The sequence below is a fragment of the Podarcis filfolensis genome, assembly GCF_964270895.1.
Source record: "Podarcis filfolensis genome assembly, chromosome: 3".
In the NCBI taxonomy this organism is placed as follows: Eukaryota; Metazoa; Chordata; class Lepidosauria; order Squamata; family Lacertidae; genus Podarcis; species Podarcis filfolensis.
The window spans coordinates 43,752,446-43,996,238 of record NC_139606.1 but is presented as its reverse complement, the minus strand read 5'-3'; the positions used below and the strand labels follow the sequence as shown (position 1 = coordinate 43,996,238).

General features: G+C 41.0%; 6 protein-coding genes and 1 long non-coding RNA gene across 17 annotated transcripts; 4 read left to right on the top strand and 3 right to left on the bottom strand.

Annotated features, from left to right (window-relative positions):
- Positions 1 to 1,022: 1,022 nt before the first annotated feature.
- Positions 1,023 to 31,145, top strand: GABRR1 (gamma-aminobutyric acid type A receptor subunit rho1). Of its 8 annotated transcripts, XM_083606187.1 has the most exons (10): positions 1,023 to 1,241; positions 16,663 to 16,716; positions 18,785 to 18,891; positions 22,769 to 22,836; positions 23,665 to 23,888; positions 25,091 to 25,173; positions 26,131 to 26,271; positions 26,897 to 27,049; positions 28,838 to 29,034; positions 30,318 to 31,145. In XM_083606187.1, exons 1-10 carry the CDS (start codon positions 1,120 to 1,122, stop codon positions 30,606 to 30,608), a joined length of 1,440 nt encoding a protein of 479 aa, XP_083462313.1. In that variant the 5' UTR covers positions 1,023 to 1,119; the 3' UTR covers positions 30,609 to 31,145. The 8 variants fall into 8 exon arrangements, with proteins under 8 accessions (XP_083462313.1, XP_083462317.1, XP_083462316.1 ...); XM_083606191.1 differs by lacking the exons at positions 1,023 to 1,241; positions 16,663 to 16,716 and adding an exon at positions 17,867 to 17,882; XM_083606190.1 differs by lacking the exons at positions 1,023 to 1,241; positions 16,663 to 16,716 and adding an exon at positions 17,942 to 18,040.
- An 11,247-nt stretch (positions 31,146 to 42,392) lies between these two features.
- PM20D2 (peptidase M20 domain containing 2) lies at positions 42,393 to 63,032 on the bottom strand. Its single transcript, XM_083608405.1, has 7 exons — positions 61,949 to 63,032; positions 61,243 to 61,391; positions 55,235 to 55,377; positions 50,827 to 50,981; positions 49,353 to 49,485; positions 47,595 to 47,702; positions 42,393 to 45,046 (listed from the first exon to the last, which is right to left on the bottom strand). Exons 1-7 carry the CDS (start codon positions 62,465 to 62,467, stop codon positions 44,841 to 44,843), a joined length of 1,413 nt encoding a protein of 470 aa, XP_083464531.1. The 5' UTR covers positions 62,468 to 63,032; the 3' UTR covers positions 42,393 to 44,840.
- A 4,316-nt stretch (positions 63,033 to 67,348) lies between these two features.
- On the top strand, positions 67,349 to 77,256 carry SRSF12 (serine and arginine rich splicing factor 12). 2 transcript variants are annotated; one of them, XM_083608446.1, is made up of 5 exons: positions 67,349 to 68,226; positions 71,758 to 71,862; positions 73,559 to 73,662; positions 73,853 to 73,994; positions 74,751 to 77,256. In XM_083608446.1, the coding sequence occupies exons 1-5, from the start codon at positions 68,162 to 68,164 to the stop codon at positions 75,103 to 75,105; spliced, it is 771 nt and encodes a 256-aa protein (XP_083464572.1). In that variant the 5' UTR covers positions 67,349 to 68,161; the 3' UTR covers positions 75,106 to 77,256. The 2 variants fall into 2 exon arrangements, with proteins under 2 accessions (XP_083464572.1, XP_083464573.1); XM_083608447.1 differs by having other exon boundaries at positions 67,695 to 68,226; positions 74,811 to 77,256.
- A 480-nt stretch (positions 77,257 to 77,736) lies between these two features.
- Positions 77,737 to 80,830, bottom strand: LOC310760260. Its single transcript, XR_014546862.1, has 2 exons — positions 79,839 to 80,830; positions 77,737 to 79,807 (listed from the first exon to the last, which is right to left on the bottom strand). It is a non-coding gene; the product is annotated as an uncharacterized lncRNA (long non-coding RNA).
- A 3,498-nt stretch (positions 80,831 to 84,328) lies between these two features.
- Positions 84,329 to 88,045, bottom strand: PNRC1 (proline rich nuclear receptor coactivator 1). The gene is made up of 2 exons (XM_083606185.1): positions 86,678 to 88,045; positions 84,329 to 85,368 (listed from the first exon to the last, which is right to left on the bottom strand). Exons 1-2 carry the CDS (start codon positions 87,101 to 87,103, stop codon positions 84,934 to 84,936), a joined length of 861 nt encoding a protein of 286 aa, XP_083462311.1. The 5' UTR covers positions 87,104 to 88,045; the 3' UTR covers positions 84,329 to 84,933.
- Positions 87,842 to 89,048, top strand: LOC310759247 (BLOC-1-related complex subunit 6-like; the record flags this gene model as incomplete). Its single annotated transcript, XM_083606186.1, has 1 exon — positions 87,842 to 89,048. One exon carries the CDS (start codon positions 87,842 to 87,844, stop codon positions 88,343 to 88,345), a length of 504 nt encoding a protein of 167 aa, XP_083462312.1. The 3' UTR covers positions 88,346 to 89,048.
- Positions 89,049 to 101,523: 12,475 nt separating this feature from the next.
- Positions 101,524 to 220,150, top strand: RNGTT (RNA guanylyltransferase and 5'-phosphatase). Of its 3 annotated transcripts, XM_083608375.1 has the most exons (16): positions 101,524 to 101,797; positions 102,385 to 102,494; positions 103,386 to 103,489; positions 103,569 to 103,657; positions 108,524 to 108,599; positions 113,143 to 113,395; positions 118,310 to 118,419; positions 119,139 to 119,240; positions 134,775 to 134,910; positions 138,079 to 138,150; positions 151,352 to 151,516; positions 170,951 to 171,019; positions 199,567 to 199,667; positions 206,732 to 206,798; positions 215,597 to 215,720; positions 218,421 to 220,150. In XM_083608375.1, exons 1-16 carry the CDS (start codon positions 101,734 to 101,736, stop codon positions 218,576 to 218,578), a joined length of 1,800 nt encoding a protein of 599 aa, XP_083464501.1. In that variant the 5' UTR covers positions 101,524 to 101,733; the 3' UTR covers positions 218,579 to 220,150. The 3 variants fall into 3 exon arrangements, 2 of the variants coding, with proteins under 2 accessions (XP_083464501.1, XP_083464502.1); XM_083608376.1 differs by lacking the exon at positions 170,951 to 171,019 and having other exon boundaries at positions 101,568 to 101,797; XR_014546838.1 differs by lacking the exons at positions 206,732 to 206,798; positions 215,597 to 215,720; positions 218,421 to 220,150 and adding an exon at positions 201,284 to 203,221 and having other exon boundaries at positions 101,568 to 101,797; positions 199,567 to 200,912.
- Positions 220,151 to 243,793: the final 23,643 nt, after the last annotated feature.

Here is a 243,793-nt window from a genome sequence, read left to right as displayed (position 1 = left end):
CCCCTGGATCCCGCTGGCTCTGCTGATGCTCCTCCTTACTGTTATTGTCTGTTCACTTGTCCCCTTTAACAAAGTGAGCAGCAGCAGGAACAAGGAAATGCAGCAGCACCATCTTCTTGCCATGTCTGTTACCTCTGGACAGTGCATGGACTGGGCTCAAATGGAGAGGGGCAAGTGAATGGGCAGCACTGACAGCAGGGAGGGAATCCCCACCCAAATAGTGCTGAGTTTTCTAAATCCTTTGTTAGCATCCATACCCTTTTCATGAACTGCCAAATACTGGCAACAATACTACCCGAGCCTGTGAAAACTCTTTATCACTTTCTTTTCCTATTAGATTTCCTACTTTGTTGAGATGAGAATAGTAAGCTATGATTAGCTTATAAATATCCAGCTCTGGAGATGATTTGAAATTCACTCTGTGCAGACCTTTTATCACCTTATAATTGGATGCTTCCTATATCCAGGCACCCTGGCACACAGTCAGCAATAAAGCATAAGTCTCAAGCCCTGCACGTTCCTTGAAGCACATCAATAATGGCATCTCCAGACACAACAAGGACGGAGTGCTACCAGATCAAAATAGTATATTTCACGCATACAGTAAAGCAGCAAAAATGAAGTGATGGTATATCATGCACCTCAGAATGGCTGCTAGTTAAAATCAGTGCTGGTACACAAAGACATCTCAACAGGTGCTCCTGTTACCCTCCCTTCTGTTTAAACTGCTATGCTAGACAGCCTCTGAACAGCCGGACAATCCTGGCTTTCCAAGAGGGGAATGACAAATATCATTTTCTAAAATACCTGAAATGCTTCACTTTAAACCAATTTGTACAATAGCCTGTTTCAAGCGAAAAAGAATAATTGTTCTGTGCAGATCCATGAATTCTACACTGTTTGAAAATCCCTGCCATCTGACGTAGAGGGATTTATAGGTTTAGTGGAAATTGCTTTCCCCACTGTCCAGATTAAATACTGTGGGATGATTTTTCGTATGAGTAAACATCCTTTCAATAATGAACAGACTGATAATGTCTTAAAAAGAGAAAAAGGATCTTCATTTTGGTTTTCTTCTTCTTTTGTGGACTATTTCCGGACATAAGACCAGAGGATATCATGTTGACTGTTCATAAAATGCAGTTTAGCATTTTCTTGCTGTTTTGGGCATGGGTTTTGTCCACAGAATGCAGAGCTCACTGGCAAGGGAAAGAAATTCACGAAGTCTACAAGAAAGGCAGGTGAGTTGAACTGTCAACCTGCAGGGCGAGAGATGATGCAGTATTTCAGATGAACAAAACGGCCGTAATGGGTCAAACTAGCTGCCTCACATTTGTACAAGAGATCTTCTGTTTTTTGCTTTTAATGCTTTGTGTTGCTCCCTTTTCATTTAGTGTTGTGCATTTTTACAACTCAACATACCAGATGAACAAATGAAAATTCAATTTACTATGGCTTTCTAGCTTTAGGGAAGAGAAGCAGGAGGAGTTTAACTGGCATTTATTAATCAATATTTTAATCAATGTATTGATGTTACTGAAGGACTGTGACTAGATATAGATATAGATATTTTACAAGAAATTTACAGACAGATTCTAATGTTTTTCAGTTTCAAATTTTGAATACATACCCAACACATAAAGAGGTATGTTGTTTAAAACAGCCATGATAATCTTCTTTGAGTGTCATGCATTCAACTTTCTATGTATATGCCCATTATAATTATTAATATTTACTTATATTGTATTAGTGTTTTGAAGTGGAAATAAGTCAAATCGGACGGCAAACTGTTGTGGAAAAATAGGAGAAGTTTTAAAATTCCCTCTAGATTCCTGATCTGCTTATTTCTACAATGAGGATGTGTTATTTTTCTTGGGCTGATATAATGAGAAAACATACAGTTGTTGGAGATCAGAAGGGATACTGATGGTCCATATATTTTTATCTGTTCAGTATTTCTAATATTAAATGCCAGTTGCCCAGTTCAACATTTTACTGTGGGCGAGCAGGTTAAGTGCTTGTGCAGATTAGATCAGAGACTGTGACATTGTAGTTTTCATTACAAAAACTGTTATCTAAGACATATGCTAAGTAAGATAGCCATAAGTCTCTTAATTTTAAAAACCAGTTTTACATATTATTTCAGCATAAGCTGTGAAAATGATTATAATTAAAAGAGTTGAGCGTGTTTTTGGTGGGGAGAATCTAACATTTTTAAAGCAATATAACTCCACTGATTTAGGAAGGCCAAGCGGTTCAGTTTCAAAACTATTACTACAGTATCAATATTTATGTTAATAATTTATATCCTAAGATAAGTTAATTTAAGGAAGTTTGTGAAAGGAAAGTCCCCTCTACACCCCATGGAAAGCCTCTCCAGAAGGCCAGGAGGGCACAACCTGAACAGTGTGGGGTGGGCTTGGGGGTTTTGGGGTAGAGGGAATTGACCTATATGAAGAACTCTGCCTGATGTCAGGGTCAATAGCCCCCTCCTGTAGCAACCTCTTGAACATGTGATCACACAAGAAGAGCCTGCTGTTTCAGGCCAATGGCCCATCTAGTCCAGCATCCTGTTGTCACAATGGCCAACCAGACGCCTGTGGGAAACTGGCAAGCAAGGTCTGAGCAGGAGAGCAGTCTCACCTTCTGCGGCTTCTAGCAACTGGTATTCAGAAGCAGTAACACCTCTGGCTTTGGGGGCAGGCCATAGCCATCATCTCGCAGTGGAAGGACCCCTGACACTCCGAAGAGGCTTTTCAGGGGCCTACACAGGGGAATAACTATTCTTCTATGAACTCCCATAAATTATATTCGGATCCAAGCCTATGAAATGCTTTCAGGGCTGGTATCTAAATAGGTAAAGGAGATAAAATTCACAGCTGAATGATTAAATTGATAAATTGCCACAGATACTAAAGAAAAGTGACCTTTGCTAATATTTACTGCCAAATAGATTAATGTAAGCGAGTGGAGCCAAACCTTCAGAAACGTGTGTGGCAAAGACACTTAGGGTGCAGTTCTAATGCTGCTTACCTGGAAGTAGCCTCATTGAATTCAACAGGACTTACTTCTGGGTAGGCAGGTTTAATATTGCACTGTCAGGCAGTGATCTATGATGTGAAAAGGGTGTGTGTTATAATTTAGTGGTTATTTGCTTAATATTTGCTTTTCAAACACATACACCACCACCACCTGGCCTAGGACAGGCCTTCAAGGACATAAATCGCTGTCCTTATGTTCTCCTCTGAAATGTTGGAAGATATATTGATGCTTAAATTGCCTGATCCGGTTCATGCTTTCCAATAATCATACTTTTGTGTATGCTGCAGCTGACATCGATCTCAATCACGCTAATTTCCATTTCAAATTGTTTTCCATGGCATGTGGGAGCACAGAAAAGAAATGGAAAGCTACAGAAGTCTGTGAAAGAAAGCAGTAATTGTTGGCCCAACAGCCAATTGGCAAGACATAAAGGACTCATCAGGTGCCCTGTGTTTATTCCAGGAGTTCTGAAAGATTCTATTAACTGGTTGCATATTGGAATGACATGCACCTGATATAGTCTGGGCAGAGAAACTAGACACAGGAGGGGACAGCTTGTACTTTCTCCCGTGCTCTGCAGGAGACTGGGCAAACTGGACCTAAGAGCACATCAAAAATTACAGATAGGTTGTCTAGTAACAGTCCAGAGCAAGAAAACAAATAAGAAAAACAGAGAGATGAGAATCTTATATATTCCACAGAATAAAGTACTGGTTAAAACAATTCTAGCAGACTTGTTTCACACCCACACCTCATGCATGGGACTTGCTAAATATGCCTGGCCCATCAAAAGAAAATTAGGAAGCCTAGATTTGTAAATCATCAACCAAATATGTACATCGTAATATGATGCATGAAGACTAAGGGTAGATCAGGATTTGGCTTCCAACAGGGAGGCTGTTTTTACTGATAAAAAGCATTCCTTCATGAAATGGGAATGTTCTGTTGGAGTGGGCGGCGGTGGGGGGCCAGGACCCAATGTGGTGCTGATACTGATACCTGATGTACTGAAATCAGGACATTGCTTTTGGAAAGTTCTCGCAGACCCTGGAAAAGGGATTGTTCACACTGGATCAGGTAATGGGTGGAGACAGGGTGCCTACTTTCCAATTCCTAATATAATAAAGCTACTTTTATTTTCTTAGGGCAGGGATGGGAAACCTGTGGCCCTCCAAGTGTTATTGCGCATAAGCCTGTCCCGCCCTTCCCCATTTCTGGTGCCAAACACTGTGCGCACATGCACAATTGTAGATACATTGAACGTGCACAAAATGGGAGCTGCTTGTACAATACTTCCTAATTTTGCTTTTGGTTTCCTTTCAATATTGTGTTTGAAACAAATTTTACTGACAACAATGTATCGTGACTGTGGCCTTGCCCTTTTCTTTTCTGATAGTGACATTTTAAAAAACATCACCACCCAACATAATTTTGCCCCAAAAGATTTTTATTTTTGCAGTTCTTTTCAACTTTGCCTCTGGTTTCTAGAAAAAACATGAGTTCCATGGACAGCCCCACCATAAGGATGCTTTTCTTCAGTTAATTCTAATTTGATGTACTTAAATTGTCCCATTCTAGCTAGTGTTCCCATGAGAAGACGCCAAAACTATTCAACTATTATTTACAGCTTTTGCCAACCTGGTACCTGCCAGATGTTTCAGCCCATTCCAGAAAAAAAAACAAAAAAAAAATACATGGAAAATCCAGCATAGAGATAACAACTAAAACCAATATAAAGCCATCAGTGGGATAAGGTTGGCCTTTAAGTAGGGGTAGGGAAGCACCTCAGCAACAGGCTGTCTCTGACTTATGGCTATTTGTTTCAACATCTGAAACAAGTGTATGCCTACAAGTGTAAATGAGTAGGAAGCTCACCATGCAGTAAGGAAACATGCAAAGGCAAGGTTCCTGAGTGTGCAGAGGTGCCTGCCATCATCATCTAGATGGCCAGCACCAACGTGGACACTGATTTTGAGGGGGGATGAATCAGGAGGGTCAGAAGAGGCAGTAGCACAACCCACAGGTGCTAGACCAAGTCCAGTAAGCAGAGACCTTCAGAATCAGACATGCTTGGACTGGAGACCCCTGAGCTAGGACCACCAGTCACTGCAGCTTCCAAGCTGGACCCCATCGTGAAGCCAGAATCATTGCCTTTAAGGGCCTCAAATGCCACTGAGAACGTTCACCACAAAAGGTAGTGTGCTCAATTAAAAAGAATGGAGAGACGGCAGTGTATCAGACTCCAGGACAGAGGGCTGAAGCTGTAGGAGTCCTGGGAAGGGTAGTCAGGGCCAATAGAACAGCTCAGTTCCTGCACAGCACTTGTTGGAGTTATCTTATCTCGGGGTCCTGTCCAGGGTCCTGAAATATATATATCTCTGGTCACCATTACTTCCTGATTACTATTATTGACCTTTTGAATTACACTGCCTTTGCTTGTCAGTCTCTTGCTCTTGCTGCTTGCTCAGGATTACTGCTAGTAATCAGGAGTCTGCTTCTTCCAGACTCCACTGTGGGCTCAGTCTTGAAGTTGATCCTTCTGCCTGTGCTCCTATGGGAATCTAATCTGCCCTGTCCCAATTTTGTTGGAGTTTGTATGTTCCCAGCACTGAGAAATAAGGCAATGATTATATCTAGGGCCTTAAATATCTTATTTTCCTTGTGTGTGCACTGCCTTCTCAGAAGCAACTCCCCCTTCCCCCAAGTTCAATGGGACTTACTCCCAGGTATAGGGTTTTTTTGGCCTTGGATAAAGTTGGTACAAATGGTATAGATGTGGTGAAATAACTAAACCAAGTTACTACAAAGGCTAATGACCCTTGGCTTAAGTAAATATAATTTTTTCTCACTTAAATAACAGTGTTGTCTCTCAAGTAGGTTCAGTATCATTATCCATGCCTGGCTGATGGAAAAGTGACATCAGAAGACAGGTTGTGTTGGGGCACAAAGTGGTTCAGCACCCTCTGCCCAAACACCTTTTCTGCTCTGTAAATTGTGTCCCACACACCACTGTCTGTCTCAGGAGGGAGGAACCTCTACCCTTCCAGTTCTTGTTGGACTCCAATACCCACCAACCCCAGCTATCACAGCCAATGAGAGATCAAAACATTTTCTGATCCTTAGTTCCTCCAGATGACATGTTTATTGAGCTTGCACATCCTGATCTGCTTGCACAAAGCTTACATGGAAGTTATACCATGTACAGTCCTTATCGAGCATTTGTTCTGATTTGTGGGGAGGCTATATGCCAACGAGCATTCATTCTGATTTGCTTGCCACTATGGTTATATGGCTCCCTGTTGATCAGTCTTCTATCCCACACTTTGCATTTCCTTGTCACTTGCCTAACTGCAAAAAGTCCTTTAAATAAAGATGGATTTGTTGTGCCAGAACACCCTGATCCACTTTATTTGCTCAAATCTAACCTTGTGGTATACAGTTGAATTCCTTCTTTTTGCAATTTGAATTGCAAAAAGTACTGACGCTCTGGAGGCAACCCAGTTATTTTTCTAATAGAGCTTCCTGAATTTCCAAACAGGAGCAGAGCCTCCTTTTGACTGGGTTTTCTTCTTTTACTGCACCCACAGGTGGACATCTTATATAAATGACTGGGTGAGGCAGAACAGTTAATGGGTGACAACTAAGGTGTAACTGGAACGGAGGCTGCTTTGCAGTGATCATGAAAATTTTCCACCATTGCAACTTCCTGCGTACAATCTTGGCTCAAGCTAGGATAGGAATAAGGATGGGGATTTGCCTTAAAGAAGGGCTAGAGGGGTTCTGAAATGAATTCTTTTACATGCACAGGCTGGAAAGCCTGCCAAAGGGGAGGAAGGTGAAGTGGGGGGGGAGGGGGGACTCCCACTGCCACAGAGCAGTCCCACTTAGTTCCTGTGCTGCCAACTAGAATCCCACTGTGACCCAGATTTAATCTATTTTTACCTCTCGTTTTATCGTCTTCCTTTTTTTCTGCTCTGCATTTTCCTACTGCATCATTTCTAACAGCAGTCACACCTACTAATCTTCCCTGTCCTTAGCTCTTTGCTCTACTGCTGATAGTTATTATTTCCCTTCTGAGTTGGTTCTCATAGAATTACCCCAAAGCAATTCAACAGTAAAAATATGTGCAATAAACGTATTTCTTTAAAATAATTTCAAGTCCAACACAGATACAGACCGGGATTTTTATTTTTTATTTTAAATGATCTTCACTTAAAAGTATTGTTGGGAAAGGAAGGTCTTCAACAGGTGCCAAGAAGATAATAGAAATATACACTACGAAAGACTGGAGAAGTGATATCCATTTCCTTTTACTTTTTGTAGGTTGAGTTTATTATTAACTCCTTCTTCCCCTTGTGATTTTTTCTCTGTGACGGCACTTGGTAAACTACTTGTTCCTCCAGCCCAGAAATGGAAACCTGCAGCCTTCAACACATTATTGTTGGACTTGAACTCCCACCAGCCCCACTCAGAATGGCAAATGGTTAGGAATGATGGAAGCTGCAGCCCAATAACAACTGAAGGGCACAGCTTTGCCATCCTTGCTCTAGCCTATGTACCACATTTTCTACTTGGTGACATTCCTGCTGAGATACAACAAGCTACCACCACTCACTTCCTGCACTTTCTGTAAACAAGTGAAGACATTTTTGTTCCAACAGGCTTTCACAGCTGGACAAGTGGGTCTTTACCATGAATGTCCTCTTGTTAGGGTTTCAGTCTTTTTCTAAATGTACCTGTTGTTTTGTGTTTTTAACTATCATCTATGTAAACTGCCCTGAGAAATCAAAGATGCTGATGATAATTTCTTCTTTCTACCACTTGCACAACCTAAGCATCTTTCCACTGTCACCATCTTCCCGCTTCTTGAATTCACCCTAATGCATCTCTCCATCTCTAGTGAGAGGACCTGTCCATCTGTCTTTCCTCCTGCCAACATTCTCTCTCTCTCTCTCTCTCTCTCTCTGATTGGATTTTTTTATCAACTTTTATCAGAACTGGGGTGGGTGGGGGAGGAAAGTTTTATGTCATTCAGAAAGATAGTTGTCAATATTGTGTTGCTTACTTTTTGCCTTCCTCTGCTGTACATCTTGCATTGCTTGACTGAGCTATTTGAAGTTATTCGCTCATCAAGCACCTTTTGCAACACCCTTTCATTGTGGTGTGCAAAACTGAAAGTTAGGCTCACAGGATAGGATCCAGAAGAAAGAAGCTTGGCAGCAGTACTGGAGTCACTGTAAAGAACTTGCAAGAGATTGTGCAGTTCCTTGTGCAAAAGTGAAGCACACCTCAGAATTTCAGTTCCCTTTTCATGTGCAGCTATCCTTTGCTAATTCAGAAAAGGCCTCAAGAGCAACCCTAATATTATTTCTGATTAACAGTGGGGAAATTATTCAATAACTTCTTTTAAGGTAGTGATTTAATTAAAGTAAAATAATACCTTCACGTTCTATTTGTACCATAGTTACACTTTTGGAAGACTGAAAAAATATGTTCTCCCTGATAGGGAAGTGATGATTGCACCAGGATTTAAGAACGATTGTTTCTTAAAGTGCTTGTAACTTCCACTTTATTAAGTAACTATCACTTGTAACACAGAATCCTGGAGTTGTGGACATTTCTTTTCCTTCTCATCACCTCTTTAGACCTTTTCAGTCCTAGTATTGCCAGTGCTTAAAACCAAAAATTCTCAAAGTCGAATGCGCCCTGAGGCCAGGGTTTATGTTACGGGGGACAGGCCTTATGTTGGGAGGAGGGCACAACTAAGCTGTCCGCAATGCAACTGGTCAGTTATTTAAGTATTTTTATTTACTTTATTTTATTTACTTGGCTATGCCCATGCCCAGCATTGGGCAGAATGCAGATGAAATTTGGGGAGAGGGAATCCAACAGTTTTTGGTGGGTTGGGTTTTGGGGAGGATAACCTAATGTGGAAGTGTTTTTCCCCCACATGTATGAACAAAGCCCAGCAGTAAAGCTGTCTATTCACTTGTAAAAAAAAACCAACAAAAAAAACACCTGATCCCCTTTACCTTTCCTGCAACTGGACCATGAACAAAAACCTAAGTTTTTCTCTAATTGGTTGAAATACCTACGATTGAGGGTGCTTCCAGATCATAGCTGTCAACTTACAGATTTGAAAATAAGGGACCAGCAGCCTTGAAAATAAGGGACTAGCAGCCAAAATAAAGGACCTGCAGCCTCACCTGTTCCAGGCACTCCAGTCTTCCTGTCCTCCTGCAGTCTGGTCAAACTCATGCTGGGTAGCTTCGAGAACACTGTCCAACCAACTTTGTAACCAGAGGTTCAACTGAATAGAATCTGAATCACATGCACCACAAGGCCTATGCAGCCTCAACTTAAGATGGCTCCGCAGCCTGGCTTTGCACTGCAAAGTTTGCAGCAGCACATGCAACAAAATGGCATCCAGCATTCAAAAACCCCCTCAGCTTGCATTAACAAGCCCCACACAAGGCATGCAAGCTCCACTCCCCCAGTCGTTCTTAGACTTCTTATTGGGTGAGCAACACAGCCAAGCAACACAGCTGGAGCCTCCCTCCTCCCTGGCCAGCAGGGAGGGAGAGAGAGGAGCTGCTTCCTTTGAAATTTAAGGGACATCATTTAAGGGACATTTAAGGGACATCCATCAATAAGGGACAGCAGCAGGACATGGCGCTGGAATAAGGGACTGTCCCTTCAAATAAGGGACACTTGACAGCTATGTTCCAGATGGGTGTTTATTGTGGGGTAGGCACACCTCGCACATGCATATTTTTTTTACAGCATCTACATGACGTTTCTGGCATCAAAATGGCATCCCATATCTCTCCCCCCCCAACCCTTATCAGATTTGCCCATTCCAGGAAAACCCCAAAACTGTAGAAAGAAAGAAAGAAAGAAAGAAAGAAAGAAAGAAAGAAAGAAAGAAAGAAAGAAAGAAATGTTACCAACTAGCAGTTTGCAATAGCAGAACTATCCTTTTACAATAGTAACCTTGCCCCATCTAGAAGTCCCCTCAGGTTCCCCATGTTGGAACATGCAATATGATGCCACTTGTTTCAATATTGCAATGGTCCTGTTTCATAAGTAATGTATTGAGCAACAGCTCAACATAGTGGTGTTCTGCCAAGTGCATGGGGGCAGACTGTTGCTTCATAATGGCTCTAGAGAACAAACCAAAGGCTGGGCACAGCAACTGACCCCTCAGTCCTTGGTGGGATAGCTGTACATGCAAATATGGTACATTGTACCAATCTGGTTTGCCTTTTGCTTCTGGCATGTCAACCTTTTCCATGTCATCTGCAATAGCTCAAGATTAATGGATAGATCTGGCCTTACTTCTCCCAGACACCAGGTCTAATGCTCCCGCACATCTTACCAGATAGACCTGGCCTCGCAGCCACTGGGCACAAGTACTGCATCACTACAACTTAAGTTGATCCCTAGACTTGAGGTGCTAAACTAGTATCCTATTTACTTCTATTTACTTTCTTTGGCTGCTTCCAGGCAACTTGTTCATTAAGCATTCATCTTGATTACTTTGCACAAAGTTTGCAGGGAGGTTATACACACCAACATTCATTCTGGAATGAATTCATTCAGCATTCATTCTGATTAATTTGCAAAGACGCTATTATATGATGTCACATCAATGAATTGTTATCCTACAGTCTCCAGTGCACCCTCCTGTCACTTTCCTTACAAAAAGAGAGAGTCCAATTTCTTAATTGTGCAACCTGATTTTACTGTTATGTGAGGAGAAATCAAGAACAGTTAAGAAATGCTTCTTTCAGTACATCCCTTCTCTAGGCTCCACTAATCCTTGATGAGTTCACATGGTCAGTCTTTGTTTAAATAAGTCACAATCTACCCTCTTGTCAGATGAGCAAAATACAAGATGCAAACCCCATAATAACTAAAAAGCTAGCTCACAACATTATGTCATACTCTATGCCTGAACTGTGCATATAAACACAAGTAGCCCCTGCCCCCAATGTTCCTGTCTGCTCCCCCACCCCTGACCTTCCCATATTGAACAGGGGTCCTAACCACACAGAGACTTCAAAGCATGTTCACGTGAACACGCATGAAAAATACCCTTCATACCTTTACACGCAACATGCATGGGGGAAGCATGTTGGGGACAGGGCTAGTATGTGCACCCCCCTGCCATGCCCCATACTTGTGTTTGCATTCCCCTTTCAGGCATAACAGAGCAAGGCTTACTATGTCTAAGAAACTCAGGGAGGGTTTTTATGCTACTGCTTTCTGCAGAGCACACTATTGTGCCTCCTGAAGAACGAGTATGAAAGCTATACTAGATAGGACATGGGAGTTTCATGGCTGGAACTCCTGACCACCTGTTTCTTTGGACAAATCAAACAAACTTTGTGGGTATTTGGATCAGGGCTAGAGCTCACAGCAAACCTCCTAACTCTTTGGTCATATCCATGCCATACATGGCTTCCTCTCAAAGGATCCTGGGAACTGTAGTTTGTTACAGGTGCTGGGAACTGTAGCCTTGTTAGGGGTAAACTACAGTTCTCAAGATAAATTGGGAGAAGCATTATGTTTTAAATGTGCTTTCAATGTGTGGTGTAGATGTGACCCCACACCCAGACTCTGATCCAGATTTCCCTTTCTGGGAATAATTTATATTAGTGGCTGAGTGGAAAACAGACAAAAATTTAATTTGCTAGTCAGGATGAGTGAGGAGTGGGAATAGACTCGGATAAGAGATGGGAGCACTAACCCTCCAACACCACTCAGACATGCGGGTGCAGAGCTATTATAATAGCAGGGATACTGGGATGTGCAGGGGAGGGGAAGCCCGTGAAAGGTAGTTTTTAAGGCACCTGGCAGGCCAAAATCTGACTGCAGAATTGCATTCAGCTTGGTCACAGGTTCTACAGGCACCATTGGCAGGTGTTAAGCCGCTGCTAAGCCCCTCTTTGACACTTTTTCTAAAGCTAATTGGCCGCCCAACCTCCTGCACACTGGGGCTGGGGCAGGGGGAGGAATTCTAAACAGGATCATAGCTTCGTAGGAACTGGTTACAACTCCCCTCTCTGTGCACTACAACCCTGATGAAAACTAGGAACTTCTTCACTTTGTAACAAATTCCCTGGGTAGACTAACAATCCAATCCTATTCCCAGGGAACTCTTGTAGCTCTGTGAAGGTCTCCTATCAACTCTCAACACCCTTAACAAACTACACACCCCAGGATTCTTTGGGGGAAGCAGTGACTACCGTATTTAATGTGGCATGATACTGCTTTAAATGGATAGGGCAGATGTGACATTGAGGCGCAGGATTTCTGTGTGCAATGACAATTTTATTGTAATTTGTTTATCTGGAGAAGTGTTAAGTATGTGGGCCTCCATCTCCAATCTGAAGTGAAACATCTTGCACACAGACTTCTAACTACTGAGGCATTGTCTTCGTGTTTTTGTTTTCTCCTTCAGTTTTGTTCCTGGGAATTGTCTGATTGCATTTTATCGTCTAAGAAATGTAGAATGATCAAAGAATTCAGTTTCTTTCTAGTGCAGAGAATAGCAGGGAGAGCTAAATGAAGGAAAAATGTATGAGGAAGCAGTTTAGAATTCCATTTTAACATGACTGCACTGGTTCCTTCCCCTCACACTGTAAACAACCAGGTAGTAAAATTATTAATTCCTCTACAAATGTAAGAACAGAGTATTTAGATACTATGACAGCTCACTAGGTGCATAGCTTTGCTTGTCTGTTCTGAGTTGCTACATTTGCACTCAGGGTTTTGTTCCAGGGTTTCCGTTGATTGAGCATTTATCCTGATTTGTTCCCACAAATTTTCAGAGAGGTTAGATGTTGCCTGTGTATTAAGCATTCATTCTGATTTGTTTGCATGAAGCAAATGTTCTACCACACTTTCCAGCACATTTTCCTGTCACTTTCCTTATTGCAAAAAAATCTGCTGAGGGGCAGGTTGTGTTTGTTGCACAAGAGTGCAACCTGAATTTGCCGATCTGTGATTGAATCCCACCCAATAATGGTGTCAATATGGACAATCCAGGATCAGTTCCAGGTTTGAGAACCCTTAGGAAAGTGCTTTCTATGAAACCCCTCCTACATTTAATTATTATTACATGGGTCCCCCACCTCTTCCAGCCACAGCTGACCTGCTGGTGGCAATGGCAGTCAACTATGAGTCATGGTTTTAAATGTCCCACGATGCCCGAGAGCAACCAATGTAACATTTGCTCCTGGGCATTGTGGGAAATTTAAAAAACAGCTTGTTGTTACATGCTGTAAAGGACATTTTTTTGCTGCCAGTGGGCTGTCCAAGTGGGTATCCTGTCCAAGGGTATCAGAAGTCAAGAGGCAATGCTTGTTTTTTACTGCTGCATTTGGAAGGTTTTCAGTTCCCCTGCAGCTTAGTTCACTTGCTTGAGTCATCTATATTTGTTCTACTGACCTCCCTTCACCTCCAAGGTATCGGTTGGCACATTACACTTTGAACCTTTTTGCTTTCTTTTTATGGTACACTATTAATCTGGATTAGATGGGTTGAAGAGTTACAGATGTTTGGCAATGAAGAGCCTGGTTCAGTAAAGGAATTGGCATTGAATGATGCTTGGCTTTCAGAGCCTTACAATCCTATAGGCCAGTGGTGGCCAAACTTGGCCCTCCAGCTGTTTTGGGACTACAATTCCCATCATCCTTGATGACTGGTCCTGTTAGCTAGGGATGATGGGAGTTGTAGTCCAAAAACAGCTGAAGGGCCAAGTTTGGCCACCACTATAGGCTATAGGCTCTACAGCATAGAGAGATGTGTGCAGACTAACTATGTGTGTATCTGTGAATTTTTTATTATTAAGAGATTTCTATATTGCCCTCCACCAAAAATAGACATGGGGTGGTTTACAAAAATGAGATGATATAAAAGCATGTCACAGAACTTAAAGCAGAAATAATAAAACAATTCTCATAAGTTGCAGAAATAGCATGTTGTAAGCATGTTTCAGTATGTGTTTCTTGATGAGGGATAATAATGCTTCGTTAGTTTTGCATAACAAAGTGACTTTAACATTTTAAAAAATCTTCTTTTGTGATTATTATAACATTCTGCACAGTTAATTCTAAGGGGGGGTATGTTAAAAGTTCATGCCCCAACACTTGTCTGCTTTCTGAGTCTATTTTGCTAGCCAAATTTCACGCATTAGCTCATCAAATTCCCTAAGAAAAGAATATAGACTAGCCTTCGCCTGCTTTTAGTTGCTTTCTGTTATTACCAAAAGCTATTTTGATAATGAATTTCCTTTGTTAGTGTGTTTTTTTAGTGTGTATGTGTGCTTACATAAGACAATGCAAAGTGCACCTGAATTGGCAGAGACAAGAGGAGAGATTAGCAAATGAGTCTGCTAACATGATGCATCATTTTTCATTCATTAAGCCTGGATTTTACATGTTTAAAAGCTTACTTTGCTTGCTTTGCCCCCCACAAGTGTGCTAATTTAGAAGATCCTCTGTTGGAAGGGGCCCGACCTGAAAGAAGTCGGCAACTGTCAGAGTACATCAAATGACCTGAAGTGTCTCTCTAGGTCATATATTTCCCCAGAATGCACTGTGCATCTTTGACTCCAGGGAGTCCCTTGAGTTAACTAGATTTTGATGGCAGCACCTGGCTCGACAGAGCCTACTTCAGCCACTGTGTCACAAATAGGTGGGTTCAGTATTGTCAGGGTAATGTACTGGATGGGATGTTGCACCACTCTGAGTACACCACTTTCAACAACACTGAGTGTGTATGCACACATGGCCATAAAGTGCATTCACTGTCTTCTGCAGACACATTTTTTTGGTCAGTGCACCCACACCGTCATCTTCATATTGTTGGTACATTGTTCTTTTGGTGTTTTGAAAGTGCCTTTCAGTGGAACAGTTAAAAGCTGTCTTGCATTTTGTGACACATTCTGAAATGCATTTGGCTTGTGTGGAAACAGAGAACGCCTCCTATTGGCCAGGGTCTTATGACATTGTTAGTCTGCACCTGAACCATGGAGATTGACCTGAGAAAAACCTGTGCCATTTGGTGTTCTAGTCTACCTGGAAGATAATCAAATTGTTTTAAAATGTGGCTTAAAATGTCTGAAGAATTATTTTGAGCACTGCTGTTGTTGTTGCTACTAAAGTGTTACTATGAGTTCACTCACAATGTTATTGTCTCATGTTCTGCAGAGCTCAAATTATAGGGAGAAAGGCAGGGAGCTCTTAACAAGACCCTCTATTTAAGACCCTTGTTAAAACCCATCCATTTTAGCAAGAAAAAAATGCTCCTGTAGCCTTCTAAAAACAGTGACTGGGGTGGAGGGAATTGGAAAACGATAGCTTCACCTGTCTCCCATCCCTGCAGGATTCAAACACTGAGTAAAGGCTATGAGAACTTGACTCTAGCAGATGTTTATCCTTTGTTCCATGAGCATTACCCAGGGGTTGTGTGTAATTTTACAACCTCCTGCCTCTGATACTTTACTTTTCCCTGTTCTGCAGGCCAATCATCTAAGTTTCACACTGCAAGTTAAAAAAAATTTTGGGAGTGAGATTCCCCCTCAAAAAAGATTAAATAGAACATACCCCAATGTTAGTAGCTTATGCTGGAGGTGTCAGTCTATCAAATTTTCCATATTCTCTGGTCATCTTCATAGAGCAGATCATATTGGCACCAAATATTAATGGAAATAAGCAAAACGGTGGAATACGAACTGCATCAAGATCCTCTAATGCAGTAATATTGTTTGGATACATCAAGGAAGTCGCGTTACAGGAAGATGAATAAATTATCCTTCACCTTCTTATGTCACCCTGACTTTAAAGCACATGACTTTCCCCCCAAAAGTCCTGGGAACTGTAGTTCCCATCTCACAGGAGTACAATTCCCAGAATCCTTAACAAATTGCAGTTTCTATGTTTCTTTGGGTGAAGTTATGTGCTGTTGGATGTGCATTAAATGTAAGGTATGGATCATCCCTAGATGTCAAGCATGTGGAGTGGGGCAAGAATAAGATCCTCCAGAAAAAGAAAATTGGCTAACCAAGTTCTGAGATATGGTTCAAATGCACAACCTTACAAATATAATAAGGATTAGGGAAGGCTGACAGCAAGATGATTCATTGAAATGTGAGGCTTGTTTATATCATACTGTATTGGAATGTAAGGATGCAGGAGGCAACAAATGCATATAGTTTATTGAAGCAGACATAGATTTAAATATATTTGAGGTCTAGTTGCACATTAAATTTGGCTGGCTAAAATAATCTCTTTTTAGAACTATGATTATTTTATAAATTAAAATAAAACCTTGGGTTGTCTTATATTGAAAAATGTTGAATGTCTTTGCACAGTATCCAACATTTATATAACATTTCTGTATAGACAAATTAATTTAATAATGGATTTTTGTATTTAGTGCTTATGATAATAAAATTTATATTCATAAAATGGAAAAAAGGAAAAGTTAATCTCATGTGTCAATATAGTGTGTCAAGGATGAAATATGTGATTTGCCCTAGGAAGATATCAACGTAACTTTCTAGAAGATTGTGAACATACGCAACCTATCATTTTTTGTTTTTGTTCATAGTCGGCCTCAAAGACAGAGAAGAGAAACACATGGAGAATCACACAAGCAAGGCAGGTATGCTACTAAAAATGGAACAGGCCAACGTCCTTTCCTATGCCTTCTCTCCTTTGTAACCACCCCTACCCTCAGCAGAAGTCAGTACTGATAAAGTTTTCAGATCACACCCATGCCAGTGTAACTAGCAGAGCTTCAAGATCTTGGTTCTTTTCCATTGTCAGCTATTTCAGACTTGACAGTGAGGAAAACTCTTTGCCCAAAGTTCAACGTGAAGTGTTTTAGTGCTTCAAGTCACAAGACAATTATTCACACTATATACATGAAGTTAGATGCTGTTGCATCATAAACTATGCACTACTAATAACTAAGTATAATAACCTGGGCTTAGGAGGTTGTAGTAAACATGGCACAAGAGACTCAAAAAGGGGCGAGATCCACACAAAGCTGCTGGATGCTGCTAGCTTTACATCAGCCAACACACATACACACAGGGGAGGCAAGGAGAGAGAGACTTCTCCTTTGGGCAAGAAGTCATGCCAGAAGCCTGTCACTTTGAGCTGTTTTCAGGAGGCATGATTGTTGTCTGGGACCAATAGCAGGTGGTAGAGCACTTGCTTTGCACGCAGGAAGTTCCTAGCATCTTCAGAAAGGGTTGGCATGGAGCCCTGTTTGAAACTGGAGAGCTGCTGCCAGTTAGAAGATATTAAGTTAGGTGGACCAGTGATCTGATTCAGTACAAAGCAGCTTCCTATACAAAATTAAATCCAGGGGCATGAAACCCAATGGAAGATGCTAGCTCTTCCTCCCATTCTGCTGGGTGATACTGGCGATGGTGAAAACAAGCAGCTGGCCAGCAGCGCTCTTGGTTTCAAGTCTATTTCCAATGGTTACAGTGGAGCAAAAGTATTTAGGCTCGAGTACCACTACCAAGTCACTGTCAACATATCAAGTAACCAGCGTGTTGCAAACTTGAAATCGAAGCAGTGGGCCTGAGCAGCAAATTACCTCAGCCCTGCTTTCGAAATAAACCAGGCAAACATCCAGCTCAGACCGCCTAGACTGTGCAACCAAATTTGCTTCCCAAGCAGAACTAGCACAACTTTAAACTCACCCAGCTAAATGCAGCCTGCACATCAGCCCTGTATGAGGCCTGTCGCATGCATGGCAGCTTCCTGATTTGACAAGCCCATACAGACAGGAAGAACTGCTTTGCCACATCGCCAGTGAGCTTCCCTACAATGCTGATGGACTACATTTGGCTTGTGGGTGGGTGTGTGGAGGTGGGCCTAAGCTGAGGTGACTGTTCTGAAGTAATTGCTTCTGTGTTTTCGCCCTCCCCTCTTTAAGGCTCTCTTTGCCTTTCCTAAGATATCTGGAGCAGGTATGGAAGCCTTTTCTCTGCAAACCTGCTTCCAGCCTGGCTGGGCTCCCAACTTGCCACATTTGCTCTTGGGCTGCAGCCAGTTGGCTTTGCAGCATTGTTTCTTTAATGCCTGTCACAAAACTATCTTAGACTTGCTTACAATTCACTTCTCAGTGCTTCCTGGCCCTGCCCCTGTTCCTGTTTACTTAGCAATTACGGTAAAGATACATTAGACAGCGTGCTATACGCTGCACAATGTTGTGTTTGTTCAATAGGGACTGAATAATCTGAAACGTGCTTTAGCACTCCTATCACACTAGCTGTCTAAAAATACACCAGATCATATGGGGTTATTTTTCAAAGGTTTTGCATAGCTCCCCTACTAGTCCGTGATTGTTGGTGGGTCCAGTTACTTGAGCAGAGCTGGAGGAGATGAAGTCAGTGACATGTCAAATATCATTTCATCTCCTCATGCCTTTCAGTCTGTAATCTTATATGCTCTTTTCTGAGAGGAGGTTCCATTGAACACCGCGGAACTTACTTCTGAGAAAACAGACATAGGATTGAACTGCCAATGAACTCGGCGAGGTTATCCACCACTCTAGGAAATATTGGGACTGGACTATTTTTTAGGCATTTAACCAATACAATTACTTGATTTGTGTCTCCACACACCAGATTGGTGTTCTGTGAGCCCCCTGGAGAACCCACATTAAGGAATAGTGCAGTAGTACAATTGTGCTTTTCTCTTTCTCCACATAGTCCAATATTGAAACGAAGTCCTGATATCACCAAATCACCACTTACAAAGTCAGAGCAACTTCTGAGAATAGATGACCATGACTTCAGCATGCGGCCAGGTTTTGGAGGTATGACATGTAAACTTCTGTTGATATTCTTTTTTCCTCTCTGTGTTTTCTTAAAAACACCTCTTAGTGATTTTTTTAATTAAAAGAAGTCTATAGGAATACTCAATATCTACAGGTAAAGGTATTCCCTTGCTTTCACCCTGAAGTTTAGCTTTCATGCACTCCCCTCAGGAGTGGCACGTCCTACTTTGCCGCCTGAGGCAAAACAGGAAGGTGTCATTCCGCATCACCAGAGCCTCCCTTACCTGGGTCATGTGGCAGCATCCGTGTGGCAGCAGCAGTGATGGTGGGTTCTGGCAAGATCACACGGAGTGCACGGGATCTTGTGAGATCTCCCTGGAAGCCAGTGCCCCTGCCTCTTCTCTGCCAGCGGTGGAGAAAGCAGGATGGGCAGGCCGCCTCTTGGCATTCTGCCACCTGAGGTGCTGCCTCAGCCAACCTCATGAGTAGGCCGGCCCTGACTACCCTCACAGAGTCACTGTGCATTTAGTTAACACCAGGGCAGGCAGAAATATAATAAGTGCAGCTTCCTCTCTTGCTGCATCCTGACGCTGAGAAGAGCTGTGTACGTTGAATTCCTGCCTGCCATTAAGCTGTTAAAGCAGGGTTGGAGAACCTGTGGCTGTCCATATGTTGTCAGGTTACAGTTCCCATCACTCCCTGCTTCATTGAACATACTAGTTGGGGATGAAGAGAATTGGAGTCCAATAGCACCTGGAGTACCACAGGCTCCTCCCCCTTGTGTTAAGGATGAAACCAGATGGTCGCAGAGGCTGGGGGGGGCGGGGCGGAAATGTGACAAGCAGCTGATGTGGCTTGTTTGCTTGAGTGAAGTGGTTATATTTTGATAAAACTCAAGTAATATATTTTTTTAAGAGAGCGAATCAGTGCCCTCCTACGTTAATCCCAGACGTGGGAGGAAAAGGGTATTTTGAGGGCAACAGGGAAGAGTATTTTCTGTGGCGCTTTTTCTTATTTCCGTATTGAAGGGCTCAGCTCTGGTTTTTAAAACGGGTTCAGACGCCTGACTGAAATTAAGCCACAAATATGTCTGTGACCTTATTTAGCTCAGAAAACGTTCCTGTTGTGCTAAAGAGCCTTCAGTTTGGCTCTATCATATTCCGCATATAAGAACATAAGAACTGCCCTTTGCTTGCGGGTTATTACGAATGGTGGTTTAAATGTGACGTTTATTTGGCTTTGCTGGCTAGTTCGTCTCTCTTAACTGATGGGCAGCTGCCTTTTTGAAAAGCTTAGGAACAATGAGCTTTTGTTTGTTTCTGCAGCGTATCTCTTGCAAGCTTATTGACCTATCTGAATTGCCAGAGAATATTTTTTTAAGTACAATGTTATGTGCAGATAAGTACAATTCCCTCATAAACTTAAATTATAAATGGAAGTCTTAGGACCCCTGCAGACTGGTATTTTATTGTGGATGTATTCTGTGGCACATGTTGGATTAAATCCACTTTCTTTGTGCTTTCTTTCCCCAATGCTATTATATTATTGCTGTCTGAAAGAGCCACAGTGCAGCAGAAACAGGACAACCCCCTACCCCACAATAACATTTGTTACACGAACACCAGGAAGTTGCAGGATAAGCATTTATTTGAAATGAAGACCAGAAACATGACTGGCAAAATACACTTTGACTGGAGGAGTGTTTGAGGAATAGAGCAGAGTATACTGAGTATACAAAAACAGAATCCTGAGAATACAAAAAATTAGGCATGCCTGTTCTAAAAATGGACATGCCTTCTATTAATAATAAATTTCATGGCATTAAGCTGAACCTTACTGCCTGGTTGGGTCATATTTCTCTGCAGATGGCAGTGAAATCCCAAGGCTTTATTTCACAGCAACTGTGTGTGTACGTGCACATTCATTTATTTTAGAGGTGAGGAACCTCAGGCCTTGGGGCCAAATGCAGCCCTGTAAGCCTTACCTATCTGGCCTTTGGGAGTTGCCTGATGCCCCACTCCCTCCTCAGGGCCCACCTCTCACCTGCCCGGCTTCATACCCTTCTCAAGTGTTTTTGCCTGGCTGGCATGTGCCTTTGAAGACTGATAATGCCTCTTTGCTGCCTGGATGGAGAACTCAGAGGGGCATGTGGGTGCTTGCAGAAACTAGCCTACTGTACAAGAGTAAAATTTACATTTCTTGCTCCACCCACTTTTATCTCCAGCCCTGCTCACCACCACCATGTGGCCCCTTGAATGTTGTCCAGAAGGGAATAAAACCATCAAATTGAAAATGGTTCCCCAGCCGTAATATGTATAATATATCATCAACTAATGCACCATTTTGCTGATCTAGCATTTTCACTACAGAAAGAATATTTTAGATTGCTCCAGGTTAATGTTTTACTTCCAGCATTGTGGTTGCGTGCTATACAAAATCCAAGCTTTTAGGACAGAGGATTAGGAAAACATGCTTTCTTATGCCCCACCAGATTAAAGAATGTTGTAATTTATCTACCCTTTCCTGGCTGACAGATGGTCATTCAAATCCAAACTACCGGTACTATTTTACCCCTTGATGAGGGAAGCTTATTGTTACTACATGCACAATATGCACAATACAAGTTCAATTAGTTGTAAAAGGTTGAGGGTTTTTTGTTGGGGTTTTTTTGTCCAGCAGTGCTCATGAACAACCTTTATGCTTTTAGCAAATCTCATGTTCTGTAATTGCATTATTAACTCGTGCAGGAGGATTTGTGTATGCATTTTACTAAGATAATCTTTGCTGAAATAGAAATTCTAATATTTATCTCCAAAGTATAAAAAGTGGAAAGTGGTACACCTATTTGGCTGAGTTCAAACAAGTGTGTCTGCAACATCATGACTGTACAAAGTGTCAAATGTCTCAAACCATGTTTTTGTATTCTCCTTGCTTCTCCTTGAACATGGAACTTATTGATGGAGGCAGACAGGTGGTTATAGCACTTGGGGAAGGGCTGTAGCTCAATGGTAGAGCATCTGCTTAGGATGCAGAAGGTTCCATGTGCAATCTCAGCCATCTCCAGGTAATGCTGGGAGATATTATTTTTTGTCTAACATCCTGGAGAGCCACAGCTATGTTGACAATACTGAGCTAGATGGACCATTGGTCTGACTTGGTATAAGGCAGCTTCCTATGTTCCTAATTGAGAGCTAAGTAATGAACCTGCACATGTGAATCGGCCATAAGTGTTTTGCGTATATATCAATATCATTATCATTTTTGATGTCCTGGCTTTTTAGATATTGGTCTGCCCATAGGGACCCCCAGTGCTTCTTACTTTGTGAGTAGGGGTGGCACATTCAATCTTCATCCTCTCTTGCTGGAGGAGTAAACGATAAGCCTCCTGTGTGTTGCTTTCACTGTGATAATCAGGCTCCCCCACCTCTGTAATCAGTTAAGGGAAAACACAATGCATAGTTTACCTGCTCCATATTAAACCAGCCTTTGCCAACCTGGTATTCTTCCTTTGTTTTTGACTACATATCCCATCAGCCCCAGCCAGCATTGCAGTGTAGTCTAACACATCTGAAGGCCTCCAGTCTGTGAAGGCCTCTAGTTTGCCTGGGAACCAGTCCAGAGGTGCAAATGGCCTGTGATCTCACCTAGCAACTGTGTGCTTCTCTTTAATGTTAATGTTTCGTTGTTAGAAGGTTCAGCTCAGCCCTAAGTTACTTCTTGGCAGCTAATGACAAATAACCCAGGTATGATTTGGAGTCCTTTGCTGTGCAGTAACTGCCTGTAGACATGGCAGCCAGCAAACCATTTTGCACCCTTGCCTTCTTTGTGAGAGCCCTACTGCAAACTACTTCTTCATATGTGCTCTTTTAAAAACATATAAACAATTCTGATGCGCTGCATGCTGTCTTTCTTATAGGCCCAGCCATTCCTGTCGGAGTAGATGTACAAGTTGAAAGCCTGGACAGTATTTCAGAGGTTGACATGGTAAGTGTCATGCCCATGTTTGGATGGTTGTTCTTTCTGAACAAGAGGTTTTATGGAATGGGCTGCTCTGAAAAACAGACCTCACGTTAGGAGTGGGAAAAGAGATTACTGAGTGCAAAACACTTAGGCTGCATGCACACCACACACTTTAACCACTTTTTTTCCTCCAAAGAATCCTGGTAACTGACCTACAATTCCCAGCACTCTTAACAAACTATAGTTCCCAGGATTCTTGGGGGAGGGAGCGCCATGACTGTTAGATTGGTTTAAGAATGCTTTAAATGTATGGTTTTGGTATGACCTAAGACATGGATTTGTACATTAGTTTCAAATCCAGTCCAATATTCCAATGGCAAAAATGTATTTATTACAGCACATCTTTAACTATGGAACGGGGGCAGCTGAACACTTGTAGGATGTCTTTGCCATTCTACCTGAATCTTACAATTGCAGTGTAAAACTTATTTCCTTTATTATATTGGACTAAGAAATATTTATGGATTAAAAAATAGTAATGTGAATTACTGCCAACCTAGCAGTTCGAAAGCACGTCAAAGTGCAAGTAGATAAATAGGTACCGCTTTGGCGGGAAGGTAAATGGTGTTTCCGTGCATTGCTCTGATTTCGCCAGAAGCAGCTTAGTCATGCTGGCCACATGACCTGGAAAAACTGTCTGTGGACAAACGTCAGCTCCCTCGGTCAGTAAAGCGAGATGAGCGCTGCAACCCCAGAGTCGTTTGCGACTGGACTTCACTGTCAGGGGTCCTTTTCCTTTACCTTTTTAATGTGAATTAATTTTTCCTTGTCTCAATTTCTGGCTTATGCTAGGACTTCACCATGACACTTTACCTTAGACATTACTGGAAAGATGAAAGGCTATCGTTTCCAAGTACCAACAACCAAAGCATGACCTTTGATGGCAGACTAGTGAAAAAGATCTGGGTGCCGGATATGTTCTTTGTGCATTCCAAACGATCCTTTATCCATGACACCACCACAGATAACGTCATGCTCCGGGTCCAGCCAGATGGGAAGGTGCTTTACAGCTTGAGGTAAGGTGAAATCCACAAAAATGCTTGGTTGAGCTTCTGCAAGCATGCTGACTTCATTTCTTATACAGCTGTGTGCATGAATTCTCAGTGGGTGTAACCCAGATCAAGACGTATCACAAGTTTGTGCCACTAACATTATCCAAGTTCAGAATAACAGATGACTTTGTCAGATGACTATGTGGAGTCATCTGATGGACGGAGCCATTGTCAGCTTCAGATTTAGAGGGGTCCTTGAGAACGACGCTCTCAGAGGACCCTCTCCTTTGCCACGGCCATCACTGCCCATTCCCTTGGGTCTCCCTCTGGGCCCACTCTTCACACCACCCAGAATGAGATGCTGCTGTTCCTTCTCTCTTGCATTTGTCACTGCTTGCAGATTTAGCAATAGCAACAGCAAGGAGGAGAAGCAGGGCAAGGGTGCTCCAGAGCTCAGCAGTGGACCTTATGCTGGAATGTCAGGGGTTAGATTCACTCGAGATAAGCAAGCATAATATTTGTTATCAGTCAATTTCACAACTTTTAACAAAAGTCAAGAATGGCAAAGGTCTCCTGACAGTGTTGTCTGGGTGTTGTCCTGCTTTGGGGATTCACATGTGCCAAGTTTGGTTTGTGGAAGACAACCCTTTTTTGCTCCTGAGTCAGCAGGGTACTTCCCACCACAAATCTGGTTCACTTCTTTTCAGTGCAAGCCAGACCTGTTAATTCAAAAGTAAGACCCCATGAGTCAACACAGCCTACCTTGTGCATGTTGAATGAGACGTACTTCCACTGAATCACTGGGACATCTAGGCAGAAGCGCCAGCTTCTCCAAATGATTGAGGGGGCCCAAAGCAACATCTTGATGTCACACACATCATACAACGTCCTGACGTCGTGCATAGGGCCCTCTGAATATTGAGGGGACCCCACCCTCTCAAAAAAGAGATAGGGGTCCCCACAGTGCCTTGGTCCCCAGGAGCCGGCGCCCCTGCTCCTAGGTATGTGTGCAGAGGACTATAGCCTTAGGGAGTGAGCCTAGTTGAATGCAAAGGAATTACTTCTCCATATATAAAGAACTGTACGGACTTGAAACATGTGAAAGTGTTACAAACTAGGCATGCATCTAACGTGCATTATTCCTGCTTTGTGTTTTCTTTTTAAAATATGTGGCTTTTTAATCATGTAAAAGGAAGACATTTTAAATATGCTTATTCTGTTTCTAGGGTTACTGTAACAGCTATGTGTAACATGGATTTTAGTCGCTTTCCCCTTGACACACAAACGTGTTCACTGGAAATTGAAAGCTGTAAGTAAACAGGATCTCTGAAGAAGGCCGAATGCTGATGCCTCACATTTTGTTTCAAAATAGGGGTTGTGTGCTTTTATTCTGAAAGGGTGTTCCTGTGCTTTCCATAGCTGTGTGCTGGAGAAATTATGCAACCTCAGCATGAGTGCTGTGCGCACATAATTGGTACTGCTGCCCTAAGAAGAGTGAGCACAGCTCACAATGAATTGTCCAACAATTCTTTTTTCTTTTGCTTACAAAGATATAGGAACAAACACCCTGCTTCTTCTCTGTGACTACTTTAATTTCAGTAAAGCCCTCTTGCAAAAGGAGACCGAGTACAAACTCCCTCCTCTATTGCCCCTGCTAGTCATGGCCCTTGCAGGTCTGTGACTAGATTGGATGACGAGGGCCTAAAATAGACTAGATTGGATGATGAGGGCCTAAAATAATAATTATATTGGGTTTTTAAAAAAAAATGTTGCTTATACTCCAGCAAACAATCTACAGACAGTACAGTGTCCCTTGTTTTCTTATCTGTTGTTGTGGCTAATTACTGGGTTCATAAAGCATTGTGCAAAAAAAGTAGTAAGTAAAATTATTAATGTAAAAATTTGTAAATTAACAGCTGCCCACCTTTTGCTTTCACTTGATTAAAAAAGAAGTGGATGATATTTTCAGAGGTGAAACTGGGAATTGCGGAGAAGCAGAGGCAATACATGTCCTCCACCCCCCAACATTGATGTTAAAGAGTCTGCTCTCAGGTCCTTTCCTTATTCTCATATATGTCAACAGCAGCTATTCACTTAAATGAGAGAAAAGTAAATAAGAGCTCATATTAAATAGAAAATAAAATCCTGTCACTGGACTATATGGTGTATATCTGTTGACAGTAAGATAGCATTTGGTACGCGACTTAGGCCACAGTGCCAACTGGTTTCATTACAATAAATGAGTTAATATGTCCTCCCTCTCTAGATGCTTACACTGAAGATGATCTCATGCTGTACTGGAAGAATGGCAACGACTCCCTGAAAACAGATGAGAGGATATCGCTATCCCAGTTCCTCATACAAGAGTTTCACACTACCACCAAACTTGCCTTTTATAGCAGCACAGGTGAGTGAATTTTGACAATAAAGCCTGGACAAGGCTCAATTATTGTCGATTTTTATGGAAATAGGTTTGATCGCTACTTAGAGAAACTGTCTTTGGACTTGCCAGAGAGGCTGCTGTGGCATCATGTCACACGTTGTCTTCCCTGCAAAGGGCTCGGCAGCCGATGCCAGATTGTGCTGCTGAACCCCAAATTTGGGTTTGTGCACAATGCTGTAACCCAGTATCTTTGGTATGGGGTTAATTCAAAGAGCTTATTATTAACAGGGTGATAATCTCATCCTGTAGCAACTGCTTTTCGAAAAGGCTGTTTAGAAAGGAGTTGCTGTACAGTAAAAGCTTCAAAGTACTATTGCTACCAAGTGATGATTACCACCACCATGCAAACAACATGGTAGTCATCTTTGGGGACTGCTGTTTTGAAGTCTCTGTTATTGAGGAGTACATCTAAGGTGTGCAAAACGTTTGGATAGTTGTAGTTATACGAGGTCAGCACCCTTCATAAACTACAGTTCCCAGGATTTTTTGGGAAAATGCAATGACTGTTAAAGTGGTACAAGATCACTTTAAATGTACGGTGTGGATGTGGGCTTTTGTGATTGACTTCTACCTTCTTTGTCTCCTGTAGGCTGGTACAACCGCCTCTACATCAACTTCACTTTACGCCGGCATATCTTCTTCTTCTTACTCCAGACCTATTTCCCTGCCACTCTGATGGTCATGCTGTCCTGGGTGTCCTTTTGGATAGACCGCAGAGCTGTGCCTGCAAGAGTTCCCTTAGGTAAACAAACCAAACCTCGCTGTGTCTGACCTGCTCTTTTTATAGCAATGCCAATCCAGGAGGGTCTCTCTGAACAGCAGGTGACGTTGCAATGTCTGAGACTGTTTCTCACTCCCTTCTCCTATTTGTTGGGGGAGTATTAGCTGGCCATGGGGGTCTATGGCAGGTGGAGGCCTGGATGCATCCACATTCATGGATGGCACTGTAGAAATAGGCTAAGAATTGCTTATTTATTAGTCACTTTTCTGAGCTAAATGTTCAGAAAGCAATGTAAAATAGAGAAATAATATCAGTAATATTTGCAGAGTATGAAGCATTGAGTGGAAAATTATATTTTAACATTTCAGGGGCTCCATCAGTAGGCATAGCTGTGATTATCTATTTATTAAATTTGCATTTGGATCTCCTAGTTCTCTTCCCTTCCCAATTCATTGCTTCTGATGTTACAGTTGTATTCTCTAGCCTAGACAGAGTCCAATGAATTCATGCCCATTAGGAAATAGGCAGGGGTTTATGGTGTAGTATCTTGAGAGAGTTTGAGTAGTGTATATTTGCAGCACTGCATGTGACATCATAGACTCCAAAGGAGACGGTATTAGCTCCGGGACCTTTTGCTCTTTCTCTCACAAAGCAGGATTCTGTCAAAGCCCAAGCAGGGAAATCTTTCTTTGCTGATGTAAATGATGAGAGAAAAGTCTTCACTCAAAGGGATAGGATATAAAGTGGTCACTGCATTCACACTTTCAGCAGTGATTAAACTGCATATGCAAAGCTATTTGGTTCTGACCAATATTAATTGATTGGTAACGAATACAGGGTTGTGGCCCCTGGCTAAGGGGTGATTATGCACTACTGTGACTTCAGATTGTCACATTTTGTGGTCATCTGCCTATTTACCTTCTTGTCGTGCATCACCGCTATTTCGATCCATAACTTAAATATGTAGGAATGTCCTGTCCTTTAGATAATTATTGATACTTTTCAAATGGAATGCGGAAGTGGCACAGAATGTAATCATAGCTTAGATTTAAAACGTGTGAAACAAACTGGAAAGTCAGATTTATCCATCCTTCCTTGCGAGACTGAATAGTTTACAGCACAATCTGCAGAGAACTGATTCTAAGTTAAATGAGGCCTCTAGGTAATTGTGCTTTGGATTCCTGGTCTGCACTGCAATCCAACCCAGAAGTAAACCTCAGCGCTTTCTGTTATGTACTGAAGTTCTCACCATGGGCCAGCAGGGGGATACTCTAGATAGTTTTCACTCAGGTCCACATATGCAAATAAGGGATTGAAAGTGACATTCAGTGATTGGATAGTTACAGAAAGTGGTTACTGTTGCATTGCAGTGGAGCTCTATATAAGCAGACTGGCTGAACCCTTCAGCTCAGTTCTGTTCTGGCTTGTGAATAAACAAGAGCTGTTTGAAGAATCGTTGTGTCGTCTGATATGTTCCCCCACAACTTAACATTTTCAGTGCAGTTTACTCCCTAGTGAATATGTTTAGGACTGCAGCCTTGGTCTAAATCTGTGTCCAAGGGCTGTACCATCAGCCCACAGGTCATCCATGCATCAGCTCATGCAATCCAGCACACAATTTGCACCAGGCCACAACCAGAGAAAGGTGACAGCATGGAAGATGATAGCTCACCATTCAAAGAAGGTAGAGCAGCCCACCTCAAGCTAGCATTTCATTTCTTAATGAAACACTTGGCCCTCTGTTTAGGGTAAACAAAGCCAAGTTGTCACCAAAATGACATCTCCAAACGGATTATTGTATGTCTCCAGGGATCACGACGGTGCTGACCATGTCTACCATCATCACGGGCGTCAATGCCTCCATGCCTCGGGTTTCCTACATCAAAGCTGTGGACATTTACCTCTGGGTCAGTTTTGTGTTCGTCTTCCTTTCGGTGTTAGAGTACGCAGCAGTAAACTACTTGACTACAGTGCAAGAGCGAAAGGAACGGAAGCTGCGAGACAAGGTAAATGTAACGTCATTTGGTGCTGTGCAGATAAAATGGCTCTGTACGGTGCTTCCCCCCCCCCCCTAGAAAACTAGGTGCTGGTACTCACCATGAAGTTATTACAGTAAGTGCCACACTTTTTAACAACAAAAAAAGAGGTGTCTGTGCTGCGTACCCTTGAGTACCCCCTGGAAAACCAGCACTGGCTGTGTAGATTCTAAAGATGAATCAGACAGACAGACAGACAGACACACACACACAATGGGGGTCTAACAGTAAAACTGTGTTCTACCCAAGGGTATGTTCAAACCAGTTTTTGTTTTTTTTACTCGGGTTGGATCTACACATGCAACATGAGATGCCCAAATATTAACTTTTTTTAAAAAAAAGGTAGAAATGGTGCAGCTCACTATGCCACCTCTGAATGTTTCCATGTTAAGAGCAGCCTGCTAGATCAGGTTAATAGCCAGCACCCTGTTATCACAGTGGCCGAGATGCCTGTGGAAAGCCCCAAAACAGAACCTGACTGCAACAGCACACTCCCCACTAGTGATTACCAGCAGCTGGCATTCAGAGGCATGTTGCCTCTGACAGTGGAGGTGGAACATAGCCATTGTGGCTGGTAGCTGTTTATAGAATTTGTCTAATCTTCTTTTAAACTCATTCAATTTGGTGGGCTCCCACTAGTTTTCAATTCATTTCCTAGTATGGAAATCACATTTTTCACAGCTGTCTTGGCACAGCGATGAACACTGCACTCACTATAGGAAGGAGGGTCTGGAAAAACCATTAGTTTCTTCACATGAATTTTAATGCTCATGCTATACAGCCTACACAAGCACACTATCTCATATTGGATAGAATGAGCCTGAATGTGGCTTGGTTCCATGGTGCCCTCTATTAACAGAAAAGCACTTGCAAAAGTGGGGAGGTGCCCCAATTTCCACCCTTTCCTCAGCTGCATTAGAGTATAGGGCGGTATATTAATTCTAATTCTAATTCTAATAATAATAATAATAGAGGGTCCCATTCTGCGAGCATGTATCTGCTCACCATTTGGAAGAGCCAACTGAAAATCTAGTATAGTGTATTTTCACAAATTTACCTTTATATCAGCTATCCTGGCTACTAATAATGCAGGAAATCATAGCCAGATAAGAGAAACTGTGGTTAGATGAGATGAGTCCTCACCTATGGATTTGTGACAGAAGCAACAGCTTAAGGCTGCATTATTGCTCCACTCCAATATGTCAACTGTCAGTTTTCCCCGAGTACAACTATCTTCCTTCTTTCCTCTACAGCTTCCTTGCACTTGTACACTACCTCAGTCAAGGCAACTGATGGGGATGGATGGCAGCTATAGTGACGGGGAGGTGAATGAACTGGGACAGTATGTGTCTGAAAATGGAGATAAACAAGACCGAATGATGGTTCAGCTGGCACTTGGCTCAGAAAGGAATTCAAGCAGGAGGAAAAACCAGAGATACAGCAGCATGAGGATTGATACACATGCCATTGACAAGTATTCCAGAATAATATTTCCAGGTGCATACATTTTATTTAACCTGATATACTGGTCCATTTTTTCATAGTTATTTCTTTAGCCAGTTTCCATGTGGGTGGGACATGTGTTAACTGTATGAAATTAATGTCCATCAGGAAAATGTGACAATAGAGACTGTTCGATACTCCTGTTACATGAAATTCACACAATGCACTCTCCGATTTATTATACTGAGACCTAAGTCGAAATCTCTGCTGAACTGTCAGTTTCATCAGGCCTCAAAATGGCCATCATGGTCAATCAAAACAATAAAAAGTGGGGAGAGGGAGGAATGAAAATTTGCAAAGTGACAAATGCTTTTATTTCAAAAGACAATACGTGATAGGCATTTTTAAAGTACAGAATATTGTAACAGTGTCGCTATGATGGGAAGAGGAATTTTAGAGCACATCTGCGTTCCAATTACAGAAACGATGGACCATGTTAATATTTTTGTTTCAGTTTGTAAATATATACAATATTGTAAAATTATCTATTTAAGTGTAAATTGCAAATCTAAACAGTGTACTGTACACTTTTACCATCAAGACTCCTCTCAAGTAAAAACATCTACTTTTTTGGCTTACAGGCATGTGTGTGTGTTATTGCTAATCAGTCACTTGTTTATGTCACCCTCTAAGGAAAGTCAGGGACCTACAAGGTTCTTACCTTTTTCCTTATCAGGATGCCCAATGTTGGTTATATTAGGAATAACATTGATTAAACTCACTCACTTACTGAACATTTACCCAAACTGAATATCCTGGGTGAGACCCAATGTTAATCAGATTAGATGCAGTGAAATCAATCGGCTGGGTGAGGACTGCAGGGCCTGCTCCCTTCCAGGGCCTTTTCCAACTGGCCCAGGGGGCGTGGCCCAGGCCCTCTCTCCCAGCTATAAAGGGACTCCTGCTGCAGTGAAGCCTCGGACCATCGGCTGGGTGAGGACTGCAGGGCCTGCTCCCTTCCAGGGCCTTTTCCAACTGGCCCAGGGGGCGTGGCCCAGGCCCTCTCTCCCAGCTATAAAGGGACTCCTGCTGCAGTGAGGCCTCGGACCATCGGCTGGGTGAGGACTGCAGGGCCTGCTCCATTCCAGGGCCTTTTCCAACTGGCCCAGGGGGCGTGGCCCAGGCCATTTCTGGAACAAACTTTTTGGGAAGGGTGGGAAGTGTTCTGCCATTGCTTCCCTGTTCCAGGGGGTTAATGTGCTTTAAAATGTCCTCAAGCAGTCGGTGGCAATTTAAATTTTTATTTCTTTTTTTCCTTTTTTCCTTTGTTGGGGGTGGGGGGAATGGATATTTGGTTGGGGATTAATTTTATTATAATTGTTCTGTTCTTTTCTGTTGTTGTTGTTTTATTGGTTCTGTATAGTTTGCGTTTTGTTTTTAAGGGGCGGGATCAGGGCTGCCTGGGAGTGGGGCCCCAGCCAACACGATGGCTGGGACAACTTCCACAGGGGGGGAAGCACTGGGACATCCGATCTCGGTGATCATGGGCAGGAGGCGGAGTTACGCTAAGACCAGACCATGTCATTACCGAGGAGGCAGGTTTAGTCGTTGTTTGAGGACTATCCCTGCCTCCGGGTCTGGCCTTGACCGGATGGATACTGGAATCAACAGGGGAAACCTACATGACCTGAAGGTGTTGCTGTGTAATGCCAGGTCAATGATGAATAAAACCACTGCCATCCACGACCTGATTGTGGATGGAGGATTTGACCTGGCATGTGTGACAGAGACCTGGTTGGAGGAAGCAGATGGGCCTGTCCTTGCCGCTGCTTGCCCACCAGGTTTCTCTTACGCACAGCAACCCAGGTCATGTGGGCGGGGAGGGGGGGTTGCAGTGATTTTTAGGAAGTCACTAGCTTGCACCAGGCGTCCTACTGGGAAGACCCAGTTTTCTGAGTGCATGTTCTGGAAGTTGGGCAATAGGGGCAGTACAGGATTCCTATTGGTGTACCGGCCTCCCCGCTGCACCAAGGATTCCCTGTCTGAGCTGCTTCAGGTCGTGGCGGATTTTCTCCTGGAGACACCTAGTTTGGTTGTCCTAGGGGATTTTAACATCCATGCCGACACGACCTTACAAGGGGCCGCTCGGGACTTCGTGGAAAGCATGGCCTCCATGGGGCTGTCCCTGAATAAGTTTGGCCCAACTCATAGTCATGGACATGCCTTAGACCTGGTGTTCACCTCTAGTGACGTGGGTGATCTGACACTAAGTAAAAGTGAAACAAAAGAAGTGCCATGGTCAGATCACTTCCTGGTGCAACTGGACTTCTCCGCGACCCTTCCCCTCTGCAGGGAGGTGGGACCAATTCGGATGGTCCGCCCCCGCCACTTAATGGATCCAAATGGTTTCCAGAGAGTGGTAGGGGATGCTTTATCCCATGTTGATGGCCTTTCAGCTGATTCCCTGGTGGCCCGCTGGAATGCGGAGTTAACCAGGGCTATCGACTGTCTGGCTCCGAAGCGCCCTCTCCGATTGCATGGAGCCCGGACAGCCCCGTGGTTTTCTTCGGAGCTGAGGGCGATGAAACAATCGCTGAGACGGCTAGAGCGTCGGTGGCGGAAAACTCACTCCGAATCTGACCGGACACAGGTTAGAGCTCAACTTCGAGCCTACCAAGTGGCGATAGCGACGGCGAAGAAGACTTTCTTCACCGCCTCTATTGCATCTGCAGAAAATAGTAGCAGGAGACTCTTTCAGGTGGTTCGCAATTTAACGGAACCACCTTTACCACCGGGGCCTTGTAAAGACCCCAAGATCTCCTGCAACGATTTTGCAAAGTTTTTTGCAGATAAAATCACTCATATTCGGAGGGAGCTAGACACCACCGTGGGAGCAGGGCTGGGGCGGGAGAGTGCTAGAGCTCTGTCTGGTCAAGTTGCATGGAATCAATTTCAATCCGTTACCCCCGAGGATGTGGACAGGCTGCTTGGACGCGTGAAACCAACCACCTGTCTCCTTGATCCTTGCCCATCCTGGCTAATAAAAGCAAGCCGGGAAGGGCTGGGCGATGGGCTCTGCGGGGTGGTGAATGCTTCCCTCTGTGAGGGAACATTCCCAGATCCGCTGAAAGAGGCGGTCATTAAACCGCTTCTTAAAAAACCATCTTTAGACCCGGCCAGTATGGCCAACTATCGCCCAGTCTCAAATCTTCCATTCTTGGGCAAGGTGATTGAGCGCGTGGTTGCTGAACAACTCCAGGCACGCCTGGAGGATGCGGACCATTTGGATCCCTTCCAATCAGGATTCAGGCCTCATCATGGGACTGAAACTGCCTTGGTCGCGCTGGTTGATGATCTCCGGCGAGCTAGGGACAAAGGTGAGAGTTGTTTCCTAGTTCTGCTGGATCTCTCAGCGGCCTTTGATACAATCGACCATAACATCCTTCTGGACCGTCTAGAGGGGCTGGGAGCTGGGGGCACTGTTATGCAGTGGTTTCGCTCCTTCCTCCTGGGCCGTGTTCAGAAAGTGGTGGTGGGGGATGAGTGCTCAGACCCCTGGGCCCTCACTTGTGGGGTGCCTCAGGGTTCCGTCCTCTCCCCCATGCTTTTTAACATCTATATGAAGCCACTGGGAGAGATCATCAGGGGGTTTGGACTGGGTGTCCATCAATATGCAGATGATACCCAGCTCTACCTCTCTTTCAAATCAGAACCAGTGAAGGCGGTGAAGGTCCTGTGTGAGTGCCTGGAGGCAGTTGGAGGATGGATGGCGGCTAATGGATTGAGGTTGAATCCTGACAAGACAGAAGTACTGTTTTTGGGGGACAGGGGGCGGGCTGGTGTGGAGGACTCCCTGGTCCTGAATAGGGTAACTGTGCCCCTGAAGGACCAGGTGCGCAGCCTGGGAGTCATTTTGGACTCACAGCTGTCCATGGAGGCGCAGGTCAATTCTGTGTCCAGGGCAGCTGTCTACCAGCTCCACCTGGTACGCAGGCTGAGACCCTACCTGCCCGCGGACTGTCTCGCCAGAGTGGTGCATGCTCTGGTTATCTCCCGCTTGGACTACTGCAATGCGCTCTACGTGGGGCTACCTTTGAAGGTGACTCGGAAACTACAACTAATCCAGAATGCGGCAGCTAGACTGGTGACTGGGGGCGGCCGCCGAGACCACATAACACCGGTCTTGAAAGACCTACATTGGCTCCCAGTACGTTTCCGAGCACAATTCAAAGTGCTGGTGTTGACCTTTAAAGCCCTAAACGGCCTCGGCCCAGTATACCTGAAGGAGCGTCTCCACCCCCATCGTTCTGCCCGGATGCTGAGGTCCAGCGCCGAGGGCCTTCTGGCGGTTCCCTCATTGCGAGAAGCAAAGCTACAGGGAACCAGGCAGAGGGCCTTCTCGGTAGTGGCGCCTGCCCTGTGGAACGCCCTCCCATCGGATGTCAAAGCGATAAATAACTACCTGACATTCAGAAGACATCTTAAGGCAGCCCTGTTCAGGGAAGTTTTTAATCTGTGATATTTTAGTGTATTTTTGGTTTTCTGTGGAAGCCGCCCAGAGTGGCTGGGGAAACCCAGCCAGATGGGCGGGGTACAAATAATAAATTATTATTATTATTATTATTATTAACTAAATTAAAGCTGTTGGTTTCAATGGGTCTACTCAGAGTATGACTGCCATTGGATATCATGTCCTACAAGAGGTTCCACAGGAATTTTCACAGAGCTACCAGGGATGTTGCCTGTGCCTCTCTCATATTGAGGCATATTGACATGGAAAACAGTTTCTAAAGCAGGAATGCAATTTAAACTATTGTGTTTATAAAGTAAAGGTAAAAGGTACCCCTGCCCGTACAGGCCAGTCTTGACAGACTCTAGGGTTGTGCGCTCATCTCACTCTAGAGGCCGGGAGCCAGCGCTGTCCGCAGACACTTCCGGGTCACGTGGCCAGCGTGACGAAGCTGCTCCAGCGAACCGGCGCCAGAGCAGCACACGGAACGCCGTTTACCTTCTCGCTATAAAGCGGTCCCTATTTATCTACTTGCACCTGGGGGTGCTTTTGAACTGCTAGGTTGGCAGGCGCTGCGACCGAGCAACGGGAGCGCACCCCGCTGCGGGGATTCGAACCGCCGACCATGCGATCGGCAAGTCCTAGGCGCTGAGGTTTTACCCACAGCGCCACCCGTGTCCGTTTATAAAGTAACATTTGATAATACTCTAATTATTAAGCAATCGAAATTAGTCTGCAAGAGAGATCATATGCAGCATCATAGCTTAACAAGCAGGATCACAAAGGTCTTTTTAAAATTTTCATGGCCTATGGAATTCTTCCAGTTTAAGTATATAGTCTAACAGATTTTAGTTCAGAAATGTTAGAAAACTTTACTGTGTCTCCAAGAAAGGATTATCTAGGCACCTTTATGCAATTTTTATAAAAACTATGTTAAGAGAACACAGTACAGTGTTTCTGCACATCTCAGGTGCTCAAGAGGTTCACTGTTATAAACAAACCGAGTTTTGTGTTCAAGACTGAAAATGATTTTAATACATTACAAGCTCTTGGTGGTTTTTGCTGGAATGAACATCTCACTATAAAAGCACAAGGCAAGATTGAAAATGGTTGGTGACACATCTCAAGTGGTCAATACATTGCAGAACTCAGGACTGAGCAGGTAAGATTTTCAATTTGACCTTTAAACTTCATCTGTCAAAATGGCTAAGGCAGACAAGCTTGAATGCATCACTACACAAGCTTCTTCAAGCTCATCTAGGCAACTAAGAAGCACCAGGATTTCTCTGTGACATTTAAAGGTCGAAAAAGAAGCATGCATTTATTAGTTTAGCAACATACCTAGAAAGCTTCACTGAGCTAAATTAATGGAAACACATAATTGCAATCATCATAATCATCATCGCATACCTCATTGCCCTTGGAAAATGAATGCATCGTAGTCGCAGAAAAAGCCCAAGAAGAGGGGTAGCAGTCGTGGTTGCAGCAACAGCAGTGGGACCAGCGGCATCTCTGCTGCCGCCTCAGCTCCTTCAGGCATGCCACTATCCTCTGCCGTCGGCTCACTTTGCCAAGGGTGGAACCGGGAGGGCGTATGAAGCAAACTTTGCCAGCGGCCCTTTATCCTAACTTCTAGCTCGTACACACTCAACTTTGAACCCTGTCTTTTGTCTTTCTAACTACCCATTTGTTATCTGGCACAGAGCTACTTCCTTTGTTACTTTGATGGCCCATACTTAGAAGGTTGAATCCGTGCTGGATCCAGGAATTAGAAGGGTTTCAGGCAAGCTGTCTCCCTACCTGGTTTGTGGGTCACCCGATTCTGGTGCACATCAAATAAATGCGCTCCCACCTCCCTCGATCTTTCAGATTCAGGTGGGTGGCTAGGGCAGCTCAGAAGGGCCCTTGCACAAACATCAGTGTGTGCAACGGTAGAGGCCTGGCTGGAAAGCTTAAAGCCTACTCCTGCAGCTACACAAAGGATGGATTGAAGAAATATGAATTGACCCTGTCCCGTAGCTTGACCAATTGCAGCTGAGCTAGGTGCATAGATCTAAAAAAAAGTGTAGACTCGCACATGCTGGCCATTTTAACCTGAAATGTTTGTTTTGCACTTCTCAGAAGTGGGTAAAGGCAAGAAGCAGGCAGAGGCAAGCCAGCACACAATGGCACCCACCTGAGAGGTGCCAGAACTGCCCTCTTGCGCATTCTGGCTACAAAAAAAAAACAACACCACAGAGTATGTTGAGCTGCTAAGTTGAAAAATTCATACTGTAGGCCTTACAGGATTTAGTGAAGGATGATCAGCCAAGTAGGGGGGTGTTGCTGCATTTCTAGAGATTTATACTCCGTTATTTGGCAGTTTCCAGCCTGTTTCATAATGGAGCATACCATTTATGCTTTTAAATTATTTTAAACTTTCACCCAGAGAAGTTAAATGACAAATAAATGAATGAAATAGCCTTAATGTAAGGCATAATGTGCTTCCTCAACAGAGATTTAGAAAGCTCTGGAAATCCTCTTTTTGCAAGTTTCTGTAAACCGCTGGGAGCCTTATTACTATCTGATGTGACATCTAAATCATCATGTGGTGCTACTTCGTAGGTAGACATTTACTGTTAGTTTTGTTGACAATCTTTATTCTGATGGTCTGTTTTATGAGTTCCCTTGTAAGTGGCCTCTAGCAATTATTAAGAGGGGATAAATATTCAACATTTTAAAAAGATACAGCTGCATAAATCTTCTTGCCTTTATGGGTTATTCAGCTGACAGCAGGTAACCTTTGACAATGTGGAATGCTGCTGAGTATTTAATAAATTATTGCAAATTCCTTTCTTTGGCAAGCTGCCCTGCCTGATTAAATGATGCTCTCAAAGCAACATCACAGGCATAATCCCCAAAGAGTGTTATTTTATCTTACTTTTTCCGTTTTGTCCCTTAAAGTTCCTATAGTTTTGCATTCTCTGGGACTCAATTTCTCAGCTTCAGCCAAACTATCACAATGAGCAGTCTTCGTTAACTTTAACCAGGCTCTTCCAATGTTTAAGTAGCATATTTGTTTATTAGGATATACCTGAGAAACACAATATAATGTGCAAGTCAATTTTATTCTTACAATCCAGAATGTACTTACACACAGCATACCAAGAAAGCTGAATGTACAAAACCAAGTGATAGCATCAACAGTGGCTCACTAGAAAATCATAAAACACGTTTAGCAAAAGTACTTTTATAGCAATAGTTTATAGTGTAGCTCAAGTTTTTATTCGAACAAAACATTCTGTGTACAGATGGCACAGGAAGCTGCTTCAGCCCCTGAATGTATCTTTTCCTCAAATACCTGAATTCACTGCAAAACATTACACTTGCAAAGATAACCCTTAGAAGGTATAAAAAAAGGAAAACCACCAACTCTTGAGATATACTTGTGCATGTTTGCTGTTACATTTGTTCAAGTAAATTCACCATCCCAGCTACATATACATTTTTACCAACCTGCTGTTGCAGGCTCTTCATTCTTCAAAACTGAATATTCAACAGCATACAAGATTTGGTGCAGCAGCAATAGCCAAGACACTAAAAAGCAAATATGCCTTTACAACAGCTTTGCAGCCTAAAAGTAATGTTGACTAAAATGTTTGTCTGGTGTCCTTGTCCTACTTAAGATCCAAGAATAATTGTTGTCTACTGTAAAGTTGCATTCTATTTAAGGAAGCAGTGAAAAAGTTGCCTTTTCTTGTTAATTCAGGTTACAGCAAAAGTGCAAAACCCTAGGATTTAGCAGTGCATTGTGTAAGAGGCCACAAACGGCACTAGTGATGAAGCGCACACTATCTAGTTTGGTACATTAGACGAAAAGCCACCTCCTAGTAAGGGGGAGCCGTATACGTCCTGTGGAATATACAAAAATGGCACTCACGCTTCAGACTTTACTTATGGCTTACTTGGCAAAAAGTCTGTCCAACCTGGCATACAGAATCACTGCATAACTGCTGAATCAGAACTGTAAAGAAAGCCTCAGCGTTATTAACAGAAATAAACAATGGCGTACTAACAAAACTAACGTTACTGGACAAGGCGTTCTGAAATTATAAACCAATGGGACTTACTGCCTTAGCAACTCACCCGCACACAAAAGAAATCTTACAAAGAAAGGACATAAAGTTCAACCACCTCAGATACAGTCTCTAACCCACAATTTCAACATGCCACATGGTCACATGGAAATCGTGTATCCCTACAGGTGCTCCATGCAGCAATGATCCGTGCAAGAGGCCTATGCAAAGCGCTTCCTCTCTGATCCATTGGTTGCTGGCATGGCATGGCATGCTAATGCTGCGCATGGATAGCCTCACATTCAAGAAGACCCTTTTAATATGAGAGTGCGGCTGCATAAATGGTTCCAGGTAGCCTTATGTTTATCATATTAGAATCATAGAATCATAGAGTTGGAAGAGACCACAAGGGTCATCGAGTCCAACCCCCTGCCAAGCAGGAAACAATTTTTATCATTTTCCAAATTATTACAAATCAAACCAAATTACTATAATTTAATACAATTGCATAAATCCTCTCCTTCCCCTGCCTGAACTTCCTCGCAGCCCCCGGAGGGCTATGAAGAACAACCGTCAATGATCATGGGCCTGGCCGGAAACCCAGGTAGCCTTATGCTTAGACTAGATCTTTTCCTGACACTTGAGCTTTAAAGCAACTGCTGCGCAATCCATGTGGCTTACAGCTTGATTGTTTTTTCTCACTGGATTGTGCTTTGTAAACAGAAAAAAGGTAAATTGTACTCTCCCAGGACAGTAGCAAGATTCCAGCTGTTTGATCTGTCAAATAACATTTATGCATATATTTAAAAAAAAAAACAAAATTAAAACTGTGATATTAAAAACCATGCAAGAAACACAGGAATTCACAATAAATCAATTTTCCTCTTTTCTTTCATGTTCAGATAAGGAATACAGTATGGTTGGGATGGCTTCTACCACTAAAAGTCTCAGCCAAAATCTCCTTGCAAAGTAGGCCTCTGCTAAGGAATCAAGTTTGGAATAGTAAGCAAAACATTGAAATAATGCCCATGACACTGTTCAGTGGTTGCCACCTAAGCAAGTTTTCATTACAGAACACTCAGAGCAACAATCCAAGACCAATGGGTCCATAACAACATTAACCATGCTGTCTTGCAACCTTTGGGTTAGTTCCAGTCTGTTCATGTCAAGTGGCACGCCTGGATCCAACCCTTTTGAGTTTGCAATTTTAGCAAGTTATAAAGCTATAACAGGAGTCTTTGCCAGGTTTTTAAAAGACTATCAGAAATATGCAGCATTCTCCAAGAAAATAGAAGCCAGTCAATGTATCTTGCTCGCATCCTGCTTAGGCAGCAACTTGCACAGCTGTATGGTTGGAGCAGAAATAACCCTGAGCTCAATAAAATATCGAGTTCACCTTTGGTACTAATGTTTTCAGAAGCAAAGCTTACACAGTTGAATGAGGAGACATAACAAGACCCTTAAGAGACACTGATCCTTTCAGTGCAGGTACTGACCAGCTCCAAATCCCACTGAGGACAACTTGCCCTTGCTTACTAGAGGGAAAAACAACCTTCCAGAGCCTTTCCCCCTCTTCTGAACAGGTGAAGAGTTATTGCAAAAACTGTGTTTAATTGGATGAAAGAAGTTTACATACTAAATACAGCATGGTAAGATTAATATTTTCTTTTGAAGTTGACCCAACTGTTAACAGGATCAAAGTATTGAAGCATAAGTTTGATACAGTTATGCATACTGAAATTTGCTATGTCTACTAACTAGCCCATGATTCAGCTGTGTATGATTTCTGTTCCCTGGCAAGTTAGGACAGTGCAACATTTGGGGAAACAGCTGTACGTTGATAAAAAGAAAACTGCTTCTCTTCTTACAGCACTGGTGGTGGTGGGAAAAAATAAGTGCTGTGGTTAATTTCCTAACACGGTCTTCCAGTGCTTGCTAATGGATGTTAATTTGCTGCAAAACATTCCAACATTCAAATGTGCAGCTCAAAATGTTGTCTTCAGAACAGTTTCTACAGGTGATGTACAAAATATACATCCATGATATTCTTGTAAAGAAGCTGGTAAAATGCGGTCTTGACTATGCTACCACTCAGTGGATTTGTAGCTGGCTGACTGACCGAACCCAAAGGGTGCTCATCAATGGTTCCTCTTCATCCTGGAGAAGAGTGACTAGTGGGGTGCCACAGGGTTCTGTCTTGGGCCCGGTCTTATTCAACATCTTTATCAACGACTTGGATGATGGACTCAAGGGCATCCTGATCAAATTTGCAGATGACACCAAACTGGGAGGGGTGGCTAACACCCCAGAGGACAGGATCACACTTCAAAACGACCTTGACAGATTAGAGAACTGGGCCAAAACAAACAGGATGAATTTTAACAGGGAGAAATGTAAAGTATTGCACTTGGGCAAAAAAAATGAGAGGCACAAATACAAGATGGGTGACACCTGGCTTGAGAGCACTACATGTGAAAAGGATCTAGGAGTCTTGGTTGACCACAAACTTGACATGAGCCAACAGTGTGACGCGGCAGCTAAAAAAGCCAATGCAATTCTGGGCTGCATCAATAGGAGTATAGCATCTAGATCAAGGGAAGTAATAGTGCCACTGTATTCTGCTCTGGTCAGACCTCACCTGGAGTACTGTGTCCAGTTCTGGGCACCACAGTTCAAGAAGGACATTGACAAACTGGAACGTGTCCAGAGGAGGGCAACCAAAATGGTCAAAGGCCTGGAAACGATGCCTTATGAGGAACGGCTAAGGGAGCTGGGCATGTTTAGCCTGGAGAAGAGGAGGTTAAGGGGTGATATGATAGCCATGTTCAAATATATAAAAGGATGTCACATAGAGGAGGGAGAAAGGTTGTTTTCTGCTGCTCCAGAGAAGCGGACACGGAGCAATGGATCCAAACTACAAGAAAGAAGATTCCACCTAAACATTAGGAAGAACTTCCTGACAGTAAGAGCTGTTCGACAGTGGAATTTGCTGCCAAGGAGTGTGGTGGAGTCTCCTTCTTTGGAGGTCTTTAAGCAGAGGCTTGACAACCATATGTCAGGAGTGCTCTGATGGTGTTTCCTGCTTGGCAGGGGGTTGGACTCGATGGCCCTTGTGGTCTCTTCCAACTCTATGATTCTATGATTCTATGATTCTCTGTTTCTCCCTAGATAGATTTGTGCATTTGAGCATGTGTGCGCTTCAGTCAGAAATGCATATACCTTAAGTTCTGCTAAACTTGCTACAATTCTTTCTGTTTATGAATAAAAATAATGTAATATATTCATTTAAACCAGTAGAGCTTTTGTAACCGACTCAGCAAAATGTGAATAGCCTTTTTTACTGGACCAACTTACAGGTAAAAATTGAGAAGAAAGGCAAGACAAAAAAATAAATAATAACATAATAATGGAAGTATTTGACCCTCAAAGAGAATATTGTTTAGGCAAACAAGCGGGCATAAAGACAGCATTTATATTGTTCTAGAATACAAAATTCTGTGCAGAGTTTGCTCCCTACAACACTTACAAAGGAAATTTCACATTATGCTTAAGAGGACAGGAAATTAGTGTTTTCTTTCAGCATAAGATATGTTTATCTACTATTAGTTTAAGTAACAGGCAGTGGTGCGTTATGATACCACTAATGCAGCTTAGGCAGTGGTGTGTCACATAATTATGGCTACAATCCTGTAGCATTTTCCTGGGAGTAAACCCCATTGAACTGAATGGGAGTCACTTCTGCATAGACATGCAAAGGATTGTACTTCAAGTCAATTTTGGTGTGTAGATTAATATATGCCAAATACAAAGACCAGCTTGATTAGAAGACAGCTGATCTTATCATAGGCAAAGAATAATCTAGAGCCTAGTTTGAAGAGGAGGAGGAGTTTGGATTTGATATCCCGCTTTATCACTACCCGAAGGAGTCTCAAAGCGGCTAACATTCTCCTTTCCCTTCCTCCCCCACAACAAACACTCTGTGAGGTGAGTGAGGCTGAGACACTTCAAAGAAGTGTGACTAGCCCAAGGTCACCCAGCAGCTGCATGTGGAGGAGCGGGGAAGCAAACCTGGTTCACCAGATTACGAGTATACCGCTCTTAACCACTACACCACACAAGTTAGTACTTGTGAGTTGTCTAAAATGCCTCCGAATGTCAGGTCCAGCTACTCCAGTAGGAATAGAACAAAGAACAAAGGAAAATCCCTTCCAAGAGTTCCTGCCACTTCTCTTTTGCTATACCTTGGGCAGCTGACTGATGATCTGCAGTGGAGTTGGCAGGAAATGGAGATAGGAGATTGTCCCTGCCCCAGGTATATTCTCTAAATAGTTTTCCTTCCTACCAGTGGAGAGAGGGGCAGAGACAACCCATACAGGATCACATTCCTCCCCTACAGGAGAAGTACCTTTTACCTGCCAAAGGCCCCAAGAATTCACACTCACCATCTTTTGCTTGTTCCGCAGAAGAAAAAAGCACATCTATTTTCTCTGCCTCGAAAGACAATATACGAGCCCCTAAACAGTCCACTACTGCTGACCCAACTCACAATGGCAACATTTAGCCTTTACAAATGCATTTGAGGCTCACCCAAAATACTTGGGTATCAACTAGAACATCCATAGGATTCATCACCCCTTTCCTCAACTCATCTCTGTCATCAATGTACACATCTTGAGTCCTGGGGATTAACTGGTGGCAAAACTGACAAAATTATAGACAATTCTATTTCAGAAAGGAAAATGAATTTGAAACATAAGTTCTACCAATCTACTTTGTACAGCAGCTACATTAATGGACTGGAGCCATTCATTTTCAAAATGCAGCTATGCATAAATAAGACAGTAAAGCAGGGTTCATGTACCAGGTTTGCACAAGTATTTCTTTGATTCTGTACAGTACCCTTAAAAACAAATAAACCCCCTACCTACTGCTTTAACTTCTCCTTCAATGTGATTGCTTAATTTGTGTCAAATAGGAAGAATTTTCACAAGAAACTCAGTTTTGGGTTTCATTTTAAAAGCTATTCCTGGACACTCATTTATAAAGTTATTTTCTTCTGGTGTATCTGTATGCTGTATAATTCTATACTATGCACAAAACTACTAAAGGATACACAGCGTTTGGAAATTGTGCAGAACAAGAGGTCAGGAGCCCACCTATAAACATCAAGTGATTACAAGGATAGTCCTTCTAGAAAAATTTAGATGGCCAAAAGAGGAAAGTGTGGTATGTTCAAGTGTTGAGCTACCAAAGACCGTGAGATACTGAGTGAAAAACCATTCTAATGTGAAAGTCTAGGCACATCTTGAACAACCATCACCTAACCTTTGGTATCTTCAGTTCAAATACATATAGATTTATGAAGCATATTAAGCCTGTCCAGGTGGATTGCATTTGGTTCTGCATACAATAAGCTAAACATGCAACGCTTCTCACTATTCCTTGGCAAGAGAACAGCTGCTATGAAGACAACCCAACATTCCTTTCCAACCAGAGTAAATAGCATTTAAAAAGTTTTTCCAAAAGTATGCAAAGCTGCAATATTCAGCACATTTTCAATCACTGCAGAGAAATCACTCATTTTGTCTGCCAAATTAAGACCACTACATGATATCAGACAATAGCAATATTTTAAAAGTACTCTGAGGTTGCTTAGTTGCACCACTTAAAATATCAAGCATCTTTCCAGCTATTAAACATTTCCTAGAATTCCAAGGAAAAAAATTTGACGTTCTTTCGTGTTTAGATTTGTAATATGCTGTACTATTTCAACGTGATGCACATGCTGCTCCGATACCAAGACCAGACACCTTTCCATTTTCAGGGATATTCAAGTAACCTTCCTCTTTGAGTTTCACCAGTCTGAAGTCTTCTCTGACTTTTTCCAGCAGATCTGGCTTGAAAACAACATCCAAAGCAGTCATTGCCAAAGCTTTCGCTGTTCGCAAGGCATAGAACTGAGCTTCTTCTGACCCTAGGAAGAATTAAATCCACAAATGAGAACAGAAGGGATCAATAAAGAGGTGGTGGTAGGGGGCTGCATTGGGAGGGAGGGACTGGCAAAACCAATTCCCTCCTCATTCTGAACAGAAGCGCCTGCTGGATCAAAGAGAAACAACCCACCATTTTTTAAGTTAATTTAAGCTGGTCTGCTGCCTTCAGAAATGGCCATAGGAGCAGGTCTTACCAAGAGCTAGGCAGCACATTCAAGACTGAAGGGATTTACTGTATAGCTATACCATAACTGAAGGGATTTGTAAAGGCCATTTCCCCTCCCAAAACAATTCAATTTGAATTACCCTGGGAATAAAAAGATATTGTCTTCTCCTAAGTAGCTTTATGTTTTCTTTTCCTGTATTAAAATGCACACCTTTCAATTTCAGTGCATCTAGCATAAATATGTGTTTCATACAAGAAATTCAGGCTCATTGTAAGCCTGAAGTTATTGCTTCTTGTGAATATGCCCAAATGTGGACATTTCTAGTTTCTTCACTACCCTCTCATAATTTCTGCCACAAACATACTTCTCATAGTAGGAGTATCACTGGATCTTAAGATGCACATCTGCATAAGAGATTTCAACAAGTTATCCACACCTGACCACCAGGAGGTTAGGTTAGCTTATTAAAAAAACAAAAAACCCTATAAAGACTGATTTAAGTCAGCAGCACATTGAGAGACCTGTGCTTGCTCTTGCTAGTGTTAGTCAGCTAGCAAGGCATTAAGATTTCCAGTTGCTTCAGCTGCAATAAAAAAAGCCAAGACTTTTGGAATAGTGTAGCACAGACTTCAAGAGAAGTGTGAGCAAACACCCTCTGAAAATTTTAACCACTGAAGTGCTGGCTAGAACAGTTTTATTTGTCATTGCAATTTTAAAGGTGAGAGCTGTTTCCTAGTTCTGCTGGATCTCTCAGCGGCGTTTGATACCATCGACCATAACATCCTTCTGGACCGTCTTCAGGGGCTGGGAGCTGGAGGCACTGTCATACAGTGGTTCCGCTCCTTCCTCCTGGGCCGTGTTCAGAAAGTGGTGGTGGGGGATGAGTGTTCAGACCCCTGGGCTCTCACTTGTGGGGTGCCTCAGGGTTCTGTCCTCTCCCCCATGCTTTTCAACATTTACATGCAGCCGCTGGGAGAGATCATCAGGAGGTTTGGGCTGGGTGTTCATCAGTATGCGGATGATACCCAGCTCTACCTCTCTTTTAAATCAGAACCAGTGAGGGCAGTGAAGGTCCTGTGTGAGTGTCTGGAAGCGGTTGGAGGATGGATGGCGGCTAACAGATTGAGGTTGAATCCTGACAAGACAGAAGTACTGTTTTTGGGGGACAGGAGGCGGGCAGGTGTGGAGGATTCCCTGGTCCTGAATGGGGTAACTGTGCCCCTGAAGGACCAGGTGCGCAGCCTGGGAGTCATTTTGGACTCACAGCTGTCCATGGAGGCACAGGTCAAATCTGTGTCCAGGGCAGCTGTTTACCAGCTCCATCTGGTACGCAGGCTGAGACCCTATCTGCCTGCGGACTGTCTCGCCAGAGCGGTGCATGCTCTGGTTATCTCCCGCTTGGACTACTGCAATGCACTCTACGTGGGGCTACCTTTGAAGGTGACTCGGAAACTACAACTAATCCAGAATACGGCAGCTAGACTGGTGACTGGGAGCGGCCGCCGAGACCATATAACACCGGTCTTGAAAGACCTACATTGGCTCCCAGTACGTTTCCGAGCACAATTCAAAGTGTTGGTGCTGACCTTTAAAGCCCTAAACGGCCTCGGTCCAGTATACCTGAAGGAGCGTCTCCACCCCCATCATTCTGCCCGGACGCTGAGGTCCAGCGCCGAGGGCCTTCTGGCGGTTCCCTCATTGCGAGAAGCAAAGCTACAGGGAACCAGGCAGAGGGCCTTCTCGGTAGTGGCGCCCGCCCTGTGGAATGCCCTTCCAGCAGATGTCAAAGCGATAAACAACTACCTGACATTCAGAAGACATCTTAAGGCAGCCCTGTTCAGGGAAGTTTTTAACGTGTGATATTTTACTGTATTTTTGGTTTTTATGGAAGCCGCCCAGAGTGGCTGGGGAGGCCCAGCCAGATGGGCGGGGTATAAATAATAAATTATTATTATTATTATTATTATTATTATTATTATTATTATTATTATCATCATCTTATTATTGTACAGTATATTATATTATAACCCACTCAGGGACCATATGGTAAAGGACAACTTAGAATTTTTGCAAATAAACAAATAAATATTTATTACTGACTATTCCTAGGAACACAGTACACAAATGTCCAAGACCTAGTAAGAATAATCACAGAAACATAGGTAAGACACATTAATTCCAGTCCAGAACAATTTAATGTTCCATTCAGCTGCACTAAGCATAGGCCAGCTGGGGAAAACCTTTAACTCAATGTAATTTCCATCTTAGTGTTCTTGTATATTTTTTGGTGGGGGGCCCGGGAGGAATACATGTACACACACACACACACACACACACACACACACACACAAAACTCACTAACCTGCAGCTGTTGTGTATTGCTCAGTATGGTTTAGTGCATCAGACCCAATATAAAAATAAGGATGAATCCCAGGAACCACAAAGGTAACATTCCCAAAATCAGTAGAACCTAGGAAAAGGTAGTTTTAAATGTATCAGATCAGGCTACCAAAAGGAATATATGTAAGTACTGCTCAGCTATGCATGCTCTGCAGCAATATAATAATTCAGATCTCAAACTAAGAAAGCAGCTTACAATTGGAACAGTGCAACTAGGCACATTTGTTCATCTTGCATTATTATACTGTTCCAAATGTCAGGATCACAAAGTTATTTATTTATTGACTGCAAAACTGTAGAATTGGACAAAGACAGTGATATGGAGGTAATCAAAGGCACTGGAAACGAAGTGAAATGAAAAAAATCTGTGCAGCTCCTGTCCCACGGCATGAGAAAGTATGACAGAGAAAAGAGCACATAACACAGACAAAGGCAACAGTTTGTGGGGGTTTTTTAGGTGTAAAATAAATATTTTGGGATTAGCAATGAAAGTTGATAAATGATAAGATGCAGAATCAGCCCAATTTCACAATTTTTCAAGTACATTAGGTATCTCCCAAACATAAATGTTTCACTTTGCCAAGTTGAAATAAACAGAATGCAGAAATGATTCCAACAGCAGAATGGAGGTTTCGGTTGAGAGAATTTAGTTTTCTTAAATAACAGTTCAACAATTCCTCACATAAATGGAAAAAGGCATCACTCTTAAAGGGGGGGGAAAAGACAGTTCTGGAGAAAAAGTGATATACATAAGTAACATGCACATAAACTGGGTTTTTCCTTTCTGCAGTATCAAGATCAAGCAGTCCTGAAATAATACCGTAGATTCCGACGTATAAGGCGACTTTTGAACCCTGGAAAATCTTCTCCAAAGTCGGGGATCGCCTTATACGCCAGGTATGGGTGGCGCAGATCAGAGCCCGCACCCCGCTGCGGTGGCTCCGAAACACCTGCAGCGGGCGGCGGGCTCAGCTCTGCGCTGGGAGAAATCTGTCTGGCGCGGAGCCCGCCCCCCGCTGCTGCTTTGAAAGCAGCAGCAGCGGGCAGCAGGCTCAGCTCCACAGCGGGCAGCTTTCTCCCGGCGTGGAGCTGAGCCTGCCCCCTGTTGCTGCCCAACGTATTAGGCAACTGGGCTTATAAAACAAATCCCCAAATTGCAGCTGCCAATGTGGGGGGGGGGGGTCGTCTAATACGCCCAGTTGTCTAATCTGCCGGAATCTACGGTAGTTTAACTTAGAGACTACCACTCATATCCCTTGCATGTTGATGGACAGTAGGGTATCCACTGCCCTTGAACTCTACATCCTAAGTTGGTTTATGATGAAGAACAGATACCATGGAATGGCAAAACCACGGCAGCACTGTTTACTGCCCATTTAACTCAACCTGTCCTTACTTCATGGATCAAGTTGAACAAAATGCTAAGAGTATTACAAGAAAATAAGTATATGATAAAGTATGTGATTGAAGTTTCAGAACAGCCCCATTACATTTTCCCTTACCAAATTCAAATCCCCTTCAAATTTGTTTCTGCATTCACCTAGCAATACACATTCTGATACTCTAAAATATAAAAACTGATCACCCTTCCCAATTGTTGGGAAATTCTTAAAAGATGTATAAATGTATTTTCCAGGCTGACAAACAAACCAGAAATGGATAGAAAAGGAGTAAAAGCCAACCTGATAAATGTTTTATTGGATGTTTTATTATTTATTACCTGACAACCCAGTCAAGTTATCTTCTGGGATGAACTCCATGCCAAGTTTCTTCCCATTCTCAATGTAAGCTTTTTCCAGGCTCTTGTTAGGAAGCACGTTGTAGTAATCATTTGCACCACCTTTTAATTCCATCTAGAGAAGAAAAATATTCATTTGCTTTGACACAAAAATACCAGATGAAGTCTAAACCAAAGGGCCTCCAACTCAATCCTATTTGTCTTACTCAGAGGTCAGTCCCACTGAACTCAAAGGGGCTTACTCTCAAAAATGCATAGGACTTAGTGTTTGGCTGAAATCTGAAACATACTTACCTGAGAACAAGCTGCAATTCACAGTGTGGCTGACTTCAAAGTAAACATGCAAAGGATTACACTTTTAGGAACTAATTAGCTTTCTTCGGCATTTCACATCCTATTTATACGAAGCATGAATGTGGCATTATCTCCTAGAACAAGCAAGCAATTTTCTGCTTCCTGCCCTTAGACAACTGCAAGCTTCTTGCAAAACAGGATAAATTAGAAATGTGGAATGTCAGCTTCCAAAGATGCCAAATGGAAAAAAACACACAGCCAAGATTGTGTAAATTCTTGGAAGAGAGTTCCAACTGAATATGGAAGTGAGCTCTGGTTGGGAATTACTTTGAAGTAGAAGCTTTAGAAGCAGGGTTAATTCCCTTAGGCTCCTCACTACTTTTATGATTTAAAGAAAATACCAAAGAAGGAAAAGTACTTAGAAACTGTTCAGTGAGAAAGGAAGCTTTTCTTAAAAAAAGAAAAAGAAAAGAAAAACAGTCCAATGCTGAGTCCTTGTGTATTTAAAAGCATGTGAAAGGTCGCTCTTACTCGGGTATGTTTGCACTTTTGAGAACCAAGACTTGACAAAGCTGAGGCAATACCCTCAGTTAAGTCCAAAATATCAGCTATGCTGAGATGTTAGTTCAACGGGATCAGGGTTTTAGTTCAGAGATGGATAAACCTTTTCAGCCTGAGGGTTGAGGCCAATCCTCTGAGGGCCACATGCCAGTTGTGGTCATGGCCAAGCACACCCTGCTCTCACCACACACAGACTGCCACTTACACACACACACACACACATACATACATACATACATACATATGGAAACACATTCATTCCCATTACAACACTGAGCTGAAACTTTTTCTCCAAGCATTGCAATGAGAGAAAGACAGAGGTGACTGGACCATTTCAAACATCTTGACAGGCCTAATCACCCAATCTTGCCTGCTTGGAGCCACAACTATAGGGGGAAACTGTCAGAGGGTAGGCTGACATGTAGATGTTATGCTTCTTTCAACTAAAATCACTCAATAGGTCCTAGGTGGTTTGGCCAAGAAGTCATCCAGAGAGTGGCTGGGGCAACAGTCAGACAGGTGGGGAACAAATAATAATACTATCATTATTAGTCAGCTCACATTGTCACTTAAAAGCAAAATAAATCTTTATGAACCTTACTTCACACCCTGTGGCCAGGGCTGCAGATTTAAAGCAGTTCTCTGCTTTTTCTGTCAGGATGGAGAGTTCTTTTAATGAAGGAGCACGCAAGTAAAATTCTAGTTCAGCATAAGAAGGGATGATATTAGGTTTCACACCTCCATTCTTTATTATACCTAAAAGAAGGAAGAACTGTGTTACTGAAATCAGAACTTTGAATAGTATGTTTCTGAGGCTTCTGGCTAAAACAGGAAAGCCAAACTAATTTCTGCACCTGAGCCAACTCTCCAGCAGATGTGGGAACAAAAACAGATTTTCTTGCTTTCTTTTAGGGAAAAAAAACCTTGTGTCTTGAAATTTTATTTGATTTCAATAAAAAACCCACAAAGATTTGCATTCACGTTCTTCTCAGTTATTCATCTGTTGTCTTTCAGGATGAAATAAAATTGGATGGCATTGGAACAAGGGGGATTAAGGGAGCAGTAACACAGAGGCTGAATATATTTACTAGACCAGAAGTAAAGGCGTAAAAACATCCCTTTCATATTCTAACCTCTGGGGAAAAGACTAAAGTGTAAATTAAAGCTGAACAATTTAACATGTTTTTGTGGCATAATTCAACTTTGCTTAACCAAGTTAGGCATCAGTTTTGAACAGTACACCTCCTAACATCTTTTTTCTGCCTCCCCCCCCATGTAGTGCATGGTGGAAGAATACTAAAGTAGTGGGTTACACAACACCAGCTGCCCATGAGCTGACCAAGAGAAAGGGATAAGAAATGAAAATATTTCAAACTCTTAAACAGTATCCATTTTAAGGAGCATTTTTTGTGCGAGCATTTGAAATAGGTAAGGGGGACAAAATTCCAGAACACCATCTTTTCCACCCTGGATAATATAAACAGTGTCACCCTTTGTCTGCCCATATATGCACTTTCCTTCTTCAAATTTTGTTACAAAGAGACTAGAGTGCTATCAAGGTGCAGTGTCATCAAATGGTAGAAACAGGTTTTAGATCAGAGAAGGTTCTGTATCAAAAGCAAGTGTGTCGTTTGTTTGCTTTCCTGTTGGCCCAGATCTAACGCACAATAGGTAATAGCTGACATTCATCATACTCAATAGACCCATTGAAATCCATTGATTTCAATCATTCTACTCCAAGTATGATAATTATCACTTAACAGCTCAAGTAAAGTTCCAGTTGAAACCACTTTGAATAAAGCAACTCTTGATCTGTTATATATGCATGTATGAAATTTTGCCCAGGCAAATGAATCTACTGTCAATTGGGAATTTCAAACAAGAATAAAGGGGTATGATACATTTCCATCTTAAAAGTCTTGCATGAATAGAATCTTGTTTGACTGAGTTCTGAATGACTCCAGCAAGAACAGGCTCTTTGTTTTAAGATAGTTTGAATTGCTACAATATTGTTATAACTCGGTGGTGCCCAGACCTAATGCGCTTGCAATCTATGGCAATTTTTAGGCAGTAAATTATTTTTAGGTTTCTTCAATATACCTGGAATAGTTGCTTACCTGAATAGTTCTTTAGTTGTCTTGGGCTATTCAAATCACTTGCTAGAATCCATCTGCTACACTACAGTAACTGAACATTGGCAGCAAAACTGAAAGCTGCATCTAATATTTATAAACCATCTAAATTTTATTAGGCCATGTACATAAAACTGGCAAGCTTCCCTGCTCCAAGAATCACTTTTACATTATGCAACAGTTGTATGAAGCAAATCAAAGTGAGTGTACAGAAATAGAAAGGTTTAACTTTAAGCAAAAACTGGCTGGCTCACAGGTGAGAGGCAATACTCAAGAGAGTTCCTGAGAATGCCATCTATGTGTAGCAAAACTAGTTGTTGACTTTGCTTCCGCTAAGATTCAACAAAGCTCCTACAAGCACAGGTTATCCCAAAATGTATTATTCTAAGTATTATTCTAAAGAGCAAGCCCATGCTTGCACCATGCTGTGGCATCAATATGCACACTTTGACTAAGCTTCAATATGTACAAGGAAGACTTTTGAGATGCTATCTCTATATATGGTTGATAAACAGGCTATAAAAAACAAAATGGTACACTGCTGGTATAATCCAATTCTCACTTGTTTCTGCACAAACTAGCTGGGAAGATGTAGACAGGGCAGTACACAGTGTTTTTCTGATACTGGTTTGTATAACCCAATTTGGCCTCAATAAGGTACCAATGCTCACAAGAGCAAGAAGGCCCATCATACAAAAATGTGTAAGATTTAACCCATGCACATGCTAAGAGTATTTTAATGGAAAATTATTACTTGAAAAGCAAATCACTTGCAGTGCTGCCTGGGCCACAAATGCTTTAAATAATTTAATGGTTTTGTGCAAAGAAAACTAATTACTATTAGCTTTCATGACCACATAAAAAACTAAATGCTGATCAGCAAGGTAACCTTGCCTGGGGGGGGGGAGTTAAAAAGCAGAGCTACTCCAACCAGTTTAACCAGCAACTACGTGCTATGAAGGGCACATCACACAAAAACAAAAACAAATCAGGAATGCAAGAAGACATACCATTCCTTTCTTATCATCACTAAGAGATGAGCTTTGCCTCACTCCTTTTCAATTTGCTACTCTTATTTGATAGCTCTAGTACAGATAAACATTAACAAGGGCAGAAATTTGATGGGAGGAAACAAAGACGAGAAAAAGTAACAAGTCAGAAAGACCATGTTACTTTAAATTGAAAGTATTATGGATGGCAAGTTGCTCAAAACCTTTTACATTTTAGTTTATATGGGGTGAGGGGGAATCTTCCACTGAGAATATTTTTTTATGCAGTATTCAGAAGTACTACAACAGTGACCCATAATTCTATCTGGAAGGTATTAACGCCATTGCTTTGGAAATCAAACAGCAACATAAATCATATGGGTGCTTCTGGATGAGAGCTTATCCAATAGGGTGGAGAGGTATCCAATGGGGAACTCCTGAGAGAAGCTGATCAAAGCTGATTGTTGGGGCTATGCTTTCAAGGCCTGATAATCAGCTGACAGTCAGGGTTTCAAAGTGTCAGCCCAACACACATTAGCAGTGCCTCCAATCTCCTCTGTGGCCCAGGTGCAACTTTACCTGCCTCACACCTGACCTCATGGGTAGGACCAGAGGTGTAGGATAGGTAGCTGTGGATTGGTCAAAACTGCCTGATGGGCCTATTGGGCTTTTAGAACAATAGTTACTTTACCATGCAGATGGAAACCAAACCTTTTCACTATTAACTAACTTCAGTCAAGTTAATGAATTGCAAGTGTTTATGGCTAATTTGATCCCTTTGGTTAGTGGTCTAGATTAGTTGCCACATATTTTTAAACAACGTTGTATAAACTAGAAATCCTTCTACAGTTATACCCATATTATTATGGTCAGGTATAGACAAACAGTAGACTACATGCTAAAACTCAAGTGTGGACCATAGCACTTCAGCCTTGCAGCTTACAAAACTGTGCCTCATCATCACAATAATCCCTATATATAGTTAACTAGCACTTAATAGAAAAGCTAAACTGGAACGCTATTTGAGCATTCAATTATATAACCATCACCTCTTCCAGGACTCCACTAATAAATGTATCAGTTGCATGAACTGCAGAGCTTGTGTTACAGACATTCGTATGCTTTACACATCTGGATGACACAAGCTTAGCACAGCATGCCTTCTAACCTCTAAGGGTGAGGAGCAGATCCTATAAGCATCCCCAAAGCATAAAAAAGATGGAAGGAGAAATAGAGAGCTGCACCAACTGCCAGGGTATGATAACCCACATTTGGGGGAAAACAAATGTGTGAAGACTCGCTGTTACAATACACATTATTGCAGGTGTCTGCCATCATAATACCCAACCTTAACACCAATCACCATCTGATGAACGTTCATTAACCTTGGCTAATTAAACCATACATGGAGCCTGACTGCTCTCACCACCCCTGGTATGAGCAGATAAAATCAGCTTAGAACAACATCCAAACTTGGGTTCATGGTTTGTTCTCCCTAACAAGCAAGAATTTGCCAACAACAAACTAAGTAAACATAGCTTGTTAGGGTGAAACAAATCACAATCCAAACTTCAGACATCTTGCTATATGGGTTCAATTACCTATGGGCTGCATACACCAGGATGCAGCTCACACAATATGGTTTCTTAAGCAAACAACCCTGACATATTGTTTTGGGAAAACATGACCAAAGTCTATTAAGTGAACATATCCATACCAAAGTTGTATAGCTCTTAAAGAACTTTCAACTTTACCAACAGATTGAACATTTATCAGAAAACTAAACACATGAACAGCCATTTTCATTTTAATGTTAACATGCCAGATACATTATAAAACAGTGCCTGAAGTATTACTTGCTGGACATAAGATTTAATGAACATCTCACCATGAACTCTCCATGTTGGTTTCATTTGCTGTCTTAAAACTGACAGATTGTTGTATGCAAGAACAGCAGCATCTAATGCATTTACTCCTTCCCAAGGGTAAGCAGCAGCATGAGAAGCTTTTCCATAGTATTTCACAGTCACACTAGGAAATAAAAGCCATCACTGGTTTTTAAACACTTTTTGAAAGGAAAAATATCCCTTTGGATTCATTCAACGAACTTAAGTTCTAATGAGATAAAGGTCTATGCTATAATATAGGGGTTTGATTTTTTTTAACCTCAATCCTCTATAAAGATAATTGCTGGAAAAACAGACCAACATGTTTTGAGAGTAGGAGGTATTCAATACAGAGCTTTGATACTCAAAGCTGATCTTTGTCATCACAAAACCAAGTCTGACATTTATATGGACCACGTGTACTGAAATAGGTACATACAAGACAGGAACTAACTTCTGTGGAAATAAAGAATATTAGTATATTAGACAGAAATAAATTGTGTCTGGTAGAGAAATATCTTAACAAATCAACTAAAAAAACAGATATTTTCAAAAGGCGTGAAGCAAATAACAAACTACAATCAACTGGTGTGAGATTTCCTGACAACTCAGTTCACCACCTCCCCTCAATTACAATACCCAACACAATTGTCCTCATCCAGAGATCCTTTCCAAATAGAGAACAATTTAAGCATTTAATGAGAAGGAAGTACACATAAATGTTTATTTATACATGGTTCATCCACTGAATGGGGGGAACCATTCTCAATGGAGGAGCTCCATGCATTCTGAGCTGCCTTAGCCAGAACCATTTGGTTTGTCAGGATGATAGAATTTACAGAACACAACAGATGCTTTACTATTAGCAATAATATTGAATAACTGCTGCAGTGTTTTCTACCTTTTTTTAAAAAAAACCAAAAAAACCACTGCATTTTCGAAATTTAAAAAGATCAGATGATGGCCAGCTCTGCCACTGAATTGAATTATACAGATTGCAGTATCCCTGACAAATTTAAAAGCCTTGCCTTGTTTATTTTCATGAAAAAGAACCGTGTTCAAACCAACATAATCCTAAATTAAAATTTAATCACAACTAAGACCTGAATTTTGAAAAGCAATGTTAAAAAATTAGCATGAAAAATTTAGAGTTCAAGGAACTAGCACCGTTATAACGTTGGCCTATAAAACCTGCTGGGATCAAAAGATTAGTAAATGTCCTCTTGTATTTATTTATGTAGGGATGTAGGTGCTTCTCTCTCTCCAGATGACCCTCACAACAACCCCAAGTGATCGGTTATGCTGAGTTGGTGAGCTTCACAGCCAAGTGAAGATTTGGCACTCTAACCACAATACCACACTGGTTATCTATCATATTCTGGCATATATCATATTCTTCCTAAGATCTTAAGAGATCTATAAAGATATGAAACCAGCTGCAACAAATTGCAACTACTCAAGAGTCTAAATATGTACATCTGATGACTTTATTCTGACCTTGGGAAACTTGAGTTACACTTAGGTAAGATGACTACCTGAGGCTTAGTAATAAAAATCATTAATTAGAAACAGGCATTAAGCACACTATGAACTGCGAGCAAACAATCCCAAACGTCCCGCATTACACGGGACCCTTGCATAGGCTTTTGCTTACATGGCTTCATTTTCAAAGCGTGATTTATCATCTAGGGTGTGTGAGTTATTCTGTTGCAAACCTATTCTTCTTTGGCTGCAGCCAAGTTTGGAGGCTGTGCAGACTTTGTTCAAAAATACACTGATATGTGTTTAATAAAACTTGACAGAAATTATAACGAAAAGGTTAGGACAAACACAAAAGCCAAAGGTAAAGACAGCAGTTTGCAGTGTCCTGTGTGAAGACAAACTTGACACATTTCCCAACCAAAAACTATGAAGAATTCAGCAAACAGTTTTCCAGAGTGCAGAATATTTGTTGCTGAGGTTTTCCTAGAATCAAGTGTTATAAATAAATGTGGATATGCTGTGTATCAGCACTATCCACTTCCAACATGACCCAAACATAACCCCAGCAATACATGCTAGGTGCAACATATAAAGCTATATCCGAAGACAGCCCAGCCTTTCAGGGTCATGCCAGGCTATGGAGTTCAGTAGCATAAGTTATATAAAGTAGGATAGAGAAGCAGCATAAATGCTATAGATAAGAGAAACAAGAGAATCATACTTCTGTCCCAACTGAATCATAGGGAATACTGTTGTTAAGCTCAGAATGCCAGTGCTCTTCCACCCTTATGCATATATAGTTAAAAGGTCTACACTATCAGTCTACTGAGAGCAGCTAGAAATGTTGATTCAACACTGCTGTTGAACATAGAAATGTGAATCATGAAATCCTACAGCTCCTCTCACTGAGGTATGATGTATTGGCAAAAATTGGTAGCAGAGTTTGCTTGTTTTCCTCCTCCCTCCCTATGCCTCCTCTTTTCCCTACTGTGCTGTGAGTGATATCCAACTAAGCCATACTTAGACCAGACCCATTAAAACAGGCTAAAATCCATTGCTGTCAGTGGGTCTACAGCATATTATGACTTTGACTGAATATCATTGTCTTTCAGACTGCATGCCTGTGAGCAGGTCATCTTGCTACTGATCTTATGTCATCTGCTCTGGAAGCCTTTTCAACAGAAAACTGGGTAAAAATACTTAAGGTGGCCTGGCTCAAGAACTAGGATAGAATCCATCAATTATTTGTCAAAGGCCTCTGTGCGTCCTGATGGTAGGTGGGTGGCTAGTGGGAGAAGTGCCTTTTCAGTGCTGGAACTCTCCTCTAAGATATGTTCATCATTACAATTTAGGCAAATCTGTTCTGTCTGCTTGGAATGCTAAAAGCATTTGGTGGCCTGTTAGGATACACACCACCCTTTTAATTGGATCACTGCTTTAAGTGTTATTTTCTGACTCAATTTTATTTGCTGCTACGTTTTAAAAATTGTGTTAGCCACTTTGAGATGGATGCGAAAGGTGGGGTATAAATTCCTAAAATGAGTAGCATTCAAAAACTTGCTTTGTACAGTTCTCTCTTGAAAATCTCAAACGAGCTCTGAACTTCTAAGCAAGAATTCAGTACTGTACTGTAAGTTCAATACTGCCCCATGTATCAAAAATAACATATCCCTATTACTACAATGGCAATTTTGAGAAGTAAATGCGTAGAACTTTCCTACTAGTTGTTTTGGTATGTGCAGGGATATGGAAGCTAAGAATACAAAAAGCATCTGAAAGTAAACACTTTCAACAGAGCTCTGTTTCCAGTTGGTCTTCATATACTGATGTCCACCACCTCCCTTCCCGCTAATCCTGCTATTACTGTGCAGCAGTAGAGGATCAAGCACCAGGTGTACTGCATCCAGGGAGGGGAAAAAAGATTATGTTCTGCAAATGGAGACAATTCAAAGGGCTGTGTTTTTACTTGATGAATCACCTGCAGAAGAAGACGTGAAAACATTAGAATTAGTACTGATCTAAAGTAATCTGTTACATGAGACCACAATTAATTATAAAGCTCATAGCTTCTGGCATTAGATTTTGTGCCCATTCTGTTCAATATGAAGAACAAAGGAAGATTAAGTCAAGACAAAACTGAAAAAACTGTACTAAATTTCTATGAAGGGGTAACATCCCTACCACACATATTGGGGGTCGAGGGGGGAAGGAATCTCATCTTAGTCTCTATAAAGATATTGTGTGGTTTTCAAAAGAAGTGAGGAAGTGTTCTTCCACCTCTAGTCACAAGAAATCATCTGTGCTGGTCAGCTCACTTCAAAAATGGAAAGCCATCTCTAACAATGATGAGGAAAGGCACTTGAAGCTTGTAATATTTACTAGTGATCCCATGAGAGCTAGGTGATGAAATGAAGCCACACCTTTTATTTATTTAAAGCATTTTTATCCTGCTCTTCAGTCACAAAAGGTGCCCTGAGTGGCTTAAGATGAGCCTTTCTATTTAAAAAAACAAAAAAAAAAACAAATTGGGGTGAAAATCACGACTTTTGCAAAGGAATTTTTTTTTTTTTACAAATATACCTTGTTTGTCATTGCAATATCTGCAACACACCACTGCTTTCCTGATACGGAAGGCTACTGAGATGTCAACATAGCCATCATACCCTGGGTGTGAACTTCACTATGGCAGAAAGGCAGTCAAAAAACAGAATACCAAGAGGAATGGGGCACTCTGCATTTCTGGGTTGGTGTGTTAACTGCCAGAAACTTTTAAGAAAAGCACAATGCACAGTAACACCTCTGGTTACGAACCGTCCTCCTTGCGAACACTTCGGGTTACAAGCTCTGCTATCCTGGAAGTAGGTCTCCTGGTTGCAAACTTTGCCCCGGGATGTGAGCAGAAATTGCGCTCCAGAGGCGCACAGGAGGCCCCATTAGTGAAAGCGCGCCTCAGGTTAAGAACGGTTTCGAGTTGAGAGCGGACCTTCAGAAAGAATTAAGTTCATAAGCAGAGGTACCACTGTATTCAATTCTATATACAATCTTAATTGTATACAGCCGAATATCAGTTCTACTTGTTCTTAATATGCCTATGTGTGGTCATCTTTGCAGAAATGTGAAAGGAAATATAAAAGTCTTTAACACTCCACTGTACAGCTTTGAGTCACAAGACATTTAGGTCTACATTGCAGGCAAACACCAGATCTAATTTCTGGAGATGTTCGGTAATGAGATCAGCTGAAACAAACTCCTTTAATAATCACATGAAGAAATATTGTATAACCAGAATTGCTTCCAACTAAACACAATGACTTCAAAAACACCCAGCACCAACTCTAGTCCCAATAATGGTTCTGTTCAAATATATTAACAAATGTGTATAAAGAGTAAAACAAATTGTGGGTGGAAGGGTGTTTGTTAAACTGCAGCATCTCCTATTCCAATAAAGTTGGCAGTTTCATGAACGCTATCACACATCAGGAAATGAAATGTATACCTTGAGCTAAATTAAAAAATCATTGTTAAGGTTACCTAGCTACTGGTCCAACTGATTTAAAAACAAAACAAAACAGAAGCTCATTAGGCAACTTGAATAAGATGATGTTGAATAAAGTTATGTTTCAAATACGTAAAAGTCCCTGAAAATGAAGCCCTGCTGTAATTCACTACAAAGTGACATAAGTGACATAATTTTGCATGCAATACTTTACTCAGAATGTGCATATAATTGTAAATATATAGAATAAGGTCAATAACTGAAGATCTTAGGACCAACTCTAGATGGAGGCTCTATCTGCCCCCTCCTCCCAACAACCAGGGGAGTAAAAAACATGTAGAGAGTAGCAGTTCTGGAACTAAAACTTGCTGGCAGATCACTGGGTAGGATATAGCTTAAGGAGGATGGGAAGTAACTCAGTGGCACAGCATCTGCTTTGCATTCAGGAAATTGCAGGTTCAATCCCCTGCATCTCCAGGTAGTGCAAGGCGAGCTAGATAGACCAATGGACCTGTGCTCTGTGCATGGACTCCATCACCCATACTGAAGGACTGGTTACTGGGAGCAGGTTGGCTTTGGAGGTCCTCATATCTTCCTCACACATCACCCCAACTTTCCCCAGTGCACAGCTAAGAGGAAAAGTACGTAGGAGAATTGTGGGTGAGCTTCTTCTGGACAGCAAAGTGAGAAAGAACAGGACCTTTGGCACAAGAGGCCTTGGCAGCTGTTTCGTAATGCCACCCAGCCTTCCTTTCTTACTGGGGCCCTTTAGGATAATGAATTAACGGTTATGGTATAAAAACTCAAACCTCACGTAATACAAGTTAATTGAAGTAGAAACTTGTTTCGCTTGACAGCTCCACACAAGCACCACGTGCTCATTAGCGGTTTATTAGAAACAGCAGCAGAACGTTACATAAATTGTTCCAAGTGCCCTTTGGAAAGCCAAATGAGTAACTCAAAAGTGGATCAAAAGTGAAAGGCTTGTTACAATGGCCAAGTAAACAATGCCTCCCATTCCGGTTTACTCACTCATGTTCTGCTACGTCAGGCAAATATGCTGCATCTTCTTGGGATGGATGGGCCATGAAAACAACGTCCAGACCATCGAAAGCCCCGGCTTTGATCAAGTCGATTTTGCCTCCTCCGTCTTCTTCGGCAGGGGTGCCCAACACAGTGATCTGAAAGCAAAGGTGACATGTGGGTCAGGAAGAGCAGCAAAATACTAAAGCATCCCGGGGTGCGGGACGTGGCACTCTCTTTACGGGAGGGTCTTTCTTTATTTACCCATAGGTTTAAAAGTTGCATATGCAGTGGTACCTCGGGTTAAGTACTTAATTCGTTCCGGAGGTCCGTACTTAACCTGAAACTGTTCTTAACCTGAAGCACCACTTTAGCTAATGGGGCCTCCTGCTACTGCCGTGCCACTGGGGCACGATTTCTGTTCTCAACCTGAAGCAAAGTTTTTAACCTGAAGCACTATTTCTGGGTTAGCGGAGTATGTAACCTGAAGCGTATGTAACCTGAGGTACCACTGTACACCTCCAGAGATCTTCCCAGGGCACTTTGCGAAAACAAGACGCAAAGAATGGGCATGGTGAGAACTGCAGCAGCGTCCCAGCGAGCCCACCCCCCCCCCAAAAAAAAAGGAAAGAAAAAGAGGGGGCTCGGAAAGGTTGTGGGTTGAAGGCAAAAGATGCGGGGCGCAGCTTCTCCCCCTCTCCCACCCACCCTGCACCTTGACGGCGGGGACGTGGCGGGACAGTCCGTCGGCGGCTCCGCTCGGGCGGAGGCTCTCCAGGGCGCCCTTCAGGCCCAGCGCGGCGGCGGCACCCACTTCGGCGATGAGGTTGTGGCCGCAGGCGTGGCCGATGCCCGGCAGGGCGTCATACTCGCACAAGAAGCCCAGCCGGAGGGGCGCCTTCTGCCCGTCCTCGGCGGCGGCGGCGGCGGTAGGAGCAGCCCCCGCGGCGTCTCCCTCGCTGCCCCACTGCCAGTCCGCCCGCAAGGCCGTCTCCAGCTTGTAGCTGCGCTGCACCAGCCAAGCGCCGGCCGGCGAGGACCCCGGGGCCAGGCCGGCGAAGAAGCGGGCGAGGGCATCGTGCGCCTGGCGCTCCTCGTAAGCCAGCTCCGGCCGGCTCCAGATCTCGCGGCTCAGCTCGGCCAGCCGCTCCGACGACGCCTCGATGCACTCGGCCGCCTGGCGCTTCAGCTCCTCCAGGCGCGCCGCCAAAGCGGACGCCTCGTTCGGCCTCATCGGAAAGGAGCTCGTTCTAAGGGAGAATAAACGGGAACAACAACGGCGCGCTGCAGCGTCAGAAGGAAAAGTGCCGCCACCGGCTTCGTAAGCACGACAGCCACCGGCAAATGTCTGAAACCCGCGCCGCCCGAAGGGCTTATATAGCCTCGGTTAGCAGCCCTGGCCGAGACTTTCTTCCGCAGAGCTTGCTGGGAAAAGTAGTCGCTTTTCTTTAACACTCCGCGAATAGATCTAAAAGGGAAAACAGCTCCCGCCGCTGCGTGCTGCTTAAGCTACCAAAGTGTTGTTGCTCAGGTGTATATATAGGGTTTAACCTGAGCCGAGGATCAACACCGAAACCTAATCCTACCTCTTTTCCTAGAAGTAACTCGATACAGGGCATTGTTCAACCACCAGGGACAGAGGTTAAAAAAAGGTTATTTCTGGACTAGGCTATCGGGTCAATATTATGTTTACTGTTGTGGTACCCGAATGAAGATAGATAAGAGACAGATAGAGTGGTTTGTGAAAATTTATGTATAGCTGTGTTTATACGCAATTTTCACATCTCTCGTATTCAGGTACCACAACATTAAACATAACACAAACACAGAAAAGAATCAACGTTGAAAGATGTGAGAATCTGTATTGTTTCAGGACTTTGAAGAAACGCTGGCAAGTGTATACTTAGGTCTGATCAGGTTTGTCTTCCAGGAGTCAAGTGTATTTTTATCAAGAGTACTGCATCAAATAAACATCTGTATGTTTATGCTGGTGGGTGTATGAAGTTCTGCAACTTTCCATTGGTCTACCAGAACCACCATCTGTTAGGGTCATAAGGGCCGGGAGATCAAGTTTAATGCAGCCCTCACAAGTCTCATTAAGTATTTAGCTGTGCATGGCTTAATCTGTTCATAGCAAAAAGCTTTTGGTGTGTGTCTGTTTAAAATAGAAGTGCCTGCTTCTGTCCCCAAGGATGTCTTGAGCCTGCTGAAGTCAAATGAAGAGTGGCTGAAATACAATTGATTGCTGATTGAAACCAACCAGTAGCAGTTTAGATCGCATGTAAATACCTGCAAGAGTTTTATACCAAGAATTTGACTGATTGTGTCAAATTAATATTCATATCCCCCTCACCTCCCAGTTCTTCCTAGCCTACTTTTGTCACATGTTCCCTTGTTGAGACCACCACCCTATTCATCCTATTGTCTTTACAGTCCGTATGAGCTGTGGTCCCCTAGTTTCTCAGTTCCCAGAACTTCCTGCCTACTTAACCTCACAAGTTTTGACAGTTTATGAACATTCCCTATCATCAGAGAAGTTTGGTTAATAGCCAACTACAGAAGCTATCTCAGACCAAACCACTGTTATCCCAGAAGTGTCATCTATCTTTTTCCCCCCAGCATGTTTTGCATCTAATTTGAAAGACTATTAACATACTGACACATTCATGCAGAAGTTGAATTTCCAGAAGGGTGTTGATGGGTTGCAGAATTCAGGTTTTTAAGGCCTAAAATGATCCTCCAGAGCTTCTGCAATGTTAGAAAGGCAGTGGCAGCCAGAGGGGACATCAGTCCTCTGCCAGCACAGACCTACTTGGACATCAGAACAGATATACCTTCAATATAAAAAGAGATAGGGCAAGCAATAAAAGGGGACAATGGCCGAGGAAGTATCGCTGGGGCAGCGGGAGCAGAGTGTAGGATGTTTTGACATGGCAACAAATATTTTTTAACTACTAATGTTGTATCATATTTATAAACATCTTATTTAGCAGAGCTCTTCTGGTAGTAAATCACCTACTAAGTCTAAACTGTTTCCACCTGGAATCAGTCAAGTTCGTACAGGCTTAATATATATTGCCATTCATCATTCAAACAAATGAAATCAATCCTTTCTAAATCCCCATTCTAGCAGGATACTTCTTTATTGCTCAGTTTATTGCAGCATGTGTTTATGACAGTGAATTTTAATGGGCTGATTGACTCACTTTAAGAAATATATACCGTATTTGCTAAAATGCGCCTATCCTGGCAATAATGGTAAGTAATAATTCTAAACATGCTTGGATTGCAGCTGTACATGAAGTTCAGCTTTCTTTTGGCTTAAATACCAATAATATAAAACATCCTCCAAACCACAAATTAATATATATTCAGGCTCTAATTGACATCACAGACTATAAATAAGAGATTATGCTAAGATACATTTAGTATCTCAGCAGTTTCCTGCTGTATCTTCTGATAGCTGGCTTACTATTTTTAACAACTGCAGCACGTGTATCACATTATTTTAATAAGAGAGAGTGCTGGAATATTTGTTCTGTTTGAAATGTTGATAAATTTAAGTGCATTAGAGAAATAATTATAATGGGTCTCAAATCCAAGTAAACGTGATAAAAACTGAGCTGTTTGCTTCAGAGGTTGAACAGTGACTATACATTAATCAAAATTTATGGTATAAAAGCCGTATGAAAAGGAGAGAAAGGATTAAGTTAAGCACTGCATTGTTTACCCTGAATTTTGTGAACTAACAGCTGAATAACCTGCCTAGTTAGGATTAATGGAAAGATGAAAAGAACAGCAGAATACAGGGATGCATGCAAGTTTCAGCAATGATTTAAAAAATTATATATATATTTAATTAAGGCGGAGCCAAGACATATAAAATAATTTAAAAGAAAACAAACATTTAGCATACCTAAATTGCATCTATTAATTATTAAAATTACCCCCCTCCTTTCATCCAAGGAGCTCAACATGTCATACACAGTTCTCCCCCCTAACTCCATTTTACTTCACCACAACCCTATGAGGCTGAGAGAGCAGAATGACTGGCAAAAGGTCACCCTGTGAGGTTCTGAAGGAATAAGGCTACAGTTCATGGCTGAGCAATGATTTGAGCCTGGATCTCCCCAGTCCTCACCTAACATTCTAACCACTATGCAACATTTATGTTATAAATACAATCTTTATGATAATTATTAAAGCAGTAAAACCTCACTAAAGCTGCAATCATATCCACATTTACTTGAGAATAAGTTCTACTAAACACAGTGGGACTGACTTCTGAATAAACATACGTGGGAGTGGGCTGGGTGTCCCTATCCCATGTCTCAACAAGAAAAACCAGGTCCTCCCTATGATTATATACAACTAGAATAGACATGAAAACGTGCTTCCCCTCCATTATTCAGTGAGGTCAACACTGAAGGATGTGTTGATGTGCAGTTCACAGTCTCTCTGGCTTCTCCCTCCCATTGCCAAATTTGATGAAAATTATATTTAAATCTGGCTTCTCCTTCCTGTTTGTATTCAAAGCTAGCAGGCATTTAAGCCTTTCTTCCCTTCTCTGGGACTACTTCATGTGCCTAAGGGAAGGCAGAAGAGAACCCCAGGCCAGGAAGTCTGTAATAATTGGCTCCTAAAGGAACCATCAGGGGGCAAAATGCTGAGGGCACTGTTGGAGCAGGCCCTCCTTTCCTTTGTTGTTGTTTAGTTATGTCCAACTCTTCATGACCCCATGGACCAGAGCACGCCAGGCACTCCTGTCTGCCACTCCTTTCCTTGTTGTTGTTGTTTAGTCGTTTAGTCGTGTCCGACTCTTCGTGACCCCATGGACCAGAGCACGCCAGGCACTCCTGTCTGCTACTCCTTTCCTTGTTGTTGTTGTTTAGTCGTTTAGTCGTGTCCGACTCTTTGTGACCCCATGGACCAGAGCATGCCAGGCACTCCTGTCTGCCACTCCTTTCCTTGTTGTTTAGTCGTTTAGTTATGTCCAACTCTTCATGACCCCATGGACCAGAGCACGCCAGGCACTCCTCTCTGCCACTCCTTTCCTTGTTGTTTAGTCGTTTAGTCGTGTCCGACTCTTTGTGACCCCATGGACCAGAGCACGCCAGGCACTCCTGTCTTCCACTCATTTCCTTGTTGTGGTTGTTTAGTCATGTCCGACTCTTCGTGACCCCATGGACCAGAGCACGCCAGGCACTCCTGTCTGCCACTCCTTTCCTTGTTGTTGTTGTTTAGTCGTTTAGTTGTGTCCGACTCTTCGTGACCCCATGGACCAGAGCACGCCAGGCACTCCTGTCTGCCACTCCTTTCCTTGTTGTTGTTGTTTAGTCATTTAGTCGTGTCCGACTCTTCGTGACCCCATGGACCAGAGCACGCCAGGCACGCCTTTCCTAGAGCTACCTAAAGATTTGTATGCCCTGAGGGAAGGCAGAAACCCAGACCAGACAGCTGATGCTATCAGCTCCTGAAGGGACTAGTTGGCCTGATAGTATTCTATATTTTATACCCTTTTTTGAAGGTTAAGGTTGGAAGTCACCTTGAGTGCCTTGGCAGAATGTGGTATAAAAATGCAACGGATAAATAAATTTCCATTAAGCCTTGTGGTTTTCCTGCTGGCAATAATAATAATAAACAGGCTAAAGCAGTTGAGGCCAACAATGCACAGTTGACATGATGTTTGTATGTGCTTTAAATCAGGTCCTTCCACAATCTGGGCCATCTCTACTATGGCCCTGGGACCTTAGGGTGAAGGGGTGGGCAATAAATAAATAAGACTATGAATCAGAGTGAAGTGGCCACCTTGGGTTTATGAGGGGTGTCATTAAAGGGCAAGCAGGCTATTTCTACAACTTCTACTGCTGCCACTTCATCATTGGCTAACCCGCTCCATCCTATTTATGAGATATGAATTAATGGAAGCTATTATGGTGAATATAATGTTCTATATCTCAGATAGCCCCAAATGATGGAAAGGTATTAAAGATGGCTTGGCATTAATATTACAATGCAGTGGCATTTAAGAACGTAAGAATAGTCCTGCCTGTGGGAAGCCTTGCAAGCCGGACCTAAGTGCCAGAGCACCCTCCCCCCCCCCGCAGTTCCCAGCAATTCAGAAGCATGTCTTTCTTAACACTTGTGTTATTGACAGTTTCCCATGCCTCTGCTCTGATACATGGTTCAAAACCAGAAGCAAAGCCGTAACTTATCTCCCATGCATTACTGATGCTCCAGATGCTCCCATCTTGGCACCTGAGCCGCATCTCGATTCCCCTACAAAGCCCTAGCTTGAGTGTGGACATAAATAAAGCTTAGGCAGAGACTCTTCAGCTCCTGAGCCCATTTCTCCAAACGATAGAATTATTGCACTAGCTCCTTCCGTGGGTTATTGAAATGTGAGACCTGTCACTTCTCTCAGCTCAGCTGCCTTTCCTGGAAGCGTAAGCGCGTCGATTGTGTGCAGTTCTACATTTCCAGGCAGCGGAACTGGAGCACCTCAGCAGCCCTCGCCTTTCTCCAAAAGGAAAAAAAAAAAAGCGAGAAAGGAGGAGCGGTCCATGATCCCGCTACCTGACACCCCTTGAAAGCAGGGAGTGAACTTGGGGCCTGCTGAAGGCGGCAAACTTTCCCGCGGCGGCGGCGCCCTTCCCTCGGCGAGTCCAGCGAGCGTCCTCCGCCGTGGTCCCTGGTCGAGCAACCCGCGGGGAGAGCGCTCGCTGCTTCTGCTTCTTCTTCCTCCCCTCCTCCATTGTTCCCGCCCCTTCTGGTCTCTGCCGGCTGCCGCCGTTGCAGCTCCTACCTCCGGCCCCTTCCCCTTCCGCCGCCTCCATCTCAGGCTCTCCGGCGGCTGAGCGCGGAGAGCGCCTCGCCCTGCCCAGCCCCCGTCTCGGTGGGGAGGAGAGTCCCCGGGCCCCCCGGCGCCATGTCCCGGTACACGCGGCCTCCCAACACCTCGCTCTTCGTCAGGAACGTGGCCGACGCCACCAGGTAAGCGGCGGCGACGAGGGAGGCGGCCTGCGCGCACCGAGGGGCGGGCGACGGGGACCTGCCCGGGGCGGAGGCCTCCTGCGAGGATGCTGGGCCTCTGCGGGGGGGGGGGGGAGAACAAGGCCTTTCCGCTTCCCCTTTTTGGGGGAAACGTGGTTTTTTGTGTGTAAAATGGCTGAGGCCCAGCGGAGAAACAGGCAGATAAGGGGCTGGGTGTGGGTCCCTGGAAGATAGAAGGGGCGCTTTCTTCTCGGGGCGGGGGGGGGGCTGCTCCTCAGAAAGGTGTGCGGCGAAGATGTGCACAGCGTGGCTCTATGGGCCAAGTAAAACTAGCCACCCGCTACATTTTCCCATCGACTTTTTTCTTTTTTAAAATTAAAATTGTTTCCATTGTTATCCGCCGTCGGTCCCACTTGCCGGAAAGGCGGGGTATAAACGGAAGCAGGCCCCGGGTTGTTTTTTTGAAACGTTAGTCACTCTCCTTGTTATGGAAGAAAATGAAAATTGATCTCGTTCCCAGAGGGCAACCTGTCCTGGGAAAACCAGTGCAATGATATTTATAGCAGTATCTCTCCCTCTCTCCCCCCCCCTCCGCCCACCGCTTGGGTACAGGGTGTCGCTTTCTGGCTAATCTGTGGGCGTGGAGGAGGAGGAATTGGTTCCTAGGCATTTGCTAGGAGATGACAGGGACCTCCATACACACTGCCCAGGGTTGTGCCCCAGAGAGGTCACTTGGGTGCTGCTAACGCAGCACTTTGATTTCACCCCCAGAAGGGCACTCCATTGTCAGACAGAAAGGTGCCAACAAGCGATGTGGTCCTACAGGCACCCTGTGGGTTATAGTTACGTGGCTTGAAAGTTTGCCACAGACTATGTTCCACCTAGGCCAGTACAGTGGATGCTCGGATCGTGAACGTGATCCGTGCGGGATGCAGGTTCTCAACCCGCAGTGGCGCGTCTGCGTAGGTTGCAATTCGGTGCTTATACGCAATTTAGCGCTCCTGCGCATGCGTGACCCCCGAAACCCGGAAGTAACCCATTCCAGTACCTCTGGGTTTCGGCGGGTCCGTAACCCAAAAAAGCGCAACCTGAAGCGTCTGTAACCCGAGGTATGACTGTACCGTCTATTCTATCTGTCAGGCACCACAGTAGTATGAGACCTTTGCTACCACTGTTGCCTGAGATATGTTCAACTAGACATTTAGCCCACAACTTTTGCATCATAAGCGTTACCCATTTATCCAGGTCTTTGTCATATTTTGTTATATTAGTAATTATGTAAATTTATTCATGTTGGAAGCCACCTTAAGAATGGTTTTTTTAACTATGGAAAGGTGGCATACAAATAAAATGATCATAGATCATAGAAAGATAGTTGTAAGGGAGCCTGAGGATCCTCTAGTGTCTAGTCCAAGCCCCTGCAATGTAGGAATATGCAGCTGTCCCATACAGCAGTGGTTCCCAATTAGCTAATTACTCAGGACACCCTATTTTTCAAAAGCCAAGCCACAGACCCCCTACTTTTGAAAATTTTGATAACTCTATGGTAGTTACCTCTGCAAAACAATTTTTTTGAACAAAATGTGGGGTGGCCCCAAATAAGCAAAGGATTTTAGGTATACTAAAAAACAAACAGATCATAAATTTTTTGTTATTACAATGCAAAAATAACAAAAAAAAAATTAATTGAGGGGGAGGCAAGGGATGGGGCCACGGACCCCTGGGTGCGTTCTCCAGAACCACTGGGAACCACTGCCATACAGGGACCAAACCTGAAACCTTGGCATTAACAGCACCATGCTCTAACCAACTGAACTGTATGTATGTATCCTGTCTAGCTATTTTTATCTGAGTACTTAAAAGCATGTTTTCAGTCAATTCTTCCCTGCCACTTTGCAACTCCAGTAATGAAATTAAATGGAACGCCACATAAGGTGACAAGATGTGAATGAAGCAGGGCAGTGAATTTTGATAGTTGCAGCTAGCTATTAAAGTTATGGAGCCCTCGCCTCCATTGCATTTGCTTGCCTTGTACATTTTTGTTTTGTCTTGGACAGGCTTCAGTAGCTTTGTGGGTTTTTTAAAAAAAGAATTTGCTAAAAAGTCTTCCCATATTCAGCTATGAGATTCCTCTCTTCAGTAGGGAGCACTTTGTAGGGAAAGTTTATTCAGATAGCAGAATACAGCTAGGACTGCAGCGTTTAAACCATTAATTAGATGAATCACTTTTAATTGAATAAAAGTGCCCCAATTAACTGGGCAGCAATATTAAAATATGACATTATTTTTAATATATGTACTTATAAATAGAAATGGCAAGCAGCATATTAAGGTATTCATTTTTTCTCACATTAGGAATGCCTCTTCTAATATCAGACCAGCATCACACAGCAATGCACTATCTAAAAACCAAAAAAACAGTACTACTGTTTCTCTTATATGCAAAATTGATATCTGTCTGCTGGCAAAAAAATCTTTACCCTGTGCTCCAAGCATAGTAGGGTTTCTTTTGTTCCTTTGTAGGGCGTGGAAGACTCTTTCCCGCATGAGAACCCAATATGCAAAGAACTGCAAATAATTATCCTTTCCCCCTATGATTGAAAGACCAGCCAATGAATAAGGCGTATAATTAAAAAGCTAGGTATTATATTGTATAACCTGATGTTATCCATTCTAACAAGTGCCCAATAATTACTGACTTGTGTGGAGTCTTTTGATATGTATGGAGTGACACCCCTACTTCCCAGTTATTCATTTCACAGAAAGGAGCAAATTTGTGCATGCTTTTCTCTGTGGGTTTGTGTAATCCTCACCACATCTAGTGGCAATGAATTCAGCATAATATTATTCATTGTGTAAAGTTCTTTCTTTTGTTTCTCCTGATACTTCTGCCTATGTGAGGATGTTTGTCTTATGTGAGGGAAAATATATCTGAATTCATCTTCTCCATTCTGTGTGCTCTTTCATGATTTTTCCCCCATGTCTTAATCTTTAGTATATTTGTTTTAAACTGAAAACTCATTTTCTGGTGCCCCAGTCCCATGCTGAAAAAAGAGTGGCATTATATTCAATCAAGTTGTTGACCTGTTTATCTCAGTACAGTACAGTGTGCTTCAGTACAGTGTGCTTCAACTGGTGTTTGATCTCCTGAGCGATATTGTAGTCTGACAAAAAAAGCAGGGGTTCCAGAAAGAGAATTTTCAGTTGCAGGATTGTTGGCATTCATTTTTGTGTCTGCCCCATTTCCGCAAATCATTATTAGAGTAATCACGATGAGAATGATCCAATACCACGAAAAATAAATTTAAGTGAACCCTAAACATACTAATAAGTTCCTAGCTCGTTTTAGTCTCAATAATTATATATGTTCAAAATTTATGGCTATGATTCCCAATACTGATAGAATTATTGAAAGTGTGTCTTTAATAGTCTTAATACACAAGATGAGTCTGCTGCAGCTAGGTATTGCTAAAGCAGGTACAATGATAAAGAAACACTCATTCTTTTTGCCTTATTTCTAAAACACTTCAGGCCTGAGGATTTGCGTCGTGAATTTGGTCGGTATGGCCCTGTAGTAGACGTATACATTCCGCTTGACTTCTACACAAGACGCCCAAGAGGATTTGCTTATATACAATATCCTTTATGTCACTGTATTTTTTATTGAGGTGCATTGTTGTTATTGCGTCCTAACTTAATGTATTTATTTCTTTGTCTCAGAAAATGTAAAGCAGTCCACAGTGGCTGGCAAGCACCCCAAAGTTTGAATGAACCTGGTTAGATAGAGTCCAAGCAGGCAAGCCAAAAGACACCTTAAAGTTCAAGCTTCAAGGAATAAAGAGGGAGGGTGGAAAAAGATAAAAAGAAAACTGGAAGAGGGGAAGTCCTTTTTCAAGGAAAAGACAAAGCCACAACACCAAGTTAAGGCTTCGGCTTTCCGACATTTGCTCAAGTTCCAAAGTCAAAGCCAAGTCTGATTTGGTTGGTTCTCCGGCCCTTGTCAAGTCCATCTAGCAAGCCCTAAAGAGTAAAGGTCAAGATCAAGTGACGTGGAGGTAACTGCCAAAGTTTCCTTTTGTATCTTATCGCTCAAGCTCTTACGTTGCAGTCAAGAATTTGTTTGTTTATAACTGTTTTAGTTTAAAATATTGCTTCCTTAAATTGGTACGAGAGAACTGTATGCAAATATTTGTTCACTTTTCCATGAGTCATTTTCCTAACAGAATAGATTTCATTGGAATACTGAAATATATCAGTAATTTAGATGATCTGGTGACATATTTTTGTGGCATTTACAGCTATTTGTTTTAAATATTGGGAGTAAAGGAGGAGGAAGAACAAGTCAGCTGTTTATAGATATGAACAATGTCTGCAGTAAATCAGAACAGAAGTAATGAACTGAGGCTGCTTACCTGAGAGTAATCCACATTGACTTCAGTAGGACTTCCTCCTTAGTAGATATGGTTAGGAGTATACATCTAGATAATACTATTTTCCACATCTAGGTAATATTTCCTATTAATGTGTCAAGTTTAAGGGTCTTCAAATAAGGTGCACACCTTAAATATTCTTGCTTTAGTTCAGGTATGCATTAGAGGTGTAGGGACTCCAAAATATACAGCGAGTCCCTTCCTGCCATTCCTTTGCCATTCAGATCTGTAGAGAAACAACTCTGTGTGCCCACAGACATGACATTGAAATGGAGGGGAAATCACTGTGTGTGGGAATTTCATGTGCATTTCAGTGTACACAGGAGTTTCTGAATAAGGGCACCTATATTTTAAAGGCATTTATTATTACCTTGTTTCTGCATGTCATTGAGCTGCCTCATACTTTTTGTGGCAATCCAGGTATACTGACTGGTACTTGCTGTGACACACATACAAAGTGTGAAAGAAAGATGCACATCTTGCAGAATTTTGTGGGCCTTGACACTTACTGGGTTCCCTTGAGAAAGATGGGGCCTGCAAAACAAAGCGGGGATAACATGACTAGGGCAGTGGGCCCTGACAGATGCCTGAGCTTGCCATTCTCTGGAGTCAACACTGTTTTGAAATATGCATTGTACCCTTGCCAGGGAGTTGTGGCCAATCCTAGTTTCCCAGCATGCTTGTGGTTGTGTGTCCTCCTTCCATACATATATATACAACCAAACACACTGCTGGAGTTCTGCTGTATTTGACTGGCAATATAAAGTATGAAGCAGCTCTCAGCTTAAGTGGCATATCAAAATAACTCTTGCTTTTTAAAGTATCTGGAGTAATTTGGTCTATGTTACATGATACAATTTTTTGCTTTGTGCATGTTTAAAGCGTCCTTAACAGACAGTCATGTTTGAAGATGTTCGTGATGCAGAAGATGCTCTTTATAACCTCAATAGAAAGTGGGTATGTGGCCGGCAAATTGAAATACAGTTTGCACAAGGTGATCGCAAAAGTAAGTGAACACCACCTTGTCACTTACTTATTCTGCAAAGCATTTCTTTAAGATAGTTGCCTTTCATATCTCTTAAGATTGAAAAATAAAACACAAGCTTATAAACTCTAGTTTTTAAAATTGCATGCGTGCTCAGTATGTAAGAAGCTGCAGTTTTCTTGCGATCTTCCAGTTCTGCTTTAAATTCTAGCACCAGGTCAGATGAAATCGAAGGAGCGCCGCCAGTGTTCTCCAATGGACTATAGAAGGTCAAGAAGCCGTAGCCGAAGGAGGACACGTAGCAGAAGTTCTTCATGGGGCTGGAGCAGGAGACATTCTGATAGTTTTAAAGAGTAAGTCTGAGGATCATGAGACAAAAATTCAATTGCATACTAATGATTGTGTGTATTATGTTCCAGGAGAATGTTTGTGAACAACAGTGATGGTAACCAGTGAGGATAAGGTAAACTTGAGCTGGTCCTGCAAAGGTTCAGACATCCTGGCTCCTTTGTAAATAATTTGAACACTATTACTGTACAGGTAATACTGTACTTGTTTATCTGGTAATAAATCCCATTGAATGCAGTGGGGCTTACAGCTGAGTAGAAACGCATAGAATTGTGCTGTGTGGCTGGCTATTCTCAGGCAGGCAGGCAGTGAGGTAGTATAGCTTCAAAATTCTGGCACTGCATTTGAAATGTTGGATTAAAATGTAAGTATTAAAATCATCTTGCTGACTGACTCCTAGTGAGCTCATTCTTGTTGCACCAGGTTTGAAAAAATAAAGTTTTGAGACAAAGTAGATTTTGTCTGAGATAGTAACAATGCATAGATAATTTTTAATAGCTTGTTCTTCCAGTCTGAAAGAATAGAATAGAATAGAATAGAATAGAATAGAATAGAATAGAAGCATAAACCATGGGAATCCTCAAAACTACTCTTTAAATTTTCCTTTTAAAGTTTTGGGGTACTTTTGGCATACAATACCGTTACAAAAACAAACAGACAGTACCTCAAACAAATTAAGCAAACTGTTTGGGTTACAACGTTCCTTAAAAAGTAGGGGAAGATCAAATATCGCTTCTAATGGAGCTTTGGATGATTTTCAGGTCAAGGCGTAGACGACATTCTTACAGCCAATCTAAGTCTCGCTCAAAATCTCTTCCAAGGCATTCCAGCTCGCCCAGACGATCCATCACCCCGCAGAGAAATTCTAGTTCTAGGGGAAGGTCACGATCCAAGTCACCCCACAGAAGTTCCAAATACGTTGAAAAGTCACCATCCAGTTCCCATCGAAGACGTTCCGGTTCGAGAACAAAGTCACGATCACATCCAAAACGTTCCGGCTCAGCTACCAGATCCCTGTCGAAATCCCCTCGGAAACATACTAATTCCAGTTCTCGCTCACACTCTAGGAGCTTCTATCAGAGAAACAGCAACCAGTCAGTATCTGAAGAAGATTAATGCCTCTATTAACACCGTTTTTTATGAGCACAAAATAAGGAGAACAGAAATTGTCCAAAGCTTATATGATATGTAAGGTAACTGATAAGTGAGAGATCTTGCTATGTGCCCTTTCAGTCCCTGCTTCAGTGTGCAGAACTCCTTTTAAGATTTTATTTTTAATTTTTAAAGAAACATTTACCTAGTCTAGATTCTATTTCCCTGTACTTGGAACCCAATAGTAGGCGATCCTGTGCCCAAGTTAAGCTCCCTGCATCCATGCAAGCTGTCGTTAGTCCTGGCAGTGATGTAACTTCAGCTGCTGAAAGACCAATCAGCTTTCCTTATCAGAACTGTAATTGCCTTTTGTTCCGTGTTCTTTCAGTTGGCAGAACCTAATGTCAGTTTAACATTGTGCTGGATAGAAGCTGTATGAGAGGTTTCCTCCTGTTTAATGTGGGGATAGAGGCAGAGCCATTCAGCCATGCCCTCCTTAGCTCTCGCATAATGCTTTTGTAGATATTGTAGTGCAAGCAAGGCTTGTACTGCATATCTACACCTGGAAAAGGGCAGAGCTGCTCAACAAGTAGCCTTTTGCTATTCGTTTTAACGTGACATGAATTAGATGAAGCTACAGGTTGTTTTACTTCATTTTGCTGTTTTCTTTGGCATTATTTTTCTGCCTCCTTTATTGTCATACCAAGAATAACCAGTTCAAATCTGAGTCTACTGTTCTTGTATGTTCTTTGGGTAATTAGGGTCTTTTGTTGAGGGTGGGGGTGCTGAGGGAGGCATTATAATGTGTGTGTTGAGTTTGAAATGCCATTTCAAATTCAGGTGGTCTAATTGTTTCAGATTAGAGAAGTACATTAGCAGGCTAGTATGGGAAATTTTGTATAACATAGGGTAGTTGGAATCTCACATCCTTCCGAGTTTATGTTTTTTCAAATATAATTTATATTTAAAAGCCTAGCAATTTATTTCCATTTGGGGCTCCATGTTGAAAGAGAAGTGCTAACTGATCTTAATTAACTTCTATCGAAATCCCAATCTATAGATCTGCAAGCACATTAAAGCTTTTGGAACTCAATTTTCTTGTCAAATAGATGATAGGCAAGAGGGGGAAGGAGTACCCAGATAGCCTTTCCTTTCCTTCACTAACGTACAGGCTGTGCATGCAGATTTGGCAGTGTGTTGGGATGGGATGCATTTCAGTCTGGTCTGAATACGCAGCAGAATGAGGTATAAGTAAAGGGCTGGATTAGATTGTACTGCTTCATATGGGCAATACCACTTTTGAATGCTCTCCCTGCTTTTTTAATTCCCAAAGGCAATGAAAATAGAAAGTCATATCAGGCAAATAGTTTGGCTACAATCTACTCCCCGTTGTACTTACCTTCTATTGGTAGGGAGTGTTTAACATAAGGGAACATTCAAAATGTGATTTATCTACAAACCAGAATTAGTACAGTTCACTCTATGATAACATTCTGCTGTATGTGTAAGATACAGCCTTTGATCCTGTACAGTGGTCTCTCAGCATTTGCAAAGTGGATGATTATCACATTGTCGGTCACTGGATTGTGACCAATGTTTAGTAGAAAGCAGTCTAATAATACGTAATGGAAATTTAAAAAGTGATAATTGGTTATATAAAGTCATTTTGTAATACTGTAATATAAGTTGTTAAGCACATGCTTTTCATGTGTAGTCAAAACATTTTTGTGAAACCCTTAAAACAGTAATATTTGTAGTGTAAGAATCTTGCTACATTATATATTTTCAAACTGTCATTGTATTATGAGATTAATGTAGAAGACACCTTCTTCAAACATTTTAAAGTTCTGAGCCCCTGAAACTATTGAACTATTGAATATAAAATAATTATTGGCTTGTCTAACCCAAGTAACAGAAGGTATTCTGAAAATATTTTGTATTTTATAATATGTTACATTTGCATTGTGTAGTAATGTTTGGGAACCTATAATTTGTGTTTAAGTGTATAGTACTAGCTGTGATGTCTGTTACATGGTACAAACATTGTATTAAGTAACTGTGGTGGCAGTAAAACCACGTTTCACTTCATGAGCAATTATACAATTTTGTGTTGGAAATAGCATTATTGTTATTTCATAACTTAAGATATTATTTTCAATAAAACACATGAAGTTCCTTGTCATTCCCTTTTTCAAACAAATAAAAACATACACACACACACTTCATAAGTACTGTGCACACCAGCATAGCAGAGTGTTTCACATAGGGGAAGAGTGACTTGCCCAAAGCAACACAATTTATCTAGGATTGGGTTCTTAGTTTTGTTCCACACTGCAGGAACCTGCTTCCACACTGCTGTTCCTCACAGTGGCAGGTTGGATGAGAAGTTCAGAACCATACAGGAGGGCTCATCTGGCAATAATGCCCCCTGCGACATTAGCACAATGTTTGAGGGTTGAGGCTATTGTGGGAAAGAGTTGCAGCATGGACTTCTCCTCCTGTATGATCCCAGGCATGTCACACCACTGAGAAGACATGAGATCCCAATTTTATTGTAGATCTGCACATAGGGAATAAGAGAGTAAGATGCTGGGCTACTGTTGCAGTTCAGACTGTAGAGTGGATTTATTTATTTGCTTTCCCCCATTTTTTGTAAAAATGCACACATTCATCCTTGCATGCAGTGGTCAGAACACACAGAAGAAAGATTAAGTGTAGCTTTCTCTGTTTTCAGTTTACTACATATGTAGATCTTTTATTGTTCAGAGCATTAAAAAAAAGAATTGCAAGAAACAAGAGGGAAATAGCAACATAGTCTGGGAAATGCTAAGATTTGTGGGTGTATTAAATAAGATTTGGGTGGGAGACAAAGGGAGGACCCCTCAAAAAACCACACAGTGAGGACTGAGCACAGTTAGTGACCATAGAATGTGTGAGAGGTGTTGGATCAATCCATCAACCTCTGATGGGTGATTTAGAAGGATTGGGTCCAGCATCACTTTTGCTGTGTGTGTATCTATACTTGGCCGTTACATCTCAACGCAGCTCCTTCCTTGGAAGCATCTTCAGGTTTGAAGGTACACACGGTAGGCAATAAGTGCTCATGGACGTCATAAAGATTCAGTTAAGTGCAGAGGTTTACTTGACAGGCATAAAAGCATACTGGTAGCAAATATATACAGACGTTTACCACTGTTGTGGTCAAGGCATGCTTAGAGTTCAACAAGAGTCCAAGACTCACTGCTCTCACCACAAGTCGCAAGCAAGAGACTGAACAAGTTAAAAGAAGTTTCACAGAACCATTGTTATCAGTTCTTCCTGTGTGTGTCCTTACATAGACAAAACAATCTCAGCCTTCTGCTGCTGCTTGAAACTTTTCTGTTTCTGGAACAAATTATTCTCTCACACACAGAATATTCAACAAGGGGAAGAATGGAAAACTAGGAGAGAAGGGATGGAAGGAAGAGTACATTGCTAACTGGCAAGAACCTGAACAGGAGTACTCTACCCAGCAACCTTCTGTTGCAGGTACAGCTTGTTCTGTAAAGCTTGTAGATAAGTTATTAATGAGCAAAAACTAGTTTTTGTAGAAAGTTTCTAGTCTTGGTAGAAAGTTAAGCTCACAAGTATACAGTAGCAAAATGGTAAGTTCAGCGTTAAGAACTTTTTGAAAGAGATTGAACAGCAAATACCTGTTCAGCACCGAAATGACCTCCCCAGGGTGTATATAATCATCTTAATGCCATTACAGTGGTACCTCAGAAGTCGAACGGAATCTGTTCCAGAAGTCCATTCAACTTCCAAAACGTTCGGAAACCAAGGTACAGATTCCAATTGGCTGCAGGAAGCTCCTGCAGCCAATCAGAAACTGCGGAAGCCCTGTCAGTTGTTCGGGTTCCAAAGAGTGTTCGCACACTGGAACACTCACTTCCGGGTTTGCGGCATTTTTGGGAGCCAAAATGGACAAGTACCAAGGCATTCAGGATCCAAGGTACGACTACATCCATTACATGCTGACATTTGGAATATTATGAAATTCTGGCTTTCCTACCTCACTCAAAAGAATCATCCTAAACCTGGAAAAGAAACAAAGCAAGACATGTAAATGTCTATAACTTACTGAATTAGATAACAGAAGATGTATTACAAATGAACAAGTCAAGCTTCCTTAAGCTAGGGTGCCCATTGGACAATCTAGTTCAGTCCGTATGTCACCAAGTTTCCAAAGTCCTGGAGGAAATCTTCCTAGGTCTGTTCCCCAAGATTCTTCAGCCTAGAGATGGAACCTGGAAGCTTTCGCATGCAAAATACTTTTTCTACCACTGAGCCATGAACACTATGCCCCTACTGATGGCTACTAGCTCAGAAAGCTTTAAAGAGAGAAATTAATGGAGGATTGTGCTATCGATACCTATGGCAGCTGAACAGAATCTTGCACGTATTCCTCTGAGAAGATACCTGTTGCTTTCATACCTTTTTGTGAATTTCAAGGGACAGCTGTGTGTTGCTTTTGGAAAAGGGTGGTCCCTTGTAGAAGTCTCGTGCTGCATCTCATTTCTTGATGGGAGGTGTGCCCATAAGTGCCCTCTGCCATCCCTTCCCATTACTTACCACAAGGGCTGCCCACTGAAATACCTCAGCTAGTTTTACGAGCCTATGGATGGCTTATAAACTCTCTCAAATGACTTATGTTGTACAAGAAGAAAATGGAAATGTTCTGAATGTTCTTAATGAGATGGAAGGCTAGTAATCCCAACACCTCTCAGATCTTATGTTGTATGGCAGAAAATGGAAATTTTTGATAGTTCTGAATGTTCTTCATAATATGCTTTGCCCATTGGATCTTACATGCTACTTATTTTCATAGCTTTCAGTGCTAGCATAAATGACTTCATACCTTTCTTGTTTTTGTATCCAGTTTGAACTGTAAGTACCATTCTTTTTCTCGGTTTTTTTCTCTTATGCTGGCCACCTTCAGGTGTTTTTTCTTCCCCATTTACCAATTCTGCATAGAAGATACCAGGAAAATGGTCCGGTATTTACCAACAGCTCGTAAGTGAACTTTCTGTCCAGCATTTTTATTTACATTAATCTCTGGGACTTTGAATAAGAGCAATACATTTTTAAAATAAAAAATATGGGATATATGTTTTTCAAACAAAAATAATTTACCATCATGGTTTTTCAGTTTAGATATATGTCAAAGCTGCTTATAAAATCTGTTGAGAGCTAATGTAGCTTTGCATTGAACAGTCCAACAAGGATAAGAAAAGTGCCAGGCAAAGCATCTTCCACTTCCACTTTAATTTCCTGGGAATGGCTCTGAGCCATGCACTGGCCCAATCTATATATACAGTATATAGACACCCTCCCCCAAAGGGATTCTGGCATCAGATCCAGGGGGCACTCTGGTCTATCATTTACTTCACTATGGACTGGATCCAGAGACACACTTGTGGAAGAAATTATTGCACTGATGCCATTCCATTAACAGTTGTGAATGAGCTAGTGGAAGACTGACTTTCTACAGGAGATTGTGCAAGACTGTGTGTAAATGAAAGAATATTCTAGATTTCAGTTCCCTTGCATAAGGATCTTCAGCTAAGTCAGAAAGAAATCCTGCTTGCAGAAGTCAGGACGCCTCTGGATCTAGTTTTCTATGCCAGTCCTAAAATCCTAATTACAATGGTTCTGGTATATGTTTGTGTTAAGGGACGCGGGTGGCGCTGTGGTCTCTAAACCACAGAGCCTAGGGCTTGCTGATCAAAAGGTCGGCAGTTCGAATCCCCGCGACGGGGTGAGCTCCCGTTATTCTGTCCCAGCTCCTGCCAACCTAGTAGTTTGAAAGCACGTCAAAGTGCAAGTAGATAAATAGGTACTGCTCCCGTGGGAAGGTAAATGGTGTTTCCGTGCACTGCTCTGGTTCACCAGAAGCGGCTTAGTTATGCTGGCCACATGACCCAGAAAAACTGTCTGTGGACAAACGCCAGCTCCCTCAGCCAGTAAAGTGAGATGAGCACCGCAACCCCAGAGTCATTCGCGACTGGCCTTAACTGTCAGGGATCCTTTACCTTTTTTTTTAGGATTAAGATACACTGAACAAAATAGAATTTACCCCTGTAAAAACATGCATAATATGCAGCAAACTTTTATCTTACCTTTTCTTTGGTGAACAAAACACACTTTTGAGTAAACATGGTATATACCCTGTTAAGACAAAGAAGAGACAATTTTTAACCTTAAAAAAATTACAACCTAAAAATTATGTACTGGAGCATATGGTTCAGTGTCTGCTCTTTTAACTTGTCATGCCCTATGCGATTAATTCATGCAAGTCAAATCACTTCGCAGAAGCATGGATTGAAATTGATTGTTACGGTATGCAGTTTAACTGGGACATAGAACAGAATGCTAATCTTATCCTTTGCAGTTGTTCTTGTTTAAAGATTGTTCTGAGACTTGGAATTTTGCCTGCATAATTGTTTTGAATAAAGCTGAATTTAAAAGAGATTGTTGCTGATCCCTATTTATTAAAGCTAAGAGATGTCTGCAGAAACAAAGTCTTTTGATCTGAAGCTTATTGTAGTACAATATAGCTGGCAAAGGCAACAAAAATCCACTAGAGGGTGCTCCAAACTTTTTGTACATCTCAGCAGGAGACTTACTGTGAACATCTCTCCCTCTTATTTACATTCCTTTTTGTTTTGAAGACACGCTAGGAACGGCAAGCAAGCAGAGAAGGGCATACAGTTAGAAATGCAATAGAATATTTGCTGTATGCCAACTGCAAAAAGAATAATGTGGAGATGGGATACAGTAGACAAGAAGCCTAGGAGGCAATAAGCTGCTCCTGAAATGGCAGCAACTCCTCTTGGAGATCTTTCTTCCCGTGCAAATTGAGCTCTATAAAATGATTTGTCTCCACACTGCTGCAAGCTGCTGCCTTCGACACTGGAATGTCTGGATTCAACATCTTTTGTTGTTTTTACAAAGAATTCAAAAGTCGTCAGCCAGCAGCATTCCAGTGCGCTTTTTTTAGACCGTTTCTGGCAATGCATGTTTAGTGTGCATGCTTTTCTTATGTATCCACAGTGCTAGCCCAATGTAGATTGACAAGAACTAGTGTTGTTTTGTTTTTTTAAGCACGGGGTGTGGGGGGGTTGGGCAAAAAGGAAGCTACTAAATAAGGAACAATTGAAGGCTGAAGTAAAACATATTTTGTAAAGAAACATGAGCTCTCGCCTAAGGGACAGGCATTGTTAGGTTTTTAATGTGGGGAATGAAGCTATATATTTAAGTGCCTTGTGGGAATACCATTGTGGAAAAGCAGTGGCTCAGTAGTGCTAAGGGACTGTAACATGGAAGCACACAATGTTTAGTAAAAGGGGCTGTGGTAAACTGTAATTTCTTCTTTTGTACGAAGATCAGTGGGGAAAACCCCACCATTAGAGAGCTCTGGAATCTGGTTGGAGACTCTGAAGATAATCCAGCCTAAAAGCCAGGAGATTGGGGATTTGTACTTTGAGAAGACAACCATCTGACCATAAAAAGCACTGTCCCTACAACATTCCCAATTAGAACTGTATCTGAACTTGATGAAAAACATTGTTTAGAGTATGTGCTACATGCATTCGTCATCTGTTTTTCATAAGCCCTTAGATGTCATAGAAGAGAACCAGCCTCTTGGTGTGTGCATTAACATTCCCCAGAACAGCAGATTTTGGCAACCTTCAAGATTTATCTTGAGCAGACAGCTGGTTGTGTAGTATGGTATTAATGTTGCAGTCTATCATGGGTTCCTTTTCAGTACTGGATACTACTTTGGACAACTTAAGATACTGGAAGATGTGTGAGCTGTTTTTCTCTGAACAGGCGTTTTACTGTGATTTTACTTGTTTCCTTAGTTTAGGCATTCGTTGGAACTATAATTAACTAATATAACACAGTATCAAGGAAATGTAAATACTATCTTGGTCTCCAATACAAATGTACAGGGCTGTATCATATGGTGATATGATCTCAGCTTTATCTCAGCTGATAAAGGCTTCCATCAGCAGAACGAGGAAAGCAATTTTTGGTGTATTCCCCTTCTGCAACCATCTTATATCCCAGAGGGCTGGGAGACTTCCAGAGATTTAAGGTAGAAAGTAGGCTTTGGCAGGGAGTGGGAATCGCTGAAAATTGCTTCTCTTCCCATTCTGCTGATGGAAGCCTTATCATTGCCTGAGTAACACAGTTGGATGCAACCGGTAATATTTTTGAGAAAGTAAATATAATTGATGGGCACTGTCCAGTGTTACTCATACTCAGATTAGTCCCATTGAAATTAACGTACTTGCCAATTGATTTAAATAGGTCCACACTGAGCATGGCTAAATTGGATATCGCCCAACTGTAATAAAAACCCCCGACTGCTGTATCCACAGGTGAGAACACAGTTCTCACCTGAAGACCTGGAAGACAGTGATTTTACAGATGAACCAAGGTACAAACTAAATAAATACAAGGTGGCACTGTTTCTAGTGTTAATATATTATAGCTATGCTCTTACTGTGAAGGGAAACTTTGCACTGTGATACATTATTGCTGAAGGTCAGAATGCCACAGGGTAAAGTGAAGTATGCTTTGCTATGATTGAAATATGCCACAAAAGCATTTAATAAATTAAATGAATCAACTTTTGAAAATATTCTAATTGTCTTTTGTACAAGGACCAAAGATGGCTTAATTTCAAATGTTTCCTTTCTGGTGATAGTATTTCATCTGGAATAGGGCTTATGTCATACCCCCCAAAATGGGCTAATCCTGAGTCACAATAAGTAATGCCCCATTCTTTGCACATATCTACTGAAATCAGTGGGCAGATTTGTTTGCTTCAGGGTTGCGAGTAGCATTTTGTGTTTTGCTTCTTTATAGTTTTTTAATGTACTTGTATACACCCAGCAATATGGAATCTCAGCAATGAATACTTCATAGTAGTCTGCAGAAGACTTCTTAAAACGGTTATGAAATTTTAGAGTTGCCTGCTTATGTTTCCTGTATTTTCCAAGGCAAATGCAAGTATCACTGGGAAGGATTGTGGAGAACTTTGTGTTGGTGCTTAAGTAATTGCAAGACCAGGGTGTAAGGAAGATCTTAAGCTAGAATAAAAAAAAGTATGTCCTACCACTGACAAAGCACAGCAACATTTAGTACGTGCTGCAGCATGACTGTTTAGACAGAGCAACTCAAAAGAATGACAACCAAGTAAGGGGAGGCCAAATTGTTTTATTTAAGTTCTTTTTTTAAAATAGCCAATTATTTCTGGCAGTTTGCTCTGCTATTCTCTATCAAGAGAATCAACAGAGCTAAGTTTCTGGGCTAATTAATCTAATCAAAAATTTATATTTCCAATGAGAAATTGAACTCCATATACTGTTTCAAGCTCATGATTTTATGAGCGCTTCTTATCCAATGAAGCATTGTGCCAAATTGTAAAACTTTTCAGTAGTGCATTAGCAATGTTTTCACATTTCCATCTGAACATTGAGATGAGTTCTTCTTCTTTCAGAATCTCAGCACCTTGTGCAAACCTTGTCAGGTCTTTCCATGTGTCAAGCACACATTAGAAGGTGTCCGTTATTATATACAAAAACCACTTACCACGTGGGCAGTGTAAAATTCATCCTTTCATAACAAAACTAAAATGTACTTCAAAATATGAATATACACATTACATGATATACACTATTTACACAACCATAAAAAATAGAGTAAAAGTTTGCGAATTTAAGATTTGACAGTCTTTCGCACTTCATGTTGCAACAAGGCAGGTTTCAAATTCCTGGTATGCTCTCTGTAAATACCCATAAGCTACGCTTGAACTTTTAAGAGAGTTTTTAGATGGACTGCCATCATCTTCCTGTTTTGGTCAGAATATTCAACAGGGCTTCCTACCCAATGACTGGGAGGCTTTGGAAGGACACTGGGTGAAGGAGGGTCACTAAACTTTGCCCCAGCATAGTTTTCTTTTTGGTTAGCTTCAGTCAGAAAAACAGGTTTCTTTGATTTCACATTTTCTGCATTTTTCAGAGGCTTTTTCTCCTGCTTTTTAATGAGTTCAGGTGACACGGATTGTTGCCAAAAGTTATTTTCACTTTTTTTTGAAGGTGGAATCTTGTTTAGTGGTATATTACATTTGTTCCTTGGTCTGTTAATCTTTGATTGGTCACAAAGGTGTATACTGTGAATAGGCTGACTGTAAGGAATGGTAACCTTCTCGGACTTTCCCATCCTGTTTCTGAACAACTGCAAAGATAAAAGATAATTTCATAAATATATTTAACTACATTCACAGTTATTGTTTCAAAGTTAGTTGTCCTTCACATTCACTCTTTATTTTGTTAAATGATTCTGTGATGTCGAAATACCAGACATAGAAACATGAAGATGCAACGAACATGCAATTCTTCCAGATGCCCCGTTTACTTAGCATTCATTCTGATCTGTCTGCTGAGAAATTACGATGAGCACTGCTCTGAAATCATATTGACTTGCCTGTGCAGTGGTTGTACATCTTCCCATTAATCATGTACACTTTTCAGTGCATTTCCCTACTGCTATATCGCAAATACAAAAATCAGCTTGTGGATGTGTTGCACCAATGTGACAGATCCAATTAACTGGTTTAATTGTGCAAACCTAAATTTCTGGTATGTGCTCGAATCCCTTCCACAAACTATGGATAATCTGGAGGCAATCTAACTAGGGAGTGATTCCAATTGAAGGCACCAGGAGTTAAGTATGCACAGGATTGTACACAGGATTGTACTATTTTCTATGGGGCTGTATAATTAAAATTTCAGTAAACAACAGACAAAATACAGTAAACAACAGACAATCAGCAGCATTTTTTTAAAAGAAGTTTTGAGCTCCGTTAATATGGAGCAATGCTGCTTAAATTCAAAGGGATTTGGGGGAGTTTGCTCCCGAAAAAGTAACTCTTTGATCCCGTAACTATACTTCAAAGTTCTCCCACAAAATGAAAAACTATCCCGATTAGGTAAGTTCTATAAATCTAAAGAAGACGGGAAGAATTTTTTTTAAACCCTCTCAATCTTGGTTATGCAGGAAGAACTACCAGTCAACTTGACGTCAACACTGGCTCCTCGCCCAGTACGGCTACGCACACAGCGTAGGCCTTCCAGGCGAACGCGGCTCCTGCTCCTCCCCCAACCCCGTTCACTGAGAATGCAAACCCCGCCCCAGCCCCTTCCCCTTCGTCCATTGGGCACGGCGGCGGCGTCACGTCTCTCTCCCCCTCCCCCGTCAATAGCCACGGACAACGGGCTAAATCGGGCTGTTGCTGGGGCGCAGCCGCCAATCCGATTGGTGGATTCCTTCAACCTATCAGCCCCGGAGGAATCTCACTTCGCCCTCTCCCACTAAAGACAACAGACGTAACGGAAACTTCCTCACTCCCCCCCCTAACCGTCAAACGCAAACTGCGCAGGCGCGTCCCTCTCGAGCTGAGAGAAGCGGCTGGCTTCTTTTTTTCGCCTACCAGCAGTAGCCCCCATCGCCCCGCCCCCCACCAGCCGCGCTAAATATTATTTACCTCTTTCCTGAGGGGTTTACTTATACTGACGGGGGCTGTTCTCGGCGAAGGTGCCGGCGGTTCTGCGCTCGGAACCGTTTCTAGCCCTGGCTCTGAGGAGGGGACAGGGACTTCGTAGGGGTTACACGTCCCCTGCGCGGTGTTCCTTCGCGTCAAGCCGGCACGATGTTGCTGGTAGTGCTGGTAGCGGCTCTGCAGGAGGCCGGAGGGAGCGGACCGTATCTTGGCTCTTCGCCGCCGCACTCTCTTCAGCGCCGGCCGCGCGCTGCCTCCTGGTCCCACCGGGCAGCAGTTGGGCTGGTGGCTTTCCCCGCTGCAGTCTGCCCGCATGAGGCGCTGGAACAGGGATGCAGGGAACCGCCGGGGGTCCTCGGTGCCGGCCGAGATCCGGGCTAGAAACGGTGGAGGCGCCGTAGTAGTCACCATGGTCGAAAGGAGTAGGATTTCGCGCAGCAGCGCGGAGGTGGTTAAAAAAAAAAGTTGAGTTGGTGGGCAAGGGGAAAAAAAGAGCTGGGGCGCAAGGGGTGCGAGTGCGGAGCGTCCGCTCGGGATTTTCAGTAGCTGCGCTGGTTAGGCGATCAGCTCCGCTGCTAGGAGAACATGGCGGGGGAGTGAAGAGAAGTCGCCACGACGCCCCACTGTTGTTACTCGAGAAGGCCACACCCCCTTCCCGCCGCCTGCCTATCAGAACGGAAAGCTTGTATGGGAGCCCGCCTTTCCGTCGCCGTCGCCCAATCAGCCCCAGCATGTCCTGTGAGGGCCTCCCTACTTTCCCCAATGAAGACGGACACAAATACTGTGCAGGAGGTCACGCCCCCTTTCTAGAACGAGCCGTTGCTTCCTCGGCTTCTCGCTTAGCGATGAGCGAAATGAGAAGAGGGTGCTTCACCTCCCCACTGCCAGCCCTCTTAGGAGCGTAGACCACCTACCCTTCATTGGAGAGTTAGCCCCATTGAAGTCAGTGGGATTCACTTCTGAGTAAACAAGCGCAGGGTTGCGCTGTGAGGCGGAAGCCGCCAATCAAGCGCGACAAAGCGCGTGAGCCACGCCTCCCCCGCCTGCGCCCCGGCTAATCCGAAGCGCGTATGGCGGCCAAGGCCCGCCTCCTTTCTGAGAGAGGGGGGCGATTGATACCTCCGGCAGTTCCGTGTAGCGCGCCGGGCAATGGCTGAGGCGGCGGCGGCGGGAGTTTCCCCGCGGGGCGGCGGCGCGGGTAGCCTGTCGGAAGAGCCGCCGAGCGGCCTGGAGCGCGAGGGCCCCGTGCGCTGGGACGGGCGCCTCACGCACTTCGTGGCCCGCGACTTCGAGCAGCAGATGCGGCGCAGCGCCCCGCCGGGCTCCGGCTGCCTCATCCCCGCCGTGGACCCCGCGGCGCTGCAGGACCTGGCGGCTCTGGCCGTGCAGGCGGCGGCGCAGGTGGACGAGCTGCTGCGCAGCGTGCACGGCGCCCTGCAGGCCCTGACGGCGCTCAGCGTGGGCTGCATCCAGACATACCGCGACGGCGTGGAGAGCCTGGGCGAGGCGGTGGACACCAGCATCCGCTCCATGTACACCCTGATGGCGCGCTGCGAGGAGCTGGACAAGGCCATGCAGCCGGTGCCCGCCTTGGCCCGGCGCATCCGGGACATGAAGGGGGCGCTGGAGAAACTCGAGGGGCTCTGCAAATAGGCCTCGCCGGGCTCGCTTGGCGCCCGGCGCTGAAACGAAGTAAGCTGGTTTCCGGACAGCAGCTCTCTCCTCGGCGCTGGTGGCTTCCCCGTCAAAACCCGCTCTGGCCTTTTTCTCTGTTGATCTCAGGACAATTGCATAGCTTTCTCTTAACCAAGCTTTTGTTCGAAACTGTGCAAAATCAGTTGTGCCACGTAATAAATACTTTCTTCTCCTCTTGCAACAAACTGACACAAATCGCCTTTCCAATACATGCTTATGTGGCTTTGTTGAACAGATTTTCTTAGTGTCCCTTATAAAAAAGCCATAGAATGTACTCTTACCGATTGATCCTCTATATAATTATTCAGAAGTAAGTCCTTCCTAAGTAAGGGATTCCTAAGCTTTCTGCCTGAGACTGCAATCCTGAAGACGCTTACTGGGTAGAAAGTCCCATTTTGAATTTTCCACATAAAACATGCAAAACTCTTTGTCTGCTGTATCTGAAATTTTATGGCTGCAATTGCTTATGCGGATACAGTTAAATTAAATGGAATGTAGTCATAGTTCTGGAAGGACAAGGTGGCTAATACATTCACTGGCTGAGAGACGTTGTGCTGCATAAGACACAGACCTTTATTACAACAAATATTCACTATCTTGCACTTAACTTGAGCATAATTCACAAACTTGTGCTTCTATTTAATAAAATACTCAAAGTAGATTATTAGCAGTATTGGTTTTTATAACGAAGTAGAGATTAACATTCAGCTTCTAACGTGAGGTGGCAATTCCCAGCCACTTACTCTGGCAGACATTAAGCCCACAACTTGTGTACCTTTAACTTGTGTGCATTCAGGTTTAAGCATGTGGCAAAAGTTAAAAAAATTAAAAGGGGGCGGGGCTCTGGGAAAATGACATTGTCAGTCTCACCCACTATTGACTGTGTGATTTTGGTGTTGGGGACGATCCCTGGAATGTAACCCCTGCGTAAGTTGTAGGCCTGCTGTAATTTTATCTGTATCAGAGTTTTTTTGGCTCAAGTTTTAATTCTGAGCCAACCAAGCTATGTTTCTTAGATCTAAAGCTACTGAGGGAAATACGGTAATGTGAAACCAAGAGCTAGTGTTCTGCAGTGAACTTGGAATTCCCAGGCTCCAACCTGGCCTCGCCCATGAAAAATGATTTGGCAAGGCCACATTCCCAGGGCAAGGAATGAGGGCACATGATGCAGGAAATGTGCTGAAGATAAGCAAGTCTGGATCTGCTCAGAGCTCAGAATATATATACAGTACTACTTAGAGTTCCATGGAAGAAGAGTAGGATGTAAACGCCATAAAATGTCCCTGACCATACTTGTAATTACCCCGATGCAGTGTCATTATAAGGCAACTTCAAATATTCACAAGTAATGGCACCGGTTAATGAACCCTGGCAGTGGTTTCCCCCGATTAGCATCTGCCCTCTAGTAGGGGTATTTCCCAAGCCTTCTATCTGATAGGCTTTTCAGTGGGAATGTCAATGGTAGAAACTGGGACCTTACATACAAGGCGTATGCTCTTACAGAGCTTTGGCCTCTCGCCACATCAAGCACATTTGAAGCCATACACTCAGAATTTCCTATTCTGGATCATATTTTTAAAACAACATAATAATGCTCTAGTAACTGAAACCTGTAAATTCTGACTTCTGTAGCACAACCTTACCAACTGTATTGCCAACTATAGAAAGTGATATGGTTTTTGTGGACATATACCTTTTCACTTTTATGACACGAGCTATAATGTAAACTCATTAAAGCGAGAAACAATGACTTACTATTGCCTGCAAAACAATACCAATGGAGCAAATAACAATTCTGTGTTGCTCATCACTGACACTTGTTAAAGCTCCCTGGTGCTACTCACAAATAGGTAAGATTTGGGCTGCACTGTTGGTATCATTAATCCCACTCTGTTGGGTTTGGGTTTTTAAAAGGCTTGAAATAATACATGTTACAATGGAATGCAACTACAAGAATAAATACTATTTGGTTTTAATCACCACTGGAGTTGCTGAAATTAAAATAACTTGAATGCAACATAGACTGAGGCAGTAGTTCTGCCTATAACACTAAAAAGACCTATTTAATATTAGAATGATTTTGTATAACTTTGCAATTCTGAAGAGTTAAATATCAAAGTCCTCGTCAGTTGGTATAATAAGATGCACAGTAACATTTTCTTTCAGCACCAGTACTGGGGGGGAAATGTTTGAAATTCCAGGCTGAAGTTATGCAGAGGAAAATGTTTCATATTTGAAAGTGCTAGCATTAGATTTCTATTGCATATAAGCAAAAATGACATGAATCTTTTTTCCAGCCCTGAGAGGAGTACTGTAGTAACAATGATAATAATATAATACAATACAACACTTTGGACTGCAATCCTAGAAGCTGGAAATATGCAATCTTTATCCTCCACTGAGACCTATTCATTTCATTGTATATTCAGACCAGGTTCACAACACGAGGCAGTAGTTAATAATACTGATGTCCTCCTGTGATGAGGGTTTCATTTTTATACTATAGCATACGGTATTTATAGTTTTATTTAATTTGTATACCACCCTTCATCTGAAGAACACAGGGTGGACAGTGTATTTTAGGGAAAGGCATTTCATTTTAGGACAAGTTGCTTTTTCTGTTAATTCTCACAGCAAATAATTAAGTGGATTTTAAAACAAATTTAAAGTGTCATGTGTGTGAGAGAGTATTTACCCTTAAGGCCTTTTCAGGAGTGTTTAATTAAGTCAACAACTTGGTAGCAATTACTCTAATCCAGTAGATTAAAAAGTGTGCTTTTTCTTGTTTTATTTGCATCTCTTTGCTGCCAGTCAGTGAGTTATGAACTCAAGGCCCTCTTGTACTTAGATTTATGAATATTATTCTCACTGGTTTAAGGTATATTAAAGACTGGGTTGTATCCAGTGCCCCTGTGAGAATATCCTCTCATTTCCCTGCATACCTCCAAATCTGCTCAAGAAGATCCCCAAACCAGAGCAAATTTTGGAAGTAATCGGGGAGAGCGAAGGGCAAATTCCATTATTTGAGCAGAAGGATGTCATTGGGTATAATCTATTGCCTCTAGTACATACCTTTTTAAAAATTATCCTGATAAAATTGTGATAATGAAGTATGTAATACTGTAAAGGTGAGGAATCCCTCAGTGACTTTTGAGGCAACGATTTGTGTATCCATATCAGCTCTCAGCTTATTTTCATTTCAGATATGGCATAAATATATATTCTTTTTTCCTGTACCTGCAGGGTTTTTTGTTGTTGTTTTTGCTTACTGATTTTGAAAAAAATAACTTCCTTCTGAGACTTTCTCAGTTGAAAGGAGAATGTCATATTGTATGACTCCAAGATCACTTTGTTTTGTTTTGTTTTGTTTTAATGGATTGCACCCTAATCTTCTTTCTTTCTTTTCTTGGAGCTCTCCAAAGTGCTCCAGAAGCCCCTTCAGTATGCCCCCCCCCAAAGACATCAAAAGCATTTACCGTACATCCCGGTTGCATTTCTTGCCTCATTTCTCTTTGACATATTGCTTTCAGAATTATACTGCTTTGGGTTAGTAGACAGAACGCTGGACTTCAACTAGACTTTGGTTCAAATCCCCCCACCTCACTCTTACTAAAAAATTTGCTGGGTGATGATTCTGCAGTCACTCTTTCACATGGTGATTATAAGGAAAAAATAAGGTAAGCCTGTGTGTACTTGGAGTTCCACAGAGGAAAAACAGAATTCAAGTGTTATTCCTTGTTTAGATTACTTCATTGGCTTTTCATAGTGGTTTTGTTTTTGTTTTTTTGCTACTATAAAATATCTTAATCTCTCTGATTTTACATTACAGTATTTCCTTAAAACGGTTCCAGTAATTATCTCATTCACATTGTCTCCCTTGTCCTTCCCCTGCTTGTTGCTGTTTGCATGGAATGCCTTTGACGCTAGAATTGTTTGTTTCTCTGAACCTTTAATTTGGGGAACAGATTTTACAAGCTGAAGTCCTTGATATATACAGCTGTAATTTTGCCAAGTGCTAAATATGACCGCATCCTTTAACAGAATATATTTTTCTCTGTTACATGAAGTAATAAGAGACTCTGATGCAATTTAAATATTTGACAATCAGAAACATGTTGCAACCCTAAATTACAAATGTTGAGCACTTTGAAAGTATACCGATAAGGGGGTTGTCTGCTATAAATTAAAGGCTGTTAGAAGAAAATTAAGTAGCTGCTGCCTAGGCTTGCTCTTGAGGATTATATGCAAGAACACTAAATGACTCAGCCTCAGGTGATATGGAGAAAGGGGTGATGTAATTGGTATGAAATACACATGACATCCTAGGGGAATGACACATGACATCCTCCCCCCCCCCCCCGCAAAACTGCCTGGTTAAAGCTACTTCTATTATTCTGTGCTGATAATTTGGCTCTTGTTTTTTTCCAAGTAACAGCAAAGGAAGGAAGGATTAGGTTGATAGTACAAAGTTGATTCTTCTAAGTATATATGAATGCGGAAAAACAGAGTTTGTATATCAAAAAAGATGGAGATTCATTTTAGATGGCATGGTGGGTTAAAAAAAAGAGTTACCTGGTATTCAACCATAGCCTGTTTATTTTTTGCAGCATCCCCTGGTGCAACCTGAAACCGACAAGACTGCCTTATTAATAGTGCCTCATTTAAATGTCTGCTGTCTCTTCCCCTCATTTCATCTTAAGGCTGTAGGCCTCTTTCATGGCTGCAGCAACAGCCAATGTTTTTTCCCCTGCTCTGTTTTGTTTACTATCCACCCAGCCTGAAGGTGGATGGAGAATGGAAAGCCTGCAGGCTATTTTGTAGCATTTTGTTTGGTTTAACAAGGCTGGTTTTGGAATTGTATTTATAAGTGTTTGTTTGAAATGAGAGATTAGCAAAATGAGAGATTCTGGAGTAGAAAAACACTTTTTGCTTTGGAAGCTTTCAAACATTATTGTCAACTTGCTTGTTATTACCACTGTTACAGGAATTCTAAGGTCTCATATATACTGTATAAATCATATGTTCATAGGAAGGAAATGGGAAAACCCTCCCCATTGTCTCTTTGTTCACATATTCTGTCTTAAGGGCGTATCTGCGTATGAATAGTGTTAGCCTGTGACCTGGATTCAGGAACTAAATGTTTACCATCACAAAAGAATGGCCAGGATGCCCGGGTAAAAGCAATCAGTGACCATTATCAGGTCAGACAGGTTTTCTGCTGTAGACTGCCCCTTCAGTGATGTATGTATGATGTTTTTTTTGGGGGGGGTGGTCTTGAGCTACAGGGGAGGCAATTTTCAAATTCCTTTTTTTTTAAGAATAATTTTTTATTAACCGACCAATCACATCAAATCGAACCAAATTACATAAATTCCAAATTACACAGCCGAATTTTAAATTTTTGTTGGGGGGTACCCATATTTCAAGTTCCGAAGGGGATCCAATCAATTTCTTGCTTCTTGCTGCTGTTTTAATAATTTTCAAATTTCTATATAAGAGCTTGCACACATTTCATTCCTTCCTCCCTGTGTGGGGTGAGCGGGGGACCCTGCTGCAACAGTTTAATAAAGATCATGCTTACTAGCTGCTTAGCTTCTCAATATTCTCTGGTTGGCCTCTGTTATTTTCTCCTACCGATAGAAAACCTACTTAAGGACTCTATATGGGCTCTTATATACCTCATAAGGGAAAGGGAGCAGTATTTTTCTTATAACACCACATTGTGATACAGATATTCCCTCCCTAGAGGAAAGTATGGACATTATTTTATTATCTTCGGGATCTGCTTCTTGAAGCTCAAAGACATTATTTTTTTTAAATAATGCCAAGCTGAAATCTTAACCGTAGCTAATTTAGATTTTTATGGGAGGTTGCCTTAGTAAATTGCATTTCATTGGAAAAGTATCTACATTGGAAAAGTATTTCCGTGTAGATATGTCTCAGAACCTTAAACTGAGCAAGATGGGACAGACTATCCATTCAAGTATGCTCAAGGGCTGGGTTTTCCTCTTTGTGTTCAGACAGAAGTGAAACTGCAAAGCTTGTGGATTATTGCTGGCATTTACGTAGTACTGGGAAAAGTCCCGATTGCAACATTCATGCGTCATTCAAAGAGAGAAGCTCTATTGGCCTCACAGAATATATGCGATAGAGCAGCAGAAAATGGATTATCCGGAAACCAGCTTTGCTGGGGGGTACATCCTGCTGTTTTTAGTTTTTTTTTTATTAGAAAATATGCAGCAGGAAGGGGGGGGGGAGGGAAAAGGAAATCTTTGACCCAGTTTCAGTTTTGAATGGAAGCAACATCATGCAAAAACTCCAGGAGCCTTAATTTGCTTCTGTTTTGGAAATTCCTGATTTGGGAATGAGTGAGACAGTGGCACATAGTTAGGACATTTAACTATTCAGTGCACATTTATGAGATAGCTTATTTTGAGTCCTAAGATTAGACAAAATTAAGCAGTATGGAAAGGCATGTTGTAAGCTTGCTCCCTTCTCATGGGCAATTTTCCTCACATACTCCCCCAGCCAGAAACTATTTACTTCCTTATTCTTTTATGCAATATTGTAGCAGAGTTTTTCTTTCGTTTTCTTGTAATGTTTGTATGTTATGCTATCAAAAGCAGTGTAATCCCATTAGTACTTCTACATGGCTTGTGACAAATAGGAAAAAAACAAGGGAAATAAACAATACTGTAAGCCAACAATTTACACAGGGATTACATCCTGGGGTTCGCACCTAAAGCCAAAATTGTGTATAACCAAAACACATCAGATGCAATTGCGGGTGGAATTGCCAAAGTCTTTTTTTCCTTGACTCCCATCCCCTTTTATATATTTTTAAACCAAGTGCGTAAAGTTGCAGGCTTAATGTACATTGAAAGAAAATTTCATCTTAATTACAGAATGCTGAAGCAGACATCTTGAATGTTTTTCTCACCTTGAGACAATTGGGACCACAATTCAGTTCCAATAGTCTGTACAGTCCTCAAACTAGTAAGGTGATACATGATAGACTGGGGAAGCTCCATTTGTCCACTTAAATTGTTCATCAGCACACTTCCCTCTCACTTTCTTGAGCTGGGCCCAGGGATTTAGAGAGGAGTTGGGGATTTTCACTTGATCCTTTCTTGCCAGAGTGTATACTCCTCCACAAATTTCTCCTTTTAGTGTGGCGCCTGTAGTCTTGTTCTCACAGCTGCCTCTTAATTTTCCTAACCTTGCCTCGAAGCGTTTATTCCTGTCTTCTGTTTGCACAGTGGAAAAACTGCTGAAGACATCTGCCCCTTTATTTTGTATGTCTCAAAAGCACCTGATATAAATGGCATCCACTCAAGATTTCTTAAAGAACTGAAATGTGAAATTGCTGATCTTCTGACAAAAATATGTAACTTATCCCTAAGATCTGCTTTTGTGCCTGAGGACTGGAAAGCGGATAATGTAACATCTGTAAGGAAAGGGATCTGGAGCAGGATCTGGGAAATTACAGGCAGGTTAGCTTCTGTTTTGAGAAAACTGATGGAAAGAGTTATTAAAGATAACATGATCAAGCGTGGTTCTTTAAGAACAAAGCCAGAAGAACCAGCATGGTTTCTGTAACAGTAAGTCTGATAACCCTTTAGAGATATTTAAGAGTATCAATAAGTACGTAAATAGGGTGGTGCGGTAATCACAGTGTACTTGGACTTCCAAAAAACTTTTCATACAGTCATATTACCAAACACTTCTGAGTAAGTTTAGTGGTCATGGATAAGGGGACAGGTCATCTTACGGATCAGTTACTGATTAAAGAACAGGAAACAGAGTAAGGCTAAATTGACAGTTCTCACAATGGAGAGATGAAAGAAGTAGTTTTCCCCAAATATCTGTACTGGGACTTGTAGTTTTTAACATGTTCTTAAATGATGTAGAGTTAGGATGAGAAGTGAGGTGGCCAATTTGCCAGTGACACTGAATTGTTCAGAGTGATTAAAACAAAGTTACAACATTTGGGTGCTTTTTAGTCTAGAAAAATTGTGAGGGACAGGGGCATTGAAAAATATAGAAGATTGTGTATGGTGAGGAGAAAGCGGATTGGTTCTTTCTCATAGTATTAGAACCTGGGGCCATCTAATAAAACTGAACTTCGGAAGATGCAGAACAGATAAAACAAGCGCTTCTTCAAGCAGCAGATTATTAAAGCCGAATGTGCATAAGTTAAATTCTCATAAGTTGCGAGTTGCCTGTGCTTTCTAAGCAATTTCTGCAAAGTAAGAGTGGTGAGGATACCTTGTGTATATCCCGTTATTAGACAGCAACAGCATCTGTCTGTATGTCTGCATGTGTGTGATCTCTATTATCAGGACCAGCAGGACATAGCGGACTTTCCATGGTAAGCATAAGGTTGTGGGGGTGGGATGATGGTTTCTCTAATTTTGTTGTCTGCCATGCTTCTCCACTAGTCTGAAAAGCTTGGTGACTCCTGGGTTAGATAAATTTATGGAGGACAAGGCTATCGGTAGCTACTAGTCATGGTGGTGGTGTAAGAACTATCTCCAATATTATAGGCATCTGAATATAAGTTTCTCTGGGATACAAAGGAGCAGAATACAGTTCTGCTCATGTCCTGCTTGTGAGCTTCCCATAGGCCTCTAGTTGGCCAGTGTGAAAACAGAATTCTGGACAAGAGGGGCCTCTGTCAGATCCAGGAGAACTGTTCTCACGGTAAAGGGAAGTGGCAGGCATTGTCCTCAATTGTTTACAGGCACACCGAGTCCACTGCAGACCCATAATGAAGTCACAATTGGTTTAGTTTTAATTCAGTCTCTGTGGATCCCTTAAAAGTGAAGAAACCAAGCTGATTCCCTTATTATCTCTTATTGCAGGGCCGCTAATATTGGTGTTCCAACTCTTCTAATTGCCTCTCTTCTGTACAGTCTTACCTTGGGTTAAAAACGCTGCGAGTTGTGCATTTTTGGGTTGCGGACTGTGCCAAACCCAGAAGTACTCATACTCACACATGCACTCATACATGCACAGAAGCGCAAAATGACACCATGTGCATGTGCAGACACGGTGCTTCAGGCTACAAACACTGCGGGTTGTGAATATGCCTCCTGCACGGATCATGTTTGCAACCAGAGGTATGGCTATTTCCCCCAGTTCCACACTAATCAGGCTCTCCAGAGACAGGAGAACTACTGCTTTGCATATAACCTTTTCGCCTTCCTGTTTCTTTTACTTTCTGCACAGCAAATCTGGGTCTTTGAAGACTTTGTCTCATGGTTCCTTATTAGGCAATTTGCTACTTTTAGTCTCGCTTCTCTATCACCGCAATAACAATTAAGTAAATGGTCTAGGCAAGGCGTGGGTGAGCTTGCCTGTGGAATATTAAACCCATCCTTTTCTGTGTTTTTCTGCAGCTGCTATTGAATTATTTTAGATTTGCATACTGTCGCCTTTAAGCATTTATTTATGAATAATTATTATAACTGCAGCTAAGTTGTGTTCATTACTGGCACTGGGACATCGGTGGCGCTGTGGTCTAAATGACTGAGCCTCTTGGGCTTGCTGATCAGAAGGCCGGCAGTTTGAATCCCCATGACGGGGTGCGCTCCTGTTGCTCTGTCCCAGCTCCTGCCAACCTAGCAGTTTCAAAGCATGCCTGTGCAAGTAGATAAATAGGTATCGCTGCGGCGGGAAGGTAAATAGTGTTTCCATGCGCTCTGGCTTCCATCACGGTGTTCCATTGCACCAGAAGCAGCTTAGTCATGCTGGACACATGACCTGGAAGGCTGTCTGTGGACAAACACCGGCTTCCTTGGCCTGTGAGATGAGTGCCGCAACCTCATAGTCGCGTTTGACTGGACTTAACCATCCAGGGGTCCTTTACCTTATTACTCTCCGGCGCAAGGAAGCTAAGATCGGTCTGCATCAAACCCCTAAATTAAGCAAAGTTATCAAAGTCATTGAAATTCTGTCTGTTTACAACCGTTTCCAGTAAAGATCCCAAAAACAGTATTGCTAATTCCTCAAAATTAGACTTTTGGACCAAACACTTGTAGGACGTGCATACATGTGTGCAGTAGTGCACTAGCAAATCTGGTAATAACACACTCCTTTGCTCTAAAACCAGATCTCTGCCTACCCTACCATTAGTCACAATGTATTGTCTCAGGGAATGGGATTCGGAGGCATAGTGCAATGAGCAATGAGCTCCTCCTGTCCTGCTAGAATGACTGTACCATGACAGCTGTCCGAGCCCTCAGGCTCACACTGCTGGGCTGTGAAACATGTATTTCAAACAAAACAGAAATCAAGAAGTGCAAGATGCTTGACAGGCACTCCATAACTGTCAAGAATCCAGAGAGATTGGACAGCAACTGTGGCACCATACGAAGCAGCAGCCAACCATAGATTATAAAGGGCTCTCACAATTATAACCTGGCCAAGTCTTTGCCACAGGCTTGGCAAAGCTTTGGAAGGCCTGGGGTGGCTTCTTTGAGGAACCTGAGGTAAATAGCTGTTGCTAGCAGGGTGAAACATCAGCATCTGGCAGCAAAATAGCTTGGGCCAGTCCTGAATGTATTCCTAAGGAATGGAGACATATAGGTAGGGGTGTGTGTGTGTGTGTGTGTGTGTATGTATATGTATGTGTCACATTGTGCTGCCCTCCCTCAGTATTCGTACGTGAGGCCTTCTTTATTCCCACATAGTCACATTTACTTTGGGCTGGCAGCTAATGCAGCTGAGCACATTATGTTCAAAACAGAACCACTGGGATCATAGGCCTCAGCCGTAATTTCTAGAATAGACATGAGCATGCTTTACACTTAGTTCCTTGGACAGCTGAACTGTGTTTTGGGAAGCAATGGTTGGGCCCGTTGCCAATGCCAACTGTTTCAAGGTCAGGCAGCTATCTTCTAGTGTCAACAAGGTCTGGAAAGTAGGTCACATTTATGAAAGCAATAGTTCCATTGTTTACCTTCTTGAAGGCTGAGTTTTAGAGTCAACATAAATAGTACAAACACAATGTTTGCTCTTTCAATAACCTCCTCTAGAGCATTTTATTTGTATAGCTTAATATTAATAAAGTCCTTTTAAAATTATTATTAAACCCCCACAGAATGCTAATAATTATTTTAACTTTTCCTGTTGCCTTATAAGTCTGATGTTCAGGGAATTTTCCCTTAAGGCTTCAGTTCAAATCATGTTTCTTCTTACATTATGACGATACAGTTGTCCCCCTCATTACTGTACTGACTTTTTGTTGCTATCTAAAGACATTTCTTTACAAAGGCATTTGGTGTTGGAGGCTGAAACCTGATACAGCATTTTGAAATCTGCTGATGAATCATTTGACAATTGTTTCTTTCCTTCCTGTTTTTAATATATTACGTGTTTATGGATTGTGCTTTATTCATACACCAATGAGATGAAGCTTTGCAATTAATGTTGTGTGAGTATGTGAAATCTTTGCGCCACCTACTGACTGAAGGCTGCATTTAAATCAAACATTAAGGATCAGGGTATTTTTGTTTTGTTTTGTGTGCACGTAGATTTGACTCCAAAACAATGTGAACCCTGATCCAGCTAATGAACTATATTGGCAGTAGTTAAAATTAAAGACACACTTATTGTTTTAAATTCCTATCCTGCCCTTCCTCCCAAAGGAGTCCAGGGTAGCAAACATAAAAAGTTAAAACTAAACAGTTATGAAGACACAGGAGACACCTGCTTTGGCCCCCCCGCCCCTGAGATTATGCTTAATTTTTAGTGGTTCCATGATTTTATAAATCTTCCTTATGATTGGAGGATGATGGTTAATTTGAAGTTGAAGTATCAGTGTGGAATAAGGACGTGTGTCTGAATTTCCGTGGGGTTGTATTTTTTTTTTATGTATTCATAATGGATAATTGGTAGTTTTTTCAAAGTGGTATCAGTTTTAGCCCATGTGCCTTACAATGCCTGTTCTCTCCCACAATATAACATTGAGTTTGGGTGGCTGCCATTCAGCTGGTGGAAGCCACCCCCACCCCCCGCTGCACTTAGGACTAACCCACATAGGAGTGGCATCACAGTGTCACCATCCTGACCATGGTGTGGTCATTGTTTACCTGAATGGTGCATAAGGCTGCATAAGCACATGGGTGAGAGTGCTGGATGGGCTCTACAGGTGCATCCCTGACCTCACCACCACCTTGTCTCGCCACTGCACCACCCAGGCAAGTGGCAGTAAATGCCAGTGCTTGGAAGATGGCTTTGAGGCACTGCCCCAGCACCTGCTCCTGAGCAGATCCCACCGACACCACTTTGCTAAGCACATAAATGCAATTTGTCTCAAACTGTCTGAAAACGAGGGTGTGTCTTAGAAAAAGGGGACACATGGTAACCCTGTTTTTATTTTTTTTTTAGCCTGGCCGTTTCTTGGTCTTCAGAAGGGGTTTCCCCAATGCTTTTGATGGCTCAAAAGTAATTTGAGTCTCTTGCAAAAGCCTAGACTGTTTCTCTGCCCTCCAGGCTTGCTAAAACAGTAAAAGTGAAAGCTGCACACAGGAGACAACGGAAAAGTCTACAATTTACTTTCAAACTCAGGTCTTCTTTGTGGGCTTTATTTATTATTTTTTAAAACGCAACTCACATCTTAAACGTGTCCTGTTAACACAATTGCATTGCCACAAGAAGCAGTCTAATATTGGATAGGGCGCCCATTTTTGGTGCGAGGAGCGAGACGATGTTAAGACGCACCACCTTCCAGCAAAGCTGGACGGGATCCAGTAGTTGCGTGCAAATTTAACTTAGTCTATTAAAATAACATATGGCGCAACGGGACCTCCCTCTTCCCGCCGCCTCCCCAATCCTCTCTGCGGGGTTTGGGTGAGCTACGTTAAATCCCACTCTATATGTATTTTACAGTACAGTACAGTATAAACTTTATTAAATTAAAACCCCTTGCTTGCAGAAACCATATTTTGCTTGAAAACCCACCGCATTACAGTAATAGAGTTAATAATGACTCCCCGCTCCTTCAAGCCTGAGGTATTCCTCTGCATGTTTCGTACTTCTATGGGAAGAAGGGCGGCGTCTCCGCTTTGACAACCGCGCGGCCACAGAGAGGACGGGACACCCCTTCCTTTCTTCCTAGAGTGGCCAGAGCAAGCGGCAAGCTCGATGGATCCCGGAAGCGGAACCGGCCGCTCTCGGCCGCGGTGCATTGTGGTCTGGCGGCTTCCGTGCGAAGTGGTTGGGACTGCTGCTGCCGCCGCCGCCGCCGCCGCCGCTACTGGCGCGGGAGGGGGAGCTGTCAGGGAGTCCTGCCTCCCGGAGAAGCGAGGCGGCTGCGTCAGTCTTCCGGCCTCGGGGCCGCCATGTCTTTCAACAAGATCCCGCCGCGGTGGCTGAGCTGCCCGAGGCGCGGGCAGCCCGTGGCAGGTGAGCGGAGATCGGGGTGGCCGGTGAGGCGACGGCAGGGCGGGACAGGCGTCGCTTTCGCGCGCGGCAGCCGTGCCTCTCCCGGCCCCGGGACACTTGCGCCTGTGCCTCCTGGCGCGCCGGTGCGATCGGTGGTTTGCAGGCGGGTAGAGGAGGACTTGTGCCCCGCTTGGTGCCTTGTTATCCTTGCCCTGAGAGACTCGGCCTTCGCGGAGACAGGTCCTCGGGTTTATTCACGCTCCTCCAGTCCAAAGAGATAATTGTCACAGTCTCTCCTGGACAGACGCAGGTGCGCAGGTTACATGGGTCCAGACACAGATCAGGTTCACGCAGCTTCCCCGTTTACGTAGGACTTGGGAGTCCCACAGGTGTATGAAAGCATTTACTCATCGTTCTGGATATGGCGGTGCTGCCAGGGTTTCAGTTTGGTTTGGTTAGTTTTAAACCGAAACGAAATCTTGCAAACTCCGCTACAGTTCTCGTGAAAGCATTTTAACAAAGATTCAGGCCGACGGTCGCACATGTTTATATGACTCCATAGGTGTGCTGTAAGACGTAAGATTTTTTTTGATTTTGTTGCCACACAGGGAAGTTTTTGCCCCTGAAGACAATGTTGGGACCAAAATATGATGATCAAGTTGCTGAAGAGTATCGTTTCCACCCCAGTATGTTATCAAACTACTTGAAAAGTCTTAAGGTAAAGAATAAAACCAAAGAAGTGTTTCCTTCACTGCATAAACATTTGATTTCCCCCTTCCCTTTGATAAGTATAATATTAGAAGATTGTACATAATGGCTGTTTGGGACAGTGGTACATAATGGCTATTTGGGGACAGTGGTAGTGGGAAATCACAATTGCGGAGGGAAGATGTACAGATAGATATAAGCCACTTTCTCTACAGAATCACTATCCTTTTGCACTGGTGAAACATTATACATTAACTGTATAAACTCTGTAAGCATATGTGCAACAGCACGTCAGAGGAAAAGTGCCCAGCGTGCTTCCATAGCATATGTTGTTGTTGTTTAGTTGTTTAGTCGTGTCCGACTCTTCGTGACCCCAGGGACCAGAGCACGTCAGGCATATATGTAGCCTCAAATTCACATTTAGATTTGGCTATGCAATTGTTTCTTGGTACTCTCCTTTTTATTATTATTGTTGCCTGGTAGCCTGGGGCTATAAATCCACTTTACTACTGTCTACACTCAAAGTGGATGTCTACATTTTTTAACCAAAAGAATTGCTAGTTTGAGAGGAGTGAGGCAAGGTATGTTAGATGTGCAGAGGATATGCATGCTGAAGATAACAAACAGAAGGTAAATAAACTAACTTTTGAGGCAAAAGTAAAAAAAAAATAACAATATGGGCACAAACTTAGGAGACTTTTTGGGATGAGCTTCTCTATCACGCAGTATGCTGTGGTGGTGGAGACTGCTAAAAGCACTTTTATCAACAGCAGCATTAAGGAGTTGGAGAAGGGTTGAGACAGTGTGGAGTGGTTGATAAGTTCTTTTTTGGCGGGGGGGGGGGGCAGTTAGTCCTGGGAAGAACTGTGTGTGCCTTAAACACTGGTTTTATTATTTCCAGGTTAAGATGGGTCTGCTGATAGACTTGACAAACACCACTAGGTTCTATGACAGGAGTGATATAGAGAAGGATGGGATCACATATATAAAACTTCAGTGTAAAGGGTAAGTTGATTGAATTCACGAGTATTTGCTTTTACACAAGAGGAGTGTTTCTATAACTTTGACTGTTTTGTTTTGCCAGGCATGGTGAATGCCCCACAGCTGATAACACAGAAACATTCATTCGTATATGTGAACATTTTAGTAATAAGAACCCAACAGAACTTATAGGTACGTGTTTAATATTTCTGTTTTTGCCATTCTTCTGCCTTGTTTATCTCTCTCTTCACACAACACCCAATCCTTTCCCCACCATATATATACCAGTTTTATTTGGGAGTGAGCATTTCCCGTGGTAGTAGTGTGGTCAGTAGTACTTATGCGGGGGGGGGGGGGGCGTTATTTAGTACACCTATGTTATGTTCCAGGTAAAAGAACCATCTTCCTTTAAAGGCATTGAATTAATTTGGCCAGCATCACACAACTGGGACAGAATAAAATAGGTGTTAGTCAACTATGTTTTACTCAGAGTAAAACTATTGAAATTCATGGGCCTAACAATCATGCTCATTAATTTCAGTGGGTCTGCTCTGAGTAAAACTTGGGTGAATCCTACACTTTGAGAAAAATATAGTTGTTATTACTGGTAATGTATGTACAGGCCTGAATGTCTAGTTGGGTATATCTAGTCTTGAAGTTTACCTGATTAATTTCTACAGTGTAGTATTAGCCCTCTTGGCTACATTACTTGGTAGTCTCTATAAAGCACAGGCATTGTATAAAGCAGTGGTTCCAAATTGGTGGTTGTCTGTGGAACCCACCCAGGGGGTTCATGGCACCATTCACATAATAAAAAACTACCATAGTGATATCAACATTTTCAAAAGTAGGGGATCTATGGCTTGGTGTTGCAACCTGCAGAGCCGGAGGGCTCACAGACATTCAGATTTTGCAGAAGAACCAAGGAAGCCTAAAACGCCTAAAATGCCAGAGTGATCAGTTCTAGTGTTTTATTAAAGAGAAAGGAATAGACTTAGCAACAGCAACCTGCCACTTCCCCTTGCCCCATCTCAAAGTCTTCTGTGGGACTCCAGAGCAAGGAGATGGCCTGTCCGATGTTGGACTGTCCACACCCAAGCAAACGTACATACATTCTTTATACAACAGAGCAGCATACATCACATGGAAACAGGTGGCTGATACCTCAAACATTACAGATTTTTCCTCTTTCTGGGCTCTGTGCCCAACCTCCCAAGCTCACAAATAAGAGTACTATATCCAGGCAGGCCAATTAGTGGATATCAAAGTGAGCTGTGTATGAGCTCAGTGCTACAGCTACTAATAATCAAGGATGGGGTCACCTTGACTATCAATATGGAAGAAGTTGGGCTTCTGGAACACACCACCTTTGGTTCAACACCAAGGTGGGGGGTCCACAGTACTTAGCTAATTGGGAACCACTGGCATAAAGCATACGCTCATTTTTTAACACGCCCCCCAATGGCCAGTTTCAGAGGAGTGAGTAAAATTAACGAAATACATTATTTGTTACATAGTATTCCAAGTGCTCCACAGGAAAATGTAAGGGTATACAGTCCCAGTGGGCAGGGGCATAAATTGTAGGAGGGCACATTTCAACTGAGCATTAGGAGAAACATATTGACAACAAAATCAGTCCAGCAGTGGAACCAATTTGCTAGAGGTAGGAGCTTTAAGGGGAGGCTGAACAGCCATCTGTTGCAGATGCTCTAGTTCTGGCTTTTCTGTACTGAGCAGGAGGTTGGATTAGACAGCTTACAAGTGCCCATCCACTTCTGTAAGTCCACTTGAGATAGCACTGAATTGCTCAGAAGTGGAAAGAGAATGTCCCTATCTGCTCTCTGTTGTGGCGTCTGTGGGTGGTATTCGGCTGAGTTTTACTCAGAGTAGACCTATTGAAAATGCAGTCTCGGACAGTGGAGGTAGAACACAACACTTGTAACTAGTAGCCTTATCCTTAAACACCTTTTAAAGGCATCCAAATTGGTGGCTGTCACTGTTCTTTGAGGGAGTAAATTCCATAATTTAACTATGCTTTGTTTGAAGAAGTACTTTCTTTTGTCTGTCCTGAAACATTAAGCATTTGGCTTCATTGAATGTTCCTGTGTTCTTAATCTTATGCGAGAGGGAGAACAATTTTCTCTGCCTGCTTTCCCCCCACCCCATGTATGCTTTTCTACATCTCGGCCATGTCTCCTTTTACTTGCCTTTCCTTGAACTAAAAAGCCCCACCTGATGTAATCTTTCCTCACCCCCTTGATCTTTTTGGCTGTCTATCCAGCTCCACAATATGCTTTTTGTAGGTGAGGTGATTACAACTCTACACAGTATTCCAAGTGTGGTTGCACTATAGATTTGTATAATGGCATTATGATATTAGCACCAAGGACCTTTGTGTTAAGGCACTGTAGAACTGCTGATTGTCAGATAAATTGGTACTGAGCAAGTGGACAGATAATCTGACCTGGTACAAGGCAGCCGCCTTGTGTTTAAATGATTAGTGGTTTCTTGATGATATAAAATGGGGAGAGGGCATGTGTGTAGCCTCTGTGGCATGGTTCTGTTTTAAACACAGAACTGGGTATAGTGTGTGTGATGGTTCACAAGGCTGACATTAAGTTTCATCTTGCCTTAATATTTTTACCTCTTTTTCTTGAATATTAGCATATTAAAAACTTCGCATCTGGTAGGTTTTCTGCAAACATTGCTAAGGGAAAATAGGTGATACTTCTGCAGGTAGAGTCAAGTATAATTGAGAAGTGCTGGAGAATTGTAAATAACATCATGACACTATTCCATTTGTTCTATGCACTGGACCTTATTTTATTATACCCCGCCTTTCCCCCTGATGGACCAAAGGACCAACAGTGAAATAATTAAGTCTCTAAAAATGTTTTCAGCAGATGACCAAACATCACTGTAGGTGCCTGTCTAATTGAAATAGGAACATTGTTAAAAAGTACTTGCTGAAACCATAGACTCTAGTTCTTTCCTTCTGAGGTGAATTTACTAAACTAGTTGAGTTTTTGCTTGCCTTTATAGAGAGACTTAGTGGAAGTGGGGGAAACTGAAGTGCTGGATTAATGTATTTACATTAAAGGAAATGCAATTGGATAAGTAAATGTCAGACCATATGGGTCCTGAGTAAAATGAAGCAAAAAACGGAAATAAGCCAGCAAATCTTTCACTCCTGAAATACTGAGAATTAAGTAGGAACTGTAAAGGACAGAACTATTTATTTTAATTAGTTATTGTCTTGAATAACAAAACCAATACAAACAAAGACATCTAAAACTGAGAGTTGTGTTTTAATTTAGACTCAAGATTAAAAAAACCGAGCTGGTTATAATCAATAACTTTGTACTTTTAATATATTTTTAAATTGGCCACTAGATGGAGATATTGCCACAGGAATAATATTCTTAAGCGGTTTTGTTTTTAAAAAAACATACTGCAGATATAATAACTTAAGTAATAAATCTAATACTTCAGGAATTTTCTTGTAGCTGATTGTTGATTGTTGACCTTTGTTTTAATAACAAAGTGCAGTGTGGTCTTAAAATGCAAGCTATTGTTGAAGGTTCCCTAAAACATAGGGAGAGCCCTGTTGTATCAGACCAAGGGCTCCCCTCGTTCAGCATCTCATACCTATGTATGAGATGTGCCTATGAGAAGCCTTCAAATGGAACATGAAGCCTTTCTCCCAGTCACTGGTATTCAGAGGTGTATTGTCTCTGAACCATGAGGTTCTGTTTAACTTCTCATAGCTAGTATCTTTCAACCCCATCTGTACTCTGACTTTTCCGGATGCCCACTTAAAGCCATCTAAGCCGGTGACTGACATTACATCTTGTGAATCCCATAAGATAATCATGTGTTGATTGAATATTTTACTTCTTTGCCTGCCCTGATACTCTAGTCACAGGATACTCTTTGCCTGCCCTGATACTCTAGACTAGTTACTCTAGTCTAAGTGAAGAATCTTTGTCTATTTGTTTGATAGCAGGTAAAGAGATGTAATCTCCCTTCTCCTCCCCACACCGCCAGGTTTTGGGTCGCTAAATTCTTTATAGTCCTTTCTTTGGTTCCTACAAATATTTGTGTCGGAGAAATGGAATACTTGCACCTGTTAATCTACAGTAATTGATGTTAAGCTGCTTCCGTGCAGGCTACTTGATATGGATGAGTATTAGTAATGAGATTTTATCAGAATTCTTGTTATAAGTTTGGGAATCTTTTGATGGTGGTAATTCAAAGAAAGACAAAAAAACCTGACATTCTGTAATGTGCAAATGCAGTCTTCCTTTTAGCTCAGGCACATTTATTTGCCTAATATTTTGAAACAGAAGAATAATGTTGGATTCTGGAAAAACTGTGGTTAGAAATATTGCTTAAAATGTGTCCAGTTACAGATCATAGCACTGCTGTGGGTGTTTGTGCTCTTTGCACATTATAGTGGAACAGGGAGGAGAATGGCAAAGGACAAAGAAGGACGTAGCTGGATATAGCTGCTGTGGCCAGGGTAATTTGAGGAAGTTTGAGTAAAACAGTTTGGAAGACCTAATGGGTTGGGATTGGGCACTGTGACCTTGGCAAGTGCCTTGTACCAAATGAGAGCAGAGTTCAAGGTTCTCTCTCTCACTTTTCCTGAAAAATGAAAGATCGACATCTTTGGTGGGAAGGAAAGAAAAGCATCTTCAGAATAATGTAGGTCCTGGTGCTTGCATCAAGGAAGCTCAAAGCCATCCTTCTTGGGAGAACTGCATTCAGGAGTAATAGGTTGCACTTCTGGCTTCAGCCCCTGGCTGAAAGTAGAACGTAAAGGAATGAAATGCTTGTTTACTCATGGAAGCATTTATAGCCTACCTAATCTAGCTTCCGCTCTGATTTCTTCCAGCACAGAGTTGCTGTTCCAAATATGTGGCAGGGGGAGAGAAATGTAGCAGTCAACTGACCCCACCCTGAAGGGAGAACCTGTTTGAGGGCTGACTGTGTCAGAAAAGAAATATTGGTGCTTTAAAATAGTCTCTGTAACTACAATTAATTTTTGTTTTTTAGGTGTTCATTGTACACATGGTTTCAATCGTACTGGTTTTCTTATCTGTGCCTTTCTGGTTGAGAAGTTGGACTGGAGGTAACTTTATGCTTTTTTAAAATTTAAAAATGGATTGTCTGTAAACATTTCATTGTTTTATGGGTGGGCTGGTTGCTGTAATTTGTAGCTTAATCTATTATAGCACCCTTATCTTTTTAGTATACAAGTTTCAGGAATGCTGATGCTGTTAGATTAGATGCTGTTTTCCAATATCTCTTTCATTAATGTGGCAAATGTGGAATAGTAGTTGATAGATCGTAGTATTGCCAGGGAGGAGTAAGTTGACTGCAACTTAAGAAGGAAGTTTTAAATGTTTGAAGTTTTATTCTGTTTTAGTGTTTTGTTGGGAGCTGCCCAGAGTGTGACTGGGGAAACCCAGCCAGATGGGCATGGTAGAAATAATAATAATAAATAAATTAATAATAATAATAATAATAACTTCTACTACTACTACCACCCTATCCACCCTCCCCCTGCCTCTGCCTCCAGGAAAATGTGTCTTGAAATTAGGAGCTGATATGATTACAAAGTCCCCGCTGATAATAACTTGGATGTTACAGGTTTAAGTGTGAGATTTTGGCTCTTTTATGTCATAAAGCAATACCAGCAGATGCGAGAGTGCTGCTACAGGCATTCAGTAGGCACCTAGCAAGACTCCTGGAGGAATCCTTGTGAGTTGAGTGTGTGTAACTTTAACAACCAGTTTGGTCTGGTTTGGGTACATGATAATGATACATGGCAATATTACCTACAACTTATGTGCATTTCAATCTAGTATTATGACTTCTGAGGCCGTTTTGCATCATAACAAGAAACATAGTTTCCGTTTTTTATTCAATTGTTTAAGAATTATATTGATACATCCCCCTTTTTTCTGCAATGAAATGGGCAAATCAAGCTGGATAGTTTTCAGAGATGCTCTACTGTGCTCCCCTCCAATAATACAGGCAGCTGGGTTTTATGCACCTCTGGTTGCTGCTCCTTTTGTGTTCCTCCTTGGCCCTCGTTCCAGTTGGATCAAAACACATACAAGTTTTTTCTCACCCACAAAGGTGTAGTTCTAGCAGAGAGAAGAACTGTCTGGTGTCTACTGACAAACTGCCAGCCATATTAATTAAATTGGAAACAAACAAATCATTCTCTATCTCTTCCCCTTGCCTGAAGGTGGAAAACTGATACAACTGCCCCTTGAGGCAGGCTACAGGCAGTTTCAGGATTGCATCCAACACTTCTTTTTTGCTCATGCAGCAGACTGGGGGTTGGGGACCCTTTGGAGCAAATTTAGGGGGCACATGGGGAGAAGAGAGGAAGGAATAGTGCCACTGTGTGTGTGTGCAGAATGCTGATCACATGGTATTGGATACAACCCTTAGTTTTTAAACATTTTGATCCTGTAAACACCATTGCATCCTTTAGCTCCTCTTTGAATCGTGATCTTTCATATACACATCTTGTTGAACTGGATTGTATCTTCTTTTAAGATACTCTGTTCTATGGGCTTCTATGGGCTTAAAGTTACCTAGTCTGCTGTTGATTTGCTTTGATGAAAAGTTTCAGTGGATTTTATGTATACCATGTTTCTAGTTTTAATTTTCTAGCTTTATCTTTTAGCCCTTGGTTATGTTTGTTTTGCAGCTGTGAAAAGATTCTTCTGTTTATCAGAAAATTGTTTTTCTGTGGCTGTCCTCATAAGTTGTCCTAGTATTATTTGTGCACTGACAGGTTTTTAAGGTGTCACATTAATAATAGTGCCTTTAAACCAGAAACATAAAAAAGCTTAACAATACCAGGTCTTTTGCACTTGGCAACAACATCCAGTACTTCCCCCCTAAAAACATGCATACAAATACCTTTATTTTAACACAGGAGCTTTTAGCCCAAGGTCTTGCGGAAAAGAGAGGTCTTTCACTAGAATATTAAGAGCAGGAATAATTTCACTCGTCCAAAATCACGTAAATGTTCTCATGCATTTAATTGCTAAAAAGCATGTATGTATCCTTTCCATGCTTTTACAGGATACTTTACAGTTTACAAAGTCTCTGAATAGGGCATAAGTTTGACAAAGAATGTTGGTGTTTACAAACTTTGCCAACAAATCCAGTGACAGCAAACTTCATACGCCATCTGACTGTGCAATTGTTATTCCTAAATCGATTTGGCAAGTCTACATACCACAATGTGTCACTTATTGAATGATTAGTGATAATGTATGTTACAGACTTTGCATTTTTGTATCTATCCTTGGAGCTGTGTATTGGGAAATTCAGGGCAGATAAAAGAAAAGACACTTCTTTACTCAGTGCATAGTTAAAACTGTGGAACTCTCTGCCACAGGAGGCAGTGATAGCCCCAAAGTGGGATGGCTTTAAAAAAGGATTAGACAAATTCATGGAGGAGAGGGCTATTAAAGGCTACTAGCCATGATGGCTGTGGTCTCCCTCCACTGTTGGAGGCAGCAATGCTTCTGAATACCAGTTTCTGGAAACACAGGAGTGGGCACAAATCCTGCTTGCTGGTTTCCCATAGGCATCTGATCGGCCATTATGATAACAGGATGCTGGATTAGAGGGGCCATTGGCCTGATCCAGCAGGCTTCTCTTCTTCCTCTCTGTTACTTCATGAATCCTGAAGGTGGTTGTGACCACTTCTTTTTGCCCACTGTCCTTTTTCATTATTGACTTTGTTGCCAAATGGCTTGCTCTGAAGTTTAAAAGGATGATGTTTGCCTTGACCCTTGCTGTGGGATTTTGTGTGTTGAAAGCATCTTCAAGCACATACTCTTTTTAGATGTAATAGATGCATGCAGTGGTGCTGTACCTTAAATAGCTAACAAGACAAATAAAATGGAAGCATTTAAATCAGGAGGTCTGATTATTTAAAATGGCTGTTTAAAATGAATTGGAATAAATAGATATGTTTACTCAGATATAAATATATATAGAAATGTAAGTAATATAATTACAACCAGTTAATTACTGTTTTGTGAACTGCCTAGGTATTTTTTCTTGAAATGAAATGTGGTATATACTTTTAATCACAATACTGTATTAAATGTACTTCGAGAAACGATAACCAGAAAAATAGTTTAGCTTTTCTAAATAGTAAAGGTGAGCCATATATTTCTGGAATAAGTGCTGACAAAAACCCAAACAGCATTATTCCACCAGCAGGTTGATATTATCAGCAGCACATTGAGTTGTATTCCCAACTAAGTTATACTCTTTGAAATCTCTAGACATAAGTCAATACTAACTTAAATCCATTCATTTTATTGGGTCTACTCATTGTGTCTTTGCTGGATACAACTCAATATGGACGCACATTATCCCAGGAATATACTTTTGTGTGTTGTGTGTGTTTGAGGAAAGGTCTTAGCACATCATGTTAGATAGCTTTTCTCTGGCAAATAGTTAACTAGTAATTACACTTGTTCATCTTGCCAAAGGCAAACCATTGTGGGCTAATGCAGCAGATTTAAAATACAGTTTACTAAAAATGGGGAGCAGGGAGAGACTATTAGGAGAATTTCCTTAATGTGACAATTATATAGAGTGGATTCATTACCATTAAAAAAGTCCCCTTTGCTGCATTGTTCTTTAAAGCTAGCAGACATTATTTACTGGTGGAAAAATGTGTTCCTTGTAGAATAGTCCATCCACATCATCCCTTTAGCATATGAAGTAGAAAAGCTGTAGATACATAGTGACTTCTGAAATGAGTTTTAGAGCTAGTTTATGGAAAGGTTGTCCAGATGGAGAACTCTCCAGTTAAACAGTGGGAGTCTACTTCAGACTCTCCTTTAGCAATCAGCTTGATCTCCCCCAAGGCAGTTTTACTCCATGAAAGTACCAGGCTGTTTCTTAATACATGATAGGGCTACCAAATGCCTATTATTTGTCATTTCCTGCATTTGCGGGGAAAAGTACAATATTGAGGAAAACTGGGTATTTCGCCTAAGATGCAGATGTTGAAGGTAGCTAGTATCCACTGTTCCTCTTGCCAGTTTTTTGCTCTCTTGGCGTATCAGTAAGATACTGAAATATGCACTTTCGCCAGGTACTGTTCTATGGGGAATGTCCTCTGAATTGCCTTGATCTTCAGTGAATATATGTCTGTGGACTCTCATAGGCTCTGTAAGGTATTGTCAGGACCCCAGGGTTTGGCCACAAGAACTCCTGTTCAGCATTACAATAACTTGTATGCCCTGTGGACCATAGAGTGTTCTGAGTTACAGTCCTGTAGGCTGAGGCTTGTCATAGGTTTGGAGACTTTCTGAATCTACCCTGCAGAAATGGGTGGGCAGCACTGAGCCTTGCTGTGACATTTCAGTCAGGCTTAGTTGGGAAGATTCCTTGCATTCTTTCTTCATTTTGCAGCAGGGCTGTCATTTTGTCATCATAAGGAATGCACTCTTGTGTTTGAGGCTCTTTCTGAATACTTAATTATATGCTTACTTAACCTGAGCAGAATATTGATTAAATTTTATGGTGATACCTTGTTGGGGATCATAATGATTGGGGTTGCAGAAATGAAGCATTTAACATGCTGAAATAATTCCCTGACATTTTCTGCTTTGTTGCAGCATTGAAGCAGCTGTGGCTATTTTTGCCCAAGCCAGACCACCTGGTATTTATAAAGGTGATTATTTGAAAGAACTCTTCCGTCGATATGGCGACGGAGTGGAGGCGCCGACCCCTCCCCCTTTGCCAGAGTGGTGCTTTGATGAAGATGAAGAAGAGGATGAGGATGATAACTGCAAACCAAGAACCCCTGAATCAGAAGCTGGGTCATCAACTTCATTTTCAGGCAAAAGAAGAAAAGAACACTTAAAGCTGGTAATGTTGTCACAAGAGACCTTAGCTGTATTTGAAGTTAGCTAAAACAAAGTTACTCTCTTGTGTTGATCAGAGTCTGATACACTCCCTTGGAATTACAGAGATTTAGGAACCTGTTTTTGTGTTATTTGCTATACTAGGACAACAGAGTTGCTCCTGAAATGTAAAAAGTAGAAGACACTGCATAGGGTGAAAACAGAATGGGCTGGGAAAATGGACAAGCAAGATGTTTTAGTTGCAGACACCAATGTTTTGGATTTAGCCACACATTCTTCTTTTAGGCAACTTCTAAAATGCATGGGGGTGGTGGTGGGATGAGTTCTAATGTTGACAGAAGGAAAGTTAAGTACCTCTGGGCGCATGCAAGACTTTCAGGTCCCAGCGTGTCAGGGGTCGGGAGGAGTGGAGGCAGCAAGTGTGATAAAATTCTGGAAAGCAGGCAAAAGGGCTTTGAAATGCTTCCTTTTCTGCTTTGGTTGGTAGTCCTGTGTTTCCATCCTACTGTTCAGTTGCTTTCTTTTCACTTCCTTTTCACCAACCACCAGAACGTCATTCAAAAGACCCTGAATTCAATAATAAACCAATACAAACATTGATAGCTATTTGTATCTAGTATCCTGTGCAATTTCCTTAGGGTAGAAGTAGTTGCTTAATTTTGAAATGTTCTGGAATCTAAAAATTTTGCTACAGAATTAGCACAATATTTTTGTGTTGGATAACTCTGGGATGTAAGGGAAGAATAGTTCCAGTACAAGGAACCTGGATACAGAAGATGATGGAAACCCTTTTTGTTTTCTAAATTCGGGGTATAAAAGTTTAGAATTGTGTTTCTCTAGGGAGTTAGCGTCATGTAAATTCATAACTGGTAACTTAATGGCTTTTCTGTGAATAGTTTTTCTTTCATTGAGTAGAGCCGTGGGACTTTTAATTAGTGGATGGAAATTCACAACTGTGATGCTTTTCAGCTAGCCGCGAAATTGAAATTCTGAATGCTTAAATTAGTAAACAGATTGTACATAACCTTATCTATTTTAGTTGACATGGCAAGCAGTTATGTGAACTTTTAAAAATAGATTTCTGTGACTAATGGCTTAGCTAAACACAAACTTTCTTTGCATGATGTGATTGCAGCAAATGAACTGTGTTTTGGTATTTGATTGGATAGGCTTTCACATTCTATATATTTTATCTGCTTGTTTTGCCATTCTTGGCATATTGGAAAATAATAGTGATGTTTATAATCTTAAACATTTGACTTTTGGCCAGCTGGTGAAGCTGTAGGTGCAGATGATGTTGAGGACTGTGTGCCTCTTGCCTCCCTTGCTGCTTTCCTTTTCCTGACTGCAGGGCCATCAGTTCTGAATGGCTACTAAGAGGTGGGGTTTAGTAGTGGTTCATACTCAGCGGAAGGAGTTTTTTAAGCACCCAGAATTTTGAAAGTGACGCTATACTACAGATCTGTGCATTAATTTTTTTTTAAATTAAAAGTTTCTCTGGCATAGGGCAAACCTCCACAAGCATAACTAGAATGGTTGTGGCAATGGTAGTTTCCCTCCATTATCCCTTCTTCGGGAAAGTGTGATCTGCCATCAACACATTAGGCTGCATCCTCTTTTATTCAGACTAAATTCTCATCTGTTAATTCAAAACCACAGTAGAGAAAGAGATGCAGCTCCATGACTGTCCCTCGTTTTATCACCTAGTCATTTGAAAAAAACCATAAAGCTAAATTGTGCGAATAAGCATATTAATAATTGAAGCAGAATTCAAAAATGAAGCGATTCGAGGGAGTAGAATAGTTTGGTTAATATGCATATTCATATAATTCAGTTTTACAGCTTTGGATGCACTCTCTTTGTCAAGGAGTGTAGGGAAGAAGAACTCTATTGAAAGCTTTAGCTTTGCCAGTAGCTGAATAGAGGAGGAGGCAGCACTATATCTGACTGAACTATAGGAAGGCAGAACTATGAGGAGAAGAGCTTGTCAGGTATCCTTTAGCATTTTGGTTGTTGAGGTCGCTAAAAAGCTACCATTAGCCGAATGTAAGAGTGGGGAACCTTTTTCTTGCTAAGGGGCCACATTCCCTCAGGTGTAATGTTTTTGGCACTGCATGCCAGTGGTGGGCAGAGCCACGGTTGGCAGTGGGCAAGGTCAGAGCCATTCATCACTGTTCATCACTCATACCTCTTGCACATACATGCCTCACCCCATCTGTTTGTCTGTTCACACACATATACCTTTCATTTCACACACACACACACACACACACACACACACACACAGAGTTTATCCTTATGTCCATTCACAGACACTTATCCAATCCAAACACCCACCCCCCGCTTAATTGAAAGCAGGCAGGTGACTGGGAGAACAATAGAGCCATCTCTTGGAAAATGACAAACAGCCGAGAAGAAGGCGGCTGGCCAGTTGGAAATGTGCTATGGGCCGCATTTAAAATTTGCCAGGCACATTTTACACCTGGCTACTGGCCACTTAGGACCAAGTGAAGATGCCTGGGTGCCAGGATAGCGCCTGATATCTCCGCTATCTGGATGTGCATGCCTTGAGATCATTGGACCTTGCCTGTTTTCACGCACTAGCAACACATTCTGTAGAAATCTGTCAGTTATATTTTACCTGCACAATCAGAATGAATTTCAGGAACCAAAAAGTCATATTGAAAAACATGACTTTCAAGCCGTCTGGCCCCCAAATGTCAACTGTTTTGGTGACTGTAACCCTGGGTTAAGGAGCCATTTGGCGCCTAACATATATCTGAGTTTCTAAGACTGGCAATAGGTCAGGTTTGACCCAAAGTAAGAAGGAGGTTCAACAGTTCCCCACACATAGCCTAAAGATTAAGGGCTGTCTGAACAAATTAATAGTCTGATACATTTTGAACTTCACAAGATATACACATAAAATATTTAGTTGAAACATTCCAGGATGTAATACCTTGCATATCATTTCCTGTATCTAGCAGCCAGCTACAGGGAAGCTTTTCCATTGCTTCCCTAGACTTTCAGCACTGTTGGGTTGGTCAGTTCTCAAGAGTTGTTAATACATGATAACGAAACCGTAGCAGCTTCACTGGCTGATGTTTGAATTCTGTAAAGGCAAAATAGTTGAATTCTGATTGTAAAACACACTTCTGTGTGCTAGTTGATAACAGACAAATTAGGCTTAGAATACACTTTGCAGTTCAATCCCTATGAAAGCAAAAACTGAGAAGCATGTTTGTCTAATGTGAAATCTTGTGTGTTTTGAAGCTTAACTGTGCATAGCGTAGCTGAGCTTGCAGATGTAGAGATAAGAGAAGATAGCGTGGCTTTTGGAGTGTGCAAAATATGGGTATCTTTGGTTGAAAAGGTCTTTTCCTGTTCTGAACTTCCTTTGTACAAACAGCTTTATAAGATAGGCATGGCAGAATAAATAGTATACATTTGTTCAGAAAGGTCACATGAAGCATGATGTGGTTTCTGAGCAGCGTCAGAAAGAAAATCAATTTTAGATATCGCCCGGGTCCTGTGCTTGCTTTCCTGGTATGGATTTATTGTGCTTTCTTTGGGGGGGGGGGAGATGCAGGGCGGGTGAAAGCCTTGCAGATAGGTGCTTGTGAGGTGCTCCAGCCCACTCACAATGGTACACTTGGTGATGCCCTGCTTGGATCAGGGACACCTGGGTTCATATGATCTGCACAGCCACGGAGCTCAGTGGGTGACTTTGAGTAAATTGCTGTTGGGCTACAGCAGTGGTGTTTCGTGAAAAAAACACCAAGGTGCACCCTATGGTACACCTTGAGCTGCCTTGAGGAAGGGCACAGTAAAAATGATACAAACACACACACACACACATACACACATGGCACTGCATCAGGGGAACCTGGTTGGTTTGTTATCCTTGTTAAACAGAGCATAATATGAAGATATATTGATTTTGCTATTACCATATTTTTTGCTCTATAAGACGCACCAGACCACAAGACGCACCTAGTTTTTGGAGGAGGAAAACAAGAAAAAAATATTTCTGAATCTCAGAAGCCAGAACAGCAAGAGGGATCGCTGCGCAGGGAAAGCAGCAATTCCTCTTGCTGTTCTGGCTTCTGTGATAGCTGCGCAGCCTGCATTCACTCCATAAGACGCACAAACATTTCCCCTTACTTTTTAGGAGGGAAAAAGTGAGTCTTATAGAGCAAAAAATACGGTAATCAGTTGGCACATTTAAATCAATTATGCAATATCTACATCCTGAAGTTACCATATTTTTCCGTGTATAACACACACCCGGGTATAATACGCCCCCTATTTTTGGGGACAAAATTAACTCATACGCCTGACCAACACTTCCTATTGCACGCGACAAAGAAGCTACCAATTGTCTCACTGCTTGCAGACGGCAGCTGCAAATCACCCTCTATATCGCCGCAGCAGCGGCCAGTCGACAAAAACCCTTGCCGCAGCAATGAATCACCCACACTATCATTGCTGAAAGTCTCCTGCTCACGGCAGCAACCAATCCCTAGTCCCAACTCAGCACTATCCATGTATAAGACGGCCTCAATTTTAAAACATTATTTTAACATAAGAAACCCCATCGTCTTATACATGGAAAACTATGGTACTTGGGAATGTTTGGTAGAGATCAGAGGTTGAATCTAAGACAAACTTAGAGCAGACACATTGAAATCAATGGATGTGACTAACTTTGGATTACATCTTCCATGTAAAATTTAAAATTGCATCAGCAGAAATGTGGTGCTGGACAAAAAATGGCAATGTAATCTAATTTCTTAAATCTTACTTCAAATGTGAATTTGATCCCACTTAATGCTGAAATCTGGATAACCATATCATCAGATTTTCAGGCTGTTGTTTGTTGTATTCTAACTGTTTTGTTCTGTGTGTTTATTTTTAGGGTGCTGTGTTCTTGGAAGGAATATCAGTTAAGCATGTAACCCAAGTAACAACTCAACCAAAGTTAGGAGAGATACAACGCAAATGCCAGCAGTTTTGTGGCTGGAAAGGGTATGGAAACACATATTTGAAAGGAAAAAAAAGTTTGTATACTGTAAACTAGAAATAAGTATGTCTGCTATACCTCTAACAATACTAGGTTTCTTAAAAAGATAAAAGTGAAATATTTCAGTACATGGCATCTTTAGATAATTGTTACCTCCTTTTTGAAGTGCCTGATTAAAAGATGCTGATTGCAAGATATGGAAATAGAAATCTTCATCTAAACTTTCACTGAATTGAAATGGTATCAGAAGTTGCATGGAAAAAACTACCACAGATACCAATTGGGAACCACTGTTTTAGGGTGATGTTAGTCATACTCAGTGTAGAACCATTGAAATCAATGGACCGGTGGGTGTACACTAAGTTTGACTTAGTTGGGTATCGCCTTCTGAGCATATACCAATTTTACTACGTCATTAATATTTTTGAATTTGCTTCAGAAACTCACAAGACCCTTTCAAAAGCTGTTGTCCCAGATGGGGGAGCCCAGTATCCAATTGCTCTGAAAGATTTAATGGGTGGATATTAGCTACAGCTAGTATATTAAAATCCTAAAGCAGCCATTTTGGCCACAAGACAGAAACATTTTGCAAGCACTTCCATCTTCCAAAAAAAAAGTGATTCCTGTTTGAAAGCCACTATTGCAGGAAAGCTGATTGCCAAGAAAGGCTGATTGTAGAGTGATGCTGCAAGATATTAATAAGGATTCTTTCCCCAAACTTTAGAACTGGATTCCCCGGGGCACAACCTGTTTCTATGGATGAGCAAAATATTAAACTCTTAGAGCAGAAGCCATACAAAGTAAGCTGGAAAGCAGATGGAACACGGTAAGTTGAAATTTCTTTATAAATTAGTGTTCCAAACGCAAATTATGAATTGTTCTGACATGCCACCTTTTTGATATGTGTGATGCATGTCCTTGTGTGTGGTTTTTTTTAAATGGGGTGTGCTTTTTTTGCTGCACAGCCTTACATCTTAGTGAATTAGAAGTTGTTAACAATACTGCTGCTAAAACTTCATTAGGATGACTTTCAGCTTGCTCATTCTGCAGGAGGCCCAACCCAACCGATCTTCCCATAGTTTTAATTTATTGTTTTAACTGATTTTGCAATGCTTTGCAGTATATATATTCGTCAGACATATTATGTAATACTACTCATAGTACAAAAGCATTTATAACTGATTGAACAAACGCCTACCAAATGAGAAGCAGAAAGAAATATTAGCAAACTTGTAATTAAAAAAGCTATTTTAATTTATATGCTTTGGCTTTTGTTGGGATTCTTTAATGGTACTTATAGTTTATGCAAGGAGACAGTATACTGTTTGCTTAGACTTGCTTATACAGGGTGAGTCTTTTAAAAGAGGCTCCATGGAACATGTGTACTCTGTATCCACAGGCAGTGGCGTAGCGTGGGTTGTCAGCACCCGGGGCAAGGCAAGTAATTTGCGCCCCCTAACCCGTGGATTTTAGTAGGGGCAGAGAGCTGCGAGTGCGAGCGCGCCCCCCCGATGTTGCACCCGGTGCGGCCGGCCCCCCCCTGCACCCCCCACGCTACACCACTGCCCACAGGGCCTCTTTTAAAGGACTCACCCTGTGCATTAAAAAGATTTGTGCATACCCCCCCCCCCGGCTGTCAGTTCTATTCTTGTGCTAACCTTGGGTGTAAACTATTTAAATCTTTACAATACTGTAATGAATTATGTGTTTCCTCCGCTCTCCTGCTGTGTTACGCTGAGGGAGACGTGGTCTTCTTCAAGACTGTTGCCTTGTTTTTACCTGCTGCATTTGCCATATGTCCCTGTCATTTGTTATTGCCTACTCTGTATAGTGGTACCTCGGGTCAAGTACTTAATTCGTTCTGGAGGTCCGTTCTTAACCTGAAACTGTTCTTAACCTGAAGCACCACTTTAGCTAATGGGGCCTCCTACTGCCGCTGCGCCGCCAGAGCACGATTTCTGTTCTCATCCTGGAGCAAAGTTCTTAACCTGAAGCACTATTTCTGGGTTAGCGGAGTATGTAACCTGAAGTGTATGTAACCTGAGGTACCACTGTATACCCAAAGTTTGCTCTTTCAGACAGTTAGCATTGCCTCCTAGGCATGGTTTCCTTTGACTTTGGGTGCAATCTAATGCATAATTTTTCTATTAGAAAGGTTAAGAAATGTATGTATGTACTCTAGTTTATTTGAGAGTTTCGAGAGTATGAAAATACATAGACATGCAACATCAAAACAAGTGTGCTCTCTCCTTTTGCCACTCTTAAGCCACAAATAGACTTGCTGGACCACCTGGTAGTCATGTGAGCTTTCTCTGAATTTGTTCGTAGTAAATAATGATTTTTAACTAGATCTTGTTGGCTGGAGTTGTTGGTTATTGGGCGATAGTTAAGTCACCTTTGGTTACTGTGTTCTCCTACCAAGACTTTCATCCATGTTCCTAAAAACTGGAAGCTTTGCATATGCTGGGTGATGGGGGAAAACTGCATTTTCTGACAAGGTGAATTGATTGCTGCCATGCAGACTTCCTGTTTACCACTGAATATGGTTATTGGCACACAATATTTTTGGTAGTCTTAAAGACCACATCATTGTGCAGAGAAAACAAAGGACCAGTTTTTCAGGCCAGCTCATGTTAATGCCACTTACTAGCATAGTCAGAGAAGAACCAAGTATACCAGGACTTAAAGATTCTATACTTTTGTATTCACAACTGCGCTAGGAAACAGTGCACACCATCCATCTCCCCATTATTCCTCATGGTAATATGGAGAACTGGAAAGTGAAATGCAGTAGCACACATTGACATACTGCATTATTTTTGGACATGTAGTATCTACTCAGGCTAGCTGCTGGAGTTACTAGGTATTGTCTTCTCTGTTACTGGGAAAAACGTACCTGGCTTTGATGATCAGCTTTCATTTCTGCTACACCTGTCTCAACACACCATGCACAACTTTTCACCTTGAGCAAAGATGCTAAACTGTGGAATCCCTTCTTAATAATTCTATAGACTGTGTGTCTGCTTTGTTTACACATTTCTAATAATAATGATGATGATGATGACGACAAAAAGCCCAGCACACCAAAGCACACACAGGATAGTACTTTGATCTGTTTCCTTCCCTACTGGGTTTAAAGATTTGCAGTAGTAGTCACAAACGTTAATCTAGAAACATCGTCCTGAAATCCAAATAAGATTAAGGGTGGTACACAAATGTTTTAAATTAATAAATAAATATCAGGGATGTGGGACTTGTGCTTTCACACATACTGGAAATCTTTGAGTTGGAGAAGGCAATTCCTTTATAACTACGAATATATTCATTCTTGCAGAATACATGCTGCACTTAACTAAAATATACAAACATGCTTTAATCACACTGTGCTTACATGTTTAATTCATCTGCGTATATCCTCTTGTTTTCTGGCACGGAGCTCAGGGGAAAGAACTAACTCTGATACAATTTCAATGTCTGAACAATTTAGGTTTTAAAACTTTGCCTCTAAACGTTCCATGAAATGAATTGTATAATGAATTTACTGAAATAGATTTTTATTAAGCTGCTGCTGTCTCTGAAATGTTTTTATGCTAATATATTCATGAGAAAGAGATCTAAAAGGCAAACTAATTTTTTTCTATTACACAAATTATTCTTGTGGTCCTGATATGGGGTATAATATTATAGGTTAGGAGTAACTAAGGGAAGTATGGTTTTACAAATGTACCCAATTTGGAAGGATGAGGTTATTGAAATTGAAATTGTATGAATAAGATAATTATCACAATATGGTGAGGCGGGTTCTATACTTGCTGCTGCGATTGGCTTTTGTAATGAAAAGTATAATTAGGCCAGGTGGTTAATGGTTTGCTTCAATCCCTAGATACGTATCTCATTAATAATGTTTGTAGCAGATGTTTGTTCTAATGAGTGGAGGTGAATGCTCAGGCTGGAATAGTGTGGGGAGGTAATGAGACACCCATCTTTGGGAGACAAACAACTACTGAGAATATTACAAAAGGGTTTGGGTTGTTTATGAAATAGATAGCAATAGTGAAAAAGGCAGTTCTAAATTTTATGATTAGAAAATTTGTTAGCCAACAAAAACTGTTAACTGATGGTTTTATTTAGGCAAATACGATAATTTTGTTTTTGAGATAACACATGTAATTTTTTGAAATGATTCTGAGAGAGAGGCAGATGAGTATTCTTTAGGTTGAGGGAATTGTTTTCAATAAAACATTCAACATAAACTGTTATGGGAAATGGCTATTATATTTTAATAACCAGTGCATGGTAGCTGCCATGTAAAAAACAGAATTATTCAAAAATTGTTCTGAATGTGACTAGGCAACCTCAGTCTGTCTTTCCTTACAGCCACAGTTTGAAACCAATTATTCAAATCAAATCTTTGCAACTTTTGTGTATTCATTTTGTATATAAACACTTAAATAGGAAATCACATTGCTTGCACAGTTTTGCCAAACACATAGAATTTTCATAGATTAGTAAACTCAGTGAATAAGGTAGTATTTGTTTCTTGGAATAAAATGAATACTGGAGCACGTTAGGTAAGAGAAGTCTTTTCTTATCCATGCTGTTGATGAAATTTGGTTTCTGTAGATTCATATTGTAACTGCATCCCTGAGGGTGCAGTGCTTCTGTGTGGCTTGGAAGGTAACTGGTTATAATATTTTAACGAAGGTGGTGATTGCAAGGTAGCACAAAGCAGATTGGTAATAGGGTATGGCAGATTAGGCAGAACTGTAGAAATACCAGGCAGTTCCTATTTCTGGCATCCCTGACAATACTGTCTGTGCGTGTTAGACTGTGTGTGTGTGTGTGTGTGTGTGTGTGTGTTTAGTAATAAATCCCCTAAAAATCCCCTTAAAAATCTTAAGTCCCTTACAGAGAAGGAAAGATAAGGCAAACTCACATTCTTACGGACACAATACAAAACTTGGAAAGGCATGGGGAGGAAAAGAGGAAAGCAAGAAGATTTAAGCAAGACTTTGAGATAATGCAATCCGAGTGGTATCATCTCATCTGAACCAGTGAGCCTCCCTGCTTTTAAGTACACTTACAGGACTCTTTGACATAACTGGCAATAGATAGTTAACCAGTGGATGTGTTGGCTTAAGACCATCCAAGGACAACTGGGGAGCCTTCTAATTTCCCTTGCTTTCACATTAGAGTAAGCAGGTTCATTTTGGAGCTAAAATGATCCTGACTTTTCTTGGCTTTGAAATAGTTTCTTATTCAGATTGTTTTTGATGTATTCTACTGTCCCTATTTAGTTTAAATGTGCTGTTTACTCAGGCATACCTTCCAGGGACCCATGCCAAAAGTGGACAGGGTCAAGATTTTGATTTTCATCAAAATGAAATGATAATTAATAATGAGTATACTAAACTTGTGGTATGGAAGGTAATCTCCCCCCTCCCACTGCCAGTATTTAGATGTGACTAGTTTTATACATTCAGAAGTTGTTTTTAAATTGCTTGAGTTGTGGCATTAGCAAGACTATGCAGCTCACCATGATTAAATGATACTTTTTAAATGTACGAAACATCATAAATCAAACCCCCTCACGCTTTTAGATGGGACTGACAGTCATAAGAAATCCTACGCAGCTCACCAAGATTTAATGATTATTATTATTTAAGTGACATTGGTGAAGTTGCTTAAATTTATCTCCAATTTATTAAGTCGCTTTCAGGTTCTGACTAGGCACTTTGGAAGCAAGAGGTGGGCAGAGCACCGATTTTGATGGTGTCCAAACACTCCATAAAACAACTCTCATCTCCAGTGAAGGTTTCCAAGAGCAATGGAAGTTGTTGACCAGAAAAGGCAGGAAACCCAAGTGGAACAGAACACTGATGAATGGTTGTTTTGTGTTTCTCTTTGCTTCTTCACTACAGAAAGCTCTCACCATCATCAGGCCTTGGAGTGCTTGACCAATGCTCAGGAAACATTGGACACTTCCAAAGCTTATGGATCTCCTGATGTTTCTTGTTATATCCAGTGCTTCCTGATCTCTTCCAGTTTGTTTGTTTATTATTCTGTTTATGAATTGCTTCCCATAAAATATATTGATTCCAGTGGCCTGCCTACTTTCAGGCCAACAAATATTGGACAAGCATTGGAGGAAATCAAGAAGCATCTCTGATGTATGTTTAGTGCTGTTTGAAGACACATTCCTGGGCCTGTTTGAACACCATCAAAAAAAAGGCAGTGGAGGTCCCTGAGGAGGGCCAGAACTTGAGGACTGATGGGACAGTCCAAAAAGTTTCATAGGTTTGATCCAGATTTGCCTCTGGCTTAAATGTTCATATCTGATGGGTTTTGGAGATCTTTGGGGTCATGGTGGGGAGGAACCAAGCTTTTAGATCACTAGAATAGATGTTTCAGTTGCAAAAGTTAGTTTTGTTAAAGTCTGTTCATAATTATGTAGTGCTTTTTACATTTAGTACTTAAAACAAACCAATACTTTCCTTTTCCTTGGGGGTCTTTATTCCCATAACTGAAGGAGAAAGGAAGTTTGAAGTTTGGATTCCATTTATGCATAGCCTTTATTTTATGTACTGCATTTCATGTAAGCTGCCCAGATGGTTACTGCTGATTCCAAGTTCATTTGAGTATCCTGCTGTGGAGTAAATGCTTAGTTATAAAAAACAAACATTTACTAAAAAATAATCATTCTTGATTTTGTCCCACATGAAGTGGTACATACTTTTTGGAATTGGATAGAATTAAATTATTACCTTTTTATGGATTGTTGTAAGAGTTCCTTGAGGCTTATGAGCAGCACTGTTAATCAGCCAGTCTGAAAATGGAATAACCAATACAATAATGTGCTGTACATGCTCATTCGATTATTTACAAAGATACAGTACATCAAAATGCTAATTATCTTGTTTGTGTTGTGAATAATAATCTTGTAGCCCTATTGTCTTAGAGTACTCTAATTAGATCAAGATAAATAGGATTCTTGTTTGTACGCAATGTTCAAGTTGCATAAGTGTAGACGACTATTTAATTTCATATTGTAGAACATTGAGAAAGGGATACTAAGCTTAGTATTCAAGAACCATCCAACCCTTAAGTGGAAGAGAAGCCAAGTGAAAGCCATCCTCCTAGATCAGTGCTTCGCAAACTTGGGTCTCCAGCTGTTTTTTGGACGACAGCTCCCATCATTCCTAAGTTATCAAGACAAGTGGTCAGGGATGATGGGAATTGTATTCCAAAACAGCTGGCGACCCAAGTTTGGGAAACAATGTCCTCGACTAAGAAACATAAAAGTACCACAATATTTATGCTGAGCCAGTGTGGTGTAGTGGTTAAGAGCAGTAGACTTGTAATCTGGTGAACTGGGTTCACATCCCCGCTCCTCCACATGCAGCTGCTGGGTGACCTTGGGCTAGTCGCACTTCTCTGAAGCCTCTCAGCCTCACTCACCTCACAGAGCGCTTGTTGTGAGTGAGGGAGGAAGGGAAAGGAGATTGTTAGCCACTTTGAGACTCCTTAGGGTAGTGATAAAGCGGGATATAAAATCCAAACTCTTCTTCTTCTTCTATGTACCATAGCTTGTGATTTTTGGGGAATTAGCTCCTTTTACTACCTGGGGGCCATCAGGTACATCATCATCAAATTTATATACCGCCCTTCATCTGAAAATCACAGGGTGGTTCACAACATAAAAAGGCAAAATTAGAACACAAAATACATTTTAAAAAACCCCAAAACCTGCTCCTACAAACATATTTAAAAGGACATAGTGCTTGTATTTGGGCCTGGAAACTAATTTTCATCCAGTGCAGTTGGACCAGAATCAGTGTAATATTCTCAAATTGCCTTGCCCTGGTGAGCAACCTGGTTGCCAAATTCTGCACCAAACGATCTTCAGAGGCTGCCCAAAGTATTACGTATTGCATTAATCTAACCTAGAGGTTACTAGAGCATAGATGACAGAAGTTAGGCTATCCCTGTGATGACAGAAGTTAGGCTAACCCTGTCCTGATAGGGGTGCAACTGGGCCATCATCTGAAGCTGATGGATCCTTACTAACTGAAACTCATCCAACGCAACAGGACTCGACAGTGCTCTGGACACCCCTTGAGATTCATCTGCTGTAACAGTGGAGTCAAGATCCCAGTGGAAGCAAGCGATTTTATCTTCCAAATGCTCTGCAAATAAGTCACAGTGAGCTACTGTCAGTTCTGCCGCCTCCTTCAGGACATGATGTAAGAGGCCCCACACTACCCAGAAAAGCTCTGCTGGACAGCACAATGAGGATGCAATAGAGGCAGCAAAGTATGCCTTCTCTGCTGCCTTCACTGCCACTAGGTAGGCTTGATTATGAGCCTTCACAAGTGTTTGAAAGCATTTGACCAGAGTTTTCCTCCACTCACATTTGAGCTGTCTCCCAGCTTGTTTCTTTGCCATAAGATCCGAAGTATACTAGGGAGTCAAGCAGGCTCCACAAAGTGGGAGAAGGGTGCTCTGGGATGATTGTTTCAATGGCTCATGCCATTTGGATGTTCCAGAGGTCAGCTAGGTCTTCGACAGTCATATCAGCCAGAAAGCCCATTTGAAAGCCCATTGGATCCATCAACCTCTGAGGGTGAACCAGCCCTGATGCTGCACTGACTACCCAGTTTGAGGGAGAACAGAGGGAATAGAATCCTCCCCAGCCCAAAAAAAGGACATTCTGTTGACAAATAGAACTTATAGTTGTAAGTAGTCATTTGCTATATTTAATCTTTTTTTAAAAAAACCAAGCAGTTGTTTTTTAAAAACTTTTTTGGCAGTAGGTATACATCACCTGAATGTTGAGCTTTATTTTAATAGCATCAGTAGATGGCAGTAAATCATGACTGATTTTTATCCTTCCAAGATGACAGATTTATTTCCAGGGATCCTACCACCTAATGACAAATTCAGCTAACTTGACTGTTTATTAGAAACCAAAGAACTATTTTGGGCTTGCCAAAGGGCTTTGATATACCCAGGGGAATATTTGACTTTTCTTTTGTTGTGCCACTTCACAAACTGCTTTTGAAAGTCTTCATTGCAGGCATGGAGGGTTTGCTGTTTGAGGAACATGAGCCCAATGTTCTTTGTGATATGCAAAACAAGTAACACACTTTTTTGTATTCTGTCCTTTATTAAATAATTTCTTTCCCCAAAGATGAAAGAGATTGGGCTTGCTATTTCTGGAGATTTAAAAATAGCAATACACTTGTTTTCTGTTTACATTCATCTGACTTGGAGGGTGGGTTGAAGAAGGTGTGTTCAGTGCCTGACCTAGGGCAAAATGAAGCTACCATTTCCTAAATCCTTATGTTTACAGTAACCAGAAAGTCTTCTTCTTTGGTGATTACTTGTAGCCGAGTAAGATTGTCTTCCATAAACACGGTTTGAACAATGAGTCCGTAAGTGACTGTGGAGGCCAATTCTGGATCCACACGTCCTTCCACAGTGGGGACATTGGTTTCTAGGTGGGAGTTGATCACAGTGTGGATTTGCCAAGCGTGCCTTCCTCTTAGCATGTTTCTCCCTTGCGTTCTGAGTTTGAATGTCTTCAAAGCCCATGAAACCTTTGGTAAAGGCTGTTCTCTAATTGGAGCGCTCGCAGGCAAGTGTTTCCCAATTGTTGGTGTTTATGCTACATTTTTTAAGCTTTGCCTTGAGACAGTCTTTAAACCTCTTTTGTTGACTACCAGCATTATGCTTTCCATTTTTAAGTTCAGAATAGAGTAGTTGCTTTGGAAGACAATAATCAGGCATCTGCGCAACATGACTAGTCCAGCAAAGTTGATGTTGAAGAATCATTGCTTCAACACTGGTGATCTTTGCTTCTTCCAGCACACTGGTATTAGTTCACCTGTCTTCCCAAGTGATGTGTAAAATTTTTCGGAGACACCATTGATGGAATCTTTCAAGGAGTTGGAGATGGCGTTTAAAGTGGTCCATGTTTCACAAGCATACACTAAGGTTGGTAGTACAATAGCTTTGTAAACAAACATTTTGGTTTCCCTGCGAATGTGCTGGTCCTCAAATACTCTGCACTTCAATCGGGAGAAAGCCGCACTTGCGGAGCTCAGGCAATGCTGGATTTCGGCATTCATGTCGGCCCTTGTGGAAAGATAACTGCCCAGGTAGGAGAAATAATAGAAATTTTCCAACGTTACACCATTGAGTTGGATTTGTGGCGCTGCAGAGGGGTTATTTTGTACTCGTTGGTGCAGCACTTTGGTTTTTTTGATGTTGAGTGATAGGCCAAGCTTTTTGTAAGCTTCTGTGAAGATATTTAGGATGGTTTGGAGGTCATCCCGTGTCTGACCTAGGGCAAATTGAAGTTACCATTTCCTAAATCCTCATGTTTACAGTAACCAGAAAGTAGAGATGCAGTAATGGACCAAGCACATAGGATTCCTGTAATGCACAGGGACGGATGCTGGTGACATCATTTAGGAAGTAAAACTTTATTGGAAGCTGGATGCATTTTATATATTTTAAAAATGGTTTCTAGAGTCATGTGCCTTTTGTAATTTTGTACTATTGGTGCCATTGGGGATGCCAAACTGATTAGATTTGGGTTTGGAGTAGGGAAACATCCAGTGGTGCACAAGTGGAATGACCTTCTACTCGTGCAGTCTTCCTTCTCCTCTTCTTCCCCTCAGTTCCCTCAATGTGCTGGGAATCTGCTCTGGAAGGCTAGGGAACCTACAATTTTAAATATTAATATGGCAGTATTGTTAAAGTGTATTAAAGTTGTTTAAACACCTGGGACGCACTGAAATACTTGAGTCTCTAACTGTGTAATTGAATTCCTTCCCAAAAGTTGCTTCAGATCACAGCTGAAATCTAATTGCATTTGCGACTTAAGCTATGTGATCTCATAGACTAAATCATAGTTGCATTGTTCATTTGGCTTAAACTGCAGGAGAGACACAGGATCAATAAACCAGCAACATGATATTTTTTAAAATAAAGTATCCTGGGGAAAGTATTTCAGAGGTGAATGGTGTTCTGAGTATTTCAGCTGCTTAAGGGCCTTCAGAACAGTCATTGTCATAGAGCCAAGGCTATGTTGCTTTACCTACCAAGTTGTGGGCGGCATGTGTGGATATGTGGCCATAACAATGACCTACATTTAACTTTGTTGGCAAGTCCTAATTTTGCTTTCCCTTCCAAGTTCCTGCTGTCTCCCCCACCTCCTCCATATTTTAAAGTACACAAAGTTTTCTAAGTGCTGTACAGAGGCGAAACAGTACATTCCCTTCCCGCAGGCTTATAAACTAATAGGTGCATAACCACCACCACCACCACCAATTTCAACAGTTGGAAGTGCAATTACTTACATCTTAAGATGAAATCTGTAAGTAAAGGTCTCATTGTTAATATCGGATATATTTGGAGACAAGTGGCAGATGAAATTTTAACTCCTAAAGAAGCTTGTTACCTGACCTTTCAAAGTGTCTCTGTACTCAGACGGAAGAACGTTCAATCTCAGGCATGTGCCTGGGAATAAGCAGGATGGATCATCACATAATTGCCTTGTGTTTGAAAGACTAGTGTAGAATGATGGAATACTGATCTAGCTGTGGGTATTTAGCAGAGGTATCACCGACTTTCTACATTCACATCTATCAGAAGGCAGTAAACAAGTGACAGTGCACCCACCAGGGCAGCAGTTTTACAACCATTTCCCCACACATTCCATTAGCAGCAATTTTACAACCACTTACGTGTGAACTGATAATTAGCTCCATCTAGCCTAGTATGGTCTAACATGACTGGAAGCCGCTCTCCAGGATGTCAAGCAGAGGTCTTTCCTATCACATCCTACTTGATCTTTCTGACAGCAGATACTGGGATTGAATTTAGGACCGTCTGCATATTAAAAAAATGTGCCATCGTGCTAGTACTGAGGCATGGTCTCTTCCATAAATGGAATTGGCATGTAAAAGAGAGAAACATATACAGGAAAAGGTTGGCAAGGAATTCCTCCACAGACATTACATTAAAAATCGCTGGACTCTTTACGGTGACATTACAGGCACCCCCCCTTACACACATCTTACTCACATGTGATTATGTTTACATGGGTTGCTCTTATCGGGGCTTCTGCAATTTCACTTTTGCGTACAAGGCCCTGGAACATAACCAATGTGTTAGTAGGGTGACGCCTGCACTGAATGGGAATGTCCTTAGCAGTCAGTCAAGGCAGCAATGGGATTATACCCTATCAATGGCTTATAATTTAATATTTTTAGGGCAGAGCACAATGCAGAAAACACATTTAAAGCTGTAATTACCATAGTTTATAACATATTTTTCATAGTACAGCTTATCTTGGGATCTCTCAGTATGTTGGGCTTTTCCCAAATGAGTAAGAAACTCCGCTTTCCTCTTTGAGGAGTTAGAAAAGCTGATAATACTTTGACTGGCATCAGATATAACTAATGTTTTCTCTTGAACAGAGCATTACTGTAGTATTGGAAGATGTAGTGTGCAATGATAGGTTTCACTGAAGAAGCCAAAAAACAGAACGAATTTATGTGTCCTGACTGTTGTACTTTCTGTCACTGGAGTTTTCTTTCAAGTGACATAGACAAATGTTTCTGTACTGTATAGACCTGTGCTATCATTGAAAGAACTACATGGGATATTGTATATTTACTGTAGTTACCATGTTTTTCCTCATTCTTGAATTCTGCTTATGCTCCTTAGTTCCCAAAATACTGGGAGCAGATTGTTGGGACTTATTTCGGGAAATGTTTTTGTGTGTTTCCTTCATAAATTCTGCTGCAGATGCAGAGCTCTCAGATTGCACCTGTCTGGACAATTTTTGGTTTCATTTGGATGTTATGTAGATCTGCTTTGTTAATAATCCAAACAAAATATGACATACACCGAACAGCATATGTAAAATTTTGCCTGCATTTGAGTGTTACACTGAAGAATAACGGCGTACACGGGAGCATAGCATAAAATGAAATAGGCGAGTGTTCATTTCATGCATAAAGTGGTTTGAATATATTTTACCCTCAGTAACAATAGTAGCTTATTTGACTTGGTTGCACAAAGGGATTTGGGAATATGAATATATGCTCAATATTTTTTTCTAGAGTCAAATAAGCTTCCGGCTAGTACTTCATTACCCCTGGTAGAATCCTAATCATAAGTGCTGAACAGCCAGTAAGTTTCTTTCTTGACATGTTAGGAATGTAAGATTTAGATAGTATATGTAGCTGTACTCTCCCTGGGGAGAGACGGGGGAGGAGACACATTAGCTTTGAAAATTTAAGTTTAAGAAGCACCAAATACTTGTAGTTTATTGAGCATAACTGTATGGACTCAAGGTATGAGCAGTGTTGATCTCATATAGGGTGGGTGCCATGTTTTATTGGACTGACCAGGAATTAAATATTTTTCTTAAGATTTTGAACTTTGCAAAGGTTGACTTCAAGCAATGTGAGGAATAGAGGAAAGGTTGGGCATACCTAGTGAGGTTTTGCACAAAGGGTGCATATGGCTGGTTCATTAGATTTCTCCTGACTGCATTGGTGAGCTGGTCTTTATTTTTTCTATATTTTTACTTTTTGGTTATGTGGCAAAGGTGTGTCTAATAAGAAAACAAAGTACCTTCATCCTTAAATGAAGCTGTTAAATATTTGTGTTAACTTAGTGAATGCCATAATGGTAGGAGATGAATATAACTGGGAGACGTCAGTGCTTTTGGCTTAAGCTGTATTTAGGAAGCATACCAGGTAAAATTAGCAATTAGCTAAGAACTAAATACGACATCTAGGAAAGCAAATACGGCAGCATTTGCCAATCTGATCTCTCCAGATGTTTGGACTGCAACTTCACTACATTAGTGAAGGCTGAAACAGGAGGTGATCAAATATGTGATGGCAAAAATGACTTTGTTGTTGCTGCTGCTTAATTTGTAGTTCCACCAGAGAGCTGTAAAGGCTCCAAATTAGGACAGTACAGTGGTACCTCTAGATACGCACACCTCTAGTTGCGTATCTTTCAGGATGCGAACGCTGCAAACCCGGAAGTATTTTTCCAGGTTTCACCACATGCACAGAAGCGCTAAACCGTGTCACGCGCATGTGCAGAAGTGCTAAACCATACTGTGTGCATGCGCAGAAGCGGCACCTCTGGTTGCAAATTCCTCGGGATGTGGCCAGACCTCTGGAACGAATCCTGTTCGCAACTGGAGGTACCACTGTATTTGGAGCAAATCTGAGGTTTTACTCCCTAAGGACAACCCTACTTCCTGGAGACAGAATTGGGGGTGTCTATTGTACATATTGAGTAGGACCCCTAGTACAGGCAGCGACCGTTTAGTCTGGAGGTTATGTTCCTGATCTTCATGCATTGGCCGAGCACGCATAAACCCCTTCTGACCCCTTCTGACCCCATCCCCTCTCCACCCCGCTCCACTACCTTTCCCGGCCACTTCTGGGTTGCAGTGATGCATGTGTGGTGGCACCATACTTTCTTCTGCTGAGACTTAAAAGGGACCTCCTGTCAAGCGCTGTAGCACCATAAGTGGGCACATGACGTAGCTTTGACTGAGCCATCCAGAGTGGGCTCTGCTGAGGTAATTGGTACTGAGATATGTGGCCATCCTGGTGATGAGAATAATCTGTTCTAGATTGTTCGAGGAACAGGCCTGCAACAAAACTGTTGGGCGGGGATAAGGAGTTTCCAGGAGCACAGTTTCAGTAGCTTGCCTTCTTCTAGTAATCCAGAGAAAGTTTACCTGAGCTTTATTGTGTTACCCAGTGAGTAGACAGTAGAGGACAGCTATGTACATAATGTCCCAGGTTCAATTCCTAATACTTTCTGTTAAAAAGATCTCAAGTAACAGGATTGAAAACACTTGGGTCTGAGACCTTGCATTGCTGCCGCCAGTCAAAGTGAACATTATTAGGGTCAATGGACTGGCAAAATAAGTCAACTTTTTGTGTAATCAGCGTTATTGACCAACATAGCTGAATGGGATGATAAACTTTGCAACTTCTATTTAGATATTGGACACATAGGAGCGCCTTTCAAACAGCAGGGCTGAATTTGTATGCATCAAGAAGATTTGTTCAACATGAGGATGTGAATTTTTTTTTTTATATGTCTTGTATCTTGGAACTCTAAACAAGCTCTGTCTGCTAAACAAATGCATCAAGATGCCTGAATATTTTACCTTTCTTGCATTTCAGCTTATGCTATTCTATAGTGCCCATAAAAGAAGTAAAAGGAAGAGACAGTGGAAATTAAACGGATTGATTTTAAAATATTTTCTTTTTAGAAAGCTACAAGCTAGATATGGATTCACTGACATAGAGGGATCAATTGTACATCATCCAGATTTTTGGAGCCTGGTCACTAAAATAGCCATATTCATCTTTTATCTTTGTTTCCAGATGTCCTAGCTCTTTGAACCAAAATAAAAGTTTATCTTCAAAAGAACATTATAACAAAGGACTTCACTTTATGAAGGCTGAATGCACTATATAAAATAACAAAGGACTTCACTATATAAAAGCTGAATGCACATGTGGATGTGGGTTGTTAACTTCAGAATTTTACCACATGTGTTGGTATCACCCCTGTATTTTTTCCTTCCTTCCATAAAAATTAAATGCCTCATTTCTGCTGATTTGTATTTTGCCCTATACTTATTTGCTTTTTAAGATGGCATTTTACAATAGTTACTAATTGCATGAGAATTATACTATTCATTGGACTCAAAGTAACTGAAATGTACACGAGTAATTGGACAAATCTGCTTTGAAATATATAGAATATTTTTTTGTTTGCTGTGTTACACAAACATTTTATTCCTTCTTAGAATGTTGTGTATGAAATATGAAAAACAGCTGTATGGATTTCCAGTTATTTATCTAATATGGACAGATGGAATTTTGCAGCACCTCATAGGCAGTTCAGTTAGTAGCATAAAGATTTATGATGTAGTTCTCAGTGCATATTGGCTTTCATAAAGAGATAGTGGCATCATACACTTTGAGACCTGTTTTGCTACAGTGGTATATGTTCTGTACAGTTGTGTCAAATGCAGGATGAGGACTTTGTTCCTTGCCGACCTAGAACAACTAATTTAAAGCCTTTTGGGGCTTTAACCAGCATGAGTTATTATTTGGATCCTGGCTTCTTTTTTCTGAAATAATGCTGCTTTTATGACTTCAAACAAACATGTCACAAGGTGCAGCTTGTCTGTAGTAATTGTACTGTTTTAGATTTAAAGGATGTAAAGTTAATAAAAGCCGTTGCTGGCTTTGGGGTAAGTAGTGCTTTGATTGTCTTTAATTTTTCTTCACAGGTATATGATGTTGATTGATGGCAAGAATGAAGTGTATATGATTGACAGAGATAACTCGGTGTTTCAGGTATCAAATCTGGAGTTTCCATTTCGTAAAGATCCACGTGTACACTTAGAAAATACTCTGATGGATGGGGTAAGAGGCTCCGTCTTTCTGTACCATATGCATGCTGTTTTCATTTCAGTAGTTTAAGATAGTGTGGCAACAGCGAGGGAAGCCTAGTGTCCAATTATTTCTAGAATTTGCCCATTCTATGGTTTCAGAAGAAAATTACAGCTGGGGCTCTGTGAAGGTACCCACCAGATTGCCAGTAGTGACAGTCCATATTGTTCAAGTCACTTTGGGCTGACTCTGCAGAAGGCAGAAACTCTCTGAGCAGCTCTGCACAGAATAAAATGATACTCCACTCTTCCGCTGAGTACTTTGGCATTTGGAGAAGAATAAGGAGGGAAGGATCTGTTATTTCTGCAACAAGACTTTGGGGGAAGCAGCACTGCAATCTTCCTCACCGCTTTTTCTTTCTCACTGCATGTGTAGACGACATGTAGGAGGGGAGGGGTCAGTGACAACCACACATAATAGCTTTCTGTGCTGTCATTGGTGATCCTGCTGCATATAACAGTTTCACCCCAAAAGAGAGATTTATCACTGTCTCCAAAATGGTCACAGTGTAAATAAAATTATCTGTGAGGAGCTAAAGGAAGACAGGTTCTTCTTAGCTCAGGGTTGGGGAACCTTTGGCCTACCATGGGTTCAGATTTGGTCCACAAGACCCCCCCCCCCATAAACCATGCCTGCCTGCCTCACAGGTAGAGTGGGAGCCATAGAATGAGCTCCTGATTATGCAGTGGGCAAGAAAAGCACCCGATGGGTGGGAGCTCCAAAGACTGCTAGATTGGCTGTGAGAGAAAGTTCCCTGTAGGGAACTTGTTCATACAGACAATGCCTGCAAAAAGCAAGGCAAACTCAGCCGCAGAAGTGAGACGTGAGCCTTGTATGCACTTTCCATCACTATTCTTCAAACTCTTCACTGAATGTAGAACGTGACTTCTGTACTGGGAAAGTCCAGACTTTATTTGAAACTGGAATTTCCCTGAACTTAACAGGATCAAACCTACTTAGTGGCCCTGGTTGTTTTAATGTCACAAAAATAATTTTGTGGAAAGCTTAAAATTTGCGGCAAGTGATTTCCAGTGTAGCTGTGCTTCTAGCATGTACTTTCCCTTTGGAAATATTATACAGTCATACCTCATGTTATTTCCGCTTCATGTTACGTTCTTTCAGGTTACGTCCCATGGCGACCCGGAAGTACCAGAAAGGGTTACTTCTGGGTTTCGCCGCATGCGCAGAAGCGCAAAATGACATCATTCGTGTGCGCAGACGCAGCGAATCGCAACCCGCATGTGCACAGATGCGCCACTGTGGGTTGCATTCTTTTCATGTTGCAAGTGGGCCTCCAGAACAGATCCCGTTCATAACCAGAGGTACCACTGTCATTGGCCCTGGTCCTTTGGTTCCATTGATTTAAATCTGAGGCTGCTGTTCAGTTTAGTTAAATGAGTATCTATATACTGTTTTATATCCATAATAACCTCCATCACTTAGAGCAGTTACATATTTAGGGTGATGGAAAAATGATGAGGAATGCCTTTTTGGATTTTTAACCCAGTTTGTGCCCTTTGTGCTATAGCTGTCATTCCAGTAGATCCTGGATATATCTTCCTTCAGGTGAACTGCTCAGTCTTTCCAGGAACCATTTAAATACAACGTGAGGTGGATTTCTTTCAAAAGTCAAGTGTTTTCTTTCCCTCTTGCAAGGCTAGGGAGCAAAGGATTTAGAATGTGACATAAAATAAAAACATAAAATTAATAGCCATGTGAATAGCAATTGAAATCTATAATTAATATTGTAGCAGTGATGTGAAATACTCAACAGCACCCTTGGACTTGGTGTCCTTTCTTCTCGTGGTTGTTTTTACTCTTTTAATATTGGCCTGCGCAATGATTTTTGACCGTATTAAATGTGAAACAAATGCCTTCAAAGTAAATTTGGTACAAAACACACACTTTATTAGAGATGCTGTCTTCACTTTACAATGAAAGCTATTACTTGTTGTGAACATTACACCAGATAATCAAACTCCTCACAGCAACTCTAGCATCCATTGTGAATATACTCATTTTTAGTTTCCATGGCAACACAACTGTATAACAGAAACCCCCAAAGATGCATTTCTGGTCTCAAATGTTACCCCAGAGCTCAATAATGCTCCTGGTGTTGTGCTTGCTTATTGATTTCATGTTAGTGTGAAAGCTGCAAGGAGAAAAGTACTACTCAGACTTGAATGCTGAGGGAGAAGAAGATGAATTTCCAGCAACAACTTTCCTTCAAGATGGCCATGTCCTGTTACAATCTTTGGAAGCTCTCAGCCAGAGCTATCTCTCTTTCTGCCACAAGCTCTCCTTGAAGGGCTAGCCTACACCAATATCTCAAGGAAAGGACATCAGAATTTCAGAACAAAGACCAGAAGTGATGTTGCTAATATCCCTTAAATTGTATAGTGAAGACCCTAGCACTAGAACGCAATGCTGAAAAAAGAGAGTTTATGCACTGCTACACTCCAGTACATGCTCTACAAGAGATTTACCATTTTTCTAGGGTGGTTTCGTTGATGACCAAACAGTGTCTACCGTCAGATATTTTTTTTAAAAAAGCAAAAGTTCCATTACTTCATTCACAGAAAATATTTCTGCAACTTGGAACATGTCATCTACTAATTTCTGGAACAATATGGAGCAGCCCTGAAGTGTATTCAGACTTTGATTGGATGTACACATCTCCTCTTTGAACGATCAGTCCCAAACCCTAAACATCTGTTTTGTTTGCATGAGTTTGTTATCTATATGCTAATAGGAATATTCTGGATTTCATAGTAGTAAGAGCTTTTATCATTACGTTGGCGCTGCAAACAAAAGTGAACCATATAAAACCAGCAATCTGGTGTTCATATTATTGTAAGAGCCTGGTGGTGTCATGCATTATCCAGGTTTTGCTGATGCACTGCCATGCATACAGCATGCATTTAATTTACCTGTTTGTCCTGCTCAGCTCCACCCATCAGCTGCCACATGGCTTTTGGCTTTTATGCAGTGTCAACCCCACTCCCAGCAAGAAAATTTCATGAAAAATGAATCCATGCTGGAAAACTGAGGGAGGGATCCTAACGGTAAAGCAAAGCAAGTTAAAGGACTGCTTGCAAGTTTTGCAAAAATATTAAGATGTTATTTTCTTCTTTTTTTCAGGAAATGATTATTGACAAGGTAAACGGCCAGGTTGTTCCTCGGTACTTGATATACGACATAATTAAATTCAGTGTAAGTATATCATGCTGTGAAACCTTTAGTTAGGGTAAAGAAGAGCCAGTTCTAATAACCATTTGTATAAATGTATAAACTACTTCTTTAAACCAAATAAAAACCTCTATATGGTGAAGAACAGTAGTATTTTTAGACAGCAATGAATACTTAAAGTCAATTACTATCACACCTGTCAAGTGAAACCAAAATGTGTAATGGGCAGCTGTATTGTTCAGCATGGAGACTATGCTGAATACATTTGTGGATTTTTCGTGTGTGACTTGGTAAGAGTGTGCTCCCTGGAGTCTTCTTCACTTAGTTTTTCTGAGCTTTTATTACAGGATTCTCGGGGGGGGGGATCTTTTAGTAAAATCTCCCCTTCTCAGGGAGCAGAAAGGAGAACTACAAGGAAGGTTTGCAGCAGCAGTGGCAACCACTGGAATACATCCCCCCTTCCCATTTCATAGGAGTAGTCTAGGAGGATACCATGATCAATGGTGTTGAGAACCACAGAGAGACAGAAATAGGAATAAAGCCATACTCCCTTTGATCTCTGTAAATCTCATTCGCCAGGGTGACCAAGGTCAACTCAGCCAAGACAGCTACCCCACTACAACTCTCTGCACCACCTTACTCAATAAGGATATATTTGTGACTGTTTGGAAGCTTTTCCATTCCAAGGGTCCAAGGTTTTATTTTGCAGTGGCACTACCCCCTCATACATTGCACATTCTGGATCCAACCAGTCAAACCCCTTTTGCTAGATTTAATAAGCCAGGGAGGGACAGGAGTCAAGAGGACTTGTGGTTGGGCATTAGGCAGCAACATCTTGTCCTCATCAGCTGACTGCATCAGTTGAAACACAACACATCATTGGCTATGGCATTGGATGCTTCATCTGGAATTGCAATAACTGCAGAGTCAGGGTTACTCCGAAGCTGAGGAACCTAATCCTCAAAGCATGAATCCAGTTAATCACAGCAGATCCTCAAATACTCCAGATGTCCTTCCCCCACAGTGGGAATCAATTAACATCTAGAAATAACTCCATCGGCTTGATCCTAGAGGATGCAATGCAAGCTGTGAAATGAGCTTTCTCTGCAGTCCACACTGTCACATGGTAGGGTATCTTATGTGCCCCATGGTTAATTAACCATAGTTTGTTCTTGGGAACAAGAATTACTAGGTTTGAAACCAACAGGATCTGAAACCAACTTCATATGAAACAGTTGTGTTTGTTTGCCGGTGGATTTGATATTGCTTCTGCAAAAGGATTTCCTTTCCCCCTCCTCTTCCATGTACCCCCCAAATATGCTCCAGACAGTTGGGGAACCATCAAGCAGATTTGGAGTTGGGTGGAGGGCTGCATGGGGGAAGGAGAGGAAGGAGAAGTCGCTTATCTTTGTTATTTTAAGATGTTTACAATGGTTTTTAACACTGTGTATTAAATTTTAATGGTTGTTACCTGCCCTGGGACCTTTGGGTGAAGGGTAGGTTGAAACAAACAAAAACCAACCAACCAATCAAAACAAAACAATAAATGTGGGGAGCCAAACTCCAATGACTCAGGTTTTCAGTTCCTGTTTTTACCTCCATAGCTGTAACTATGGGTTTCCAGTTTGGATGCAAAGAGAAGTGATGGTTAATTAAATTGGGAAACATTTAATTGGGGTCTGCCAAGAAGGCAGGAGGGAAGACGTGATTCAAAAATGGAGTGTGTGGGCACAAGCATTTGTGGGCATATCATAGCTTAAGAAACTGAACTGGACCCAATGTATTGCCCTGCATTCTGTTCCTCTGATTTAGTTAACATGACTGTTCTGGGTCAACAAATTTAATTTTTAAATTAATGAGTTGTTTATTTCTTTACTGAAAGGCAGTTTCTTTAGCAGCACACATACATCAAACAAAGTAGACTATTCTAAAAGTTTGTGTGCTTATTTTAGGAGGAAAGGAACACCTATGCTGATAGGGTAGATTTCAGGCACCAGGAACTATATTAACCCTGGTTGAGATTAGTAATGCTTGAAAGTCAAAATACTTTAGGTTGCTTAGAATATAGTGGGAATCTGAAAAGGTAATTTACTGAGCAGCATTGTGCTTCCAGTTCAAGGACAGTTCCAGACAATGTGTTATCAGCAGGAGCAGAAGTAAGGCTTTATCTTCAAAAGGCCATTAACAGTAGCCAAGCTGTAAAGATGAAAAAAGCTAACAAACTGTCTTTATGCTAATTATAGAAGCCTAATTACAAAAATAGTTTAGCTGGAATGTTTGACTTGGCAAGAAGAAGCATAGTTTTTTCAGAGTTATTAGGTACTGAACAATGAAAATCAATGGGACGCGATGACTTGTCGCAGGGGAAAAGTGCTAGTTGTTGCTTATTTATTTATTTTTTAAAATTCTGCTCCACCAAATGTTTGAAAGAGGCCCAATGGGTCATTACGAAAATGGTATAAAAACAGATTGCCACTCCCAATTTAGACCCAAATACAAAATCAGAATATAAACATTAGCACTAATTTGTGCTGCATTGAATTATGTGCAGTCAATAGTAAGAGAAATGTACCGCTTCCAGATCCTTATAAAAGTAGAGTTTATAACAGTTGCTTTAAAAGTTTTGTTTTATTTATACATTATATATTCATGCCATTTTAAAAAATAGTCTTTCAAACTGGCTCATACAAAAAAGGGCACAATATCCTGTTTCGTGCACAAACTAAATCTTAATTTAGCACTATATGCACAAGCAGTGGTGAGTCTTACGTGCATGAGTCTTGTATCCAGTTGTGGGCATGAGAGAAAAGTCGGAAGAATCTGCTTCTGTTTTTAATCTAATTTATATACCTTAATGTCTGAAACTTGGGAAAAATCTGGTTTGTGTAATCTATAATTTGTTCAAACAAGCCATAATCGTTGATTTAGAAATCGGAGAAACCCTGGAGAGAGCCACTGCCCATCAGTGTAGACAACAGTGAACTGGACGGATCAATTATCAGCTTTCAGATAAGGCAGCTTTCCTATGTTCCTAGTTATGTGTGAAATGGACCATTGCTGCTGATGGGAACTGTACGTAAATGAATATAAGACACCGGACAATGTTTACTAATGAAGCAATGAGACACTGAAGGCAGGGTGTGTGTGGAAGGGAAAACTCACAAGGGACTTTGCAAAGCCAGAACGAAGAGGTAAAGTTTTAATAGGCAGTAGTTTCCAATTCAGGTCAGTTACTGCTGTGCTGTACTTGAGGTGTTCCATAGGTCTTTAATCTTGTAGTTGATCTTGGGCTAGAATGTCTCTGAGAGGGAAGGGGGAAGTAAACTCACTAGAGATGCTCACTTTGATGTCCCCCAGTGGGGTCAAGCTAATCTTCCACTTGCCACAAATAGTGTTCTTGGGAGGTAAGAGCTACACCTTCCCAGTGACACTTGGTTCTCTGCCCAATGTGACCTTCTGTTTGCTACTGCACGGATAATGCAATTAAAAGTTTTAAATATCCTTCTGTGGGAGAGTCTTTCCTATCAGTGTGTTATTTTGTTCTAGGTAAAGAATGGAGGGAACATGTAAAAGCTTAGGGGAGGAAAAAAGAACAGCAACTGCTGCTACTACTACTTTGTGTGAGTTTGTAAATGCATCAAGAGAGAAAGTAAAGTGCAATGGTCAGATTGATCACATATATTTTTCTCAGACAACTTCTGGTCAAATGCAAATTGGATGGGCTACATATTAAATAAACGGAAGAAATGTAATTCCTTGTGCTTTACAAGAGGTCAGACAAGTTAATCTGGTGTATTCTGGCTTTAAAAATCAAAGTCTGACTTGATAATGTAGTCCATATGTGGGGAATTAATTTACCAAGTTCCCATCCATAATCATTGCTACAATAAGCTTTTTAAAATATTGCTTCAGTCTCAAAAAGACCTTCAGAATCTGAAATCCAAGCACCTAGATAGAAATGTGGTTTAAAAAAGAATATTGTGTGAAATAGAATTAAGGATTGACTTAATAATTGAGTTAAACATTGATGGAATTGATAAGTAGTTTAGGCCATAATAAGAGTCCTGTTGTACCTTAGATACATTCTGACCCATTCAAAACTTATCTTTTACTTTGAATCCTTCCTTTTAAAATGTCCAGCAGTTTCGCTTCCACTATGTGGGATTTTTTTCAGGGCGTATACAAGGTCAGGTTCTAGCATTAATGTGTCCAGAATGACACTTTTTCACTTGCTGCCTTACCGATAGTGAATGAAAACTTGCTTCAGGTGAGTAGCCTGCTCAGGTGCTGTTCCTCCTCAGTGGTGTTTTTGTGGACATACCAGTTTTTTCGCATTGCACATGGTGTGCAGGGTTGAGGGAGCAAGTGCAGGGGCTACTTATCTGCTGGGTTGAATTAGTAGATAAGAAAACACTCGATAATCAAAACATCACTGGAATCATTGTAATTTCAAATAAAATTACAGCCTTCCTTAGTAAATTGCCTCTGTAACTTGAGGCAGCTTTTTATGAGCAAATAACTTCCCGGCCTTATGATTCATCCACACATTTGGTAGAAGGTATTTGCAGCTGAGGGACAATGTATCTGAATGCACTTCCACATCAGAAACTGGTGGTAAGCTGGCACTTAAGGACAAGAAGTTCTTTTTTTTTAAACAACATTTTTTTTATTAAAACATTTTGATTGTTTTAACAGGCAATACTATACCATCAAAATAAGACAGATAACCTCAAAATAATTAAATAAAGGAAACCCAAGCAAACAGGCTTCAATGGCCAGCTGCTCCTCTCTCATTGTCAGGGGGAGCCAGCTACCAAAACTGCTCTGCGCATGGCCTCCTCCACCCCCTCAACATTGAGGGACCCCTGTCCCCTCCCAATAATTATTGGGGGGCAAAGACACCCTGAGACCTTTTTGGATGCATCAGACTAGTTGCAGGCTCCTTGGATTCCAAGTGATATAACACTCTGAGGGACTTCCGGGTTGGCGCCTCCAGGCAATGGCGGAGTTCCTCTGACCAGGAGGAATTTGCTCCGTGGAAATCAGGGTCTGACCGCCACGGCGAAGGCGGAGACCCACTGAAATCACAGGCGGGAGAAGCTTGTGAACCTGGGATTCGGCTGGCACCTTCTGCGCCTCCCCTACTTGCGGGGAAACCCTGATTTGGGGATCCGGAGCGAAGTGGGGTGAGCAGCGCGGTGCTTCAAATTGACTGTTTCTTTCACGGAGTGAAGCCGCATCGCTGTTGTCGGAGAGCGCTGACTTTTTCCTGTGGACAGTTTGACTTTAAACAACTACCCGTGAGTAGAACGGAAAATTGGATCTTTAAATTTATTAATTTGGCATCAAAATGGGAAGGTTTTAAACAGAAAGTCCGCCTTCCTCTTTTGTAAATAGATTGAAGCAAAGACGTCGCAAGTTAAAGCCTTGGAAAGTCTTTTGTAAAGGATTAAATCTCCATCGGTTAAAACTATTAAACCCCCCTTGGAAGCAGGAGAAGAGGGGGGAAATTTTGGACCTAGCGAGCCTGCAGGAGAGAGTGAAAAATCAAATTACCACTGCTCTGAACCTGGAAACGGGCTGCCAGTAAGATTGACGTCTTGGGAGAGTTCATTGACTGTGAACAGAAAGTATGTTGACAGATGGCTAAATAAGAGAAATATATTGTTTCCATTGTCCCCTTCTGCGTTTAAAAAGGAGGAAAAGTAACTGAAAATTGAAACTAACTTTATAGTTTAAATTGTGTTTGAAAGGATTGATACAAGTGGAGACTGTTTCCCTCTAGAGGGAGCTTTTGAAACTGTTACAAGAGTGGAGCTGGGGTTTTTCCAGCTGCAAGATAAGAACTGTGAGAATCAGAGATTGACCTTGGATTTTAAGAATGTCGACAGAAGGAGCCTTAGTGACTGTATTATGTAAGATAAGCTATTCGTTGGAACAGCTCCACAAGAAGATGGATGTTATGACTACTAAACTTGAGAACTTGGGACAAAAAGTGATTAATTTGGGACAAAAAGTGATCATCAATACAGAAATTGTTCAGGATTTGACACAGGAACCTACTTTGACAGGACAAACTGGGGAGAAGACGAAGGAGAAAGTTGTTGTTGTTGAACCTAAAGTAATACAAGTGGGAGCCCCAGCCTTACAGAGGCAAATTGAGGACTATAAGTGGAGGCCTTTTATGAGTGAATATAGAAAAAGTCAGAATTTGAAGATTGGAGCCCTGCTTGGACTGGAGAAGGAAGGTTGGATAGACTCTTTCATGCAGGGATTTGCTGACCTTTGGGTCTTGAATCTGGGTCAGGAGGTGATTGGAGTTGTGGAGGCCTTTGGATTTGGAGGAGCTTTGAAACATGATTTGAGATATTGTATGGACCTTGGTTCTAGCTGTGAAGAGTTGGCTGGCCTGTCGAGAGGGAATGGGGGCATGGTTGGGTCGCTGCCCCCCCCCCGAGACCTGCTCTTCAGCATCTTTAGCATCAAAGAATATGAAGAAAAACTGCAGAAGGGACTTGGAAAAGATCTAAGAGCCTCAGACAGAAGATCTCCAGGTTGATGAACTATATGGAATGGACGGAAATGACTGGCAGAATCCGAGACCAGGGAGAAGAGATGGTGGAAGAAGATTGGGAAAGTTTAAAGTTTATATATAGAAATATTGTAAAATTAATGAGTGTTAGAAAATTGTTGGAATGAAACTTTATGGCTTTAGCAGAAATGTTACAAGGAGTTAAGTATAAATAAGTACTTTAGTATTAATGGAAAATAAGGTTAAAAATATGTTAAGATATTCATAATGATAAAAATAGAGAAAGATGGAAAGGAATTGCTGAAACAAGTAACAGAAGTGGAATACAAAAAGGGAGGTGAGAGGAGGTCGATGAAATAAGGGAATGAAAGATAGAGTAATGAAATGGAATGGTATATGTTTTTAAATTGTTGTTTTGTTTAGTGTGTTAAGGTTGTGTTTTGTATTGTTTATATATTGTATTGTATTGTTTCTTCTTTTTTTCTTTTTTTATCTTCTGCTCTATTTTGTCTTTTTCTCTTGCTTTTTTTCTTCTTTTTTCTTTTCTTGTAAGTCTTAAAAGTAATAAAGTTTTTTTTTTTATAAAAAAGATAGAACACTCTGAGTCCAAGCTAGTGGGAAGGCTCATTCTAACCTGCCCAAGCTGCAGTGGAGCACCAGAGTCATGAGAACATTAAGTAGTCTGCATTCATTTATACAGAGTAAAAGGATGCGATCTTGGGTAGATGCTGTCAGTTATTACCAAATCACAGTGAGCACATGGCTGTTACAGAATGAACTGCATGCATTCTGTTTTTATTCCTCTGTGAATATTGACATTGTTCTGTGGAAATCTCTGCTGCCCTGAATGGCTTAATTGGCAGAATTTTTTTTTTTAAAAAATGTTCTTGGCGTTGGTTAAATTGTCCCCAGATTCCCATTATACATATATGTCATTCATCTACTATTGTCTGTCTTCAAACTGCACTCTGCTTGTGGGAATAATAAATTAAAGATCTTTGACTGAAAGAGTTTTTCCAAGCACTTTGTGAGTAGGCAAGCTAAAATGATTGTTTTATGCCTTCCTTTGGAATGGGGCAGGAGAGGGAGCAACTGAGCCAGACACCTGCTTTCCCTATCTCCCCGAGGAAGGAAAAGCAGTATATAAAAATGCCAGTTAAAAGGGTAGCTTGAGATCACCTGAGTTTTTATAGAGAGGAACAGAGCCTTTTACTTGCTCTTCCAAATTTCCTTGTGGGAGATGCTTGTGTTGCCAAGATGATCCTAGTTTGCAATGATTGGTCATAGCTTGCAATGATTGGAATCAATATGGTAAATACACCAAAGCCCAGCTGATATTAGAATGCATAGACTCCTCACAAGAATCTACACATTGTGGAGGCAATTTGCATTTGTAATGGAACAGTAATAAAATTTAGGACTAGCAAACACACACTCCAGCATGTTAGCAAGGACTTGAGCCTTTCCTATTTGTTGCTTGCATGTATTATAAAGAGAAAGCAACAATCTATAAGGCATTCTGTTCTGAAGTCCAAAGCATTTTGGAAGTGGCCTTCCTATAACTTTGTCATATGAGTACTCCATGGCAGATGACACTGTGCTATCCAGGTTCTTGATGTTTTTTAAGAGGTTGCGATATCCATTGTGGAGTACATAGAATCTTCCACTTCAAAGACGTAGGGTTATAATGCAATTTTGTTTCTCATTTCCCTGAAAGTTGCTATTTAATGTAGCAAGTTGACTAAGAGCAAATAGTTATTTTGCTGTATCATGCATTATTTATGAAGTGACTGTGGCTTTGTGTCAAGTTTAAAGATGCTCTTAATAGGATTCTAATAATTTTTAAAGTAGGTTAAATTGAGCTTAAATAGGAAATGGGTTTTAGCTTTGTAGTCATGTGCATAATTGTTATTTGGATTGAGTACTTGGTTTTGTATTTTTAAAATCTTTTAAAATTTGTGTTTAAAGAAACACATTTTATTTCTTTACAATATTTATGAATTTCACAAATTAGTCTTTATAGGAATTAATCAGATGTAGTCTATAATATTAGAGGCTTTATGTATTGATTTTAAATCAATTCATAGTATAAGGTTTGTCCTCTTACTGGTTCTCTAATTCGGTCAGCTTGCAGACTTCGTGTACATGGACTTTCCCTTTTATATTAGTTTTTGAAATATATCCTTTTAAAATGGAAAAAAAACTATAATTCATAATAATTATTTGTTCTCTCCTTACATACTAAATAGATTTTCCATTGCAACTTTTTTTTGTTAAACTAGCTTTTAAAAATATAAAAGCTACTCAATGGTTTTGAGCATATTTTTCTCTTACAAATGATGCTTAAAATATTAAAAATATATGTTTTTGAATGCTTAAGGACGTTTTTGGGATTCTGTAATAGTGATTTTACAGAAGTGTCATAAAGCTTCAAGTCCAACTTCTGGTAAGACTGAAGGGCAACATTCAGTCTTAACAACAACCTCAAAGAAAGCTGCCCTTGTTGCTAGTCTGGCAGCAGCATTCTGTAGTCAGCAGCTATCTTAAACAAGCCTTTGGCATTGTAGAACCTTGGTCATCTGTTGGTTATGCTGGACTGTGAGCTAGACACCATTTAAGAGAAAAGATGGATACTTCCAAAGGCGTTACCATGCTATTTCCATTCCAAGACATTATATTTCATCTTCTTTAAGGATGTTTAGATTTATTATTATGACACTTGAAAATGCAGATGTTAGTCATGCATGCTTTGAATTATCATTAGTAATGCTGCCAAAAGCTGATATTTTAGCCTGTTGTGTTACATTTTGGTTTCAGAATAATAAAACTTGTTAAGAAAGTTGTGGCATATGCTCTGCTTAAGCTAAGTAAATTAAGGCAAGGACATGCCTTATGTGCCTAACTTGTGTGGGTGTATACTCTGCCTAGTAAATTATACACGTTATTCAAGGTATAACACTTGAGGGGCAAAAAGTGACTCTGTTTAGGAAGCAGCTTGCCCATTTTGAAATTTCTCATTGCAAACACAGGAACATATTTAGCTGTATATGAACAATCCAATGCAGTGTAATGGGTCTTCTTGCAAACATGGAAGCTTCAGTGTGGTGTAGTGGTTAAAAGTGGTAGACTCGTAATCTGGTGAACTGGGTTCGCGTCTCCGCTCCTCCACATGCAGCTGTTGGGTGACCTTGGGCTAGTCTCACTTCTTTGAAGTCTCTCAGCCCCACTCACCTCACAGAGTGTTTGTTGTGGGGGAGGAAGGGAAAGGAGAATGTTACCCGCTTTGAGACTCCTTCGGGTAGTGATAAAGCGGGATATCAAATCCAAAACTCCTCCTTCATACTAGCTGAAAGTGCTTCCACGCAAGGTGATGCACCTGATTTTGGCATATCCGCAGGGTGGGAAACCTTCCTTAGGTGGAGAGCTGGATCCACAATTGGCCCACCTTCTGCGGGCCATTTTTGATAGGTGGGTTAGGCCATTCACCTGACAAATCATATGGTTGATTGAAATGTCAAGCAAGGAGCCAGCACAGACTTATCTCTGATCTTAGAGCTGTGGAACCAGGAGGCAGAGGCTTACATCTGATCTAAGTGTTGTACAATCTTTTACCATCCAAGAGTAATCAGCCTCTCATATTGTTCCAGGGGTTCCTCAACCCTCAGAAGCTCTCTGTGTGTGGGGAGAAACATGGACTGCAGTCGGTTGGAGGGATTCATGTGCAGTACCTTACATTCTATTAGTATAAAGCCACCATTAGACACACTATGTAGCTTTTGGGTTGAATGACTGATATCACGTGTTGAAAGAGTGGTGTGTTTGGTTATGTTGCAAGGAGGCATGAGAAGAATACTAAGGGTGAATTTTTGAAAAAGGTCCACCAATCTTTCTGCATTCACTCTCCTACTGCTACCAGCAAAGCTTTGACATTTTCTGCCCATGTGATTAGGTGTTGTTGCATGATACCATGTGGATTATGTAGACAGTAACAGTAGTGTGGTATGGGAGCAACAGTGGAGAAGGTAACAGCTGTGCTGTTCCAGGAAGTCTGTAAAGAAGGTATTATTACTTACAAGTTGGTTTTGTCACTTAATCCTATGTGTGAATATACATGTACACACTCCTTTCTCCGGCAGCTATACTATATCTCAAATATGAATGTGTTAACTCTATTCCTTCCCATTCCACACAGTGTAAAATTTTGATATGTGAAGTAGACTTTTGCAATGTGGCAAATATACAAGGGGTCAAGAGTGGTTTTTGATGCTACCATGCCTAAAGGTGCCTCTTTAGCACAAAATTGCTGGGGAAGGAAGGACTAGAAGCGAGTATGAGACATTCTTAATTTTTGTGTCAATTCAATTTCGAATAAATAAACTTGATCTTTTGAAAACCACCATACTAGCAACACATAAATATGTGTGATGGATTGAAAAATTCAGTACCTTCAAAATACATAAAGTTATAGGGACCAAATATAGCACTTGCTTTTTCTATATAGTTATAGCACATATACTTGTATCCTAATTTCTGTTAAATCTTATTTCAAAAAGCTAGGAAACCATTAAACCAAACCTATTCCAGGCAAGGTAGCAATCCCAATACTATGATTGCTGCTACAATACCTTGATGAAAAGTGCTAGAAAGGTGATGAATGTTTTTCAGGAAGTTGCGAATGTTATTACTGTTTGAAATGTCAACACCCTTTCAATGAAAATGCTGAGTATGTAGAATTTAGATTGCTTTCACTTGAATCACAAAAATGTCTCAACATGAAAAATTGTGGAATTGCTTTTCATACTTGGATATTAACAGGACTTACAAAAGAGACAGGGATTCTAGATCTGAAATACTTAGTTGGTACTTGAACATAATACAAAACACTTTGGGGTACCCTGTTCCAAGCAGATTCACTCCCATAAATGAGGCAATCAAAGAGACTGGCAATCGTCTGCCTTAAAGAGCTGATATCACTGTCTTAGGCTCAAGAAGGGGCTGAGTTAATCATGACATTTCTTTCAGTGAAGCCTCAGAAGGAGCTGTAAGCAGTGACAATAGTCAGCAAAGAGTGGGGGGCGTCTATGGTAAGGCTGCAGGGAGCTCATCCAGGTGAAGACTGCAAGATAAGCTCCATAGAAACTCCTTGTGTTTCCAGGAGGCAAGTGACATCCAGGAAATCCTCAGTACTCAAATCCGCTGGGAGGAGTGGCTCAGGATAATTGGCAGTTCAGCTGAAGCAGTTACAGTGGAACTGTCATTTAGAGGAACAGAACCCTGGTTAATGTAAACACTTAATGAATTTTAGTAACCTTTTGAAAATGCACATTTTTCTTCTTATACTTATTTTATAATGAAGTATAACTGTTGGTTAACTGCTATTGAGTCTGACCTGCCTTGTGTCATGTCTAACTCTCACAGCTGTTTGTGTGTAAAAACAAGGTGTTGTCATTAGCAGGTCATTTAGATATATGGTGGCCGTGGGCAAAAAGGTTTAAAACATACCTGGTAGGTATAGGTAGAAGTGTGTGAGTGGGAATAAACGGGATCCCTTTTACACATTTAGAGAATCAACAGTGTGAGTAGAAACTGCTTTCTCCATGGTAGCCATTGTGCTTTTTCTACCTCTGTCTCTCGAGACTGCTGACCAACCATAAGAACCATCTAAGGCCCACAGAAATGGAGGGAAGGAATTAACACTGCTTTTATCAGTACAACTGCACCTGTTCTGATTCAGAAGTGTGTGGTGGAGTTGGCTTAATTTCTTCAGTCTGTTGTAGCCACCCAGCCATGCTGCCCACCCACCTGTGTGTCATACTCTTGCAGTTTCTAAATTCCTGGGAGAGTGAAAGCCTTGTCAGCTATTGCTGTCACACACAGCATTGATAGGGATCAGAATCAGCCAAAAACAAAAAAGACTTAAAGAAGGAAAAGGGAGGTAACTGGTGGAGTGGGTGAGTATAAACCTGTGTAGGAGGAAAAGATATAAAGGTGGGTAATATTGCATAAAAATCTGCAGTGGCACAAAGAGGAGAGTGCTATGGGATGGAGAGAGAGAGAAATGAGCAATATGGAATGCATAGGGTGGATCAAACTGACTCATTCTGTCAGCGCAAGGATTTCCTCTCATGCAATGGAACCCCTTGCCCTGTACCCTCCCCAAGTCTCAGGTGGGTTGGGAGGACCCTCAGAACAGATTCAAGGGGGCATGGGGGGGGGAGAGGGGGGAAAGTTATCTTGCGCAAGTGGAAATTCTTGCACTGATGGAACAAGTTAGTTGGCTATTGCTCATAGATACCTGTGGAGGGATAGCAGAAAGATAGGAGTCTAGTGAGCCTTGTATAAGGAAGCAGAAAAAGAGGGGATAACCGAGAGATGGTGCTGTATGGTACAGAAATAAAAAGCAGGATTTGCAGAGAATGGGTAACAGTTTAGCTTAGTGGTTTCTTTGGAATATTTTTCTGCAGCTGACTGTGTGATATAGCCCTCTTGAATTGATAAAATTGTAAAGTCACTCTGATGATTTGAGTAAAAGGGTTGTGGCATGGCATACCTCCCTTTTATTTCTTTGCTTATCATTTTATTACTTAAATACTGTTTAGTTGTAGATAATTGTTGGGTGATATTTTAGTCCATTCCACTTAGATTTTTATAAATGTGCAAACATTTAACAAATTGTGTATTTTCTTTTGGCAGGCACAACCAGTTGGAGAGTGTGATTTTAACATTCGTCTGGCATGTATTGAAAAAGAGATTATATTCCCACGACATGAAAAAATGAAGACTGGACAAATCGATAAAGCACAAGAACCTTTTAGTGTTCGTAACAAACCATTTTTTGACATCCACGTTTCAAAAAAGGTAAACATGTTTTTGATTATTTAACTCTATGCCCTTTGAGTAGTCATTCTCTTTGCATATGGTTTTTAATCTCTTTCAAGATATCCTTGCATTTTAAAATATACCTTCAAACATAAGTTCTTTTTGTTTTATATCCTTTATTTTATTTTATTTTATTGATACAGTAGAATGTGCATTTTAGGGGAGGTTTTAAAAAAATTACTTAGAGAAAGGTGATGAACAAGAAAAAGGGTTGTCTCTGTGCTTACAATGTAGTGGTGCAGGTACTATCGTTGCTTTATTGGGAAGTCTAGAGCCATCTATATGTGTGTTTGAAATGAGAATCATTCATAGGAGGAGAATATATTGTCTTCTTCATTCTAGTTAATTATTGGAGTGAATTTTTCATTAAAACATTTTGCGGTTTGTTTCTTCTGCTGGCCTTGGGTGTTTGAATAGAGCAGCCTGTTACGTTTTTCCGCTGTAGACAAAATACTGCCCCTCTCTGATCCAGGCCTCCTGCCTGTCCCCGATGTTGTGCCTGGGTTGCTGCCTGCCTTGCTACCGCAGCTGCACTCTCACCTGCACCTGCACCTGCACTCCCACCATGATGCAATAACAGCGACAGGGCTACAATATTAGAAGTGAGGGCAAGGGTGCTGTGTTAAGGTCAGATCTCCAGCCTACGGCAAATTGCTTCACCTCGCCTCATTGAAGTGTCAGCCTTGGTGTTGAAACTATGTAGAATATTATTCTACTTGAAATTATTAGCTGCATGGGAATTCTGTACTGCTTTGGGGGCATGTTGGTGTCAGGATTTCTCTTAAAACAAGTGACAGTCCTTAATGGCAGTGATTCTGGAGAGGCCTTAGAAGTAGACCACTCTTAACTGCATTCCCTCCCCTTCTGCCAAAGTAACTGAGAGACAGAGATGGGATCTGAAGGTAATTATATCACAGTCTGTTAAGTCTCTGAATGAAAAACCGCTTGGGAATCTAGTGTATGGTACTTTAAGTTCTCTGAAGTATTAGAGGGATATAAAAATAAATAATACGATTTTGTGATTACCTATTCTTTTTGAAAATCAGTCTCTCATAATTGTCTATTGCTTCCCCCTCATCTTTTAATATAGGTTTAATGTCTCGATATAGCATCTATAACCACACACTGTATGAAAACAAAATTTATTTTAAAAATTAGCAGAACAATTCTGTAATCTTTCTCTGCCACTTCAAGAAAAGTCACTTCAAAAATTCTTAAATTGCTCCCCCCCCCATTTGCCATGAGTTTGGGGAAGCAAAACATGACTGGTTAGGTAGGAATGTCCTTCACCTGATTGGTTCCTGGCAAACTGAAGAGAAGCATTTGGCCTACCAGGGAAAGGGAGTTCTTCAGTAGGAACTGCATGCTTGTAATGTGAAACTGGATTTCAAACTGAAGGTTTAAGATGAATGTGGACTGGCCGCTCTCCTTGCATTTAAAGGAGAGACAACTCTCTCTTCCTATTCCTGTAAAGTCCTATTGCTGTGGATTCTATACTCCATAGATTCTCATCCACTGAAAGGGAGGAATAACTAGAAGGGTATTTATTGAATGCAGGTGCTAGTTTTAGCCCTAGTGCTGCTCTGTGTCAGGGATGTACTTTTGAGATATTGATAAATAGGAGGCCTCAAGTGTGTCAAGAATTTGTAAAATATTTTGAAATAGCATCAGTAAACTGAAGGCAGGATGTAAATAGCATGTAGCATATATTGTTTGCCAAGTAGTCTTTCATTGTAGAGGCAGATGAGACTCATGTTGGCTTTTGACAGAACAACAGATAGTGGCTGTGAGATTCCTACCCTTTCCTCTTCTATATCCAATTCATATGGTCATGATTATTTCCCCCTTTTCTAACCAGATGGTCTGCGACTCCCAGGTAGCAAAGAATGGTAGCAATATCACATTCCTGCAGAGAATGGGCTCTGGCTATATGCTTGAAGGTGATTTAGAGGACTGCTCCTCCCTCCTCCCTTTCTCTCTGGCTTTCAGTGAATGTGAGAGATACATTCTCACTAAAATTTCCCCAATTCTAAAGCTAGAAGTAAAGAGAGGCAGTGATATTTTGGGGAATGGTTAGCTCTGGACTCTGTCCAGACATATGGAGATTTCTCCAAAGCTAAAAATGAGCATAATTTATCCTATGGGGAATGTCCTTATATATGTTTACCTGGTAGAGAATATGGTGCTTTGGCAGAGTCTACTACATTATTTTACAGTGCAAGCATCCTGTTTTGCAGGGACTTGAGGTGTGCATAGAAGTAGTCACAGTCCAGCTGAGTTTCTTCTGGGCAGGTGAAGTCAGTCAGTGTGAATTTCAGGGCTGGGGAACCTTTGGCCATGGGCTAAACCTGGTCTGCAACGCATCCTCATCTAGCATATGAAGCCTTATTGGGAAAGGCACATGCATGCGCCCTACTCCTGATGTCATAGATCTGTGGGGTGGATCAGGGCAGTTCTTCAAAGGAATAATTGGGAGCTTAAAGCGGGCTTCCGATTGTTTGCTGGAGCAAGAAATGCGCAGCCTGGGAGTCATTTTGGACTCACAGCTGTCCATAGAGGCGCAGGTTAATTCTGTGTCCAGGGCGGCTGTCTGCCAGCTCCATCTGGTACGCAGGCTGAGACCCTACCTGCCTGCGGACTGTCTTGCCAGAGTGGTGCATGCTCTAGTTATCTCCCGCTTGGACTACTGCAATGTGCTCTATGTGGGGCTACCTTTGAAGGTGACCTGGAAACTGCAATTAATCCAGAATGTGGGAGCTAGACTGGTGACTGGGAGTGGCTGCCGGGACCACATAACACCGGTCCTGAGAGATCTGCATTGGCTCCCAGTATGTTTCTGAGCACAATTCAAAGTGTTGGTGCTGACCTTTAAAACCCTAAACGGCCTCGGTCCAGTATATCTGAAGGAGCGTCTCCACCCCCATCGTTCAGCGCGGACACTGAGATCCAGCACCGAGGGCTTTCTGGCGGTTCCCTCATTGCGAGAAGTGAGGTTACAGGGATCCAGACAGAGGGCCTTCTCGGTAGTGGTGCCTGCCCTGTGAAACGCCCTCCCTTCAGATGTGAAGGAAATAAGCAGTTATCTTCTCTTTAAAATACTTCTGAAGGCAGCCCTGTTTAGGGAAGTTTTTAATATTTAATGCTGTATTGTTTTTAACACTTGATTGGAAGCTGCCCAGAGAGGCTGGGGAAACTCAGCCAGATGGGCGGGGTATAAATAAATTATTATTATTAATATTATTATTATTATTATCATCATCATCAACAACAACAACAACTGCTAACCAGCTGATGGGTTGTAAGAACATGCCTTGCTCAAGGAGGAGGGAGTGTTTTCATTAAGTGGAAACTGCTTCTCCAGTTCAGCACTGCTCTTTGAAGCCACCTCATGCTACTTCTTTCAACCTCTGAAAGAGGAAGTTGAAAAGATAAGTGAGAAGCAGTTTGCAAAGCATAGGTCTGGCAATGCATTTTGAACTGTGGTTCCCAAGCTTGGGAACCTTATGCAAGGGATTTTGATAGGTGGGTGGGAGAACATACCTGTCAATCGTGTGTCATCAGAATGACATAATGTTATTGGCTGGTGGGTTGCCCATCTCACCTGTTGAAGTTGGCCTGTGGGCAGGATCAGATAGAGACCTGGCCATTGGAGCTAAAAAGGTCCCTCCCCCCCTGGCTCCGCAGTAAGGGAAAGTCATGGAAGGTCCAGACCTGTTAAGTCATTCAGGTAAAATCAAGGGATAAAACAGAATCCTGGACAGCTCCAGTGCGCCCTGTTGCAAAGATAACAGGGAACTGAAACCACCATGGAAGGGAAAACCTGCTTCCCAAAAGGACATACTCTCTTGAAAGAGATGGCTGTGTTTCTTAAAGGGCCTTGCCTGATCCTGTATCCTTTGGCTCTTGAATGGATCTAAGATATGGACTTCTGGGGACCTATCCTTTGAGTTCAAAGTTGATGGAGGGAACAGATGGAGATAGTAAAGGCTGTCCAGGTATAGTAGACTGAACCACCATCTTATCTAAGTCTTCCTCAGAGCACTGTGAGACTCCAGGGTCAGGGGCCATGGCAATCAACTTTTGCATTTAGAAAGTACCGTTCAAGTGGATGATTTTTGTTTTTGTTTTTAAAGGAGAAGCAAGAGTGATTTTCTCACCCTGGGAACTCTTGGAAATTGAAGGTGTGCAGTGTAAATCAAATCAATCAATTAAAGGGCAAGCCAAAGTCTTGGTAGATTGTGGCCTGCCATTTGTAATGGTTGCTTAAATTGTGCTTTCATTAGAGAGCATTTCCTCTTGGGTCCTGAGCTGCTTGTGAGAAGCAGATAATAAGAATTCACCAGTTAGGCCTGCTTGAGAACCTGTTAATCAGAAGTGACAGACACATGTGGGGCTGCTTCTGGTTTTACACTGTGTCCAAGTAGAAACCATAGAGAAAACTATGCTTTGCCGGGGGAGGGGAGTAAGGTGTATGTTTTGGCTATTTCTGGCTGGAAAATGAGTTAAGTTTAGCGGATAATTTCATTTATGAAACTTTTTCCTTCCTAGTATTCCATTGAAAAAGCAGTGCCCAAGATAATAACCAAATCATAAAACATAAGGAGAAACAAAGCTGAGAAGCAGCATGTCGGCTCTGCTTTGTAAATTAAGTTGCATATTAGGGGACAAGGGAGGACCTAGTTCTGAAAAACAGACTTGTATGAAGAATATGTTTGATGCTATTACTGACTTTAATGAGTTCAAAGGGGATGAATAGCTTGTCTACTGTAGATAAAACCAATAAGTGGTTAAAACAGTGTTTGCCAGTGATTGTAGTAATCTGTGTTTGATTTGCCATACATTTCAGCACATCAAGTTAAGCCAGTGATGAACATAATTTAATTAGATTTGTAGCTGACCATTTCAGATAGCATTTACTGCATGGGTGGGTATTGACTTCCTTCCTCACAGACACAACCTCCCCATTCACCACACAAATACCCACCCACCTTTCCTACGTGGCCTGTCTCCCATCACTCTGTGCTGAAATGCTGAGATCCAGTTGTATCCCTTGTCTCAGCCAAGCTGATTAGTGCATGGAACAGCTGAAGAATGCTCCAATCTGAGCTCTCTTCAACGCTAATCAGCTGGGCAGTGAGAGTCTGCGGACCACACCAAAGTTGGCTGAGGGCTGTGTGATTTCTAATGTACAAATACCAACAATAATTTTCAAAAAAATAGAACAAGCTTGTCCATACAATTAGTCAACCAATTTCTCCTCCAAAATCCAATTTGTTCTTTTATATTTTTACAACTGTTTAAATGGACAGTGACATTATTATTAATCAAATTTGTATACTTCCCTTCATCTGAAGATTTCAGGGTGGTTCACAACATAAAAATACAAAAGAGAACACAAAATACATAATAAAACAAAAACAAACCAAAGGGCAGTGACATTAATTTTAGTTTCTGAAGGACATTAGTTTAGTATTTTGGGGTGATATGCTAATGCACCGAAAGTCTAGATATCCAGCAACCATTTCACTGCTGTCAACAGGCTTTCAGTTTTTAAGGTCAGAATAAATGCCTTTCTGGAATAAATATTTTTATTTATCTGTAGTTTTGAATTTAACTGAATCAAGGGTCAGCTACATGTGCCCATTTATGTGGCCTGCCATCCATTAGACTAGCATATTCCCAAGATTGTCTTTTTAATGACCTTTTTAAAATATGGAAATAGTCGGGTAAAGAAAATATGTAGGAGGCACTGTAATACAGATATGCCGTGCCACTGGGTTGGATGCGCTGGGCCTCAACAGCAGAAATTTTGGAGGCTTTTCGCTATTTTTACTGATTCAGAAGGCCTCTGAATCAGATCCCCTGAACCTCAGGAGCTGCTTTTCAGGTTGTAGAGAAGGCTACCAGTTTTACATTTAACTCTGAGGTATAGTAATAGTAGTACTAGTAGTAATAATAATAATAAAAATAAAAATAATAATAATAGTAATAATACATTTATTTATTCCCCGCCCAGCTGACTGGGTTTCCCCAGCCACTCTGGGCAGCTCCCAACAGAATATTAAAAACATAATACAGCATCAAACATTAAAAACTTCCCTAAACAGGGCTGCATTCAGATGTTTTTTAAAAGATAGTTGTTTATTTCCTTGACATCTGATGGGAGGACATTCCATAGGGCAGGCGCCACTACCAAGAAAGCCCTCTGCCTGGTTCCCTGTAACCTCACTTCTCGTAGTGAGGGAACCACCAGAAGGCCCTTGGCGCTTGGACCTTAGTGTTGGAATAGAATATACAAATGATTCTATCTTATTCATCCTTCACATCATGTATTTCAATCTTGATACTGTCTGTTGTCTTCAACATGAAGTTCCAGATTCAATGTATCAATTTAGAACAGGTATCTTATTAACAAGCAAGCACCCATACATGTACATCCATCAACTGAACAATCTGACTGACAGGCTTGTTCTTCAGATTCTGTTCATCTCAAAGATAAAACAACATACATCATCATGGGGCATGTGTGCAAAGTGGGCTGTAAAATAGGAAAGAGGAGGAGACATGGAAATGGCAGGTAGTCTGTGTCAAGTGAGACTTGAAAAAAGGAGTAGGGAAGGGGGGTGGTGGTAATAATGGGATGTGTGCAGGTAAATATGGATACTATGGACTGTGGAATAGAAGAGAGAGGTGGCTTCAGAAATAGAGTTGGGAAGGTGGAAAATGGAGCTTAGTCATTCATTGCAGGGGAAGGGAAAGTTCCTAGGGGGCTAAGCTGAGGGAGTGTTGGGGGTTGGCGAGTGGAGCAAGCTGGGGCTCTAGTTACTGCATTTTGGGAATGTGACATGTTGTTGGTAAACTGGTGAACTGATGGGGATGTAGACTATGTGGATGTACTGTAATGTCCACTCTTAACCTAAAAAGCAACACAGAAAGCTTTTGGAATACTTGGTGATTTGTTTCTGTCCTCATTTACGTTTTCCATTGCAGTAGTATACTTTTTTTTTATTTAAATGTCTTTTCTGTTGACACTTGTAAGTTCATGTATAAAACATAACATACTATTATGTCCTCAACTAAAATGTCACTCGGCAAAGCTCATCAACCCCGGCATACGATTCTTCTCTCCCATTCCAATTGGTAAATGCCTGAGTGAACAGAAGAGCTTTGCAGCATGCAAAGGTCATCAGACAAGGAATAAATCTTCCCATTTATGGAAGCATGAACTCTTGCTGCATTTGAATGCTGCATGTACTTTTAACTGAAATAATCAGATAATTCTTCCATTCTTACTTTTTTAGTCTTTTGTTTTTCCTCCCTGCTAAGTAACAGTGGTGAATATTGTTTACATCTACCTCAAGATGTCAATATGGAAATTGCTTCTCAGTGGCCATTAGACTTTCAAATACACTTGAAGTGTAACCCTGTTCTCATAATGGACTATATTAGATCATATTATCAATCTGGGCTCTTTTTGTAGTCGGTCATATCAGTGACTATAGTAACAAATGATTTTCTTCCATTAAATACATTCAAATGAGACCCCAGAAAAAGTTAAAAGTATGGAGTATTGATCATTGTTCCAACTAGTCATGCTCCCCTTTTAAATGATACTCCCATTTCTCCTCCTCCTGATTTCCTGCCCCTGCTGCAACAGTAAGTATTCCATAGACACTGAGCATACTCAGAACTTACTGGGTTGTCTTTCAGTTCCCCTCTTGGGTTCCCGCCTATGAAGGTTTATTGTACTGCTGCAAACCTTGGAGATCCCCAAGCTGGCTGATGCCTCCCTCTTGCATGTAGACGGTACCATTTCGTATACATAAGGACCATCACTCACCTTTGAGCATTGGAAAGGACAAGGGACAAGTGAATATCTACAACAAAATGTTGCAGTGTAGAATGCTTCTTCTCAACATTCCAGTCATTCCATTCAACTTCCCCAATAGTCAGTTGGGTTTGTGCTCAGCTCTCATTGGGTTTTAGAGTGTGGAAGGACATACTTGATGCCCCATCCAGTTACTTTAAATTCATGGATTTCTCCATAGATTTCTGTGGGCTGCTCTGCAATCTTGAGGGTTTCCTCAAGGATACCTCTCCCTTGTGGCCTGGAGCCATTTGGGGGACTGCAGTCAGAGAATTGAATCCCAAGTATAGATTATGATTATAAGAACAACAGAGTAAGTAAAGGTAAAGGTAAAGGGACCCCTGACCATTAGGTTCAGTCGTGGCCGACTCTGGGGTTGTGGCGCTCATCTTGCTTTATTGGCCGAGAGAGCCGGCGTACAGCTTCCAGGTCATGTGGCCAGCATGACTAAGCCGCTTCTGGCGAACCAGAGCAGCACACGGAAACTCCGTTTACCTTCCCGCCGGAGCGGTACTTATTTATCTACTTGCACTTTTGACGTGCTTTTGAACTGCTAAGTTGGCAGAAGCAGGGACCGAGCAATGGGAGCTCACCCCATCGCGAGGATTCGAACCGCCAACCTTCTGATCGGCTCTGTGGTTTAACCCATAGCATAACTGTAATTCTAATAGGCATTTTAATCTTGCTTAATCAGGGTACATTGTACCAACAGATCTTTTGCCTTTCCACCAAAATGATACTTGATCACCAGCCATAAAGTGTAAACATCTTGAATTTCCCCCCTCGTCTTAAAGGAATGCTGCTTCATATCATGTTTTTGTTTAATGAGTATAAGTTTCTTGGGGAAAGGCCATCGCTCAGTAGTAGCCTTGCAACCAAAAAGGCTCCGGTTCAATCCACAGCATCTTTATGTAGGGTTGGGAGAGACTCCTGCCTGAAATCCTAGAGAGCCACTTCCAATCAGTGTAGACAATACTGAAATCCTAGAGAGGTACTTGCAATCAGTGTAGACAATACGGAAATCCTAGAGAGCCACTTCTAATCAGTGTAGACAATACTGAGCTAGCTGGACCAATGTTCTGACTCAGTATGAGTCAGCTTGCTTACTATTTATTATTACAACTTCAGATTACTGTGCTATTACTATATGCTTACTATGTACTCCCTTTAAGAGGATTTATAAAGTGTTCATCAGTGAATGGGTTACCATGAGTGAATTTGCTTTAAAGAAAGCATTTAACTCATAGGGAAGTCTGCAAAATATTTTCTTTTCTTTAAATAAAGAAAAACTACATTATGTTATGTGTCTGTCGTCAACAAGTTCTCATAGACCCAGGATGGGGAGAGCTGGAATTGATCTGAAATTCAGTTCTGCCTAGCCTGTATTTTTAAAAATTAGAAGAGGAGGGAGGGAGGTGTTTGTGACATGTTAGAACTCAAAGAGGGGAGAATGACCTGTACTTCCAGAATGAAAGGAAAAGAGTTGGATTGAATTCCTACTTGTATTTTTCCTGATAACAGTGACCAGAGACGCCAGTCAAGTGACATAGATAAAGGAAGAAGGGAGGAATGTTTGCAACTCCTGCCACCCAAAAGTTTCTTTCTTTCAAAATCAAATATTTCTTCATACAGTGGCCGAAAGATGATGCAAGTTTGGGCATGTCACAACTGGTTTTTGTATAAGAACAAAAGGGCTGTGGAAAGCACCCACCTACTCATTTTGGATCGAATAATTAGTCCATTTCATTCTGAGGATTATATTTGTCCTTAATATATGAAATAAATTCAGGGGGCACTTGAGATATGAGATCATTTTATGAACAAAGGGGGAACGTGTGCTTAACAATAATAAAGTAATTTAATAATGTGTAATTATTTATTGCTTCTGATATTACTACTGGAATAATTTAAGCTACAATGTAATTAATTTCTTCAAATGAAAACTTTGCATAAAGCTCACCTATGTGATTCTCATAGAAAAGCAATTTGCCATTTGCCTTTCAGTTTATCCAAAATATTACATACCTCTCTGGTGGTCAGGAGTTACTTTAGCGATGGGTGACTGGGGTGGGGTGAGAAAGACAGGTGCTTCGTTTTGACTATGGTAACTAATTTGTGAAGCTTTCTCTAAAAGTCTAAAATATTAATACTTGAAAATTGATACATTTATGGATAAAGTACGCCTAAGAAATGCCAGCGGTAGCCACTATTGCTAAGTTGAGTTGCATGCAAACATTGGGGGTCACAAATATCATTTAAATTGCATTAAATTGCAAAAGTTTTAGACTTGTCAGGGCCAGATCTTCAAAAACCCTGCCTCATCACATCTTCTCTAACACTTCCATTTTTTGCACCCCAAGTCCCTCATTAGATGACATTCCTGTACCCTCCCATTCTTACTCCCCTAGTCGTACACTTCTCTTGTGCATTTTCCAGGGTGTAATCTTATCTAGCTAGAAAATCTGGGCTTCCTGGACACATGTATGCATAATATAAGCATTTTAGCAGCCCTGAAAGGGGGAGAAAACTTGTTGCTTGGCTACTTCCATTATATGAAATGAAGCTCAATCTTTATTTAATTACTTCAAGAGTTTATATACAGCTTAACAGTGAAGTTTCCAAGCAGTGTACAGTGAGATTAAAAAATGCATGCCCTGGATAAAATTAATAAGGAAAACAAAAACAATGCCTATGGAAATATAAAGGTCTTTGTCAAGCATTGATCTCAGTTGGGAGGGAGTTCTTTAGATTCTATCTTTGTAGGTAAAGGCTTGCTTGAAACCTTGAAATTTTCAGAAAGCTTAAGAGTTGCCAAGCACAGATGGCGTATGGCCTTGCTCTTTCATGATCTTTCAGTGTTGTTTTGCCATGGGTCCAGATGGTTGAATCCAGAGGATAGGGTGGGGAGGTGTACCGCACTTTTGCTATTGGGTGCTGCAGGGCACCATTTTGTCTCCAATGCTACTTAACATTTGTATGAAGCATTGGGAGCTGTCATTAGATGATCTGGCTCTGCTCAGTTCTGGTATTCAAAATCAATTTACTGGGCTCAGAATTCTTTAATTATGATGATATTGCCAGGTTTAGCAAAATAATACAAAGTAAATCCTGCAAGCTTAAAACATGCCTACCCTGGATGTAGGTTGCTGTTCTTATATATTGTAAGCGAGATAACTGAAAACTAGTTCACAAGTGCACCTTTATGACATGATTTGGTAACTTGCATATGTGAGTGAACTTTCACATAGCAAGGCACGGCAGATGGAACTTAATATATCCTTAAATTTGATGTTTTCCGTAGGAATCTGTTCACATATTCAGCTGTCAAATCATGTGATGTTCATACATGTGTGAGCCATCGTTGACGTGCATGAGTAGACTTAAGGTTCACATTTCTTTGTATACATTTTTATAGCAATATTAAGCCACTATTATGGGACACGGGTGGTGCTGTGGGTTAAACCACAGAGCCTAGGACTTGCTGATCAGAAGGTCGGCGGTTCGAACCCCCGTGACAGGGTGAGCTCCCATTGCTTGGTCCCTGCTCCTGCCAACCTGGCAGTTCAAAAGCACATCAAAGTGCAAGTAGATAAATAGGTACTGCTCTGGCGGGAAGGTAAACAGTGTTTCCGTGCGCTGCTCTGGTTTGCCAGAAGCGGCTTAGTCATGCTGGCCACATGACCCGGAAGCTGTACTCCGGCTCCCTTGGCCTGTAAAGCTAGATGAGCGCCGCAACCCCAGAGTCGGTCACAACTGGACCTAATGGTCAGGGGTCCCTTTACTCTTTACCATCGTGACAGAGGGGAAATGTCAATAATACTCTTTCTCAAGGATAATACTGGCTTAAAGGTAAAGGGTACCAAGTACCTAATATGAAAAACTGTAAAGACTTATTAAGACTTTCTAGTATAGGCACATGATGGTTTGTCTCCTTGTGCACCCTACAGGGGTATGATCCCATGGAGGATTACTGTAGATCACAGTGAGCAAAAGAGTAGTACAGAAAGTTAAGTAATGACATTTAAGTCAACCTATGCAACTTTTTTCAAATTCCACAATACAGTATAGCAATGATGTGTTGTTTCTAAGAATATTTTGTGTTTAAAACATGACAGCTGGCCCTAGCACGAGACAAATTGAAGTGTAAACTCTGTCTCTAAGAGTAAACCATAAAACAGCATGGTACTTTCTTCAAACCCTGAGGCAAGTATACATTCTGAAACTGTACACCTCCTGTTTTTTTTCTGCTTTGTTTAATGTTTGCACAGTTGTCATTTTCTGAAGTCTTTGTTGTCTTTAGATAGTACCATATTTAATAATGTTCTGTCCTCTAGCTCTTAACAGTGTAGGGAGAGGTTTTAAATGATGAAATTCCAGTCTCATACATTTTGAATTAACTGTAATTAATATAAGTTGGAAGGCTACTTTGGGGGACTCCAATCCATCAGTGTAAAGTGAAAAATGCAGCATATAGGGAATAGAAGTAAAATTACATGAGAAGAGATGTGGAGAAATGTGTGTATTTGCTGGATGCTTCCAAGCTCCATATTTAGGTGGAGAAACAATTGACACCATCTGGTGATATATTTTTTTTGCCAAAACTGTGACCCCTTTTCTTTGTTTGATTTTCAGTTTTGTTTTCATTTTCCATGCCTTCAGGAAGGACTGAATCACCTCACCTATCAGCCCTCTGTTTCCTGCCAGAATTGGCATTATTATTCTCCCTGCCCTTCTTCCAGCTCCATCTGTTCCTTCTTGTTTTTTGCCCTATTTGTCATCTTCTCCTGTTTTCTCTCCTCTCTCTGCCTTCCCTTTTTCAATATTTCTGCTTTTCTTACTCCTTTATTTTGTCCAGTTGCTCTCAAGAAAACTAGAAGATATGCACCTAGGATTAAAATCAATACTGTTCTGCTATGCTTTTAAGTCTTTCCATTGCTCTGTCCTTTAATGCATTCTTTCACTACCCTTTCCTTTTGCATAGTTCCTGCTTCATCGAAAATAATGTTTTGATTTCAAGTTTCTGTTGAAAAAATGGCTTTGATTGGATCATGATTAACATCACCAACAGCAATCTTTCCAAGCCTAAATAAACTACGCTAGAGCAGGGATGTTTCCAAGTTGGCAAGCCACACATGGTTGTCTTGTATCACAGTGAACTGCCCCCACTTCTGTTGTTTCTTCCTAGTTGTCTTCTAATGGCTGCTCTCCCCCCCACCCCCGTTTACTCTTCTGTTTCCTGTCCTAACAGCTGTCCACACTCCTGGTCCATTCTTCCTTTGAACAGTGCACACTATGCATCTTCCATCCTCTGCTGCTTCCCCCGGCAGCCTGGCCAACTGTCCTCTGGCCTTTCTGTCTTCTGCCGCAGTGGATAGGGTTGCTGTGACCTAGAGTTCTTTCTCTTTCTAAGTTCCATTGATGCTAACCTAGGCTGGAAATAGATTCCTATATTTTTATTTAAGGTTCATTAATGAGTAATATAAGCAAAACCGACACACATCATAGTTACCTGATAAAAGGAAAGGGAAGCAGGGTTGTCTTTAGGATAATGTAGTAATAATAATAATGATTTTTATTTATACCCCGCCCTCCCCGGCCAGAGCTGGGCTCAGGGCGGCTAACACCAGTAAAGTTACAGTAAAAACATAATATGGCAAAAAACAAAAACAAAAAAAAACCCCAACCAATTTAAATTACAGGTTAAAATACAATTTAAAATGCAGCCTCATTTTAAAAGTAGCCTATAGAACAAAACCATAAGGGGAGGGAATGCTAAGCATGCTCAGACAAGTATATGACTTCACCAACCCAATATTGTCAAGCCAACATACTTTTTATTCTTTTATGTATTGAGTCAAATTATCAGTTATTATGCAAAGTAACTAATTATCTGCTTGGTATCAAATAAGGATTTAGTTATCTCTCTTGTGTAATAAACTTGGAACATGGACTTCCCTCTATATCCAGACTTCTGGCCTTTAATTTGAAGTGTTTTGGGTATCTTTTAATGGGCTGGAATCTGTAAGACCTGTATTTTATCTGAATAGACTTTTTTAAGGCTTTTATTGGTCATATTTCTTTTACTTGGTTACTAAGTACCTGAGTCTGTTAGACAGGAATACCCAGAAGAAGCTCCTGTACCACTAGAGCCTGCAGGGCCAGATTCTGGACTCCATGGGTGCGTGAGGAACCAGATGCCTCCCATTGCAGTTCACTAGTCCAGCAGCATAGCGGAGCATACCATGAGGGAGGCTGCTAGAGGATTGTCCCTTGAAGGTGCTGAAGTTCTCCACAAGGGCATGGACTTAGATCAATGCTTCTCACCTCCAGCCTCTAAAAGCGTTTCCTCTGCTAAAGATATACAGTGGTACCTTGGGTTAAGTACTTAATTCGTTCCGGAGGTCCGTACTTAACCTGAAACTGTTCTTAACCTGAAGCACCACTTTAGCTAATGGGGCCTCCTGCTTCTGCCGCGCCGCCGGAGCATGATTTCTGTTCTCATCCTGAAGCAAAGTTCTTAGCCTGAAGCACTATTTCTGGGTTAGCAGAGTCTGTAACCTGAAGCGTATGTAACCGGAAGCGTATGTAACCCGAGGTACCACTGTATTGATGACTTCTTTATCATCTGTGCATATGGACAGGAGATATTTGAGAAGTTCCACCAGGATTTTGATAAGTTTCACCCCACCACCGCCAGCTAGACCAGAAGTCTCAGACTTCAGGGCAGAATGCAGCCCTCTAGGCATCTCTGTCTGGCTTCTCCCCATACCACATCCCTCACTGGCCCCTGCTTTGCACTCTCCTCGAGTGCTTTTGCCTGGCTAAAATGTGCCCTTGAACTTTGATAATGTTTCTTGTTTCCTTGGATGGAGGAAGAGAGGACTATGCAAGTAAATTAGGATTTCTTGCTCACCTTTGCTTCTGGCCTTGCCCCCCACTGGCCTGCCACCTCTGGAAGGTTGCCTAGAAGCTCAGGCTGAAAAGGTTTCCCAATCTCTGAACTATTTCATTTAGTGGACATTATTGTGCAACTACATAATGGACAGACAAGCACCACCTGAAAATGGAAACCTTGCTGAGCACTACACATGCCTACATGCTTCCAGCTTCTACCCAGCGCATATCACAAAAGCCATTGTTTGCATTCAGTCCTTACAACGGCATTTGTATTTCCTCAGAGACATTGGACAGAAACACAAACTTGAGAATTCACATCATGTATTCCTCAGACTACAATACTCAACTAAAGAAGTGAAAAAGCAGATCAACAAAGCTGGACTTGTACCCAGGAATAGTACAGGATAGGCGATGAACAGAGCTGCTGTTATTATTATTATTATTATTATTATTATTATTATTATTATTATTACTACTACTACTACTATTATTATTATTATTATTATTATTATTATTATTATTGCATTCTTACTCCAAACCAGCATGTTTACCACCTCCAGACTGCCAAGATGCCCCTTTTTCTTGTTGCTTTTAAACAGTATATGAAATTGGTGGGTTATTTTCAAAATTTGCTTTGAATTTTGGCATTACTGGTAGAGTCATAATGGCACAAAGAAACCAGGCTATACGAACCACACCGCAAGTATTTGGCAGCTTACCAGTTTTGTCCCTACTGCAGCAGAGGAGTCTCCCATGTCTCACTCCTAACTTATCCTGCCAGCTACTGATGCAAGCAACAACCAAACATGAGTAAACCCACAGGAGAATTCCTCCAGCAATACAGTAAGGTCTGTAAGGCCCAGCATAAACTGGGACATCTTTGCTGGTTCCAGCCAAGCCATAATTTAACCACAGTTTGTCTGGGTCCGGATGTCATGAAAAGGTGCATTTAATATGAAGCAGAAGTGAAGTTTCTAGCCTCTTCCTTGCAGCTGTGCTAGAGTAGGAAGGAAGAGTGCAAGAGCCTGAGGTTCGCTGTTGTTTGTCCTTGTAATGTGAATGGGCAAAAGCAGGCATTGTCTGATTCTGATTGATATGTTTGGAATACACAGTAATGAAATTCCGAAAAAGATTTTCTTTGAAATGGTGCTTTATGCCCTAAGTATCTTACTTCCTTTTGAAGTGTTCTCCAACATCTTACAGCAAAATCATCTCAAAACATGTTTGGTTTTCTTATTTGAGTAGCACTTGAAACCATCTTGGGGAAATTAATGGAAGAATTTTACCTTTTAAAAGAATAACACACCAAGGCACTGAATTATCGCTCTGAATTTAATAATGTAATTGCGCACTCAGTTTAAACTTGAATATATTCTCACTACATGTATGGGGGATAATTTCTTGAAGGCGTTAAATATAACAAGGTACCCATATTCTTAATCCCTTTTGCTCTCAGGTTTAATGTAACATGTGACTTCTGTTGCCTGGATTTCAACTGATGTGCCATTTAAAAAATCGGTGATAAAAAGGTGTCCATTCTCTTTAGGCTGCAATTGTTTAGGCTACAATTCTGTATATACCCAACTGAGAGGACACCCTATTGTAAAATTGGTGAGACTTCCTCATGAGTAGATAAATTTAGGATTGCTCTGTTAGATAATTATTTTGAAAGTTTCTGAAGAACAGTTGAGCAGTTGATAACTCCCCCTTTTATAAGATCAAGGACGAGAAAGAACCTTTTTTGAGATGTAAATATAGAGGCTGCAGGGTCCATCTGGGAGGGGTGCATTTGGGCAGAGACCATTTTGCCTCAGGGCACTGACTAAAGAGACTGTGGGGAATGCTCCTAGATTTGCAGTTTCATCATTCTGGAAATCCAGGTCTACAGTTTAGGATTATTTGTTGATTATGAAAACCAGATCTGTATATTGAACACTGCTCTGATACAATGTTTTATAATTGCTTGGAACATGCTGAGTGTGATTCATATATAGTTAGTAATAATAATAATAATAACAACATAGGCTTGTAAGATCAGGCATGTTTCATTTCTCATGATTGTTATATGAAATCATATGCAATTTATATGAAAGAAGATGCAGTAGTAAGAATAGCCTTTAAAGCAAGCAAACATATGTCAGACATGCTTTCTAATGCTGTCAAATGTTATTAGTTTAAGTGTCCTGGACAACTTTGAAAGCATACATTAGTGACTAGCAGTAAGTCAGAGTTACCGGTGTTCTGACTTATTTCTACATGTAACAGATGGTGCTCGCTGTGAAAGACTGACAAGCTGTGGGATAGCAAAGCATTACTAATAAACCCCGTCATATGTTAAACTTGACCTGACATTAATCAGGTTTGGAATGCTTCTAATGAATCATGGATAGTAATTAGTGAGCTGATGCTATTAGTGAGCAGCAGTTTCATACTGTTTTCCTTTTTTTCAGGAAAAAACCACACAATTATGTTGCAATTTATAGTTAGTGATAATAACATTGTGCTATCTTTAGAGTTTTGTACAGTGAACTTTCCTTCTCTCCAACAGCCAGCCTGACCTAGTATGTTGAAAAAACTGGCCAGAGACAGTAATTACATTGCAGGTTGGGGCTGTGGACCGGCAAGTCACTAGTTGAAATTTTACCTCAGCAAGGAGCTCTCTGGGGGCAGCGTGGGGTAGGGGCTTCAGTCTTGTCGTCGAAATAGGAGTACTATCTCGCTTTTCCTCCTCTCAAGAAAAAAGACCAAAAGTAGCGGAGAATGCAGCCGTTTTTCACTCTGATTTGTTACAAAGGCTGGAAATGCTGCAGTTGCTTCGTTCTATGTCTATCTTAACTGGAGAAATACAACAGGGTTTTATTTTTAAAAATTGCTGCTGCTGTTCTTTGTTTATTTTGTTTGAAGTTAGATTTTTATCCTGCTTTTAAGGTATGAAAAACTCTTACTTGTATTTGGTTGTGCTTGGTGTCTTCATCTACCTGTATTCCAGCCGCTTTATCTCTGCTGCTCAGAACTCACTGGTAAATTAAGGAACTGAATATGAGAGAGAGGCAACACACATAAGGAAAATGGTGTCTAATGCTCAGGCCATCTCTGAATACCAAAGAGTTACCTGTAACAAAATTGGAAACTTGGCTGGGATAGCTGAAGTTGGTCCACCTGACATCATGGTGATGTCAGGAGATGTACATGTGGGTGGACCCGGCCACCTGTCAAAATGGTCTGTTGGGGTGGGGAAGCTGACCAAATCCTATGGCTCACCCCAGATGTCCCAATAATCATTGCCTGGTTTATCTTTGTCTTATATTTATTTATTTAATTTAAAATACCATATCGTAATCACTGGAACAAAAAATTGTATCACATTTATGTATCTTTGCAAGGATTATTTTATAATCTATTGCCAGATGCCAGGTTAGTTTTGCCTCCCATCTTCAAATGCACTGAAAAGCATCCTCATCCTCTTCAGTCTACCATCCTTAAAGTTTTAGAAAATGTGTATATCCCCTATAAAACTTTCAGAATTCAGATAGGTGGAGACAGAGTGTATATTTAAGCCCTGCTCATTTGAGCTCAGTGGTTCAAACTGACATATTCCTTAATGTGACCTTATATGTATGCTTTAAATCAGCAAGCTACTGAATCAATTATGCTTTGTGAGGCCATTTTAGTATTTTTTCAAAATCTTTGAGGAAAGTAAGTTAGTTTTTAGTGTATTTTTTTAGCATTGCCATGGGTGTTCACCTTTCATCTTTTGCAGAATAAGATCAGTAGTCTATGGTGTGTTTTTTTAAAAATGGAAATATTCTTCAGTTCAGATGAGGGCTAGGTTTTAAGAGTTCTGTTCATCCCACAGATTGCTGAGAAGTAATTTTTGTCTCCAGGGACTTGTTTTGAGGGCATCATATAAAACCACTAATAACAAAATGTTCACCTCAACAGACTTCTATCCCAAATATTTGTGGGTTTCATAATAAAATCTTCACAAATAAAAGCTTCCAAGTTACACAAGCTAACAGGAATAAAAAAAATATGTGGTGTTGGGAAGGATATTCAAAAGCAAGATGACTTATAAAAAGGAGAACACATTGGCCACGTTAGTGTGCTATGAGTGGCATGGCTGGGAGAAGTTATTAATAGTAAATCATCATTGTTTACTATTATGTTTGGACACAGCAATCATTCACGTGAAATCAGGGGGAAATAATGCAACCCATATAGGGACAGTTAATCTGTAAAATGGTTCCTATGCATTTTCCTTGGAATCATCCAGGACTATTGCCGGCTGCCTCTCATGGAGGCGAGATCAGGGCATTTGGTTGCAAGGCTTGTTCAATGTCTAATAAGATGTGCTTTATCTATGGAGGATTGTTGAGTCTGAATTGGCCGTATGTCTTCTTGCAGTGCAATCGTCAGCGTGCGAACTTTAGGAAAAAAGTAATTACAGTAGTTCATGGCTTTCATTGTTCTGCTTATCTTCTAAACGTACCTGTTTGTTTATTTAATGAGAAGCAAGTAGTAGATGCTGGAAACCAGTGTTTTCCAGTAAATGCTTTATTGCATTGATGTAGATGTCTATGTCTTATTTTTTGGCATGGCTACTATTCTTGTTATTGTAAAACCAAATAACTCTTTGATGTTTTTTACAGCTTCTTGAGGGAAATTTTGCTAGAGAAGTCAGTCATGAAGTGGACGGACTAATTTTTCAGCCTGTAGGAGTAAGTTGCCATGATTTTGACTTTTTAAATCACTGTATAATGGTTTCGTTATGGGGCGGGGGGTTTCATCAACTTGTGCTGTTGAGAATTTCATCATTCACTGCCAGAAAAATATTTAAGCAAATATTTATTTATTTGACCCTAAAATCCATTCTTTTTGGCTTTCTGAAGAATCCATTGGCTTAGATATGCAGTATCCTGTGTCTATCTTGAAATCTTCACAAAAATTTATCAAATTACTAGTTTTCCGCAAGCACTTCTTAATACAAAGACCATGAATATTTGAGCACATTGCTTGTACTTTTCTATCTTTATCAATATTTGATTGAATGTGTTTGAGTAAATTATCTTAAAGGATAAAATAAAAGCTGGCACTGAATGAAAATGTACAAATCTTGCTTACTATTTTATTTCTGAATTGTGGAAATTTTCCTGCAAAAAGACATTCTTGTTAATGGGATAAAGAATGGCATCCGTATTGACTTGGCAGTTAAATATACAGAAAAGCAACAGAAAGGGTAATTATATGGAACAAATGTGAAAAGGAAGCAGTAGTAATACTACTTTCCTTTCCTCAAATTGTGGTGACTTTGAATAGGCTAAATACAGGGCATGTTTATCACCCATAAACCTGTGTAGAACATGAATAAAAAAATTGACATTTATGTCATTAGCTTTGGTGTTAAACCCCAGTTTCCATACAAGTTAATAGTAAGTAGTTTCTTTCTTTTATCTTATGGACTTTGCTGCAGAGAACATTTGTAAGAGAAAAATGTTAATTCTCTGTTGTAGTAGACATTGTACAGTAGACAGTAGCATGGAGCTGTCCTTCTGCTTTTAATGTGTTAGCTATAGCTAGAATAATAATAGAGAGTATTTTAACTATATGACACCTTGAGTTAGGTAAGTCTGGATTTATGATAACTGTACAGCCTTTTGTAGTGTTGGAGCACCATTGGCATTCAGTCTGACCTATGTAGCCCAAAGATAGTAGCCAGATCTCTCATATTATTTTCCATAAGTTGTAACACATAGTGAACCCATATTAGGTCACTGTGTTTAAATAACCAATGAAAAATTAGTCTTTTGGAAACCCCCCATCCCACATATATATTTCAAGATGCTGCATCTGTCTTTGATTTTCAGTGACAGTTTTGAAACATCTTGTCCATCTTTTTAATATCAATATGTATTAGTGATTGCAAATGCTAATCATGTGATGTTTAAAACTTTAGAAGACACAAGGCTCTTAGTGTATCTTTTTCATCCTGTTTCTGGATATTCTTGTAGGTATAAATGTTGCTTTTCAAGTGTACAAATCTTTAAAACTTTGGAAATCCACCATAGAAAATTGGGTAATTTTGTGCTGTTGTATTATTCTCTGGTCTATATCCTTTCCCATGTACAAAGTCCATCTAAACACAAGAGCCCACATTGCCAACATGATCTTGTGAACTATAGATTACCACTGTGGCCAAAGTTTCAGACCTTTTGAGCCACAGATGCCAACCATCAAAAGTTTGAGAGCCACAAGATGTGCACAACCTTTACACAGTAGTTAAACATTAATTCATTTTTAGATTGATATACAATATTATCAGCTGATTTCAGTTTGGCCAGCTACTCTAATGAATGCAGAAAGTCAGGTTTGTTGACTGCTTAATTTTAATGTGGTTAGATTATTTCTCCTTAACTGTGATCCAGGAAGGCATTCAGATAAAACCTTTTTTTTGTTATTTGATCATAGTGGGATTTCAAGTTGCTTCCTTTATTGTGATGATACATTTCACAGGGCTGTGCCTCCTTTAACATTGAATACAATATCTTCCATTCTGGCTTAAATTTTGATTTTCTTCCTCATACTTGCTTTTTTTTTACATCTTGATAATATTATGCTTAAAGCTACTTTACGTATATAAATGGCATTTCCCAAGACTCTTGCATGAATTAGGATTAGATGCCACTGCAAACTCCATCATCAAATTAGAAAATGTTACTGCAGGGTGGTGAGGTGGGTCCAGCTCATTTCCTGCAGAAATAGTTACACAAGATCCTTTTTGAATGCTACAAATAAAGATTAAGGTTTTTTTTTTAACTTGGAAGGAGGGAGACAAACGCCTCCTTAATGCCATGTGTGGAAGGGAAAGTTCTAGGGTAGGTGCAGATTAATTCTCTCCTGTATGTTTTAATGCCCTTTGAAAAGCCCTTGTAGAGAGCAGAGTAATATTCCCCCTTTCTAGGTGTGGCCTGCAGATCATGGGTGGTGGATGAATTGGGGAAGGCCCCATAAACTGGGCCTCACTCCTGCATGGTGACCATGAGCAACACTGATTTACTGCTTACCCCTTTCCAGGCCTTGATAGACTCCTCTTTTTTTCTCTTCCCTGGGCTTGTTTTCATTTCTTCCCTTTCTATGGTGTTCATACTACCCCGGCAGTCTTTAGCAGCCAGTGACATTCTGCTCCTTTCCACATCTTTAGGCAGCTGCTTCTCTCCCCCACCCCATGCTACTTCAGCATTCTCGTCCCTCCCCATGTATAGTATTCCCCCCCCCCACTGCCTGCCTCTTAAATTACCTTTTCTGTCTGCTGAATTCCTGAGACTTCCCCTGTACCCCCAATGGCACTCACAGCCCAAGTGGTTGCAGAGGGCAGGGGATGCCTTATGTGCCAGGGAGGGTGCCAGGAAGTCCAAAATGCACAGACAACCTTGTTGGCTCAAGAGCTACAGTTAGATTGGTCAAAGAACCACATGTGACCCCTGAACTACAGTTTGACCATCCCAGTACTGTTATTTTATATACAGTGGTACCTCGGGTTACAAACTCCGCTAACCTGGAAGTAGTTACCTCGGGTTGCGAACTTTGCCCCAGGATGAGAACGAAAATCGTGCGACGGCGACAGCAGGAGGCCCCATTAGTGAAAGCGCGCCTCAGGTTAAGAACGGTTTCGGGTTAAGAACGGACCTCCGGAACGAATTAAGTTCGTAACCAGAGGTACCACTGTATAGCCTTATCAGAGTACAGTGGTACCTCAGGTTACATACGCTTCAGGTTACGTACGCTTCAGGTTACTGACTCCCCTAACCCAGAAATAGTGCTTCAGGTTAAGAACTTTGCTTCAGGATGAGAACAGAAATCGTGATTCGGTGGTGCGGCGGCAGCGGGAGGCCCCATTAGCTAAAGTGGTGCTTCAGGTTAAGAACAGTTTCAGGTTAAGAACAGACCTCCAGAACGAATTAAGTACTTAACCTGAGGTACCACTGTACAGAGATATTTCTGATAGCATTTAAAATATGCCAAGTGCCTTGATTATAGCAAAGGGAAATGCTTAAAGCTATCCTGCCTGCAATGTGCACATAGTTGACATTAATATGCACTGTGGGGACAGAAAATGAGATGCTACTTCCTTTCTATTTCTTCTTCTCTTTTCTTTTTCAGACCCTTTGCTTTTATTCTGCTCATCACTTTTCTCTGCTCTGCCACTTGTTTGGAGAGCGTAGACATTTAAAATGGCTATGTCTGCAATGAGAATGCAAACTTATTTATAAATCTACAATCTTTCTTATAGGGAAAATTGTACCAATTTCGTGGTAGTTTTTACTATTGGAGCATTTTTCAATCTAAGCAATACTGCAGATTTATAAATTCACATTCACATGCCCCTTTTGCAAGTGTTATCCTTTTTTTGTTCAAACCGATACTTCAGAAATCTTTGCTTCTTTTAAAATGGTACCGGTCAGAGAAACTCAAAATGCTTACTCTTAAGGAAAATTATTTAAGCTAGCTGCTTTGGAAATTACAGCCTTCTGTGGGATGTCTTTTTGGGCTTTTGAGGCCACTTGATATTTAAGTAAGCAGTCTCTGCAAAATTGATTTACCTACTGCATAGAAGCATTATTGACTTCCTCTGAAAAGGGAAGACAGCTTATTTTCATTTATAAAGCTTTCCTAAAGTGATTTCTGACTCCATATAGAGAAAGATGAATTAGAAATGTGCATTCTGTAATGAAAGTTTTTTTCGTTGTTGTTGTTAATCGGGAACGAGTTTCAAAATACATTTTTTGACCTTTGGTTATTTTAGGGTTTCAGTATCTAGGATTTCTTTTAAATACATTTAATTAGCACAAACTTTAAAATGGTGCATTTTCCTAATTTTTCTTTTTAACCAACATCTCATTAAATTAAACTAGCTGTATTATCCAGAAATAAGCGAGTAAATTTCAATATGCCTTCAAATTCTTTGTACTTTTGAGTAGAAAATCTTTCACAGCACTTTTAAATACATTTAAAGGAGCAAAGGAATAAAGTTAGTTTTAAGCCACAAATATTTTATAATACTCTTTAACAGTCTCAGCTAGCTGGAATCCATAATGACCTATTAGTTATTTACATCATACCAAATGAAGCAGGGCAAATTCATCAGTGTGCCGCATTGTAAAAGTGCACTTCAGATTGTACCGGTTAATAATCTATTATATGGCTCCAAAAGGTTATGTTTTGTGCTACACCACAGAAGCAATTTCCCCTAAACCACCTCCTAGGGTATAATTGGTGCTCTATGTTTCTTAGTTCTTTATGATTTTAAAGAAAACTATTATGTGAGCTGGCAAGAGATTTTTCAATAATGTTAATTAGAAACTGTGCATGCAAAGCTAAGATTTGGCTTTACTTACCATTATTAGAAGTAGATGTCCTTGCATTATTATTATTTAATATTGATATCACTGTAATACCCACTGCCTGCAATCAGTGTCAATTGATTAATGTCCTATGCAGATATGTATGACTCCTTTATATGAAGAGCTGTTTAAAGAAAAAATGAAGACAGGCAAACACAATATAAATGGGAGAATTTTTATTATTGGTTGGGAGTAAGGGTACCTTATACATTGCACTGGGATGTTATAAATGTTCCCAATACACATACAAATGTGCTACCAGTCAATCTTATACTCAGTTCCTGTGGAGCAGGGACTCCCCTAGAATCTAGGGTCACACAGTGGTTTTTGTATCAAACCTAAATTGAAGTCTTGCCAATAACTCTTTTCTAAAAATGTATTTTAAAAATAAAGAGAAAACATTCAAGCTTATATTTCTCACCATATACTGAATATTAACACCCATGGTACATATTTGTACCATAACTTGAGACATTTTAGACATACAACTTTAGTAGATATTTTCTGCTGTTATAATAAGGTTCTCAGTGGTACTGAAAACTTGAACATCATTAGCATTTTTAACATTGTTCAGGAAGCAGCATGTCTACAGATGGCATTAGTTTCCCAGAAACATGCTATTTTATGTTTTATTGCTGCCACTGATAATACTTTTTGAGTTTTCTGTGCTATAGTGCTTCTAGTGATAAGAACATCCCACAGTAAAGGAAAGAGGTCAAGTGGAATTGGGGTGCTGGGGAATTTATCAGAGAATTACAGAATTGTAGAATTGGAAGGGACCCAAGGGTCATCCAGTCCAACCCCCTGCAGTGCAAGAATCTCAACTAAAGCATGCATGACAGATGATCATCCAGCCTCTGTTTAAAAACCTCCAAGGAAGGAGAGTCCATCACCTTTCAAGGAAGCAAGTTTCACTGTCAAACAGCTCTTACTGTTAGAAAGTTCCTTCTGATGTTTAGTTGGAATCTCCTTTCTTGTAAATTCAAGCCATCGGTTTGAGTCCTACCCTCCAGAGCAGGATCTGAACAGATGTGATTATATTGTAGGACTTGGCTGTAGACAACAGTTTTGTCTTTCTGGATGGAAGCTAGAAGAAGCAGGTAAACATGGGTCAATAGGTTCCCTATCTAAGTTGGTTCGTACTTGTCTATTCTGTAGCAGCACATTATTATGCAGAAAGTGATCCTCATGTGTGGACTGGTTAAGGCTTTGATTGATGGTGGGTTTCTAAAATGTGCAGGGAGCCTCTACAAGGGCAGGAAGAACCCCACTTGAGAAGATTGCCCTGCAACATGTGGGCATTATGCACAGAATGGAAGCAGGGGGCAGAGCTAGCTTGTTTATTCCCACAGCTCCCCGTCATGTGTTTACCAAACATGGTTAGAGTACACCTAGAGTACATGTGTGTGCATGAGCACCTAGTTACAGACCAGGATTGATACAGTGCAGTTCGGTTGATTTGTCATGTAAATCACAAGAGACTTGGCTTTTTAAAACCTGCCATCATATCAGAACTAAAATATTCATAGACATTTCAGAACATGTTTGGGCAGACTGATCAGGTTGTGAATATTCTGCAAATGAAAGGGAGCTAAACTTGTCATAAATTATTTATAGTAAATCATTAGCTGAGCTCTAATCTTCGTATTGAGCTAGTTCATCTATATGGATTTCTTGTGCAAGCTGCCTTGAGGTTTTATTATTGTTATTTTTATTATTATCGAAGAAGGAAGGATAATAAACATATTGAACAAATGTTCTCTGTAGTTTCAAAAGCCCTGAAAGGTAAGAGTTTATTAAGTTGTGGATGACAACATGCAAGTTTCTAGCAAGTCATCATCCTCGTGATATTTATAACTTTGGAACAATCGCTTTGCTAGATCCATGTGTATAAAGAAATTGAAATGATGTCCCACGGCAACCCAAAGTCTCAAAATGTGAATTCTGTCACATGTAGACATTATGTAAACTAAAAATAATTGAGTGGTTGAATGCTGCAAATAAAGATTAGGTTTTTTTTTAACCTGGAAGAAAGTTGTGGTTGCAAAATAATAATAATTTTGCAGAACACTGGCTTTTCTGGTCGTGGTAGCAAGGACAAGAATGCTGGAGATCTCCCCCCCCCCCCCACCTCAAGCCAACCTCTGACCATCTTATTGAATCATCTCTCTGATTTTTGAGATTTTAGCAAGCCTTGTTCATATACTTTCAAGCATACCTTTAAAAGCTATGGCAGCTAGAAACTGGCTTTAAAACAGTGGGGGAGGGTTTGGGGCTGAGAGTCCCAGGAGTGAATTTTGTGCCCATTGCCATATTCCATACCCCTCTATAGTATTGCACCACAGAGAGAGCCCTGAACTTTGCTTGTGTAAGAGGTGGTATACTTTATGAGTCGAGCTGAAACATGTACCGAAGCTTTGATACTTTAAGGACCAAGGATAAATAACTTTTGTCAACACCTTGTTTTCTTCACACTTGTCTTTTATAACAGCTCATCAGCTTCCTCTTGTGTATATTCAGCTTCAGACTGAAACTTGCATATTTGAAATTTAATGGATTAAATTTGTACAGTTGTCAGGCACGTTGAATATTGTGAGTAGTTTGAAGAATAAAAAAAACATGTTATGCTCCGGGACAAGGTCACAGTATGTTCGATGTTGTTGTGGCTAGGTGCTGTTCCAGGGATGATGTTACCATGGAGAGAGCTTTCGTTTCCATGACATTTGCTTGCAAATGTTGATAGGCCTTCAACCTGCAAAGGGTTTTGTCCTCTGACATGCATAGTGGGTGGTGGAATATTTCTTCTCAAACCTTTGTGTGTGTTTTGCTCTGCAAAAGTAATACAGTGGAATATTACAGAATACTTCTGACACCCAGGCATTGTACTTTTGTTTTTCCTTTAAAATTAAATTGTAAATTTGCTTCTTCAGTATTAACTTAAGAAAAAAACCAACAGGTAGATAGACATGCAACTGAAATCTCTGCTTTATTGCAAAGTTGTGAGTTAGAGAAAAGAAAGCCTTTAAACTGTGTTGCCAGGCAATGTTTTGTGAAGTAATCAATAAATTGATGTAAAAGACTATAAAATCTTAATTTTCTCTGTCTTTTTTAAAAACGACACCTTGAGGTGAAGTAGTTAGGTACATTTATATGGGTGCCACTTTATATGGTAACAGTTTTCCTAGAAAGGTAATTATGACAAATGTGATAGGAATCTGCTGGCAGCTCTTGTAATTCTTATATGTTGAAATTATTCTAATTGCTGTCATAAGTGCATCCTCTATATTGTTAATGATGCTTTCATATTGGTTATTGATGCTGGCACGTAAAGATTTTCTTTCCTCCTTCCTATTAACAGTTTTCTTTCCTCTCTAGAACAAAAAAGTCACAAACTTGCAATTATGTTGCTTCTTTTCAGCATTTCTGTATTGTAGAAGGAATAGAGAGGAAAAGAACAAGATGATAACATTTCAGATTAGGGATCAGGGACATTAAATTACTGGTTGCTTTTTTAAAAAAATGTGAATGCAATAATATTACCCCTTTTTCCTTCACCACTACCCTTAGGATTAATTTAATTTAATTTCAGCCATCCCACAGTGTTCATTATCCTTTATTAGGTTATTTGGTCCAATTATTTGAAATGTTCAGTGGGTCCTACAGTTTGTCCCATAATGACTTTTCTGAAGGTCCTGATGGTAAGCTTTTCGCTAAAACACAGTATTGTCCTAGAGAGATCATGAAAACTCTTACATCCAAATTTCGCTTGTGAACACCCAAAATATCAGCATCACAAGCCAGACATTGTCCTGACCCTGTACACTTGTAGAACTATGGTGGCATGACTGGTAAACAGCTCTAGTAGCTGCTGCTTTCCAATCCCTTCGTTCCTTCCAAACCTGTTGATGTTCATGAAGATCCACAATCAGTTTTTTGACATGAACATTTAGCAATTATTGTAGCTCTTCAGGTAGATTTCCATAACTTTCCCTTTGCATTATATCAAAATAATTCAGTTTGGATACCTATTAGGGTTTTGTTTGGCCAGATATTTTAATAACCCAGAAAAAAATTAGATTGATTGGTGGAAATATAACCATTATGTTTTTATATATGCTGGAAGCTGCCCAGAGTGGCTGGGATACAAATAATAAATTATTACTACTATTAACCTAGATTCAGGTGTAGCAAAAGAAAAGTAAGACTTTTTAACTAAACCAATTTCTTCTGTGTATGAAAACAGATAACAAAGGGGGGGTTTACTATCTTATATAGGCATGTAGATCATTTTCAAATAGCTGTTTTGCTCACAGTTTGCTCACAGTGATTGTTAGCAGGGTTTCTGTCAAGTGGTCATTTGAGCATTAACAAAAATGTAAACTTTTACTGCCATGAGTCACGCTGGAGACGCCTTTTTTCTTGATTTGGAATTACTTCTCAGCTCCTTATGTTTAAAAGCTTCCAGCTGCATTTTAAGTTTTATGTAAGTGTACATTATTAGAACGTCAGTACAGAGGTTGTCCTGGGAAAAGGTAATTACATTTTACAGATCTTGTTAGCATAATTATCCCATATTGCACACTCATTGGAGTCTGACAGGGTTGCTCAGAGCAAGGGGAAGGCAAAAGGAAATTAAACTTGAAAATCATTTGGTATATATCAAAGAGAGAGGGCAGAATAATTTGGAATACAGACAATAGCCAACATTTTAATTCACAGAATAGGCCCATTTTGACCCAGCCATCCACCTTACACAGCAGTTTTAATTCAACTTCACACACAGCAATTGATCTTTTTATAGCATGGCAGGTGCTGATTATTCTGCTACTTGGTAAAAGTTACATTTAAAGCAGCCCTCAGAGGAACACACATTAAAAGGAAAGAAACAGAAGAAAAGCATCTATAGAATGTCTTAGAGAGGTTCTCAAACTGTGGTCTGTGAACTCCATTCAGGCAGTCCATGAAAAGGTTATAGAACACTTTGATCACAGAAGCAGGCACGTCTGGTGCTCTAGAAAGGCAAGACTACAGTTGTGAAATATAGTATGATCCCATCTTACATTTAACTTGTACAATTTCAACCATACAAGGTTGAAAACAGTCTGGTTAAAATTGCACAAGTTAAATCCAAACAATGAGGAGAGCTCAAAAGCCTTTTTTGCACCAGGTATGATCGGGATACACCTTGCTTGCAGGGCAAGGCCTGCTCAGTATGCCAGCTCTGGGCATACAAATCAGCCTTAGGGTTCCACAGCTGATGCGCTGAGAGAGCCTTGCCTAGCAAGCAAAGCAGGAGCTTAAAATCTCTTTTTTGCGTCAGGTCCATTTGGTTTACCCAAGGCAAGAAAGAGCTTTTAACCCAGGCATAGGCAAACTTGGCCCTCCAGATGTTTTGTGACTACAACTCCCACGATCCCTAGCTAACAGGAACAGTGGTCAGGGATGATGGGAATTGTAGTCCCCAAACATCTGGAGGGCCAAGTTTGCCTATGCCTGTTTTAACCTCTCTGTCTTGCTTGCTTGGAGTACTAGGACTTCTCTCTCCCTTTTACTCTCTAGCCGCGGGGTGGCTCCAAGGGTTAGTTTATAGAGTCATACCTCGGGTTGAAGTAGCTTCGGGTTAAGCATTTTCGGGTTGCGTGTTACTTCTGGGTTTCGCCGCTCACGCATGCGCACTCAAAATGACGTCGGGTGCATGTGCAGAAGCGACGAACCGTGACATGCGCACGCTGGTTGCGTTGGCTTCAGGATGCGGATGGGGCCCTGGAACGGATCCCGTTTGCATCCAGAGGTACCACTGTACATGATTTTCATATCTGAAACCCACACATAATAAATGATTCTACTGTATTAGTAAGGCATGTGCTTTGATTCCTAAAACAAAAATCATTAAGTGATCTACGAAGACCCCCAGCCAGTCTCAAATGATCCGTGGTGTGTGGGAAGAGGGAAGCTTGAGAACTGCTTTGTTAGATTTTTGTTGTCATAGAGGTAGACCTTGAGATGGAATCATGAAACAGCTGGTTTGAGCTTCAGTTCTCTTTGTCAGATGCTGCTGGACTAAATTGTCTGGTATGCTGAATATAAAGCTATATTTGAGGCCTTTGGTCAGGCAGCTCTCCTGCCCTCAGCTGCTCCATATCTTATTTCTTAAACAATTCTACCAATTCTCTTTTTTTGGGTCCTTTACCCCAAAGCTTCCTCCTGTGTATTACGTCCCCCATTCCTTTTTAAAAAAAACAACAAGCCTTTACTGCAAAGCCGTTGGCCGCTAACTTTGTGTCCCACATCCCCCCATTGAAATGAAACGTAATTACATTGAATTGCATTTCCTCTCATCCTTCCCTTATTACCCTTCCCCTCACACCTTTTTCTGTCTTCACTTCACTTTAAAATTTAGACTGCAAACCCTTAAATAGCAGTGAGATTTTTGTTGTTGCTTGTATTACCCTAAAAGTGTGTGAATGGCACTAAACGAAGATGAGCTTTTTTTGATCTTGGGCTCCAATCACTGAACTATAGTAGATAGTAGATAGATTCCCCCGGTTTATAAAGAAATATTGCTGCCATATCTTCCCGAATGTAATGATTTAGCAGTGTCAGTGGGATGTTACATGTGTTCCCCTCTATATTAACTCTTTGCCTGTTGAAGACCAATTTATTCCTGTGGAATTAACCAAGGTTAAATTTATCCTTTGCAATTTTAATCTAGAACTCAGCATATGAATTTAATGTAATTAAAACTCATCATTGCATAATTATACACCAGAATATGCTTTTTGAAAGGATGATTTTGTTTCCGCTGTGAGATTATTTGAATTTAGGCTGTACAGTGCTTAAAGAATATGAAGCCATCAGGGTACAAGGTCCTCTAGTGATTAAAACAGCTTGTCCCTTGTTTTCTGCAAATCTAACCATAATTTGGGCTCTTCGTAAGAGAGCAGCACACAGTGCTTAATTATCATTGTTTACGTAGGTCTTGTTTTTATTAATATATTTATAATATATAAATAAGGTATTCCAGTAATCAGTCTGATGCTTTTGTATTCAAATTAGGAATGGACTGCAGTGACTAAAAGACAATCTCCTTATTACTTGAGTAAAAGTAATTAAAGGTGGGGAGCCTTTTATTCTTTACCTGAAGGTGATGTCTTGCCATTTTTGTCTGTGGCATCACTCTGCCAGTACTATACAGTGTTAGACTACTGACTAACTAAAGGTTGGCACAAGGATGACATACATTGAGGAGGAAAGCCAGATGAGTCAAATGAGTATTTTGGAGGACCTGCAACCAATCCATCACTTATTCTCCTTTCCATAAATTGTTGTTCAAAGTGGAGGTGCAGAAGGAATGGTAGATATAATAACACCTCCTGTGGTTTGGGTGAGAATAGTGCAACCAAAAGGACAAAGTATACAGATTTAATAGCTTGCCCTTTTCTGAACCAGGGACACATGCTGGAAATACAGTGGTTTCTAATTGGTGGGCTGTGGCTCTGATCTCTGCATCAAAGCAATTGTCAGTTGAGTCGTTGTTTTGTATTTTGTATGCTTTCAGATCACTTGAGATGGTCCTAGAGCGGTTTTGTGTTTAATAGGGCTGGAATGACTAATTTGTATTTCACAACTGTACTCAGATGCTGCTGTTGAAACACATACATGGTTAGAGTTTTAGTACAGTAAAGAAGTAAAATATCAGTCAAATGATACTGGCTTGAAAAAGTCACTTTTAAGGCAAAGTGGGAAACTAATGCACAGAGCCATTTTCTTAAGGCTTTCTTAATGCTGAAGGTGGTGAACTTGAAAATACTTATTACTCATTTTTACAATGAGATAAAGTGGCAGCATTCATAGCTGTAGCTGTACAACTGAGCACACAGGCAGCCGTGCAGGATAATCTACAGAGCCCTGCATACGTGTGAAGGCTGATATTTCAGAAAGATGAAGACTATGTCGATGACTGATTTTGCACTCTGTGGTGGCAGTAGATCATGCAGCCATTTTCCACTAGTGGTTTTAGCTACTAGGGTTCAGCGTGTTATGTACTTTAACCAACTCTATAACCCAAACATAACTTCTTAACTTTATCTCCCCACCTCATCTTTGGGGATTAACTAATGCAATTAATGACCAAATTGGGAAGCATTCCACAGGATTGTTGGGTCTTAACCTTATTCATAACTCAGGGAAAGAGTGCTTGGCAAACTGGCAAATCAAATTAGAATGGAGTTTAATTACTCAGTTTTTAATGATACTAACACATTTACCCTACCTGCTGGTTATTTCATTTGTCTCAAAGCAGCAGGACTATCATACTAGCCATTGGAATTAAGGTGGCACTCATCTTGTTTTCTAGCCTTTCTCTTACTGAACAGTTTCTTCCGGTTCCTACTGCCATTTGTCTTAATGATCATATGGGATAGACTGCAGTGTTCCCCAACCTTGGGCCTCCAGCTGTTTTTGGACTACAATTCCCATATCCTTGACCATTGGTCTTGCTAGCGAGGGATGATGGGAGTTGTAGTCCAAAAACAGCTGGAGGCCCAAGGTTGGGGAACACTGGGATAGAGGACCACTTGCTAAACCATGAAGCTTAAGAAAATGAACACTGATAATTTTTGTAGCTGCTTTAAGTCTGAAGGTTTTCAGCTGTGAACTCTCCTTTATATATATATATATAATTTTATTTGATTAAATGAAATAAACAAAAGAAACATTCTTCATCATCCATTAATACAAAAATATAAAACAAATCAACCAAAAGAAAGAATTTTTTTTATCTAACATAATAGAATAAAGAATATCTTCTTACTTTACATACAATTTCCCATCCACTCCATATTTCACATATTCATTATTAACTTATTGCCAAAACTTGTCAGATTGTTATCAAAGCCAAAAGTATAAATAAATATTTAATTATCTGTGGTCTCGATTCTTACTACCAACTAGTACAGGTGTTATTGGAATGCTACAACAGAGTTTAGACTGCGACAATTAAACAAAAAACAAAAAAACCCTCTCCTATCATATCAAATAAATAATGGGATTAATTATAATATTTAAATGAAGGTAGCTATGGAGAAAAATTTGTCATGTTTTTGTCATGCTCAGTGGAATATCAAGAAAAGCTATTAGTAGGCTTTTGAAATGAGATGTTTAATGAGGCCTGAGCTCTGAGTTTAAATTATGGCACGTAAGAAGCAGACATTTAACTGCTGTAATTACAAATATAATGTACAATAAAAATGTGTTGATCACATGCTTTCTGCCTGAAGACTAAGGAACAATTGAAATATCTCAAAGTATTGACAAGTCTAGTATATACGTGAAGAGTGCACTCAGTTCTCTGTGTGTCACTTCTTACGTAGCCGGTCAGCGCCATCAACACAGAGGAGGCTGATATCAGCAGGTTGGGGAGGGGACCTTTAGGTTTTGCAGAAGTACAGAAGATATTTAGACACATAACCTTGAAGGTAGTGGTGGGGAGCCCAAAAATCTTATGGAGGACTAGGTGGGCTCAAGGGGGCATGGAATGCTGACTGACCATTACAGGCACTGTAATGGAGTGGTTGGAAGTCTGAACAGAAGCACTGTAGACGACAATATTTCGTTGCAAGTCCAAGCTGTAATAGCTACTGTAATTTTCTAAATATTATTTGCTTGCCATTGTTGTTTGGAGTCCCTGCAAACCCAATAAAACCTTTTACATAAAGGTGCATAATCCCCTCTAACTGATGAAATTCAATCATGCTTTGTGCAATTACTGGAACAATAGACATTATTTTAAAATCAGATGTGTCCATTTTTCTCTGCCTGACATTCTAAACTGTACAGACTCGATCTACCATGAGGATTACAATGCATAAGTCTCTAGACCAGGCATTGCCAAACTTGGCTCTCCAGCTGTTTTTGAACTACAGTTCCCATCATCCCTGACCAATGGTCCTGTTAGCTAGGGATGATGGAAGTTGTAGTCCAAAAACAGCTGGAGGGCCGAGTTTTGCCACGCCTGCTCTAGACCCACTAGCTTCCCTATATGCCACAAGCAGAAGCATTTTTTCACAGAGAGAAACATTAAAATATATCACTTCACTCTCTGTGACACATAGTAAACTTCCTAAAAGATCCCAGTAAATAATGCGTACCTCCTTCCTTTATATGAGGAAGAGAGATGCAAAATGCACATTCATATATTTGTGATCCCTTTCATCAAGAACTACAGAACTAAATTGAAATTTTTTAGACCTTGTATCTCTGAAATGTATATATATATAAAATTGTGTGCACCCTAATCTCTGAGCAGTGTAAGAGATTTCAGGGGGTGCCACTACATACATAATTTTTCATTTTCTTACACTGAAGATCACTTCAGATCCTTGTATCTTCATGCTATATGATTTTATTTATACACATATAAAGGCTTAGCATAGGATGGAGACTTCCGGAGGCGGCGCCATCGGCAATGGCGGATTCCCTCTAGTCTGGAGGGAGAAGCTCCGCGGAAATCGGGTCTTGCCGCTACGGCGAAGCGGGGACCCTTTTGAAAATCACAGGCGGGTGAAGCCTGTGACCGTGGGACTCGGCGGGCACCTTCAGCGCCCCCCCAAATCGCGAGGGAACCCTGCGAGGGGCTCCGGAGCGTAATGGGGAGATTGGCGCGGTGCTGAGAGTCAATTGCTCTTTCCGTGGAGTGAAGCCGTGCAGCTGTTGCCGGAGAGCGCTGACCTTTTTCCTGTGACAATTCGGCTACTAAACAACTACCCGTGAGTAGATGAAGTTTCAAAGATAGGGATTAAACGGAAAAAAGGGACTAATTTGGCACTGAAGCGGGAAGGTGTAAACAGGAAGTCCACCTTCCACTTTCTGTATACAGATCAAAGCAAAGACTGTTTAAGCTAAGACCTGGAGAGTTGCATTTAAAGTCTTAAATCCGAACGTCAAAGCAAAAGAATTCCCTCCCTGAATTGCAGGAGAGGGGAGGGAAGAGGGGAAAGTAATTTTTTTTTGCCTGCAAAAAAAAGACAAGAAGGAGATAAAAGGGAATAAAGACCACCACTTAATCCCTGGGAACGGATTGCCAGGGTTGTTAGAACTGTTGTACTGAGAGTCGCACTATTTATGGACAATGTAACTTTTTGACAGCTAGCTCTGCTAGGGAGATACTTGTTAAAGGGTTTCTTTGGACTTGAAACTGTTGCCTATTTTGTTGAAGGGGGACTTTGGAAAAGTTGGAAAAGACATTCTATTGCAATATTATTGACTGCTACTGTGTCCCCCTAGAGGAACACTGAAATTGTTACAACTACTTGGGGAATTTTCCACTTTCAACTAGCCTGGGAATTTCCACTGCAAAACAAGCTTTGGCCGTGGGACTGACCTTGATTCTCAGACAAAGTGTGATGGAGGAAAAAGTAACAAGATCGGGTAAGGTCAGATTACAGCAGACCAGTGCAGTATCCCAGCAGCGTAGAGCATCTGCTTCCGGCCCTCCTGCACCACAGGGGGAAGATCCTGTACAAGCTGGGCCAAAAGGAATGGCCTCTGAAGAGGGATTTACTTCAGTATTAAACAAAATTTATGAAACATTGGAAAAATTAAGCAAACAAGTTACTGAAGCGACAACTAAAATTGACCAGAATACTTCTAGCATTAACAATTTGGGGCAGAAGGTGAACTCCAATACAGAATCTATTGAAAAACTGCTGCAAGAATCTACTTCTAATCGAAAGATAGCTGAGGAAGCAAGGGAAAAAGCAGCGGCTGTAGAGGAAAAAATAACACTGATATGCAAACAGCTTGGGGACCATCAGTCGCTTTTGTCTATGATTGAACTGAGGGAGAAACAGACTAATCTGAGGATCAGGGCGGTCCCTGAACTTGAAAAAGACAGCCTAAGTGATTTTCTTACACAGGAATTTGCAGGCTTTTGGAACTTGGATGACAAGCAAGACTTTAAGATAGTAAGTGCTTTTAGACTTGGAAGAGGAGGGAGAAAGAACAGGTCGAGAGACTGTTTGATTACCCTCCGATCAAAAGAGGAGAGAGATAAAATACTGAGTCTGCACTTCCAGAAGACCTTGGAAATAAACGATGCAAGAGTGGAGATATATAAGGACATTCCGAAATATCTTTTGGACCTTAGGTCTAACTACGGAGATTTGGTGGCCCTGTTGAGAGGAAATAGAACCATTTTTAGGTGGGAATTCCCCCAAGGCCTATCTTTTACCTTTAAAGAGAAAAAGTTTAAAATAAGATCAGTGGAAGATAAAGAAAAATTTCTGAGAGAACACGGAGAAGACCTTCAAAAAGAAGCTGTAGAAGAGCTAAGAGCTTTAAAACCAGGAGTACTAGACATAGTACCACCACCTTTGGGATTGGACAAGCTAGAAAAAGTGATACCACCGTCAGAACAAGAGGAGTTATTGGGAGCAATTGGAGGAAAGTAGAATAAATATACCATGTCTCTGCAATTATTAAGTTGGAACATTCATGGATTTAACTCCCCGGAGAAAAGGAGGAAAGTCTTTCATTTATTGAAAAAGGAACAATTGGACTTGATTTGTTTACAGGAAACACATGTGATAAGGCTACACAGGAAAGTATTGATTAATAAAAGATTGGGTCAAGAGTTTATTTCATCGGACAAGGTTAAAAAGAGAGGAGTTGTTATTTATGCAAAAGAGAGCCTATCACCGAAATTCGTTTTTAAAGATGATCAAGGAAGATTTGTGGCAATTGAAATTCAATCACAAGGAGAAAAAATTTTAATAGTAGGAGTTTATGCACTAAATGAGGGGAAATCTGAATTTTTTAAGAAATTGCATGAGACATTGTTAGACTATATGGATTACAACGTTATTATGATGGGAGACATGAATGGAGTGGTATCTACAAATATGGACAAGTCACAGAGACAGGTTGTAACTAAAGATGGCAGACTACCAAAAACCTTTTTTGAACTGACTGACAATATGGACTAGATTGATATTTGGAGAATTAAGAACCCCTTAGGAAGAGAGGGAACATTCTTTTCTGAAGCCAAAATGACATGGACAAGAATTGACCAAATATGGATAACTAGAGGACTGGCACCTAAGACTCGAAAAGTGGAAATTTGCCCAAAAACTTGCTCCGACCATAATGCTGTGAAAATGGAGATGAAACTAACACCAACCGGTTCCTTCAGATGGAGGATGAATGACACCTTGTTTAGAGATCAAGAGGTTATCAAGAAGGCCCAAAAAACCTTGAGAGACTATTTTGAGATAAATTTGAATACTATTACTGAAAAAAGAATAATCTGGGACGCAAGCAAAGCCGTTATGAGGGGGTTTCTGATTCAACAGAATACAATAAACAAGAGAGCCCCAAATGAGAAAAAAGATAAAATTTTGGAAAAAATAAAAGAGGGTGAGGAGAAACTAAGAGCGAAATCAAAGTCACAAGAGATTCTGAGAGAATCCCTGCTCAATGTGGATTACAAAATATTTGCTGATATCTTGGCTAGTAGATTGAAAAAAGTATTAGTGGAAGAGATACATAAGGACCAAGCCGGCTTTCTCCCTGGTAGACACTTGTCTGACAACATGAGGAATATAATTAACATTTTGGAGAAGTTGCAAGTGAACATCAATACCAAAGCAGTTTTAATTTCCATAGGTGCGGAGAAAGCCTTTGACAATATTTCTTGGAATTTTATGAAGAAAAATCTTCAGGGGATGGGGGTTGGTCAAGGGTTTGAAAATGGTATAAGTGCAATTTACTCAGAACAAAAGGCTAAACTAATAGTTAATAATGTGATGACAGAGGAATTTAAGATAGAGAAAGGGACACGACAAGGCTGCCCAATTTCCCCATTGCTTTTTATTTCAGTTCTGGAGGTTTTGTTAAATATGATTAGAAGGGACCGTCTGATTAAAGGTATTCAGGTCGGAGCCAAACAATACAAACTGAAAGCTTTTGCAGATGCCCTAGTTTTGACGTTACAGGAGCCAGAATCTAGTACGAAAAGAGTATTAGAACTGATTCAAGAATTTGGTCATGTGGCAGGATTTAAGTTGAACAAGTCAAAAACTAAAGTTCTTGAGAAAAATTTAACACCGATTGAGAAAGAGAGGTTTCAGAAGGAGACAGGTTTAACATTAGTTAAGAAAGTAAAATATCTGGGGGTTAATATGACTGCTAAGAACTTAAACTTATTTAAAGATAACTATGAGAAATGTTGGACAGAAGTGAAAAAAGACTTAGAAGTATGGTCAAATTTGAAGCTTTCCTTGTTGGGTCGAATTGCAGCTATAAAGATGAATGTATTGCCAAAAATGTTATTTTTGTTTCAATCATTGCAAATTTTGGACAAGATGGACTGTTTCAAGAAGTGGCAGAGAGATATTTCTAGATTTGTCTGGCAGGGCAAGAAGCCCAGAATAAAATTTAAAATATTAACTGACGCAAAGGAAAGAGGCGGATTTGCCCTGCCAGACCTTAAACTTTACTATGAATCAGCAGCATTCTGCTGGTTGAAAGATTGGCTGCTTTTTGAGAACACAGACATTTTGGACTTAGAAGGTTTTAATAATGTTTTTGGGTGGCATGCATATTTGTGGTACGACAAGGTTAAAGCACATAAAGCATTTAAAAACCATATTGTTAGGAAAGCATTGTTTAATGTCTGGATAAGATATAAAGATTTACTTGAAAATAAAACCCCAAGGTGGTTGTCACCAATGGAAGCAATGGCTCAGAAAAAGCTCAATATGGAGGCCAAATGGCCGAAATATTGGGAAATTTTGGAACAAGAAGGAGACAAATTGAAATTGCAGAGCTTTGAGAAATTAAAAGATAAAGTGCGAGACTGGCTTCATTATTATCAAATAAGAGAGGCCTATAATTTGGACAAAAAAATTGCCTTCCAGGTGGAAAAATCAAAATTGGAAACAGAACTGTTAGATCCCAAAACTAAGATACTTTCAAGAATGTATAACTTGCTGTTAAAATGGAATATGCAGGATGAAACGGTTAAATCTGCTATGATTAAATGGGCACAAGATGTTGGACATAACATTATGTTTGCTGACTGGGAACAGTTGTGGACCACCGGTATGAAATTTACGGCATGTAATGCCTTAAGAGAGAATATTATGAAAATGATATACAGGTGGTACATGACACCAGTCAAGCTTGCAAAAATATATCATCTGCCCGATAATAAATGTTGGAAATGTAAAGAAAATGAAGGTACATTCTTTCACCTTTGGTGGATGTGCCCAAAGATTAAGGCTTTCTGGAGATAATCTATAATGAAATGAAAAAGGTATTTAAATATACCTTTCTGAAGAAACCAGAGGCCTTTCTCCTGGGCATAGTCGGCCAATTGGTGCCAAAGAAGGATAGAACTTTCTTTATGTATGCAACAACAGCAGCAAGAATACTGATTGCAAAGTATTGGAAGACACAAGATTTACCCACCCTGGAAGAGTGGCAGATGAAGGTGATGGACTATATGGAATTGGCGGAAATGACTGGCAGAATCCGAGACCTGGGAGAAGAGTTGGTGGAAGAAGATTGGAAGAAATTTAAAGACTATCTGCAGAAACGTTGTAAAATTAATGAATGTTAAAATGATGCTGGATTGAAAATAAGTGGCATTAGCAACAAAGTTAATAAGAATATGCAGAAATGGATTGATAATGGATGAAAATATATAGTTATAATATGTTAAGATATAGAGTTAAGATAAATGAAAGAGGGTAAGGATTTGCTGATTTGATTATGTAAATGGGAATACAAAAAGGGGAGGTGTGAGGAGGTCAAGGAAACAAGCAAATGAGTTTACAGATATAAAAAATGGATTTGTTTTTAATTTTTTCTTACCTATTTGCTTTTTGCATTTTGTATTTTTTTTTGTTTTTCTTTTTTATGTATTTTTGTATGTTTTTCTTATTTCTTTCTTTTTATATGCTTTTTTCTTATTTTGTAAACCTTTGTTTTTTGCAAAATCTCAATAAATATTTATAAAAATAAATAAATAAAGGCTTAGCATAGGATGGAAGGTCTTTGGCTTTAACATTCTAACAGATCTGACTCCCCATTAATTTTATAGGACCCCACCCCCAAGCCCATAGCTTTGGATTCAGTTCAGAAAGCATGTCAAGCCTCTACTGTCTCTTCCATGCCCAGTTCAGAATTTCTTGCTGCTTTGTACAGCTTCAACACTCTGAATGATATAACCTCCAGCCAGGGAAAGGCCTCCCTCCCTCAACCCATTTTCTTGAAAGAGCTCCAGCTCTTTAGTTTCTATGGTCACACGAGTGCAGTTCTTTAGCTATGCAAAAAGATACTTAACAGACATGACTAGAGCCATTAACTTAATAACAGTCTTTTTTCCCTAAAAAATGTTTAGGAGTACTCTCATTTTCCTACTCATATTGAAATACTGCCCCTCAGTGAGGCCAAACTTATATTCACAAAATGTTTAGGGGTATGCGTACCCCTGCGTCCCCCCAGAAAAGAAAGCACTGCTTAACAAAGAGACTGTTTCAACAGCTTTAGCATTATCTTTTTCTACAGAATCCCATCTCACAGATATAATCACAGGCTTGCGGAGAGATCCCAAAAATGGCCTCCAGATTAACCTCCCTAACCTGTAATGTGCTGGTGTGTCTGTGAGGCCAGAGAAGTGTGCATGCACACGGAAGCTTATACCAGAACAAACTTAGTTGCTCTATAAGATGCTACTAGACATTTATGATTATTATTATTTTTATTTCGACTGTGTCAGACCAACATGGCTACCTACCAGAAGCCAGAGGGAAAGGTATGGGAGGGCAATAGAAATTATTGAATTGACCGTTTCATTTTAAGATAAGCATGTTGTTCTTGCAGTTATAGTCTAAATGAATGTTTTGAAAAGGTAAAGGTAAAGGACCCCTGAAAGTTAAGTCCAGTCGCAGAGGACTCTGGGGTTGCGGTACTCATCTCGCTTTACAGGCCGAGGGAACCAGTGTTTGTCTGCAGACATTTTTTCCGGGTCATGTGGCCAGCCTGACTAAGCCGCTTCTGGTGAACCAGAGCAGCACACAGAAACACCGTTTACCTTCCTGCCAGAGTGGTACCTATTAATCTACTTGCACTTTTGGGCATGCTTTTGAACTGATAGGTTGGCAGGAGCTGGGACCGAGCAACAGGAGCTCAACCCATCACGGGGATTTGAACCGCCGACCTCCAAGGTCATCAGAGCTGAAAGATAATTTACAGTGCAATCCTGTGCAATTTGGAAGCGAGTCTTACTGGGTTCAATAGGACTTATTACTACATAAGTGTGTGGAAGATGGCAGTCCCTTGCAAAGTAACATTACCCTGCACCACCATTTAACTATGTTTCTTGCAATCAAAACAATCAAGGAAGGGAAATAAACCATAGTCTCCTATGCTAAATTTGCAGGTTGTAATGATCCAAGTGCATAAGTGTGGGGACTTACTTCACCCTGTGTTTAGAAGCATGGAGTTGGGGAATGGATGAAATGCATAGCAGTAGACAGCGCTATTGTTAAATTGTGAGAATTTCTTTCATTTGTGGTATCTGCAGCTGAATGCCTAAGTACATTTAATGTAGATGGAGATAATACTGGGGATCTTCACCCTCCAGAAGCTGTTTGCCAAAGGGACTTGACCAAGTGAGACTAATGAATGGAAGGTTTGGCTTTTGTCTTTCTGGAAGGTTGGGCAAATTAGGTAATCATGGTAATGGCTCAGCCTTTGAGAGGAAGTAATTTATCTTGTGTGTGATTTCCCTCTCTCCTCTCATGGACAGTTAAGGCTAAGGACAATGGCAATCCAAGGCAGATTGCTACTGATTAAGACTAGCTGTCATAAGTGTAGGTGTATGGGCAAATTTTTGTTTAGATAATAGAGCAGAGAAAATGCTTGTCCAAAACATTTTTCAGCCTAAATGATTTGATTAATCTCCTGGATTTCCAAATCCCAGGAGTGCTATTCTAGTTGTGGAATTCTTCTTCCAATCTAAAAAAATATTTCCAGAGGTATAAAGCTTTAATATGCTTTATCTTAGATGGAGATATATGGAAACGCATTGCAGAAGTCAGCAGGGTTCTAACATCATTGGAGGTAAGTGGTTACCACCAAATCAATACCTCTTTGGGCCTTTATTTGGAAGAAGAAAAAGAAGAAAGTGTGGGACCCATATTTGGCTGGTTTCTTTTGCCCAGACTTCTAGAACCCAAACTAAAGCTAGTTTCAAGGCTGGCCTTGATTGCTGGTGTAATGGAGAGTTCTCAGTTGAAGAAAACACCTTTTAACATGTCATTTTTCCATCATAATAACTCTGTTTATGTAATAAAACTTTGGCTATTTTAGGATAAATTCCAGGGAAGCTGGTGATAAGGAAAAGTAGGCACGCAATTTTCTTTAGAAGCCATGGGTCAAGGGAATGATCCACAAAGGATCTAAAATTTTGGGGGCAAAAAGCTTATATTAAGGTAAAACTAAAGCAGAAGAGGATCTCTAGGGAAGGATTCCCAGCAATCTCATAGGCACTGGGCCTTTTGGCAGCAGACGTTGTTTGTGCTCTCTTGATAAAGCCTGTAGTCATTTAGGAGCTGTCAATGTGGCGATCTCCGGGTGTGGTTGGGTGACAACGCCCATCACCCCCTGTCCGAATGGTTATTGGTCAGGGATTATGGGCACAGTAGTCCCAAGAACCTCTGGAGGACACTATGCTGGCTGACCCTGCCATAGCATATTGTAGGGCTTCCAACACAATTTTACCTACACCAGGGATACTTTTATATCAGTAACATTCACATTGATGTGTAGTGTGTGAGATTTTTTTTTTTAAAGCAGGATATTGATATCATAGACATGGATAAACCAAAAGAGAACCTGCAGGTAGCTATGAGACTGACATGAAGTTATGTCTGGCAGTGCAGTTGCTAGCATGGGGAAAGTATATAGGAGGATTGGGGAACTGAAATTGCATGGATGGCTTTTTAACAGTAAATTTTAGGTATGGAGGGAATGCGTGATTCCGCCCCCTAGCAAATAGTCTCAGGGTCCCAGATTGGGATAAGTAGAGGGGCTTTAACCCTTGCCTTATTGTGGTCCCAATCTAAAAACTGCTACCCACCTACTATTACCTTAGGGGAAAGTGCCCATTCCTCCATTCTGACAATTTGCATGAATGGCCATTTAAAAATAATTTAAAACAACGTGAATGGTCTTGTGTCTAGTTTGGCCCTAAGATAGGCAGGTACAGATTGAGCTGCAAACACGCATCCTTTCATAGCAGAGGTGAAGTCTTGTCTTCATTAGCCATGTTTATTTCTGGTCGGATGTGCTTATTCTGACTTAAAATGTGAACATTTTAAAGATTGGCATTGTCTGGACAACAGTTTTCAGCTACTGCTATGTCTACAATAATACAGTTTTTAGAATTTAAATCATAACATTTAATTATTAGCAATTATGAAGGGGGAATGGAGAGACTGCAGTTCTTGGCAGAAATTGTGTCATTAAAGAGCCTTATATCTAAAAATGTCAGAATGAATCTTCATATTCTATAATGTCTTTTATCACTCAGGTATCAGCTTTGGGTGGTTTTGTTTGTTTTAAAAGCAAATGAGCCTGTTAAATTAGTGGTTTTCAAACTTTGCTTTGAGGAATCCTGGGGTTTCTTGGAAACTTATTAAGAGCTCCTCAGCAGAAAGCTCAAGAAAGTGGAAGACAGTTTATCCATCACTTGTAATGCAGAACCACAAAGAAGCAATAAGTGAATTTTCATTCAGGAATAGTGATAGCATATCCTGGCAGCCTTACCCAGACTTCTGTATAAGCTCCTATAAAATGCCCCAGAATTCTTCCACTGAGATAGCATACCTCCAATATAAGAACTTTCACTCTCTCCCAGTCAAGTTGAACACTTCTTTTTTTTATCTGAAATTCTGCATGGACTATATAAGTTGAATAACTGTGTTTAATTTTTAAGGTTAGAAATCTCAGGCATACAAGTTAACTAATGTAATGTTACAGTAATAATGTTCAAGCAACAGTTTTAACATGTAAAATCTCCTAACAGCTGTTTAAATAGGACTCAGAGGAATATGGTAGTTCAGGTGGCAAAAATGCAGACTTAACTACTGCATGTAAATGAGTTTGAGTAGGCTTTTGCCAGAAAATTGGGTAGTGCCTATTAGGATACATTCTTCATAATGACTTTGAATATTGTGACTGGCAATATTTGTTGTTGTTGCTGTTTAATCGTGTCCGACTCTTCGTGACTCCATGGTGCCTCCCACAGTTTGGTCAAACTCAAGTTGGTAGCTTCGAGAATACTGTCCAACCATCTCGTCCTCTGTCTTCCCCTTCCCCTTGTGCCCTTAATCTTTACCAACATCAGGGTCTTTTCCAGGGAGTCTTCTCTTCTCATGAGGTGGCCAAAGTCTTGGAGCCTCAGCTTCACTATCTGTCCTTCTAGTAAGCACTCAGGGCTGATTTCCTTAAGAATGGATAGGTTTGATCTTCTTGCAGTCCATGGGACTCTCAAGAGTCTCCTCCAGCACCATAATTCAAAAGCATCAATTCTTTGGCGATCAGCCTTCTTTATGGTCCAGCTCTCACTTCCATACATCACTACTGGGAAAACCATAGCTTTAAATATACAGACATTTGTTGGTGGCAATATTTAGTAGATGGAAATAAAGGACTATGCTCAAACAAGTTAAATTCAGGAAGAAGAATGTCTGTTGGAGTCCAGGGAAGAACATCACAATGTGTTGGCTGTTAGTTTGCTGGGGGAACAAATGACTGCATCCGATACATATTTTGGAAAGTTGGTTGTCTCTCTGTCTCTTCTGTATGCATTTGGATACCTAGTAAGATATCACAACCAAATTTACATGGTGGTTCTGAGATCAAGGAGCAGGTTTTGTCTATGTTTGGTTATGTATGGCACCATTTTGAATCAAGATGATGGACTGAACCTTTCACAATAACACTGACTTTAACCTCTGATTTCAAAACTGCACTATGTTTTTTGTTTCCTAGAATTCCCAAGCAACACCAGGCACTTTTTGTTAGTTGGCTAGAGAGACCAGTAGGAAGGAAATGACATTCTCTCTGCTTTTCCATAAAGTCATACATTGGATCGTACTAGGCTGTAGCTAGTGGTGACCTTCCACTAACATAAGGTACTATGATTCGAGAGAGACTTATGCCAGTTAGATGGGGAGGAAAGTGACTGTTGTAGATCCAGCAGACCCCTGCACCACCTTCTATGCTGTTCCAAAGGACCCCCCAACTCTGGTGCAGACCGGGGTGCGTGGAATTGCCAAAGCAGCCTCATTGTCTGTCCTGCTGATTGAAGCTTCCACTGCATTCAGTGGAAGATCATAATTGGATATAACACATGTCAGTAAACTCTGCATAATTGTTGAACATCTTGGCTGGAGGTGGGGCATGTTGCAGCAGGCTAAAGCACTGATGTACTGAGGGCTATAAAGAATTAGGGGCGTGAGCATGTTCCATGCATAGCATACTATATTAACCTGTTAACTGATTATTTTTTTTAATGCAAAAGTGGCGGGGAGGTTCATAGGCTTTTACCCAATGCAAGAAAAACCTGTGGCTATTTCAGCCGCTCACCAAGAACATGCCCAGAATGACAGCTGCAGTCAAATCTCTATAAACATGCTCTGCCAAATACTGCTTCAAGATTCTACCTACAGATTTCCATATTTTGTATAGAGAGGAAGTATAAGTAGCAGCTTGCATAGCATTTACTTTGAGAGCCGTTCAGACCTTGAGATTGCATCCAATGGGATTTGCTTATGAAAACACTGGTTCATTTCCTTAGTTTCTTCTGTTGCGTGGGAGAAATGAGTCTGAATATGATGAGAGAGGAAGATAAGTTTCTTTATCTGTTTCCCACTTCTATAATCATGCAATCATGATATATCATGATTTCCCCTCTCCCAATTCCAGCCATCTTTTTTCTAAATAAATTTTTCGTTCTAAGGTAGACATTCATTTGAGTTCCTTGTTTTTTATACCTTTTCCAGATACTCTTTTTTAGATGGGGAATAAAACTTGATACATAAAAAGTAAAGAAATTGAGTAACTGAAACCACTTCATTAATCTTCTTCACATAACTTCACATAACTAGCTCACAGTTAAACTAAGAAGCTTACTTCTATAAGATGACATAATGACCACCAAGTTGGATGGCTTTAAAATGGTTTTAGACAAATTTATTATTGTTATTATTATTTATTGAATATATATACCACCCTATACCCACTGCTCTCAGGGCAGTTCACAGAACAAAATCAAAATATAAAACCACAAAATACATAATCAAAATATAAACAACCTAATAACCCCCCTAAAAAACCCACATTTTAAAAGGGCATAGGGTGTCAATCAAATCAGCCAAAGACCTAGTTACAAAGGAACCCTTTTGCCTGGCACCTAAAGGTATATAATGAAGGCGCCAGGTGAACTTCCCTGGGGAGAGCATTCCACAGTTCAGAGAAGGCCCATTCTCGTGTTGCCGCCCTCTAGACCTCTAGGACACACAAAGAAGGGCCTCAGATGATGGTCTGAAGGTCCAGGTAGGTTCATATGGAAAGAGGTGGTCCTTGGGGTATTGCAGTCCTGAGCTATTTAAGCACTTTGAATTGGGTTTGAATTTATGGAGAATGGCTATCAGTGGCTGCTAGTCATGATAGCTGTAGACAACTTTAGGACTGGAGGCAATATGTCACTGAATACCAGTTGCTGGGGAGCACAAATGAGGAAGAGTATTGTTGTGCATATTTCCTGCTTTCAGGATTCCCATATGCATACAGATTGCCACTATGAGAACAGGATTCTGGGCTAGGTAGGCCTTTCATCTGCTTTAGCAGGGCTCTTTTTGTGTTCACATGTGGCTCCTCCAAGAGTATTCTGTTCCATTAACCTACATTTTGGTGTGTTTGGTTATACTGGAGGTGTATTCATGTTCCCACGCAGGAAGGTGGTGGTTGTTGTCAAAACTGTTACTGAGGATGCTGTTGCTAGAGCCAGAGCTGTTGGAACACTGACTTGTGGCTTCCTACAATAATTCACATTGTGTCCTATTAAATCGTAATTGAGTTTTAATTTTATGCATACACTGCTTAGTATTCTAGTCACTTTCATGACTCCTCCCTGAAACGGCAAAAATGCTTGCAAAATGATTCTCCCCACCCAATTTCAGCTTGCCTTATGACATGAATGTTTTTTTTCTAGACTTGGTTGAATTTCAAACTTCCATCCCTATTTTGACACACTTATGCAGAAGTTTGAAATAATCACAGTGTTATGAAAGCTGATTCTTATCTTTAGAAGATATAATTTGTGTGTTTTATTATCCTGTTACCTTTCTGAATTGCATATTGTGTTACATTTATAACAAACCAGCTTTGGGATAAAGGTACAAACATCCATCGTTAGCCATACCAGGTTTGCTTAGTAACTTAATGGCTTTGGCAAGGCGAGGGCAACTCAGCCATTTCATTAATTCATTTCGTACATCTGACCGTTTAGACCACATGACAACTGTGTGCACTGATCCCCAAATATCCCCCTTAGCAGATTAAGAAGAATCATAGGGGCAACATATATTTTACAGAAGAGGCTTGTAAAATCCCGTATAGCATGGCGCCATTGTCTAGTAGGTCTGATTACTTCCTGCTTCATGTTAAAGCACCAGTCATGAATTTTGGGATGTTACAGTACAGACATGGCCATTCTGAAATATCTGACAAGCTATCAAATGCTGGCTTAAAAACAAAACAACGTTCCTTTAATTTTTATTCTTTTTTTTTTTAAGAAATACAAGCCGGGACGATGTGATGACATTTTGAAATGGAAGCCACCCAGTCTGAATTCGGTGGATTTTCGTCTAAAAATAACAAGAGTTGGTGGAGAAGGGTATGTAAGCTCTTCCCATTCATCTTATTTTTAGCCTCATTTTTATATATAAGTGGACTGTGTACTATTAGGTGTGTTGCAGGCAAGTGGGCTGTGGATGAGGAAGCTGAGTGAAACCAGAGTTATTTCAAGATTCCTCTTTAGCAATTCTTCAGACTCTTTGTAGGTTCCAAATAATTTCTAGCCTTGAGGAAGCATATTCTTAATTCCAAGCAGCAATGGAACTTTATGTGTTGCTGTAGCAGTCCCCCACCCCATCCCCAAGTTTTCTCTTACAAAGCTTTCCCTTGTGCCAGGTTAACAGAGCCAAATTTAGAAAGCCACTTTTGAGTAGCTGCATCATCAATGCCAGCAAATACAGCAAGGCTCACAAAAGGAAAGCTACCACAGCTCTTACACTGGAAAAAAACAAGCCTATCTGGAGGATAAAGGTAAAGGGACCCCTGACCATTCGGTCCTGTCGTGACCGACTCTGGGGTTGTGGCGCTCATCTCGCTTTATTGGCCGAGGGAGCCGGCGTACAGCTTCCGGGTCATGTGGCCAGCATGACTAAGCCGCTTCTGGCGAACCAGAGCAGCACAGGGAAACACAGTTTACCTTCCCGCTGGAGCGTACCTATTTATCTACTTGTACTTCGTGCTTTCAAAGTGCTAGGTTGGCAGGAGCAGGAACCGTACATCAGGAGCTCACCCCGTCATGGGGATTCGAACCGCCGACCTTCTGATCGGCAAGTCCTAGGCTCTGTGGTTTAACCCACAGTGCCTCCCGCGTCCCTCATCTGGAGGATAGAGACAGCTTAAAGAGGAGGTAGAGGCACACCCAGCAAACACGGAAGCTTGCAGAGAAAAGGAGAAAGTCACAAACTTTGCCCTGCCCTCTTTTGTCATGCCACAAGGTCAGCCACAAGGGAGTGTGACCCCCCAGGCTGAAAAAGGCTCCTCACTTCTTCTTCAGGATGAAGGTAGAAAGGCAATCATGGAATAGTGATTTATTTATTTAGTCCTGATATTGCATGAGGCTCTGTGGATTTCTTTTCAAGCCCTGCCAGTGGCTTTAAGTTGGACTTTCCAAGGCACAAGGATTGGGAAAGGATGGCTAGATGCACTCGGCTTCAATGGATGGACACAAAGAAGCATTCTGTAATAATTATTGGAAGGTGCTTTGAAAGTGTGAGTGGAGGGGCTCATCATTTTAGCATTTGATATTCTAGAGCAGCAAAGAATCTGCTCATTCTGTTCTAAAAAGGTAAAGGTACCCCTGACCATTAGGTCCAGTCGTGACCGACTCTGGGGTTGCGGCGCTCATCTCGCTCTATGGGCCAAGGGAGCCGGCGTTTGTCTGCAGACAGCTTCCGGGTCATGTGGCCAGTATGACTAAGCCACTTCTGGCGAACCAGAGCAGCGCACGGAAACGCCGTTTACCTTCCCGCTGCAGCGGTACCTATTTATCTACTTGCACTTTGACATGCTTTCGAACTGCTAGGTTGGCAGGAGCAGGGACCGAGCAACGGGAGCTCACCCCGTTGCGGGGATTCGAACCGCCGACCTTCTGATCAGCAAGTCCTAGGCTCTGTGGTTTAACCCACAGTGCCACCCGCGTCCCTCATTCTGTTCTAGAGCTATGCAAAAAATGCTCTTGTTTAATAAACTTTTGGGGGAGGTCGTGTATAGGGATCACAGATTCTTAAGTTTGCTAAAATTGCAGTATCCTGAGTAGCTTTTTTTGCTTGTCTTAAAATTAGAAAAGTTATATTCTGGTCTGCCAAAATCAGGTGTGTACCTTGACGTGATGAAAAAGCAGAGTTATGTGGTAGATATTTCATTCAAATTAGGGAAAGGAAGAAAGAAACTGTCAGTTTCTTTAAAATAATGGCAGTGGTAGGAATAAGCTAGCCTAATAACTGCAGATTTGTCATTGACGATACAAATGATCTTGCATAGTGGTTCTAATGAGTGTGAAAAATCATATGCTTGTCTTTGTTAGAGCTAAACTACATATGTGTATGTAATATAGGAACTGGAATAACTTCACTTTTTAATGTGAATGTTTAACATTGTAACCAGCTAGTTTTAATTATTTGAAATAATTTTCTTTTACAAAACCTATCAAACAGTAATTGTTGATAAATAATAATTTATTGCTGCAGAATTTCTGCTTCTGTTCAAGCACTGCAAACCTTTATATTTTGCAAAATATTACAGAATTATCAGGAACCAGTTTTGCCACGATAAAGGCATAATAATATGGTTCTGTGCCTACACATAGTAGTGTTTGGAGCTCAACCCCGGGATCTGGCATCTAAGGCTCCAATTGTGGACTTCTCACTCAAAGAAGAAAAACAACTTCTTCCTTGCAAGTGATGATCTTTGAGTGGTCATTCCGTGTAGTCTTACATCCTGTAGGAACTGAGCAGAAAGGTGCATGTCATCTATCTCTTGAGGCATGTATAAAGGGAGAACTCTCTCCCCTCAAGAGAAGGGCAGAAGTACTACCTCATAGATGATTACTGAACTTGCATCAGTAAACAACCTGTTAGCATTTTTGTTCACTACTACAGTGTATAATCAAGCAGAAGAGACAGTGAAGAATGCAACCAAATCAGTCTTGAGTACGTGAAATTTCCAGACATACTGGACAAATGTTGGATAGTTTTGGGAGAATGATCCCCCACCCCCAGTATGGAAGGTATGCTTCACCTTCTTAGATGGAGGTGCCAACCATTTAAGTATCTTTAACATTTTTTAAAGTGCATTTCCTTTTGTTCTAGCTCAGATGGGGAAAGGTTTATTTTATACTTAGCAATTTAGGATTTTAACATCTGATGCCAAATTGGGCTTATAAAAACACATTTTTCTTTCTTATCTTATAGTTTTAAACAAGTTCCTACAAAGTATCAGATTTAGTTATAGCCTGTACATTTCTGAAAGTGCATGTTTTTAGTGACAAGCCACTCAATAACGCTTTTTTTCTTTTTCATTGTCCTTTTAAAGAAAACAGCTTTTTGTTAATGTAGGGGTGTGGGCTGTGCCATGGATTTAAATGGGTTTCTATCTGTATTGTTTTTGCTATAATTTAATGATTCAGTGATAGATAGATTATAGATAAAATAGGATAAAAATGTACATTTTCACAATGGATTAGGGTATGACTTTTTACTATCTGTGTATTTAAATGCTTATTTTCTAAATGCATTATTTCGTTAATTGAATTGAGTTTCCATTTCCCAAAGTTTTTGTTTTTGTTTTGGCATGCCAACATTATTAACACACAGGCCACAAATTACTGCTTTTATAGCATCCCAGAGCAGAGCAAATGACCTGGTTGGACCAGCATTTAGCTGGAGAGGAGAATTAATGCCATCTTGGAGTCTTTCTGCAATGAGGAATGTAAATTGTTTTGCTCCAGTGGTGTGAAACAAATTGGAATGCACAATACTGTGAATACCCTAAAGGCTGATTACTTATGATACTCACTGATAATATTGAGAAGGGAATCTTAATTGGCCAAGTGAAATATGAATTATCTCATTGACCAGTTTTTAAGCAAAAAATAAAGATGGAAAATGTTTATTATCATCCAGTGTGAGTTAGATCTTTGGGGTGATGTCTGAGGTAGACAAGGCAATTTCTTTGTAGTACGGTTTGATCACGAATAATTTAAATTAAGTAGAAATCCTCAATCAAGTGCAATGAGGTCATTATGGTACCAAACTGAACAATCAGTTATCAGGCACCATCTGATAGGTGCATTTTATTTGTTTACACACATTTGGAGAAATTATTTTGCATGCATCTCACAGTGTAATTCTGTATGTGTCTACTTGGAGATAGATCCATTGAGTTCAGTGAGCCTTTCTTCCTGGTTAGTGAATGTAGGATTTCAGTTTTAATTGTTTTCTTTTGTTCCTTACCTAATTGAAAGCATAACGGTTAAGCATAGTAAACTTAGAAGTATATTTGTTGTAATGTTAATATAGCAGTTTATTCCATATTTTTCCAACTGAATTGAAAGAGATAGGTTTCCTAGATGCTTTAAGCACCCCTAAATTCAAAGTGATCATCCTTGTCATTGCATGTGGAACAAAATAAGTTTATAAAAAGCTGCTTAGATTTGAAAACTCAAGTAAGCTTTATTAAGACAGGAAATGGGAAGGGGGTGTCACAATCCTATACCATTCTCCCATCTGCATAGCCCATCTCACCACCAGCATCAGTGCCCATTTCAGGCAGGATTTGTGCACTTTGCAAGTTCTTGTGCGATTTTGGCAAGATTTTGCCCAGCAAGGTTTTGCCCAGCAGCAGCCTCACACAGCCCAATGGGGTTTTCCTCATCCATTGGGAGTAGATTTGGGGATAGGGGGCATGGGAAGATGAGAGGGAGGGGAAGTTTGGTTGCACAACTGGAAGGCCTTGCATGAGTGGCATGGCAACCCTCATATAAATACTCTATTTGCTTTAATAGAATTTTCACCTCCACTAGCTTCTCAAATTTTGTGTTTCTTTTTCTCAATCCCTGCCCTGGAATACCACCCTCTTACCTAAGAATCTGTTCCAAAATGACAGATACTACATCATAACACTTTCTGTAAATTTGGAGCAGCACAGGCTAGTGGAGAAAGCGGACCAGAGTTTGGATAACAAAAATAGCATGTTTCCAATAGGAACAGCAACCGCAAGTTAAAACAAGGCCTTAAAAACAAACAATTCACATGGCAATTGTTACATGCACTGAGTGTGCTGCCAAGTGGATATATACAAGACTGGCGTTTGGTAAGGTAGCATTTGAAGAAGTTGTGCAGAGGATTATGTTGCAACAATACTTTACTTACACAAAGGCAGAGCTACAGATAGCAAAACTTCTTATTTCAATACTGCAGCCAAAGCCTACAGCTTTTTTGGACTGCATATGCTCAAACACATTTATCTTGATACATTTGCACTGAGGCGGGGAAAAGGTCTGTATTAGCATAATATAAACTATGAGGACGTAGCCATTAGGATGAATAAAGTATTGAGTCATGGGAGACAGGAGAGAGGGATAATATTAGAATATAATTCTAAAATATACAAGGATACGGAAGATTTCAAATGCTGTTTTTCAAAAGCATTTTTTATTATCTCATTCATAAACTAGAGAGGAGGCAAAGGAATTGAAATGTGTCAGTCCAAAGTCACTTTTAAATACTGTGGAAACCCCATGAATAGTTTCCATATCCCCAATCCCCAACTGGATAAAAACAACTTTACTAAGAGATGAAATGGAGAGAGAGAATTGAGAGTTCACTGGGGGGCGAGGGGAATCTAACAGCAGTGGCGATTAGACTGCGCAATCATATCCCAAAGGAATAAGAGAAGATCAATTATTTGAATAATTTATAAATAGGCGGAACAAAATGCTCAACACACAATAGGAAATCTATCAATTGCGGGTAAGGACATGCTACAGGATTATCTAGACATCCTTTTTCACATATTTCACAAACTGTAATAAAAATGAAACAATAACTTTGACCAAAAGCTTAACCAACTGGCATATATTTATAGAAAATGTTCAAATGACTGCAAATGGCAATACTAAACCATTTTTAAAAGTGCTGCAGAAAACATCTGGGCAACGTCCACCCTAATTATGACACATACTCATTTGCTTCCTGTTAACAACCTGCGACTCCCCAGGGGCGCATCTAAATAAATAACAACGAACACCTGTCCTATGTTTATCAATAATAAACAATGATATTGCAGTTTCCCTTAAACTTGAACTGCTATCAACCTCAAGTGTTCATGCTCATCTTCTGTGAACATTGCCCTAAACTGAAGAGGCAACCATTGTAACTGAGAAGTAAACCTGGTGTTTACTTTTCATAAAAAAAAACTATTTAATATTATGCTTTGCATTGCTGAATAAAACACTCACACAAAACATGCTCAGCAAAAATGTGCCCTTTCAGGAAAATACTGCCCTCTGCAGAAGTCCATCAAAACTTAAGTAATCTTGAAATGTTGATCATTAGAACATCGACTGCTGACTTGATGCACTTTACAGTATTCAATTTGTGAAGTAATTTGAAATAATAGATCTTTAAATGGCACTTAAATGATGCCTGGTGCTTGTTTTGCCAAAAATATGCAACTTCTTACATTAGGACAGTTTAGACTATTTTCCCAAACAGTCTTTCTTACTGTTTGGGAAAATATTCTAAACTGTCCTAATGACTGTATTACTATGAGAGTGACTAAACAAATAAAGCATCCAAAGTTTTAGAGATGACTTAGTGCTAAAATGGTACTTCTGCAATCTACAGAGGCAAGCGTATTCTAACTAGACAAAAGAAAAATGTTGATATGGACTTTTTATGTTTTTTTTGCTTTGGCAAAGAAATTTCTGTTTGTAGCTAGAAATTGGATAAAGAATTAATGCTTTCAGGCTGAGTAGCTAATATTGATTGGGTTGTAATAAACCTATAATACTGTATCTATGTCACTGTTAGCATTGTAATTGTACTGCATGTTTACAGATACAGGTAAGAAACTCAAATGTTACTAATGATGCAGATAAAGTTATACAATTTCAAACATTTGCTGCACTGGTCTATAGTATTAATTTTTAGATAACTTGTGAGACTTCATGAGGCAGGAATATTCACCAAAATAAGAGAGAACATCTTGTGCATTCTGAATCAGCATATGTGCTGATGACAGTGGACAACACCTGCCTTGTGCACAAGGACTTCTCCTCCTCCCCTGTGGCCCCTCAGTTGTATTCCAGGGGGTTCCTCAACACCCCAGAACAGTTTGGGCAGGGGAGAAGGGGGGAAATGTATTCATTTTTCCAGTGTGTTGATTGTGTGCGTGCGTGCGTGCGTGCGTGCGTGCGTCATTATTTTGAGGTTCTTGTTGTTAAGACATTTTATTGATTTACTGTTGCATTACTTGCTTTCAGGAACAGGAGTATTGTATTATTAAGAAACCAGATTTTCTTACGCGTATTTAGTCATTTCTACTGCTCTTAGCAAGGCATGTAACTCTGAATAGACATTTCTTAAAATGCATTTTCTTTTCTAGGCTTCTTCCGCAGAATGTTGGACTGCTTTATGTTGGAAGTTTAGACACTCCTTTTGCACAAATTAAGGTAAGAGAACTGAACTGTCTCTCTCTGTGTGTTGGTAAAACTCTTTCAGTGCAATTCTTTTGTCTTTGTTAACATATTCCGAAGCAGTGAACACTGTGTTGTTGCCTTAGTTGCCATAATATTTACTACTAATTTTTTGTTTCTGTTTCACTTCCTCTTGTGATTGCTTAGTTGTATCTCTAATAAAGTTGGAAAAAAATATTTGCCAAACTTTCTCAGCCATGGAATATATTAGCAATGTAACATTTGTAAAACATTTTAGGATGTATATATTCTTCAGTACTTCAGCAGGGGGATGTTTGCAAACATTCATGAGCTTTATTGCTTTCTTGGAATGTTGCGGCTCTTGCTGATTTGCAGAGCTGCAAACTTGCATTTGGGGGCTGATACAGGTTTCTGTGGGAGGCTTTTTAGTTTATGCCTCAGTCTCAAAATGTGATATAAAAGTCACCGTCAAATATAATATTATGTACTACATATGCTATATAAAATCCATTTGGTCCATTGTAGTGACCAAGTTTGCAGATTGACACCAAATCATTTAGGCTGATTTTTTTAAAAAAGCAAAAATGTGTGTGTGCAGGGAGATATTGTGAAGTGTTCCAAATGAATTTCTCCAAACTGGGTGACTAGGCAACAAAATAGCAAAGTGCAAAGTGAAGCATATTGCAACAAAAAATCCTAACTCCACATATATATTGGTCTGTGCACATAACTCTAAACCATGGTTAACATTAAACATTGTGTAAGCTGAGATCTCTGGCAGATGATTGTTTAAACTTTGGTTTATTAGGTCACCAAATAGTTAAAAGCACCCAGGTGCATGTATTAGCATGTAAATTAAGGACTTAAAAGTACACACCCATAATAATAATATTATCGTCAACATCATTAAAATTTCTATACCACCCTTCATCTGAGGATCACAGGATAGTTTACAGTATAAAAACACAAAAACATAAAACATAATAACAAACAAAAAAATACCCCCAGTTTAAAAGGCTATAGATTGTTTAATTAGCCATTTAGCCAAGTTTAATGATGTTCAATCTTATGCCGCTTTCAGTTGTTGTAATGCCGTTAGCATTTGTAAATGGATGCCTTCATTTACATTACTGTACCTTATTTGTTAGAATCTATGATTTTGCTGTTTTAATGATTTAAATAAAAAAGGTGTTTTTTTAAAAAAGAATCACATATGTTGCCCCACCCACTTTGGGCTTCTGGCCCCACCCTTCAGAGGCAATCCCTATTTTCTAGCACCCATCTCCCCAAAATATAACTGCACATATTTTGTGCATTTTTTGCCTCTTGAGGAAAATATTGGGAAGTCTGTTAGAATTAAATCTGCGCAATAAGATGCACTCAATTTTTTTTTCTTCCCATCTCCAAGAACTACCGTGTAGCTAAAGTCCATGGGTGTGCAGGGAGGGATGGAGAACAGGTGGCCCCACAGACCCTGTCAGAATCCAACTCCCATCAACCCCAGCCAGCATGGCCAGTGGTCGGGGATGATGGGAGCTGCAGTCCAGCAACACCTGGAGGGCTACAAGTTTCCCACCCTGCTGTGAAGCATTCGCTGCTTCAAGCTGCTAGTCCTCAGGTGCAGGCAGAGCATTTGTGCTTCTGGCCACGGAGCCACAGAGAATAAGTCTTTTCTGCAGGAATCAGGTGAGCCGAAATTTGGAGTTCATGGTGTCTGACATCTTTGTGGCTTCTCTGGTGCAAGTCATGATATGTGGCAGAAGCTTTCCCTCACCACCCAAAGCAGTGTTGTTTCTTCTCTTCCTTGTTCTATCCCATTGCCCCATTGCCTGTGTGGAGCTATGTAGGTGGCTAGCTTGCTAGTAAACCCGAAGGGCTTCTTATGGTGAGTCTCCTTGTGGTGAATGAGGCTTGAACTGCTGTGGAACCGTGCCCTGCAGTTGTTGTACCCGTAGGGTTTTTCTCTTGGGAAAAATCAGGCCCTCCCTGTGCCTGAATGACTACTGGCACTCGAGACACTCATATAGCTCCTGCCTGTGTGGATCCTCTGATGTATGAGCAGCTTTGCTTTTCATATTCTAGTTTGAAGAGCATAATATGGGAAAACGTTCTCAGAATGATGGGGAAAAAATGCCATGGCTTCATGAGCAAGCCAAAGGCAAAAATGGCAAAACATTTTAAAATACAAGAGTGAAATGGAAATTCAACTCATAAAATATAATTTGCATCTTGGCTGAATGAAATATATGCCTTCAGATGGTATCATTTTGAAATAATAAGCCTGCAGTTGTTCCTGATCTGTTTCCTAGTAACGTTTATGTGACTAGGTATTTAATAAAGTACATATTTCTCAGTTGCCAACATTGGCTATTGGAAATATACCATAATTAGCCTTTTGAGATCACATTTGTTCTTTTAGTGTGCCGCAACCCAGATGAGAGAATATAAAGGAAACTGAAAATATGTGATTAAATCTTCCTCTTTTTATTGAAGAATGTTCCTATATAGGGAATATTGTGCTATGGGGAAAGCAGAGCTCCTATCACACAAATCTGGGGCTTTGTTAGGCATAGAAGTCGAGCCATGCATATTATTACACGCAATTATCATAAAATTATGGACTAGAAATTGAAGAGTCATGCTGTTGCATTTTAGACAGCATATTTGTAATAAGCTGTAATAAAGTAAACATTTTGAATGGATATAAGAATAGGCCTTACTTGCAATCACAAATGTGTGCTCAATTGAAATGCTTTTGAAGCTCAATTTAACAAAGCAAACACATTTTCTGGCAGTATTAGCATAATTGTTCCCAGTGTTAAATTCTCATTTAAATTTTTAAAAACTTGAATAAAGCTAGCTGTTTAGAAGCTAGTCAGAGTGGAAAAGTACTATTTCAGATACCTAGCATTTCACTGTTTTATGGTATGTTAGTAAGTTAAGAATAAGTGCCAAACTACTCGTGTTAATTATTCCCTGCTTCAGCCTATGATTCATATCATTTGCTGATGTGTGATGACTGACTTTTTAAAGATATATAGTTATTCTACAAACTTTACAAAGGGAATTTCACTTATTCTACAGTGCAAACATCAAGCATACTCATGAGGAAACGGAAACCTGTCCTTCTTCCTTGACATATTCTGAATATAATGCATGAGTTGGACATGTTCATTGGTAATGTGTTCATGTGTACCCTTAAAAAATAATTAATGAAGTTGCCTGTAGGCTAAGACCTCAGTAAATCACAAAGACGGATGATAGTGAGTAGAAGCAGCAATTTAGTTGACTAAAATGATCTTGTATAAGAGTAAAGGGCAGATGTTTTGCAGGTGAAGAGATTCATTAGTGAATATTATTATTATTTATTGAATTTATTTACTGCCCTATACCCGGTAGATTGCAGACATATCATATAGTAGTTTACCTGTTCCTGTGTTAGTGCAAGAGATTTAATTTCTTTTTTAAATATGTCTTTGAACTATAATTTCATAGAAAGTTGTGTAGTAGAAATCCACACTAATTCTTCTGCTTATTCCTTCTGTTTGTGGATGATTTTTTCTTGAAAAGGATAGAAATCCATCCTGTTTACTACTGGGTTGATACATTAAAGCTGCAATCCTAAAGCCATAATCTTGATTTCCTATTTCAAATTTTCCTAATTAAGTTATATATCTTTTAAAATTACAAGTGCTCATGGTTAGTTAGAAGAGAGCATATAACCATGAGTCCTGGTTGGGAAACCAAGCTAAGCTAAACCATGGCCTAACCATGGTAGAATTATTTCACTTTTATAATATTAATTTTTGTTCCCCTAAACTGAAATATATTGCATAAGCTACTTTAGATCCCTTTTTGTATAAAAGTTATGGTAAGAGATGCATTGCTCTTGTAGGAAATAGTGTGGACAGTTCTCTACGCAGGAAGAAAACTGCTAAACTTTGGGTGAATTGCAGCCATTCTAATAACAACACATACTTATTTATTGTTACATTTACATTTTCTCTATGGAGCAGAATGTGGCATATAGCATCTTCCCCTCCCTATCTTATCCTCCTCATGAAAACATTATGAGGTAGATAAGGTTGAGAAACAGTAACTGGAGCAAGGTCACCCGGTGAGCCTTATGGTTGAGTGGAGATAGGAACCCTGGTCTCCCGGGCTCAGTCCAACACTCTAACCACTATACCACACTGGCTCTGATTCTTCACAGAACCTGAGGTAATTTTTACTAAAATTGATGGTAGTTTTGCTTATGTACTCCTTGCTTCAAAGAAAATCCTCTTCTTAATTTTTGTAGCTGTGTAGTCTTATGGTCAGTATTGAACAATTGTAATTTTTAGGCCAGGGGCAATTTGAAGAACAATTTTAGGAAATTTTAGGACAACATTTTAATTGATTGTCATTAGCTATTACCTTAAGCCTGTTAGAAGCTAAAGAGTTGTATGTCTGTTTAGTTATTCCTGCCAAGTATATGTTTCATTAGTTACTAGGAGCTATGACATTATTGAGATTATTGTTGTGTGAACCTAGTCCTCCTCAACATTGTGTGAGGTACTTTTCAGTGGACAAGAGCATGTCAATTCAGTGCTACTAAGGAGGATTTGTGAGGCAAATCCTCCCAGTTGTAGTATGGTAACGCTATCCCAGAAATGCAGGTTTGCTAGCCTTATCAGTTCTGGCTCCATTAGATGTGTATCACCACTGCAGGACCAGCAGTAGCTCATACAGTGATCGTTCTGCTCTCATTGAATAGATAACTGCAGGATGAAGTAAATGGAAATCCAGTTCTTTGAAAATAAATTCACAGAATTGCTCAGATTTCTTCTGCAGCTGAAAGAACCCTTAGCAAAATGGAAGACCCAATCTGCTTCATGTTTTTTTGGAGGAAATATAGCAGTGTAGTAGCACACAGTTTGAATGTGTCCTGCTATACAGGTAGATTTTAATCACTAGAACTTAGACATGTGGGAATGGTCTAATTGTCCTCCCTGTGCAAAAGGCAGGTTGAAGTGGTTCTGAACATGTACAAATGACCATGCATCACTTTGTCTTCCCACTAGGTTTATCATGCAGTAGTCGCTTCAGTCCTATACCCGCTTACTAGGTACTAGTAAGCCATTTGAATTCAACTGAGACTTTCTTTACACTGGCATGTATAGAATTATACCGTTAACCTATTATTATCACCTTGCTTGCTTTTACTGCGTGCAAAATAAGTGAGTGATATGGTAGATAGCAGTCACTTAAAATGATACAGGGTATAATTAGCACAGTGTTTATTCTTGCCCTCCCCATCCCTCCTTCCATGTTCAGAGTAATTATGAGAACTTTTTATTGTTTTAAACTGATCAGCAGTTTCTGTTGGGAAAATGGATTTAGGCCATTGCACTGGCAGATGTTAGCATTTTCTGGAAAGATTTGTCTTCCAGATTGCTAATGATTGGCCAAGCAAGTTAGTACATAAGATAGTTAATACTGCTTAATTGTCACAGTCAAATAGAGCAACCACATAATTTTCTGCTATTCTCATCCTGTGAACACTGCAAGAATGATCAACAACGAAGCCTTACAGAGAGTTCTAGTTTGTGAAAGTCTTTGGCTGCTGCAGAATATCTTCCCTCACCCCCTTCTTTCTCCATCAAGCAGGTGGTTCACTAACAACCTTTTCCTGCTCCAACAGGAAAAAATGTATATAAATACCAAATTTATTTGGCAGCCACTGCCAGTTAATATTCATTTCCAAGTCATTACACAGCCTCAAGTTTCTTCCTGTGTTTAAACATATTCACTGTGGATTAGAAAAGGATGTTGTATTTTCCTGAGTGTGACTTTTATGCTAGCTGAGTCCATGGTTGCGAAACATCTGTTTGAAAAATGCTTTCCTTACACATAGAGGAATGTGTAATGTTCTGTACAAAGGAGGATTACTGAGAAGGAAAGATAGACACACCAGGGAGTTAATCAAGCAAGCAAGATGAGAATGATTCTACAAAACTGGGTTTGTAGTAACTTCATGGCTGTGTAAAAGCCAAATGCTTCTCATGGTATCACCTCTCCTAGAAAAATAAAGTTCCACAGTTTCCTTTTTCAGAAATAAATTTAGCCATCCTAATACCTGCTGAGTAAATTACTGTTTTGGTTCTTTGGGGTGGAGGAAACTTGGCCAGCAGAACTAAGGGAAGAAAAATAACATTTTATACCAGACTTTCAATTGTGCATCATGTACAATTTTGGTCAGAAATGAAGTCGATAATAAGCTATACCCCACAAAAAATGATGTGGAAGTTTGTAACACACTTTCAGAACAAAATAATGCTCACATTATTCAGCGGCAAAATCCTCTATTTACTTGTGTGTTGCTAGCTAATACAGATCAAAACGAATGCTAGTGAAATTGAAATATTCATTGTTGTTTGTTGGTGAGGAAAAATACTTCTGAAATACACTGTTCAGTCTAGACTCTTCCTTTCTCAAACTGCAGCACAGCAAATATTTCATCAAGTGGCGATGGACCCAATCATGATAAAGTTCTTGTTAAGAAAAATGAAATGTTCTCAACAAGTGGAGTTGCCATAGTTACTCAGAAATTTTGCAGTGGCTAATAACATGCATAGAGTATGGTGCGCAAAACAAAAAGGAAGTTAGTGAGCTTAAGCGATTCTCTGAATCATTTAATAGTAAAATATTTTTGGGGAATATATCTGTCTCTGGTTGGCAAGTAATGAATGATTTATTTATTTTTAAAGCCTGTGGAGTACTCCAGACATTTGATATGTAAAGATACCAGGGGAATTTTCAGAGCAGAAAGAAAGTAGGGGGGGGGGGGAATGGTAGAATGGTACAAGGTAGGAAGTATTATGCATTGAGGCTTTGAAACCAGGGGCATGCTGACATTGCTAAGGTTCAGTGCCAGGTTGATCCACTTATCTCATTGCTAGTCTGCAGTATTTATAGCTTAAAACAGTTAGCGTTGTATCCAGCACTGAAGTTCAGTTCACACCACAGAGTTCCATGTGTGCAACAGAACTTCCCCTTCCTCTCCCGCTCCTGCTGCCTGTAGCCCCCCGTGTGCCTTCATTATAACCCCTTAGAGTTATTGTTGGCACAATTCATGACCATTGCAACTACAACATTAAAACTTCAGAGCCAATCAAACAGTGATTAGAATGCAAAACCACAACTATCACATAGTGATGATGGAAGCAGAAAAAGGTCCACATACATACTCAAGTAGCCACCCAGCAGAGCTCTTTTGAGTGGTTTAAAAGTTGGTACTACCTGCCCCAGTCAGTGGGGCACTGGAACCAGCGTACTGTGATAAGTTCACTAGGCATCGAGGGCAAAATTGTTCACCGTCATAGTGATATTGATTTCAGGAGCTCGTCCTACACTCGTATAGGGCCCTGATAGAGACACATGCCCAACTGGCATGTTCTCTCCCTCTTGGTCGTTTGTTTGGGAGCTTCAAAAGCTTTCTTCAGCCCGAACATCACAGCGACTGATGCCAACAGACATTGGCACACTCAGGGATCCGCAGAGTTTGCGCAGTTTGCGTAACAGAACCCAGTGTCTCAGCATTTGGCTAACTTACGTTTATTTACGTACGATACACTCTGAGCATTCTGACTTAGCTCCTTCCTCTTTCTCATCAGATAGCAAAGAGAAAGAACAAAGGACAATAGTCCCACTTCAAGGAACACAGTAATATAAAAATCCTGTCTCCGTCACTTCCCACTCTGTGGAGTCAAAACATACACCGTCATGTGATAGACAACAATCCCATGACTGCAATCACGGAGCAGGAATCTTAACAATTGATGCCTAGTGAATTTGAAGGAGAGATGGGGGAGTGCAACCCTGCTGCTGCTGCTGCTGGATATCTTTTGATACCATGGACCATGGCATCCTCCTGGACTGTCTTCATGGGTTTGGAAGTTGGAGGTACTCTTTTATGGTGGCTCCACTCCTACCTGCATGATGGTTACCAGAGAATAGCCTTGGGAAGGCTGCATGTCTACATCTTGGCAGCGTAAGCTGCAGGGTACCACAGGGCACAATTCTGTCCCCAGTGCTATTTAACATCCATATAAAGCTGTTGGAAGCAACCATCAGGGCACAAGGCATCAGTATGCTGATGATGCTGAGCTCTACTTTTCTATTAAATCTACTCAGTAGATGATCTCTCATATGCCCTACTGTCTCATCTTCTGGTGCAACAACAGAAATTTGGGGATTTGGGTGGCAAATAATGGCCAGTCTCTTCCCTGTGCTCTGAATGTTCCTAAGACTTTTGGAGGGCCTGTGGTTGATGCAGAGACGCATGTGCCCATTCAGGAATCCAGGAGTTTTCCATTTTCTCAGGGCAGAGCTCACTTTGCAGCAGATGAACTCTTATATGTCCCTACCACATAATCTGGCGCAGTTCTTAACGATTTCAACAGCATTGCAAGGGGGTGGAATAGATGGTCGATGGGGGCCCTTCCAACTTTGCAATTCTATGAGATGTGGTGGGGAGTTGATGTTCAGTCTTTTCCTTGTTATCTGGATAGTACTACTGTTTCTACCCTTATGTGTATTTGCTAGCAGGAACCAAAAATAGCTACTTCGTGGTCTTGTCTAAAACTCCTTCATCTTTTGCTGGCAGTGGGACGGGGCAATGTCCATAGTATGTTGTACAAGTTGGAAAAAAGTTTCATAACTATGTGAAATATGCATTGGTAGTTTTGAGTATCCTCACTTAAGAAAGAAATGTTTGACTTCCCCCATCTTTGACAAAGGTAAAACATTTATTTGTTTGTTTGTTTAAACAGGTAACAAAAGACTTGAAACAATATGACAATAAGATTATAGAATGCAAGTTTGAAAACAATAGCTGGGTCTTCATGAGACAACGGATAGACAAAAGCTTTCCAAATGCCTACACCACTGCAATGGGTGAGTGCAATAATTGGTCCAATATCTCAGCATTTTATGTCTGCCCTGCTTCAGTAAGGACATCTTTTCAAGGACTTTATACTCAGCTAAATTGCTTTAATAGCATCAGTGTTTTAATGACACTGGTTAAAATTTGAGTTCACAACTTGAGTCTGAATTGCAACTGCTTTAAAATAACAATTTTTGTCTAGCGTGGACTGACAAAGCATATTCACAATGTTGTGTTGTGTTCCATTGATACACAGAGAAAAGGTAGCTTGGCACATGAATGTACTATATAAGCTGAACTTGTGGAACAAAAATCCTTGATAATTTCAGTTCTATTCAAAATGGCGCAATCATTGTTCACCAGATGGAAGAAGACTAAATTAGGAAGAGAAATTGTAATTTTCAGATCCCAAAATAGTATGCAAACAATAGGGAATAAAACAAATGAAGGCTGCAGGGGTGGGGGGAGTATGTCCTTTATGAGACTGTGACATACTCTAATTCTCCTTCAGATAATAAAAGGACATTATGTAAAGTGCAAGGCAGCAGCTTTCATTCACAAGGCAAATATAAGAATTTTAAAATTAATGCAAGTTTGTGTGATATAGGTATTTTAACTATTATTCTTTCTGTCAAACAAACTACTAGACACAAATTTATTAACTCCTCAGTAATGGATTTCAGCTCTGCACATTTCAGATACTGTTGAAACTACTGAAAAATTCCTGTGGGGTAGCCATGTTAGTCTGTTGTAGCCAAAACAACAAGTATCTTCTGGCATCAAAAAAGGCTAACAATTCCATTGTGACATAAGCCTTTGCAGGCTAGAGCCCACTGATATTTAATCACATATACAGTGTCACATATACAGTGATACCTCTAGTTTTGGACTCAATCCGTTCTGGGGTGCCGTTCGCATCCTGAAAAGTCCGTAACTAGAGCGCCGCTTCTGCGCATGTGCGCAGCGCGATAGAGCGCTTTCGCACATGTGCAAAGCACACAGAACGCTTCTGCACATGCACACGCGGCGAAACCCGGAAGTATACACTTCCAGATTTGCCGCGTTCGCAAGCTAAAAAGACGCAACATGAACCTGAAGCAACACGAGGTATGACTGTACAAACAGGTGAGAGAGTTGGTAATTGCTGGGGCCAAAAGCCATAAGAATGGCACAACTCATTCATAACAGCAGTTGCACTCTTTTTCTTGCTATGCCAATTTCACACCTGAAGAGATGCTATTTCTTTAATGAGAAGGATACTTTCAATTAATTTAATTCTGACCTAAAAATTGATTCAGGTCACTGATTTGGGAGTTCTTATGACCCCTACTCTTGAGGCAATTTCAGGAGGCACAAGGGGGAAAGGGGAAAGCCCTGTTGCACAAGCAGAAGCCCTTGTTTGTTAGGTGAATGATATCCTTTGTGTTTACATTTTCATAAAGCACATACAGAGTTCAGCCGTAAGTCCTCATCTCGCCTTTTTGTGGTTTACTATAGCAAATCATAGTGCAGGGCCAGGAAACTAGAATGATGGGCAGATCATACCTGACTGACGATAGGGAGGTGTGGAGCAGAGTGGAAGATCCTCTTCCACATCTGAGGCCCTGCCATCCAGGGTAGAAATGTGTGTGGGGGGGGGGTAGCCTTTTGTGCCTTTTTTGCTGTTATTGCTCCAGGCAGAGGTGGATCAGCAGATTGAAAAGCCTCCAATGCACCAAAATGTTTTCTACTGGCGATTGATTGTGGCAGAACCACTGGTGGTAGTTTACTGGCTGCCATGTTGGAACCAGTGGGGCTCCTCTCTACCTGTGTCACCTGACAGAACAACATGGTGGGGGAGCAAAATGAGGGCTCAGGGAGGGCATTGCCCGCTGCTACTGGAATGAAGAATTTGGTCTTTCTCAGGAGACCAGCATTGCATTATTTGCCCATTTCTCAAAGTTCTGTTCTTTTTGCCAGCCTGGAATTTGAATTACAGATACTGTGATGTATGTAGTAATCAGTCTTATGGATCATATCCAACAAAGTTGTCCTGTTCATGCAAGGACTTCACTTTATGCAATGGAACGTCTGCACCTTCCCTTCCTTTGTGCAGCCTCCAGATTTGTTCTGGGGGTCTTTCAACCCTCCAGAGCAGATTTGGGAGACTCATGGGCTGGAGTTATGTTGTGTAAGTGGGATGACTTCATTGGATACAACCCTGTGTAATTGAGGGAGTGTGATTCACTCCATAATAGGACAACTTTGTGACATTTCTGTTCATCATGAAATATTTGGATCAACACTGCTTTTAGGGTACTTCCATACTGTACATGTAATGTTTATAACTTACTACAGAGGTCATTTGCAAAACAAGCCAGCTTTAAAATATGGGTTATAAAGCTGACCTGTTTCTTTTAAACGATAGTTCCTGATTTGTGTATAATGACCAGAATCAGAAAACAGGAAACCAAATTTTGGTTTGTACAGTCTCTTGGCTGAGAGCTGAACAGGAGTGCTACTCCTGGACTCCCTGAGGCTTGTTTAAATCACATGATATCCTGGCTTAATATTATGTGTGGACCATGCCAATGGCTTACTGCTTAGGAGGGATGCCCTAAATTGACTAGCTATATTCAACTTAGGAAAAGTTGACTTTATCCCATGACTATTCAAATGCATTATTATCACATAGTTATTTGACTATGTTTCTCTCCCCGCACCCCCGACAGCTGTGTGTAATAGCATACGACATCCAGTGACAAAGGAAATCCTTTTCGACTTCATTGAAAAATGTACAGCAGCAGCTCCAGGACAGACCCGCAAGCATCACCTGGATCCTGACACTGAACTCATGCCACCGCCACCTCCTAAAAGACCACGGCCGTGATTTAAAGACTGAGAGAATACCGTGTTGTTTACAGTTCTACAAAATGATGTGTGTGGAACATTTGCAAAAAGTTATTGTAAACATCCTGTAAATACTTATGTGCATTTTTTTTGGAATGCCACATCATGGACTCAGATTTGTTTTGTACTTGACAAGTTGAATATTGCTTTGTGGAAACTGAGAACAGATTTAATCCAAAGGGTTAGATGAAAAAAAAAAGTGTAGAATTAATGGAAAGCCACCTTGTTTGATAGGTACCTTTCAAATCTAACGTTTTATACTAGTAAACTGGAACTGTGAAGCCATGACAAAGCGGCCCTTTTCTTTTTCCAAGTGGTGTTGCAAAGAGTGTGATGTTGCCTCTAACCAGTTAAGATTTGTTGCTTTGTTTTATTTAGCATAGTTCTCTTATGTTTCTTAGGCTCATGTTTAAAGACAAACGGCAGCAAATGTTCATGCAGTGTACTCTTTAAAATAAAAGTTTATCAGGTTTTATTAATTTTTTTTAGAAAAAAACCCCCATTTTTATATTAAAGAAGTAACACAAGTTGTGTAAATCCTTTTGGATAGGTATTGGGTTTTGTTTTTTGTTTAGTCTGAAGAACCACATTCATCTGTTAACGCTCTTTTTAATATCACATTTTAGGTTTATGCTTTGGTAGGCACAATCAATCCTCCATATGAAAAAGCAAAGCTTAATTTCTGTACAGCAGCTGTAAATGGATTATGTCAAAAGATGTTCATCATGTTGATGTGTACGCTAACCATGTTAATGACACTGCAATAAGTCTGTGGAGAAAATGTTGGGGGAAATTCCAGGAGATACCTGAGGAGATGAATAGTAGTGAAGTGTGGTTTCCCTTTCAGGGAAATGGCCTCTTAGAAACTTTAATAGAAAAGGGTAAAGTTTTGTTGCTGAAAGTAGCATTAGGAACCCCTACACCTCCTATTTTTAAAGCAAGAGCCATGTTAGGTACCAAACAAGAGCAGTCTTCTTCCCTAGTCTAGTGGCCTTCAGTGGTTTTGGCTTCAGCCCTCCCCCCGCCAGCCCTCAGCTAGTCTCACATATATGGGGGGCACTATGTTGGCAAATGCTGGTTATGAGTATTCTCATCCAGTGATTGTAGTTTAAAAATATGAATTAAACAGTTTTCCTGGTTTTTGCTGATGTATAGCAAATTTATTAGTTATTCCATCACTACAGAGAAGCCACATTATTTAGACTTTGAGCAATTATTACATGTTTAAGATCTAGGAACAAATGTAATAGCATTTCACAAGCTGACTGTAAAATAAGCCATTTAGTATTTTGATTGTTTATACTTATTGATATGTATAAGTCACTTAGGCATTCAGCTAGCTACTGATCTGCGAAAACTTTATTTGTTATGTAATGATAACCAAATGGTGTTTATATTAGGAAATATTTAAAAGTTTTAATATCCCCCCCTCCGTTTTTATACATGAAAATGCATTTTATGCTTTGTTCAGTAGCCATTTTGGAACCTGTCTATTAAAATGTTACATTTATCTTTCTGGGCACTGAACAGATAAAATAAGTTTATTCTTCTTGAGAAGTTGAAATTTGACCAAAAATTATTTTACTCACATATATTCCTGTTCACCTATAGAAGATAGCTGCCACTTAAGCAGTAGTTTCCCACCAGCCTTATAAATAGATGTGAAAAGCTATGCAATCACTTTGCACTCATGGATAAAATGTAAGTTTCTAAATGGATAAAATTGTTTTGCCCTAGATTTAAAGCTCTGTCGTGCAGGTACAGCATAACATGATTTCTAGTGCCATTTGGGCTCTTATGGTAATAGCAACCTTTCAGCTATGTTGCAAATAATACGTGTAAATTTTAAATATCTATTACTAATATTTATCCTGTCTTTCAGTATTCTAGCATGCTGTAACAGCTGGTTATGACTTAAATGCTTCTAGATCCATAGCTTCGTACCAGTATTTATTATTTTCATAAATTATGCCCATTGCTTGTGTCCTCATTCACATTATTAATGGTTATATTGAATTAATGAGATTTCCATTTCACTTGTACAAATGCATTTTGCCTTTTAAATTTGCTCTCACCCTTGCATTTGTGGGTCAGGGGAGCTGAATAGATGCTTCACATTTTCTTTCCAAAGGGTGAAAGCCTTGACTTAGCTGAAGCTATAAAAGAACAAGAGGCTTCCATGAGAAACAGATGAAAGAATAATCCTAAACACAATTTCAGTTGGACCAGCTTGCCTTAATCAGTGCAAGGCCTCCATTTGTCTGAGACCGAAGTCATCAGCAGCAGAAAAGTTGACTGGACCACATAAAAGGAAGCTTAAGTGGGCTGGTTTTTTAAAAATAAAGTAATGCAGAACATTTGCATTCAATGACATTCCAGGAAAATGTCATTACATTCTGCTGCAAAATATATTTTAAATATTTGAGGGAAGTCAGTTATCTAAAATAATGGTAGTTCAGTTTAAGGGGGGAAATAGGTCTCATTTACAAATGGGGGCACTTTTTTTTGTTAAGCTTCACGGCTGGGTGGGGTCAAGAAGGGGGTGCCAGAGCCCAAGGCATGGTGGGCTGCAGGTTATCCACCCCTGATTTATACTACGTTCCATCTTAAGGCAGAGCTTCCTCTGAAATGAAGTTATTACTTAATTTATTCCAATCATTTTCAAGCCTGCTGATTTGTGTACATGTACAACATAATCTAGAAAAACTGAACAGCAAGCAGTAAGATGAAATAATTCAATTCTCTGCAAGAATAATGGTAGAAATAATGGCTTCTTAAATGGATAAAATGAACCAAGCAAATCTGTAGCCACAAACTATATTCCAAAAAGGAATTTACATTGGCAGAGCTCATTTTCAGATACAATTGCAGAAAAGAGGCTGAAGAGAGCTGACAGATCCCAGCTGATAAAATTGCCTCCTGCTATACAAAAATGAAGAATAAATTAAGTTGCCTGATTAAAGGAAAAGATCAAAAAAACCAACAGGCCCATTCTTAGTGATGACCAGTCATCAGTGTCATGTATAGAGGTTGGCAGGATGGCAATGAAACTTTTCAGTTAGCTTTTCTGTGATTACTGGAGAGAGAAATGGTAGTTACATTGAGAAATCCTATGAAGGATAGGAAGAGCCCGATGCATCTGTAAAGGCTCTTGGAAAGGGAAGAAACTCAAAGGCAGAGTTTCTTCGTTAGGGTTTCACCTCATTTTGTGCCCCAGGAGATATTTTATTTTGTAATGAGAGCAGCCACCCTGTCTATACATTTTTTATACTGATTTGGCTCCTATGCTGAAAAGCAAGCCTGGCATGTGAATCCATTGTGAGTGCTGTACCCCGTCAAATATGCATGTTTGAATCGGCCACGAGCCAACCATACTGAAGTGGGAGCGATTTCGCTCAGAACAGACAACTAAATAAGCTGAAAATAAGCTATAGTTCCCAAAGAGGCTTCTGGATTTATTTGCCTGTTTCACAACCAAGCAGTGGTGTCCGGTAAGATGTTGACTTGGTAGGACTGCAATTTTTATCCTTTCTGTTTTCATCACAATAGCATTTATTTAGGAAAGTGTGCCATTACCAGGGCTTTTTTGAACCAGAAATTGCCAGAACTGAGTTCCGGCAATTTTCAGGTGGGCACCATTGCCATTATAAGAGAACAATGGAGGTGTTCATTGTAAGTTCCAGCATCTCTTTTTCTGGAAAAATAGCACATGCACAGAGTACCACTGTCTCCTCTAAAACACCATCAACATCACTAAAAAAACCCAAATATCAAATTCTTCTCTGCATATCTAAGGACAGGAAAGAGCTTCCATGTAAGAGGGCTCAATCATGATTTTCAGACAAGATTGACTCCATACCTCTTATTTAGAAATTATGGTAAGTCGTACAAATGATGTGTATGTTTTGGAATTCATTTATTGTTTATACATCTGTTGCTAAAAAGCTAAACATAAATGTTTAAAATGTGATGAAAATGTGCTTCCAGTTGCATGCAGTTTCCTCATCCCCTCCCAAATCAATCCAGCTTTTCATTATCCAAAATATTTTCCCCCTAAATTAAAAAGATTATGCAGTCCCAAACAACAGACCAAAAACGATTGTTTCATTTGAGCCAGGGCACATCAGAGCACAGCAGAACATATTTACAATGCATGGCTTAGTCCTGAAAATGTGAAGTGATAATGTCTGCTTATGTGCAGACTTCATCACATCAGACTAATCACAATCAACCTCTATTATGTCTGATATTTGGGAGAATATCTTCCAGGTTTGGAAAAGGATGTGTAGTCATATCCAGACAGGCACAGAGCTGAAGCACTCTGTTTTAGAGCAAGGTAGAAATAGGATTGCCATACACCTGGACGTGTCCTCTTTTTCAAAGGTAAAATCATCCAGGTGAATTTTTTATATTTTGCAAAATGTCTGGGTTTGTATTTTTATTTTTTGTACTATTTGTACCAGGGTCACTCTAGGACTCACTGTGGTGAGGCCTCGTGTGGCCTTCCGGGGCTCACTTAGACCTTGGGTTGTTTCCGGTGGCAGCCAGGCCTCACACAGGCTTCCTGGGGTCGCTCTAGGCTTTGTGTTGCGTCTGGCGGCCGCCGGGCTGGTGCAACCTTCCTGGGGCCACTTAGCCTCACATCTTTTGGAGACACACCATCTTGTAAGCAGGAGGCCGAAGACAGCAAAGGTAAGAGAAGGGAGGGAAGGAGGGAGCAAGGAAGGGGTTAGCAGCAGGGAGGGGGCGACCCATGGTCTCACAAAATGTTGGGAGGGTATGTCATTTTAATTTTTAGTTACCATTATTAAATATTTCAATACACCTGCACATGCACTATTACTACTATTTTTCTTCCTCCCCCCCCTCCTGCCCCACCTACAAATGTGTGTCCTCTTTTTTGCTCTTTGAAATAAGGCAACCCTAGGTAGAAATAATTGTGTAACAGCATTTTTCTCCATTCCTATGCATTCAATATAAATTTCCTGCTAGGGGAGGGGCTTGTTGGAAGCAGATCCACACACCCTTTCTGGAAATACTGTGGAACTGCATGTGGCTTGGATCTACCTTACCTGCTCTATTCCACCCAGCAGCTACAGCAGCTTTTAATAAGTGAATACAGTGGTACCTCAGGTTACATACGCTTCAGGTTACACACGCTTCAGGTTACAGACTCCGCTAACCCAGAAATATTACCTCAGGTTAAGAACTTTGCTTCAGGATGAGAACAGAAATCGTTCTCTGGCGGCACAACGGCAGAAGGAGGCCCCATTAGCTAAAGTGGTGCTTCAGGTTAAGAACAGTTTCAGGTTAAGAACAGACCTCTGGAACAAATTAAGTTCTTTACCCGAGGTACCACTGTATAGGGAAATGGCTGATACAGAATTTGTTGCAACATATACACAGGCCATCTCTCTCAATTGCTGTTTGCTTAAAACTCAGACACTGGGCTTTAAAAGTGTGGACTGTGCCTGGAAAGCGTGGAAGAAACTATGGATAGGACTTGGGCTACCTGATCAGTCACCTGGTTTCTCTTGCTATAGTTGTACTTTTTGGCTTAGGAGTGGTAGATAGAGCTGAATGGCCAGAGGACAATAAGATGGACAGAAATGCCTCTGTAAGTTCATGGAAGTATACAGTGTGGGGGGGACAGGAGAGGTGGTGCGGCTGTGAGATTTGAGGAGAATATTTCATTTTCAGTAGGGGGTGGCATCCCCCAGTAATTCCATTAGACCAGCCTCCACTGCATATGAGGTAGATGAAGTGCCATTTATGAAGGCAAGGCTTCAAACCCCTCCCCCCAGCCGGAACTTTCCGGAACACAGTTCTGGCACCTCTCAGGTGGGCACCATTTCCATTCTAAGAGAAACAAGGGAGGCGTTCATGGTGAGTTCCTGCACCTCTTTTTCTAGAAAAATAGCACTTCTGGAGGCAGGTATGAAAGTTAACATTTCCCCAAATGGAACATGACATAAGGAGATCAACTCAGAACAATAATACACAGAAATGGGATTTAGGATGGCATCCTGGGCACCTATAACAGGAGTTCTTTTTTGTGTGTGTGTCCTACTGGGCAGTGTTATTTTAACTCAACTTTAGTCATAGGCAGTGGCTGTGAAAAACTGGCTTGTGTTAAAAAGAAGCAAGGGACCCATGGACATGAGCCCATCCCTTCCTTCAAAAGAATAGTGAAGGAAACTAATAGCTCTGATTAGCTGACATCACCACCCATTTGGGTGGCAAAGTGAATTCTAGAGAGGGAGAATTGTATCCACTGAAAATATGTCAAGTGCTGTAGAAAAGGGAATCTTAAAAATATGGGATACAGAATTTTTCTATATGAATGTGGGATATAGATTTTTCCCCAAATATATAAATATTATATAAACACACAGAGAAAAATAAACCTACATTAAAATTATGAGAAACACAGTTCATTTTGGGATATTGTATTTGAAGTTGGTAATATATTCTGAGTGTGTAGATGGTAAAATTAAAAAGACAGAATTGCCAGAAATGTTGAAGGCTCAAAAATAAAAACGGGCTTGTTCTAAAATGTCTATAGTTACAAAAGAAATTCATATTTATAGAAACTATTCAGGAATTAGCATATTTAGATTATTTAATTTATCCCAGACACATTTTTCAGGTGTGCCTACGCGAGGGGAGGCTATGCTATGAGATCTGCTTTTTAAATGTGGCAGATCTATTAAAAATGACAATTGTAGCATGGAGGGAAGTTCTGTGTTTCTAATTGCATGTTCAGTTACAGGAAATGTGAAGAGAGCATTATCCATATGTTGTCTTCAGGAGAATTCAAGATATCTCTAGATACCTATTTATTTTATCTATCCTGTATGCCTATTCAAGTGGATAACCCTATGGCAATTTCAATTATGTTAGACAGTCATAACACAATCTCTCTCTCTCTCTCTCTCTCTCTCTCTCTCTCTCTCTCTGTGTGTGTGTGTGTGTGTAAGTAGAAAATGTTAAATTATGTTTCAGCATAGAAAGCAAAAGCATGAAATGAAGAGATGTCTAGATAACTGTTGAGGACTACTAAAAGATTGGAATATCTGTGGGCTATATGAGCGGAATTTTGAAGTATTGGGTCTCTGAAGTCAAGTATCTTTGGGAAAATGATAGCCTGGGGAAATTGTAGCATTGCTTCAGATTCATATGCTTTCATTCCCAATGAGATTTGGAAACAATATTTTTCTTTGTCTCTACCGTGTGCTGCAAACCTAGGAACTATAGCAGTATTTTTGCATACAGATCTTTAGATTTTGCTTAATCAAAATGGCTGCTGGGTACTTTAGGGTATGCTAATATTAAATTCCACATAGTCCCTGGGATAGATCATATACACATGATGGATAAGCTGCATTTTCTACCTTAATTGTTGCCTCATGCTACTGGGTGCTTCCAGATGGGTGCTGTATTTTTCGCTCCATAAGACACACCTGACCATAAGACGCACCTAGTTTTTAGAGGAGGGAGACAAGAAGAAAAATATTCTGAATCACAGCCTCCTCGGGAGGAGAGCGATCCCCGCAGAGGCTTGGGAGGGAAGCTGCGCAGCTGCCAGCCATATGGTTGGTGGAGCGCAGCTTCCATCCTAAGCCTCTGCGAGGATCGCTCTCCTGCGGAGGCTTGGAAGGCTTTCCTTCTCCCCACTTTTCTCTCCCCCTCCCCAAGTAGCACAGGCCCCTTTTCCAGCCGCCTCCTCTCCGTCCCATCCGCCCAAACTCCTCAGGCGACGTCTGCAATTTCTCCCCTTCGCTGCTGCCTCTCCTTTGCCCTCTACCATGACTCTCCACTCGCAGCAACCTACCTCCTCTCCCTTTGCCCCACTTCTCGGTCCCCCTCCTCTTGGTCCTCTTCCTCCCCTCTTTCGGCAGCTGCCTCTTCTTGCCGTCCTCCAGCCAACATCCCCAGAGCCATCGGGGAAAGGGGAGTCCGTTGGTAAAAGCCTCTCTCACAGAGAGCAGCTCGGGAGCGTGAGGCAACGTCGCACAGGCTGCCCACCACTCCCAAACCTTTCAGGGGAAAGGGGAGGCCGCCACCAAACCAGGAGGGCGGGACAACGGCAGGCGTTGCACTCGGGCGATTCGGCTCCAGGGACGACACATTCTCTCCATAAGACACACAGACATTTCCCCTTACTTTTATTCTGGGATTGCTACTGCTCTCAAACATGAAAGTTTTTTGCAGCAGCCACACAACATCATTGGCCTAAGAATGCCATCCTAAATTTCCTCCTGTTTAATCTCAATTTACCTGTCTGGGGATAATCCAATACATTCTGTTTAAAAAAACTAAAACATGTTGCCAATGACTATTTGTAATATCCCCCATTCCTTACTTCACAGTTCCCATTTCAGATTGGTGCCCCCATAATTGCTTTTTATAAATGAGCCATAACCATTCACAAATGTGACTCAGAAATGTGCCTAAAGTTGCCTGTACTTTATGTAAATAGATGGATATATCTTACTGGTAAAGCAAAAGTCTGGTTTCAAAAAAAGACATTGGTAAAACTGCCCTATTCCTATGTTAAGTACAGAGAGTGTTTCATCCATAGACATTAACTAATATGCGCTTGTTGTTTTTTTTTTAAAAAAAAATTTAAGGATTTATTGGGCAGAGTATACTTAACAATTTGAGTCTTTTTCAATTTGGGGAATGGATGATCTTAAATGTACTCACATTTGTATATTGAATTCCAACAACATGTTTGGATTCAACTCCTTCTTACATTCCTTTAGCTCCATCTAGATTAGTAGCACAGTAAGGTTTTGAGTAAGGTCCAAGTAAAGTAAGTCAGTAACTGGACAAGCCTATACATGTTTACTCAGAAGGAAGCCAACTTAATTTGAATGGGTCTTACTCCAAGGAAATTGTCCATAGGATTATGGAGTTTTCCCCTCATTCTTCTTGGCTGTTCTTCCTACTGTTTCAACTAGTCCCATCTTTCAGGTAACATTGTGAATGCTCATAAGGTACTGTGATCATAGGATAATTTGAAAAGGGAGTTAATGGGAAGAATACAGAATCTGTCTTTTTCTTATGCCTTGGTTGTCACCCTAGGTTGATAACTGACCTGTTAAATGCCTGTATGTCAAGCAGCACACAAGAAGAAACATTTCTGACATCTGAATTCATGGGGAGGAGGGCAAGGTGCATAGTTCCAAAGCCATTAAGCTCCACAGCCATGTAAAAAAAAAAGAATAATGACTCAGGACTCTTCATTCCGGCTTTACCTGAGCTTTGTATAGAGAGATGCCTGTCTTTTATTTAATAAACTGTTGTACTTTCATGACACAGAGGCTGTCTGCAAATACCCAAATGTGGTAATGATATTCGTAGCTGACTGTTAGATAAGATCAGCCATCACATGGACTTAAAATACCTTCTCTTTAATTTCGTACAAGATGCAAAGTTCAATGTTAAGAATATCCTTTAACGATTTGCCCTTTTGACAGCTTTCTGTACCCTTGAATGTCTTGATTTTTTCTATGCTGCCTTTGATTTCTTTCTTGGAGAATTGCATTTACTGGGCAAAGCCTAGCTCATGGGTAAGGAACCAGTGTAACCCTCCAGAGTCCAGATGTTGTTGGACTCCCATCATCCCTGAACATTGACCAGGCTGGTTTATGAATATATCCTTCTGATGGGAGCTGAAGACCAAAACATAGAGAGGGCTACACTTTCCCCATCCCTGGTCTAGGTGATTGGACATTTGTTCAACAACAGTATGCACTACAAGGTTTAAACATAGTTTCTTGACAAATCTGCCTTCTGCAATGGCAATATTTATATTTATTTTTGGCAGTGTTCTTTGTGATGTATCTACTACAGATTTATATGCCAGTAGATTGTGAAGAAGCTACCTTGGGAAAGGTGACAGGGAAAGGAATGGAGACAGCAGTGGGTGTTCCCACAGATGTGTGGAGATCCCCACCCTCCACTGAGGTGGGATGTGACTAGTCCTAAGATCTCCAGTGAGAAAAAGATGCTCTGTACAACTACATCTATGGAACCACCTGCCACAACTACCCTGCTGTCTTCCCCAAGGTAACTTTTTTTGTCTAGGGGGTAGTAGGAGGAGGAGGCTGTAGCAGATGCTCAAGGGGCTCAAAAACCCAACATAACTATCCCATTTTGGAATAGGGAGGCAATCACTCCTCCCTATTTCCAGTCTCAGCCCATGGAGTGAAATTATACTGAGTTTTCTAGTCACAGAGTCTAGTGGTTAAGTTTGACTATTGTGCATAATTAAAACCTCAACCCCTATCTTTCCTAATGATGAGTATATTCATAATAGCCCTCACTAAAATGATCTGCCACTGTGATAAAATGCAATTTACTGTGAGACAGTGGGATGCTTCTATCATTGGCAGTGATGCGCATGAGGATTCAACTGATTAAAGCAGGTGGGAGAGCAGGTGGCACTGCCTCCCACACCGGATGTGCTTGCCTGCTGTCCACACATTAGATGTGATGGAAGAGGAGCTATAGCGCAATGGAAGTTGGGTCTGCACTGACCCTAAATCACTGTTACCTCCAACATGTGACACCATCTTTCTCTCCCGCCACACCTTTGCAGCCTTGCGTGAGCAAGTTATAACCATCTCACAACGCCCTACTGGGCTAATTTGATCATATTCTGAAGAGTCAATATTTTTAGTTTCTGTTTAATTCCAACATGGGTGAGTTGCTTCACACCATTTGGCATTGTATTAATGTTAATGCCTTGCTTAGCATTCATTTTAAACGATTGCGCAGTAGAAATTTGCCATCTTCACAGCAAGCGGAAGCTTTCTGCTCCTTTAATTACCCGTGCATTATTCCTCATGCTACGCGTTGGACAAGTGTGTCAGCTGCTGTGAAGGATAGGTGCTTAATCAATTATGGATTACAGAACTTCACAAGAAGACTTAATCGCAAGGGACTTGGTATTGCTTAGAAATGCTCTAACCAGCTTTTGTTTTAACCGAGTAAATTTTCCAGATTTTCAATTTGCCCTCTTAGAAATATTAAGCGATTGGGGGGTGGGGAGAAAGCTTCAGATGTATAGATTCCATGTGTCTGTTTCAGTGTACAGACAAATCTGGCATATAGGTCCACTCTTCTGCCACTGACAGCCATCCACCTCCAATGTAGTGGTGAAGCGGCAGCATTCCATATCATGCTATCTCCATATGGTCTAAATAATGCATCTGCTAATGGTGTGGCCTTTAGCTGCAATTTCCTGACATTTTGGAGTGTCTGTGAACATCGAAAGCCCTTAACACAGCATGCAAAGCAGAAAGCTTTTTTTATTAATTGAACCATCACTGTACCCAAGACTACTGGGGAAAGGGCTTCAGAGGCAGCACTCAGATTATGGAATGCCCTACCAGAGAGGCAGATTTTTTGTGTTCTTTTTGGTACCAGATGAATACCTTTTTATTTATGCAGGCTTTTAAATGGTGAACTTTTTGAATCCATCCAATTTTAGGTCCGCTGTATAATATTCATGATGCTGTTTTACCCCCTGCTGATGTTTGGTGTGTGTTTTTTAATGCCAAGTGTTTAAGCTATAATTTGTTTACTTCTTTTATTGTTCCATTTTTTATTTATTGTATGCTTTATTATTTCCAGAGAGCACTGTTTGGGGACAGCACATAAATGGCTGTTAATACAAAAATAAACAGTATTTGATTTATGGGCCCTAATGTGGAGATCCTAATGTACAGCATCATCGTAATTTACACATTGTTGCTTACAGGGATTTCTTGCCTGCTAATTAATTAAATGATTGATGCTGGTAATTCAGATGGCAGCTGATGCAGAGGAGTTGGGCCTACCTGGGTTAAATGTCTCCTATGCCCAGCCAGATTATCAGAGCTCCTTGGTGCATCTCCGGCCCAAAGGCTATGCACATGCATTGCCCCACTTTCTGCTATTCTTCAGGGGGTAGGAATCCAAAAAGAGCAATCTAGCTCCTATTTCTGCATGTGGATTGTCTTTGCCTTGTTGGTCCTCTGGTCTTCAAATCTGTGAATCTAATAAATTTTCACTCACAAGAAAATAAACACATGACAATAAAATAGCCATCAAATAAGATAAATGTGGGGGGGGGGGGAGGCCATTCAAACAGAAGACAATTGAGGAATTGAATCTTTTTTTTTTTTTAGTCAACTTACACTTTGCTTTCTGTTCCACAGAAAATGTATTCCTTAAAAAAAGATTTAATGCGCTACTGGTGTAGAGAAATCAATTCTTTCAAATCAATGGTAATTTTGTAGGCAGTTAGTACTTATTCACATGAATGAGTGTGCCTCTGCTGGTGTTCTGCAAAAATAATCAGTGGCAGAACAATATTAAACTTTGGAGCTTAATTTGCAAGTACGTAAAATAGCATCTATTGATGCTCATGCCTCTTTTATGCCTTTATTGAAATGTATGGTCTCTCCCTTTTCTGCAAGCACAAGACAATGGACAGCACTCAGATGTATCTCTCTCTCTGTAGGTAATGAACTCCCTTCATTCTTTGCCTGGGTAGTTTAGCCTGGGGATGCTGCCTGGGAGGTTTAGGGTGCACAAGGTGCTGTAATAATTAGTAAGGTGTAAATTATTTGGGAAATCATACAGTTGACCCAATAAACTAGTACCATACCATTGCTTAAAACGTTGGAATAATTTTGAAATTCAACAAGCCCCATAAGTATGCAGCACAACATGTGTTAAGTCAAAGGTGTTCAGCTGGTGACTGAAAGAAGGTTAGGGCACCACCATCACAGTTTTTAAATGTTCTTGCTCCTTTCGGTATCATTGCCTTTCCTTTCAGCCAAGACTATGCAAACTTGGTACATCATGAAAGGAAGAGGAGAAATGTATTTTGATCCAGTATGATGCCCACCATCAAAGGAAGTGGTGGGCCAAGCAAGATGTAGGCCAGTAGGCCTGCGGTTGTGTAACAGAGGAAGATAAAAGAAGGTGAGGAACTTGGACAGGGACCAAAATATTGGTTCAGGACCATGGTTAATAGTCCTGCAGAACATGTTGCCTGAGAAACAATTGGCAGAGCTTTATAATCTAAGTCCAGATGAAAGCCCCACCTCACCCTGGAGTGCTGCATCTGCCTTGTTATAGGGCTGGTGCTTTTTCCTGCAGCTGGTGGCTTCTTTTAGGCAGTGGTCTGCACAAGAAAAGTGAGCGAGAGAGATGTGCAGATACCGAAAGAGGGAGGGCAGAGGAAGATAGAGCCCATCTGAGACTGGCCGGGGGCAGCTAAACTCAGTGTAGGTTCCCACTACACTGGGCACCAAGCCAAGGGGGTGCAAAATGTTTATCACCACCTATATTTATACAAGTACCTACTGAGAGATTCATTTAAAAAGCATTTTTGTCCTTGCTTAGGACATCACCAAAGTCCACCCCTGCCAGGGGCTGGGTCCCCACCCTCACATGTTGGGGAAAAGACTGCTGTCGTAGTCAAGGGTGATTGAAGTTCTATAATTTATTTACTTAGATCCATGGAGGAAGTCATTTAGTACAACAGATTATTTGGATGGGTACTCAGAACTTTGAGACTTGGTCTCCATGGCATAGTGGCAGTTTGAAAAGACTTTAAAAAAAGTAAAAAAAAATTGATTTGATTCAAGGGAGATTTCAGTGGCGATCCTGGTGTGTGCTTTCATAAGTGTAATTTCCCCCCCATTGCTGCTGGTTTCTTATCTGTCAGAAGCACACACATCTTCATTCTAAATTGGGCAGAAAGTGGCTAAAATATTCATTTGCAAAGGCCTCCAACTGTAAGCAGGCTAGCGTTGTAGCATGGCTGATATGAATAAATGTTTGCCAATAACATTATTAATTTTCTAAACTTGCTGAAAATGAAAGAGAATACCAGACTAAGCTCAATGTGATTAAATTTAGCTGCTTTGATGTTTCTTAAACAAATCTTTGGCAGAAGGTTATATTCCAACCTTGCCTGTGTGTCCTGTATAATTTAATATCTTGACAGCCTCAATGGCTGCAAATTTCAGTGATATCTAGTTGGCCTTATATTTTTGCTCTCTTGGTTCTTTAGGAAAAAGAAAACCCCAAAGCAATAATCCCTCTTTCACTGTACTCTGAGCTGCTAGTTATCCATGGCTCCCAAGTCTCCTTTTCTGCCACCCATTTCTATTCGTGTTCATATTCTCTTCTTTTGACACACTTGAAAAGCTCTTAATTCAGATGTTGATTCTTCCATCAGACTTTACCTTGCAAAATATTTTCATTTGCCATTGATTCAGCCTGTATTCGTAAGTTGCTGTTTGCAGATGAGACGATCAAGCCAGTCTCTGGGTGACTGGAAACATTTTGCTTGTGTTTGCATAGAGAGATAGCAACAGCATCTGAGACCATGGAGCAAACTGAGTTCTTGGTAGGGCAGATTTCTTACAGGTCTTTTGATCAGAAAGAGGGAGTCCAAAAATATTGTAGGGTGAAGATCAAAAGGGAATATTCTTTTCATGCTTTAAGCTGTGCAGCATCCTGCAGGCATTTCTCCTGCACAAGCCCCATTGCAATGCTTGGAAACTGCTCAAGCTGTGTTTTTGTACAATTCCCATTCATGTCAGTGGGGCTTGGAGCAGAAAGAGATTATTTCCTTCGAAGGGAGGCACTTTAGGGTTGCCATATTTTGAAGAGCAAAAAAGAGGACACGTTCGCTGGCTTCTACTTTTAACTATGGATCGCTATGACAATTCTACCCATGGAAAACAAGGATGTGTCCTGGAAAAAGAGGACATATGGCAATCCTAACGGTTTGGGGAATCTGTGCCCCCCCCCAGATGCTGGGCTCCAACTCCTATCATATCTGACCATTGGACATGCCAGCTGGGGCTGATGGGAGTTTGAGTCTAACGACATGGGGAGGTCCCCAGAACAGTCCCATTCCTGCCCTAAAGCTTGTAGTGTTTTCTTTTATTGGACCTGATGCAGAAAATTCTGACTCAAGCCACAATGCTCCTCAAGAAGATGTTGCCAGGTCAACTTTATCTTAAGAGAGGGCTTAAAGAAAGAAGCTGCTTAATGAAACCCATAAACTGTGTTTTTTAAAGGGTACATAGTACCGGCACTTCTTTTTTTGTTGTTAAAAAGTATGGCACTTCCTGTAACAACCTCAGGGTGAGTACTGGCACTTATTTTTCTAGGAAAAAAGCACTGCCCATGAGGCTTATTTTTTGACACTCCCCAGCAGGACTGGTGAACAATGTGCTTGAGTGAATGAGTGCTGATAATTGATATGAAATGATTATTTGAATTGATAGGAGAATATTATGGGGATGGTGCTGGTTATGTATATTTTCTATTGCAACTGTCATGGAGTACGTGGCTTAGAAATTTAAGAAATATACTCAGCCCCTGTCCTGCACTTGTGCGTCTTTACCTATGAGGGACAACAGGATGGACAGAGAGGAACTCCTTATTGAATTGGCACTTGGGCTCCTGTTCTTTCATTCAAAACCATGCCTGAAAATTGTAAGTGGCATCTGTGTTAGAGCTCATTCACACTTCTGACACTCATCATAACAACTTGTCCTTTTACATATATATATATACAGAGATCACTGTAGTACCTGTACTGAATATATATGAGAAAGTTGAAAGAAAGGAAGACTCCTTTCTTTGTTACATTTTTGCATTTTCATGCTCCAAAGGCTGATGACATTAGCATTTCACTTGCTGTGCACTGGCAAGACCTTAACCGCCTGACTTGCATCATATTTTCTTTTTACATAGAAATGTTATACTTGGGGTAGAGAGGTGCTGCTGCTATATATGTAGAATGGCTGCCCTATAGAATACATGTTCAGGGTGGAAGGGAAGGCGGGGTATTCTGAAGGCAGCCCTGTATTGGGAAGTTTTTTTTAATATCTGACATTTTATTATGTTTTTATATGTACTGTAAGCTGCCCAGAGTGGCTGGGGAAACCCAGCCAGATGTGTGGGGTATAATAATAATAATAATAATAATAATAATAATAATAATAATGATGATGATGATGATGATAGGAAAACACATACAACAACATTTCCCCTATGAAGAAAGGCTTTGGGGCTTTTTAGTCTTATCGTTTAGAGAAAAGGTGACTAATACAGGACATGATAGAGGTGTCTAAAATTAGGCATGGTAAGGAGAAAGAAGGCAGAGAGAATATTTTCTCCCTCTCTCATAATACTAACACTCCAGTGAAGCTGAATCTTTGGGAGATTCAGTTCAGACAAAAGAAACTACCTATTCACACAGTGCAAAGTTAAGTGGACTATAACTCCTATCTTCTTTGATCATTGATCATGCTGGCTAGGGCTAATGGGAGTTGGAGACCATCAAGCTCTGGAAGGCACCCATTGACTTCTCCTCCACTATATCTTTCTTAAATCTCTCCATAGTTCAGAAAAATGAAGCCTTGTGATGGTAATGTGGTGTTCCATGGGTGTTTCAGGGCATTTGCCAAATTCTGAAGCCCCTCAGATATAGGATTGGACCCTATTTTATATATATATAAAGATATGCCTCTGAAAACCAAAGACGTTCTTGCTCTGTGCCTGAGTGCCTATGTGGTTTAGTGGTTGGTATTAGACTAAGACCTGGGAGACCAAGGTTCAAATTCCAACTCAGCTGTGAAGCTCACGGGATGACCTGGTTCAGTCATTGCCTCTAAGCCTAACCTACATGATAGGGTTGATGTAGGAATTAAATGAGGAGGAGAACAGTGTATGCCACCTTCAGCTGCTTGGAGAAAAATGGTGGGATAGAAATTCAATAAATAGTAATAATAAATATTCATTGTGGATTTAAAAAAAAAAGAAAGGGAAAAAATGAGTCCCAATCCTTTGTGACATTAATAGTGGGCAAATTGTTCTACAAAACTAGTGAGTTGCTCTTGCGCCCCTTTTCTCTTAAATTATTCTTGAGTAGATAAAAATGATGTGAATAATTACCTTCCGAACGTCTAGCTATTGTGTGCTGTAAGAGGGAATGTTAGATATATGGCTCATAAACTGAGCAGAGCAACTTAATAAAAGAGTTTGATTTATTAATTTTTCTAAGCTGTATAACATCTGACATTGTGGTTTCCTGTGATAACAGGCGGTTTTGATGGATGTGAAATCCTTTTTTTCCCTGGCTCGGTGTGGTCTCTAATTAAATGATACACTAGGGCTCAATAGGCTCAGATGCCTTTTTAGCTCTTCCAGATTTTTTATTTTAATAGATCCAGAACCTCTGGGGGGAAAAAAAGTTTGATATTGTGTCTATGCGCTGTAATGGATCTTTGACTGATTCATGTCTGCTAATGCCAGGGTAAAGAGGTTCCATTGTTCGGCCCATTTTTACCATGATTTGGTTCTTGAAAGCCTCTTTTTTTGAGAGGGAGAGAGCCATTAGCTCAAAACTGTCCTTTCTCAAATAGCACATTTTGCAAGCAATTCTCTCAGCTGTTCACTCCAAAAAGGCTTTGTTCTTCCAACCAGACTTTTTTTTGTGTGTATGGATGTGTGTGTGTGTGTGTTTGAGAGAGAGAGAGAGAGAGAGAGAGAGAGAGAGAGAGAGAGAGGCAGAGAAAGAGAGAGCATGGGCAGGGGGAGAGAATGATTTAAAAGTAATCACAGGATCAAAACACACCTAAATACAGATAGTCCCAGGTATGGTGCTGCCAGTTGGATCAGGGCTTGTGTGAAAAGCCACCAGAGCTGCAGAGCCTTCAGAACTGGCAGCCAGCTGGAGTTAATATGGAGGCAGAACATCTGATATAAACTGCAGCGCTTTTGTATGGAAGAATGTTTTGTCCATCAACTTCACAGAGAAACGCTTGCTTACCCCTCTTGGAGAGGGAATAAAAGCTCTAGGGTGGGGTGGGGTGGAGAGGAAGAAAGGGTGAGGGAAGGGATTGAAGGTGGATTAAGGTCCACTGAAAAATTAGCCAGGTAAGTATGTCTGTGTCCTCATCGGCACTATTCATTTAAAGCATGATTACATTCATAGCTTCCCTCAAAGTATCATGGTGTCAAGGGCTCCGAGAGTTGCTAGGAGACCCCTATTTCACTCATAGAGCCGCAATTCCCAGAGTTCCCTGGGAAGAGGGCCTGAGTGTTAGTTCTGTGAGGGGAGTGGGGTGTGTGTGTCTCCTAACATCTACAGCTCCCAGGATTCTTTGTGTGGAGCCAAGATAGTTAAAGTAATAGGACCGTGCTTTAAAAGCATGGTGCAGGTGAGCTCCGTGTATTTCCGTGCCTGCAATGTATTCACTTGCTTTGTTTATTTGGAAGGCTTTGACGCAGCCTGAAGTTGAATGGCTCCTCCATGAGCTGTTGCTGAGAGAACGCAGCCCTTATAGCACTCGGTGACAGCTGGATCACTTAGCACTTTAATCAGAATCCAAGTGGTTGCCGTAACGACTATTTGACCTTCTGTATCATAAAAACAAAACAAAAACCCACTTGGGTTTTTTTTTCTTTTCTTCATTGGTGCATTATTATATAAGTCCACCTTGGAAGGCAGGACAATTCAGGCCCTTCTTCATGTTCTCTCTCTCTCTCTCTCTCTCCCCGCCCCCGCCTGGTGTTGTTCTTCTGGCATCCACATTTTGGTGTGTGCAGCTCATCAGCGATATCTGATCTTGCAGTAGGGAACGCTCAGTCGCAAAAGTATGTGCTCAGTCTGAAATTAAAGCTCAATTTAGTTTAATTGTCCTTGATTTTATCAAGTGCATCAAACGACTCATTCCATATGCAAAAATAAATGCAGAGGAAAAACAACTAAAAATGCCTCCATCTTAAGAATAAACTGCACTATCAAGTGTCACCATCAGCCCTGTGTTATTTTGGTTGCTGCTCTCAAATCAACTCATATGGCAGCTGTTGTTGTTTTTTTTCTGTTGGGGGTGGGGGTGGGGAGGACTGTCTCCAATTCACAACCATTCAACAAGGAAAAGATCAATCTTAAGAAATCCTCATACTGGCCTCAGGTGACCTGTGAATAGGGATAGACAAGTCTGTCAAATTCAGTTTCTCTCAGTGTCTGGTTTTGCCAGTCTCAGGCCCTCTGCATTTCCACATCAGTATTCATTTAAAAAAATAAATAAATACAGAGCTCCTCATGAAAATTCACCAGCATTTAGAGTGAATGTCTCCTATTATACACATTCTACATATGTATTTTTATGCATACTTCAAGCTAGCATATGCGTTTTTGTACACATTGCTTCGCTTTTGAGCTGGATGACCAATGGCCTGGCTCAGTGCAAAGAAGCTGCCTATGTTCCAGAGAGAAGCAGCTCCCCAAAATCCCAAATGTTCCCCATTTGCTCCCCTTCAAGTTCTGAATGCCCTCTGAAATTTGTTAAATTGCCACCAGGGTGGAGCATATTGCCCCAGTTGAGAATCATTGGTGTAGGTAGACAATGCTGACCTAGACAAACCAATGGTCTGGCTTTGCATAAGGCAACTCCTTGTGTTACTACAGTACTAGCAATTTCCACAGTGAGACAATTGGTTACCTAGACCTGCCAGTTACACAGACATAAAAAGAACTCACTGAAATAGCAGAGGTAGTGAGAATAGCAGGTTGTAGGATTTCAGCCAAAATTCATCATGCTCTTAACAAATTTGTTCCCCGACACCACAGACCCATCTTGTATGACTTGTGAGCAGCCTTCCTTCACAGGTTTCTTGTGGAATAAACTTTATTGTCATTTTTCCTTGTTTGCTTTTTGACTGGCAGGTTGCCTTATTGCACAATGGCCCCCAACGTGCTTGTTTCCCATCGGATGGTAACTGAGGCCTTCCGGCAAAGGGTCGCCTGCTTTTGTTCGCACGAGTAGCAAATTAAATTTTTCCCTCCTGCCATGTAGCACAGAGCTGAATGCCAGTCCAATGAGTCATCAAACTTCACCTACTGTCAAGTATGCCACCGAAACTTGTTGATGGCAGAAGCTGAGCTAGAGTCTGTCAGAGCAGAAGCGCAGTTGAGAAACGACTTCCTTTCCTTTTCGTTTTCAAAACCCCTGTCCATACATAGAGATTTCCACAAAGCATGAAACTACTGCTAAACTGTTTTTGTCTCTTGGTCGAGCAGAATAATTTAGCCCACTTCCTTTTTATCACACCTGCATCCCTTGAAATGTGCCATGTGAGCCCTCCCTCCCTCTCTGCTGCTCAGTGGCTCGGGAGATTGAGAGCTTCCCCGTTCTTTGGACTATCAAATACACTTGATTTGCCCGAGAGCATCTTGGCAAGGAAGTCAAACAAAGGCGGTCATGCTGAAAATGAAGTCTCTGAAACACTGAATATGGATTAATTTAATGTTGAGGCCACCGTCGCTCACCCTGTTGAAATCTTGGACCCTACGCCGCCCAGGAAGGCATGGGAGGGAAAACTTTGTGCAGCTATTCCCTTCATAACATTGCACCGAGAAACAAAACACTCTGTGCTTTTCTGCTTCATCTAGCTCTGTAACTGATTCTGAATGATGGCCGGAGCATATTCTGGGTAGGGCAGGAGCATATTCTGTATTCAGTGGTACCTCGGGTTACATACGCTTCAGGTTACATACGCTTCAGGTTACAGACTCCGCTAACCCAGAAATAGTGCTTCAGGTTAAGAACTTTGCTTCAGGATGAGAACAGAAATTGTGCTGCAGCAGTGCGGCAGCAGCAGGAGGCCCCATTAGCTAAAGTGGTGCTTCAGGTTAAGAACAGTTTCAGGTTAAGAACAGACCTCCAGAAAGAATTAAGTACTTAACCCGAGGTACCACTGTATAAGCAGATGTGGGGCTTTATTAACCGCACAGATCTATGCTCACGGTCTCATCTTGGGCATGGTCCACGGGCACATGACAGCAGCTGGCCTGCTGAAGCTAAGCAGGTCTGGGTCTGGCCCAATGCATGGATGGGAGACCATGTGGGAACGTCCTGTATGCCATCTTCCATAAGAGAAGAAAGGGGGGGATATAAAGGTACCAAAATAAATAGATAATGTGGTTTATAAAAGTATGGCTGACTTAACTGTTATGTTCAGTATGCTCCAGACAAGGGGTTCTGATCTAGTGCAATTATACAATTGTGTTTCTGTTTCACTGGTTTCCCAACTAATAGGTTGTAAAAGACTGTGGAGTGGTGGAAGCCTCTTTTGTGCATTGTTGAATTCTCATCCATGGCTGCTTGAAGGAAATCATGGATGGGGAATGTCGGGCCTGAGGCAGAAAGATTTGTGTATGTGTATGTGTTGTGTTGCATTGCATTGTGTTGCATTGCATGTGTGCGTATGTGTGCAAGATCTTCCTAGTACAGGATTTTGGAACTGAACTTGCTGCTTATGATAGCTTTCTTAAATCTCTCCATAGCTCCTTTTTAACTCCGTTTCCAGCTGATTATGGAAAGGCAGTGTCTCAGCAGTGCTAAAATGCTCTGGTGTGGATGAAAACCAAGCTAGTCCTCCCTACATGACTATAGGAACCTGAGACTATAGGTAAGACAGGATGGGGTATATAGGTTTGATAAGGCAAGACCCTGAGCTGTACTTCAGCACTGAGTTCTTCCCATTACTTTAATCCAGCATTGGAGTAACTATTATTTCCTGTCCTTCTGGGAAGGATACCATAGTACTGGATAGACCCACCTGTATCTCAGGTTGCTGTTAAAGCTCTAAATATTGTTTTGTGTCCCACTTGATGTGGTTTATTCATGCAACCACAGCCGTGGCAAATGTGTCCATGGTCTTGATAGGGCCAGTCCTCTTGCACTAGGTCTTTCCATCTCTCTCTTTCCCACTCTCTCAGTAGTCTTCATCATACACGCTCTGAACCCTCTAGATGGTTGCGCTGCTTTACAGAAAACAAAATGCCTTTCTAGAGCTAATGCCACTCTTTTCTGAGGCCTGTGGAAGAGCAATGAAGCTCTCGTCTGTCAGCCTCAGATATGAATTTAAATTAAATCTCATTGAGCTGGGCTCTCCCTTTTGATTTATTGGCAGATGCCTCTTGGTGTTGAAGCCTTGTTAAATTTTGAGCAAACGCTTCACTGACCAGCTGTTCCTATTAAGCCAAAAGTGGGCTGTAGCACAGGGTCAATTTCTCCTCACGTTTGACGATTCCAGCGTGTCATCTTGCGTGGCACTTTTGCAGTTAGGGCATTATCTACCGAGCACCCTGGGAGTGGGCTGGTTAATATGAATAAAGTATAAGCCTCCAGTCCCTTTCCACTTCTTGTGTTTTTGTATGCTACAAATCAACACAAGCTCTAATAAGCTTCCTGTTGAGAGATGAAGCAGCATCATTTTCTAATTTAAGCATTTCGGTGACTTATTAAATGCTGTTGACTATGAACCAGTCGGTGATTATTCCGATGAGTGCAAAAAGAAAAAGAAAAAGAAAACTTTTTTAAAAGTGCTGCTGTGTTGCATGTGTTGGTTAAGAAATCAAGATTTGTTTTTGTGTCTTCAAGTCTCAGAGCACCGAGGCTGGTATTTAACATTCAGAAGAGGGTGTTTAGCAAACAAGAGGCTGCTTCAGGCACGGAGTAATGATTCTGGGGCTCATTATACCAAAGGCAGGGCACTGGATGTTTCTCGACTCCCTTCCTCCAGTGCCTCAAGCTCAGCACAGTGACCTCGCAGGCATACAGTTCAAATGCATCTCTCTGTCAGGTGAAGCATGCAGATCAGCTGTTGCTCTTTTCACGCCAAGTCAGAGGGAGAAAGTAAACAACTGGCTATGGACACACCTCAGGGACTCCCGTGGCACCTGAAACATTAATGCATGAGGTGCTTCTATGGTGAAGAACCTATTTCAGGTGTAACCAATATGGTGCCTTCCAGATATTCGTTAGGCCGCAGCTCCCACCATTCCTGACCATGAACCACGCTGCTCTAGGGTTGATGGGAGTTGGAGTTCAATGTCTTCTGCAAAGCACCACCACACTGACTATGCCTCCTCTATTTAATCCGATGATGGATGTTTCTGCTACATTGGGCTAAAGTGGCTGCTCTTAGGGACAGAAGAACCACCCTGTTGGGTCAGACCCAAGGTCCATCTAGTCCAGCATCCCATATCCCACAGTGGTTAACTGGATGTCTGTGAGAAGCATGCAAGTGGAGCATGAGTGCAACAGCACACCACTCTTCTGCTCTTGTTCCCCTGCCGCTGGCATTCACCTGCTAAGTGGCAACTTATAGTTTAGGAACCACTTCTTCCCAATGTAAATGCAACAGGCAGCACTTTTTTATAAAATGATGTTACACATCACAGGCAGCCAATAAGTGCCAGTGTTGCCACGAAAGAGGACACCCCCCCCAAGAGAGAGAGAGAGGTAGTAAGGCAGCAATGCAAACATTTGCCCACTGTGTCAAAAATTGTAGCTCCTGCACTGAGCCATTACTATGACGTGTGAAATGCCACAGGCAATGCTTTTCATGTCACCTGACAAGTATGGCATTATGAAAGATCCATTTCAAGTCACCAAGGAACTGAGCATGTGCAAAGGTCTTATAGTGCTGACACTATCTGGGATGAAGCCATTTTCCTTGCTCATTGAAAGAAGATTGTGTGTGTGTGTGTGTGTGTGTGTGTGTGTGTGTGGAGGGAGGAAGGTGTGGGCTCAGGCATGGACCTTATCTCCGATATAGAAGCATGTCCTTAAAAAAAGAGCAGAAAATCCAGACACCAATAAATTATTTAATATTTATAGGCAAAAGATTTAAGAGCGTGAGCTGAAAGCTTAATGCGTGGTGGTGAAGACATCACACTTTATTCCCAGCCCTGTCACTTCCACTTAGGCTTTCCCTGTTCCCAACATAGACCTTGTCAAACTGAGCTCATCAGCATCTTTTTAATTCCATAAGAGTTGCAAATTGGCTTTAAAAACCCCAAAGATCTGATCTTGCAGTTTCCTTTTCTTCCCTTTCAGCTTCAGATGATCTGAAGGCCTTCATCTAGCCAAACATCTATGATATTAAAAAGGCTTAAGAAATTCAGGTTATTCTAATCTTTCCCTCTCTACTGCCCCCCACCCAAGAATGAGTCGTCCAATGCTCTTAGGGATTTGCCCTCAATATTTGAACTTGGAATTCTGGGTCAGATTCTCCACACAGAATGAGAGGGAAGGAGGGAGGGAAGATATGAAAGAAATGTCAGTTTCCTGCTTCTAAGTTGTCTTGAGCCTTTTCAGACCCAGGACCCACTTTTAACCAAAACATGCATTAAGGGACCCATTTCTCAATCTCCTACCATATATCTGCATGGTGGTAGTGACCCACCTTGGATCAGGCCACAATCCACGAGTGGGTCCTGGCCCACCATTTGAAGGCCAGTGGTCTGAAGCATGCTTTTGAAATGTGGGAGATATCTTTACTCATCTGCATTCCACAGAATTCACTGCTGATGACAAGAAGCGAGGAGTTATTATCTGAAGAGGCCGATTTGCCTGCAAGCAAAGAAAAGGGATTTGTGGGTCAAGGTTGTTGAGAATTCTTGTTTGGGTTTATTTCAGTGTATATCAAGATTGTATCTGATGAAGGGGGCTTTAGGCTTTATGCTATATCCTAGGCTTTATGCTATAATAAATCCATTCCTACAGATGCCCCAAGACTCTTTGTTGTTGTTTTTCCTCATGGTCGGGGCTGGACTTTTCCCATGTGATCCTGCTGGTCCCACAGGGTCTCTGCAGTCCTATGTTGTGTCAGAGGAGCATAGGATGGGACCACTTGGAAGCTACAAATGTTCATTCCTGAATGTCAGAATCAACCATTAATCCAGCAGGCAAATACAAAGTAGTATGGCAAGAGGTGGGGAGCCTCAGGCCCTTCTCTCTAGCCCCTACGTTACACCTTCTCCTCAGGACATACCCTCCAGGAGCCCTTCTCTATGTGCTCCTTGTGAGATATTTTGCCTGGCTGGAATGGTCCTTGACTTGTGAGAATGCTTGGTGGATGGAGAGGTATGTTTGCAGAAGTGTCTTTTTGCTTGGCTGGAATGTAGCACATTCCACAACCGTTGCTTCTCCGCCCCTACCCACTACAGACACGTGGCCTGCGGAGTTTCTCACCCTTGTAGTGGGACCTCTTCTTCCACCATCATCACCAGCAATCAGGGAAGGAAGGAAATACCTTCCTCTACTCCATTAAGGCCTCTACTCCAACAATATACCATAATGGATACCAA

Excerpts from the sequence above, each read along its gene's own strand:
- GABRR1 (XM_083606187.1), top strand. The coding sequence starts at position 1,120 with ATGTTGACTGTTCATAAAATGCAGTTTAGCATTTTCTTGCTGTTTTGG. Across the intron at positions 18,892-22,768 it reads CATGCGGCCAGGTTTTGGAG|GCCCAGCCATTCCTGTCGGA; the intron begins GTATGACATGTA and ends TCTTTCTTATAG. Across the intron at positions 27,050-28,837 it reads GCCTGCAAGAGTTCCCTTAG|GGATCACGACGGTGCTGACC; the intron begins GTAAACAAACCA and ends GTATGTCTCCAG.
- PM20D2 (XM_083608405.1), bottom strand. The coding sequence starts at position 62,467 with ATGAGGCCGAACGAGGCGTCCGCTTTGGCGGCGCGCCTGGAGGAGCTG. Across the intron at positions 61,392-61,948 it reads GCCACGTCCCCGCCGTCAAG|ATCACTGTGTTGGGCACCCC; the intron begins GTGCAGGGTGGG and ends CTTTGCTTTCAG. Across the intron at positions 50,982-55,234 it reads ACCAACATGGAGAGTTCATG|GTATAATAAAGAATGGAGGT; the intron begins GTGAGATGTTCA and ends TCCTTCTTTTAG.
- PNRC1 (XM_083606185.1), bottom strand. The coding sequence starts at position 87,103 with ATGGTGACTACTACGGCGCCTCCACCGTTTCTAGCCCGGATCTCGGCC. Across the intron at positions 85,369-86,677 it reads GTAAACCCCTCAGGAAAGAG|TTGTTCAGAAACAGGATGGG; the intron begins GTAAATAATATT and ends TTATCTTTGCAG.
- RNGTT (XM_083608375.1), top strand. The coding sequence starts at position 101,734 with ATGTCTTTCAACAAGATCCCGCCGCGGTGGCTGAGCTGCCCGAGGCGC. Across the intron at positions 119,241-134,774 it reads TGGAAAGCAGATGGAACACG|GTATATGATGTTGATTGATG; the intron begins GTAAGTTGAAAT and ends TTTTCTTCACAG. Across the intron at positions 171,020-199,566 it reads TAATTTTTCAGCCTGTAGGA|AAATACAAGCCGGGACGATG; the intron begins GTAAGTTGCCAT and ends TTTTTTTTTAAG.
- SRSF12 (XM_083608446.1), top strand. The coding sequence starts at position 68,162 with ATGTCCCGGTACACGCGGCCTCCCAACACCTCGCTCTTCGTCAGGAAC. Across the intron at positions 71,863-73,558 it reads AGAGGATTTGCTTATATACA|GTTTGAAGATGTTCGTGATG; the intron begins ATATCCTTTATG and ends ACAGACAGTCAT. Across the intron at positions 73,995-74,750 it reads CATTCTGATAGTTTTAAAGA|GTCAAGGCGTAGACGACATT; the intron begins GTAAGTCTGAGG and ends GATGATTTTCAG.